Consider the following 270500-nt stretch of genomic DNA (forward strand, 5'->3'; position numbering starts at 1 on the left):
GAAACACATTGGTACTTTCGCATGATGAGTGAGTGCTTCAGGATCTCTTGCACTTACATGTGCAGCAGAGTACTGCACTGGAAGCATGCTGGGCCCATAACCCAGAGGTAGGCAGATTGAAACTATCCTTTGCTATATGCATTTTTTTTTTGTTCATTAAAGTAATCCAAAACTGGGATTGATATTTTAGCTTTTATTTTTACTTAAAGTACAATAACTTTTACCATTTTAATTTGTTTTAATAGTATATTGACAGTATTGTTTTCTTTCAAAAATCCAATTAATTTTCTTTACCCGATTATTAAAATGGTAATTGACAAAAACAAACTACATTGTCACCAGAAGAGCAATACAAAATGTACAAGTGATATATTAAAATCATCTTTCCAGCTTGAATTTCAATGATGCATTGGGGCAACGATTTTGTGAGAAACATCTTCACCCTTAAATAAAGATTTTCTTAATTCCTTACCTGTGTGCTAATTAGATATCACCTTGTTTTCACATTAAACAGACTTCCACATGAGAAAGCAGCAAGGATGCAGTGGCGTTAATGTTTCCTGGTGTCAACCTGTATTATTTCAGTAGATATTGAAATGAGGATGCATCTTGCTGCCTTTCCAATGAAGCAAGTTTAATTTAGTAATAGGTGAAAAACCATCACTACAAATATGTTAATCAGATACTTGGCTTTGTGGACACTTTTCAGAGAACAAATTAGTTAGCATAAAAATAAAGCCAGAAAATGAAGAGCTGTTTAATCACTCAATTGGATTTTTCTGCCAGCATATTTCTTTTTCTCTGCAACCCACTGCTAAATTGTGCTTCCTAGCTGTTTTTATAAAATCACTGAATCAAATCTAACTCTGATTACATCAGAGAAGGCCAGGTACCCTACACCATAACAGGGGGTTTGAAATTTTGACTTGTCTACTTAAAGATCACCAAAATCTGATAACAAGGTCAATTAAGTCCCTGGGTGGGATTGAACCACCAACCTTTTGGTTAATAGCCTTACACACTAACTGATTGCGCCACAGCGACACTTTGCAAAACTATATACTGACAAAGGCTAATAAGCATTCATCTAGAACGATTCCTAGAAACATTTTAAAAAGTCAATAATGTGGAGAGTTTTTGTAAGATGTTTCTTCCATCAACCAATGAAGAAACACATTGGTACTTTCCCATGATGAGTGAGTGCTTCAGGATCTCTTGCACTTACATGTGCAGCAGAGTACTGTAATGGAAGCATGCTGGGTCCATAACCCAGAGGTAGGCAGATTGAAACTATCCTCTGCTATATGCATTTTTTTTGTTAATTAAAGTAATCCAAAACTGGGATTGATATTTTTGCTCTTTTATTTTTACTTAAAGTACAATAACTTTTACCATTTTAATTTGTTTTAATAGTATATTGACAGTATTGTTTTCTTTCAAAAATCCAATTAATTTTCTTTACCCGATTATTAAAATGGTAATTGACAAAAACAAACTACATTGTCACCAGAAGAGCAATACAAAATGTACAAGTGATATATTAAAATCATCTTTCCAGCTTGAATTTCAATGATGCATTGGGGCAACGATTTTGTGAGAAACATCTTCACCCTTAAATAAAGATTTTCTTAATTCCTTACCTGTGTGCTAATTAGATATCACCTTGTTTTCACATTAAACAGACTTCCACATGAGAAAACAGCAAAGATGCAGTGGCGTTAATGTTTCCTGGTGTCAACCTGTATTATTTCCGTAGATATTGAAATGAGGATGCATCTTGCTGCCTTTCCAATGAAGCAAGTTTAATTTAGTAATAGGTGAAAAACCATCCCTACAAAGATGTTAATCAGATACTTGGCTTTGTGGACACTTTTCAGAGAACAAATTTGTTATCATAAAAATAAAGCCAGAAAATGAAGAGCTGTTTAATCACTCAATTGGATTTTTCTGCCAGCATTTTTCTTTTTCTCTGCAACCCACTGCTAAATTGTGCTTCCTAGCTGATTTTTTATAAAATCACTTAATCAAATCTAACTCTGATTACATCAGAGAAGGCCAGGTACCCTACACCATAAGAGGGGGTTTGCAATTTTGACTTGTCTACTTAAATATCACCAAAATCTGATCACAAGGTCAATTACGTCCCTGGGTGGGATTGAACCACCAACCTTTTGACTAATAGCTGAACACACTAACCGATTGCGCCACAGAGACACTTTGCAAAAAGTCCATACTGACAAAGACTAATAAGCATTCATCTAGAACGTTTCCTAGAAAAACTTTAAAAAGTCAATAATCTGGAGAGTTTTTGTAAGATGTTTCTTCCAGCAACCAATGAAGAAACACATTGGTACTTTCCCATGATGAGTGAGTGCTTCAGGATCTCTTGCACTTACATGTGCAGCAGAGTACTGTAATGGAAGCATGCTGGGTCCATAACCCAGAGGTAGGCAGATTGAAACTATCCTCTGCTATATGCATTTTTTTTTTGTTAATTAAAGTAATCCAAAACTGGGATTGATATTTTTGCTCTTTTATTTTTACTTAAAGTACAATAACTTTTACCATTTTAATTTGTTTTAATAGTATATTGACAGTATTGTTTTCTTTCAAAAATCCAATTAATTTTCTTTACCCGATTATTAAAATGGTAATTGACAAAAGCAAACTACATTGTCACCAGAAGAGCAATACAAAATGTACAAGTGATATATTAAAATCATCTTTCCAGCTTGAATTTCAATGATGCATTGGGGCAACGATTTTGTGAGAAACATCTTCACCCTTAAATAAAGATTTTCTTAATTCCTTACCTGTGTGCTAATTAGATATCACCTTGTTTTCACATTAAACAGACTTCCACATGAGAAAGCAGCAAGGATGCAGTGGCGTTAATGTTTCCTGGTGTCAACCTGTATTATTTCAGTAGATATTGAAATGAGGATGCATCTTGCTGCCTTTCCAATGAAGCAAGTTTAATTTAGTAATAGGTGAAAAACCATCCCTACAAAGATGTTAATCAGATACTTGGCTTTGTGGACACTTTTCAGAGAACAAATTTGTTAGCATAAAAATAAAGCCAGAAAATGAAGAGCTGTTTAATCAGTCAATTGGATTTTTTTGCCAGCATATTTCTTTTTCTCTGCAACCCACTGCTAAATTGTGCTTCCTAGCTGTTTTTATAAAATCACTGAATCAAATCTAACTCTGATTACATCAGAGAAGGCCAGGTACCCTACACCATAACAGGGGTTTTCGAAATTTTGACTTGTCTACTTAAATATCACCAAAATCTGATCACAAGGTCAATTACGTCCCTGGGTGGGATTGAACCACCAACCTTTTGATTAATAGCTGAACACACTAACCGATTGCGCCACAGAGACACTTTGCAAAAAGTACATACTGACAAAGACTAATAAGCATTCATCTAGAACGTTTCCTAGAAAAACTTTAAAAAGTCAATAATCTGGAGAGTTTTTGTAAGATGTTTCTTCCAGCAACCAATGAAGAAACACATTGGTACTTTCGCATGATGAGTGAGTGCTTCAGGATCTCTTGCACTTACATGTGCAGCAGAGTACTGCACTGGAAGCATGCTGGGCCCATAACCCAGAGGTAGGCAGATTGAAACTATCCTTTGCTATATGCATTTTTTTTTGTTCATTAAAGTAATCCAAAACTGGGATTGATATTTTAGCTTTTATTTTTACTTAAAGTACAATAACTTTTACCATTTTAATTTTTTTTAATAGTATATTGACAGTATTGTTTTCTTTCAAAAATCCAATTAATTTTCTTTACCCGATTATTAAAATGGTAATTGACAAAAACAAACTACATTGTCACCAGAAGAGCAATACAAAATGTACAAGTGATATATTAAAATCATCTTTCCAGCTTGAATTTCAATGATGCATTGGGGCAACGATTTTGTGAGAAACATCTTCACCCTTAAATAAAGATTTTCTTAATTCCTTACCTGTGTGCTAATTAGATATCACCTTGTTTTCACATTAAACAGACTTCCACATGAGAAAGCAGCAAGGATGCAGTGGCGTTAATGTTTCCTGGTGTCAACCTGTATTATTTCAGTAGATATTGAAATGAGGATGCATCTTGCTGCCTTTCCAATGAAGCAAGTTTAATTTAGTAATAGGTGAAAAACCATCACTACAAATATGTTAATCAGATACTTGGCTTTGTGGACACTTTTCAGAGAACAAATTAGTTAGCATAAAAATAAAGCCAGAAAATGAAGAGCTGTTTAATCACTCAATTGGATTTTTCTGCCAGCATATTTCTTTTTCTCTGCAACCCACTGCTAAATTGTGCTTCCTAGCTGTTTTTATAAAATCACTGAATCAAATCTAACTCTGATTACATCAGAGAAGGCCAGGTACCCTACACCATAAGAGGGGGTTTGCAATTTTGACTTGTCTACTTAAATATCACCAAAATCTGATCACAAGGTCAATTACGTCCCTGGGTGGGATTGAACCACCAACCTTTTGATTAATAGCTGAACACACTAACCGATTGCGCCACAGAGACACTTTGCAAAAAGTATATACTGACAAAGACTAATAAGCATTCATCTAGAACGTTTCCTAGAAAAACTTTAAAAAGTCAATAATCTGGAGAGTGTTTGTAAGATGTTTCTTCCAGCAACCAATGAAGAAACACATTGGTACTTTCGCATGATGAGTGAGTGCTTCAGGATCTCTTGCACTTACATGTGCAGCAGAGTACTGCAATGGAAGCATGCTGGGTCCATAACCCAGAGGTAGGCAGATTGAAACTATCCTTTGCTATATGCATTTTTTTTTGTTCATTAAAGTAATCCAAAACTGGGATTGATATTTTAGCTTTTATTTTTACTTAAAGTACAATAACTTTTACCATTTTAATTTGTTTTAATAGTATATTGACAGTATTGTTTTCTTTCAAAAATCCACTTAATTTTCTTTACCCTATTATTAAAATGGTAATTGACAAAAACAAACTACATTGTCACCAGAAGAGCAATACAAAATGTACAAGTGATATATTAAAATCATCTTTCCAGCTTGAATTTCAATGATGCATTGGGGCAACGATTTTGTGAGAAACATCTTCACCCTTAAATAAAGATTTTCTTAATTCCTTACCTGTGTGCTAATTAGATATCACCTTGTTTTCACATTAAACAGACTTCCACATGAGAAAGCAGCAAGGATGCAGTGGCGTTAATGTTTCCTGGTGTCAACCTGTATTATTTCAGTAGATATTGAAATGAGGATGCATCTTGCTGCCTTTCCAATGAAGCAAGTTTAATTTAGTAATAGGTGAAAAACCATCCCTACAAATATGTTAATCAGATACTTGGCTTTGTGGACACTTTTCAGAGAACAAATTAGTTAGCATAAAAATAAAGCCAGAAAATGAAGAGCTGTTTAATCACTCAATTGGATTTTTCTGCCAGCATTTTTCTTTTTCTCTGCAACCCACTGCTAAATTGTGCTTCCTAGCTGTTTTTATAAAATCACTGAATCAAATCTAACTCTGATTACATCAGAGAAGGCCAGGTACCCTACACCATAACAGGGGGTTTGAAATTTTGACTTGTCTACTTAAAGATCACCAAAATCTGATAACAAGGTCAATTAAGTCCCTGGGTGGGATTGAACCACCAACCTTTTGGTTAATAGCCTTACACACTAACTGATTGCGCCACCGCGACACTTTGCAAAAGTACATACTGACAAAGGCTAATAAGCATTCATCTAGAACGATTCCTAGAAACATTTTAAAAAGTCAATAATGTGGAGAGTTTTTGTATGATGTTTCTTCCATCAACCAATGAAGAAACACATTGGTACTTTCCCATGATGAGTGAGTGCTTCAGGATCTCTTGCACTTACATGTGCAGCAGAGTACTGTAATGGAAGCATGCTGGGTCCATAACCCAGAGGTAGGCAGATTGAAACTATCCTCTGCTATATGCATTTTTTTTTTGTTAATTAAAGTAATCCAAAACTGGGATTGATATTTTTGCTCTTTTATTTTTACTTAAAGTACAATAACTTTTACCATTTTAATTTGTTTTAATAGTATATTGACAGTATTGTTTTCTTTCAAAAATCCAATTAATTTTCTTTACCCGATTATTAAAATGGTAATTGACAAAAGCAAACTACATTGTCACCAGAAGAGCAATACAAAATGTACAAGTGATATATTAAAATCATCTTTCCAGCTTGAATTTCAATGATGCATTGGGGCAACGATTTTGTGAGAAACATCTTCACCCTTAAATAAAGATTTTCTTAATTCCTTACCTGTGTGCTAATTAGATATCACCTTGTTTTCACATTAAACCGACTTCCACATGAGAAAGCAGCAAGGATGCAGTGGCGTTAATGTTTCCTGGTGTCAACCTGTATTATTTCAGTAGATATTGAAATGAGGATGCATCTTGCTGCCTTTCCAATGAAGCAAGTTTAATTTAGTAATAGGTGAAAAACCATCCCTACAAAGATGTTAATCAGATACTTGGCTTTGTGGATACTTTTCAGAGAACAAATTTGTTAGCATAAAAATAAAGCCAGAAAATGAAGAGCTGTTTAATCAGTCAATTGGATTTTTTTGCCAGCATATTTCTTTTTCTCTGCAACCCACTGCTAAATTGTGCTTCCTAGCTGTTTTTATAAAATCACTGAATCAAATCTAACTCTGATTACATCAGAGAAGGCCAGGTACCCTACACCATAACAGGGGTTTTCGAAATTTTGACTTGTCTACTTAAATATCACCAAAATCTGATCACAAGGTCAATTACGTCCCTGGGTGGGATTGAACCACCAACCTTTTGATTAATAGCTGAACACACTAACCGATTGCGCCACAGAGACACTTTGCAAAAAGTACATACTGACAAAGACTAATAAGCATTCATCTAGAACGTTTCCTAGAAAAACTTTAAAAAGTCAATAATCTGGAGAGTTTTTGTAAGATGTTTCTTCCAGCAACCAATGAAGAAACACATTGGTACTTTCGCATGATGAGTGAGTGCTTCAGGATCTCTTGCACTTACATGTGCAGCAGAGTACTGCACTGGAAGCATGCTGGGCCCATAACCCAGAGGTAGGCAGATTGAAACTATCCTTTGCTATATGCATTTTTTTTTGTTCATTAAAGTAATCCAAAACTGGGATTGATATTTTAGCTTTTATTTTTACTTAAAGTACAATAACTTTTACCATTTTAATTTGTTTTAATAGTATATTGACAGTATTGTTTTCTTTCAAAAATCCAATTAATTTTCTTTACCCGATTATTAAAATGGTAATTGACAAAAACAAACTACATTGTCACCAGAAGAGCAATACAAAATGTACAAGTGATATATTAAAATCATCTTTCCAGCTTGAATTTCAATGATGCATTGGGGCAACGATTTTGTGAGAAACATCTTCACCCTTAAATAAAGATTTTCTTAATTCCTTACCTGTGTGCTAATTAGATATCACCTTGTTTTCACATTAAACAGACTTCCACATGAGAAAGCAGCAAGGATGCAGTGGCGTTAATGTTTCCTGGTGTCAACCTGTATTATTTCAGTAGATATTGAAATGAGGATGCATCTTGCTGCCTTTCCAATGAAGCAAGTTTAATTTAGTAATAGGTGAAAAACCATCACTACAAATATGTTAATCAGATACTTGGCTTTGTGGACACTTTTCAGAGAACAAATTAGTTAGCATAAAAATAAAGCCAGAAAATGAAGAGCTGTTTAATCACTCAATTGGATTTTTCTGCCAGCATATTTCTTTTTCTCTGCAACCCACTGCTAAATTGTGCTTCCTAGCTGTTTTTATAAAATCACTGAATCAAATCTAACTCTGATTACATCAGAGAAGGCCAGGTACCCTACACCATAACAGGGGGTTTGAAATTTTGACTTGTCTACTTAAAGATCACCAAAATCTGATCACAAGGTCAATTAAGTCCCTGGGTGGGATTGAACCACCAACCTTTTGGTTAATAGCCTTACACACTAACTGATTGCGCCACAGCGACACTTTGCAAAACTATATACTGACAAAGGCTAATAAGCATTCATCTAGAACGATTCCTAGAAACATTTTAAAAAGTCAATAATGTGGAGAGTTTTTGTAAGATGTTTCTTCCATCAACCAATGAAGAAACACATTGGTACTTTCCCATGATGAGTGAGTGCTTCAGGATCTCTTGCACTTACATGTGCAGCAGAGTACTGTAATGGAAGCATGCTGGGTCCATAACCCAGAGGTAGGCAGATTGAAACTATCCTCTGCTATATGCATTTTTTTTGTTAATTAAAGTAATCCAAAACTGGGATTGATATTTTTGCTCTTTTATTTTTACTTAAAGTACAATAACTTTTACCATTTTAATTTGTTTTAATAGTATATTGACAGTATTGTTTTCTTTCAAAAATCCAATTAATTTTCTTTACCCGATTATTAAAATGGTAATTGACAAAAACAAACTACATTGTCACCAGAAGAGCAATACAAAATGTACAAGTGATATATTAAAATCATCTTTCCAGCTTGAATTTCAATGATGCATTGGGGCAACGATTTTGTGAGAAACATCTTCACCCTTAAATAAAGATTTTCTTAATTCCTTACCTGTGTGCTAATTAGATATCACCTTGTTTTCACATTAAACAGACTTCCACATGAGAAAACAGCAAAGATGCAGTGGCGTTAATGTTTCCTGGTGTCAACCTGTATTATTTCCGTAGATATTGAAATGAGGATGCATCTTGCTGCCTTTCCAATGAAGCAAGTTTAATTTAGTAATAGGTGAAAAACCATCCCTACAAAGATGTTAATCAGATACTTGGCTTTGTGGACACTTTTCAGAGAACAAATTTGTTATCATAAAAATAAAGCCAGAAAATGAAGAGCTGTTTAATCACTCAATTGGATTTTTCTGCCAGCATTTTTCTTTTTCTCTGCAACCCACTGCTAAATTGTGCTTCCTAGCTGATTTTTTATAAAATCACTTAATCAAATCTAACTCTGATTACATCAGAGAAGGCCAGGTACCCTACACCATAAGAGGGGGTTTGCAATTTTGACTTGTCTACTTAAATATCACCAAAATCTGATCACAAGGTCAATTACATCCCTGGGTGGGATTGAACCACCAACCTTTTGACTAATAGCTGAACACACTAACCGATTGCGCCACAGAGACACTTTGCAAAAAGTCCATACTGACAAAGACTAATAAGCATTCATCTAGAACGTTTCCTAGAAAAACTTTAAAAAGTCAATAATCTGGAGAGTTTTTGTAAGATGTTTCTTCCAGCAACCAATGAAGAAACACATTGGTACTTTCGCATGATGAGTGAGTGTTTCAGGATCTCTTGCACTTACATGTGCAGCAGAGTACTGCAATGGAAGCATGCTGGGCCCATAACCCAGAGGTAGGCAGATTGAAACTATCCTTTGCTATATGCATTTTTTTTTTGTTCATTAAAGTAATCCAAAACTGGGATTGATATTTTAGCTTTTATTTTTACTTAAAGTACAATAACTTTTACCATTTTAATTTGTTTTAATAGTATATTGACAGTATTGTTTTCTTTCAAAAATCCACTTAATTTTCTTTACCCTATTATTAAAATGGTAATTGACAAAAACAAACTACATTGTCACCAGAAGAGCAATACAAAATGTACAAGTGATATATTAAAATCATCTTTCCAGCTTGAATTTCAATGATGCATTGGGGCAACGATTTTGTGAGAAACATCTTCACCCTTAAATAAAGATTTTCTTAATTCCTTACCTGTGTGCTAATTAGATATCACCTTGTTTTCACATTAAACAGACTTCCACATGAGAAAGCAGCAAGGATGCAGTGGCGTTAATGTTTCCTGGTGTCAACCTGTATTATTTCAGTAGATATTGAAATGAGGATGCATCTTGCTGCCTTTCCAATGAAGCAAGTTTAATTTAGTAATAGGTGAAAAACCATCCCTACAAATATGTTAATCAGATACTTGGCTTTGTGGACACTTTTCAGAGAACAAATTAGTTAGCATAAAAATAAAGCCAGAAAATGAAGAGCTGTTTAATCACTCAATTGGATTTTTCTGCCAGCATATTTCTTTTTCTCTGCAACCCACTGCTAAATTGTGCTTCCTAGCTGTTTTTATAAAATCACTGAATCAAATCTAACTCTGATTACATCAGAGAAGGCCAGGTACCCTACACCATAACAGGGGGTTTGAAATTTTGACTTGTCTACTTAAAGATCACCAAAATCTGATAACAAGGTCAATTAAGTCCCTGGGTGGGATTGAACCACCAACCTTTTGGTTAATAGCCTTACACACTAACTGATTGCGCCACAGCGACACTTTGCAAAAGTACATACTGACAAAGGCTAATAAGCATTCATCTAGAACGATTCCTAGAAACATTTTAAAAAGTCAATAATGTGGAGAGTTTTTGTAAGATGTTTCTTCCATCAACCAATGAAGAAACACATTGGTACTTTCCCATGACGAGTGAGTGCTTCAGGATCTCTTGCACTTACATGTGCAGCAGAGTACTGTAATGGAAGCATGCTGGGTCCATAACCCAGAGGTAGGCAGATTGAAACTATCCTCTGCTATATGCATTTTTTTTTTGTTAATTAAATTAATCCAAAACTGGGATTGATATTTTTGCTCTTTTATTTTTACTTAAAGTACAATAACTTTTACCATTTTAATTTGTTTTAATAGTATATTGACAGTATTGTTTTCTTTCAAAAATCCAATTAATTTTCTTTACCCGATTATTAAAATGGTAATTGACAAAAACAAACTACATTGTCACCAGAAGAGCAATACAAAATGTACAAGTGATATATTAAAATCATCTTTCCAGCTTGAATTTCAATGATGCATTGGGGCAACGATTTTGTGAGAAACATCTTCACCCTTAAATAAAGATTTTCTTAATTCCTTACCTGTGTGCTAATTAGATATCACCTTGTTTTCACATTAAACAGACTTCCACATGAGAAAACAGCAAAGATGCAGTGGCGTTAATGTTTCCTGGTGTCAACCTGTATTATTTCCGTAGATATTGAAATGAGGATGCATCTTGCTGCCTTTCCAATGAAGCAAGTTTAATTTAGTAATAGGTGAAAAAACATCCCTACAAAGATGTTAATCAGATACTTGGCTTTGTGGACACTTTTCAGAGAACAAATTTGTTATCATAAAAATAAACCCAGAAAATGAAGAGCTGTTTAATCACTCAATTGGATTTTTCTGCCAGCATTTTTCTTTTTCTCTGCAACCCACTGCTAAATTGTGCTTCCTAGCTGTTTTTTTTATAAAATCACTTAATCAAATCTAACTCTGATTACATCAGAGAAGGCCAGGTACCCTACACCATAAGAGGGGGTTTGCAATTTTGACTTGTCTACTTAAATATCACCAAAATCTGATTACAAGGTCAATTACGTCCCTGGGTGGGATTGAACCACCAACCTTTTGATTAATAGCTGAACACACTAACCGATTGCGCCACAGAGACACTTTGCAAAAAGTACATACTGACAAAGATTAATAAGCATTCATCTAGAACGTTTCCTAGAAAAACTTTAAAAAGTCAATAATCTGGAGAGTTTTTGTAAGATGTTTCTTCCAGCAACCAATGAAGAAACACATTGGTACTTTCGCATGATGAGTGAGTGCTTCAGGATCTCTTGCACTTACATGTGCAGCAGAGTACTGCAATGGAAGCATGCTGGGCCCATAACCCAGAGGTAGGCAGATTGAAACTATCCTTTGCTATATGCATTTTTTTTTTGTTCATTAAAGTAATCCAAAACTGGGATTGATATTTTAGCTTTTATTTTTACTTAAAGTACAATAACTTTTACCATTTTAATTTGTTTTAGTGCAAAAGGCATATCAGCAGTCAGCACTAACTGGTGACATGCCATTTGTACAAGTAAGCCATGTGTGACTAATATATAAACATACTTTATTAAATAACACCTCAAACTATCATACCCTGGATTCAAACCTATAACCTGTTGAATTCTAATCAAACACCCTACCCATGGAGCTACTTGATCCTGCATCTTTTCTAACCTCCAAAAACAGATTCAGTTGCATTTTCCAGCGTGTTTTGTTTGCGCCTTTGCAAATGTCTTACATCGACAAACTTATTTAGTACTATTTTGCAAATAGGGTTACATTGTCGCAACATTGTGTTCCCTAATTGCTTGATTTTTTAAATGCAACAATTGATAAAGACACCTGATAATTGCTCTGTGGAGTCTTATTTTGTGTTTTGTGTTTAGTCTTTAGATCTGAATTTGAATGTACTTGTGAACTAACTTAATTTCCTACTTCTAAATTCATTCCTAAATTCACTACTTACATGAATCCTGTAGTTGGGCATTTTGGGACTTCGATTGTGGGCATTGTTTTGTGTCCAGACCAGCAGCAGGTGGTGTGCATTTGCTGGAAAGGCATCGAAGACCTCCGATATGCTGCATCTCCTGATGTGTGTCTCCCTCAAGTGGCTGTCAGCAAATGCCTGCTAGACACCCCATTCCAAGCTGATTGTGACATCATGGAACATGCATCATAGAACAGGCATGCTAAAACATGGGTCTTCAACCTGCGACCCTCCAGCTGCTGTGGAACTACACATCCCAGCATGCCCTGCCTCAGTTTTAGCATACCTTAATAGCAAAACTGTGGCAGGGCATGCTGGGATGTGTAGTTTCACAGCAGCTGGAGGGCCACAGGATGAAGACCCATGTGCTAGAGCCAAGCCGCAGGTACATTGAATGCTAGCAAGCTGAATATTTAAATCCTTTTTGTTCCGCAGCATTCCAATGCGGAAGATTCCATGGAACCAGAGATCCTTCCATTGAGAAGGACATGCTGCCTGGATGACTACACTGTGCAAATTAAATCACGGAGCCAGTTGGCTTGTGGGTGGCTCTGGTGACTGGGTGGTTGGGTGGGTGGTGTGTCGGAAGTGGAGCGCATGCAAATGATTGTGTATCATCCAGCTAGTGAGAGAGAAAACTCATGCAGGAGTGTGCCTGCTTGTCAGTGGGTTATGCACCTTGCCAGACGTTAAATCTACATAGAGCAGCTGGAGGGGACAAGAGCAGGTTTGCAAAATATAGATAGAAGAGCATATATGCTGGCGCATTCTCCATGATTGTGTCAGCTTATGTTTTGGTGCACTGCACTTTCCTCCACTAAGTTTTAGCCATTTTTGTTAAGCTCAAGTGTAGTTGCTTCTCGGCCTTTTGGCTGTGATCTTGTATCGTGGTTGAAGGGTCTGCTGGAGGGAGGGATTGTTTTCTTCATTGGCGAAAGACCAAAGATATTCCAGGATGGAAGGCTTGGGAACACTATCTGTTTTTCAGTTGTGGAAGAGCACAGAGGTCGGATTGGACTACATTCTATAGTAAAGGATATCTTTCTATTTATTGACCCTCCCCTTATATGTGTCTGTGTTACAATAAAGCTTCGGTTTTGTGAATCCCTCACCCTCTTACACTCCACACCCATAGCCTTATTAACTGTTGTATTATTGTATAGTTTAAATGTATAGTGCAGTTCATGATTTATAGTGTAGGCTGGCCTGTGCTGTAGTTCTGGAACTGTACTATACCGTCAGCATTTGTATTGTGTTTTGGCTGTGCTGCAACACTGTACTTTTGTGTGTAATGTTTATGTATGTTTTTTTAATGTCAATAAAAACTGCTTTTTCAAGCCAATATCTGAAAACAATCAATGTTTATCTTTGATGGCAATAAAAGTGGTATGATATTTGATGCTTTTGAAAGGCAATATCTGATATGTCCCCTATCTGGGAACCATATATTAAATGGCTTTTAAGAAAAGGGAGATGGGAGAAGAGCTTTCAGTACTTGTAGGACCGATGCACATAAAGAAGCAAAAAAACATACATAAACATTACACACATAAGTACCGCGTTGCGGCAATGCCAAAACACAATAGAAATGCTGACGGTATAGTACAGTTCAAGAACTACAGCACAGGCCAGCCTACACTATAAATCATGAACTGCACTATACATTTAAACTGTACAATAATACAACAGTTAATAAGGCTATGGGTGTGGAGTGTAAGAGGGTGAGGGAATCACAAGCCCGAAGCTTTATTGAAAGACTGACACATATAAGGGGAGGATTAATAAATAGAAAGACATCCTTTACTATAGAATGAAGTCCAATCCGGTCTTTCAACTCTTCCACAATTGAAAAACGGATAGTGTTCCCAAGCCTTCCATCCTGGAATATCTTTGGTCTTTCGCCAATGAAGAAAGCAATCCCTCCCTCCAGCAGACCCTTCAACCACAATACAAGATCACAGCCAAAAGGCCGAGAAGCAACTACACTTGAGCTTAACAAAAATGGCTAAAACTTAGTGGAGGAAAGTGCAGTGCACCAAAACATAAGCTGACACAATCATGGAGAATGCGCCAGCATATATGCTCTTCTATCTATATTTTGCAAACATGCTCTTGTCCCCTCCAGCTGCTCTATGTAGATTTAACGTCTGGCAAGGTGCATAACCCACTGACAAGCAGGCACACTCCTGCATGAGTTTTCACTCTCACTAGCTGGATGATACACAATCATTTGCATGTGCTCCACCTCCGACACACCACCCACCCAACCACCCAGTCACCAGAGCCACCCACAAACCAACTGGCTCCGTGATTTAATTTGCACAGTGTAGTCATCCAGGCAGCATGTCCTTCTCAATGGAAGGATCTCTGGTTCCATGGAATCTTCCGCATTGGAATGCTGCGGAACAAAAAGGATTTAAATATTCAGCTTGCTAGCATTCAATGTACCTGCGGCTTGGCTCTAGCACATGGGTCTTCATCCTGTGGCCCTCCAGCTGCTGTGAAACTACACATCCCAGCACGCCCTGCCACAGTTTTGCTATAAGGTATGCTAAAACTGAGGCAGGGCATGCTGGGATGTGTAGTTCCACAGCAGCTGGAGGGTCGCAGGTTGAAGACCCATGTTTTAGCATGCCTGTTCTATGATGCATGTTCCGTGATGTCACAATCAGCTTGGAATGGGGTGTCTAGCAGGCATTTGCTGACAGCCACTTGAGGGAGACACACATCAGGAGATGCAGCATATCGGAGGTCTTTGATGCCTTTCCAGCAAATGCACACCACCTGCTGCTGGTCTGGACACAAAACAATGCCCACAATCGAAGTCCCAAAATGCCCAACTACAGGATTCATGTAAGTAGTGAATTTAGGAATGAATTTAGAAGTAGGAAATTAAGTTAGTTCACAAGTACATTCAAATTCAGATCTAAAGTCTAGGTAGGCCTCACGTCCTGGCAGCCGCCAGCATTTAAAAATGCCTTGATTAGAGGTACGGAATTAAATGTAGATAAGAAGTAGACACAAAATAAGACTCCGCAGAGCAGTTATCAGGTGTTTTTATCAATTGTTGCATTTAAAAAAATCAAGCAATTAGGGAACACAATGTTGCAACAATGTAACCCTATTTGCAAAATAGTACTAAATAAGTTTGTCGATGTAAGACATTTGCAAAGGCGCATCCAAAACACGCTGGAAAATGCAACTGAATCTGTTTTTGGAGGCTAGAATAGGAAATGTGCATCGGTCCTACAAGTACTGAAAGCTCTTCTCCCATCTCCCTTTTCTGAAAAGCCATTTAATATATGGTTCCCAGATAGGGGACATATCAGATATTGCCTTTCAAAAGCAGCAAATATCATACCACTTCTATTGCCATCAAAGATAAACATTGATTGTTTTCAGATATTGGATTGAAAAAGCAGTCTTTATTGACATAAAGAAGCAAAAAAACATACATAAACATTACACACATAAGTACTGTGTTGCAGCACAGCCAAAACACAATACAAATGCTGTCGGTATAGTACAGTTCAAGAACTACAGTACAGGTCAGCCTACACTATAAATCATGAACTGCACTATACATTTAAACAATACAATAGTTAATAAGGCTATGGGTGTGGAGTGTAAGAGGGTGACGGAATCACAAGCCCAAAGCTTTATTGAAAGACAGACACATATAAAGGGAGGATTAATAAATACAAAGATACCCTTTACTATAGAATGTAGTCCAATCCGGTCTTTCAACTCTTCCACAACTGAAAAACGGATAGTGTTCCCAAGCCTTCCATCCTGGAATATCTTCAGTCTCTCGCCAATGAAGAAAACAATCCCTCCAGCAGACTCTTCAACCACAATACAATATCACAGCCAAAAGAGCGAGAAGCAACTACACTTGCGTTTAAACAAAATGGCTAAAACTTAGTGGAGGAAAGTGCAGTGCACCAAAACATAAGCTGACACAATCATGGAGAATGCGCCAGCATATATGCTCTTCTGTGTATATTTTCCAAACCTGCTCTTGTCCCCTCCAGTTGCTCCATGTAGATTTGACGTCTGGCAAGGTGCATAACTCACTGACAAGCAGGCACACTCCTGCATGAGTTTTCTCTCTCACTAGCTGGATGATACACATTCATTTGCATGTGCTCCACCTCCGACACACCGCCCACCCAACCACCCAGTCACCAGAGCCACCCACAAGCCAACTGGCTCCGTGATTTAATTTGCACAGTACAGTCATCCAGGCAGCATGTCCTTCTCAATGGAATAATCTCTGGTTCCATGGAATCTTCCGCATTGGAATGCTGCGGAACAAAAAGGATTTAAACATTCAGCTTGCTAGCATTCAATGTACCTGCGGTTTGGTTCTAGCACATGGGTCTTCATCCTGTGGCCCTCCAGCTGCTGTGAAACTACACATCCCAGCATGCCCTGCCACAGTTTTGCTATTAAGGTATGCTAAAACTGAGGCAGGGCATGCTGGGATATGTAGTTCCACAGCAGCTGGAGGGTCGCAGGTTGAAGACCCATGTTCTAGCATGCCTGTTCTATGATGCATGTTCCGTGATGTCACAATCAGCTTGGAATGGGGTGTCTAGCATGCATTTGCTGACAGCCACTTGAGGCAGACACACATCAGGAGATGCAGCATATCGGAGGTCTTCGATGCCTTTCCAGCAAATGCACACCACCAGCTGCTGGTCTGGACACAAAACAATGCCCACAATTGAAGGCTCAAAATGCCCAACTACAGGATTAATGTAAGTAGTGAATTTAGGAATGAGTTTAGAAGTAGGAAATTAAGTTAGTTCACAAGTACATTCAAATTCAGATCTAAAGACTAGGTAGGCCTCACGTCCTGGCAGCACCCAGCATTTAAAAATGCCTTGATTATAGGTAGGGAATTAAATGTAGATAAGAAGTAGACACAAAAGAAGACTCCACAGAGCAATTATCAGGTGTCTTTATCAATTTTTGCATTTAAAAAATCAAGCAATTAGGGAACACAATGTTGCGACAATGTAACCCTATTTGCAAAATAGTACTAAATAAGTTTGTCGATGTAAGACATTTGCAAAGGCGCAAACAAAACACGCTGGAAAATGCAACTGAATCTGTTTTTGGAGGTTAGAATAGATGCAGGATCAAGTAGCTCAATGGGTAGGGTGTTTGATTAGAATTTAACAGGTTATAGGTTTGAATCCTGGGTATGATAGTTTGAGGTGTTATTTAATAAAGTATGTTTATATATTAGTCACACATGGCTTACTTGTACAAATGGCATGTCACCAGTTAGTGCTGACTGCTGATATGCCATTTACACAAACATGCCATGTGTGACTGTATATGCATTTAAGGAGGGCACCCCTGCAATACCACAAACCATTGAGTGTCAAGTATACTAGATATATCTTCATATCTCATGTGCTTTCTCTGAGACCAATCTTGTTATGCCCCTTCCCCACAAGGCATGCGCCTTTTGTCCATATTGCAAAAATGGGGGGGAGGGCATATAATTCTCTGTCACAGGGCACCAAAAAGTCTAGTTATGGCTCTGGTATGCATTATGTAATCTGGCAGACCATCTCTCCAACACTGGCTGGTTGGAATAGAAATCCGGTTATCTATGTGAGCAAATGACCATCAACGATTTACTCTCAAACACTAAAAAATGGACAAAAATGGTCCCCTAAACAAATTGGTTAAATTTTGGGTTTAACCAATTTGTGTAATGACCATTTTTGACCACTTTTCTAGTGTTTGGGAGCAAATGGTTAATTGACATTTGCTCCTATACATTACCAGATTTTCATTCCATCCATCCAGACTGGATAGATAGCCTGACAGATAATTGTGTAGTGTACGCCCAGGATAACTGTTAGTCATGCTTTATTTTATGGCGGCACATAAATGGGTGGACAGATCCAGGGCAAGCACTGCCCACTCATGCATAGTTGTCAACTGATGTGAAGTTCCAGGGGGCAATCTCAGTTATAAAGGGAAGTATCTGGAAATTGTCCCTAGTTAAAAAAAAATAAATTTGATCAACTCCATTTATTTAGTATGATATCCCAGGTGATAGGATGCCGGCAGTCAGAACAACATACTTTATTAAATAACACATCTCAAACTACCATACCCAGGATTCAAACCTATAACCTGTTGAATTCTAACCAAACACCCTACCTATTGAGCTATTTGATCCTGCATAAAAATTGTGAACATTATATGAAGCTATTGGTACTTTGCAAAAAAAAAGAATCAGCATTACAACGCAGCAGATCCATGCAGTTTGCAGCCACACACTACATGTATCTGCTCAGCCACAATGCTGATTATTTCTTCACAAAGTACAAGGTGAGCTCCAAACAGAATTCTCTAGCTTAGAATTATACCTTTCTTTGCCAAACCTAGAAGTCGGGCCCCCCACCCTGGGATCCCCCAGAGGGAGGCCTGCACCGTCATGCGGCAGGCTTGTCCGTTTTGGAAGCAGGCTGATGGGCAGCCCAGGATTGCTTCAGTCTGGGCTTGGCAGGTCTGGAAACATGAGCTTGCTTTGGGTATGCCTGACCTTGGGTACGCTTTACCTGGAGGATGAAAGGGCCAAGAAAAGTACTTTTAGCCTTCTGCGTGGTAGGAGTCATACTAGGTAGGCAAGCTGTTTTAGCAGTAGCCAGATCAGCTACAATCTTATTGAGGTCTTCTCCAAAAGGAGATTCAACTGAGGCAGCACAAGGGAACTCTCATCTGGGGACAACAACTGCAGGGAGAACACATATTTTCAGATGAACATGGTAGGGCAGAAGGCTGCCTAATACTGAAGCACCCCCAAACAACAAATCAAATGCAACTTACTTGACAGAGATGTGCCTGAGCAACGGCCCTCCCCAGCCCTATCCCAAATCATACTTATTTTGCATAGGAGATACCATGGTCATGAAGATTGTTCTCCCAGGGTTAGGTTCATTCATTGCATTCTGGGTATGCTGACCCCTGTGATTTCCCCAAATGTGGGAAACTCGACTGCATTATTTGTGGTAGTGTGGGACTGTGTTTGTGCTTTCCTCTGGTCAGCTCTGGTAAAAGTCAGATTTCTTTGTCTCAGATCTTCCTCTAGCCTTTGTCTTCTTTCGAGAGTTCCCTTGTGCTGCCTCAGTTGGATCTCCTTCACTTGACAGGGGGGTGCCCGAGCAGCGACCCTCCCCAGCTCTAGCCCAACTCCTACTTACCTGCCAGGTGAGATACTATGATCATGAAGTTGCTTCTCCCAGGGCAAGGCTCACCCATTGCACTCTGGGTGTGCTGCCCCTGCGATTTCCCCAAATGTGGGAAACTTGACTGCATAATTTGAGTTTTCCCTGGTCGGCTCTCATGTAATTCAGATCTCTTTGTCTCAGGTCTCTCTCCAGCCTAGTTTGCTGTCTGGTTCCACTTCTTTTTTCTTGAGCCCCTCCCTTCTATACCCTTGTGCACTATCCTGACTTCTCCTCCCGTCTGCTTACTTTGTGCCTCCCAATGCACAATGCAAACTACGGGTAGTGCTGCAGGGCCCACACCCTTTTACTTGCTTTACAGAGCAGCTCTGGAGCTGTTACAGTGCCCAGCTGCTGCAAGAAATCAGCTTGAATGCTTCAGGGGCTGGGGAATGGCCAACATGAGCCCCACACCGAAGGAGGGTGGGGGTGCTTAATGTGAACTAGGGGTCATCCAAGCACCACAAAAGGCCTCCATGCCCTGCACGCTCCTTTTCTCTTTTCATATGCAGACGAGGGTTGAAGCCAACTTTGACCCACTGCTTGGATGACATCACCATATTCAAATCCATCTGCTGCAGGCCATCCCCCAGGAATGCTTGCACTAGTTGTTGCATTTGGTTTGTTGTTTGGGGGTGCTTCAGTATTAGGCAGCCTTCTGCCACCCCATGTTCATCTGAAAATATGTGTTCTCCCTGCAGTTGTTGTCCCCAGATGAGAGTTCCCTTGTGCTGCCTCAGTTGAATCTCCTTTACTTGACAGAGATGTGCCTGAGCAACGGCCCTCCCCAGCCCTATCCCAAATCATACTTATTTTGCATAGGAGATACTATTGTCATGAAGATTGTTCTCCCAGGGTGAGGTTCATTCATTGCATTCTGGGTATGCTGACCCCTGTGATTTCCCCAAATGTGGGAAACTCGACTGCATTATTTGTGGTAGTGGTGGACTGTGTTTGTGCTTTCCTCTAGTCAGCTCTGGTAAAAGTCAGATTTCTTTGTCTCAGATCTTCCTCTAGCCTTGTTCTTCTTTTGAGAGTTCCCTTGTGCTGCCTCAGTTGGATCTCCTTCACTTGAAAGGTAGTGCCCGAGCAGCGACCCTCCCCAGCTCTAGCCCAACTCCTACTAACCTGCCAGGTGAGATACTATGATCATGAAGGTGCTTCTCCCAGGGCAAGGCTCACCCATTGCACTCTGGGTGTGCTGCCCCTTGCGATTTCCCCAAATGTGGGAAACTTGACTGCATAATTTGTGTTTCCCCTGGACGGCTCTCGTATAATTCAGATCTCTTTGTCTCAGGTCTCTCTCCAGCCTAGTATGCTGTCTGTTTCCACTTCTCTTTTCTTGAGCCCATCCCTTCTATAACCTTGTGCACTATCCTGACTTCTCCTCCCGTCTGCTTACTTTGTGCCTTCCAATGCACAATGCAAACTACAGGTAGTGCTGCAGGGCCCACACCCTTTTACTTGCCTTACAGAGCAGCTCTGGAGCTGTTACAGTACCCAGCTGCTGCAAGAAATCAGCTTGAATGCTTTAGGGGCTGGGGCATGGCCAACATGAGCCCCACACCGAAGGAGGGTGGGGGTGTTTAATGCGAACTAGGGGTCATCCAAGCGTCGCAAAAGGCCGCCATGCCCTGCATATCCCTTTTCTCTTTTCATAAGCAGACGAGGGATGAAGCCAACTTTGACCCACTGCTTGGATGACATCACTTGCTGCCTTTCCAATGAAGCAAGTTTAATTTAGTAATAGGTGAAAAACCATCCCTACAAAGGTGTTAATCAGACACTTGGCTTTGTGGACACTTTTCAGAGAACAAATTTGTTAGCATAAAAATAAAGCCAGAAAATGAAGAGCTGTTTAATCACTCAATTGGATTTTTCTGCAAGCGTATTTCTTTTTCTCTGCAACCCACTGCTAAGTTGTGCTTCCTAGCTGTTCTTTTATAAAATCACTTAATCAAATCTAACTCTGATTACATCAGAGAAGGCCAGGTACCCTACACCATAAGAGGGGGTTTGAAATTTTGACTTGTCTACTTAAAGATCACCAAAATCTGATAACAAGGTAAATTACGTCCCTGGGTAGGATTGAACCACCAACCTTTTGGTTAATAACCGAACACGCTAACTGATTGCGCCACAGAGACACATTGCAAAAGTATATACTGACAAAGGCTAATAAGCATTCATCTAGAACGTTTCCTAGAAAAACTTTAAAAAGTCAATAATCTGGAGAGTTTTTGTAAGATGTTTCTTCCATCAACCAATGAAGAAACACATTGGTACTTTCCCATGATGAGTGAGTGCTTCAGGATCTCTTGCACTTACATGTGCAGCAGAGCACTGCAATGGAAGCATGCTGGGCCCATAACCCAGAGGTAGGCAGATTGAAACTATCCTCTGCTATATGCATTTTTTTTTGTTAATTAAAGTAATCCAAAACTGGGATTGATATTTTTGCTCTTTTATTTTTACTTAAAGTACAATAACTTTTATTATTTTAATTTGTTTTAATAGTATATTGACAGTATTGTTTTCTTTCAAAAATCCACTTAATTTTCTTTACCCTATTATTCAAATGGTAATTGACAAAAACAAACTACATTGTCACCAGAAGAGCAATACAAAATGTACAAGTGATATATTAAAATCATCTTTCCAGCTTGAATTTCAATGATGCATTGGGGCAACGATTTTGTGAGAAACCTCTTCACCCTTAAATAAAGATTTTCTTAATTCCTTACCTGTGTGCTAATTAGATATCACCTTGTTTTCACATTAAACAGACTTCCACATGAGAAAGCAGCAAGGATGCAGTGGCGTTAATGTTTCCTGGTGTCAACCTGTATTATTTCAGTAGATATTGAAATGAGGATGCATATTGCTGCCTTTCCAATGAAGCATGTTTAATTTAGTAATAGGTGAAAAACCATCCCTACAAAGGTGTTAATCAGATACTTGGCTTTGTGGACTCTTTTCAGAGAACAAATTTGTTAGCATAAAAATAAAGCCAGAAAATGAAGAGCTGTTTAATCACTCAATTGGATTTTTCTGCCAGCATATTTCTTTTTCTCTGCAACCCACTGCTAAATTGTGCTTCCTAGCTGTTTTTTTTCATAAAATCACTTAATCAAATCTAACTGATTACATCAGAGTAGGCCAGGTACCCTACACCATAAGAGAGGGTTTGAAATTTTGACTTGTCTACTTAAATATCACCAAAATCTGATCACAAGGTCAATTACGTCCCTGGGTGGGATTGAACCACCAACTTTTTGGTTAATAGCCGTACACACTAACTGATTGCGCTACAGCGACACTTTGTGAAAGTACATACTGACAAAGGCTAATAAGCATTCATCTAGAACGTTTCCTAGAAAAACTTTAAATAGTCAATAATCTGGAGAGTTTTTGTAAGATGTTTCTTCCATCAACCAATGAAGAAACACATTGGTACTTTCCCATGATGAGTGAGTGCTTCAGGATCTCTTGCACTTACATGTGCAGCAGAGTACTGTAATGGAAGCATGCTGGGTCCATAACCCAGAGGTAGGCAGATTGAAATTATCCTCTGCTATATGCATTTTTTTTGTTAATTAAAGTAATCCAAAACTGGGATTGATATTTTTGCTCTTTTTATTTTACTTAAAGTACAATAACTTTTACCTTTTTAATTTGTTTTAATAGTATAGAGACAGTATTGTTTTCTTTCAAAAATCCACTTAATTTTCTTTACCCGATTATTAAAATGGTAATTGACAAAAACAAACTACATTGTCACCAGAAGAGCAATACAAAATGTACAAGTGATATATTAAAATCATCTTTCCAGCTTGAATTTCAATGATGCATTGGGGCAACGATTTTGTGAGAAACATCTTACCCTTAAATAAAGATTTTCTTAATTCCTTACCTGTGTGCTAATTAGATATCACCTTGTTTTCACATTAAACAGACTTCCACATGAGAAAGCAGCAAGGATGCAGTGGCGTTAATGTTTCCTGGTGTCAACCTGTATTATTTCAGTAGATATTGAAATGAGGATGCATCTTGCTGCCTTTCCAATGAAGCAAGTTTAATTTAGTAATAGGTGAAAAACCATCCCTACAAAGATGTTAATCCGATACTTGGCTTTGTGGACACTTTTCAGAGAACAAATTAGTTAGCATAAAAATAAAGCCAGAAAATGAAGAGCTGTTTAATCACTCAATTGGATTTTTCTGCCAGCATATTTCATTTTCTCTGCAAACCACTGCTAAATTGTGCTTCCTAGCTGTTTTTTGATAAAATCACTTAATCAAATCTAACTCTGATTACATCAGAGTAGGCCAGGTACCCTACACCATAAGAGGGGGTTTGAAATTTTGACTTGTCTACTTAAAGATCACCAAAATCTGATGACAAGGTCAATAACATCCCTGGGTGGGATTGAACCACCAACCCTTTGGTTAATAACCAAACACACTAACCGATTACACCACAGAGACACTTTGCAAAAGTACATACTGACAAAGGCTAATAAGCATTCATCTAGAACGTTTCCTAGAAAACTTTAAAAAGTCAATAATCTGGAGAGTTTTTGTAAGATGTTTCTTCCATCAACCAATGAAGAAACGCATTGGTACTTTCCCATGATGAGTGAGTGCTTCAGGATCTCTTGCACTTACATGTGCAGCAGAGTACTGCAATGGAAGCATGCTGGGCCCCTTAACCCAGAGGTAGGCAGATTGAAACTATCCTCTGCTATATGCATTTTTTTTTTGTTAATTAAAGTAATCCAAAACTGGGATTGATATTTTTGCTCTTTTATTTTTACTTAAAGTACAATAACTTTTACCATTTTAATTTATTTTAATAGTATATTGACAGTATTGTTTTCTTTCAAAAATCCACTTAATTTTCTTTACCCTATTATTAAAATGGTAATTGACAAAAACAAACTACATTGTCACCAGAAGAGCAATACAAAATGTACAAGTGATATATTAAAATCATCTTTCCAGCTTGAATTTCAATGATGCATTGGGGCAACGATTTTGTGAGAAACATCTTCACCCTTAAATAAAGATTTTCTTAATTCCTTACCTGTGTGCTAATTAGATATCACCTTGTTTTCACATTAAACAGACTTCCACATGAGAAAGCAGCAAGGATGCAGTGGCGTTAATGTTTCCTGGTGTCAACCTGTATTATTTCAGTAGATATTGAAATGAGGATGCATCTTGCTGCCTTTCCAATGAAGCAAGTTTAATTTAGTAATAGGTGAAAAACCATCCCTACAAAGATGTTAATCAGATACTTGGCTTTGTGGACACTTTTCAGAGAACAAATTTGTTAGCATATAAATAAAGCCAGAAAATGAAGAGCTGTTTAATCACTCAATTGGATTTTTTTGCCAGCATATTTCTTTTTCTCTGCAAACCACTGCTAAATTGTGCTTCCTAGCTGTTTTTATAAAATCACTGAATCAAATCTAACTCTGATTACATCAGAGAAGGCCAGGTACCCTACACCATAACAGGGGTTTTTGAAATTTTGACTTGTCTACTTAAAGATCACCAAAATCTGATAACAAGGTCAATTACATCCCTGGGTGGGATTGAACCACCAACCTTTTGGTTAATAGCCGTACACACTAACTGATTGCGCCACAGCGACACTTTGCAAAAGTACATACTGACAAAGGCTAATAAGCATTCATCTAGAACGTTTCCTAGAAAAACTTTAAATAGTCAATAATCTGGAGAGTTTTTGTAAGATGTTTCTTCCATCAACCAATGAAGAAACACATTGGTACTTTCCCATGATGAGTGAGTACTTCAGGATCTCTTGCAATTACATGTGCAGCAGAGTACTGTAATGGAAGCATGCTGGGTCCATAGCCCAGAGGTAGGCAGATTGAAACTATCCTCTGCTATATGCATTTTTTTTGTTAATTAAAGTAATCCAAAACTGGGATTGATATTTTTGCTCTTTTTATTTTACTTAAAGTACAATAACTTTTACCTTTTTAATTTGTTTTAATAGTATAGAGACAGTATTGTTTTCTTTCAAAAATCCACTTAATTTTCTTTACCCGATTATTAAAATGGTAATTGACAAAAACAAACTACATTGTCACCAGAAGAGCAATACAAAATGTACAAGTGATATATTAAAATCATCTTTCCAGCTTGAATTTCAATGATGCATTGGGGCAACGATTTTGTGAGAAACATCTTACCCTTAAATAAAGATTTTCTTAATTCCTTACCTGTGTGCTAATTAGATATCACCTTGTTTTCACATTAAACAGACTTCCACATGAGAAAGCAGCAAGGATGCAGTGGCGTTAATGTTTCCTGGTGTCAACCTGTATTATTTCAGTAGATATTGAAATGAGGATGCATCTTGCTGCCTTTCCAATGAAGCAAGTTTAATTTAGTAATAGGTGAAAAACCATCCCTACAAAGATGTTAATCCGATACTTGGCTTTGTGGACACTTTTCAGAGAACAAATTAGTTAGCATAAAAATAAAGCCAGAAAATGAAGAGCTGTTTAATCACTCAATTGGATTTTTCTGCCAGCATATTTCATTTTCTCTGCAAACCACTGCTAAATTGTGCTTCCTAGCTGTTTTTTGATAAAATCACTTAATCAAATCTAACTCTGATTACATCAGAGTAGGCCAGGTACCCTACACCATAAGAGGGGGTTTGAAATTTTGACTTGTCTACTTAAAGATCACCAAAATCTGATGACAAGGTCAATAACATCCCTGGGTGGGATTGAACCACCAACCCTTTGGTTAATAACCAAACACACTAACCGATTACACCACAGAGACACTTTGCAAAAGTACATACTGACAAAGGCTAATAAGCATTCATCTAGAACGTTTCCTAGAAAACTTTAAAAAGTCAATAATCTGGAGAGTTTTTGTAAGATGTTTCTTCCATCAACCAATGAAGAAACGCATTGGTACTTTCCCATGATGAGTGAGTGCTTCAGGATCTCTTGCACTTACATGTGCAGCAGAGTACTGCAATGGAAGCATGCTGGGCCCCTTAACCCAGAGGTAGGCAGATTGAAACTATCCTCTGCTATATGCATTTTTTTTTTGTTAATTAAAGTAATCCAAAACTGGGATTGATATTTTTGCTCTTTTATTTTTACTTAAAGTACAATAACTTTTACCATTTTAATTTGTTTTAATAGTATATTGACAGTATTGTTTTCTTTCAAAAATCCACTTAATTTTCTTTACCCTATTATTAAAATGGTAATTGACAAAAACAAACTACATTGTCACCAGAAGAGCAATACAAAATGTACAAGTGATATATTAAAATCATCTTTCCAGCTTGAATTTCAATGATGCATTGGGGCAACGATTTTGTGAGAAACATCTTCACCCTTAAATAAAGATTTTCTTAATTCCTTACCTGTGTGCTAATTAGATATCACCTTGTTTTCACATTAAACAGACTTCCACATGAGAAAGCAGCAAGGATGCAGTGGCGTTAATGTTTCCTGGTGTCAACCTGTATTATTTCAGTAGATATTGAAATGAGGATGCATCTTGCTGCCTTTCCAATGAAGCAAGTTTAATTTAGTAATAGGTGAAAAACCATCCCTACAAAGATGTTAATCAGATACTTGGCTTTGTGGACACTTTTCAGAGAACAAATTTGTTAGCATATAAATAAAGCCAGAAAATGAAGAGCTGTTTAATCACTCAATTGGATTTTTTTGCCAGCATATTTCTTTTTCTCTGCAAACCACTGCTAAATTGTGCTTCCTAGCTGTTTTTATAAAATCACTGAATCAAATCTAACTCTGATTACATCAGAGAAGGCCAGGTACCCTACACCATAACAGGGGTTTTTGAAATTTTGACTTGTCTACTTAAAGATCACCAAAATCTGATAACAAGGTCAATTACATCCCTGGGTGGGATTGAACCACCAACCTTTTGGTTAATAGCCGTACACACTAACTGATTGCGCCACAGCGACACTTTGCAAAAGTACATACTGACAAAGGCTAATAAGCATTCATCTAGAACGTTTCCTAGAAAAACTTTAAATAGTCAATAATCTGGAGAGTTTTTGTAAGATGTTTCTTCCATCAACCAATGAAGAAACACATTGGTACTTTCCCATGATGAGTGAGTACTTCAGGATCTCTTGCAATTACATGTGCAGCAGAGTACTGTAATGGAAGCATGCTGGGTCCATAGCCCAGAGGTAGGCAGATTGAAACTATCCTCTGCTATATGCGTTTTTTTTTGTTAATTAAAGTAATCCAAAACTGGGATTGATATTTTTGCTCTTTTATTTTTACTTAAAGTACAATAACTTTTACCATTTTCATTTGTTTTAATAGTATATTGACAGTATTGTTTTCTTTCAAAAATCCACTTAATTTTCTTTACCCGATTATTAAAATGGTAATTGACAAAAACAAACTACATTGTCACCAGAAGAGCAATACAAAATGTACAAGTGATATATTAAAATCATCTTTCCAGCTTGAATTTCAATGATGCATTGGGGCAACGATTTTGTGAGAAACCTCTTCACCCTTAAATAAAGATTTTCTTAATTCCTTACCTGTGTGCTAATTAGATATCACCTTGTTTTCACATTAAACAGACTTCCACATGAGAAAGCAGCAAGGATGCAGTGGCGTTAATGTTTCCTGGTGTCAACCTATATTATTTCAGTAGATATTGAAACGAGGATGCATATTGCTGCCTTTCCAATGAAGCATGTTTAATTTAGTAATAGGTGAAAAACCATCCCTACAAAGGTGTTAATCAGATACTTGGCTTTGTGGACTCTTTTCAGAGAACAAATTTGTTAGCATAAAAATAAAGCCAGAAAATGAAGAGCTGTTTAATCACTCAATTGGATTTTTCTGCCAGCATATTTCTTTTTCTCTGCAACCCACTGCTAAATTGTGCTTCCTAGCTGTTTTTTTTCATAAAATCACTTAATCAAATCTAACTGATTACATCAGAGTAGGCCAGGTACCCTACACCATAAGAGAGGGTTTGAAATTTTGACTTGTCTACTTAAATATCACCAAAATCTGATCACAAGGTCAATTACGTCCCTGGGTGGGATTGAACCACCAACTTTTTGGTTAATAGCCGTACACACTAACTGATGGCGCTACAGCGACACTTTGTGAAAGTACATACTGACAAAGGCTAATAAGCATTCATCTAGAACGTTTCCTAGAAAAACTTTAAATAGTCAATAATCTGGAGAGTTTTTGTAAGATGTTTCTTCCATCAACCAATGAAGAAACACATTGGTACTTTCCCATGATGAGTGAGTGCTTCAGGATCTCTTGCACTTACATGTGCAGCAGAGTACTGTAATGGAAGCATGCTGGGTCCATAACCCAGAGGTAGGCAGATTGAAATTATCCTCTGCTATATGCATTTTTTTTGTTAATTAAAGTAATCCAAAACTGGGATTGATATTTTTGCTCTTTTTATTTTACTTAAAGTACAATAACTTTTACCTTTTTAATTTGTTTTAATAGTATATAGACAGTATTGTTTTCTTTCAAAAATCCACTTAATTTTCTTTACCCGATTATTAAAATGGTAATTGACAAAAACAAACTACATTGTCACCAGAAGAGCAATACAAAATGTACAAGTGATATATTAAAATCATCTTTCCAGCTTGAATTTCAATGATGCATTGGGGCAACGATTTTGTGAGAAACATCTTACCCTTAAATAAAGATTTTCTTAATTCCTTACCTGTGTGCTAATTAGATATCACCTTGTTTTCACATTAAACAGACTTCCACATGAGAAAGCAGCAAGGATGCAGTGGCGTTAATGTTTCCTGGTGTCAACCTGTATTATTTCAGTAGATATTGAAATGAGGATGCATCTTGCTGCCTTTCCAATGAAGCAAGTTTAATTTAGTAATAGGTGAAAAACCATCCCTACAAAGATGTTAATCCGATACTTGGCTTTGTGGACACTTTTCAGAGAACAAATTAGTTAGCATAAAAATAAAGCCAGAAAATGAAGAGCTGTTTAATCACTCAATTGGATTTTTCTGCCAGCATATTTCATTTTCTCTGCAAACCACTGCTAAATTGTGCTTCCTAGCTGTTTTTTGATAAAATCACTTAATCAAATCTAACTCTGATTACATCAGAGTAGGCCAGGTACCCTACACCATAAGAGGGGGTTTGAAATTTTGACTTGTCTACTTAAAGATCACCAAAATCTGATGACAAGGTCAATAACATCCCTGGGTGGGATTGAACCACCAACCCTTTGGTTAATAACCAAACACACTAACCGATTACACCACAGAGACACTTTGCAAAAGTACGTACTGACAAAGGCTAATAAGCATTCATCTAGAACGTTTCCTAGAAAACTTTAAAAAGTCAATAATCTGGAGAGTTTTTGTAAGATGTTTCTTCCATCAACCAATGAAGAAACGCATTGGTACTTTCCCATGATGAGTGAGTGCTTCAGGATCTCTTGCACTTACATGTGCAGCAGAGTACTGCAATGGAAGCATGCTGGGCCCCTTAACCCAGAGGTAGGCAGATTGAAACTATCCTCTGCTATATGCATTTTTTTTTTGTTAATTAAAGTAATCCAAAACTGGGATTGATATTTTTGCTCTTTTATTTTTACTTAAAGTACAATAACTTTTACCATTTTAATTTGTTTTAATAGTATATTGACAGTATTGTTTTCTTTCAAAAATCCACTTAATTTTCTTTACCCTATTATTAAAATGGTAATTGACAAAAACAAACTACATTGTCACCAGAAGAGCAATACAAAATGTACAAGTGATATATTAAAATCATCTTTCCAGCTTGAATTTCAATGATGCATTGGGGCAACGATTTTGTGAGAAACATCTTCACCCTTAAATAAAGATTTTCTTAATTCCTTACCTGTGTGCTAATTAGATATCACCTTGTTTTCACATTAAACAGACTTCCACATGAGAAAGCAGCAAGGATGCAGTGGCGTTAATGTTTCCTGGTGTCAACCTGTATTATTTCAGTAGATATTGAAATGAGGATGCATCTTGCTGCCTTTCCAATGAAGCAAGTTTAATTTAGTAATAGGTGAAAAACCATCCCTACAAAGATGTTAATCAGATACTTGGCTTTGTGGACACTTTTCAGAGAACAAATTTGTTAGCATATAAATAAAGCCAGAAAATGAAGAGCTGTTTAATCACTCAATTGGATTTTTTTGCCAGCATATTTCTTTTTCTCTGCAAACCACTGCTAAATTGTGCTTCCTAGCTGTTTTTATAAAATCACTGAATCAAATCTAACTCTGATTACATCAGAGAAGGCCAGGTACCCTACACCATAACAGGGGTTTTTGAAATTTTGACTTGTCTACTTAAAGATCACCAAAATCTGATAACAAGGTCAATTACATCCCTGGGTGGGATTGAACCACCAACCTTTTGGTTAATAGCCGTACACACTAACTGATTGCGCCACAGCGACACTTTGCAAAAGTACATACTGACAAAGGCTAATAAGCATTCATCTAGAACGTTTCCTAGAAAAACTTTAAATAGTCAATAATCTGGAGAGTTTTTGTAAGATGTTTCTTCCATCAACCAATGAAGAAACACATTGGTACTTTCCCATGATGAGTGAGTACTTCAGGATCTCTTGCAATTACATGTGCAGCAGAGTACTGTAATGGAAGCATGCTGGGTCCATAGCCCAGAGGTAGGCAGATTGAAACTATCCTCTGCTATATGCATTTTTTTTGTTAATTAAAGTAATCCAAAACTGGGATTGATATTTTTGCTCTTTTTATTTTACTTAAAGTACAATAACTTTTACCTTTTTAATTTGTTTTAATAGTATAGAGACAGTATTGTTTTCTTTCAAAAATCCACTTAATTTTCTTTACCCGATTATTAAAATGGTAATTGACAAAAACAAACTACATTGTCACCAGAAGAGCAATACAAAATGTACAAGTGATATATTAAAATCATCTTTCCAGCTTGAATTTCAATGATGCATTGGGGCAACGATTTTGTGAGAAACATCTTACCCTTAAATAAAGATTTTCTTAATTCCTTACCTGTGTGCTAATTAGATATCACCTTGTTTTCACATTAAACAGACTTCCACATGAGAAAGCAGCAAGGATGCAGTGGCGTTAATGTTTCCTGGTGTCAACCTGTATTATTTCAGTAGATATTGAAATGAGGATGCATCTTGCTGCCTTTCCAATGAAGCAAGTTTAATTTAGTAATAGGTGAAAAACCATCCCTACAAAGATGTTAATCCGATACTTGGCTTTGTGGACACTTTTCAGAGAACAAATTAGTTAGCATAAAAATAAAGCCAGAAAATGAAGAGCTGTTTAATCACTCAATTGGATTTTTCTGCCAGCATATTTCATTTTCTCTGCAAACCACTGCTAAATTGTGCTTCCTAGCTGTTTTTTGATAAAATCACTTAATCAAATCTAACTCTGATTACATCAGAGTAGGCCAGGTACCCTACACCATAAGAGGGGGTTTGAAATTTTGACTTGTCTACTTAAAGATCACCAAAATCTGATGACAAGGTCAATAACATCCCTGGGTGGGATTGAACCACCAACCCTTTGGTTAATAACCAAACACACTAACCGATTACACCACAGAGACACTTTGCAAAAGTACATACTGACAAAGGCTAATAAGCATTCATCTAGAACGTTTCCTAGAAAACTTTAAAAAGTCAATAATCTGGAGAGTTTTTGTAAGATGTTTCTTCCATCAACCAATGAAGAAACGCATTGGTACTTTCCCATGATGAGTGAGTGCTTCAGGATCTCTTGCACTTACATGTGCAGCAGAGTACTGCAATGGAAGCATGCTGGGCCCCTTAACCCAGAGGTAGGCAGATTGAAACTATCCTCTGCTATATGCATTTTTTTTTTGTTAATTAAAGTAATCCAAAACTGGGATTGATATTTTTGCTCTTTTATTTTTACTTAAAGTACAATAACTTTTACCATTTTAATTTGTTTTAATAGTATATTGACAGTATTGTTTTCTTTCAAAAATCCACTTAATTTTCTTTACCCTATTATTAAAATGGTAATTGACAAAAACAAACTACATTGTCACCAGAAGAGCAATACAAAATGTACAAGTGATATATTAAAATCATCTTTCCAGCTTGAATTTCAATGATGCATTGGGGCAACGATTTTGTGAGAAACATCTTCACCCTTAAATAAAGATTTTCTTAATTCCTTACCTGTGTGCTAATTAGATATCACCTTGTTTTCACATTAAACAGACTTCCACATGAGAAAGCAGCAAGGATGCAGTGGCGTTAATGTTTCCTGGTGTCAACCTGTATTATTTCAGTAGATATTGAAATGAGGATGCATCTTGCTGCCTTTCCAATGAAGCAAGTTTAATTTAGTAATAGGTGAAAAACCATCCCTACAAAGATGTTAATCAGATACTTGGCTTTGTGGACACTTTTCAGAGAACAAATTTGTTAGCATATAAATAAAGCCAGAAAATGAAGAGCTGTTTAATCACTCAATTGGATTTTTTTGCCAGCATATTTCTTTTTCTCTGCAAACCACTGCTAAATTGTGCTTCCTAGCTGTTTTTATAAAATCACTGAATCAAATCTAACTCTGATTACATCAGAGAAGGCCAGGTACCCTACACCATAACAGGGGTTTTTGAAATTTTGACTTGTCTACTTAAAGATCACCAAAATCTGATAACAAGGTCAATTACATCCCTGGGTGGGATTGAACCACCAACCTTTTGGTTAATAGCCGTACACACTAACTGATTGCGCCACAGCGACACTTTGCAAAAGTACATACTGACAAAGGCTAATAAGCATTCATCTAGAACGTTTCCTAGAAAAACTTTAAATAGTCAATAATCTGGAGAGTTTTTGTAAGATGTTTCTTCCATCAACCAATGAAGAAACACATTGGTACTTTCCCATGATGAGTGAGTACTTCAGGATCTCTTGCAATTACATGTGCAGCAGAGTACTGTAATGGAAGCATGCTGGGTCCATAGCCCAGAGGTAGGCAGATTGAAACTATCCTCTGCTATATGCGTTTTTTTTTGTTAATTAAAGTAATCCAAAACTGGGATTGATATTTTTGCTCTTTTATTTTTACTTAAAGTACAATAACTTTTACCATTTTCATTTGTTTTAATAGTATATTGACAGTATTGTTTTCTTTCAAAAATCCACTTAATTTTCTTTACCCGATTATTAAAATGGTAATTGACAAAAACAAACTACATTGTCACCAGAAGAGCAATACAAAATGTACAAGTGATATATTAAAATCATCTTTCCAGCTTGAATTTCAATGATGCATTGGGGCAACGATTTTGTGAGAAACCTCTTCACCCTTAAATAAAGATTTTCTTAATTCCTTACCTGTGTGCTAATTAGATATCACCTTGTTTTCACATTAAACAGACTTCCACATGAGAAAGCAGCAAGGATGCAGTGGCGTTAATGTTTCCTGGTGTCAACCTATATTATTTCAGTAGATATTGAAATGAGGATGCATATTGCTGCCTTTCCAATGAAGCATGTTTAATTTAGTAATAGGTGAAAAACCATCCCTACAAAGGTGTTAATCAGATACTTGGCTTTGTGGACTCTTTTCAGAGAACAAATTTGTTAGCATAAAAATAAAGCCAGAAAATGAAGAGCTGTTTAATCACTCAATTGGATTTTTCTGCCAGCATATTTCTTTTTCTCTGCAACCCACTGCTAAATTGTGCTTCCTAGCTGTTTTTTTTCATAAAATCACTTAATCAAATCTAACTGATTACATCAGAGTAGGCCAGGTACCCTACACCATAAGAGAGGGTTTGAAATTTTGACTTGTCTACTTAAATATCACCAAAATCTGATCACAAGGTCAATTACGTCCCTGGGTGGGATTGAACCACCAACTTTTTGGTTAATAGCCGTACACACTAACTGATGGCGCTACAGCGACACTTTGTGAAAGTACATACTGACAAAGGCTAATAAGCATTCATCTAGAACGTTTCCTAGAAAAACTTTAAATAGTCAATAATCTGGAGAGTTTTTGTAAGATGTTTCTTCCATCAACCAATGAAGAAACACATTGGTACTTTCCCATGATGAGTGAGTGCTTCAGGATCTCTTGCACTTACATGTGCAGCAGAGTACTGTAATGGAAGCATGCTGGGTCCATAACCCAGAGGTAGGCAGATTGAAATTATCCTCTGCTATATGCATTTTTTTTTGTTAATTAAAGTAATCCAAAACTGGGATTGATATTTTTGCTCTTTTTATTTTACTTAAAGTACAATAACTTTTACCTTTTTAATTTGTTTTAATAGTATATAGACAGTATTGTTTTCTTTCAAAAATCCACTTAATTTTCTTTACCCGATTATTAAAATGGTAATTGACAAAAACAAACTACATTGTCACCAGAAGAGCAATACAAAATGTACAAGTGATATATTAAAATCATCTTTCCAGCTTGAATTTCAATGATGCATTGGGGCAACGATTTTGTGAGAAACATCTTACCCTTAAATAAAGATTTTCTTAATTCCTTACCTGTGTGCTAATTAGATATCACCTTGTTTTCACATTAAACAGACTTCCACATGAGAAAGCAGCAAGGATGCAGTGGCGTTAATGTTTCCTGGTGTCAACCTGTATTATTTCAGTAGATATTGAAATGAGGATGCATCTTGCTGCCTTTCCAATGAAGCAAGTTTAATTTAGTAATAGGTGAAAAACCATCCCTACAAAGATGTTAATCCGATACTTGGCTTTGTGGACACTTTTCAGAGAACAAATTAGTTAGCATAAAAATAAAGCCAGAAAATGAAGAGCTGTTTAATCACTCAATTGGATTTTTCTGCCAGCATATTTCATTTTCTCTGCAAACCACTGCTAAATTGTGCTTCCTAGCTGTTTTTTGATAAAATCACTTAATCAAATCTAACTCTGATTACATCAGAGTAGGCCAGGTACCCTACACCATAAGAGGGGGTTTGAAATTTTGACTTGTCTACTTAAAGATCACCAAAATCTGATGACAAGGTCAATAACATCCCTGGGTGGGATTGAACCACCAACCCTTTGGTTAATAACCAAACACACTAACCGATTACACCACAGAGACACTTTGCAAAAGTACGTACTGACAAAGGCTAATAAGCATTCATCTAGAACGTTTCCTAGAAAACTTTAAAAAGTCAATAATCTGGAGAGTTTTTGTAAGATGTTTCTTCCATCAACCAATGAAGAAACGCATTGGTACTTTCCCATGATGAGTGAGTGCTTCAGGATCTCTTGCACTTACATGTGCAGCAGAGTACTGCAATGGAAGCATGCTGGGCCCCTTAACCCAGAGGTAGGCAGATTGAAACTATCCTCTGCTATATGCATTTTTTTTTTGTTAATTAAAGTAATCCAAAACTGGGATTGATATTTTTGCTCTTTTATTTTTACTTAAAGTACAATAACTTTTACCATTTTAATTTGTTTTAATAGTATATTGACAGTATTGTTTTCTTTCAAAAATCCACTTAATTTTCTTTACCCTATTATTAAAATGGTAATTGACAAAAACAAACTACATTGTCACCAGAAGAGCAATACAAAATGTACAAGTGATATATTAAAATCATCTTTCCAGCTTGAATTTCAATGATGCATTGGGGCAACGATTTTGTGAGAAACATCTTCACCCTTAAATAAAGATTTTCTTAATTCCTTACCTGTGTGCTAATTAGATATCACCTTGTTTTCACATTAAACAGACTTCCACATGAGAAAGCAGCAAGGATGCAGTGGCGTTAATGTTTCCTGGTGTCAACCTGTATTATTTCAGTAGATATTGAAATGAGGATGCATCTTGCTGCCTTTCCAATGAAGCAAGTTTAATTTAGTAATAGGTGAAAAACCATCCCTACAAAGATGTTAATCAGATACTTGGCTTTGTGGACACTTTTCAGAGAACAAATTTGTTAGCATATAAATAAAGCCAGAAAATGAAGAGCTGTTTAATCACTCAATTGGATTTTTTTGCCAGCATATTTCTTTTTCTCTGCAAACCACTGCTAAATTGTGCTTCCTAGCTGTTTTTATAAAATCACTGAATCAAATCTAACTCTGATTACATCAGAGAAGGCCAGGTACCCTACACCATAACAGGGGTTTTTGAAATTTTGACTTGTCTACTTAAAGATCACCAAAATCTGATAACAAGGTCAATTACATCCCTGGGTGGGATTGAACCACCAACCTTTTGGTTAATAGCCGTACACACTAACTGATTGCGCCACAGCGACACTTTGCAAAAGTACATACTGACAAAGGCTAATAAGCATTCATCTAGAACGTTTCCTAGAAAAACTTTAAATAGTCAATAATCTGGAGAGTTTTTGTAAGATGTTTCTTCCATCAACCAATGAAGAAACACATTGGTACTTTCCCATGATGAGTGAGTACTTCAGGATCTCTTGCAATTACATGTGCAGCAGAGTACTGTAATGGAAGCATGCTGGGTCCATAGCCCAGAGGTAGGCAGATTGAAACTATCCTCTGCTATATGCGTTTTTTTTTGTTAATTAAAGTAATCCAAAACTGGGATTGATATTTTTGCTCTTTTATTTTTACTTAAAGTACAATAACTTTTACCATTTTCATTTGTTTTAATAGTATATTGACAGTATTGTTTTCTTTCAAAAATCCACTTAATTTTCTTTACCCGATTATTAAAATGGTAATTGACAAAAACAAACTACATTGTCACCAGAAGAGCAATACAAAATGTACAAGTGATATATTAAAATCATCTTTCCAGCTTGAATTTCAATGATGCATTGGGGCAACGATTTTGTGAGAAACATCTTCACCCTTAAATAAAGATTTTCTTAATTCCTTACCTGTGTGCTAATTAGATATCACCTTGTTTTCACATTAAACAGACTTCCACATGAGAAAGCAGCAAGGATGCAGTGGCGTTAATGTTTCCTGGTGTCAACCTGTATTATTTCAGTAGATATTCAAATGAGGATGCATCTTGCTGCCTTTCCAATGAAGCAAGTTTAATTTAGTAATAGGTGAAAAACCATCCCTACAAAGGTGTTAATCAGAAACTTGGCTTTGTGGACACTTTTCAGAGAACAAATTTGTTAGCATAAAAATAAAGCCAGAAAATGAAGAGCTGTTTAATCACTCAATTGGATTTTTTTGCCAGCATATTTCTTTTTCTCTGCAACCCACTGCTAAATTGTGCTTCCTAGCTGTTTTTATAAAATCACTGAATCAAATCTAACTCTGATTACATCAGAGAAGGCCAGGTACCCTACACCATAATAGGGGGTTTGAAATTTTGACTTGTCTACATAAAGATCACCAAAATCTGATAACAAGGTCAATTACGTCCCTGGGTGGGATTGAACCACCAACCTTTTGGTTAATAGCCTTACACAGTAACTGATTGCGCCACAGCAACACTTTGCAAAAGTCCTTACTGACAAAGGCTAATAAGCATTCATCTAGAACGATTCCTAGAAACATTTTAAAAAGTCAATAATGTGGAGAGTTTTTGTAAGATGTTTCTTCCATCAACCAATGAAGAAACATATTGGTACTTTCCCATGATGAGTGAGTGCTTCAGGATCTCTTGCACTTACATGTGCAGCAGAGTACTGTAATGGAAGCATGCTGGGTCCATAACCCAGAGGTAGGCAGATTGAAACTATCCTCTGCTATATGCATTTTTTTTTGTTAATTAAAGTAATCCAAAACTGGGATTGATATTTTTGCTCTTTTATTTTTACTTAAAGTACAATAACTTTTACCATTTTAATTTGTTTTAATAGTATATTGACAGTATTGTTTTCTTTCAAAAATCCAATTAATTTTCTTTACCCTATTATTAAAATGGTAATTGACAAAAACAAACTACATTGTCACCAGAAGAGCAATACAAAATGTACAAATGATATATTAAAATCATCTTTCCAGCTTGAATTTCAATGATGCATTGGGGCAACGATTTTGTGAGAAACATCTTCACCCTTAAATAAAGATTTTCTTAATTCCTTACCTGTGTGCTAATTAGATATCACCTTGTTTTCACATTAAACAGACTTCCACATGAGAAAGCAGCAAGGATGCAGTGGCGTTAATGTTTCCTGGTGTCAACCTGTATTATTTCAGTAGATATTGAAATGAGGATGCATCTTGCTGCCTTTCCAATGAAGCAAGTTTAATTTAGTAATAGGTGAAAAACCATCCCTACAAAGATGTTAATCAGATACTTGGCTTTGTGGACACTTTTCAGAGAACAAATTTGTTAGCATAAAAATAAAGCCAGAAAATGAAGAGCTATTTAATCACTCAATTGGATTTTTTTGCCAGCATATTTCTTTTTCTCTGCAACCCACTGCTAAATTGTGCTTCCTAGCTGTTTTTATAAAATCACTGAATCAAATCTAACTCTGATTACATCAGAGAAGGCCAGGTACCCTACACCATAACAGGGGTTTTCGAAATTTTGACTTGTCTACATAAAGATCACCAAAATCGGATAACAAGGTCAATTACATCCCTGGGTGGGATTGAACCACCAACCTTTTGGTTAATAGCCTTACACAGTAACTGATTGCGCCACAGCAACACTTTGCAAAAGTCCATACTGACAAAGGCTAATAAGCATTCATCTAGAACGATTCCTAGAAACATTTTAAAAAGTCAATAATGTGGAGAGTTTTTGTAAGATGTTTCTTCCATCAACCAATGAAGAAACACATTGGTACTTTCCCATGATGAGTGAGTGCTTCAGGATCTCTTGCACTTACATGTGCAGCAGAGGACTGTAATGGAAGCATGCTGGGTCCATAACCCAGAGGTAGGCAGATTGAAACTATCCTCTGCTATATGCATTTTTTTTTTTGTTAATTAAAGTAATCCAAAACTGGGATTGATATTTTTGCTCTTTTATTTTTACTTAAAGTACAATAACTTTTACCATTTTAATTTGTTTTAATAGTATATTGACAGTATTGTTTTCTTTCAAAAATCCACTTAATTTTCTTTACCCGATTATTAAAATGGTAATTGACAAAAACAAACTACATTGTCACCAGAAGAGCAATACAAAATGTACAAGTGATATATTAAAATCATCTTTCCAGCTTGAATTTCAATGATGCATTGGGGCAACGATTTTGTGAGAAACATCTTACCCTTAAATAAAGATTTTCTTAATTCCTTACCTGTGTGCTAATTAGATATCACCTTGTTTTCACATTAAACAGACTTCCACATGAGAAAGCAGCAAGGATGCAGTGGCGTTAATGTTTCCTGGTGTCAACCTGTATTATTTCAGTAGATATTGAAATGAGGATGCATCTTGCTGCCTTTCCAATGAAGCAAGTTTAATTTAGTAATAGGTGAAAAACCATCCCTACAAAGATGTTAATCAGATACTTGGCTTTGTGGACACTTTTCAGAGAACAAATTTGTTAGCATAAAAATAAAGCCAGAAAATGAAGAGCTGTTTAATCACTCAATTGGATTTTTTTGCCAGCATATTTCTTTTTCTCTGCAAACCACTGCTAAATTGTGCTTCCTAGCTGTTTTTATAAAATCACTGAATCAAATCTAACTCTGATTACATCAGAGAAGGCCAGGTACCCTACACCATAACAGGGGTTTTTGAAATTTTGACTTGTCTACTTAAAGATCACCAAAATCTGATAACAAAGTCAATTACATCCCTGGGTGGGATTGAACCACCAACCTTTTGGTTAATAGCCGTACACACTAACTGATTGCGCCACAGCGACACTTTGCAAAAGTACATACTGACAAAGGCTAATAAGCATTCATCTAGAACGTTTCCTAGAAAAACTTTAAATAGTCAATAATCTGGAGAGTTTTTGTAAGATGTTTCTTCCATCAACCAATGAAGAAACACATTGGTACTTTCCCATGATGAGTGAGTGCTTCAGGATCTCTTGCACTTACATGTGCAGCAGAGTACTGTAATGGAAGCATGCTGGGTCCATAACCCAGAGGTAGGCAGATTGAAACTATCCTCTGCTGTATGCATTTTTTTTGTTAATTAAAGTAATCCAAAACTGGGATTGATATTTTTGCTCTTTTATTTTTACTTAAAGTACAATAACTTTTACCATTTTAATTTGTTTTAATAGTATATTGACAGTATTGTTTTCTTTCAAAAATCCAATTAATTTTCTTTACCCGATTATTAAAATGGTAATTGACAAAAACAAACTACATTGTCACCAGAAGAGCAATACAAAATGTACAAATGATATATTAAAATCATCTTTCCAGCTTGAATTTCAATGATGCATTGGGGCAACGATTTTGTGAGAAACATCTTCACCCTTAAATAAAGATTTTCTTAATTCCTTACCTGTGTGCTAATTAGATATCACCTTGTTTTCACATTAAACAGACTTCCACATGAGAAAGCAGCAAGGATGCAGTGGCGTTAATGTTTCCTGGTGTCAACCTGTATTATTTCAGTAGATATTGAAATGAGGATGCATCTTGCTGCCTTTCCAATGAAGCAAGTTTAATTTAGTAATAGGTGAAAAACCATCCCTACAAAGATGTTAATCAGATACTTGGCTTTGTGGACACTTTTCAGAGAACAAATTTGTTAGCATAAAAATAAAGCCAGAAAATGAAGAGCTGTTTAATCACTCAATTGGATTTTTTTGCCAGCATATTTCTTTTTCTCTGCAACCCACTGCTAAATTGTGCTTCCTAGCTGTTTTTATAAAATCACTGAATCAAATCTAACTCTGATTACATCAGAGAAGGCCAGGTACCCTACACCATAAGAGGGGGTTTGAAATTTTGACTTGTCTACATAAATATCACCAAAATCTGATAACAAGGTCAATTACGTCCCTGGGTGGGATTGAACCACCAACCTTTTGGTTAATAGCCTTACACAGTAACTGATTGCGCCACAGCAACACTTTGCAAAAGTCCATACTGACAAAGGCTAATAAGCATTCATCTAGAACGATTCCTAGAAACATTTTAAAAAGTCAATAATGTGGAGAGTTTTTGTAAGATGTTTCTTCCATCAACCAATGAAGAAACACATTGGTACTTTCCCATGATGAGTGAGTGCTTCAGGATCTCTTGCACTTACATGTGCAGCAGAGTACTGTAATGGAAGCATGCTGGGTCCATAACCCAGAGGTAGGCAGATTGAAACTATCCTCTGCTATATGCATTTTTTTTTGTTAATTAAAGTAATCCAAAACTGGGATTGATATTTTTGCTCTTTTATTTTTACTTAAAGTACAATAACTTTTACCATTTTAATTTGTTTTAATAGTATATTGACAGTATTGTTTTCTTTCAAAAATCCAATTAATTTTCTTTACCCGATTATTAAAATGGTAATTGACAAAAACAAACTACATTGTCACCAGAAGAGCAATACAAAATGTACAAATGATATATTAAAATCATCTTTCCAGCTTGAATCTCAATGATGCATTGGGGCAACGATTTTGTGAGAAACATCTTACCCTTAAATAAAGATTTTCTTAATTCCTTACCTGTGTGCTAATTAGATATCACCTTGTTTTCACATTAAACAGACTTCCACATGAGAAAGCAGCAAGGATGCAGTGGCGTTAATGTTTCCTGGTGTCAACCTGTATTATTTCAGTAGATATTGAAATGAGGATGCATCTTGCTGCCTTTCCAATGAAGCAAGTTTAATTTAGTAATAGGTGAAAAACCATCCCTACAAAGATGTTAATCCGATACTTGGCTTTGTGGACACTTTTCAGAGAACAAATTAGTTAGCATAAAAATAAAGCCAGAAAATGAAGAGCTGTTTAATCACTCAATTGGATTTTTCTGCCAGCATATTTCATTTTCTCTGCAAACCACTGCTAAATTGTGCTTCCTAGCTGTTTTTTGATAAAATCACTTAATCAAATCTAACTCTGATTACATCAGAGTAGGCCAGGTACCCTACACCATAAGAGGGGGTTTGAAATTTTGACTTGTCTACTTAAAGATCACCAAAATCTGATGACAAGGTCAATAACATCCCTGGGTGGGATTGAACCACCAACCCTTTGGTTAGTAACCAAACACACTAACCGATTGCACCACAGAGACACTTTGCAAAAGTACATACTGACAAAGGCTAATAAGCATTCATCTAGAACGTTTCCTAGAAAACTTTAAAAAGTCAATAATCTGGAGAGTTTTTGTAAGATGTTTCTTCCATCAACCAATGAAGAAACGCATTGGTACTTTCCCATGATGAGTGAGTGCTTCAGGTTCTCTTGCACTTACATGTGCAGCAGAGTACTGCAATGGAAGCATGCTGGGCCCCTTAACCCAGAGGTAGGCAGATTGAAACTATCCTCTGCTATATGCATTTTTTTTTGTTAATTAAAGTAATCCAAAACTGGGATTGATATTTTTGCTCTTTTATTTTTACTTAAAGTACAATAACTTTTACCATTTTAATTTGTTTTAATAGTATATTGACAGTATTGTTTTCTTTCAAAAATCCACTTAATTTTCTTTACCCTATTATTAAAATGGTAATTGACAAAAACAAACTACATTGTCACCAGAAGAGCAATACAAAATGTACAAGTGATATATTAAAATCATCTTTCCAGCTTGAATTTCAATGATGCATTGGGGCAACGATTTTGTGAGAAACATCTTCACCCTTAAATAAAGATTTTCTTAATTCCTTACCTGTGTGCTAATTAGATATCACCTTGTTTTCACATTAAACAGACTTCCACATGAGAAAGCAGCAAGGATGCAGTGGCGTTAATGTTTCCTGGTGTCAACCTGTATTATTTCAGTAGATATTGAAATGAGGATGCATCTTGCTGCCTTTCCAATGAAGCAAGTTTAATTTAGTAATAGGTGAAAAACCATCCCTACAAAGATGTTAATCAGATACTTGGCTTTGTGGACACTTTTCAGAGAACAAATTTGTTAGCATAAAAATAAAGCCAGAAAATGAAGAGCTGTTTAATCACTCAATTGGATTTTTTTGCCAGCATATTTCTTTTTCTCTGCAAACCACTGCTAAATTGTGCTTCCTAGCTGTTTTTATAAAATCACTGAATCAAATCTAACTCTGATTACATCAGAGAAGGCCAGGTACCCAACACCATAACAGGGGTTTTTGAAATTTTGACTTGTCTACTTAAAGATCACCAAAATCTGATAACAAGGTCAATTACATCCCTGGGTGGGATTGAACCACCAACCTTTTGGTTAATAGCCGTACACACTAACTGATTGCGCCACAGCGACACTTTGCAAAAGTACATACTGACAAAGGCTAATAAGCATTCATCTAGAACGTTTCCTAGAAAAACTTTAAGTAGTCAATAATCTGGAGAGTTTTTGTAAGATGTTTCTTCCATCAACCAATGAAGAAACACATTGGTACTTTCCCATGATGAGTGAGTACTTCAGGATCTCTTGCAATTACATGTGCAGCAGAGTACTGTAATGGAAGCATGCTGGGTCCATAGCCCAGAGGTAGGCAGATTGAAACTATCCTCTGCTATATGCGTTTTTTTTTTGTTAATTAAAGTAATCCAAAACTGGGATTGATATTTTTGCTCTTTTATTTTTACTTAAAGTACAATAACTTTTACCATTTTCATTTGTTTTAATAGTATATTGACAGTATTGTTTTCTTTCAAAAATCCACTTAATTTTCTTTACCCGATTATTAAAATGGTAATTGACAAAAACAAACTACATTGTCACCAGAAGAGCAATACAAAATGTACAAGTGATATATTAAAATAATCTTTCCAGCTTGAATTTCAATGATGCATTGGGGCAACGATTTTGTGAGAAACATCTTCACCCTTAAATAAAGATTTTCTTAATTCCTTACCTGTGTGCTAATTAGATATCACCTTGTTTTCACATTAAACAGACTTCCACATGAGAAAGCAGCAAGGATGCAGTGGCGTTAATGTTTCCTGGTGTCAACCTGTATTATTTCAGTAGATATTCAAATGAGGATGCATCTTGCAGCCTTTCCAATGAAGCAAGTTTAATTTAGTAATAGGTGAAAAACCATCCCTACAAAGGTGTTAATCAGAAACTTGGCTTTGTGGACACTTTTCAGAGAACAAATTTGTTAGCATAAAAATAAAGCCAGAAAATGAAGAGCTGTTTAATCACTCAATTGGATTTTTTTGCCAGCATATTTCTTTTTCTCTGCAACCCACTGCTAAATTGTGCTTCCAAGCTGTTTTTATAAAATCACTGAATCAAATCTAACTCTGATTACATCAGAGAAGGCCAGGTACCCTACACCATAAGAGGGGGTTTGAAATTTTGACTTGTCTACATAAAGATCACCAAAATCTGATAACAAGGTCAATTACGTCCCTGGGTGGGATTGAACCACCAACCTTTTGGTTATTAGCCTTACACAGTAACTGATTGCGCCACAGCAACACTTTGCAAAAGTCCATACTGACAAAGGCTAATAAGCATTCATCTAGAACGATTCCTAGAAACATTTTAAAAAGTCAATAATGTGGAGAGTTTTTGTAAGATGTTTCTTCCATCAACCAATGAAGAAACACATTGGTACTTTCCCATGATGAGTGAGTGCTTCAGGATCTCTTGCACTTACATGTGCAGCAGAGTACTGTAATGGAAGCATGCTGGGTCCATAACCCAGAGGTAGGCAGATTGAAACTATCCTCTGCTATATGCATTTTTTTTGTTAATTAAAGTAATCCAAAACTGGGATTGATATTTTTGCTCTTTTATTTTTACTTAAAGTACAATAACTTTTACCATTTTAATTTGTTTTAATAGTATATTGACAGTATTGTTTTCTTTCAAAAATCCAATTAATTTTCTTTACCCGATTATTAAAATGGTAATTGACAAAAACAAACTACATTGTCACCAGAAGAGCAATACAAAATGTACAAATGATATATTAAAATCATCTTTCCAGCTTGAATTTCAATGATGCATTGGGGCAACGATTTTGTGAGAAACATCTTCACCCTTAAATAAAGATTTTCTTAATTCCTTACCTGTGTGCTAATTAGATATCACCTTGTTTTCACATTAAACAGACTTCCACATGAGAAAGCAGCAAGGATGCAGTGGCGTTAATGTTTCCTGGTGTCAACCTGTATTATTTCAGTAGATATTGAAATGAGGATGCACCTTGCTGCCTTTCCAATGAAGCAAGTTTAATTTAGTAATAGGTGAAAAACCATCCCTACAAAGATGTTAATCAGATACTTGGCTTTGTGGACACTTTTCAGAGAACAAATTTGTTAGCATAAAAATAAAGCCAGAAAATGAAGAGCTATTTAATCACTCAATTGGATTTTTTTGCCAGCATATTTCTTTTTCTCTGCAACCCACTGCTAAATTGTGCTTCCTAGCTGTTTTTATAAAATCACTGAATCAAATCTAACTCTGATTACATCAGAGAAGGCCAGGTACCCTACACCATAACAGGGGTTTTCGAAATTTTGACTTGTCTACATAAAGATCACCAAAATCTGATAACAAGGTCAATTACGTCCCTGGGTGGGATTGAACCACCAACCTTTTGGTTAATAGCCTTACGCAGTAACTGATTGCACCACAGCAACACTTTGCAAAAGTCCATACTGACAAAGGCTAATAAGCATTCATCTAGAACGATTCCTAGAAACATTTTAAAAAGTCAATAATGTGGAGAGTTTTTGTAAGATGTTTTGTACTGCCCGCAGCGCATTGTGATAGGTAATAGGGCCTGATTCAGGTTGGATTGCAATCACAATAAGCGATCCAACTGCAAAAATTGCTAAGAGCATACGCATGTGCCTGCATTTTCTGCGGCACCCCGCAGAGAATGCGATCGCCTCTGCCTGTCAATCGGGGCGGGGGGGGGATAGGTGGGTCAGCAACACTCCATTTCCAAGTCAGGGATGGAGCGGTGCGGGGGCAAGGCTTCAAAATGGGGTCTGCAACGGAGGAGACACAGGGGGCGTGGTCACAGCGGCTGTATGACATCACATTCAGCCGCTGTGATCACAAAAATGGTGGCGGCTTCCTGCGCGCACATACAGTCTGCACCAGCAGGAGGCTACACCATTTTTTATGATCACGCTGAACTGCAGTGCGACTGCAATTACAGCATGGTCAAGAAGGGAGGCGTCATGCTGGGTGGCCATGCCCTTTCACTGTGCAGGAGCCAGCACTGCTCACACACTAGTCCCCGGGTGCAGCCCCCAACCCCCGGGACACCCGGAGCAACAAAATGTAGATTCAGGCCACCAGGCCACGCCCCTACCTATGAAACCATGCCTCCTTTTTACCATTGCGCTGCTTATCTGCGCGCACTGCATTACAATCTCCCTCGCCACCTCTCTGGGTGTCACCAGTGATAGTGACACCTCTGCCATGCTTGTAGCAGCTGGTCCTAAGATCTACGCCTCAAGCCCTGAGTGTTTGCCCTTGTGACTTGTTGATCATCATAGCGAAGCAGATGCTTACAGAAAACTGCAGGGGCTTAGATTGAAAATAAAAAAATTGATGGGTATAAGGTAGAGAGGAGCGGGTTCGGTTCTCCGAGAACCGAATTCCCCACGAACTCCACGTTGTTTACACTGGTCCGAGGCAGGCTCGGTTGTTCCCGCCTGACTCGGAAAACCTGAACAAGGGAAAATGTCATCATCCCGCTGTCGGATTCTCGCGAGATTCGGATTCCATATAAAGAGCTGCTTGTTGCCGCCATTTTTACTCGTGCTTTGAAGAGAGAGCGGAATGGACGTGGCTATGTTCTCTTAGTGGAAATCTCAATATCAGTGCTCAGTATCAGTGGTTACTTATTGCTGCTCAGTAATACTAGTAGTGTGTCTCTCCTGCTCAGTGTCAGTTCTCAGTAGTATCCTCATCAGTGCTCAGTATCACTGCTCATTGTCTTGTGCTGCATTGTGGTGCTCAGCATACTACAGTACATTACTAATAGTCCAGTGCTGCATCTTGCTGCTCAGTGTCAGTTCTAGTATCCTCATCAGTGCTCACTATCACTGTTCATTGCATTTTGGTTTTCTGTATACTACAGTAACATAGTAATATAGTAACATATAGTAACATAGTTTTTGAGGTTGAATAGAGGCAAATTGCCCATCGTGTTCAACCTGTTTTAAGTTGTGATGATTCTACATACTTGCTGAATAATGTTTTATGACTAGTTAGCTACTATAACTCATGTTACCCCCGGATTAACCATGTTGATATTTTAAGTATTATAACCTTAGATAGCTTTTTCATTCAGAAATGTATCCATTCCTTTTTTAAATCCAATTACAGAGTCCGCCATTACCACCTTCCCTGGCAGGGAATTCCACATCCTGATTGCCCTAACAGTGAAGATCATAGTATCTCACCTGGCAGGTAAGTAGGAGTTGGGCTAGAGCTGTGGAGGATTGCTGCTCGGGCACCCCCTGTCAAGTGAAGGAGATCCAACTGAGGCAGCACAAGGGAACTCTCGAAAGAAGAACAAGGCTAGAGGAAGATCTGAGACAAAGAAATCTGACTTTTACCAGAGCTGACCAGAGGAAAGCACAAACACAGTCCCCCACTACCACAAATAATGCAGTCGAGTTTCCCACATTTGGGGAAATCACAGGGGTCAGCATACCCAGAATGCAATGAATGAACCTCACCCTGGGAGAACAATCTTCATGACCATGGTATCTCCTATGCAAAATAAGTATGATTTGGGATAGGGCTGGGGAGGGCCGCTGCTCAGGCACATCTCTGTCAAGTAAAGGAGATTCAACTGAGGCAGCACAAGGGAACTCTCATCTGGGGACAACAACTGCAGGGAGAACACATATTTTCAGATGAAAATCTTGGTCATGCTCTGGTTTCTCTTCAGAACGAACAAATCTTTCGCCTTTTACTAAAGATTTCCGTGGAGAGGAGCAAAACTGAGTTTTACCTCAATTTTTGCATGCCCCATCTTTTTGGATTTTCTTTTATCGGTTTAAAGATAGAATGAGTGTGCTTTAATGAAAGCTCATTTGCATAGAAATTACAGTAAATGTTTGTTTCTTTTCAAACAGAACTTTCTTGACCATGCTACTTGCTTGAAAGATCTGGGAGCACATGGAATACAGTACAAACCATGCTTATAGCAAGGAGAAGCCAGGTGAGAAATCTGCTTTCTTTCAAATTGGGCGCTCACTTTGATCTGAATGAGGACTGCTGGCATGGCACTCAGGCGACAGGTGGAATCTTGGTCATGCTCTGGTTTCTCTTCAGAATGAACAAATCTTTCGCCTTTTATTAAAGATTTCCGTGGAGAGGAGCAAAACTGAGTTTTATCTCAATTTTTGCATGCCCCATATTATTGGGGTTTCTTTTATCAGTTTAAAGACAGAACGAGTGTGCTTTCTTGTTGGCTTTAATGTAAGTTTATTTGTATAACAATGATAGTAAATGTCTGTTTCTTTTCAAACAGAACTTTCTTGACCATGCTACTTGCTTGAAAGATCTGGGAGCACATGGAAAAGAGTACAAACCATGCTTATAGCAAGGGGAAGCCTGGTGAGAAATCTGCTTTCTTTCTTTCAAATTGGGTGCTCACTTTGAGCTGAATGAGGACTGCTGGCATGGCACTCAGGCGACAGGTGGAATCTTGGTCATGCTCTGGTTTCTCTTCAGAACGAACAAATCTTTCGCCTTTTACTAAAGATTTCCGTGGAGAGGAGCAAAACTGAGTTTTATCTCAAATTTTGCATGCCCCATCTTATTGGGGTTTTATTTTATCTGTTTAAAGATAGAACGAGTGTGCTTTAATGTAAGCTCATTTGCATAGAAATGACAGTAAATGTTTGTTTCTTTTCAAACAGAACTTTCTTGACTATACTAATTGCTTGAAAGATCTGGGAACACATGGAAAAGAGTACAAACCATGTTTATAGCTAGGGGAAGCCTGGTGAGAAATCTGCTTTCTTTCTTTCAAATTGGGTGCTCACTTTGAGCTCAATGAGAACTGCTGGCATGGCACTCAGGCGACAGGTGGAATCTTGGTCATGCTCTGGTTTCTCTTCAGAACTAACAAATATTTCGCCTTTTATTAAAGATTTCCGTGGAGAGGAGCAAAACTGAGTTTTATCTCAATTTTTGCATGCCCCATATTATTGGGGTTTCTTTTATCAGTTTAAAGACAGAACGAGTGTGCTTTCTTGTTAGCTTTAATGTAAGTTGCCATAGATGCAGTGAAACACATGTGTAGGGCACGGCGTGTCCGCGTGTATTTGACTCATGTGAAATGTTATAAAACAAAAATATATGATTATGATGTTAGCTGTTAGTCTCCACTAATAGGGAATAGAAGCTGAGCTATAAGAAAGGAATACACTAGATATGATGTCACTTAGCAATTACAATGTCTAAAGTGCATACAGATAGCTACTAATAACTCTTGATAAGAAAGTATATCAGTGTGGGTATATTTATATGATGGGATATTGGGACTAGTGAATATATATCACTCCTGCTGTCCAGATTGGCAATAACCAGACAATTATGATAAGAGTAGAGATGTCACATGGGCTGCTATAGATATTAATTTAATGCTGTATGTGTCATTTGTTACAAATGGATACATTTTCTATGAGTCAGCCTAGCAGCTGCATGTTCTAACAGAACACTATCCTCACACAGAATCTGCTAACCTTGAGATAACTAAATGACAGTGTGTAACAGTCTCTTTACTATAAGACTGTTACAAAGTAATATATATATTTGAAGTCAGTCTAGCAGCTGTGTGTTCCAGCAGTTTATAAGACAAAGAAAATCTCCTATTGTGGAATCTAGACACATGGGACTGCTGGCCTGTGTCATACTATTTCTATGTAATACCAGTAACATGTATATAACTGTTACATAATTGTTACAAATGGATAAATCTTTGAGTCAGCCTAGCAGCTGCATGTCCTAACAGGACACCATAAATCCTTTACAGTGTAACAAATTGATTGGTAACACTTAAAGGCTGGAGAGCAGTTATATGCCTTACTAGCATACTCAATATACCACATTATTACACCAGTTACCACGATTATTGACAGCGCATTTGATATATTATATTACCCTCACACTGAGTCTGTTTACCTTTAGATAACTAAGTGACCGAATATGTAACAGTTTCTCTATCATAAGACTGTTACAAAGTGAGATAGATATATTTGGAAGTCAGTCAAACAGCTGTGTGTTTCAGCGGTTTATAAGAAAATTCCTCATTGTGGAATCTGGACCACTAAGGGTTATTATATATATAGCACATGGAATTGCCACATCTCCCTATATGATAATTTCATTACACTGTAACATAATAAGAATTAACTCTTTAACAGTGTAAATAGAGAGTAATGAATCTCTGACACATGGAATATATTATTTCTTAGATGAATTGGATAAACCATTATGACAGACACTTTGCTTCTTAATAAGAATTGAGGTGGCTATACCTCTAAGGAAAGCATTATTGCCTACGCCTAGATCAGATTAAATAAGATCTGGCTGAATATATGAAGGAAGGTTGCTATTTATATGAGAATTGGAATTGCTATATTCCTTAAGGCAACCCCACCGATTGATATATGTTGTCAATTAAGTATATCTGAACGGCTATATCTGGACCAGATTTAATAAGATCTGGCTGATTATATGAAGGAGGGCTGCTATTTATATTGGAATTGCCATATTCCTTAAGGCAACCGCACCTGTTGGTATATCTCGCCAATTAACTATATCTAAACAGCTAAATTAAAGCTATTCATCATTTTTTTAGTTTGGATATTAATAAATATGATCTTTCCATGATCCATAGAGATTTCCCTATCAAGTGATTCCTTATCCGATATAGAAAGCTATCCCCCTGTGGTATTGAATTTAGGAATATAGTCTTAGGGGACACAGAGAAATAAGTGATCCCCATCTACCTAAGCACCCCACAAATTGGAGGTTAGCTTACCGGTTATACTCAATCACCCCCACAAATTCGCCAATGGGGATGGCTTCCCGGGAGGTAACCCCTATTGAGTGAAGGGAGTATATAGGATACGACCCAGTGGTACCTGACGACATAGATACTAACAGCTATTTAATAACATTACGCTAGAAAGTGATTATTAGCAACATATATATCTATATAAACAACCCCGCCAGGGTTGTGCCTTCAAAAATAATCACACACGGACACACTTTTTAAACCTTTTTTTCACATCTCTTTATTCTTCTTATGCACATGTATGTTAGTTCTGTGATTTTAACATTTATGTTTCACTGCAGTTTGGGATAATAATATTAATATTTATCCAATTTTAATACATACTTAATAAAGGTTATATTTTATGATTCATTCATTCTGTCCAGTGCGTCAACAGTGCAGATTTCTTCTTGTTTTTTCTCCCAAATTCTATAACAATGACAGTAAATGTTGTTTCTTTTCAAACAGAACTTTCTTGACCATGCTACTTGCTTGAAAGATCTGGGAGCACATGGAAAACAGTACAAACCATGCAGTATCACAAGAGCCTTTATTTGATCTTTCATGAAGATAGAGCAGAATTGAGGACACGTCAACAATTTCTGCCGAAGGTGGTTCATCTTTCCACATGGTGCCTTTGGCCACTGACACCTTCGTTGAGTCAAAGTCTCTGGCTGTGGTCAGAACTTTGAAAATTTATGTCACCAGAACGGTTCAGATTAGGAAAACAGAGGCTCTGTTTGTCCTGTATGCTCCCAACAGGATTGGGTGTCCTGCTTCCATGTAGACCATTATGCGCTGGATCTGTGGTAAGATTCAGCATGCTCATTCCATGGCAGGATTGCCATTACTGAATTAGGTGAAGACCCATTCTACTAGAAAGGTGGGTTCATCCTGGGCAGCTGGTCGGGGAGTCTCGGCATTGCAACTTTGCCGAGCAGCTATTTAGTAAACACTTTTGCTAAGTTTTACAAGTTTGATACCTTGGCTGATGATAACCTCAAGTTGGGTCATTCGGTGCTGCAGAGTCGTACGCACTCTCCCACCCGTTCAAGAGCTTTGGTATAACCCCATGGTTCTTAATGTGACCCCAGCATCCTCTAGGTCGTATGAGAAAATAGGATTTTAATACCTACTGGTAAATCCTTTTCTCTTAGTCCGTAGAGGATGCTGGGCACCCGTCCCAGTCCATACTGTGTCTGCAGTTATTACTTGTGGTTATACACATGTTATGTTATGGTTCTGGTCAGCTTTTTGCTGCAATTGTTCATGCCGTTGGCTTGTGTTCTGTTGAATGCCACGTTCTGCGGCATGCTTAAGGTGTGAGCTGGTAAGATGCTCACCTTAGTTTAACAATAAATCCTTTCCTCGAAATGTCCGTCTCCCTGGGCACAGTTCCTATAACTGGAGTCTGGAGGAGGGGCATAGAGGGAGGAGCCAGTTCACACCCTTTGAAAGTCTTAAAGTGCCCATGTCTCTTGCGGATCCCGTCTATACCCCATGGTTCTTAATGTGACCCCAGCATCCTCTACGGACTAAGAGAAAAGGATGCCCTTGCGCACTATCCTGACTTCTCCTCCCGTCTGCTTACTTTGTGCCTTCCAACGCACAATGCGAACTACAGGTGGTGCTGCAGGGCCCACACCCTTTTACTTGCCTTACAGAACAGCTCTGGAGCTGTTACAGTGCCCAGCTGCTGCAAGAAATCAGCTTGAATGCTTCAGGGGATGGGGCATGGCCAACATGAGCCCCACACCAAAGGAGGGTGGGGGTGTTTAATGCGAACTAGGGGTCATCCAAGCACCGCAAAAGGCCGCCATGCCCTGCATGCCCCTTTTCTCTTTTCATATGCAGATGAGGGTTCCAGCCAACTTTGGCCCACATCTTGGATGACATCACCGTATGCAAATCCGTCTTCTGCAGACCTTCCCCCAGGAATGCTTGTACTAGTTGTTGCATATGGTTTGATATTTGATGGTGCTTCAATATTAGGCAGCCTTCCACCCTCCCATGTTCATCTGAACAGATGTGGTCTCCCTGCAGTTGGTGTCCCCAGACGAGAGTTCCCTTGTGCGTCCTCAGTTGAATCTCCTTAACTTGACGGGGGAGGGGCTGCCCGAGCAGCCACCCTCCCCAGCCCTATCCCAACTCATACTTATTTTGCATATGAGATCTCTTGATCATGAAGATTGTTCTCACAGGGTGAGGTTCATCCATTATATTTTAAAATAGGAAGGTACAAATTACATATTAGAATTGCATCTATGTGCTGGATTCAAATGTCCCCCCCCCCCCTTCCTTTCTCAATTGTGCCCGTCAGCAGCTATTCTAAGGTTGCTGCCAATGGGTGTGACACATTAATTTCTTCTGTGGGGTACACTGGACTCCACAAGGATTCACATTGGGGTGTAGAGTAGGATCTTGATCTGAGGCACCAACCGGCTCAAAGCTTTTGACTGTTCCCAAGATGCTCAGCGCATCCTCCTCTATAACCCCGCTTCCATGAACAGGGAGCTCAGTTTGTAGTTGGTGCCTTCAGTAGCAGGCCACTTAACAGGGGCCTGCCTCAGGCAGCCTATTCTTAGCTATTAATTTTGACAAGAAAAGAAGAACTTGTTTTATGAGAATCTACAAGGGCTGCAGCAGGCTAGGTCTAATAGACATCTTTACTGCAGCTTCATCACTCCCAGCGGCGCTGTATACTCCCGTGCCCTGGTTGCTGGGTCACTGCAGCGGAGGCTCCAGTTTCTTCCTAAGGTCAGTCACACACACACCGCCCTTCCGGATCACGAGGCCGCTGATGAAGGGGAGCGTGGCCGTAGGGGGTGGACCGTGTGCGCACTGGCGTGGACACTGATTACTGGGCAGCCGCTCCACTAGCCACCAGGTACAGTTAAGGAGCACAGGTCTGGGAGTTTTACTCCTATATTAACCCAATTTTGTACTGCCCGCAGCGCATTGTGATAGGTAATAGGGCCTGATTCAGGTTGGAATGCAATCACAATAAGCGATCCAACTGCAAAATTTGCTAACAGCATACGCATGTGCCTGCATTTTCTGCGGCACCCCGCAGAGAATGCGATCGCCTCTGCCTGTCAATCGGGGCGGGGGGGGGGGGGAGGGGGGTCAGCAACACTCCATTTCCAAGTCAGGGATGGAGCGGTGCGGGGGCAAGGCTTCAAAATGGGGTCTGCAACGGAGGAGACACAGGGGGCGTGGTCACAGCGGCTGTATGACATCACATTCAGCCGCTGTGATCACAAAAATGGTGGCGGCTTCCTGCGCGCACATACAGTCTGCACCAGCAGGAGGCTACACCATTTTTTATGATCACGCTGAACTGCAGTGCGACTGCAATTACAGCATGGTCAAGAATGGAGGCGTCATGCTGGGTGGCCATGCCCTGTCACTGTGCAGGAGCCAGCACCGCACACACACTAGTCCCCGGGTGCAGCCCCCAACCCCCGGGACACCCGGAGCAACAAAATGTAGATTCAGGCCACCAGGCCACGCCCCTACCTATGAAACCATGCCTCCTTTTTACCATTGCACTGCTTATCTGCGCGCCCTGCATTACAATCTCCCTCGCCACCTCTCTGGGTGTCACCAGTGATAGTGACACCTCTGCCATGCTTGTAGCAGCTGGTCCTAAGATCTACGCCTCAAGCCCTGAGTGTTTGCCCTTGTGACTTGTTGATCATCATAGCGAAGCAGATGCTTACAGAAAACTGCAGGGGCTTAGATTGAAAATAAAAAAATTGATGGGTATAAGGTAGAGAGGAGCGGGTTCGGTTCTCCGAGAACCGAATTCCCGACGAACTCCACGTGGTTTACACTGGTCCGAGGCAGGCTCGGTTGTTCCCGCCTGACTCGGAAAACCTGAACAAGGGAAAATGTCATCATCCCGCTGTCGGATTCTCGCGAGATTCGGATTCCATATAAAGAGCTGCTTGTTGCCGCCATTTTTACTCGTGCATTGAAGAGAGAGCGGAGAGGACGTGGCTATGTTCTCTCAGTGGAAATCTCAATATCAGTGCTCAGTATCAGTGGTTACTTATTGCTGCTCAGTAATACTAGTAGTGTGTCTCTCCTGCTCAGTGTCAGTTCTCAGTAGTATCCTCATCAGTGCTCAGTATCACTGCTCATTGTCTTGTGCTGCATTGTGGTGCTCAGCATACTACAGTACATTACTAATAGTCCAGTGCTGCATCTTGCTGCTCAGTGTCAGTTCTAGTATCCTCATCAGTGCTCACTATCACTGCTCATTACATTGTGGTGTTCTGTATACTACAGTAACATAGTAATATAGTAACATATAGTAACATAGTTTTTGAGGTTGAATAGAGGCAAATTGCCCATCGTGTTCAACCTGTTTTAAGTTGTGATGATTCTACATACTTGCTGAATAATGTTTTATGACTAGTTAGCTACTATAACTCATGTTACCCCCGGATTAACCATGTTGATATTTTAAGTATTATAACCTTGGATAGCTTTTTCATTCAGAAATGTATCCATTCCTTTTTTAAATCCAATTACAGAGTCCGCCATTACCACCTTCCCTGGCAGGGAATTCCACATCCTGATTGCCCTAACAGTGAAGATCATAGTATCTCACCTGGCAGGTAAGTAGGAGTTGGGCTAGAGCTGTGGAGGATTGCTGCTCGGGCACCCCCTGTCAAGTGAAGGAGATCCAACTGAGGCAGCACAAGGGAACTCTCGAAAGAAGAACAAGGCTAGAGGAAGATCTGAGACAAAGAAATCTGACTTTTACCAGAGCTGACCAGAGGAAAGCACAAACGCAGTCCCCCACTACCACAAATAATGCAGTCGAGTTTCCCACATTTGGGGAAATCACAGGGGTCAGCATACCCAGAGTGCAATGAATGAACCTCACCCTGGGAGAACAATCTTCATGACCATGGTATCTCCTATGCAAAATAAGTATGATTTGGGATAGGGCTGGGGAGGGCCGCTGCTCAGGCACATCTCTGTCAAGTAAAGGAGATTCAACTGAGGCAACACAAGGGAACTCTCATCTGGGGACAACAACTGCAGGGAGAACACATATTTTCAGATGAACATGGGAGGGCAGAAGGCTGCCTAATACTGAAGCACCCCCAAACAACAAATCAAATGCAACTACTAGTGCAAGCATTCCTGGGGGAAGGCCTGCAGCAGATGGATTTGCATATGGTGATGTCATCCAAGCAGTGGGTCAAAGTTGGCTTCAACCCTCGTCTGCATATGAAAATAAAAAAGGGGTGTGCAGGGCATGGCGGCCTTTTGCGGCGCTTGGATGACCCCTAGTTCGCATTAAACACCTCCACCTTCCTTCGGTGTGGGGCTCATGTTGGCTATGCCCCAGCCCCTGAAGCATTCAAGCTGATTTCTTGCAGCAGCTGGGCACTGTAACAGCTCCAGAGCTGCTCTGTAAAGCAAGTAAAAGGGTGTGGGCCCTGCAGCACTACCTGTAGTTTGCATTGTGCGTTGGAAGGCACAAAGTAAGCAGACGGGAGAAGTCAGGATAGTGCACAAGGGCATAGAAGGGAGCGGCTCAAGAAAAGAGAAGTGGAAACAGACAGCAAACTAGGCTGGAGAGAGACCTGAGACAAAGAGATCTGAATTATACGAGAGCCGACCAGAGGAAACACAAATTATGTAATCAAGTGTCCCACATTTGGGGAAATCGTAGGAGCAGCACACCCAGAGTGCATTGGGTGAGCCTTGCCCTGGGAGAAGCACCTTCCTGATCATAGTATCTCACCTGGCAGGTAAGTAGGAGTTGGGCTAGAGCTGGGGAGGGTCGCTGTTCGGGCACCCCCCTGTCAAGTGAACGAGATCCAACTGAGGCAGCACAAGGAAACTCTCGAAAAAAGAACAAGGCTAGAGGAAGATCTGAGACAAAGAAATCTGACTTTTACCAGAGCTGACCAGAGGAAAGCACAAACACAGTCCCCCACTACCACAAATAATGCAGTCGAGTTTCCCACATTTGGGGAAATCACAGGGGTCAGCATACCCAGAATGCAATGAATGAACTTCACCCTGGGAGAACAATCTTCATGACAATTGTATCTCCTATGCAAAATAAGTATGATTTGGGATAGGGCTGGGGAGGGCCGCTGCTCAGGCACATCTCTGTCAAGTAAAGGAGATTCAACTGAGGCAGCACAAGGGAACTCTCATCTGGGGACAACAACTGCAGGGAGAACACATATTTTCAGATGAACATGGGAGAGCAGAAGGCTGCCTAATACTGAAGCACCCCCAAACAACAAACCAAATGCAACAACTAGTACAAGCATTCCTGGGAAAAGGTCTGCAGAAGACGGATTTGCATACGGTGATGTCATCCAAGCAGTGGGCCAAAGTTGGCTGGAACCCTCATCTGCATATGAAAAGAGAAAAGGGGTATGCAGGGCATGGCGGCCTTTTGCGGCGCTTGGATGACCCTTAGTTAGCATTAAACACCTCCACCCTCCGTCGGTGTGGGGCTCATGTTGGCTATGCCCCAGCCCCTGAAGCATTCAAGCTGATTTCTTGCAGCAGCTGGGCACTGTAACAGCTCCAGAGCTGCTCTGTAAGGCAAGTAAAAGGGTGTTGGCCCTACAGCACTACCTGTAGTTTGCATTGTGCGTTGGAAGGCACAAAGTAAGCAGACAGGTGAAGTCAGGAGAGTGCACAAGGGCATAGAAGGCAGCGGCTCAAGAAAAGAGAAGTGGAAACAGACAGCAAACTAGGCTGGAGAGAGACCTGAGACAAAGAGATCTGAATTATACGAGAGCCGACCAGGGGAAACACAAATTATGCAGTCAAGTTTCCCACATTTGGGGAAATCACAGGAGCAGCACACCCAGAGTGCAATGGGTGAGCCTTGCCCTGGGAGAAGCACCTTCATGATCATAGTATCTCACCTGGCAGGTATGTAGGAGTTGGGCTAGAGCTGGGGAGGGTCGCTGCTCGGGTACCCCCCTGTCAAGTGAAGGAGATCAAACTGAGGCAGCACAATGGAACTCTCGAAAGAAGAACAAGGCTAGAGGAAGATCTGAGACAAAGAAATCTGACTTTTACCAGAGCTGACCAGAGGAAAACACAAACACAGTCCCCCACTACCACAAATAATGCAGTTGAGTTTCCCACATTTGGGGAAATCACAGGGGTCAGCATACCCAGAATGCAATGAATGAACCTCACCCTGGGAGAACAATCTTTATGACCATGGTATCTCCTATGCAAAATAAGTATGATTTGGGATAGGGCTGGGGAGGGCCGCTGCTCAGGCACATCTCTGTCAAGTAAAGGAGATTCAACTGAGGCAGCACAAGGGAACTCTCATCTGGGGACAACAACTGCAGGGAGAACACATATTTTCAGATGAACATGGGAGAGCAGAAGGCTGCCTAATACTGAAGCACCCCCAAACAACAAACCAAATGCATCAACTAGTGCAAGCATTCCTGGGGGAAGGCCTGCAGCAGATAGATTTGCATATGGTGATGTCATCCAAGCAGTGGGTCAAAGTTGGCTTCAACCCTCGTCTGCATATGAAAAGAGAAAAGGGGCGTGCAGGGCATGGTGGCCTTTTGCGGCACTTGGCTGACCCCTAGTTTGCATTAAACACCTCCACCCTCCTTCGGTGTGGGGCTCATGTTGGCTATGCCCCAGCCCCTGAAGCATTCAAGCTGATTTCTTGCAGCAGCTGGGCACTGTAACAGCTCCAGAGCTGCTCTGTAAGGCAAGTAAAAGGGCGTGGGCCCTGCAGCACTACCTGTAGTTCGCATTGTGCGTTGGAAGGCACAAAGTAAGCAGAAAGGAGTAGTCAGGATAGTGCGCAAGGGCATAGAAGGGAGCGGCTCAAGAAAAGAGAAGTGGAAACAGACAGCAAACTAGGCTGGAGAGAGACCTGAGACAAAGATATCTGAATTATACGAGACCTGACCAGGGGAAACACAAATTATGCAGTCAAGTTTCCCACATTTGGGGAAATCGCAGGAGCAGCACACCCAGAGTGCAATGGGTGAGCCTTGCCCTTGGAGAAGCACCTTCATGATCATAGTATCTCACCTGGCAGGTAAGTAGGAGTTGGGCTAGAGCTGGGGAGGGTCGCTGCTCGGGCACCCCCCTGTCAAGTGAAGGAGATCCAACTGAGGCAGCACAAAGGAACTCTCGAAAGAAGAACAAGGCTAGAGGAAGATCTGAGACAAAGAAATCTGACTTTTACCAGAGCTGACCAGAGGAAAGCACAAACACAGTCCACCACTACCACAAATAATGCAGTCGAGTTTCCCACATTTGGGGAAATCACAGGGTTCAGCATACCCAGAGTGCAATGAATGAACCGCACCCTGGGAGAACAATCTTCATAACAATGGTATCTCCTATGCAAAATAAGTATGATTTGGGATATGGCTGCGGAGGGCCGCTGCTCAGGCACATCTCTGTCAAGTAAAGGAGATTCAACTGAGGCAGCACAAGGGAACTCTCATCTGGGGACAACAACTGCAGGGAGAACACATATTTTCAGATGAACATGGGAGGGCAGAAGGCTGCCTAATACTGAAGCACCCCCAAACAACAAACCAAATGCAACAACTAGTGCAAGCATTCCTGGGGGAAGGCCTGCAGCAGATAGATTTGCATATGGTGATGTCATCCAAGCAGTGGGTCAAAGTTGGCTTCAACCCTCGTCTGCATATGAAAAGAGAAAAGGGGCGTGCAGGGCATGGTGGCCTTTTGCAGCACTTGGCTGACCCCTAGTTTGCATTAAACACCTCCACCCTCCTTCGGTGTGGGGCTCATGTTGGCTATGCCCCAGCCCCTGAAGCATTCAAGCTGATTTCTTGCAGCAGCTGGGCACTGTAACAGCTCCAGAGCTGCTCTGTAAGGCAAGTAAAAGGGTGTGGGCCCTGCAGCACTACCTGTAGTTCGCATTGTGCGTTGGAAGGCACAAAGTAAGCAGAAAGGAGGAGAAGTCAGGATAGTGCGCAAGGGCATAGAAGGGAGCGGCTCAAGAAAAGAGAAGTGGAAACAGACAGCAAACTATGCAGGAGAGAGACCTGAGACAAAGAGATCTGAATTATACGAGACCTGACCAGGGGAAACACAAATTATGCAGTCAAGTTTCCCACATTTGGGGAAATCGCAGGGGCAGCACACCCAGAGTGCAATGGGTGAGCCTTGCCCTGGGAGAAGCACCTTCATGATCATAGTATCTCACCTGGCAGGTAAGTAGGAGTTGGGCTAGAGCTGGGGAGGGTCGCTGCTCGGGCACCCCCCTGTCAAGTGAAGGAGATCCAACTGAGGCAGCACAAGGAAACTCTCGAAAGAAGAACAAGGCTAGAGGAAGATCTGAAACAAAGAAATCTGACTTTTACCAGAGATCAGAGGAAAACACAAACACAGTCCCCCACTGCCAACAAATAAAGCAGTCACGTTTCCCACATTTGGGGAAATCACAGGGGTCAGCATACCCAGAATGCAATGAATGAACCTCACCCTGGGAGAGTAATCTTCATGACCATGGTATCTCCTATGCAAAATAAGTATGATTTGGGATAGGGCTGGGGAGGGCCGCTGCTCATGCACATCTCTGTCAAGTAAAGGAGATTCAACTGAGGCAGCACAAGGGAACTCTCATCTGGGGACAACAACTGCAGGGAGAACACATATTTTCAGATGAACATGGGAGGGCAGAAGGCTGCCTAATACTGAAGCACCCCCAAACAACAAACCAAATGCAACAACTAGTGCAAGCATTCCTGGGGGAAGTTCTGCAGAAGACGGATTTGCATACGGTGATGTCATCCAAGCAGTGGGTCAAAGTTGGCTTCAACCCTCATCTGCATATGAAAAGAGAAAAGGGGCGTGCAGGGCATGGCGGCCTTTTGCGGTGCTTGGATGACCCCTAGTTCGCATTAAACACCCCACCCTCCTTTGGTGTGGGGCTCATGTTGGCCATGCCCCATCCCCTGAAGCATTCAAGCTGATTTATTGCAGCAGCTGGGCACTGTAACAGCTCCAGAGCAGCTCTGAACGGCAAGTAAAAGGGTGTGGGCCCTGCAGCACTACCTGTAGTTTGCATTGTGCATTGGAAGGCACAAAGTAAGCAGACGGGAGAAGTCAGGATAGTGCGCAAGGGCATAGAAGGGAGCGGCTCAAGAAAAGAGAAGTTGAAACAGACAGCAAACTAGGCTGGAGAGAGACCTGAGACAAAGAGATCTGAATTATACGAGAGCCGACCAGGGGAAACACAAATTATGCAGTCAAGTTTCCCACATTTGGGGAAATCGCAGGAGCAGCACACCCAGAGTGCAATGGGTGAGCCTTGCCCTGGGAGAAGCACCTACATGATCATAGTATCTCACCTGCCAGGTAAGTAGAAGTTGGGCTAGAGCTGGGGAGGGTCGCTGCTCGGGTACCCCCCTGTCAAGTGAAGGAGATCCAACTGAGGCAGCACAAGGGAACTCTCGAAAGAAGAACAAGGCTAAAGGAAGATCTGAGACAAAGAAATCTGACTTTTACCAGAGCTGACCAGAGGAAAGCACAAACACAGTCCCCCACTACCACAAATAAAGCAGTCGAGTTTCCCACATTTGGGGAAATCACAGGGGTCAGCATACCCAGAATGCAATGAATGAACCTCACCGTGGGAGAACAATCTTCATGACCATGGTATCTCCTATGCAAAATAAGTATGATTTGGGATAGGGCTGGGGAGGGCCGCTGCTCAGGCACATCTCTGTCAAGTAAAGGAGATTCAACTGAGGCAGCACAAGGGAACTCTCATCTGGGGACAACAACTGCAGGGAGAACACATATTTTCAGATGAACATGGGAGGGCAGAAGGCTGCCTAATACTGAAGCACCCCCAAACAACAAACCAAATGCATCAACTAGTGCAAGCATTCCTGGGGGAAGGCCTGCAGCAGATGGATTTGCATACGGTGATGTCATCCAAGCAGTGGGTCAAAGTTGGCTTCAACCCTCGTCTGCATATGAAAAGAGAAAAGGGGCGTGCAGGGCATGGCGGCCTTTTGCGGCGCTTGGATGACCCCTAGTTCGCATTAAACACCTCCACCCTCCTTCGGTGTGGGGCTCATGTTGGCTATGCCCCAGCCCCTGAAGCATTCAAGCTGATTTCTTGCAGCAGCTGGGCACTGTAACAGCTCCAGAGCTGCTCTGTACGGCAAGTAAAAGGGTGTGGGCCCTGCAGCACTACCTGTAGTTTGCATTGTGCATTGGAAGGCACAAAGTAAGCAGACAGGAGGAGAAGTCAGGATAGTGCACAAGGGTATAAAAGGGAGGGGCTCATGAAAAAAGAAGTGGAAACAGACAGCAAACTAGGCTGGAGAGAGACCTGAGACAAAGAGATCTGAATTATACGAGAGCCGACCAGGGGAAACACAAATTATGCAGTCAAGCTTCCCACATTTGGGGAAATCAGAGTGCAATGGGTGAGCCTTGCCCTGGGAGAAGCACCTTCATGATCATAGTATCTCACCTGGCAGGTAAGTAGGAGTTGGGCTAGAGCTGGGGAGGGTCGCTGCTCGGGCACCCCCCTGTCAAGTGAAAGAGATCCAACTGAGGCAGCACAAGGAAACTCTCGAAAGAAGAACAAGGCTAGAGGAAGATCTGAGACAAATAAATCTGACTTTTACCAGAGCTGACCAGAGGAAAGCACAAACACAGTCCCCCACTACCACAAATAATGCAGTCGAGTTTCCCACATTTGGGGAAATCACAGGGGTCAGCATACCCAGAATGCAATGAATGAACCTCACCCTGGGAGAACAATCTTCATGACCATGCAAAATAAGTCAATCTTCATGACCATGCAAAATAAGTATGATTTGGGATAGGGCTGGGGAGGGCCGCTGCTCAGGCACATCTCTGTCAAGTAAAGGAGATTCAACTGAGGCAGCACAAGGGAACTCTCATCTGGGGACAACAACTGCAGGGAGAACACATATTTTCAGATGAACATGGGAGGGCAGAAGGCTGCCTAATACTGAAGCACCCCCAAACAACAAACCAAATGCAACAACTAGTGCAAGCATTCCTGGGGGAAGGCCTGCAGCAGATGGATTTGCATACGGTGATGTCATCCAAGCAGTGGGTCAAAGTTGGCTTCAACCCTCGTCTGCATATGAAAAGAGAAAAGGGGCGTGCAGGGCATGGCGGCCTTTTGCGGTGCTTGGATGACCCCTAGTTCACATTAAACACCTCCACCCTCCTTCGGTGTGGGGCTCATGTTGGCTGTGCCCCAGCCCCTGAAGCATTCAAGCTGATTTCTTGCAGTAGCTGGGCACTGTAACAGCTCCAGAGCTGCTCTGTACGGCAAGTAAAAGGGTGTGGGCCCTACAGCACTACCTGTAGTTTGCATTGTGCATTGGAAGGCACAAAGTAAGCAGACAGGAGGAGAAGTCAGGATAGTGCACAAGGGTATAAAAGGGAGGGGCTCATGAAAAAAGAAGTGGAAACAGACAGCAAACTAGGCTGGAGAGAGACCTGAGACAAAGAGATCTGAATTATACGAGAGCCGACCAGGGGAAACACAAATTATGCAGTCAAGCTTCCCACATTTGGGGAAATCGCAGGGGCACCACACCCAGAGTGCAATGGGTGAGCCTTGCCCTGGGAGAAGATCCTTCATGATCATAGTATCTCACCTGGCAAGTAAGTAGGAGTTGGGCTAGAGCTGGGGAGGGTCGCTGCTCGGGCACCCCCCTGTCAAGTTAAAGAGATCCAACTGAGGCAGCACAAGGGAACTCTCGAAAGAAGAACAAGGCTAGAGGAAGATCTGAGACAAAGAAATCTGACTTTTACCAGAGCTGTCCAGAGGAAAGCACAAACACAGTCCCCCACTACCACAAATAATGCAGTCGAGTTTCCCACATTTGGGGAAATCACAGGGGTCAGCATACCCAGAATGCAATGAATGAACCTCACCCTGGGAGAACAATCTTCATGACCATGTCCCCAGATGAGAGTTCCCTTGTGCTGCCTCAGTTGAATCTCCTTTACTTGACAGAGATGTGCCTGAGCAGCGGCCCTCCCCAACCCTATCCCAAATCATACTTATTTTGCATAGGCGATACGCCTATGCAAAATAAGTATGATTTGGGATAGGGTTGGGGAGGGCCGCTGCTCAGGCACATCTCTGTCAAGTAAAGGAGATTCAACTGAGGCAGCACAAGGGAACTCTCATCTGGGGACAACAACTGCAGGGAGAACACATATTTTCAGATAAACATGGGAGGGCAGAAGGCTGCCTAATACTGAAGCACCCCCAAACAACAAACCAAATGCAACAACTAGTACAAGCATTCCTGGGGGAAGGCCTGCAGCAGATGGATTTGCATATAGTGATGTCATCCAAGCAGTGGGTCAAAGTTGGCTTCAACCCTCGTCTGCATATGAAAAGAGAAAAGGGGCGTGCAGGGCATGGCGGCCTTTTGCGGCGCTTGGATGACCCCTAGTTCGCATTAAACACCTCCACCCTCCTTCGGTGTGGGGCTCATGTTGGCTATGCCCCAGCCCCTGAAGCATTCAAGGTGATTTCTTGCAGCAGCTGGGCACTGTAACAGCTCCAGAGCTGCTCTGAACGGCAAGTAAAAGGGTGTGGGCCCTGCAGCACTACCTGTAGTTTGCATTGTGCATTGGAAGGCACAAAGTAAGCAGACGGGAGAAGTCAGGATAGTGCGCAAGGGCATAGAAGGGAGCGGCTCAAGAAAAGAGAAGTTGAAACAGACAGCAAACTAGGCTGGAAAGAGACCTGAGACAAAGAGATCTGAATTATACGAGAGCCGACCAGGGGAAACACAAATTATGCAGTCAAGTTTCCCACATTTGGGGAAATCGCAGGAGCAGCACACCCAGAGTGCAATGGGTGAGCCTTGCCCTGGGAGAAGCACCTACATGATCATAGTATCTCACCTGCCAGGTAAGTAGAAGTTGGGCTAGAGCTGGGGAGGGTCGCTGCTCGGGTACCCCCCTGTCAAGTGAAGGAGATTCAACTGAGGCAGCACAAGGGAACTCTCGAAAGAAGAACAAGGCTAGAGGAAGATCTGAGACAAATAAATCTGACTTTTACCAGAGCTGACCAGAGGAAAGCACAAACACAGTCCCCCACTACCACAAATAATGCAGTCGAGTTTCCCACATTTGGGGAAATCACAGGGGTCAGCATACCCAGAATGCAATGAATGAACCTCACCCTGGGAGAACAATCTTCATGACCATGGTATCTCCTATGCAAAATAAGTATGATTTGGGATAGGGCTGGGGAGGGCCGCTGCTCAGGCACATCTCTCTCAAGTAAAGGAGATTCAACTGAGGCAGCACAAGGGAACTCTCATCTGGGGACAACAACTGCAGGGAGAACACATATTTTCAGATGAACATGGGAGGGCAGAAGGCTGCCTAATAATGAAGCACCCCCAAACAACAAACCAAATGCAACAACTAGTGCAAGCATTCCTGGGGGAAGGCCTGCAGCAGATGGATTTGCATACGGTGATGTCATCCAAGCAGTGGGTCAAAGTTGGCTTCAACCCTCGTCTGCATATGAAAAGAGAAAAGGGGCGTGCAGGGCATAGCGGCCTTTTGCGGCGCTTGGATGACCCCTAGTTCGCATTAAACACCTCCACCCTCCTTCGGTGTGGGGCTCATGTTGGCTATGCCCCAGCCCCTGAAGCATTCAAGCTGATTTCTTGCAGCAGCTGGGCACTGTAACAGCTCCAGAGCTGCTCTGTACGGCAAGTAAAAGGGTGTGGGCCCTGCAGCACTACCTGTAGTTTGCATTGTGCATTGGAAGGCACAAAATAAGCAGACAAGAGGAGAAGTCAGGATAGTGCACAAGGGTATAAAAGGGAGGGGCTCATGAAAAAAGAAGTGGAAACAGACAGCAAACTAGGCTGGAGAGAGACCTGAGACAAAGAGATCTGAAATATACGAGAGCCGACCAGGGGAAACACAAATTATGCAGTCAAGCTTCCCACATTTGGGGAAATCGCAGGGGCACCACACCCAGAGTGCAATGGGTGAGCCTTGCCCTGGGAGAAGCACCTTCATGATCATAGTATCTCACCTGGCAGGTAAGTAGGAGTTGGGCTAGAGCTGGGGAGGGTCGCTACTCGGGCACCCCCCTGTCAAGTGAAAGAGATCCAACTTAGGCAGCACAAGGGAACTCTCGAAAGAAGAACAAGGCTAGAGGAAGATCTGAGACAAATAAATCTGACTTTTACCAGAGCTGTCCAGAGGAAAGCACAAACACAGTCCCCCACTACCACAAATAATGCAGTCGAGTTTCCCACATTTGGGGAAATCACAGGGGTCAGCATACCCAGAATGCAATGAATGAACCTCACCCTGGGAGAACAATCTTCATGACCATGGTATCGCCTATGCAAAATAAGTATGATTTGGGATAGGGTTGGGGAGGGCCGCTGCTCAGGCACATCTCTGTCAAGTAAAGGAGATTCAACTGAGGCAGCACAAGGGAACTCTCATCTGGGGACAACAACTGCAGGGAGAACACATATTTTCAGATAAACATGGGAGGGCAGAAGGCTGCCTAATACTGAAGCACCCCCAAACAACAAACCAAATGCAACAACTAGTACAAGCATTCCTGGGGGAAGGCCTGCAGCAGATGGATTTGCATATAGTGATGTCATCCAAGCAGTGGGTCAAAGTTGGCTTCAACCCTCGTCTGCATATGAAAAGAGAAAAGGGGCGTGCAGGGCATGGCGGCCTTTTGCGGCGCTTGGATGACCCCTAGTTCGCATTAAACACCTCCACCCTCCTTCGGTGTGGGGCTCATGTTGGCTATGCCCCAGCCCCTGAAGCATTCAAGGTGATTTCTTGCAGCAGCTGGGCACTGTAACAGCTCCAGAGCTGCTCTAAACGGCAAGTAAAAGGGTGTGGGCCCTGCAGCACTACCTGTAGTTTGCATTGTGCATTGGAAGGCACAAAGTAAGCAGACGGGAGAAGTCAGGATAGTGCGCAAGGGCATAGAAGGGAGCGGCTCAAGAAAAGAGAAGTTGAAACAGACAGCAAACTAGGCTGGAGAGAGACCTGAGACAAAGAGATCTGAATTATACGAGAGCCGACCAGGGGAAACACAAATTATGCAGTCAAGTTTCCCACATTTGGGGAAATCGCAGGAGCAGCACACCCAGAGTGCAATGGGTGAGCCTTGCCCTGGGAGAAGCACCTACATGATCATAGTATCTCACCTGCCAGGTAAGTAGAAGTTGGGCTAGAGCTGGGGAGGGTCGCTGCTCGGGTACCCCCCTGTCAAGTGAAGGAGATTCAACTGAGGCAGCACAAGGGAACTCTCGAAAGAAGAACAAGGCTAGAGGAAGATCTGAGACAAATAAATCTGACTTTTACCAGAGCTGACCAGAGGAAAGCACAAACACAGTCCCCCACTACCACAAATAATGCAGTCGAGTTTCCCACATTTGGGGAAATCACAGGGGTCAGCATACCCAGAATGCAATGAATGAACCTCACCCTGGGAGAACAATCTTCATGACCATGGTATCTCCTATGCAAAATAAGTATGATTTGGGATAGGGCTGGGGAGGGCCGCTGCTCAGGCACATCTCTCTCAAGTAAAGGAGATTCAACTGAGGCAGCACAAGGGAACTCTCATCTGGGGACAACAACTGCAGGGAGAACACATATTTTCAGATGAACATGGGAGGGCAGAAGGCTGCCTAATAATGAAGCACCCCCAAACAACAAACCAAATGCAACAACTAGTGCAAGCATTCCTGGGGGAAGGCCTGCAGCAGATGGATTTGCATACGGTGATGTCATCCAAGCAGTGGGTCAAAGTTGGCTTCAACCCTCGTCTGCATATGAAAAGAGAAAAGGGGCGTGCAGGGCATAGCGGCCTTTTGCGGCGCTTGGATGACCCCTAGTTCGCATTAAACACCTCCACCCTCCTTCGGTGTGGGGCTCATGTTGGCTATGCCCCAGCCCCTGAAGCATTCAAGCTGATTTCTTGCAGCAGCTGGGCACTGTAACAGCTCCAGAGCTGCTCTGTACGGCAAGTAAAAGGGTGTGGGCCCTGCAGCACTACCTGTAGTTTGCATTGTGCATTGGAAGGCACAAAATAAGCAGACAAGAGGAGAAGTCAGGATAGTGCACAAGGGTATAAAAGGGAGGGGCTCATGAAAAAAGAAGTGGAAACAGACAGCAAACTAGGCTGGAGAGAGACCTGAGACAAAGAGATCTGAATTATACGAGAGCCGACCAGGGGAAACACAAATTATGCAGTCAAGCTTCCCACATTTGGGGAAATCGCAGGGGCACCACACCCAGAGTGCAATGGGTGAGCCTTGCCCTGGGAGAAGCACCTTCATGATCATAGTATCTCACCTGGCAGGTAAGTAGGAGTTGGGCTAGAGCTGGGGAGGGTCGCTACTCGGGCACCCCCCTGTCAAGTGAAAGAGATCCAACTTAGGCAGCACAAGGGAACTCTCGAAAGAAGAACAAGGCTAGAGGAAGATCTGAGACAAATAAATCTGACTTTTACCAGAGCTGACTAGAGGAAAGCACAAACACAGTCCCCCACTACCACAAATAATGCAGTCGAGTTTCCCACATTTGGGGAAATCACAGGGGTCAGCATACCCAGAATGCAATGAATGAACCTCACCCTGGGAGAACAATCTTCATGACCATGGTATCGCCTATGCAAAATAAGTATGATTTGGGATAGGGCTGGGGAGGGCCGCTGCTCAGGCACATCTCTGTCAAGTAAAGGAGATTCAGCTGAGGCAGCACAAGGGAACTCTCATCTGGGGACAACAACTGCAGGGAGAACACATATTTTCAGATAAAAATCTTGGTCATGCTCTGGTTTCTCTTCAGAACGAACAAATCTTTCGCCTCTTACTAAAGATTTCCGTGGAGAGGAGCAAAACCGAGTTTTATCTCAATTTTTGCATGCCCCATCTTTTTGGGGTTTCTTTTACCGGTTTAAAGATAGAATGAGTGTGCTTTAATGTAAGCTCATTTGCATAGAAATGACAGTAAATGTTTATTTATGTTCAAACAGAACTTTCTTGACCATGCTACTTGCTTTAAAGATCTGGGAGCACATGGAATACAGTACAAACCATGCTTATAGCAAGGAGAAGCCAGGTGAGAAATCTGCTTTCTTTCAAATTGGGCGCTCACTTTGATCTGAATGAGGACTGCTGGCACAGCACTCAGGCGACAGGTGGAATCTTGGTCATGCTCTGGTTTCTCTTCAGAATGAACAAATCTTTCGCCTTTTATTAAAGATTATCCGTGGAGAGGAGCAAAACTGAGTTTTATCTCAATTTTTGCATGCCCCATATTATTGGGGTTTCTTTTATCAGTTTAAAGACAGAACGAGTGTGCTTTCTTGTTAGCTTTAATGTAAGTTTATTTGCATAACAATGACAATAAATGTCTGTTTCTTTTCAAGCAGAACTTTCTTGACCATACTAATTGCTTGAAAGATCTGGGAGCACATGGAAAAGAGTACAAACCATGTTTATAGCAAGGGGAAGCCTGGTGAGAAATCTGCTTTCTTTCTTTCAAATTGGGTGCTCACTTTGAGCTGAATGAGGACTGCTGGCATGGCACTCAGGCGACAGGTGGAATCTTGGTCATGCTCTGGTTTCTCTTCAGAACGAACAAATCTTTCGCCTTTTACTAAAGATTTCCGTGGAGAGGAGCAAAACTGAGTTTTATCTCAATTTTTGCATGCCCCATATCATAACTCCCAACTGTCCCGATTTTCGCGGGACAGTGCCGTTTTTTGGGGACTGTCCCGCTGTCCCACCTGCGGGCCGCAGTGTCCCGCGGTGGGGAGCACAGTTGGGAGGCTCTGTCTGTCGCTGCCCTGCTTAGCAGAGCAGCGGTGAATAGTCGCTGTGCGCACAGCGTCTATTCACTGAAGTCAGAGGGAGAGGTGGCATGCCAGCGGCTCACAGAGCGCTGGGCATGCCCCCTCAGTGCCGAAAACGGGGGCGTGACTCGCGATCGCGGGTCCTCCCGCGAAGCCATGCCCCTTTTTACTTAGGCCACGCCCTTTTTGGGAGCGCGTGCGACTTCGCCGCGCGTGTGTCCCTCTTTGCGAGCCGACAAAGTTGGGAGGTATGCCCATATTATTGGGGTTTCTTTTATCAGTTTAAAGACAGAACGAGTGTGCTTTCTGGTTAGCTTTAATGTAAGTTTATTTGCATAACAATGACAGTAAATGTTTGTTTCTTTTCAAACAGAACTTTCTTGACCATGCTACTTGCTTGAAAGATCTGGGAGCACATGGAAAACAGTACAAACCATGCAGTATCACAAGAGCCTTTATTTGATCTTTCATGAAGATAGAGCAGAATTGAGGACACGTCAACAATTTCTGCCGAAGGTGGTTCATCTTTCCACATGGTGCCTTTGGCCACTGACACCTTCGTTGAGTCAAAGTCTCTGGCTGTGGTCAGAACTTTGAAAATTTATGTCACCAGAACGGTTCAGATTAGGAAAACAGAGGCTCTGTTTGTCCTGTATGCTCCCAACAGGATTGGGTGTCCTGCTTCCATGTAGACCATTATGCGCTGGATCTGTGGTAAGATTCAGCATGCTCATTCCATGGCAGGATTGCCGTTACTGAATTAGGTGAAGACCCATTCTACTAGAAAGGTGGGTTCATCCTGGGCAGCTGGTCGGGGAGTCTCGGCATTGCAACTTTGCCGAGCAGCTATTTAGTAAACACTTTTGCTAAGTTTTACAAGTTTGATACCTTGGCCGATGATAACTTCAAGTTGGGTCATTCGGTGCTGCAGAGTCGTACGCACTCTTCCACCCGTTCAAGAGCTTTGGTATAACCCCATGGTTCTTAATGTGACCCCAGCATCCTCTAGGTCGTATGAGAAAATAGGATTTTAATACCTACCGGTAAATCCTTTTCTCTTAGTCTGTAGAGGATGCTGGGCACCCGTCCCAGTCCATACTGTGTCTGCAGTTATTACTTGTGGTTATACACATGTTGTGTTATGGTTCTGGTCAGCTTTTTGCTGCAATTATTCATGCCGTTGGCTTGTGTTCTGTTGAATGCCACGTTCTGCGGCATGCTTAAGGTGTGAGCTGGTAAGATGCTCACCTTAGTTTAACAATAAATCCTTTCCTCGAAATGTCCGTCTCCATGGGCACAGTTCCTATAACTGGAGTCTGGAGGAGGGGCATAGAGGGAGGAGCCAGTTCACACCCTTTGATAGTCTTAAAGTGCCCATGTCTCTTGCGGATCCCGTCTATACCCCATGGTTCTTAATGTGACCCCAGCATCCTCTACGGACTAAGAGAAAAGGATGCCCTTGCGCACTATCCTGACTTCTCCTCCCGTCTGCTTACTTTGTGCCTTCCAACGCACAATGCAAACTACAGGTGGTGCTGCAGGGCCCACACCCTTTTACTTGCCTTACAGAACAGCTCTGGAGCTGTTACAGTGCCCAGCTGCTGCAAGAAATCAGCTTGAATGCTTCAGGGGATGGGGCATGGCCAACATGAGCCCCACACCAAAGGAGGGTGGGGGTGTTTAATGAGAACTAGGGGTCATCCAAGCACTGCAAAAGGCCGCCATGCCCTGCACGCCCCTTTTCTCTTTTCATATGCAGATGAGGGTTCCAGCCAACTTTGGCCCACTGCTTGAATAACATCACTGTATGCAAATCCGTCTGCTGCAGACCTTCCCCCAGGAAGGCTTGTACTAGATGTTGCATATGGTTTGATATTTGATGGTGCTTCAGTATTAGGCAGCCTTCCGCCCTCCCATGTTCATCTGAAAAGATGTGGTCTCCCTGCAGTTGTTGTCCCCAGACGAGAGTTCCCTTGTGCTTCCTCAGTTGAATCTCCTTAACTTGACGGGGGAGGGGCTGCCCGAGCAGCCACCCTCCCCAGCCCTATCCCAACTCATACTTATTTTGCATATGAGATCTCTTGATCATGAAGATTGTTCTCACAGGGTGAGGTTCATCCATTATATTTTAAAATAGGAAGGTACAAATTACATATTTGAATTGCATTTATGTGCTGGATTCAAATGTACCCCCCCCCCTTCCTTTCTCAATTGTGCCCGTCAGCAGCTATTCTAAGGTTGCTGCCAATGGGTGTGACACATTAATTTCTTCTGTGGGGTACACTGGACTCCACAAGGATTCACATTGGGGTGTAGAGTAGGATCTTGATCTGAGGCACCAACCGGCTCAAAGCTTTTGACTGTTCCCAAGATGCTCAGTGCATTCTCCTCTATAACCCCGCTTCCATGAACAGGGAGCTCAGTTTGTAGTTGGTGCCTTCAGTAGCAGGCCACTTAACAGGGGCCTGCCTCAGGCAGCCTATTCTTAGCTATAAATTTTGACAAGAAAAGAAGAACTTGTTTTATGAGAATCTACAAGGGCTGCAGCAGGCTAGGTCTAATAGACATCTTTACTGCAGCTTCATCACTCCCAGCGGCGCTGTATACTCCCGTGCCCTGGTTGCTGGGTCACTGCAGCGGAGGGTCCGGTTTCATCCTAAGGTCAGTCACACACACACCACCCTTCCGGATCACGAGGCCGCTGATGAAGGGGAGCGTGGCCGTAGGGGGTGGACCGTGTGCGCACTGGCGTGGACACTGATTACTGGGCAGCCGCTCCACTAGCCACCAGGTACAGTTAAGGAGCACAGGTCTGGGGGTTTTTCTCCTATATTAACCCAATTTTGTACTGCCCGCAGCGCATTGTGATAGGTAATAGGGCCTGATTCAGGTTGGATTGCAATCACAATAAGCGATCCAACTGCAAAAATTGCTAAGAGCATACGCATGTGCCTGCATTTTCTGCGGCACCCCGCAGAGAATGCGATCGCCTCTGCCTGTCAATCGGGGCGGGGGGGGGATAGGTGGGTCAGCAACACTCCATTTCCAAGTCAGGGATGGAGCGGTGCGGGGGCAAGGCTTCAAAATGGGGTCTGCAACGGAGTAGACACAGGGGGCGTGGTCACAGCGGCTGTATGACATCACATTCAGCCGCTGTGATCACAAAAATGGTGGCGGCTTCCTGCGCGCACATACAGTCTGCACCAGCAGGAGGCTACACCATTTTTTATGATCACGCTGAACTGCAGTGCGACTGCAATTACAGCATGGTCAAGAAGGGAGGCGTCATGCTGGGTGGCCATGCCCTTTCACTGTGCAGGAGCCAGCACCGCTCACACACTAGTCCCCGGGTGCAGCCCCCAACCCCCGGGACACCCGGAGCAACAAAATGTAGATTCAGGCCACCAGGCCACGCCCCTACCTATGAAACCATGCCTCCTTTTTACCATTGCGCTGCTTATCTGCGCGCACTGCATTACAATCTCCCTCGCCACCTCTCTGGGTGTCACCAGTGATAGTGACACCTCTGCCATGCTTGTAGCAGCTGGTCCTAAGATCTACGCCTCAAGCCCTGAGTGTTTGCCCTTGTGACTTGTTGATCATCATAGCGAAGCAGATGCTTACAGAAAACTGCAGGGGCTTAGATTGAAAATAAAAAAATTGATTGGTATAAGGTAGAGAGGAGCGGGTTCGGTTCTCCGAGAACCGAATTCCCCACGAACTCCACGTTGTTTACACTGGTCCGAGGCAGGCTCGGTTGTTCCCGCCTGACTCGCAAAACCTGAACAAGGGAAAATGTCATCATCCCGCTGTCGGATTCTCGCGAGATTCGGATTCCATATAAAGAGCTGCGCGTTGCCGCCATTTTTACTCGTGCATTGAAGAGAGAGCGGAATGGACGTGGCTATGTTCTCTCAGTGGAAATCTCAATATCAGTGCTCAGTATCAGTGGTTACTTATTGCTGCTCAGTAATACTAGTAGTGTGTCTCTCCTGCTCAGTGTCAGTTCTCAGTAGTATCCTCATCAGTGCTCAGTATCACTGCTCATTGTCTTGTGCTGCATTGTGGTGCTCAGCATACTACAGTACATTACTAATAGTCCAGTGCTGCATCTTGCTGCTCAGTGTCAGTTCTAGTATCCTCATCAGTGCTCACTATCACTGTTCATTGCATTTTGGTTTTCTGTATACTACAGTAACATAGTAATATAGTAACATATAGTAACATAGTTTTTGAGGTTGAATAGAGGCAAATTGCCCATCGTGTTCAACCTGTTTTAAGTTGTGATGATTCTACATACTTGCTGAATAATGTTTTATGACTAGTTAGCTACTATAACTCATGTTACCCCCGGATTAACCATGTTGATATTTTAAGTATTATAACCTTAGATAGCTTTTTCATTCAGAAATGTATCCATTCCTTTTTTAAATCCAATTACAGAGTCCGCCATTACCACCTTCCCTGGCAGGGAATTCCACATCCTGATTGCCCTAACAGTAAAGATCATAGTATCTCACCTGGCAGGTAAGTAGGAGTTGGGCTAGAGCTGTGGAGGATTGCTGCTCGGGCACCCCCTGTCAAGTGAAGGAGATCCAACTGAGGCAGCACAAGGGAACTCTCGAAAGAAGAACAAGGCTAGAGGAAGATCTGAGACAAAGAAATCTGACTTTTACCAGAGCTGACCAGAGGAAAGCACAAACACAGTCCCCCACTACCACAAATAATGCAGTCGAGTTTCCCACATTGGGGAAATCACAGGGGTCAGCATACCCAGAATGCAATGAATGAACCTCACCCTGGGAGAACAATCTTCATGACCATGGTATCTCCTATGCAAAATAAGTATGATTTGGGATAGGGCTGGGGAGGGCCGCTGCTCAGGCACATCTCTGTCAAGTAAAGGAGATTCAACTGAGGCAGCACAAGGGAACTCTCATCTGGGGACAACAACTGCAGGGAGAACACATATTTTCAGATGAAAATCTTGGTCATGCTCTGGCTTCTCTTCAGAACGAACAAATCTTTCGCCTTTTACTAAAGATTTCTGTGGAGAGGAGCAAAACTGAGTTTTACCTCAATTTTTGCATGCCCCATCTTTTTGGATTTTCTTTTATCGGTTTAAAGATAGAATGAGTGTGCTTTAATGAAAGCTCATTTGCATAGAAATTACAGTAAATGTTTGTTTCTTTTCAAACAGAACTTTCTTGACCATGCTACTTGCTTGAAAGATCTGGGAGCACATGGAATACAGTACAAACCATGCTTATAGCAAGGAGAAGCCAGGTGAGAAATCTGCTTTCTTTCAAATTGGGCGCTCACTTTGATCTGAATGAGGACTGCTGGCATGGCACTCAGGCGACAGGTGGAATCTTGGTCATGCTCTGGTTTCTCTTCAGAATGAACAAATCTTTCGCCATTTATTAAAGATTTCCGTGGAGAGGAGCAAAACTGAGTTTTATCTCAATTTTTGCATGCCCCATATTATTGGGGTTTCTTTTATCAGTTTAAGGACAGAATGAGTGTGCTTTCTTGTTGGCTTTAATGTAAGTTTATTTGTATAACAATGACAGTAAATGTCTGTTTCTTTTCAAACAGAACCTTCTTGACCATGCTACTTGCTTGAAAGATCTGGGAGCACATGGAAAAGAGTACAAACCATGCTTATAGCAAGGGGAAGCCTGGTGAGAAATCTGCTTTCTTTCTTTCAAATTGGGTGCTCACTTTGAGCTGAATGAGGACTGCTGGCATGGCACTCAGGCGACAGGTGGAATCTTGGTCATGCTCTGGTTTCTCTTCAGAACGAACAAATCTTTCGCCTTTTACTAAAGATTTCCGTGGAGAGGAGCAAAACTGAGTTTTATCTCAAATTTTGCATTCCCCATCTTATTGGGGTTTTATTTTATCTGTTTAAAGATAGAACGAGTGTGCTTTAATGTAAGCTCATTTGCATAGAAATGACAGTAAATGTTTGTTTCTTTTCAAACAGAACTTTCTTGACTATACTAATTGCTTGAAAGATCTGGGAACACATGGAAAAGAGTACAAACCATGTTTATAGCTAGGGGAAGCCTGGTGAGAAATCTGCTATCTTTCTTTCAAATTGGGTGCTCACTTTGAGCTCAATGAGAACTGCTGGCATGGCACTCAGGCGACAGGTGGAATCTTGGTCATGCTCTGGTTTCTCTTCAGAACTAACAAATATTTCGCCTTTTATTAAAGATTTCCGTGGAGAGGAGCAAAACTGAGTTTTATCTCAATTTTTGCATGCCCCATATTATTGGGGTTTCTTTTATCAGTTTAAAGACAGAACGAGTGTGCTTTCTTGTTAGCTTTAATGTAAGTTGCCATAGATGCAGTGAAACACACGTGTAGGGCACGGCGTGTCCGCGTGTATTTGACTCATGTGAAATGTTATAAAACAAAAATATATGATTATGATGTTAGCTGTTAGTCTCCACTAATAGGGAATAGAAGCTGAGCTATAAGAAAGGAATACACTAGATATGATGTCACTTAGCAGATACAATGTCTAAAGTGCATACAGATAGCTACTAATAACTCTTGATAAGAAAGTATATCAGTGTGGGTATATTTATATGATGGGATATTGGGACTAGTGAATATATATCACTCCTGCTGTCCAGATTGGCAATAACCAGACAATTATGATAAGAGTAGAGATGTCACATGGGCTGCTATAGATATTAATTTAATGCTGTATGTGTCATTTGTTACAAATGGATACATTTTCTATGAGTCAGCCTAGCAGCTGCATGTTCTAACAGAACACTATCCTCACACAGAATCTGCTAACCTTGAGATAACTAAATGACAGTGTGTAACAGTCTCTTTACTATAAGACTGTTACAAAGTAATATATATATTTGAAGTCAGTCTAGCAGCTGTGTGTTCCAGCAGTTTATAAGACAAAGAAAATCTCCTATTGTGGAATCTAGACACATGGGACTGCTGGCCTGTGTCATACTATTTCTATGTAATACCAGTAACATGTATATAACTGTTACATAATTGTTACAAATGGATAAATCTTTGAGTCAGCCTAGCAGCTGCATGTCCTAACAGGACACCATAAATCCTTTACAGTGTAACAAATTGATTGGTAACACTTAAAGGCTGGAGAGCAGTTATATGCCTTACTAGCATACTCAATATACCACATTATTACACCAGTTACCACGATTATTGACAGCGCATTTGATATATTATATTACCCTCACACTGAGTCTGTTTACCTTTAGATAACTAAGTGACCGAATATGTAACAGTTTCTCTATCATAAGACTGTTACAAAGTGAGATAGATATATTTGGAAGTCAGTCAAACAGCTGTGTGTTTCAGCGGTTTATAAGAAAATTCCTCATTGTGGAATCTGGACCACTAAGGGTTATTATATATATAGCACATGGAATTGCCACATCTCCCTATATGATAATTTCATTACACTGTAACATAATAAGAATTAACTCTTTAACAGTGTAAATAGAGAGTAATGAATCTCTGACACATGGAATATATTATTTCTTAGATGAATTGGATAAACCATTATGACAGACACTTTGCTTCCTAATAAGAATTGAGGTGGCTATACCTCTAAGGAAAGCATTATTGCCTACGCCTAGATCAGATTAAATAAGATCTGGCTGAATATATGAAGGAAGGTTGCTATTTATATGAGAATTGGAATTGCTATATTCCTTAAGGCAACCCCACCGATTGATATATGTTGTCAATTAAGTATATCTGAACGGCTATATCTGGACCAGATTTAATAAGATCTGGCTGATTATATGAAGGAGGGCTGCTATTTATATTGGAATTGCCATATTCCTTAAGGCAACCGCACCTGTTGGTATATCTCGCCAATTAACTATATCTAAACAGCTAAATTAAAGCTATTCATCATTTTTTTAGTTTGGATATTAATAAATATGATCTTTCCATGATGCATAGAGATTTCCCTATCAAGTGATTCCTTATCCGATATAGAAAGCTATCCCCCTGTGGTATTGAATTTAGGAATATAGTCTTAGGGGACACAGAGAAATAAGTGATCCCCATCTACCTAAGCACCCCACAAATTGGAGGTTAGCTTACCGGTTATACTCAATCACCCCCACAAATTCGCCAATGGGGATGGCTTCCCGGGAGGTAACCCCTATTGAGTGAAGGGAGTATATAGGATACGACCCAGTGGTACCTGACGACATAGATACTAACAGCTATTTAATAACATTACGCTAGAAAGTGATTATTAGCAACATATATATCTATATAAACAACCCCGCCAGGGTTGTGCCTTCAAAAATAATCACACACGGACACGCTTTTTAAACCTTTTTTTCACATCTCTTTATTCTTCTTATGCACATGTATGTTAGTTCTGTGATTTTAACCTTTATGTTTCACTGCAGTTTGGGATAATAATATTAATATTTATCCAATTTTAATACATACTTAATAAAGGTTATATTTTATGATTCATTCATTCTGTCCAGTGCGTCAACAGTGCAGATTTCTTCTTGTTTTTTCTCCCAAATTCTATAACAATGACAGTAAATGTTGTTTCTTTTCAAACAGAACTTTCTTGACCATGCTACTTGCTTGAAAGATCTGGGAGCACATGGAAAACAGTACAAACCATGCAGTATCACAAGAGCCTTTATTTGATCTTTCATGAAGATAGAGCAGAATTGAGGACACGTCAACAATTTCTGCCGAAGGTGGTTCATCTTTCCACATGGTGCCTTTGGCCACTGACACCTTCGTTGAGTCAAAGTCTCTGGCTGTGGTCAGAACTTTGAAAATTTATGTCACCAGAACGGTTCAGATTAGGAAAACAGAGGCTCTGTTTGTCCTGTATGCTCCCAACAGGATTGGGTGTCCTGCTTCCATGTAGACCATTATGCGCTGGATCTGTGGTAAGATTCAGCATGCTCATTCCATGGCAGGATTGCCGTTACTGAATTAGGTGAAGACCCATTCTACTAGAAAGGTGGGTTCATCCTGGGCAGCTGGTCGGGGAGTCTCGGCATTGCAACTTTGCCGAGCAGCTATTTAGTAAACACTTTTGCTAAGTTTTACAAGTTTGATACCTTGGCTGATGATAACCTCAAGTTGGGTCATTCGGTGCTGCAGAGTCGTACGCACTCTCCCACCCGTTCAAGAGCTTTGGTATAACCCCATGGTTCTTAATGTGACCCCAGCATCCTCTAGGTCGTATGAGAAAATAGGATTTTAATACCTACCGGTAAATCCTTTTCTCTTAGTCCGTAGAGGATGCTGGGCACCCGTCCCAGTCCATACTGTGTCTGCAGTTATTACTTGTGGTTATACACATGTTATGTTATGGTTCTGGTCAGCTTTTTGCTGCAATTGTTCATGCCGTTGGCTTGTGTTCTGTTGAATGCCACGTTCTGCGGCATGCTTAAGGTGTGAGCTGGTAAGATGCTCACCTTAGTTTAACAATAAATCCTTTCCTCGAAATGTCCGTCTCCCTGGGCACAGTTCCTATAACTGGAGTCTGGAGGAGGGGCATAGAGGGAGGAGCCAGTTCACACCCTTTGAAAGTCTTAAAGTGCCCATGTCTCTTGCGGATCCCGTCTATACCCCATGGTTCTTAATGTGACCCCAGCATCCTCTACGGACTAAGAGAAAAGGATGCCCTTGCGCACTATCCTGACTTCTCCTCCCTCTGCTTACTTTGTGCCTTCCAACGCACAATGCGAACTACAGGTGGTGCTGCAGGGCCCACACCCTTTTACTTGCCTTACAGAACAGCTCTGGAGCTGTTACAGTGCCCAGCTGCTGCAAGAAATCAGCTTGAATGCTTCAGGGGATGGGGCATGGCCAACATGAGCCCCACACCAAAGGAGGGTGGGGGTGTTTAATGCGAACTAGGGGTCATCCAAGCACCGCAAAAGGCCGCCATGCCCTGCATGCCCCTTTTCTCTTTTCATATGCAGATGAGGGTTCCAGCCAACTTTGGCCCACATCTTGGATGACATCACCGTATGCAAATCCGTCTTCTGCAGACCTTCCCCCAGGAATGCTTGTACTAGTTGTTGCATATGGTTTGATATTTGATGGTGCTTCAATATTAGGCAGCCTTCCACCCTCCCATGTTCATCTGAACAGATGTGGTCTCCCTGCAGTTGTTGTCCCCAGACGAGAGTTCCCTTGTGCGTCCTCAGTTGAATCTCCTTAACTTGACGGGGGAGGGGCTGCCCGAGCAGCCACCCTCCCCAGCCCTATCCCAACTCATACTTATTTTGCATATGAGATCTCTTGATCATGAAGATTGTTCTCACAGGGTGAGGTTCATCCATTATATTTTAAAATAGGAAGGTACAAATTACATATTTGAATTGCATCTATGTGCTGGATTCAAATGTCCCCCCCCCCCCCTTCCTTTCTCAATTGTGCCCGTCAGCAGCTATTCTAAGGTTGCTGCCAATGGGTGTGACACATTAATTTCTTCTGTGGGGTACACTGGACTCCACAAGGATTCACATTGGGGTGTAGAGTAGGATCTTGATCTGAGGCACCAACCGGCTCAAAGCTTTTGACTGTTCCCAAGATGCTCAGCGCATCCTCCTCTATAACCCCGCTTCCATGAACAGGGAGCTCAGTTTGTAGTTGGTGCCTTCAGTAGCAGGCCACTTAACAGGGGCCTGCCTCAGGCAGCCTATTCTTAGCTATTAATTTTGACAAGAAAAGAAGAACTTGTTTTATGAGAATCTACAAGGGCTGCAGCAGGCTAGGTCTAATAGACATCTTTACTGCAGCTTCATCACTCCCAGCGGCGCTGTATACTCCCGTGCCCTGGTTGCTGGGTCACTGCAGCGGAGGCTCCAGTTTCTTCCTAAGGTCAGTCACACACACACCGCCCTTCCGGATCACGAGGCCGCTGATGAAGGGGAGCGTGGCCGTAGGGGGTGGACCGTGTGCGCACTGGCGTGGACACTGATTACTGGGCAGCCGCTCCACTAGCCACCAGGTACAGTTAAGGAGCACAGGTCTGGGAGTTTTACTCCTATATTAACCCAATTTTGTACTGCCCGCAGCGCATTGTGATAGGTAATAGGGCCTGATTCAGGTTGGAATGCAATCACAATAAGCGATCCAACTGCAAAAATTGCTAACAGCATACGCATGTGCCTGCATTTTCTGCGGCACCCCGCAGAGAATGCGATCGCCTCTGCCTGTCAATCGGGGCGGGGGGGGGGGAGAGGGGGGTCAGCAACACTCCATTTCCAAGTCAGGGATGGAGCGGTGCGGGGGCAAGGCTTCAAAATGGGGTCTGCAACGGAGGAGACACAGGGGGCGTGGTCACAGCGGCTGTATGACATCACATTCAGCCGCTGTGATCACAAAAATGGTGGCGGCTTCCTGCGCGCACATACAGTCTGCACCAGCAGGAGGCTACACCATTTTTTATGATCACGCTGAACTGCAGTGCGACTGCAATTACAGCATGGTCAAGAATGGAGGTGTCATGATGGGTGGCCATGCCCTGTCACTGTGCAGGAGCCAGCACCGCACACACACTAGTCCCCGGGTGCAGCCCCCAACCCCCGGGACACCCGGAGCAACAAAATGTAGATTCAGGCCACCAGGCCACGCCCCTACCTATGAAACCATGCCTCCTTTTTACCATTGCGCTGCTTATCTGCGCGCACTGCATTACAATCTCCTTCGCCACCTCTCTGGGTGTCACCAGTGATAGTGACACCTCTGCCATGCTTGTAGCAGCTGGTCCTAAGATCTACGCCTCAAGCCCTGAGTGTTTGCCCTTGTGACTTGTTGATCATCATAGCGAAGCAGATGCTTACAGAAAACTGCAGGGGCTTAGATTGAAAATAAAAAAATTGATGGGTATAAGGTAGAGAGGAGCGGGTTCGGTTCTCCGAGAACCGAATTCCCGACGAACTCCACGTGGTTTACACTGGTCCGAGGCAGGCTCGGTTGTTCCCGCCTGACTCGGAAAACCTGAACAAGGGAAAATGTCATCATCCCGCTGTCGGATTCTCTCGAGATTCGGATTCCATATAAAGAGCTGCGCGTTGCCGCCATTTTTACTCGTGCATTGAAGAGAGAGCGGAGAGGACGTGGCTATGTTCTCTCAGTGGAAATCTCAATATCAGTGCTCAGTATCAGTGGTTACTTATTGCTGCTCAGTAATACTAGTAGTGTGTCTCTCCTGCTCAGTGTCAGTTCTCAGTAGTATCCTCATCAGTGCTCAGTATCACTGCTCATTGTCTTGTGCTGCATTGTGGTGCTCAGCATACTACAGTACATTACTAATAGTCCAGTGCTGCATCTTGCTGCTCAGTGTCAGTTCTAGTATCCTCATCAGTGCTCACTATCACTGCTCATTACATTGTGGTGTTCTGTATACTACAGTAACATAGTAATATAGTAACATATAGTAACATATTTTTTGAGGTTGAATAGAGGCAAATTGCCCATCGTGTTCAACCTGTTTTAAGTTGTGATGATTCTACATACTTGCTGAATAATGTTTTATGACTAGTTAGCTACTATAACTCATGTTACCCCCGGATTAACCATGTTGATATTTTAAGTATTATAACCTTGGATAGCTTTTTCATTCAGAAATGTATCCATTCCTTTTTTAAATCCAATTACAGAGTCCGCCATTACCACCTTCCCTGGCAGGGAATTCCACATCATGATTGCCCTAACAGTGAACATCATAGTATCTCACCTGGCAGGTAAGTAGGAGTTGGGCTAGAGCTGTGGAGGATTGCTGCTCGGGCACCCCCTGTCAAGTGAAGGAGATCCAACTGAGGCAGCACAAGGGAACTCTCGAAAAAAGAACAAGGCTAGAGGAAGATCTGAGACAAAGAAATCTGACTTTTACCACAGCTGACCAGAGGAAAGCACAAACGCAGTCCCCCACTACCACAAATAATGCAGTCGAGTTTCCCACATTTGGGGAAATCACAGGGGTCAGCATACCCAGAGTGCAATGAATGAACCTCACCCTGGGAGAACAATCTTCATGACCATGGTATCTCCTATGCAAAATAAGTATGATTTGGGATAGGGCTGGGGAGGGCCGCTGCTCAGGCACATCTCTGTCAAGTAAAGGAGATTCAACTGAGGCAACACAAGGGAACTCTCATCTGGGGACAACAACTGCAGGGAGAACACATATTTTCAGATGAACATGGGAGGGCAGAAGGCTGCCTAACACTGAAGCACCCCCAAACAACAAACCAAATGCAACTACTAGTGCAAGCATTCCTGGGGGAAGGCCTGCAGCAGATGGATTTGCATATGGTGATGTCATCCAAGCAGTGGGTCAAAGTTGGCTTCAACCCTCGTCTGCATATGAAAATAAAAAAGGGGTGTGCAGGGCATGGCGGCCTTTTGCGGCGCTTGGATGACCCCTAGTTTGCATTAAACACCTCCACCTTCCTTCGGTGTGGGGCTCATGTTGGCTATGCCCCAGCCCCTGAAGCATTCAAGCTGATTTCTTGCAGCAGCTGGGCACTGTAACAGCTCCAGAGCTGCTCTGTAAAGCAAGTAAAAGGGTGTGGGCCCTGCAGCACTACCTGTAGTTTGCATTGTGCGTTGGAAGGCACAAAGTAAGCAGACGGGAGAAGTCAGGATAGTGCACAAGGGCATAGAAGGGAGCGGCTCAAGAAAAGAGAAGTGGAAACAGACAGCAAACTAGGCTGGAGAGAGACCTGAGACAAAGAGATCTGAATTATACGAGAGCCGACCAGAGGAAACACAAATTATGTAATCAAGTGTCCCACATTTGGGGAAATCGTAGGAGCAGCACACCCAGAGTGCATTGGGTGAGCCTTGCCCTGGGAGAAGCACCTTCCTGATCATAGTATCTCACCTGGCAGGTAAGTAGGAGTTGGGCTAGAGCTGGGGAGGGTCGCTGTTCGGGCACCCCCCTGTCAAGTGAAGGAGATCCAACTGAGGCAGCACAAGGAAACTCTCGAAAAAAGAACAAGGCTAGAGGAAGATCTGAGACAAAGAAATCTGACTTTTACCAGAGCTGACCAGAGGAAAGCACAAACACAGTCCCCCACTACCACAAATAATGCAGTCGAGTTTCCCACATTTGGGGAAATGACAGGGGTCAGCATACCCAGAATGCAATGAATGAACCTCACCCTGGGAGAACAATCTTCATGACAATGGTATCTCCTATGCAAAATAAGTATGATTTGGGATAGGGCTGGGGAGGGCCGCTGCTCAGGCACATCTCTGTCAAGTAAAGGAGATTCAACTGAGGCAGCACAAGGGAACTCTCATCTGGGGACAACAACTGCAGGGAGAACACATATTTTCAGATGAACATGGGAGAGCAGAAGGCTGCCTAATACTGAAGCACCCCCAAACAACAAACCAAATGCAACAACTAGTACAAGCATTCCTGGGAAAAGGTCTGCAGAAGACGGATTTGCATACGGTGATGTCATCCAAGCAGTGGGCCAAAGTTGGCTGGAACCCTCATCTGCATATGAAAAGAGAAAAGGGGTATGCAGGGCATGGCGGCCTTTTGCGGCGCTTGGATGACCCTTAGTTCGCATTAAACACCTCCACCCTCCGTCGGTGTGGGGCTCATGTTGGCTATGCCCCAGCCCCTGAAGCATTCAAGCTGATTTCTTGCAGCAGCTGGGCACTGTAACAGCTCCAGAGCTGCTCTGTAAGGCAAGTAAAAGGGTGTTGGCCCTGCAGCACTACCTGTAGTTTGCATTGTGCGTTGGAAGGCACAAAGTAAGCAGACAGGAGAAGTCAGGAGAGTGCACAAGGGCAAGGGCAGGGGCTCAAGAAAAGAGAAGTGGAAACAGACAGCAAACTAGGCTGGAGAGAGACCTGAGACAAAGAGATCTGAATTATACGAGTAGCCGACCAGAGGAAACACAAATTATGTAGTCAAGTGTCCCACATTTGGGGAAATCGTAGGAGCAGCACACCCAGAGTGCAATGGGTGAGCCTTGCCCTGGGAGAAGCACCTTCCTGATCATAGTATCTCACCTGGCAGGTAAGTAGGAGTTGGGCTAGAGCTGGGGAGGGTCGCTGCTCGGGCACCCCCCTGTCAAGTGAAGGAAATCCAACTGAGGCAGCACAAGGAAACTCTCAAAAAAAGAACAAGGCTAGAGGAAGATCTGAGACAAAGAAATCTGACTTTTACCAGAGCTGACCAGAGGAAAGCACAAACACAGTCCCCCACTACCACAAATAATGCAGTCGAGTTTCCCACATTTGGGGAAATCACAGGGGTCAGCATACCCAGAATGCAATGAATGAACCTCACCCTGGAAGAACAATCTTCATGACCATGGTATCTCCTATGCAAAATAAGTATGATTTGGGATAGGGCTGGGGAGGGCCGCTGCTCAGGCACATCTCTGTCAAGTAAAGGAGATTCAACTGAGGCAGCACAAGAGAACTCTCATCTGGGGACAACAACTGCAGGGAGAACACATATTTTCAGATGAACATGGGAGAGCAGAAGGCTGCCTAATACTGAAGCACCCCAAACAACAAACCAAATGCAACAACTAGTACAAGCATTCCTGGGGGAAGGTCTGCAGAAGACGTATTTGCATACGGTGATGTCATCCAAGCAGTGGGCCAAAGTTGGCTGGAACCCTCATCTGCATATGAAAAGAGAAAAGGGGTATGCAGGGCATGGCGGCCTTTTGCGGCGCTTGGATGACCCTTAGTTCGCATTAAACACCTCCACCCTCCGTCGGTGTGGGGCTCATGTTGGCTATGCCCCAGCCCCTGAAGCATTCAAGCTGATTTCTTGCAGCAGCTGGGCACTGTAACAGCTCCAGAGCTGCTCTGAAAGGCAAGTAAAAGGGTGTGGGCCCTGCAGCACTACCTGTAGTTTGCATTGTGCGTTGGAAGGCACAAAGTAAGCAGACAGGAGAAGTCAGGAGAGTGCACAAGGGCATAGAAGGCAGCGGCTCAAGAAAAGAGAAGTGGAAACAGACAGCAAACTAGGCTGGAGAGAGACCTGAGACAAAGAGATCTGAATTATACAAGAGCCGACCAGGGGAAACACAAATTATGCAGTCAAGTTTCCCACATTTGGGGAAATCGCAGGAGCAGCACACCCAGAGTGCAATGGGTGAGCCTTGCCCTGGGAGAAGCACCTTCATGATCATAGTATCTCACCTGGCAGTTATGTAGGAGTTGGGCTAGAGCTGGGGAGGGTCGCTGCTCGGGTACCCCCCTGTCAAGTGAAGGAGATCAAACTGAGGCAGCACAATGGAACTCTCGAAAGAAGAACAAGGCTAGAGGAAGATCTGAGACAAAGAAATCTGACTTTTACCAGAGCTGACCAGAGGAAAACACAAACACAGTCCCCCACTACCACAAATAATGCAGTTGAGTTTCCCACATTTGGGGAAATCACAGGGGTCAGCATACCCAGAATGCAATGAATGAACCTAACCCTGGGAGAACAATCTTTATGACCATGGTATCTCCTATGCAAAATAAGTATGATTTGGGATAGGGCTGGGGAGGGCCGCTGCTCAGGCACATCTCTGTCAAGTAAAGGAGATTCAACTGAGGCAGCACAAGGGAACTCTCATCTGGGGACAACAACTGCCGGGAGAACACATATTTTCAGATGAACATGGGAGGGCAGAAGGCTGCCTAATACTGAAGCACCCCCAAACAACAAACCAAATGCAACAACTAGTACAAGCATTCCTGGGGGAAGGTCTGCAGAAGACGGATTTGCATACAGTGATGTCATCCAAGCAGTGGGCCAAAGTTGGCTGGAACCCTCATCTGCATATGAAAAGAGAAAAGGGGTATGCAGGGCATGGCGGCCTTTTGCGGCGCTTGGATGACCCTTAGTTCGCATTAAACACCCCCACCCTACTTCGGTGTGGGGCTCATGTTGGCCATGCCCCAGCCCCTGAAGCATTCAAGCTGATTTCTTGCAGCAGCTTGGCACTGTAACAGCTCCAGAGCTGCTCTGTAAGGCAAGTAAAAGGGTGTGGGCCCTGCAGCACTACCTGTAGTTTGCATTGTGCATCGGAAGGCACAAAGTAAGCAGACAGGAGGAGAAGTCAGGATAGTGCACAAGGGTATAGAAGGGAGGGGCTCAAGAAAAAAGAAGTGGAAACAGACAGCAAACTAGGCTGGAGAGAGACCTGAGACAAAGAGATCTGAATTATATGAGAGCCGACTAGGGGAAACACAAATTATGCAATCAAGTTTCCCATATTTGGGGAAATCGCAGGGGCAGCACACCCAGAGTGCAATGGGTGAGCCTTGCCCTGGGAGAAGCAACTTCATGATCATAGTATCTCACCTGGCAGGTAAGTAGGAGTTGGGCTAGAGCTGGGGAGGGTCGCTGCTCGGGCACCCCCCTGTCAAGTGAAGGAGATCCAACTGAGGCAGCACAAGGGAACTCTTGAAAGAAGAACAAGGCTAGAGGAAGATCTGAGACAAAGAAATCTGACTTTTACCAGAGCTGACCAGAGGAAAGCACAAACACAGTCCCCCACTACCACAAATAATGCAGTTGAGTTTCCCACATTTGGGGAAATCACAGAGGTCAGCATACCCAGAACGCAATGAATGAACCTAACCCTGGGAGAACAATCTTCATGACCATGGTATCTCCTATGCAAAATAAGTATGATTTGGGATAGGGCTGGGGAGGGCCGCTGCTCAGGCACATCTCTGTCAAGTAAAGGAGATTCAACTGAGGCAGCACAAGGGAACTCTCATCTGGGGACAACAACTGCAGGGAGAACACATATTTTCAGATGAACATGGGAGGGCAGAAGGCTGCCTAATACTGAAGCACCCCCAAACAACAAACCAAATGCAACAACTAGTGCAAGCATTCCTGGGGGAAGGCCTGCCGCAGATGGATTTGCATATGGTGATGTCATCCAAGCAGTGGGTCAAAGTTGGCTTCAACCCTCGTCTGCATATGAAAAGAGAAAAGGGGCATGCAGGGCATGGCGGCCTTTTGCGGCGCTTGGCTGACCCCTAGTTTGCATTAAACACCTCCACCCTCCGTCGGTGTGGGGCTCATGTTGGCTATGCCCCAGCCCCTGAAGCATTCAAGCTGATTTCTTGCTGCAGCTGGGCACTGTAACAGCTCCAGAGCTGCTCTGTAAGGCAAGTAAAAGGGTGTGGGCCCTGCAGCACTACCTGTAGTTTGCATTGTGCGTTGGAAGGCACAAAGTAAGCAGACAGGAGAAGTCTGGAGAGTGCACAAGGGCATAGAAGGCAGCGGCTCAAGAAAAGAGAAGTGGAAACAGACAGCAAACTAGGCTGGAGAGAGACCTGAGACAAAGAGATCTGAATTATACGAGAGCCGACCAGGGGAAACACAAATTATGCAGTCAAGTTTCCCACAGGAGTATATAGGATACGACCCAGTGGTACCTGACGACATAGATACTAACAGCTATTTAATAACATTACGCTAGAAAGTGATTATTAGCAACATATATATCTATATAAACAACCCCGCCAGGGTTGTGCCTTCAAAAATAATCACACACGGACACGCTTTTTAAACCTTTTTTTCACATCTCTTTATTCTTCTTATGCACATGTATGTTAGTTCTGTGATTTTAACCTTTATGTTTCACTGCAGTTTGGGATAATAATATTAATATTTATCCAATTTTAATACATACTTAATAAAGGTTATATTTTATGATTCATTCATTCTGTCCAGTGCGTCAACAGTGCAGATTTCTTCTTGTTTTTTCTCCCAAATTCTATAACAATGACAGTAAATGTTGTTTCTTTTCAAACAGAACTTTCTTGACCATGCTTCTTGCTTGAAAGATCTGGGAGCACATGGAAAACAGTACAAACCATGCAGTATCACAAGAGCCTTTATTTGATATTTCATGAAGATAGAGCAGAATTGAGGACACGTCAACTATTTCTGCCGAAGGTGGTTCATCTTTCCACATGGTGCCTTTGGCCACTGACACCTTCGTTGAGTCAAAGTCTCTGGCTGTGGTCAGAACTTTGAAAATTTATGTCACCAGAACGGTTCAGATTAGGAAAACAGAGGCTCTGTTTGTCCTGTATGCTCCCAACAGGATTGGGTGTCCTGCTTCCATGTAGACAATTATGCGCTGGATCTGTGGTAAGATTCAGCATGCTCATTCCACGGCAGGATTGCCGTTACTGAATTAGGTGAAGACCCATTCTACTAGAAAGGTGGGTTCATCCTGGGCAGCTGGTCGGGGAGTCTCGGCATTGCAACTTTGCCGAGCAGCTATTTAGTAAACACTTTTGCTAAGTTTTACAAGTTTTAGAGTAAAGGAGATTCAACTGAGGCAGCACAAGGGAACTCTCATCTGGGGACAACAACTGCAGTGAGAACACATATTTTCAGATGAACATGGGAGGGCAGAAGGCTGCCTAATACTGAAGCACCCCCAAACAACAAACCAAATGCAACAACTAGTACAAGCATTCCTGGGGGAAGGTCTGCAGAAGACGGATATGCATATAGTGATGTCATCCAAGCATTGGGCCAAAGTTGGCTGGAACCCTCATCTGCATATGAAAAGAGAAAAGGGGTATGCAGGGCATGGCGGCCTTTTGCGGCGCTTGGATGACCCTTAGTTCGCATTAAACACCCCCACCCTCCTTCGGTGTGGGGCTCATGTTGGCCATGCCCCAGCCCCTGAAGCATTCAAGCTGATTTCTTGCAGCAGCTTGGCACTGTAACAGCTCCAGAGCTGCTCTGTAAGGCAAGTAAAAGGGTGTGGGCCCTGCAGCACTACCTGTAGTTTGCATTGTGCATTGGAAGGCACAAAGTAAGCAGACAGGAGGAGAAGTCAGGATAGTCCACAAGGGTATAGAAGGGAGGGGCTCAAGAAAAAAGAAGTGGAAACAGACAGCAAACTAGGCTGGAGAGAGACCTGAGACAAAGAGATCTGAATTATATGAGAGCCGACCAGGGGAAACACAAATTATGCAGTCAAGTTTCCCACATTTGGGGAAATCGCAGGGGCAGCACACCCAGGTGAGATACTATAATCAGGAAGGTGCTTCTCCCAGGGCAAGGCTCACCCATTGCACACTGGGTGTGCTGCTCCTACGATTTCCCCAAATGTGGGACACTTGACTGCATAATTTGTGTTTCCTCTGGTCGGCTCTCGTATAATTCAGATCTCTTTGTCTCAGGTCTCTCTCCAGCCTAGTTTGCTCTCTGTTTCCACTTCTTTTTTCTTGAGCCCCTCCCTTCTATACCCTTGTGGACTATCCTGACTTCTCCTCCCGTCTGCTTACTTTGTGCCTTCCAATGCACAATGCAAACTACAGGTAGTGCTGCAGGGCCCACACCCTTTTACTTGCCTTACAGAGCAGCTCTGGAGCTGTTACAGTGCCCAGCTGCTGCAAGAAATCAGCTTGAATGCTTCATGGGATGGGGCATGGCCAACATGAGCCCCACACCAAAGGAGGGTGGGGGTGTTTAATGCGATCTAGGGGTCATCCAAGCACCGCAAAAGGCCGCCATGCCCTGCACGCCCCTTTTCTCTTTTCATATGCAGATGAGGGTTGAAGCCAACTTTGACCCACTGCTTGGATAACATCACCATATGCAAATCCATCTGCTGCAGGCCTTCCCCCAGGAATGCTTGCACTAGTTGTTGCATTTGGTTTGTTGTTTGGGGGTGCTTCAGTATTAGGCAGCCTTCTGCCCTCCCATGTTCATCTGAAAATATGTGTTCTCCCTGCAGTTGTTGTCCCCATATGAGAGTTCCCTTGTGCTGCCTCAGTTGAATCTCCTTTACTTGACAGAGATGTGCCTGAGCAGCGGCCCTCCCCAGCCCTATCCCAAATCATACTTATTTTGCATAGGAGACACCATGGTCATGAAAATTGTTCACCCAGGGTGAGGTTCATTCATTGCATTCTGGGTATGCTGACCCCTGTGATTTACCCAAATGTGGGAAACTCGCCTGCATTATTTGTGGTAGTTGGGGACTGTGTTTGTGTTTTCCGCTGGTCAGCTCTGGTAAAAGTCAGATTTCTTTGTCTCAGATCTTCCTCTAGCCTTGTTCTTCTTTCGAGAGTTCCATTGTGCTGCCTCAGTTGGATCTCCTTCACTTGACAGGGGGGTGCCCGAGCAGCGACCCTCCCCAGCTCTAGCCCAACTCCTACTTACCTGCCAGGTGAGATACTATGATCTTGAAGGTGCTTCTCCCAGGGCAAGGCTCAACCATTGCACTCTGGGTGTGCTGCCCCTGCGATTTCCCCAAATATGGGAAACTTGACTGCATAATTTGTGTTTCCCCTGGTCGGCTCTCGTATAATTCAGATCTCTTTGTCTCAGGTCTCTCTCCAGCCTAGTTTGCTGTCTGTTTCCACTTCTCTTTTCTTGAGCCGCTCCCTTCTATGCCCTTGCGCACTATCCTGACTTCTCCCGTCTGCTTACTTTGTGCCTTCCAACGCACAATGCGAACTACAGGTAGTGCTGCAGGGCCCACACCCTTTTATTTGCCTTACAGAGCAGCTCTGGAGCTGTTACAGTGCCCAGCTGCTGCAAGAAATCAGCTTGAATGCTTCAGGGGCTGGGGCATAGCCAACATGAGCCCCACACCGAAGGAGGGTGGAGGTGTTTAATGCGAACTAGGGGTCATCCAAGCGCCGCAAAAGGCCGCCATGCCCTGCATAACCCTTTTCTCTTTTCATATGCAGATGAGGGTTCCAGCCAACTTTGGCCCACTGCTTGGATGACATCACCGTATGCAAATTCGTCTCCTGCAGACCTTCCCCCAGGAATACTTGTACTAGTTATTGCATATGGTTTGATATTTGATGGTGCTTCAGTATTAGGCAGCCTTCCGCCCTCCCATGTTCATCTGAAAAAATGTGGTCTCCCTGCAGTTGTTGTCCCCAGACGAGAGTTCCCTTGTGCTTCCTCAGTTGAATCTCCTTAACTTGACGGGGGAGGGGCTTGCCCGAGCAGCCACCCTCCCCAGCCCTATCCCAACTCATACTTATTTTGCATATGAGATCTCTATATCATGAAGATTGTTATCACAGGGTGAAGTTCATCCATTATATTTTAAAATAGGAAGGTTCAAATTACATATTTGAATTGCATCTATGTGCTGGATTCAAATGTCCCCCCCCCCTTCCTTTCTCAATTGTGCCCGTCAGCAGCTATTCTAAGGTTGCTGCCAATGGGTGTGACACATTAATTTCTTCTGTGGGGTACACTGGACTCCACAAGGATTCACATTGGGGTGTAGAGTAGGATCTTGATCTGAGGCACCAACCGGCTCAAAGCTTTTGACTGTTCCCAAGATGCTCAGCGCATTCTCCTCTATAACCCCGCTTCCATGAACAGGGAGCTCAGTTTGTAGTTGGTGCCTTCAGTAGCAGGCCACTTAACAGGGGCCTGCCTCAGGCAGCCTATTCTTAGCTATTAATTTTGACAAGAAAATAAGAACTTTTTTTATGAGAATCTACAAGGGCTGCAGCAGGCTAGGTCTAATAGACATCTTTACTGCAGCTTCATCACTCCCAGCGGCGCTGTATACTCCCGTGCCCTGGTTGCTGGGTCACTGCAGCGGAGGCTCCGGTTTCTTCCTAAGGTCAGTCACACACGCACCGCCCTTCCGGATCACGAGGCCGCTGATGAAGGGGAGCGTGGCCGTAGGGGGTGGACCGTGTGCGCACTGGCGTGGACACTGATTACTGGGCAGCCGCTCCACGAGCCACCAGGTACAGTTAAGGAGCACAGGTCTGGGGTTTTTTCTCCCATATTAAACCAATTTTGTACTGCCCGCAGCGCATTGTGATAGGTAATAGGGCCTGATTCAGGTTGGATTGCAATCACAGTAAGCGATCCAACTGCAAAAATTGCTAAGAGCATACGCATGTGCCTGCATTTTCTGCGGCACCCCGCAGAGAATGCGATCGCCTCTGCCTGTCAATCGGGGCAGGGGGGGAGAGGGGGGTCAGCAACACTCCATTTCCAAGTCAGGGATGGAGCGGTGCGGGGGCAAGGCTTCAAAATGGGGTCTGCAACGGAGGAGACACAGGGGGCGTGGTCACAGCGGCTGTATGACATCACATTCAGCCGCTGTGATCACAAAAATGGTGGCGGCTTCCTGCGCGCACATACAGTCTGCACCAGCAGGAGGCTACACCATTTTTTATGATCACGCTGAACTGCAGTGCGACTGCAATTACAGATTGGTCAAGAAGGGAGGCGTCATGCTGGGTGGCCATGTCCTGTCACTGTGCAGGAGCCAGCACCGCTCACACACTAGTCCCCGGGTGCAGCCCCCAACCCCCGGGACACCCGGAGCAACAAAATGTAGATTCACACCACCAGGCCACGCCCCTACCTATGAAACCATGCCTCCTTTTTACCATTGCGCTGCTTATCTGCGCGCACTGCATTACAATCTCCTTCGCCACCTCTCTGGGTGTCACCAGTGATAGTGACACCTCTGCCATGCTTGTAGCAGCTGGTCCTAAGATCTACGCCTCAAGCCCTGAGTGTTTGCCCTTGTGACTTGTTGATCATCATAGCGAAGCAGATGCTTACAGAAAACTGCAGGGGCTTAGATTGAAAATAAAAAAATATATGGGTATAAGGTAGAGAGGAGCGGGTTCGGTTCTCCGAGAACCGAATTCCCCACGAACTCCACGTGGTTTACACTGGTCCGAGGCAGGCTCGGTTGTTCCCGCCTGACTCGGAAAACCTGAACAAGGGAAAATGTCATCATCCCGCTGTCGGATTCTCGCGAGATTCGGATTTCATATAAAGAGCTGCGCGTTGCCGCCATTTTTACTCGTGCATTGAAGAGGGAGCGGAGAGGACGTGGCTATGTTCTCTCAGTGGAAATCTCAATATCAGTGCTCAGTATCAGTGGTTACTTATTGCTGCTCAGTAATACTAGTAGTGTGTCTCTCCTGCTCAGTGTCAGTTCTCAGTAGTATCCTCATCAGTGCTCAGTATCACTGCTCATTGTCTTGTGCTGCATTGTGGTGCTCAGCATACTACAGTACATTACTAATAGTCCAGTGCTGCATCTTGCTGCTCAGTGTCAGTTCTAGTATCCTCATCAGTGCTCACTATCACTGCTCATTACATTGTGGTGTTCTGTATACTACAGTAACATAGTAATATAGTAACATATAGTAATATAGTTTTTGAGGTTGAAAAGAGGCAAATTGCCCATCGTGTTCAACCTGTTTTAAGTTGTGATGATTCTACATACTTGCTGAATAATGTTTTATGACTAGTTAACTACTACAACTCATGTTACCCCCGGATTAACCATGTTGATATTTTAAGTATTATAACCTTGGATAGCTTTTTCATTCAGAAATGTATCCATTCCTTTTTTAAATCCAATTACAGAGTCCGCCATTACCACCTTCCCTGGCAGGGAATTCCACATCCTGATTGCCCTAACAGTGAAGATCATAGTATCTCACCTGGCAGGTAAGTAGGAGTTGGGCTAGAGCTGTGGAGGATTGCTGCTTGGGCACCCCCTGTCAAGTGAAGGAGATCCAACTGAGGCAGCACAAGGGAACTCTCGAAAGAAGAACAAGGCTAGAGGAAGATCTGAGACAAAGAAATCTGACTTTTACCAGAGCTGACCAGAGGAAAGCACAAACACAGTCCCCCACTACCACAAATAATGCAGTCGAGTTTCCCACATTTGGGGAAATCACAGGGGTCAGCATACCCAGAATGCAATGAATGAACCTCACCCTGGGAGAACAATCTTCATGACCAAGGTATCTCCTATGCAAAATAAGTATGATTTGGGATAGGGCTGGGGAGGGCCGCTGCTCAGGCACATCTCTGTCAAGTAAAGGAGATTCAACTGAGGCAGCACAAGGGAACTCTCATCTGGGGACAACAACTGCAGGGAGAACACATATTTTCAGATGAACATGGGAGGGCAGAAGGCTGCCTAAAACTGAAGCACCCCCAAACAACGAACCAAATGCAACTACTAGTGCAAGCATTCCTGGGGGAAGGCCTGCAGCAGATGGATTTGCATATGGTGATGTCATCCAAGCAGTGGGTCAAAGTTGGCTTCAACCCTCGTCTGCATATGAAAAGAAAAAAGGGGTGTGCAGGGCATGGCGGCCTTTTGCGGCGCTTGGATGACCCCTAGTTCGCATTAAACACCTCCACCCTCCTTCGGTGTGGGGCTCATGTTGGCTATGCCCCAGCCCCTGAAGCATTCAAGCTGATTTCTTGCAGCAGCTGGGCACTGTAACAGCTCCAGAGCTGCTCTGTAAAGCAAGTAAAAGGGTGTGGGCCCTGCAGCACTACCTGTAGTTTGCATTGTGCGTTGGAAGGCACAAAGTAAGCAGATGGGAGAAGTCAGGATAGTGCACAAGGGTATAGAAGGGAGGGGCTCAAGAAAAAAGAAGTGGAAACAGACAGCAAACTAGGCTGGAGAGAGACCTGAGACAAAGAGATCTGAATTATATGAGAGCCGACCAGGGGAAACACAAATTATGCAGTCAAGTTTCCCACATTTGGGGAAATCGCAGGGGCAGCACACCCAGAGTGCAATGGGTGAGCCTTGCCCTGGGAGAAGCATCTTCATGATCATAGTATCTCACCTGGCAGGTAAGTAGGAGTTGGGCTAGAGCTGGGGAGGGTCGCTGCTCGGGCACCCCCCTGTCAAGTGAAGGAGATCCAACTGAGGCAGCACAAGGGAACTCTCGAAAGAAGAACAAGGCTAGAGGAAGATCTGAGACAAAGAAATCTGACTTTTACCAGAGCTGACCAGAGGAAAGCACAAACACAGTCCCCCACTACCACAAATAATGCAGTTGAGTTTCCCACATTTGGGGAAATCACAGGGGTCAGCATACCCAGAATGCAATGAATGAACCTAACCCTGGGAGAACAATCTTCATGACCATGGTATCTCCTATGCAAAATAAGTATGATTTGGGATAGGGCTGGGGAGGGCCGCTGCTCAGGCACATCTCTGTCAAGTAAAGGAGATTCAACTGAGGCAGCACAAGGGAACTCTCATCTGGGGACAACAACTGCAGGGAGAACACATATTTTCAGATGAACATGGGAGGGCAGAAGGCTGCCTAATACTGAAGCACCCCCAAACAACAAACCAAATGCAACAACTAGTGCAAGCATTCCTGGGGGAAGGCCTGCAGCAGATGGATTTGAATATGGTGATGTCATCCAAGCAGTGGGTCAAAGTTGGCTTCAACCCTCGTCTGCATATGAAAAGAATAAAGGGGTGTGCAGGGCATGGCGGCCTTTTGCGGCGCTTGGATGACCCCTAGTTCGCATTAAACACCTCCACCCTCCTTCGGTGTGGGGCTCATGTTGGCTATGCCCCAGCCCCTGAAGCATTCAAGCTGATTTCTTGCAGCAGCTGGGCACTGTAACAGCTCCAGAGCTGCTCTGTAAAGCAAGTAAAAGGGTGTGGGCCCTGCAGCACTACCTGTAGTTTGTATTGTGCGTTGGAAGGCACAAAGTAAGCAGACGGGAGAAGTCAGGATAGTGCACAAGGGTATAGAAGGGAGGGGCTCAAGAAAAAAGAAGTGGAAACAGACAGCAAACTAGGCTGGAGAGAGACCTGAGACAAAGAGATCTGAATTATATGAGAGCCGACCAGGGGAAACACAAATTATGCATTCAAGTTTCCCACATTTGGGGAAATCGCAGGGGCAGCACACCCAGAGTGCAATGGGTGAGCCTTGCCCTGGGAGAAGCATCTTCATGATCATAGTATCTCACCTGGCAGGTAAGTAGGAGTTGGGCTAGAGCTGGGGAGGGTCGCTGCTCGGGCACCCCCCTGTCAAGTGAAGGAGATCCAACTGAGGCAGCACAAGGGAACTCTCGAAAGAAGAACAAGGCTAGAGGAAGATCTGAGACAAAGAAATCTGACTTTTACCAGAGCTGACCAGAGGAAAGCACAAACACAGTCCCCCACTACCACAAATAATGCAGTTGAGTTTCCCACATTTGGGGAAATCACAGGGGTCAGCATACCCAGAATGCAATGAATTAACCTAACCCTGGGAGAACAATCTTCATGACCATGGTATCTCCTATGCAAAATAAGTATGATTTGGGATAGGGCTGGGGAGGGCCGCTGCTCAGGCACATCTCTGTCAAGTAAAGGAGATTCAACTGAGGCAGCACAAGGGAACTCTCATCTGGGGACAACAACTGCAGGGAGAACACATATTTTCAGATGAACATGGGAGGGCAGAAGGCTGCCTAATACTGAAGCACCCCCAAACAACAAACCAAATGCAACAACTAGTGCAAGCATTCCTGGGGGAAGGCCTGCCGCAGATGGATTTGCATATGGTGATGTCATCCAAGCAGTGGGTCAAAGTTGGTTCAAACACCTTTGCAAAGTTCTATAAGTTTGATACCCTGGCTGAGGAGGACCTCCTGTTTGCTCAATCGGTGCTGCAAAGTCATCCGCACTCTCCTGCCCGTTTGGGAGCTTTGGTATAATCCCCATGGTCCTTACGGAGTCCCCAGCATCCTCTAGGACGTAAGAGAAAATAAGATTTTAAACCTACCGGTAAATCTTTTTCTCGTAGTCCGTAGAGGATGCTGGGTGCCCGTCCCAAGTGCGGTCTACTTCTGCAAGACTTGTATATAGTTATTGCTTACATAAGGGTTATATGTTAGTTTTCATCGGTCTTGGACTGATGCTATGTTGTTTTCATACTGTTAACTGGGTAGTATATCACAAGTTATACGGTGTGATTGGTGTGGCTGGTATGAATCTTGACCTTGGATTAACAAAAATCCTTTCCTCGTACTGTCCGTCTCCTCTGGGCACAGTTTCTCTAACTGAGGTATGGAGGAGGGGCATAGAGGGAGGAGCCAGTGCACACCCAGATCTAAAGTCTTTCTTAAAGTGCCCATGTCTGCTGCGGAGCCCGTCTATCCCCCATGGTCCTTACGGAGTCCCCATCATCCTCTACGGACTACGAGAAAAAAAAATTACCGGTAGGTTTAAAATGTTATTTTTTTCTCTGCAACCCACTGCTAAATTGTGCTTCCTAGCTGTTTTTTATAAAATCACTTAATTAAATCTAACTCTGATTACGTCAGAGAAGGCCAGGTACCCTACACCATAAGAGGGGGTTTGAAATTTTGACTTGTCTACTTAAAGATCACCAAAATCTGATGACAAGGTCAATTACATCCCTGGGTGGGATTGAACCACCAACCTTTTGGTTAATAGCCCATGTAAGTGCAAGAAATCCTGAAGCACTTACTCATCATGGGAAAGTACCAATGTGTTTCTTACAAAAATTCTCCAGATTATTGACTTTTTAAAGTTTTTCTAGGAAACGTTCTAGATGAATGCTTATTAGCCTTTGTCAGTATTGACTTTCGCAAGGTGTCTCTGTGGCGCAATCGGTTAGCATGTTTGGCTATTAACCAAAAGGTTGGTGGTTCAATCCCACCCAGGGATGTAATTGACCTTGTAATCAGATTTTGGTGATCTTTAAGTAGACAAGTCAAAATTTCAAAAACCCCCCTTATGGTGTAGGGTACCTGGCCTTCTCTGATGTAATCAGAGTTAGATTTGATTAAGTGATTTTATAAAAAAACAGCTAGGAAGCACAATTTAGCAGTGAGTTGCAGAGAAAAAAAATTATGCTGGCAGAAAAGTCCAATTGAGTGATTAAACAGCTCTTCATTTTCTGATTTTATGTTTATGCTAACAAATTTGCTCTCTGAAAAGTGTCCACAAAGCCAAGTCTCTGATTAACACCTTTGTAGGAATGGTTTTTCACCTATTACTGAATTAAACTTGCTTCATTGGAAAGGCATCAAAGATGCATCCTCATTTCAATGTCTACTGAAATAATACAGGTTGACACCAGGAAACGTCACTGCATCCTTGCTGCTTCCTCATGGGGAAGTCTGTTTAATGTGAAAACAAGGTGATATCTAATCAGCACACAGGTAAGGAATTAAGAAAATCTTTCTTTATGGGTGAAGATGTTTCTCACAAATTGTTGTCCCAATGCATCATTGAAATTCAAGATGGAAGATGATTTTCATATATCACTTGTACATTTTGCATTGCTCTTCTGGTGACAATGTAGTTTGTTTTTGTCAATTACCATTTCAGTAATAGGGTAAAGAAAATTAAGTGGATTTTTTAAAGAAAACAATGCTGTCAATATACTATTAAAACAAATTAAAATGATAAAAGTTATTGTACTTTAAGTAAAAATAAAAGTGCCAAAATATCAATCCCAGTTTTTGATTACTTTAATTATAAAAAAAAAAATGCACATAGCAGAGGATAGTTTCGATCAATCGACCTCTGGGTTATGGGCCCAGCATGCTTCCATTGCACTACTCTGCTGCTCATGGAAGTGTCAGAGATCCTGAAGACTAAATTGATTAAAGGCCTTAAAGTACTGGACTATAAGGAAAGACTTACTAGGCTGAATATTTATACACTAGAAAAGAGGTGCCTAAGAGGAGATATTATTAATATCTTCAAATATGTAAAGATACATAACAAAGAGTTATCAGAGGAATTATTTATTAAAAGAACACGTGGTCACTCGCTGCGACTGGAGGAAAGTTCAGAACGCAATGGAGGAAAGGTTTCTTCACTGTTAGGGCAATCAGGATGTGGAATTCCCTGCCAGGGAAGGTGGTAATGGCGGACTCTGTAATTGGATTTAAAAAAGGAATGGATACATTTCTGAATGAAAAAGCTATCCAAGGTTATAATACTTAAAATATCAACATGGTTAATCCGGGGGTAACATGAGTTATAGTAGCTAACTAGTCATAAAACATTATTCAGCAAGTATGTAGAATCATCACAACTTAAAACAGGTTGAACACGATGGGCAATTTGCCTCTATTCAACCTCAAAAACTATGTTACTATATTACTATGTTATTGTAGTATACAGAACACCACAATGCAATGAGCAGTGATAGTGAGCACTGATGAGGATACTAGAACTGACACTGAGCAGCAAGATGCAGCACTGGACTATTAGTAATGTACTGTATTATGCTGAGCAACACAATGCAGCACAAGACAATGAACAGTGATACTGAGCACTGATGAGGATACTACTGAGAACTGACACTGAGCAGGAGAGACACACTACTAGTATTACTGAGCAGCAATAAGTAACCACTGATACTGAGCACTGATATTGAGATTTCCACTGAGAGAACATAGCCACGTCCTCTCCGCTCTCTCTTCAATGCACGAGTAAAAATGGCAGCAACGCGCAGCTCTTTATATGGAATCCGAATCTCGCGAGAATCCGACAGCGGGATGATGACATTTTCCCTTGTTCAGGTTTTCCGAGTCAGGCGGGAACAACCGAGCCTGCCTCGGACCAGTGTAAACCACGTGGAGTTCGTGGGGAATTCGGTTCTCGGAGAACCGAACCCGCTCCTCTCTACCTTATACCCTATCAATTTTTTTATTTTCAATCTAAGCCCCTGCAGTTTTCTGTAAGCATCTGCTTCGCTATGATGATCAACAAGTCACAAGGGCAAACACTCAGGGTTTGAGGCGTAGATCTTAGGACCAGCTGCTACAAGCATGGCAGAGGTGTCACTATCACTGGTGACACCCAGAGAGGTGGCGAGGGAGATTGTAATGCAGTGCGCGCAGATAAGCAGTGCAATGGTAAAAAGGAGGCATGGTTTCATAGGTAGGGGCGTGGCCTGGTGGCCTGAATCTACATTTTGTTGCTCCGGGTGTCCCGGGGGTTGGGGGCTGCACCCGGGGACTAGTGTGTGAGCGGTGCTGGCTCCTGCAAAGTGACAGGGCATGGCCACCCAGCATGACGCCTCCCTTCTTGACCATGCTGTAATTGCAGTCGCACTGCAGTTCAGCGTGATCATAAAAAATGGTGTAGGCTCCTGCTGGTGCAGACTGTATGTGCGCGCAGGAAGCCGCCACCATTTTTGTGATCACAGCGGCTGAATGTGATGTCATACAGTCGCTGTGACCACGCCCCCTGTGTCTCCTCCGTTGCAGACCCCATTTTGAAGCCTTGCCCCCGCACCGCTCCATCCCTGACTTGGAAATGGAGTGTTGCTGACCCACCTCTCCCCCCCTTCCCCGCCCCGATTGACAGGCAGAGGCGATCACATTCTCTGCGGGGTGCCGCAGAAAATGCAGGCACATGCGTATGCTCTTAGCAATTTTTGCAGTTGGATCGCTTATTGTGATTGCAATCCAACCTGAATCAGGCCCTATTACCTATCACAATGCGCTGCGGGCAGTACAAAATTGGGTTAATATAGGAGAAAAACCCCCAGACCTGTGCTCCTTAACTGTACCTGGTGGCTAGTGGAGCGGCTGCCCAGTAATCAGTGTCCACCGCAGTGCGCACACGGCCCACCCCCTACGGCCTCACTCCCCTTCAGCAGCGGCCTCGTGATCCGGAAGGGTGGTGTGTGTGTGACTGACCTTAGGATGAAACCGGAGCCTCCGCTGCAGTGACCCAGCAACCAGGGCACGGGAGTATACAGCGCCGCTGGGAGTGATGAAGCTGCAGTAAAGATGTCTATTAGACCTAGCCTGCTGCAGCCCTTGTAGATTCTCATAAAACAAGTTCTTCTTTTCTTGTCAAAATTAATAGCTAAGAATAGGCTGCCTGAGGCAGGCCCCTGTTAATTGGCCTGCTACTGAAGGCACCAACTACAAACTGAGCTCCCTGTTCATGGAAGCGGGGTTATAGAGGAGAATGCACTGAGCTTCTTGGGAACAGTCAAAAGCTTTGAGCCGGTTGGTGCCTCAGATCAAGATCCTACTCTACACCCCAATGTGAATCCTTGTGGAGTCCAGTGTACCCCACAGAAGAAATTAATGTGTCACACCCATTGGCAGCAACCTTAGAATAGCTGCTGACGGGCACAATTGAGAAAGGAAGGGGGGGGGGACATTTGAATCCAGCACATAGATGCAATTCAAATATGTAATTCGTACCTTCCTATTTTAAAATATAATGGATGAACCTCACCCTGTGAGAACAATCTTCATGATCAAGAGATCTCATATGCAAAATAAATATGAGTTGGGATAGGGCTGGGGAGGGCTGCTCGGGCAGCACCTCCCCCGTCAAGTTAAGGAGATTCAACTGAGGAAGCACAAGGGAACTCTCATCTGGGGACAACAACTGCAGGGAGACCACATCTTTTCAGATGAACATGGGAGGGCGGAAGGCTGCCTAATACTGAAGCACCATATGCAACAACTAGTACAAGCATTCCTGGGGGAAGGTCTGCAGCAGACGGATTTGCATACGGTGATGTTATCCAAGCAGTGGGCCAAAGTTGACTGGAACCCTCATCTGCATATGAAAAGAGAAAAGGGGCATGCAGGGCATGGCGGCCTTTTGCAGTGCTTGGATGACCCCTAGTTCACATTAAACACCCCCACCCTCCTTTGGTGTGGGGCTCATGTTGGCCATGCCCCATCCCCTGAAGCATTCAAGCTGATTTCTTGCAGCAGCTGGGCACTGTAACAGCTCCAGAGCTGTTCTGTAAGGCAACTAAAAGGGTGTGGGCCCTGCAGCACCACCTGTAGTTCGCATTGTGCGTTGGAAGGCACAAAGTAAGCAGACGGGAGGAGAAGTCAGGATAGTGCGCAAGGGCATTCTTTTCTCTTAGTCCGTAGAGGATGCTGGGGTCACATTAAGAACCATGGGGTATAGACGGGATCCGCAAGATACATGGGCACTTTAAGACTTTCAAAGGGTGTGAACTGGCTCCTCCCTCTATGCCCCTCCTCCAGACTCCAGTTATAGGAACTGTGCCCAGGGAGACGGACATTTCGAGGAAAGGATTTATTGTTAAACTAAGGTGAGCATCTTACCAGCTCACACCTTAAACATGCCGCAGAACGTGGCATTCAACAGAACACAAGCCAACGGCATGAACAATTGCAGCAAAAAGCTGACCAGAACCATAACACAACATGTGTATAACCACAAGTAATAACTGCAGACACAGTATGGACTGGGACGGGTGCCCAGCATCCTCTACAGACTAAGAGAAAAGGATTTACCGGTAGGTATTAAAATCCTATTTTCTCATACGACCTAGAGGATGCTGGGGTCACATTAAGAACCATGGGGTTATACCAAAGCTCTTGAACGGGTGGGAGAGTGCGTACGACTCTGCAGCACCGAATGACCCAACTTAAGGTTATCATCAGCCAAGGTATCAAACTTGTAAAACTTAGCAAAAGTGTTTACTAAATAGCTGCTCGGCAAAGTTGCAATGCCGAGACTCCCCGACCAGCTGCCAAGGATGAACCCACCTTTCTAGTAGAATGGGTCTTCACCTACTTCAGTAACGGCAATCCTGCCGTGGAACGAGCATGCTGAATCTTACCACAGATCCAGCGCATAATGGTCTGCATGGAAGCAGGACACCAAATCCTGTTGGGAGCATACAGGACAAACAGAGCCTCTGTTTTCCTAATCTGAACCGTTCTGGTGACATACATTTTCAAAGTTCTGACCACAGCCAGAGACTTTGACTCAACGAAGGTGTCAGTGGCCAAAGGCACCATGTGGAAAGATGAACCACCTTCGGCAGAAATTGTTGACGTGTCCTCAATTCTGCTCTATCTTCATGAAAGATCAAATAAAGGCTCTTGTGATACTGCATGGTTTGTACTGTTTTCCATGTGCTCCCAGACCTTTAAGCAAGTAGCATGGTCAAGAAAGTTCTGTTTGAAAAGAAACAACATTTACTGTCATTGTTATGCAAATAAACTTACATTAAAGCTAACAAGAAAGCACACTCGTTCTGTCTTTAAACTGATAAAAGAAACCCCAATAATATGGGGCATGCAAAAATTGAGATAAAACTCAGTTTTGCTCCTCTCCACGGAAATCTTTAATAAAAGGCGAAATATTTGTTAGTTCTGAAGAGAAACCAGAGCATGACCAAGATTCCACCTGTCGCCTGAGTGCCATGCCAGCAGTTCTCATTCAGCTGAAAGTGAGCACCCAATTTGAATGAAAGAAAGCAGATTTCTCACCAGGCTTCCCCTTGCTATAAACATGGTTTGTACTCTTTTCCATGTGCTCCCAGATCTTTCAAGCAATTAGTGTGGTCAAGAAAGTTCTGTTTGAAAAGAAACAAACATTTACTGTCATTTCTATGCAAATGAGCTTACATTAAAGCACACTCGTTCTATCTTTAAACCGATAAAATAAAACCCCAATAAGATGGGGCATGCAAAAATTGAGATAAAACTCAGTTTTGCTCTTCTCCACGGAAATCTTTAGTAAAAGGCGAAAGATTTGTTCGTTCTGAAGAGAAACCAGAACATGACCAAGATTCCACCTGTCGCCTGAGTGCCATGCCAGCAGTCCTCATTCAGCTCAAAGTGAGCACCCAATTTGAAAGAAAGAAAGCAGATTTCTCACCAGGCTTCCCCTTGCTATAAACATGGTTTGTACTCTTTTCCATGTGCTCCCAGATCTTTCAAGCAATTAGTATAGTCAAGAAAGTTCTGTTTGAAAAGAAACAAACATTTACTGTCATTTCTATGCAAATGAGCTTACATTAAAGCACACTCGTTCTATCTTTAAACCGATAAAAGAAACCCCAATAAGACGGAGCATGCAAAAATTGAGATAAAACTCAGTTTTGCTCCTCTCCACGGAAATCTTTAGTAAAAGGCGAAAGATCTGTTCGTTTTGAAGAGAAACCAGAGCATGACCAAGATTCCACCTGTCGCCTGAGTGCCATGCCAGCAATCCTCATTCAGCTCAAAGTGAGCACCCAATTTGAAAGAAAGAAAGCAGATTTCTCACCAGGCTTCCCCTTGCTATAAACATGGTTTGTACTCTTTTCCATGTGCTCCCAGATCTTTCAAGCAATTAGTGTGGTCAAGAAAGTTCTGTTTGAAAAGAAACAAACATTTACTGTCATTTCTATGCAAATGAGCTTACATTAAAGCACACTCGTTCTATCTTTAAACCGATAAAATAAAATCCCAATAAGATGGGGCATGCAAAAATTGAGATAAAACTCAGTTTTGCTCCTCTCCACGGAAATCTTTAGTAAAAGGCGAAAGATTTGTTCGTTCTGAAGAGAAACCAGAACATGACCAAGATTCCACCTGTCGCCTGAGTGCCATGCCAGCAGTCCTCATTCAGCTCAAAGTGAGCACCCAATTTGAAAGAAAGAAAGCAGATTTCTCACCAGGCTTCCCCTTGCTGTAAACATGGTTTGTACTCTTTTCCATGTGCTCCCAGATCTTTCAAGCATTTAGTATAGTCAAGAAAGTTCTGTTTGAAAAGAAACAAACATTTACTGTCATTTCTATGCAAATGAGCTTACATTAAAGCACACTCGTTCTATCTTTAAACCGATAAAAGAAACCCCAATAAGACGGAGCATGCAAAAATTGAGATAAAACTCAGTTTTGCTCCTCTCCACGGAAATCTTTAGTAAAAGGCGAAAGATCTGTTCGTTTTGAAGAGAAACCAGAGTATGACTAAGATTCCACCTGTCGCCTGAGTGCCATGCCAGCAGTCCTCATTCAGCGCAAAGTGAGCACCCAATTTGAAAGAAAGAAAGCAGATTTCTCACCAGGCTTCCCCTTGCTATAAGCATGGTTTGTACTCTTTTCCATGTGCTCCCAGATCTTTCAAGCAATTAGAATGGTCAAGAAAGTTCTGCTTGAAAAGAAACAGACATTTATAGTCATTGTTATGCAAATAAACTTACATTAAAGCTAACAAGAAACTGATAAAAGAAACCCCAATAATATGGGGCATGCAAAAATTGAGATAAAACTCAGTTTTGCTCCTCTCCACAGAAATCTTTAATAAAAGGCGAAAGATTTGTTCGTTCTGAAGAGAAACCAGAGCATGACCAAGATTCCACCTGTCGCCTAAATGCTGTGCCAGCAGTCCTCATTCAGATCAAAGTGAGCGCCCAACTTGAAAGTAAGCAGATTTCTCACCTGGCTTCTCCTTGCTATAAGCATGGTTTGTACTGTATTCCATGTGCTCCCAGATCTTTCAAGCAAGTAGCATGGTCAAGAAAGTTCTGTTTGAAAAGAAACAAACATTTACTGTCATTTCTATGCAAATGAGCTTACATTAAAGCACACTCATTCTATCTTTAAACCGATAAAAGAAACCCCAAAAAGATGGGGCATGCAAAAATTGAGATAAAACTCGGTTTTGCTCCTCTCCACGGAAATCTTTAATAAAAGGCGAAAGATTTGTTCGTTCTGAAGAGAAACCAGAGCATGACCAAGATTTTTATCTGAAAATATGTGTTCTCCCTGCAGTTGTTGTCCCCAGATGAGAGTTCCCTTGTGCTGCCTCAGTTGAATCTCCTTTACTTGACAGAGATGTGCCTGAGCAGCGGCCCTCCCCAGCCCTATCCCAAATCATACTTATTTTGCATAGGAGATACCATGGTCATGAAAATTGTTCTCCCAGGGTGAGGTTCATTCATTGCATTCTGGGTATGCTGACCCCTGTGATTTTCCCAAATGTGGGAAACTCGCTTTTATACCCTTGTGCACTATCCTGACTTCTCCTCCTGTCTGCTTACTTTGTGCCTTCCAATGCACAATGCAAACTACAGGTAGTGCTGCAGGGCCCACACCCTTTTACTTGCCTTACAGAGCAGCTCTGGAGCTGATACAGTGCCAAGCTGCTGCAAGAAATCAGCTTGAATGCTTCAGGGGATGGGGCATGGCCAACATGAGCCCCACACCGAAGGAGGGTGGGGGTGTTTAATGCGAACTAAGGGTCATCCAAGCGCCGCAAAAGGCCGCCATGCCCTGCATACCCCTTTTCTCTTTTCATATGCAGATGAGGGTTCCAGCCAACTTTGGCCCACTGCTTGGATGACATCACCGTATGCAAATCCGTCTTCTGCAGAACTTCCCCCAGGAATGCTTGCACTAGTTGTTGCATTTGGTTTGTTGTTTGGGGGTGCTTCAGTATTAGGCAGCCTTCTGCCCTCCCATGTTCATCTGAAAATATGTGTTCTCCCTGCAGTTGTTGTCCCCAGATGAGAGTTCCCTTGTGCTGCCTCAGTTGAATCTCCTTTACTTGACAGAGATGTGCATGAGCAGCGGCCCTCCCCAGCCCTATCCCAAATCATACTTATTTTGCATAGGAGATACCATGGTCATGAAGATTGTTCTCCCAGGGTGAGGTTCATTCATTGCATTTTGGGTATGCTGACCCCTGTGATTTACCCAAATGTGGGAAACTCGACTGCATTATTTGTGGTAGTGGGGGACTGTGTTTGTGCTTTCCTCTGGTCAGCTCTGTTAAAACTCAGATTTCTTTGTCTCAGATTTTCCTCTAGCCTTGTTCTTCTTTCGAGAGTTCCCTTGTGCTGCCTCAGGTGGATCTCCTTCACTTGACAGGGGGGTGCCCGAGCAGCGACCCTCCCCAGCTCTAGCCCAACTCCTACTTACCTGCCAGGTGAGATACTATGATCAGGAAGGTGCTTCTCCCAGGGCAAGGCTCACCCATTGCACTCTGGGTGTGCTGCTCCTACGATTTCCCCAAATGTGGGACACTTGACTGCATAATTTGTGTTTCCTCTGGTCGGCTCTCGTATAATTCAGATCTCTTTGTCTCAGGTCTTTCTCCAGCCTAGTTTGCTGTCTGTTTCCACTTCTTTTATCTTGAGCCCCTCCCTTCTATACCCTTGTGCACTATCCTGACTTCTCCTCCCGTCTGCTTACTTTGTGCCTTCCAATGCACAATGCAAACTACAGGTAGTGCTGCAGGGCCCACACAATCTTTTACTTGCCTTAAAGAGCAGCTCTGGAGCTGTTACAGTGCCCAGCTGCTGCAAGAAATCAGCTTGAATGCTTCAGGGGATGGGGCATGGCCAACATGAGCCCCACACCAAAGGTGGGTGGGGGTGTTTAATGCGAACTAGGGGTAATCCAAGCACCGCAAAAGGCCGCCATGCCCTGCACGCCCCTTTTCTCTTTTCATATGCAGATGAGGGTTGAAGCCAACTTTGACCCACTGCTTGGATGACATCACCATATGCAAATCCATCTGCTGCAGGCCATCCCCCAGGAATGCTTGCACTAGTTGTTGCATTTGGTTTGTTGTTTGGGGGTGCTTCAGTATTAGGCAGCCTTCTGCCCTCCCATGTTCATCTGAAAATATGTGTTCTCCCTGCAGTTGTTGTCCCCAGATGAGAGTTCCCTTGTGCTGCCTCAGTTGAATCTCCTTTACTTGATAGAGATGTGCCTGAGCAGCGGCCCTCCCAGCCCTATCCCAAATCATACTTATTTTGCATAGGAGACACCATGGTCATGAAGATTGTTCACCCAGGGTGAGGTTCATTCATTGCATTCTGGGTATGCTGACCCCTGTGATTTCCCCAAATGTGGGAAACTCGCCTGCATTTTTTGTGGTAGTGGGGGACTGTGTTTGTGTTTTCCTCTGGTCAGCTCTGGTAAAAGTCAGATTTCTTTGTCTCATATATTCCTCTAGCCTTGTTCTTCTTTCGAGAGTTCCCTTGTGCTGCCTCAGTTGGATCTCCTTCACTTGACAGGGGGGTGCCCGAGCAGTGACCCTCCCCAGCTCTAGCCCAACTCCTACTTACCTGCCAGGTGAGATACTATGATCATGAAGGTGCTTCTCCCAGGGCAAGGCTCACCCATTGCACTCTGGGTGTGCTGCTCCTGTGATTTCCCCAAATGTGGGAAACTTGATTGCATAATTTGTGTTTCCCCTGGTCGGCTCTCGTATAATTCAGATCTCTTTGTCTCAGGTCTCTCTCCAGCCTAGTTTGCTGTCTGTTTCCACTTCTCTTTTCTGGAGCCACTCCCTTCTATGCCCTTGCGCACTATCCTGACTTCTCCCGTCTGCTTACTTTGTGCCTTCCAACGCACAATGCGAACTACAGGTAGTGCTGCAGGGCCCACACCCTTTTAGTTGCCTTACAGAGCAGCTCTGGAGCTGTTACAGTGCCCAGCTGCTGCAAGAAATCAGCTTGAATGCTTCAGGGGCTGGGGCATAGCCAACATGAGCCCCACACCAAAGGAGGGTGGGGGTGTTTAATGCGAACTAGGGGTCATCCAAGCACCGCAAAAGGCCGCCATGCCCTGCATGCCCCTTTTCTCTTTTCATATGCAGATGAGGGTTCCAGCCAACTTTGGCCCACTGCTTGGATGACATCACCGTATGCAAATCCGTCTGCTGCAGGCCTTCCCCCAGGAATGCTTGTACTAGTTGTTGCATATGGTTTGATATTTGATGGTGCTTCAGTATTAGGCAGCCTTCCGCCCTCCCATGTTCATCTGAAAAGATGTGGTCTCCCTGCAGTTGTTGTCCCCAGACGAGAGTTCCCTTGTGCTTCCTCAGTTGAATCTCCTTAACTTGATGGGGGAGGGGCTGCCCGAGCAGCCACCCTCCCCAGCCCTATCCCAACTCATACTTATTTTGCATATGAGATCTCTTGATCATGAAGATTGTTCTCACAGGGTGAAGTTCATCCATTATATTTTAAAATAGGAAGGTACAAATTACATATTTGAATTGCATCTATGTGCTGGATTCAAATGTCCCCCCCCCCTTCCTTTCTCAATTGTGCCCATCAGCAGCTATTCTAAGGTTGCTGCCAATGGGTGTGACACATTAATTTCTTCTGTGGGGTACACAGGACTCCACAAGGATTCACATTGGGGTGTAGAGTAGGATCTTGATCTGAGGCACCAACCGACTCAAAGCTTTTGACTGTTCCCAAGATGCTCAGCGCATCCTCCTCTATAACCCCGCTTCCATGAACAGGGAGCTCAGTTTGTAGTTGGTGCCTTCAGTAGCAGGCCACTTAACAGGGGCCTGCCTCAGGAAGCCAATTCTTAGCTATTCATTTTGACAAGAAAAGAAGAACTTGTTTTATGAGAATCTACAAGGGCTGCAGCAGGCTAGGTCTAATAGACATCTTTACTGCAGCTTCATCACTCCCAGCGGCGCTGTATACTCCCGTGCCCTGGTTGCTGGGTCACTGCAGCGGAGGCTCCGGTTTCTTCCTAAGGTCAGTCACACACACACCGCCCTTCCGGATCACGAGGCCGCTGATGAAGAGGAGCGTGGCCGTAGGGGGTGGACCGTGTGCGCACTGGCGTGGACACTGATTACTGGGCAGCCGCTCCACTAGCCACCAGGTACAGTTAAGGAGCACAGGTCTGGGGGTTTTTCTCCTATATTAAACCAATTTTGTACTGCCCGCAGCGCATTGTGATAGGTAATAGGGCCTGATTCAGGTTGGATTGCAATCACAATAAGTGATCCAACTGCAAAAATTGCTAAGAGCATACGCATGTGCCTGCATTTTCTGCGGCACCCCGCAGAGAATGCGATCGCCTCTGCCTGTCAATCGGGGCAGGGGGGGAGAGGGGGGTCAGCAACACTCCATTTCCAAGTCAGGGATGGAGCGGTGCGGGGGCAAGGCTTCAAAATGGGGTCTGCAATGGAGGAGACACAGGGGGCGTGGTCACAGCAGCTGTATGACATCACATTCAGCCGCTGTGATCACAAAAATGGTGGCGGCTTCCTGCGCGCACATACAGTCTGCACCAGCAGGAGGCTACACCATTTTTTATGATCACGCTGAACTGCAGTGCGACTGCAATTACAGCATGGTCAAGAAGGGAGGCGTCATGCTGGGTGGCCATAAGAGATGAGCGGGTTCGGTTCATCGGAATCCGAACCCGCCCGAACTTCACCCTTTTTTGCTCGGGTCCGAGCAGACTCGGATCCTCTCGCCTTGCTCGGTTAACCCGAGCGCGCCCGAACGTCATCATCCCGCTGTAGGATTCTCACGAGACTTGGATTCTATATAAGGAGCCGCGCGTCGCCGCCATTTTCACACGTGCATTGAGATTGATAGGGAGAGGACGTGGCTGGCGTCCTCTCCGTTTAGATTAGAAGATAGAGACGAGTGACATTTGATTTACTACTAATTTGGGGAGCAGTTGAACTTGTCAGGAGTACTCAGTAGTGCAGAGTTTTGCTGATAGTGACCACCAGTTTTATTATTTATAATCCGTTCTCTGCCTGAAAAAAAACGATACACATACCATATCTGTGCTCAGCCTCAGTGTGCTGCATTATATATTATCTATGTATATCTGACTGTGCTGAGTGCTCACTGCTCACACAGCTTAATTGTGGGGGAGACTGGGGAGCAGTTATAGCAGGAGTACAGTGCACACTTTTGCTGCCAGTGTGACCACCAGTATATTGTCTGCCTGAAAAAGTTAAACACTCCTGTGGTGTTTTTTTTTTATTCTATAAATGCATTCTGCTGACAGTGTCCAGCAGGTCCGTCATACATATATTATATAAATATTTACCTGCAGTAGTGTTATATTTTTTTTTTCATCTTTATCATCTCTATATTAGCAGACGCAGTACGGTAGTCCACGGCTGTGGCTATCTCTGTGTCGTCAGTGCTCGTCCATAATTGTATACCTACCTACCTGTGGTGGTTTTTTTTTTTCTATCTTCTTCATACTAGTAGTTTAGGAGTCTACTGACAGTGTCCACCAGGTCCATCATTATATTATATACCTACAGTAGTAATATATTTATTATATTATCTATACTAGCAGACGCAGTACGGTAGTCCACGGCTGTGGCTATCTCTGTGTCGTCAGTGCTCGTCCATAATTGTATACCTACCTACCTGTGGTGGGTTTTTTTTTTTATCTTCTTCATACTAGTAGTTTAGCAGTCTGCTGACAGTGTCCACCAGGTCCGTCATTATATTATATACCTACAGTAGTAATATATTTATTATATTATCTATACTAGCAGATGCAGTACGGTAGTCCACGGCTGTACCTACCTCTGTGTCGTCAGTGCTCGTCCATAATTGTATACCTACCTGTGGTGGGGTTTTTTTTTCTATCTTCTTCATACTAGTAGTTTAGGAGTCTGCTGACAGTGTCCACCAGGTCCGTCATTATATTATATACCTACAGTAGTAATATATTTAGTATATTATCTATACTAGCAGACGCAGTACGGTCGTCCACGGCTGTACCTACCTCTGTGTCGTCACTCGTCCATAATTGTATACCTAACTGTGGTGGTTTTTTTTTTCTATCTTCTTCATACTAGTAGTTTAGCAGTCTGCTGACAGTGTCCACCAGGTCCGTCATTATATTATATATACCTACAGTAGTTATATATATTTTTTTTTATATCATTAATTATCATCTCTATACTAGCAGACGCAGTACGGTAGGCCACGGCTGTGGCTATCTCTGTGTCGTCAGTGCTCGTCCATAATTGTATACCTACCTACCTGTGGTGGAAGTTTTTTTCTATCTTCTTCATACTAGTAGTTTAGCAGTCTGCTGACAGTGTCCACCAGGTCCGTCATTATATTATATATACCTACAGTAGTTATATATATATTTTTTTTTATGTCATTAATTATCATCTCTATACTAGCAGACGCAGTACGGTAGTCCACGGCTGTAGCTACCTCTGTGTCGTCAGTCACTCGTCATCCATAAGTATACTAGTATCCATCCATCTCCATTGTTTACCTGAGGTGCCTTTTAGTTGTGCCTATTAAAATATGGAGAACAAAAATGTTGAGGTTCCAAAAATAGGGAAAGATCAAGATCCACTTCCACCTCGTGCTGAAGCTGCTGCCACTAGTCATGGCCGAGACGATGAAATTCCATCAACGTCGTCTGCCAAGGCCGATGCCCAATGTCATAGTACAGAGCATGTAAAATCCAAAACACAAAAGATCAGTAAAAAAATGACTCAAAAATCTAAATAAAAATCGTCGGAGGAGAAGCGTAAACTTGCCAATATGCCATTTACCACACGGAGTGGCAAGGAACGGCTGAGGCCCTGGCCTATCTTCATGGCTAGTGGTTCAGCTTCACATGAGGATGGAAGCACTCAGCCTCTCGCTAGAAAAATGAAAAGACTTAAGCTGGCAAAAGCACAGCAAAGAACTGTGCGTTCTTCAAAATCACAAATCCACAAGGAGAGTCCAATTGTGTCGGTTGCGATGCCTGACCTTCCCAACACTGGACGTGAAGAGCATGCACCTTCCACCATTTGCACACCCCCTGCAAGTGCTGGAAGGAGCACCCGCAGTCCAGTTCCTGATAGTCAGATTGAAGATGTCAGTGTTGAAGTACACCAGGATGAGGAGAATATGGGTGTTGCTGGCGCTGGGGAGGAAATTGACAAGGAGGATTCTGATGGTGAGGTGGTTTGTTTAAGTCAGGCACCCGGCGAGACACCTGTTGTCCGTGGGAGGAATATGGCCATTGACATGCCTGGTGAAAATACCAAAAAAAATCAGCTCTTCGGTGTGGAAGTATTTCAACAGAAATGCGGACAACAGGTGTCAAGCCGTGTGTTGCCTTTGTCAAGCTGTAATAAGTAGGGGTAAGGACGTTAACCACCTCGGAACATCCTCCCTTATACGTCACCTGCAGCGCATTCATCATAAGTCAGTGACAAGTTCAAAAACTTTGGGCGACAGCGGAAGCAGTCCACTGACCAGTAAATCCCTTCCTCTTGTAACCAAGCTCACGCAAACCACCCCACCAACTCCCTCAGTGTCAATTTCCTCCTTCCCCAGGAATGCCAATAGTCCTGCAGGCCATGTCACTGGCAATTCTGACGAGTTCTCTCCTGCCTGGGATTCCTCCGATGCATCCTTGAGTGTAACGCCTACTGCTGCTGGCGCTGCTGTTGTTGCTGCTGGGAGTCGATGGTCATCCCAGAGGGGAAGTCGTAAGACCACTTTTACTACTTCCACCAAGCAATTGACTGTCCAACAGTCCTTTGCGAGGAAGATGAAATACCACAGCAGTCATCCTGCTGCAAAGCGGATAACTGAGGCCTTGGCATCCTGGGCAGTGAGAAACGTGGTTCCGGTATCCATCATTACTTCAGAGCCAACTATAGACTTGATTGAGGTACTGTGTCCCCGGTACCAAATACTATCTAGGTTCCATTTCTCTAGGCAGGCGATACCGAAAATGTACACAGACCTCAGAAAAAGACTCACCAGTGTCCTAAAAAATGCAGTTGTACCCAATGTCCACTTAACCACGGACATGTGGACAAGTGGAGCAGGGCAGACTCAGGACTATATGACTGTGACAGCCCACTGGGTAGATGTATTGACTCCCGCCGCAAGAACAGCAGCGGCGGCACCAGTAGCAGCATCTCGCAAACGCCAACTCTTTCCTAGGCAGGCTACGCTTTGTATCACCGCTTTCCAGAATACGCACACAGATGAAAACCTCTTACGGCAACTGAGGAAGATCATCACAGAATGGCTTACCCCAATTGGACTCTCCTGTGGATTTGTGGCATCGGACAACGCCAGCAATATTGTGCGTGCATTATATCTGGGCAAATTCCAGCACGTCCCATGTTTTGCACATACCTTGAATTTGGTGGTGCAGAATTATTTAAAAAACGACAGGGGCGTGCAAGAGATGCTGTCGGTGGCCACAAGAATTGCGGGACACTTTCGGCGTACAGGCACCACGTACAGAAGACTGGAGCAACACCAAAAACGCCTGAACCTGCCCTGCCATCATCTGAAGCAAGAAGTGGAAACGAGGTGGAATTCAACCCTCTATATGCTTCAGAGGATGGAGGAGCAGCAAAAGGCCATTCAAGCCTATACATCTGACCACGATATAGGAGGTGGAATGCACCTGTCTCAAGCGCAGTGGAGAATGATTTCAACGTTGTGCAAGGTTCTGCAACCTTTGAACTTGCCACACGTGAAGTCAGTTCAGACACTGCCAGCCTGAGTCAGGTCATTCCCGTCATCAGGCTTTTGCAGAAGAAGCTGGAGACATTGAAGGAGGAGCTAAGACAGAGCGATTCCGCTAGGCATGTGGGACTTGTGGATGGAGCCCTTCATTCGCTTAACCAGGATTCACGGGTGGTCAATCTGTTGAAATCAGAGCACTACATTTTGGCCACCGTGCTCGATCCTAGATTTAAAACCTACGTTGTATCTCTCTTTCCGGCAGACACAAGTCTGCAGGGGTTCAAAGACCTGCTGGTGAGAAAATTATCAAGTCAAGCGGAACTTGATCGGTCAACAGCTCCTCCTTCACAGTCTCCCGCAATTGGGGGTGCGAGGAAAAGGCTCAGAATTCCGAGCCCACCCGCTGGCGGTGATGCAGGGCAGTCTGGAGCGACTGCTGATGCTGACATCTGGTCCGGACTGAAGGACCTGCCAACGATTACGGACATGTCGTCTACTGTCACTGCATATGATTCTCTCACCATTGAAAGAATGGTGGAGGATTATATGAGTGACCGCATCCAAGTAGGCACGTCAGACAGTCCGTACGTATACTGGCAGGAAAAAGAGGCAATTTGGAGGCCCTTGCACAAACTGGCTTTATTCTACCTAAGTTGCCCTCCCACAAGTGTGTACTCCGAAAGAGTGTTTAGTGCCGCCGCTCACCTTGTCAGCAATCGGCGTACGAGGTTACTTCCAGAAAATGTGGAGAAGATGATGTTCATTAAAATGAATTATAATCAATTGCTCCGTGGAGACATTGACCAGCAGCAATTGCCTCCACAAAGTATACAGGGAGCTGAGATGGTGGATTCCAGTGGGGACGAATTGATAATCTGTGAGGAGGGGGATGTACACGGTGATGAATCGGAGGATGATGATGAGGTGGACATCTTGCCTCTATAGAGCCAGTTTGTGCAAGGAGAGATTTATTGCTTCTTTTTTGGTGGGGGTCCAAACCAACCCGTCATTTCAGTCACAGTCGTGTGGCAGACCCTGTCACTGAAATGATGGGTTGGTTAAAGTGTGCATGTCCTGTTTATACAACATAAGGGTGGGTGGGAGGGCCCAAGGCAATTCCACCTTGCACCTCTTTTTTCTTTTATTTTTCTTTGCGTCATGTGCTGTTTGGGGAGTGTTTTTTGGAAGGGCCATCCTGCGTGACACTGCAGTGCCACTCCTAGATGGGCCAGGTGTTTGTGTCGGCCACTTGGGTCGCTGAGCTTAGTCACACAGCTACCTCATTGCGCCTCTTTTTTTCTTTGCGTCATGTGCTGTTTGGGGAGTGTTTTTTGGAAGGGCCATCCTGCGTGACACTGCAGTGACACTCCTAGATGGGCCAGGTGTTTGTGTCGTCCACTTGGGTCGCTGAGCTTAGTCACACAGCTACCTCATTGCGCCACTTTTTTTCTTTGCGTCATGTGCTGTTTGGGGAGTGTTTTTTGGAAGGGCCATCCTGCGTGACACTGCAGTGCCACTCCTAGATGGGCCAGGTGTTTGTGTCGGCCACTTGGGTCGCTGAGCTTAGTCACACAGCTACCTCATTGCGCCTCTTTTTTTCTTTGCGTCATGTGCTGTTTGGGGAGTGTTTCTGGAAGGGCCATCCTGCGTGACACTGCAGTGCCACTCCTAGATGGGCCAGGTGTTTGTGTCGGCCACTTGGGTCGCTGAGCTTAGTCACACAGCTACCTCATTGCGCCTCTTTTTTTCTTTGCGTCATGTGCTGTTTGGGGAGTGTTTTTTGGAAGGGCCATCATGCGTGACACTGCAGTGCCACTCCTAGATGGGCCAGGTGTTTGTGTCGGCCACTTGGGTCACTGAGCTTAGTCATCCAGCGACCTCGGTGCAAATTTTAGGACTAAAAATAATATTGTGAGGTGTGAGGTGTTAAGAATAGACTGAAAATTAGTGGAAATTATGGTTATTGAGGTTAATAATACTTTGGGATCAAAATGACTCCCAAATTCTATGATTTAAGCTGTTTTTTTAGGGTTTTTTGAAAAAAACACCCGAATCCAAAACACACCCGAATCCGACAAAAAAAATTCGGTGAGGTTTAGCCAAAACGCGTTCGAACCCAAAACACGGCCGCGGAACCGAACCCAAAACCAAAACACAAAACCCGAAAAATTTCCGGTGCACATCTCTAGTGGCCATGCCATGTCACTGTGCAGGAGCCAGCACCGCTCACACACTAGTCCCCGGTGCAGCCCCCAACCCCCGGGACACCCGGAGCAACAAAATGTAGATTCAGGCCACCAGGCCACGCCCCTACCTATGAAACCATGCCTCCTTTTTACCATTGCGCTGCTTATCTGCGCGCACTGCATTACAATCTCCCTCGCCACCTCTCTGGGTGTCACCAGTGATAGTGACACCTCTGCCATGCTTGTAGCAGCTGGTCCTAAGATCTACACCTCAAGCCCTGAGTGTTTGCCCTTGTGACTTGTTGATCATCATAGCAAAGCAGATGCTTACAGAAAACTGCAGGGGCTTAGATTGAAAATAAAAAAAATTGATGGGTATAAGGTAGAGAGGAGCGGGTTCGGTTCTCCGAGAACCGAATTCCCCACGAACCCCACGAACTCCTCCTCCGAGGCAGGCTCGGTTGTTCCCGCCTGACTCGGAAAACCTGAACAAGGGAAAATGTCATCATCCCGCTGTCGGATTCTCGCGAGATTCGGATTCCATATAAAGAGCTGCGCGTTGCCGCCATTTTTACTCGTGCATTGAAGAGAGAGCGGAGAGGACGTGGCTATGTTCTCTCAGTGGAAATCTCAATATCAGTGCTCAGTATTAGTGGATACTTATTGCTGCTCAGTAATACTAGTAGTGTGTCTCTCCTGCTCAGTGTCAGTTCTCAGTAGTATCCTCATCAGTGCTCAGTATCACTGCTCATTGTCTTGTGCTGCATTGTTGTGCTCAGCATACTACAGTACATTACTAATAGTCCAGTGCTGCATCTTGCTGCTCAGTGTCAGTTCTAGTATCCTCATCAGTGCTCACTATCACTGCTCATTGCATTGTGGTGTTCTGTATACTACAGTAACATAGTAATATAGTAACATATAGTAACATAGTTTTTGAGGTTGAATAGAGGCAAATTGCCCATCGTGTTCAACCTGTTTTAAGTTGTGATGATTCTACATACTTGCTGAATAATGTTTTATGACTAGTTAGCTACTACAACTCATGTTACCCCCGGATTAACCATGTTGATATTTTAAGTATTATAACCTTGGATAGCTTTTTCATTCAGAAATGTATCCATTCCTTTTTTAAATCCAATTACAGAGTCCGCCATTACCACCTTCCCTGGCAGGGAATTCCACATCCTGATTGCCCTAACAGTGAAGATCATAGTATCTCACCTGGCAGGTAAGTAGGAGTTGGGCCAGAGCTGTGGAGGATTGCTGCTCGGGCACCCCCTGTCAAATGAAGGAGATCCAACTGAGGCAGCACAAGGGAACTCTCGAAAGAAGAACAAGGCTAGAGGAAGATCTGAGACAAAGAAATCTGACTTTTACCAGAGCTGACCAGAGGAAAGCACAAACACAGTCCCCCACTACCACAAATAATGCAGTCGAGTTTCCCACATTTGGGGAAATCACAGGGGTCAGCATACCCAGAATGCAATGAATGAACCTCACCCTGGGAGAACAATCTTCATGACCATGGTATCGCCTATGCAAAATAAGTATGATTTGGGATAGGGCTGGGGAGGGCCGCTGCTCAGGCACATCTCTGTCAAGTAAAGGAGATTCAACTGAGGCAGCACAAGGGAACTCTCATCTGGGGACAACAACTGCAGGGAGAACACATATTTTCAGATGAACATGGGAGGGCAGAAGGCTGCCTAATACTGAAGCACCCCCAAACAACAAACCAAATGCAACAACTAGTACAAGCATTCCTGGGGGAAGTTCTGCAGAAGACCGATTTGCATACGGTGATGTCATCCAAGCAGTGGGCCAAAGTTGGCTGGATCCCTCATCTGCATATGAAAAGAGAAAAGGGGTATGCAGGGCATGGCGGCCTTTTGCGGCGCTTGGATGACCCTTAGTTCGCATTAAACACCCCCACCCTCCTTCGGTGTGGGGCTCATGTTGACAATGCCCCAGCCCCTGAAGCATTCAAGCTGATTTCTTACAGCAGCTTGGCACTGTAACAGCTCCAGAGCTGCTCTGTAAGGCAAGTAAAAGGGTGTGTAGTTTGCATTGTGCATTGGAAGGCACAAAGTAAGCAGACAGGAGGAGAAGTCAGGATAGTGCACAAGGGTATAAAAGGGAGGGGCTCAAGAAAAAAGAAGTGGAAACAGACAGCAAACTAGGCTGGAGAGAGACCTGAGACAAAGAGATCTGAATTATACGAGAGCCGACCAGGGGAAACACAAATTATGCAGTCAAGTTTCCCACATTTGGGGAAATCGCAGGGGCAGCACACCCAGAGTGCAATGGGTGAGCCTTGCCCTGGAAGAAGCACCTTCATGATCATAGTATCTCACCTGGCAGGTAAGTAGGAGTTGGGCTTGAGCTGGGGAGGGTCGCTGCTCGGGCACCCCCCTGTCAAGTGAAGGAGATCCAACTGAGGCAGCACAAGGGAACTCTCGAAAGAAGAACAAGGCTAGAGGAAGATCTGAAACAAAGAAATCTGACTTTTACCAGAGCTGACCAGAGGAAAACACAAACACAGTCCCCCACTACCACAAATAATGCAGTCGAGTTACCCACATTTGGGGAAATCACAGGGGTCAGCATACCCAGAATGCAATGAATGAACCTCACCCTGGGAGAATAATCTTCATGACCATGGTATCTCATATGCAAAATAAGTATGATTTGGGATAGGGCTGGGGAGGGCCGCTGCTCAGGCACATCTCTGTCAAGTAAAGGAGATTCAACTGAGGCAGCACAAGGGAACTCTCATCTGGGGACAACAACTGCAGGGAGAACACATATTTTCAGATGAACATGGGAGGGCAGAAGGCTGCCTAATACTGAAGCACCCCCAAACAACAAACCAAATGCAACAACTAGTGCAAGCATTCCTGTTTGTTTCTGAAGCCAACTTTGACCCACTGCTTGGATGACATCACCATATGCAAATCCATCTGCTGCAGGCCTTCCCCCAGGAATGCTTGCACTCTTTATATGAAATCCGAATCTCGCGAGAATCCGACAGCGGGATGATGACATTTTCCCTTGTTCAGGTTTTCCGAGGCAGGCGGGAACAACCGAGCCTGCCTCGGAGGAGGAGTTCGTGGGGTTCGTGGGGAATTCGGTTCTCGGAGAACCGAACCCGCTCCTCTCTACCTTATACCCATCAATTTTTTTTATTTTCAATCTAAGCCCCTGCAGTTTTCTGTAAGCATCTGCTTTGCTATGATGATCAACAAGTCACAAGGGCAAACACTCAGGGCTTGAGGTGTAGATCTTAGGACCAGCTGCTACAAGCATGGCAGAGGTGTCACTATCACTGGTGACACCCAGAGAGGTGGCGAGGGAGATTGTAATGCAGTGCGCGCAGATAAGCAGCGCAATGGTAAAAAGGAGGCATGGTTTCATAGGTAGGGGCGTGGCCTGGTGGCCTGAATCTACATTTTGTTGCTCCGGGTGTCCCGGGGGTTGGGGGCTGCACCGGGGACTAGTGTGTGAGCGGTGCTGGCTCCTGCACAGTGACATGGCATGGCCACTAGAGATGTGCACCGGAAATTTTTCGGGTTTTGTGTTTTGGTTTTGGGTTCGGTTCCGCGGCCGTGTTTTGTGTTCGAACGCATTTTGGCTAAACCTCACCGAATTTTTTTTGTGAGAGAGACCTGAGACAAAGAGATCTGAATTATACGAGAGCCGACCAGGGGAAACACAAATTATGCAGTCAAGTTTCCCACATTTGGGGTAATCGCAGGGGCAGCACACCCAGAGTGCAATGGGTGAGCCTTGCCCTGGGAGAAGCACCTTCATGATCATAGTATCTCACCTGGCAGGTAAGTAGGAGTTGGGCAAGAACTGGGGAGGGTCGCTGCTCGGGCACCCCCTGTCAAGTGAAGGAGATCCAACTGAGGCAGCACAAAGGAACTCTCGAAAGAAGAACAAGGCTAGAGGAAGATCTGAGACAAAGAAATCTGACTTTTACCAGAGCTGACCAGAAGAAAGCACAAACACAGTCCCCCCACTACCAACAAATAAAGCAGTCGTGTTTCCCACATTTGGGGAAATCACAGGGGTCAGCATACCCAGAATGCAATGAATGAACCTCACCCTGGGAGAGTAATCTTCATGACCATGGTATCTCCTATGCAAAATAAGTATGATTTGGGATAGGGCTGGGGAGGGCCGCTGCTCATGCACATCTCTGTCAAGTAAAGGAGATTCAACTGAGGCAGCACAAGGGAACTCTCATCTGGGGACAACAACTGCAGGGAGAACACATATTTTCAGATGAACATGGGAGGGCAGAAGGCTGCCTAATACTGAAGCACCCCCAAACAACAAACCAAATGCAACAACTAGTGCAAGCATTCCTGGGGGAAGGCCTGCAGCAGATGGATTTGCATACGGTGATGTCATCCAAGCAGTGGGTCAAAGTTGGCTTCAACCCTCGTCTGCATATGAAAAGAGAAAAGGGGCGTGCAGGGCATGACTAGTGGCAGCAGCTTCAGCACGAGGTGGAAGTGGATCTTGATCTTTCCCTATTTTTGGAACCTCAACATTTTTGTTCTCCATGGCCTTCTCTGATGTAATCAGAGTTAGATTTGATTAAGTGATTTTATAAAAAAACAGCTAGGAAGCACAATTTAGCAGTGGGTTGCAGAGAAAAAGAATAATGCTGGCAGAAAAATCCAATTGAGTGATTAAACAGCTCTTCATTTTCTGGCTTTATTTTTATGATAACAAATTTGTTCTCTGAAAAGTGTCCACAAAGCCAAATATCTGATTAACATCTTTGTAGGGATGGTTTTTCACCTATTACTAAATTAAACTTGCTTCATTGGAAAGGCAGCAAGATGCATCCTCATTTCAATATCTACGGAAATAATACAGGTTGACACCAGGAAACATTAACGCCACTGCATCTTTACTGTTTTCTCATGTGGAAGTCTGTTTAATGTGAAAACAAGGTGATATCTAATTAGCACACAGGTAAGGAATTAAGAAAATCTTTATTTAAGGGTGAAGATGTTTCTCACAAAATCGTTGCCCCAATGCATCATTGAAATTCAAGCTGGAAAGATGATTTTAATATATCACTTGTACATTTTGTATTGCTCTTCTGGTGACAATGTAGTTTGTTTTTGTCAATTACCATTTTAATTATCGGGTAAAGAAAATTAAGTGGATTTTTGAAAGAAAACAATACTGTCAATATACTATTAAAACAAATTAAAATGGTAAAAGTTATTGTACTTTAAGTAAAAATAAAAGAGCAAAAATATCAATCCCAGTTTTGGATTACGTTAATTAACAAAAAAAAAATGCATATAGCAGAGGATAGTTTCAATCTGCCTACCTCTGGGTTATGGACCCAGCATGCTTCCATTACAGTACTCTGCTGCACATGTAAGTGCAAAAGATCCTGAAGCACTCACTCATCATGGGAAAGTACCAATGTGTTTCTTCATTGGTTGATGGAAGAAACATCTTACAAAAACTCTCCACATTATTGACTTTTTAAAATGTTTCTAGGAATCGTTCTAGATGAATGCTTATTAGCCTTTGTCAGTATGTACTTTTGCAAAGTGTCGCTGTGGCGCAATCAGTTAGTGTGTAAGGCTATTAACCAAAAGGTTGGTGGTTCAATCCCACCCAGGGACTTAATTGACCTTGTTATCAGATTTTGGTGATCTTTAAGTAGACAAGTCAAAATTTCAAACCCCCTGTTATGGTGTAGGGTACCTGGCCTTCTCTGATGTAGTTAGATTTGATTCAGTGATTTTATAAAAACAGCTAGGAAGCACAATTTAGCAGTGGGTTGCAGAGAAAAAGAAATATGCTGGCAGAAAAATCCAATTGAGTGATTAAACAGCTCTTCATTTTCTGGCTTTATTTTTATGCTAACTAATTTGTTCTCTGAAAAGTGTCCACAAAGCCAAGTATCTGATTAACATATTTGTAGGGATGGTTTTTCATCTATTACTAAATTAAACTTGCTTCATTGGAAAGGCAGCAAGATGCATCCTCATTTCAATATCTACTGAAATAATACAGGTTGACACCAGGAAACATTAACGCCACTGCATCCTTGCTGCTTTCTCATGTGGAAGTCTGTTTAATGTGAAAACAAGGTGATATCTAATTAGCACACAGGTAAGGAATTAAGAAAATCTTTATTTAAGGGTGAAGATGTTTCTCACATAATCGTTGCCCCAATGCATCATTGAAATTCAAGCTGGAAAGATGATTTTAATGTATCACTTGTACATTTTGTATTGCTCTTCTGGTGACAATGTAGTTTGTTTTTGTTAATTACCATTTTAATAATAGGGTAAAGAAAATTAAGTGGATTTTTGAAAGAAAACAATACTGTCAATATACTATTAAAACAAATTAAAATGGTAAAAGTTATTGTACTTTAAGTAAAAATAAAAGCTAAAATATCAATCCCAGTTTTGGATTACTTTAATGAACAAAAAAAAATGCATATAGCAAAGGATAGTTTCAATCTGCCTACCTCTGGGTTATGGGCCCAGCATGCTTCCATTGCAGTACTCTGCTGCACATTTAAGTGCAAGAGATCCTGAAGCACTCACTCATCATGCGAAAGTACCAATGTGTTTCTTCATTGGTTGCTGGAAGAAACATCTTACAAAAACTCTCCAGATTATTGACTTTTTAAAGTTTTTCTAGGAAACGTTCAAGATGAATGCTTATTAGTCTTTGTCAGTATGTACTTTTTGCAAAGTGTCTCTGTGGCGCAATCTGTTAGTGTGTTCAGCTATTAATCAAAAGGTTGGTGGTTCAATCCCACCCAGGGACGTAATTGACCTTGTGATCAGATTTTGGTGATATTTAAGTAGACAAGTCAAAATTGCAAACCCTCTCTTATGGTGTAGGGTACCTGGCCTTCTCTGATGTAATCAGAGTTAGATTTGATTAAGTGATTTTATAAAAAAAACAGCTAGGAAGCACAATTTAGCAGTGGGTTGCAGAGAAAAAGAAAAATGCTGGCAGAAAAATCCAATTGAGTGATTAAACAGCTCTTCATTTTCTGGCTTTATTTTTATGATAACAAATTTGTTCTCTGAAAAGTGTCCACAAAGCCAAGTATCTGATTAACATCTTTGTAGGGATGGTTTTTCACCTATTACTAAATTAAACTTGCTTCATTAAAAAGGCAGCAAGATGCATCCTCATTTCAATATCTACAGAAATAATACAGGTTGACACCAGGAAACATTAACACCACTGCATCTTTGCTTTTTTGTCATGTGGAAGTCTGTTTAATGTGAAAACAAGGTGATATCTAATTAGCACACAGGTAAAGAATTAAGAAAATCTTTATTTAAGGGTGAAGATGTTTCTCACAAAATCGTTGCCCCAATGCATCATTGAAATTCAAGCTGGAAAGATGATTTTAATATATCACTTGTACATTTTGTATTGCTCTTCTGGTGACAATGTAGTTTGTTTTTGTCAATTACCATTTTAATAATCGGGTAAAGAAAATTAATTGGATTTTTGAAAGAAAACAATACTGTCAATATACTATTAAAACAAATTAAAATGGTAAAAGTTGTTGTACTTTAAGTAAAAATAAAAGCTAAAATATCAATCCCAGTTTTGGATTACTTTAATGAACAAAAAAAAATGCATATAGCAAAGGATAGTTTCAATCTGCCTACCTCTGGGTTATGGGCCCAGCATGCTTCCATTGCAGTACTCTGCTGCACATGTAAGTGCAAGAGATCCTGAAGCACTCACTCATCATGCGAAAGTACCAATGTGTTTCTTCGTTGGTTGCTGGAAGAAACATCTTACAAAAACTCTCCAGATTATTGACTTTTTAAAGTTTTTTTAGGAAACGTTCTAGATGAATGCTTATTAGTCTTTGTCAGAATGTACTTTTTGCAAAGTGTCTCTGTGGCGCAATTGGTTAGTGTGTTCAGCTATTAATCAAAAAGTTGGTGGTTCAATCCCACCCAGGGACATAATTGACCTTGTGATCAGATTTTGGTGATATTTAAGTAGACAAGTCAAAATTGCAAACCCCCTCTTATGGTGTAGGGTACCTGGCCTTCTCTGATGTAATCAGAGTTAGATTTGATTAAGTGATTTTATAAAAAAACAGCTAGGAAGCACAATTTAGCAGTGGGTTGCAGAGAAAAAGAAAAATGCTGGCAGAAAAATCCAATTGAGTGATTAAACAGCTCTTCATTTTCTGGCTTTATTTTTATGATAACAAATTTGTTCTCTGAAAAGTGTCCACAAAGCCAAGTATCTGATTAACATTTTTGTAGGGATGGTTTTTCACCTATTACTAAATTAAACTTGCTTCATTGGAAAGGCAGCAAGATGCATCCTCATTTCAATATCTACGGAAATAATACAGGTTGACACCAGGAAACATTAACGCCACTGCATCTTTGCTGTTTTCTCATGTGGAAGTCTGTTTAATGTGAAAACAAGGTGATATCTAATTAGCACACAGGTAAGGAATTAAGAAAATCTTTATTTAAGGGTGAAGATGTTTCTCACAAAATCGTTGCCCCAATGCATCATTGAAATTCAAGCTGGAAAGATGATTTTAATATATCACTTGTACATTTTGTATTGCTCTTCTGGTGACAATGTAGTTTGTTTTTGTCAATTACCATTTTAAAAATCAGGTAAAGAAAATTAATTGGATTTTTGAAAGAAAACAATACTGTCAATATACTATTAAAACAAATTAAAATGGTAAAAGTTATTGTACTTTAAGTAAAAATAAAAGCTAAAATATCAATCCCAGTTTTGGATTACTTTAATGAACAAAAAAAAAATGCATATAGCAAAGGATAGTTTCAATCTGCCTACCTCTGGGTTATGGGCCCAGCATGCTTCCAGTGCAGTACTCTGCTGCACATGTAAGTGCAAGAGATCCTGAAGCACTCACTCATCATGCGAAAGTACCAATGTGTTTCTTCATTGGTTGCTGGAAGAAACATCTTACAAAAACTCTCCAGATTATTGACTTTTTAAAGTTTTTCTAGGAAACGTTCTAGATGAATGCTTATTAGTCTTTGTCAGTATGTACTTTTTGCAAAGTGTCTCTGTGGCGCAATCGGTTAGTGTGTTCAGCTATTAATCAGAAGGTTGGTGGTTCAATCCCACCCAGGGACGTAATTGACATTGTGATCAGATTTTGGTAATATTTAAGTAGACAAGTCAAAATTGCAAAACCCCTCTTATGGTGTAGGGTACCTGGCCTTCTCTGATGTAATCAGAGTTAGATTTGATTAAGTGATTTTATAAAAAAAACAGCTAGGAAGCACAATTTAGCAGTGGGTTGCAGAGAAAAAGAAAAATGCTGGCAGAAAAATCCAATTGAGTGATTAAACAGCTCTTCATTTTCTGGCTTTATTTTTATGATAACAAATTTGTTCTCTGAAAAGTGTCCACAAAGCCAAGTATCTGATTAACATCTTTGTAGGGATGGTTTTTCACCTATTACTAAATTAAACTTGCTTCATTGGAAAGGCAGCAAGATGCATCCTCATTTCAATATCTACGGAAATAATACAGGTTGACACCAGGAAACATTAACGCCACTGCATCTTTGCTGTTTTCTCATGTGGAAGTCTGTTTAATGTGAAAACAAAGTGATATCTAATTAGCACACAGGTAAGGAATTAAGAAAATCTTTATTTAAGGGTGAAGATGTTTCTCACAAAATCGTTGCCCCAATGCATCATTGAAATCCAAGCTGGAAAGATGATTTTAATATATCACTTGTACATTTTGTATTGCTCTTCTGGTGACAATGTAGTTTGTTTTTGTCAATTACCATTTTAATAATCGGGTAAAGAAAATTAATTGGATTTTTGAAAGAAAACAATACTGTCAATATACTATTAAAACAAATTAAAATGGTAAAAGTTATTGTACTTTAAGTAAAAATAAAAGAGCAAAAATATCAATCCCAGTTTTGGATTACTTTAATTAACAAAAAAAAAATGCATATAGCAGAGGATAGTTTCAATCTGCCTACCTCTGGGTTATGGACCCAGCATGCTTTCATAACAGTACTCTGCTGCACATGTAAGTGCAAGAGATCCTGAAGCACTCACTCATCATGGGAAAGTACCAATGTGTTTCTTCATTGGTTGATGGAAGAAACATCTTACAAAAACTCTCCAGATTATTGACTATTTAAAGTTTTTATAGGAAACGTTCTAGATGAATGCTTATTAGCCTTTGTCAGTATGTACTTTTGCAAAGTGTCGCTGTGGCGCAATCAGTTAGTGTGTACAGCTATTAACCAAAAGGTTGGTGGTTCAATCCCACCCAGGGACATAATTGACCTTGTTATCAGATTTTGTTGATCTTTAAGTAGACAAGTCAAAATTTCGAAAACCCCTGTTATGGTGTAGGGTACCTGGCCTTCTCTGATGTAATCAGAGTTAGATTTGATTCAGTGATTTTATAAAAACAGCTAGGAAGCACAATTTAGCAGTGGGTTGCAGAGAAAAAGAAATATGCTGGCAGAAAAATCCAATTGAGTGATTAAACAGCTCTTCATTTTCTGGCTTTATTTTTATGCTAACTAATTTGTTCTCTGAAAAGTGTCCACAAAGCCAAGTATCTGATTAACATATTTGTAGGGATGGTTTTTCACCTATTACTAAATTAAACTTGCTTCATTGGAAAGGCAGCAAGATGCATCCTCATTTCAATATCTACTGAAATAATACAGGTTGACACCAGGAAACATTAACGCCACTGCATCCTTGCTGCTTTCTCATGTGGAAGTCTGTTTAATGTGAAAACAAGGTGATATCTAATTAGCACACAGGTAAGGAATTAAGAAAATCTTTATTTAAGGGTAAAGATGTTTCTCACAAAATCATTGCCCCAATGCATCATTGAAATTCAAGCTGGAAAGATGATTTTAATATATCACTTGTACATTTTGTATTGCTCTTCTGGTGACAATGTAGTTTGTTTTTGTCAATTACCATTTTAATAATAGGGTAAAGAAAATTAAGTGGATTTTTGAAAGAAAACAATACTGTCAATATACTATTAAAACAAATTAAAATGGTAAAAGTTATTGTACTTTAAGTAAAAATAAAAGCTAAAATATCAATCCCAGTTTTGGATTACTTTAATGAACAAAAAAAAAATGCATATAGCAAAGGATAGTTTCAATCTGCCTACCTCTGGGTTATGGGCCCAGCATGCTTCCATTGCAGTACTCTGCTGCACATGTAAGTGCAAGAGATCCTGAAGCACTCACTCATCATGCGAAAGTACCAATGTGTTTCTTCATTGGTTGCTGGAAGAAACATCTTACAAAAACTCTCCAGATTATTGACTTTTTAAAGTTTTTCTAGGAAACGTTCTAGATGAATGCTTATTAGTCTTTGTCAGTATATTCTTTTTGCAAAGTGTCTCTGTGGCGCAATCGGTTAGTGTGTTCAGCTATTAATCAAAAGGTTGGTGGTTCAATCCCACCCAGGGACGTAATTGACCTTGTGATCAGATTTTGGTGATATTTAAGTAGACAAGTCAAAATTGCAAACCCCCTCTTATGGTGTAGGGTACCTGGCCTTCTCTGATGTAATCAGAGTTAGATTTGATTAAGTGATTTTATAAAAAAACAGCTAGGAAGCACAATTTAGCAGTGGGTTGCAGAGAAAAAGAAAAAAGCTGGCAGAAAAATACAATTGAGTGATTAAACAGCTCTTCATTTTCTGGCTTTATTTTTATGATAACAAATTTGTTCTCTGAAAAGTGTCCACAAAGCCAAGTATCTGATTAACATCTTTGTAGGGATGGTTTTTCACCTATTACTAAATTAAACTTGCTTCATTGGAAAGGCAGCAAGATGCATCCTCATTTCAATATCTACGGAAATAATACAGGTTGACACCATGAAACATTAACGCCACTGCATCTTTGCTGTTTTCTCATGTGGAAGTCTGTTTAATGTGAAAACAAGGTGATATCTAATTAGCACACAGGTAAGGAATTAAGAAAATCTTTATTTAAGGGTGAAGATGTTTCTCACAAAATCGTTGCCCCAATGCATCATTGAAATCCAAGCTGGAAAGATGATTTTAATATATCACTTGTACATTTTGTATTGCTCTTCTGGTGACAATGTAGTTTGTTTTTGTCAATTACCATTTTAATAATCGGGTAAAGAAAATTAAGTGGATTTTTGAAAGAAAACAATACTGTCAATATACTATTAAAACAAATTAAAATGGTAAAACTTATTGTTACTTTAAGTAAAAATAAAAGAGCAAAAATATCAATCCCAGTTTTGGTTTACTTTAATTAACAAAAAAAAATGCATATAGCAGAGGATAGTTTCAATCTGCCTACCTCTGGGTTATGGACCCAGCGAGCTTCCATTACAGTACTCTGCTGCACATGTAATTGCAAGAGATCCTGAAGCACTCACTCATCATGGGAAAGTACCAATGTGTTTCTTCATTGGTTGATGGAAGAAACATCTTACAAAAACTCTCCAGATTATTGACTATTTAAAGTTTTTCTAGGAAACGTTCTAGATGAATGCTTATTAGCCTTTGTCAGTATGTACTTTTGCAAAGTGTCGCTGTGGCGCAATCAGTTAGTGTGTACGGCTATTAACCAAAAGGTTGGTGGTTCAATCCCACCCAGGGACGTAATTGACCTTGTTATCAGATTTTGGTGATCTTTAAGTAGACAAGTCAAAATTTCAAAAACCCCTGTTATGGTGTAGGGTACCTGGCCTTCTCTGATGTAATCAGAGTTAGATTTGATTCAGTGATTTTATAAAAACAGCTAGGAAGCACAATTTAGCAGTGGTTTGCAGAGAAAAAGAAATATGCTGGCAAAAAAATCCAATTGAGTGATTAAACAGCTCTTCATTTTCTGGCTTTATTTTTATGCTATCAAATTTGTTCTCTGAAAAGTGTCCACAAAGCCAAGTATCTGATTAACATCTTTGTAGGGATGGTTTTTCACCTATTACTAAATTAAACTTGCTTCATTGGAAAGGCAGCAAGATGCATCCTCATTTCAATATCTACTGAAATAATACAGGTTGACACCAGGAAACATTAACGCCACTGCATCCTTGCTGCTTTCTCATGTGTAAGTCTGTTTAATGTGAAAACAAGGTGATATCTAATTAGCACACAGGTAAGGAATTAAGAAAATCTTTATTTAAGGGTGAAGATGTTTCTCACAAAATCGTTGCCCCAATGCATCATTGAAATTCAAGCTGGAAAGATGATTTTAATATATCACTTGTACATTTTGTATTGCTCTTCTGGTGACAATGTAGTTTGTTTTTGTCAATTACCATTTTAATAATAGGGTAAAGAAAATTAAGTGGATTTTTGAAAGAAAACAATACTGTCAATATACTATTAAAACAAATTAAAATGGTAAAAGTTATTGTACTTTAAGTAAAAATAAAAGAGCAAAAATATCAATCCCAGTTTTGGATTACTTTAATTAACAAAAAAAAATGCATATAGCAGAGGATAGTTTCAATCTGCCTACCTCTGGGTTATGGGCCCAGCATGCTTCCATTGCAGTACTCTGCTGCACATGTAAGTGCAAGAGATCCTGAAGCACTCACTCATCATGGGAAAGTACCAATGCGTTTCTTCATTGGTTGATGGAAGAAACATCTTACAAAATCTCTCCAGATTATTGACTTTTTAAAGTTTTCTAGGAAACGTTCTAGATGAATGCTTATTAGCCTTTGTCAGTATGTACTTTTGCAAAGTGTCTGTGTGGTGCAATCGGTTAGTGTGTTTGGTTATTAACCAAAGGGTTGGTGGTTCAATCCCACCCAGGGATGTTATTGACCTTGTCATCAGATTTTGGTGATCTTTAAGTAGACAAGTCAAAATTTCAAACCCCCTGTTATGGTGTAGGGTACCTGGCCTACTCTGATGTAATCAGAGTTAGATTTGATTAAGTGATTTTATAAAAAAACAGCTAGGAAGCACAATTTAGCAGTGGGTTGCAGAGAAAATGAAATATGCTGGCAGAAAAATCCAATTGAGTGATTAAACAGCTCTTCATTTTCTGGCTTTATTTTTATGCTAACAAATTTGTTCTCTGAAAAGTGTCCACAAAGCCAAGTATCGGATTAACATCTTTGTAGGGATGGTTTTTCACCTATTACTAAATTAAACTTGCTTCATTGGAAAGGCAGCAAGATGCATCCTCATTTCAATATCTACTGAAATAATACAGGTTGACACCAGGAAACATTAACGCCACTGCATCCTTGCTGCTTTCTCATGTGGAAGTCTGTTTAATGTGAAAACAAGGTGATATCTAATTAGCACACAGGTAAGGAATTAAGAAAATCTTTATTTAAGGGTGAAGATGTTTCTCACAAAATCGTTGCCCCAATGCATCATTGAAATTCAAGCTGGAAAGATGATTTTAATATATCACTTGTACATTTTGTATTGCTCTTCTGGTGACAATGTAGTTTGTTTTTGTCAATTACCATTTTAATAATCGGGTAAAGAAAATTAAGTGGATTTTTGAAAGAAAACAATACTGTCAATATACTATTAAAACATATTAAAATGGTAAAAGTTATTGTACTTTAAGTAAAAATAAAAGAGAAAAAATATCAATCCCAGTTTTGGATTACTTTAATTAACAAAAAAAAAATGCATATAGCAGAGGATAGTTTCAATCTGCCTACCTCTGGGTTATGAACCCAGCATGCTTTCATTACAGTACTCTGCTGCACATGTAAGTGCAAGAGATCTTGAAGCACTCACTCATCATGGGAAAGTAACAATGTGTTTCTTCGTTGGTTGATGGAAGAAACATCTTACAAAAACTCTCCAGATTATTGACTTTTTAAAGTTTTTCTAGGAAACGTTCTAGATGAATGCTTATTAGCCTTTGTCAGTATGGACTTTTGCAAAGTGTCTCTGTGGCGCAATTGGTTAGTGTGATTGGTTATTAACCAAAGGGTTGGTGGTTCAATCCCACCCAGGGATGTAATTGACCTTGTTATCAGATTTTGGTGATCTTTAAGTAGACAAGTCAAAATTTCAAAAACCCCTGTTATGGTATAGGGTGCCTGGCCTTCTCTGATGTAATCAGAGTTAGATTTGATTCAGTGATTTTATAAAAACAGCTAGGAAGCACAATTTAGCAGTGGTTTGCAGAGAAAAAGAAATATGCTGGCAAAAAAATCCAATTGAGTGATTAAACAGCTCTTCATTTTCTGGCTTTATTTTTATGATAACAAATTTGTTCTCTGAAAAGTGTCCACAAAGCCAAGTATCTGATTAACATCTTTGTAGGGATGGTTTTTCACCTATTACTAAATTAAACTTGCTTCATTGGAAAGGCAGCAAGATGCATCCTCATTTCAATATCTACTGAAATAATACAGGTTGACACCAGGAAACATTAACGCCACTGCATCCTTGCCGATGATAACCTCAAGTTGGGTCATTCGGTGCTGCAGAGTCGTACGCACTCTTCCACCCGTTCAAGAGCTTTGGTATAACCCCATGGTTCTTAATGTGACCCCAGCATCCTCTAGGTCGTATGAGAAAATAGGATTTTAATACCTACCGGTAAATCCTTTTCTCTTAGTCTGTAGAGGATGCTGGAGTTCCCTTGTGCTGCCTCAGTTGAATCTCCTTTACTTGACAGAGATGTGCCTGAGCAGCGGCCCTCCCCAGCCCTATCCCAAATCATACTTATTTTGCATAGGAGATACCATGGTCATGAAGATTATTCTCCCAGGGTGAGGTTCATTCATTGCATTCTGGGTATGCTGACCCCTGTGATTTCCCCAAATGTGGGTAACTCGACTGCATTATTTGTGGTAGTGGGGGACTGTGTTTGTGTTTTCCTCTGGTCAGCTCTGGTAAAAGTCAGATTTCTTTGTTTCAGATCTTCCTCTAGCCTTGTTCTTCTTTCGAGAGTTCCCTTGTGCTGCCTCAGTTGGATCTCCTTCACTTGACAGGGGGGTGCCCGAGCAGCGACCCTCCCCAGCTCAAGCCCAACTCCTACTTACCTGCCAGGTGAGATACTATGATCATGAAGGTGCTTCTCCCAGGGCAAGGCTCACCCATTGCACTCTGGGTGTGCTGCCCCTGCGATTTCCCCAAATGTGGGAAACTTGACTGCATAATTTGTGTTTCCCCTGGTCGGCTCTCGTATAATTCAGATCTCTTTGTCTCAGGTCTCTCTCCAGCCTAGTTTGCTGTCTGTTTCCACTTCTTTTTTCTTGAGCCCCTCCCTTTTATACCCTTGTGCACTATCCTGACTTCTCCTCCTGTCTGCTTACTTTGTGCCTTCCAATGCACAATGCAAACTACACACCCTTTTACTTGCCTTACAGAGCAGCTCTGGAGCTGTTACAGTGCCAAGCTGCTGTAAGAAATCAGCTTGAATGCTTCAGGGGCTGGGGCATTGTCAACATGAGCCCCACACCGAAGGAGGGTGGGGGTGTTTAATGCGAACTAAGGGTCATCCAAGCGCCGCAAAAGGCCGCCATGCCCTGCATACCCCTTTTCTCTTTTCATATGCAGATGAGGGTTCCAGCCAACTTTGGCCCACTGCTTGGATGACATCACCGTATGCAAATCCATCTTCTGCAGAACTTCCCCCAGGAATGCTTGTACTAGTTGTTGCATTTGGTTTGTTGTTTGGGGGTGCTTCAGTATTAGGCAGCCTTCTGCCCTCCCATGTTCATCTGAAAATATGTGTTCTCCCTGCAGTTGTTGTCTCCAGATGAGAGTTCCCTTGTGCTGCCTCAGTTGAATCTCCTTTACTTGACAGAGATGTGCCTGAGCAGCGGCCCTCCCCAGCCCTATCCCAAATCATACTTATTTTGCATAGGCGATACCATGGTCATGAAGATTGTTCTCCCAGGGTGAGGTTCATTCATTGCATTCTGGGTATGCTGACCCCTGTGATTTCCCCAAATGTGGGAAACTCGACTGCATTATTTGTGGTAGTGGGGGACTGTGTTTGTGCTTTCCTCTGGTCAGCTCTGGTAAAAGTCAGATTTCTTTGTCTCAGATCTTCCTCTAGCCTTGTTCTTCTTTCGAGAGTTCCCTTGTGCTGCCTCAGTTGGATCTCCTTCACTTGACAGGGGGTGCCCGAGCAGCAATCCTCCACAGCTCTGGCCCAACTCCTACTTACCTGCTAGGAGAGATACTATGATCTTCACTGTTAGGGCAATCAGGATGTGGAATTCCCTGCCAGGGAAGGTGGTAATGGCGGACTCTGTAATTGGATTTAAAAAAGGAATGGATACATTTCTGAATGAAAAAGCTATCCAAGGTTATAATACTTAAAATATCAACATGGTTAATCCGGGGGTAACATGAGTTGTAGTAGCTAACTAGTCATAAAACATTATTCAGCAAGTATGTAGAATCATCACAACTTAAAACAGGTTGAACACGATGGGCAATTTGCCTCTATTCAACCTCAAAAACTATGTTACTATATGTTACTATATTACTATGTTACTGTAGTATACAGAACACCACAATGCAATGAGCAGTGATAGTGAGCACTGATGAGGATACTAGAACTGACACTGAGCAGCAAGATGCAGCACTGGACTATTAGTAATGTACTGTAGTATGCTGAGCACAACAATGCAGCACAAGACAATGAGCAGTGATACTGAGCACTGATGAGGATACTACTGAGAACTGACACTGAGCAGGAGAGACACACTACTAGTATTACTGAGCAGCAATAAGTATCCACTGATACTGAGCACTGATATTGAGATTTCCACTGAGAGAACATAGCCACGTCCTCTCCGCTCTCTCTTCAATGCACGAGTAAAAATGGCGGCAACGCGCAGCTCTTTATATGGAATCCGAATCTCGCGAGAATCCGACAGCGGGATGATGACATTTTCCCTTGTTCAGGTTTTCCGAGTCAGGCGGGAACAACCGAGCCTGCCTCGTACCAGTGTAAACCACGTGGAGTTCGTGGGGAATTCGGTTCTCGGAGAACCGAACCCGCTCCTCTCTACCTTATACCCATCAATTTTTTTTATTTTCAATCTAAGCCCCTGCAGTTTTCTGTAAGCATCTGCTTTGCTATGATGATCAACAAGTCACAAGGGCAAACACTCAGGGCTTGAGGCGTAGATCTTAGGACCAGCTGCTACAAGCATGGCAGAGGTGTCACTATCACTGGTGACACCCAGAGAGGTGGCGAGGGAGATTGTAATGCAGTGCGCGCAGATAAGCAGCGCAATGGTAAAAAGGAGGCATGGTTTCATAGGTAGGGGCGTGGCCTGGTGGCCTGAATCTACATTTTGTTGCTCCGGGTGTCCCGGGGGTTGGGGGCTGCACCGGGGACTAGTGTGTGAGCGGTGCTGGCTCCTGCACAGTGACATGGCATGGCCACTAGAGATGTGCACCGGAAATTTTTCGGGTTTTGTGTTTTGGTTTTGGGTTCGGTTCCGCGGCCGTGTTTTGGGTTCGAACGCGTTTTGGCTAAACCTCACCGAATTTTTTGTTGTCGGATTCGGGTGTGTTTTGGATTCGGGTGTTTTTTTCAAAAAACCCTAAAAAACAGCTTAAATCATAGAATTTGGGAGTCATTTTGATCCCAAAGTATTATTAACCTCAATAACCATAATTTCCACTCATTTTCAGTCTATTCTTAACACCTCACACCTCACAATATTATTTTTAGTCCTAAAATTTGCACCGAGGTCGCTGGATGACTAAGCTCAGTGACCCAAGTGGCCGACACAAACACCTGGCCCATCTAGGAGTGGCACTGCAGTGTCACGCATGATGGCCCTTCCAAAAAACACTCCCCAAACAGCACATGACGCAAAGAAAAAAAGAGGCGCAATGAGGTAGCTGTGTGACTAAGCTCAGCGACCCAAGTGGCCGACACAAACACCTGGCCCATCTAGGAGTGGCACTGCAGTGTCACGCAGGATGGCCCTTCCAAAAAACACTCCCCAAACAGCACATGACGCAAAGAAAAAAAGAGGCGCAATGAGGTAGCTGTGTGACTAAGCTCAGCGACCCAAGTGGACGACACAAACACCTGGCCCATCTAGGAGTGTCACTGCAGTGTCACGCAGGATGGCCCTTCCAAAAAACACTCCCCAAACAGCACATGACGCAAAGAAAAAAAGAGGCGCAATGAGGTAGCTGTGTGACTAAGCTCAGCGACCCAAGTGGCCGACACAAACACCTGGCCCATCTAGGAGTGGCACTGCAGTGTCACGCAGGATGGCCCTTCCAAAAAACACTCCCCAAACAGCACATGACGCAAAGAAAAATAAAAGAAAAAAGAGGTGCAAGGTGGAATTGCCTTGGGCCCTCCCACCCACCCTTATGTTGTATAAACAGGACATGCACACTTTAACCAACCCATCATTTCAGTGACAGGGTCTGCCACACGACTGTGACTGAAATGACGGGTTGGTTTGGACCCCCACCAAAAAAGAAGCAATTAATCTCTCCTTGCACAAACTGGCTCTATAGAGGCAAGATGTCCACCTCATCATCCTCCGATTCATCACCGTGTACATCCCCCTCCTCACAGATTATCAATTCGTCCCCACTGGAATCCACCATCTCAGCTCCCTGTATACTTTGTGGAGGCAATTGCTGCTGGTCAATGTCTCCACGGAGAAATTGATTATAATTCATTTTAATGAACATCATCTTCTCCACATTTTCTGGAAGTAACCTCGTACGCCGATTGCTGACAAGGTGAGCGGCGGCACTAAACACTCTTTCGGAGTACACACTTGTGGGAGGGCAACTTAGGTAGAATAAAGCCAGTTTGTGCAAGGGCCTCCAAATTGCCTCTTTTTCCTGCCAGTATACGTACGGACTGTCTGACGTGCCTACTTGGATGCGGTCACTCATATAATCCTCCACCATTCTTTCAATGGTGAGAGAATCATATGCAGTGACAGTAGACGACATGTCCGTAATCGTTGGCAGGTCCTTCAGTCCGGACCAGATGTCAGCATCAGCAGTCGCTCCAGACTGCCCTGCATCACCGCCAGCGGGTGGGCTCGGAATTCTGAGCCTTTTCCTCGCACCCCCAATTGCGGGAGAATGTGAAGGAGGAGCTGTTGACCGATCAAGTTCCGCTTGACTTGATAATTTTCTCACCAGCAGGTCTTTGAACCCCTGCAGACTTGTGTCTGCCGGAAAGAGAGATACAACGTAGGTTTTAAATCTAGGATCGAGCACGGTGGCCAAAATGTAGTGCTCTGATTTCAACAGATTGACCACCCGTGAATCCTGGTTAAGCGAATGAAGGGCTCCATCCACAAGTCCCACATGCCTAGCGGAATCGCTCTGTCTTAGCTCCTCCTTCAATGTCTCCAGCTTCTTCTGCAAAAGCCTGATGACGGGAATGACCTGACTCAGGCTGGCAGTGTCTGAACTGACTTCACGTGTGGCAAGTTCAAAAGGTTGCAGAACCTTGCACAACGTTGAAATCATTCTCCACTGCGCTTGAGACAGGTGCATTCCACCTCCTATATCGTGGTCAGATGTATAGGCTTGAATGGCCTTTTGCTGCTCCTCCATCCTCTGAAGCATATAGAGGGTTGAATTCCACCTCGTTACCACTTCTTGCTTCAGATGATGGCAGGGCAGGTTCAGGCGTTTTTGGTGTTGCTCCAGTCTTCTGTACGTGGTGCCTGTACGCCGAAAGTGTCCCGCAATTCTTGTGGCCACCGACAGCATCTCTTGCACGCCCCTGTCGTTTTTTAAATAATTCTGCACCACCAAATTCAAGGTATGTGCAAAACATGGGACGTGCTGGAATTTGCCCAGATATAATGCACGCACAATATTGCTGGCGTTGTCCGATGCCACAAATCCACAGGAGAGTCCAATTGGGGTAAGCCATTCTGTGATGATCTTCCTTAGTTGCCGTAAGAGGTTTTCAGCTGTGTGCGTATTCTGGAAAGCGGTGATACAAAGCGTAGCCTGCCTAGGAAAGAGTTGGCGTTTGCGAGATGCTGCTACTGGTGCCGCCGCTGCTGTTCTTGCGGCGGGAGTCAATACATCTACCCAGTGGGCTGTCACAGTCATATAGTCCTGAGTCTGCCCTGCTCCACTTGTCCACATGTCCGTGGTTAAGTGGACATTGGGTACAACTGCATTTTTTAGGACACTGGTGAGTCTTTTTCTGAGGTCTGTGTACATTTTCGGTATCGCCTGCCTAGAGAAATGGAACCTAGATGGTATTTGGTACCGGGGACACAGTACCTCAATCAAGTCTATAGTTGGCTCTGAAGTAATGATGGATACCGGAACCACGTTTCTCACTGCCCAGGATGCCAAGGCCTCAGTTATCCGCTTTGCAGCAGGATGACTGCTGTGATATTTCATCTTCCTTGCAAAAGACTGTTGGACAGTCAATTGCTTGGTGGAAGTAGTAAAAGTGGTCTTACGACTTCCCCTCTGGGATGACCATCGACTCCCAGCAGCAACAACAGCAGCGCCAGCAGCAGTAGGCGTTACACTCAAGGATGCATCGGAGGAATCCCAGGCAGGAGAGAACTCGTCAGAATTGTCAGTGACATGGCCTGCAGGACTATTGGCATTCCTGGGGAAGGAGGAAATTGACACTGAGGGAGTTGGTGGGGTGGTTTGCGTGAGCTTGGTTACAAGAGGAAGGGATTTACTGGTCAGTGGACTGCTTCCGCTGTCGCCCAAAGTTTTTGAACTTGTCACTGACTTATGATGAATGCGCTGCAGGTGACGTATAAGGGAGGATGTTCCGAGGTGGTTAACGTCCTTACCCCTACTTATTACAGCTTGACAAAGGCAACACACGGCTTGACACCTGTTGTCCGCATTTCTGTTGAAATACTTCCACACCGAAGAGCTGATTTTTTTGGTATTTTCACCAGGCATGTCAATGGCCATATTCCTCCCACGGACAACAGGTGTCTCGCCGGGTGCCTGACTTAAACAAACCACCTCACCATCAGAATCCTCCTTGTCAATTTCCTCCCCAGCGCCAGCAACACCCATATCCTCCTCATCCTGGTGTGTTTTGGATTCGGGTGTTTTTTTCAAAAAACCCTAAAAAAACAGCTTAAATCATAGAATTTGGGAGTCATTTTGATCCCAAAGTATTGCCAAATTGCCCATCGTGTTCAACCTGTTTTAAGTTGTGATGATTCTACATACTTGCTGAATAATGTTTTATGACTAGTTAACTACTATAACTCATGTTACCCCCGGATTAACCATGTTGATATTTTAAGTATTATAACCTTGGATAGCTTTTTCATTCAGAAATGTATACATTCCTTTTTTAAATCCAATTACAGAGTCCGCCATTACCACCTTCCCTGGCAGGGAATTCCACATCCTGATTGCCCTAACAGTGAAGATCACAGTATCTCACCTGGCAGGTAAGTAGGAGTTGGGCTAGAGCTGTGGAGGATTGCTGCTCGGGCACCCCCTGTCAAGTGAAGGAGATCCAACTGAGGCAGCACAAGGGAACTCTCGAAAGAAGAACAAGGCTAGAGGAAGATCTGAGACAAAGAAATCTGACTTTTACCAGAGCTGACCAGAGGAAAGCACAAACACAGTCCCCCACTACCACAAATAATGCAGTCGAGTTTCCCACATTTGGGGAAATCACAGGGGTCAGCATACCCAGAGTGCAATGAATGAACCTCACCCTGGGAGAACAATCTTCATGACCATGGTATCTCCTATGCAAAATAAGTATGATTTGGGATAGGGCTGGGGAGGGCCGCTGCTCAGGCACATCTCTGTCAAGTAAAGGAGATTCAACTGAGGCAACACAAGGGAACTCTCATCTGGGGACAACAACTGCAGGGAGAACACATATTTTCAGATGAACATGGGAGGGCAGAAGGCTGCCTAATACTGAAGCACCCCCAAACAACAAACCAAATGCAACTACTAGTGCAAGCATTCCTGGGGGAAGGCCTGCAGCAGATGGATTTGCATATGGTGATGTCATCCAAGCAGTGGGTCAAAGTTGGCTTCAACCCTCGTCTGCATATGAAAATAAAAATGGGGTGTGCAGGGCATGGCGGCCTTTTGCGGCGCTTGGATGACCCCTAGTTCGCATTAAACACCTCCACCTTCCTTCGGTGTGGGGCTCATGTTGGCTATGCCCCAGCCCCTGAAGCATTCAAGCTGATTTCTTGCAGCAGCTGGGCACTGTAACAGCTCCAGAGCTGCTCTGTAAAGCAAGTAAAAGGGTGTGGGCCCTGCAGCACTACCTGTAGTTTGCATTGTGCTTTGGAAGGCACAAAGTAAGCAGACGGGAGAAGTCAGGATAGTGCACAAGGGCATAGAAGGGAGCGGCTCAAGAAAAGAGAAGTGGAAACAGACAGCAAACTAGGCTGGAGAGAGACCTGAGACAAAGAGATCTGAATTATACGAGAGCCGACCAGAGGAAACACAAATTATGTAATCAAGTGTCCCACATTTGGGGAAATCGTAGGAGCAGCACACCCAGAGTGCATTGGGTGAGCCTTGCCCTGGGAGAAGCACCTTCCTGATCATAGTATCTCACCTGGCAGGTAAGTAGGAGTTGGGCTAGAGCTGGGGAGGGTCGCTGTTCGGGCACCCCCCTGTCAAGTGAAGGAGCTCCAACTGAGGCAGCACAAGGAAACTCTCGAAAAAAGAACAAGGCTAGAGGAAGATCTGAGACAAAGAAATCTGACTTTTACCAGAGCTGACCAGAGGAAAGCACAAACACAGTCCCCCACTACCACAAATAATGCAGTCGAGTTTCCCACATTTGGGGAAATCACAGGGGTCAGCATACCCAGAATGCAATGAATGAACCTCACCCTGGGAGAACAATCTTCATGACAATGGTATCTCCTATGCAAAATAAGTATGATTTGGGATAGGGCTGGGGAGGGCCGCTGCTCAGGCACATCTCTGTCAAGTAAAGGAGATTCAACTGAGGCAGCACAAGGGAACTCTCATCTGGGGACAACAACTGCAGGGAGAACACATATTTTCAGATGAACATGGGAGAGCAGAAGGCTGCCTAATACTGAAGCACCCCCAAACAACAAACCAAATGCAACAACTAGTACAAGCATTCCTGGGAAAAGGTCTGCAGAAGACGGATTTGCATACGGTGATGTCATCCAAGCAGTGGGCCAAAGTTGGCTGGAACCCTCATCTGCATATGAAAAGAGAAAAGGGGTATGCAGGGCATGGCGGCCTTTTGCGGCGCTTGGATGACCCTTAGTTCGCATTAAACACCTCCACCCTCCGTCGGTGTGGGGCTCATGTTGGCTATGCCCCAGCCCCTGAAGCATTCAAGCTGATTTCTTGCAGCAGCTGGGCACTGTAACAGCTCCAGAGCTGCTCTGAAAGGCAAGTAAAAGGGTGTGGGCCCTGCAGCACTACCTGTAGTTTGCATTGTGCGTTGGAAGGCACAAAGTAAGCAGACAGGAGAAGTCAGGAGAGTGCACAAGGGCATAGAAGGCAGCGGCTCAAGAAAAGAGAAGTGGAAACAGACAGCAAACTAGGCTGGAGAGAGACCTGAGACAAAGAGATCTGAATTATACGAGAGCCGACCAGGGGAAACACAAATTATGCAGTCAAGTTTCCCACATTTGGGGAAATCGCAGGAGCAGCACACCCAGAGTGCAATGGGTGAGCCTTGCCCTGGGAGAAGCACCTTCATGATCATAGTATCTCACCTGGCAGGTATGTAGGAGTTGGGCTAGAGCTGGGGAGGGTCGCTGCTTGGGTACCCCCCTGTCAAGTGAAGGAGATCAAACTGAGGCAGCACAATGGAACTCTCGAAAGAAGAACAAGGCTAGAGGAAGATCTGAGACAAAGAAATCTGACTTTTACCAGAGCTGACCAGAGGAAAACACAAACACAGTCCCCCACTACCACAAATAATGCAGTTGAGTTTCCCACATTTGGGGAAATCACAGGGGTCAGCATACCCAGAATGCAATGAATGAACCTCACCCTGGGAGAACAATCTTTATGACCATGGTATCTCCTATGCAAAATAAGTATGATTTGGGAAAGGGCTGGGGAGGGCCGCTGCTCAGGCACATCTCTGTCAAGTAAAGGAGATTCAACTGAGGCAGCACAAAGGAACTCTCATCTGGGGACAACAACTGCCGGGAGAACACATATTTTCAGATGAACATGGGAGGGCAGAAGGCTGCCTAATACTGAAGCACCCCCAAACAACAAACCAAATGCAACAACTAGTTCAAGCATTCCTGGGGGAAGGTCTGCAGAAGACGGATTTGCATACAGTGATGTCATCCAAGCAGTGGGCCAAAGTTGGCTGGAACCCTCATCTGCATATGAAAAGAGAAAAGGGGTATGCAGGGCATGGCGGCCTTTTGCGGCGCTTGGATGACCCTTAGTTCGCATTAAACACCCCCACCCTCCTTCGGTGTGGGGCTCATGTTGGCCATGCCCCAGCCCCTGAAGCATTCAAGCTGATTTCTTTCAGCAGCTTGGCACTGTAACAGCTCCAGAGCTGCTCTGTAAGGCAAGTAAAAGGGTGTGGGCCCTGCAGCACTACCTGTAGTTTGCATTGTGCATCGGAAGGCACAAAGTAAGCAGACAGGAGGAGAAGTCAGGATAGTGCACAAGGGTGTAGAAGAGAGGGGCTCAAGAAAAAAGAAGTGGAAACAGACAGCAAACTAGGCTGGAGAGAGACCTGAGACAAAGAGATCTGAATTATATGAGAGCCGACTAGGGGAAACACAAATTATGCAGTCAAGTTTCCCACATTTGGGGAAATCGCAGGGGCAGCACACCCAGAGTGCAATGGGTGAGCCTTGCCCTGGGAGAAGCAACTTCATGATCATAGTATCTAACCTGGCAGGTAAGTAGGAGTTGGGCTAGAGCTGGGGAGGGTCGCTGCTCGGGCACCCCCCTGTCAAGTGAAGGAGATCCAACTGAGGCAGCACAAGGGAACTCTTGAAAGAAGAACAAGGCTAGAGGAAGATCTGAGACAAAGAAATCTGACTTTTACCAGAGCTGACCAGAGGAAAGCACAAACACAGTCCCCCACTACCACAAATAATGCAGTTGAGTTTCCCACATTTGGGGAAATCACAGAGGTCAGCATACCCAGAATGCAATGAATGAACCTAACCCTGGGAGAACAATCTTCATGACCATGTTATCTCCTATGCAAAATAAGTATGATTTGGGATAGGGCTGGGGAGGGCCGCTGCTCAGGCACATCTCTGTCAAGTAAAGGAGATTCAACTGAGGCAGCACAAGGGAACTCTCATCTGGGGACAACAACTGCAGGGAGAACACATATTTTCAGATGAACATGGGAGGGCAGAAGGCTGCCTAATACTGAAGCACCCCCAAACAACAAACCAAATGCAACAAGATGAAGACCCATGTGCTAGAGCCAAGCCGCAGGTACATTGAATGCTAGCAAGCTGAATATTTAAATCCTTTTTGTTCCGCAGCATTCCAATGCGGAAGATTCCATGGAACCAGAGATCCTTCCATTGAGAAGGACATGCTGCCTGGATGACTACACTGTGCAAATTAAATCACGGAGCCAGTTGGCTTGTGGGTGGCTCTGGTGACTGGGTGGTTGGGTGGGTGGTGTGTCGGAAGTGGAGCGCATGCAAATGATTGTGTATCATCCAGCTAGTGAGAGAGAAAACTCATGCAGGAGTGTTCCTGCTTGTCAGTGGGTTATGCACCTTGCCAGACGTTAAATCTACATAGAGCAGCTGGAGGGGACAAGAGCATGTTTGCAAAATATAGATAGAAGAGCATATATGCTGGCGCATTCTCCATGATTGTGTCAGCTTATGTTTTGGTGCACTGCACTTTCCTCCACTAAGTTTTAGCCATTTTTGTTAAGCTCAAGTGTAGTTGCTTCTCGGCCTTTTGGCTGTGATCTTGTATCGTGGTTGAAGGGTCTGCTGGAGGGAGGGATTGTTTTCTTCATTGGCGAAAGATCAAAGATATTCCAGGATGGAAGGCTTGGGAACACTATCTGTTTTTCAGTTGTGGAAGAGCACAGAGGTCGGATTGGACTACATTCTATAGTAAAGGATATCTTTCTATTTATTGACCCTCCCCTTATATGTGTCTGTGTTACAATAAAGCTTCGGTTTTGTGAATCCCTCACCCTCTTACACTCCACACCCATAGCCTTATTAACTGTTGTATTATTGTATACTTTAAATGTATAGTGCAGTTCATGATTTATAGTGTAGACTGGCCTGTGCTGTAGTTCTTGAACTGTACTATACCGTCAGCATTTGTATTGTGTTTTGGCTGTGCTGCAACACTGTATTTATGTGTGCAATGTTTATGTATGTTTTTTTTTATGTCAATAAAGACTGCTTTTTCAAGCCAATATCTGAAAACAATCAATGTTTATCTTTGATGGCAATAAAAGTGGTATGATATTTGATGCTTTTGAAATCCAATATCTGATATGTCCCCTATCTGGGAACCATATATTAAATGGCTTTTCAGAAAAGGGAGATGGGAGAAGAGCTTTCATTACTTGTAGGACCGATGCACATAAAGAAGCAAAAAAACATACATAAACATTACACACATAAGTACCGCGTTGCGGCACAGCCAAAACACAATAGAAATGCTGATGGTATAGTACAGTTCAAGAACTACAGCACAGGCCAGCCTACACTATAAATCATGAACTGCACTATACATTTAAACTGTACAATAATACAACAGTTAATAAGGCTATGGGTGTGGAGTGTAAGAGGGTGAGGGAATCACAAGCCCGAAGCTTTATTGAAAGACTGACACATATAAGGGGAGGTTTAATAAATAGAAAGACATCCTTTACTATAGAATGTAGTCCAATCCGACCTCTGTGCTCTTCCACAACTGAAAAACAGATAGTGTTCCCAAGCCTTCCATCCTGGAATATCTTTGGTCTTTCGCCAATGAAGAAAGCAACCCCTCCCTCCAGCAGACCCTTCAACCACAATACAAGATCACAGCCAAAAGGCCGAGAAGCAACTACACTTGAGCTTAACAAAAATGGCTAAAACTTAGTGGAGGAAAGTGCAGTGCACCAAAACATAAGCTGACACAATCATGGAGAATGCGCCAGCATATATGCTCTTCTATCTATATTTTGCAAACATGCTCTTGTCCCCTCCAGCTGCTCTATGTAGATTTAACGTCTGGCAAGGTGCATAACCCACTGACAAGCAGGCACACTCCTGCATGAGTTTTCACTCTCACTAGCTGGATGATACACAATCATTTGCATGTGCTCCACCTCCGACACACCACCCACCCAACCACCCAGTCACCAGAGCCACCCACAAACCAACTGGCTCCGTGATTTAATTTGCACAGTGTAGTCATCCAGGCAGCATGTCCTTCTCAATGGAAGGATCTCTGGTTCCATGGAATCTTCCGCATTGGAATGCTGCGGAACAAAAAGGATTTAAATATTCAGCTTGCTAGCATTCAATGTACCTGCGGCTTGGCTCTAGCACATGGGTCTTCATCCTGTGGCCCTCCAGCTGCTGTGAAACTACACATCCCAGCACGCCCTGCCACAGTTTTGCTATAAGGTATGCTAAAACTGAGGCAGGGCATGCTGGGATGTGTAGTTCCATAGCAGCTGGAGGGTCGCAGGTTGAAGACCCATGTTTTAGCATGCCTGTTCTATGATGCATGTTCCGTGATGTCACAATCAGCTTGGAATGGGGTGTCTAGCAGGCATTTGCTGACAGCCGCTTGAGGGAGACACACATCAGGAGATGCAGCATATCGGAGGTCTTCGATGCCTTTCCAGCAAATGCACACCACCTGCTGCTGGTCTGGACACAAAACAATGCCCACAATCGAAGTCCCAAAATGCCCAACTACAGGATTCATGTAAGTAGTGAATTTAGGAATGAATTTAGAAGTAGGAAATTAAGTTAGTTCACAAGTACATTCAAATTCAGATCTAAAGTCTAGGTAGGCCTCACGTCCTGGCAGCCGCCAGCATTTAAAAATGCCTTGATTAGAGGTACGGAATTAAATGTAGATAAGAAGTAGACACAAAATAAGACTCCGCAGAGCAGTTATCAGGTGTTTTTATCAATTGTTGCATTTAAAAAATCAAGCAATTAGGGAACACAATGTTGCAACAATGTAACCCTATTTGCAAAATAGTACTAAATAAGTTTGTCGATGTAAGACATTTGCAAAGGCGCATCCAAAACACGCTGGAAAATGCAACTGAATCTGTTTTTGGAGGCTAGAATAGGAAATGTGCATCGGTCCTACAAGTACTGAAAGCTCTTCTCCCATCTCCCTTTTCTGAAAAGCCATTTAATATATGGTTCCCAGATAGGGGACATATCAGATATTGCCTTTCAAAAGCAGCAAATATCATACCACTTCTATTGCCATCAAAGATAAACATTGATTGTTTTCAGATATTGGATTGAAAAAGCAGTCTTTATTGACATAAAGAAGCAAAAAAACATACATAAACATTACACACATAAGTACTGTGTTGCAGCACAGCCAAAACACAATACAAATGCTGTCGGTATAGTACAGTTCAAGAACTACAGTACAGGTCAGCCTACACTATAAATCATGAACTGCACTATACATTTAAACAATACAATAGTTAATAAGGCTATGGGTGTGGAGTGTAAGAGGGTGACGGAATCACAAGCCCAAAGCTTTATTAAAAGACAGACACATATAAAGGGAGGATTAATAAATACAAAGATACCCTTTACTATAGAATGTAGTCCAATCCGGTCTTTCAACTCTTCCACAACTGAAAAACGGATAGTGTTCCCAAGCCTTCCATCCTGGAATATCTTCAGTCTCTCGCCAATGAAGAAAACAATCCCTCCAGCAGACTCTTCAACCACAATACAATATCACAGCCAAAAGAGCGAGAAGCAACTACACTTGCGTTTAAACAAAATGGCTAAAACTTAGTGGAGGAAAGTGCAGTGCACCAAAACATAAGCTGACACAATCATGGAGAATGCGCCAGCATATATGCTCTTCTGTGTATATTTTCCAAACCTGCTCTTGTCCCCTCCAGTTGCTCCATGTAGATTTGACGTCTGGCAAGGTGCATAACTCACTGACAAGCAGGCACACTCCTGCATGAGTTTTCTCTCTCACTAGCTGGATGATACACATTCATTTGCATGTGCTCCACCTCCGACACACCGCCCACCCAACCACCCAGTCACCAGAGCCACCCACAAGCCAACTGGCTCCGTGATTTAATTTGCACAGTGCAGTCATCCAGGCAGCATGTCCTTCTCAATGGAATAATCTCTGGTTCCATGGAATCTTCCGCATTGGAATGCTGCGGAACAAAAAGGATTTAAACATTCAGCTTGCTAGCATTCAATGTACCTGCGGTTTGGTTCTAGCACATGGGTCTTCATCCTGTGGCCCTCCAGCTGCTGTGAAACTACACATCCCAGCATGCCCTGCCACAGTTTTGCTATTAAGGTATGCTAAAACTGAGGCAGGGCATGCTGGGATATGTAGTTCCACAGCAGCTGGAGGGTCGCAGGTTTCCTAGAAAAACTTTAAAAAGTCAATAATCTGGAGAGTTTTTGTAAGATGTTTCTTCCAGCAACCAATGAAGAAACACATTGGTACTTTCGCATGATGAGTGAGTGCTTCAGGATCTCTTGCACTTACATGTGCAGCAGAGTACTGCACTGGAAGCATGCTGGGCCCATAACCCAGAGGTAGGCAGATTGAAACTATCCTTTGCTATATGCATTTTTTTTTTGTTCATTAAAGTAATCCAAAACTGGGATTGATATTTTAGCTTTTATTTTTACTTAAAGTACAATAACTTTTACCATTTTAATTTGTTTTAATAGTATATTGACAGTATTGTTTTCTTTCAAAAATCCAATTAATTTTCTTTACCCGATTATTAAAATGGTAATTGACAAAAACAAACTACATTGTCACCAGAAGAGCAATACAAAATGTACAAGTGATATATTAAAATCATCTTTCCAGCTTGAATTTCAATGATGCATTGGGGCAACGATTTTGTGAGAAACATCTTCACCCTTAAATAAAGATTTTCTTAATTCCTTACCTGTGTGCTAATTAGATATCACCTTGTTTTCACATTAAACAGACTTCCACATGAGAAAGCAGCAAGGATGCAGTGGCGTTAATGTTTCCTGGTGTCAACCTGTATTATTTCAGTAGATATTGAAATGAGGATGCATCTTGCTGCCTTTCCAATGAAGCAAGTTTAATTTAGTAATAGGTGAAAAACCATCACTACAAATATGTTAATCAGATACTTGGCTTTGTGGACACTTTTCAGAGAACAAATTAGTTAGCATAAAAATAAAGCCAGAAAATGAAGAGCTGTTTAATCACTCAATTGGATTTTTCTGCCAGCATATTTCTTTTTCTCTGCAACCCACTGCTAAATTGTGCTTCCTAGCTGTTTTTATAAAATCACTGAATCAAATCTAACTCTGATTACATCAGAGAAGGCCAGGTACCCTACACCATAACAGGGGGTTTGAAATTTTGACTTGTCTACTTAAAGATCACCAAAATCTGATAACAAGGTCAATTAAGTCCCTGGGTGGGATTGAACCACCAACCTTTTGGTTAATAGCCTTACACACTAACTGATTGCGCCACAGCGACACTTTGCAAAACTATATACTGACAAAGGCTAATAAGCATTCATCTAGAACGATTCCTAGAAACATTTTAAAAAGTCAATAATGTGGAGAGTTTTTGTAAGATGTTTCTTCCATCAACCAATGAAGAAACACATTGGTACTTTCCCATGATGAGTGAGTGCTTCAGGATCTCTTGCACTTACATGTGCAGCAGAGTACTGTAATGGAAGCATGCTGGGTCCATAACCCAGAGGTAGGCAGATTGAAACTATCCTCTGCTATATGCATTTTTTTTGTTAATTAAAGTAATCCAAAACTGGGATTGATATTTTTGCTCTTTTATTTTTACTTAAAGTACAATAACTTTTACCATTTTAATTTGTTTTAATAGTATATTGACAGTATTGTTTTCTTTCAAAAATCCAATTAATTTTCTTTACCCGATTATTAAAATGGTAATTGACAAAAACAAACTACATTGTCACCAGAAGAGCAATACAAAATGTACAAGTGATATATTAAAATCATCTTTCCAGCTTGAATTTCAATGATGCATTGGGGCAACGATTTTGTGAGAAACATCTTCACCCTTAAATAAAGATTTTCTTAATTCCTTACCTGTGTGCTAATTAGATATCACCTTGTTTTCACATTAAACAGACTTCCACATGAGAAAACAGCAAAGATGCAGTGGCGTTAATGTTTCCTGGTGTCAACCTGTATTATTTCCATAGATATTGAAATGAGGATGCATCTTGCTGCCTTTCCAATGAAGCAAGTTTAATTTAGTAATAGGTGAAAAACCATCCCTACAAAGATGTTAATCAGATACTTGGCTTTGTGGACACTTTTCAGAGAACAAATTTGTTATCATAAAAATAAAGCCAGAAAATGAAGAGCTGTTTAATCACTCAATTGGATTTTTCTGCCAGCATTTTTCTTTTTCTCTGCAACCCACTGCTAAATTGTGCTTCCTAGCTGATTTTTTATAAAATCACTTAATCAAATCTAACTCTGATTACATCAGAGAAGGCCAGGTACCCTACACCATAAGAGGGGGTTTGCAATTTTGACTTGTCTACTTAAATATCACCAAAATCTGATCACAAGGTCAATTACGTCCCTGGGTGGGATTGAACCACCAACCTTTTGACTAATAGGCACTTAGCAACTGTATAAATGTTAAGGATAATGTTAATAAGTTAACCAATGCAAGCATTAACCCGTGCAAGTTGTACCCTGTTTTGAACTTTGAACATGAGCCCCACACCAAAGGAGGTTGGAGGTGTTTAATGCAAACTAGGGGTCAGCCAAGCGCCGCAAAAGGCCACCATGCCCTGCACGCCCCTTTTCTCTTTTCATATGCAGACGAGGGTTGAAGCCAACTTTGACCCACTGCTTGGATGACATCACCATATGCAAATCCATCTGCGGCAGGCCTTCCCCCAGGAATGCTTGCACTAGTTGTTGCATTTGGTTTGTTGTTTGGGGGTGCTTCAGTATTAGGCAGCCTTCTGCCCTCCCATGTTCATCTGAAAATATATGTTCTCCCTGCAGTTGTTGTCCCCAGATGAGAGTTCCCTTGTGCTGCCTCAGTTGAATCTCCTTTACTTGATAGAGATGTGCATGAGCAGCGGCCCTCCCCAGCCCTATTCCAAATCATACTTATTTTGCATAGGAGATACCATGGTCATGAAGATTTTTCTCCCAGGGTGAGGTTCATTCATTGCATTTTGGGTATGCTGACCCCTGTGATTTCCCCAAATGTGGGAAACTTGACTGCATTATTTGTGGTAGTGGGAGGCTGTGTTTGTGATTTCTTCTGGTCAGCTCTGGTAAAAGTCAGATTTCTTTGTCTCAGATTTTCCTTTAGCCTTGTTCTTCTTTCGAGAGTTCCCTTGTGCTGCCTCAGTTGGATCTCCTTCACTTTACAGGGGGGTACCCGAGCAGCAACCCTCCCCAGCTCTAGACCAACTCCTACTTACCTGCCAGGTGAGATACTATGATCATGAAGGTGCTTCTCCCAGGGCAAGGCTCACCCATTGTACTCTGGGTGTGCTGCTCCTGCGATTTCCCCAAATGTGGGAAACTTGACTGCATAATTTGTGTTTCCCCTGGTCGGCTCTCGTATAATTCAGATCTCTTTGTCTCAGGTCTCTCTCCAGCCTAGTTTGCTGTCTGTTTCCACTTCTCTTTTCTTCAGCCGCTTCCTTCTATACCCTTGTGCACTATCCTGACTTCTCCTCCCGTCTGCTTACTTTGTGCCTTCCAATGCACAATGCAAACTACAGGTAGTGCTGCAGGGCCCACACCCTTTTACTTGCCTTACAGAGCAGCTCTGGAGCTGTTACAGTGCCCAGCTGCTGCAAGAAATCAGCTTGAATGCTTCAGGGGCTGGGGCATAGCCAACATGAGCCCCACACCGAAGGAGGGTGGAGGTGTTTAATGCAAACTAGGGGTCAGTCATGTTGGCTATGCCCCAGCCCCTGAAGCATTCAAGCTGATTTCTTGCAGCAGCTGGGCACTGTAACAGCTCCAGAGCTGCTCTGAAAGGCAAGTAAAAGGGTGTGGGCCCTGCAGCACTACCTGTAGTTTGCATTGTGCGTTGGAAGGCACAAAGTAAGCAGACAGGAGGAGAAGTCAAGAGAGTCCACAAGGGTATAGAAGGGAGGGGCTCAAGAAAAAAGAAGTGGAAACAGACAGCAAACTAGGCTGGAGAGAGACCTGAGACAAAGAGATCTGAATTATATGAGAGCCGACCAGGGGAAACACAAATTATGCAGTCAAGTTTCCCACATTTGGGGAAATCGCAGGGGCAGCACACCCAGAGTGCAATGGGTGAGCCTTGCCCTGGGAGAAGCACCTACATGATCATAGTATCTCACCTGGCAGGTAAGTAGGAGTTGGGCTAGAGCTGGGGAGGGTCGCTGCTCGGGCACCCCCATGTCAAGTGAAGGAGATCCAACTGAGGCAACACAAGGGAACTCTCGAAAGAAGAACAAGGCTAGAGGAAGATCTGAGACAAAGAAATCTGACTTTTACCAGAGCTGACCAGAGGAAAGCACAAACACAGTCCCCCACTACCACAAATAATGCAGTTGAGTTTCCCACATTTGGGGAAATCACAGGGGTCAGCATACCCAGAATGCAATGAATTAACCTAACCCTGGGAGAACAATCTTCATGACCATGGTATCTCCTATGCAAAATAAGTATGATTTGGGATAGGGCTGGGGAGGGCCGCTGCTCAGGCACATCTCTGTCAAGTAAAGGAGATTCAACTGAGGCAGCACAAGGGAACTCTCATCTGGGGACAACAACTGCAGGGAGAACACATATTTTCAGATGAACATGGGAGGGCAGAAGGCTGCCTAATACTGAAGCACCCCCAAACAACAAACCAAATGCAACAACTAGTAAAAGCATTCCTGGGAGAAGGTCTGCAGAAGACGGATTTGCATACGGTGATGTCATCCAAGCAGTGGGCCAAAGTTGGCTGGAACCCTCATCTGCATATGCAAAGAAAAAAGGGTTATGCAGGGCATGGCGGCCTTTTGCGGCGCTTGGATGACCCCTAGTTCGCATTAAACACCTCCATTCTCCTTCGGTGTGGGGCTCATGTTGGCTATGCCCCAGCCCCTGAAGTATTCAAGCTGATTTCTTGCAGCAGCTGGGCACTGTAACAGCTCCAGAGCTGCTCTGTAAGGCAAGTAAAAGGGTGTGGGCCCTGCAGCACTACCTGTAGTTCGCATTGTGCGTTGGAAGGCACAAAGTAAGCAGACAGGAGAAGTCAGGAGAGTGCACAAGGGCATAGAAGGCAGGGGCTCAAGAAAAGAGAAGTGGAAACAGACAGCAAACTAGGCTAAAGAGAGACCTGAGACAAAGAGATCTGAATTATACGAGTAGCCGACCAGAGGAAACACAAATTATGCAATCAAGTGTCCCACATTTGGGGAAATCGTAGGAGCAGCACACCCAGAGTGCAATGGGTGAGCCTTGCCCTGGGAGAAGCACCTTCCTGATCATAGTATCTCACCTGGCAGGTAAGTAAGAGTTGGGCTTGAGCTGGGGAGGGTCGCTGCTCGGGCACCCCCCTGTCAAGTGAAGGAGATCCAACTGAGGCAGCACAAGGAAACTCTCAAAAAGAGAACAAGGCTAGAGGAAGATCTGAGACAAAGAAATCTGACTTTTACCAGAGCTGACCAGAGGAAAGCACAAACACAGTCCCCCACTACCACAAATAATGCAGTCGAGTTTCCCACATTTGGGGAAATCACAGGGGTCAGCATACCCAGAATGCAATGAATGAACCTCACCCTGGGAGAACAATCTTCATGACCATGGTATCTCCTATGCAAAATAAGTATGATTTGGGATAGGGCTGGGGAGGGCCGCTGCTCAGGCACATCTCTGTCAAGTAAAGGAGATTCAACTGAGGCAGCACAAGGGAACTCTCATCTGGGGACAACAACTGCAGGGAGAACACATATTTTCAGATGAACATGGGAGAGCAGAAGGCTGCCTAATACTGAAGCACCCCAAACAACAAACCAAATGCAACAAATAGTACAAGCATTCCTGGGGGAAGGTCTGCAGAAGACGGATTTGCATACGGTGATGTCATCCAAGCAGTGGGCCAAAGTTGGCTGGAACCCTCATCTGCATATGAAAAGAGAAAAGGGGTATGCAGGGCATGGCGGCCTTTTGCGGCGCTTGGATGACCCTTAGTTCGCATTAAACACCTCCACCCTCCGTCGGTGTGGGGCTCATGTTGGCTATGCCCCAGCCCCTGAAGCATTCAAGCTGATTTCTTGCAGCAGCTGGGCACTGTAACAGCTCCAGAGCTGCTCTGAAAGGCAAGTAAAAGGGTGTGGGCCCTGCAGCACTACCTGTAGTTTGCATTGTGCGTTGGAAGGCACAAAGTAAGCAGACAGGAGGAGAAGTCAAGAGAGTCCACAAGGGTATAGAAGGGAGGGGCTCAAGAAAAAAGAAGTGGAAACAGACAGCAAACTAGGCTGGAGAGAGACCTGAGACAAAGAGATCTGAATTATATGAGAGCCGACCAGGGGAAACACAAATTATGCAGTCAAGTTTCCCACATTTGGGGAAATCGCAGGGGCAGCACACCCAGAGTGCAATGGGTGAGCCTTGCCCTGGGAGAAGCACCTACATGATCATAGTATCTCACCTGGCAGGTAAGTAGGAGTTGGGCTAGAGCTGGGGAGGGTCGCTGCTCGGGCACCCCCCTGTCAAGTGAAGGAGATCCAACTGAGGCAACACAAGGGAACTCTCGAAAGAAGAACAAGGCTAGAGGAAGATCTGAGACAAAGAAATCTGACTTTTACCAGAGCTGACCAGAGGAAAGCACAAACACAGTCCCCCACTACCACAAATAATGCAGTTGAGTTTCCCACATTTGGGGAAATCACAGGGGTCAGCATACCCAGAATGCAATGAATGAACCTAACTCTGGGAGAACAATCTTCATGACCATGGTATCTCCTATGCAAAATAAGTATGATTTGGGATAGGGCTGGGGAGGGCCGCTGCTCAGGCACATCTCTGTCAAGTAAAGGAGATTCAACTGAGGCAGCACAAGGGAACTCTCATCTGGGGACAACAACTGCAGGGAGAACACATATTTTCAGATGAACATGGGAGGGCAGAAGGCTGCCTAATACTGAAGCACCCCCAAACAACAAACCAAATGCAACAACTAGTAAAAGCATTCCTGGGAGAAGGTCTGCAGAAGACGGATTTGCATACGGTGATGTCATCCAAGCAGTGGGCCAAAGTTGGCTGGAACCCTCATCTGCATATGCAAAGAAAAAAGGGTTATGCAGGGCATGGCGGCCTTTTGCGGTGCTTGGATGACCCCTAGTTCGCATTAAACACCTCCATTCTCCTTCGGTGTGGGGCTCATGTTGGCTATGCCCCAGCCCCTGAAGTATTCAAGCTGATTTCTTGCAGCAGCTGGGCACTGTAACAGCTCCAGAGCTGCTCTGTAAGGCAAGTAAAAGGGTGTGGGCCCTGCAGCACTACCTGTAGTCGCATTGTGCGTTGGAAGGCACAAAGTAAGCAGACAGGAGAAGTCAGGAGAGTGCACAAGGGCATAGACGGCAGGGGCTCAAGAAAAGAGAAGTGGAAACAGACAGCAAACTAGGCTGGAGAGAGACCTGAGACAAAGAGATCTGAATTATACAAGCGCCGACCAGGGGAAACACAAATTATGCAGTCAAGTTTCCCACATTTGGGGAAATCGCAGGAGCAGCACACCCAGAGTGCAATGGGTGAGCCTTGCCCTGGGAGAAGCACCTTCATGATCATAGTATCTCACCTGGCAGGTATGTAGGAGTTGGGCTAGAGCTGGGGAGGGTCGCTACTCGGGTACCCCCCTGTCAAGTGAAGGAGATCAAACTGAGGCAGCACAATGGAACTCTCGAAAGAAGAACAAGGCTAGAGGAAGATCTGAGACAAAGAAATCTGACTTTTACCAGAGCTGACCAGAGGAAAACACAAAAACAGTCCCCCACTACCACAAATAATGCAGTTGAGTTTCCCACATTTGGGGAAATCACAGGGGTCAGCATACCCAGAATGCAATGAATGAACCTCATCCTGGGAGAACAGTCTTTATGACCATGGTATCTACTATGCAAAATAAGTATGATTTGGGATAGGGCTGGGGAGGGCCGCTGCTCAGGCACATCTCTGTCAAGTAAAGGAGATTCAACTGAGGCAGCACAAGGGAACTCTCATCTGGGGACAACAACTGCAGGGAGAACACATATTTTCAGATGAACATGGGAGGGCAGAAGGCTGCCTAATACTGAAGCACGCCCAAACAACAAACCAAATGCAACAACTAGTACAAGCATTCCTGGGGGAAGGTCTGCAGAAGACGGATTTGCATACGGTGATGTCATCCAAGCAGTGGGCCAAAGTTGGCTGGAACCCTCATCTGCATATGAAAAGAGAAAAGGGGTATGCAGGGCATGGCGGCCTTTTGCGGCGCTTGGATGACCCTTAGTTCGCATTAAACACCCCCACCCTCCTTCGGTGTGGGGCTCATGTTGGCCATGCCCCAGCCCCTGAAGCATTCAAGCTGATTTCTTGCAGCAGCTTGGCACTGTAACAGCTCCAGAGCTGCTCTGTAAGGCAAGTAAAAGGGTGTGGGCCCTGCAGCACTACCTGTAGTTTGCATTGTGCATTGGAAGGCACTTAAGAAAAGAGAAGTGGAAACAGACAGCAAACTAGGCTGGAGAGAGACCTGAGACAAAGAGATCTGAATTATACGAGAGCCGACCAGGGGAAACACAAATTATGCAGTCAAGTTTCCCACATTTGGGGAAATCGCAGGAGCAGCACACCCAGAGTGCAATGGGTGAGCCTTGCCCTGGGAGAAGCACCTACGTGATCATAGTATCTCACCTGGCAGGTAAGTAGGAGTTGGGCTAGAGCTGGGGAGGGTCGCTGCTCGGGTACCCCCCCTGTCAAGTGAAGGAGATCCAACTGAGGCAGCACAAGGGAATTCTCGAAAGAAGAACAAGGCTAGAGGAAGATCTGAGACAAAGAAATCTGACTTTTACCAGAGCTGACCAGAGGAAAACACAAACACAGTCTCCCACTACCACAAATAATGCTGTCGAGTTTCCCACATTTGGGGAAATCACAGGGGTCAGCATACCCAGAATGCAATGAATGAACCTCATACTGGGAGAATAATCTTCATGACCATGGTCTCTCCTATGCAAAATAAGTATGATTTGGGATAGGGCTGGGGAGGGCCGCTGCTCAGGCACATCTCTGTCAAGTAAAGGAGATTCAACTGAGGCAGCATAAAGGAACTCTCATCTGGGGACAACAACTGCAGGGAGAACACATATTTTCAGATGAACATGGGAGGGCAGAAGGCTGCCTAATACAGAAGCACCCCCAAACAACAAACCAAATGCAACAACTAGTGCAAGCATTCCTGGGGGAAGGCCTGCAGCAGATGGATTTGCATATGGTGATGTCATCCAAAGCAGTGGGTCAAAGTTGGCTTCAACCCTCGTCTTTATATGAAAAGAGAAAAGGGGCGTGCAGGGCATGGCGGCCTTTTGCGGCGCTTGGATGACCCCTAGTTCGCATTAAACACCTCCACCCTCCTTCGGTGTGGGGCTCATGTTGGCTATGCCCCAGCCCCTGAAGCATTCAAGCTGATTTCTTGCATTAGCTGGGCACTGTAACTGCTCCAGAGCTGCTCTGTACAGCAAGTAAAAGGGTGTGGGCCCTGCAGCACTACCTGTAGTTTGCATTGTGCATTGGAAGGCACAAAGTAAGCAGACGGGAGAAGTAAGGATAGTGCGCAAGGCCATAGAATGGAGCGGCTTAAGAAAAGAGAAGTGGAAACAGACAGCAAACTAGGCTGGAGAGAGACCTGAGACAAAGAGATCTGAATTATACCAGAGCCGACCAGGGGAAACACAAATTATGCAGTCAAGTTTCCCACATTTGGGGAAATCGCAGGGGCAGCACATCCAGAGTGCAATGGGTGAGCCTTGCCCTGGGAGAAGCACCTTCATGATTATAGCATCTCACCTGGCAGGTAAGTAGAAGTTGGGCTAGAGCTGGGGAGAGTCGCTGCACGGGCACCCCCCTGTCAAGTGAAGGAGATCCAACTGAGGCAGCACAAGGGAACTCTCGAAAGAAGAACAAGGCTAGAGGAAGATCTGAAACAAAGAAATCTGACTTTTACCAGAGCTGACCAGAGGAAAGCACAAACACAGTCCCCCACTACCACAAATAATGCAGTTGAGTTTCCCACATTTGGGGAAATCACAGGGGTCAGCATACCCAGAATGCAATGAATGAACCTCACCCTGGGAGAACAATCTTCAAGACCATGGTCTCTCCTATGCAAAATAAGTATGATTTGGGATAGGGCTGGGGAGGGCCGCTGCTCAGGCACATCTCTGTCAAGTAAAGGAGATTCAACTGAGGCAGCACAAGGGAACTCTCATCTGGGGACAACAACTGCAGGGAGAACACATATTTTCAGATGAACATGGGAGGGCAGAAGGCTGCCTAATACTGAAGCACCCCCAAACAACAAACCAAATGCAACAACTAGTGCAAGCATTCCTGGGGGAAGGCCTGCAGCAGATGGATTTGCATATGGTGATGCCATCCAAGCAGTGGGTCAAAGTTGGCTTCAACCCTCGTCTGCATATGAAAAGAGAAAAGGGGCGTGCAGGGCATGGCGGCCTTTTGCGGCGCTTGGATGACCCCTAGTTCGCATTACACACCTCCACCCTCCTTCGGTGTGGGGCTCATGTTGGCTATGCCCCAGCCCCTGAAGCATTCAAGCTGATTTCTTGCAGCAGCTGGGCACTGTAACTGCTCCAGAGCTGCTCTGTAAGGCAAGTAAAAGGGTGTGGGCCCTGCAGCACTACCTGTAGTTTGCATTGTGCGTTGGAAGGCACGAAGTAAGCAGACGGGAGAAGTCAGGATAGTGCGCAAGGGCATAGAAGGGAGCGGCTCAAGAAAAGAGAAGTGGAAACAGACAGCAAACTAGGCTGGAGAGAGACCTGAGACAAAGAGATCTGAATTATACGAGAGATGACCAAGGGAAACACAAATTATGCAGTCAAGTTTCCCACATTTGGGGAAATCGCAGGGGCAGCACAACCAGAGTGCAATGGGTGAGCCTTGCCCTGGGAGAAGCACCTTCATGATCATAGTATCTCACCTGGCAGGTAAGTAGGAGTTGGGCTAGAGCTGGGGAGGGTCACTGCTCGGGCACCCCCCTCTCAAGTGAAAGAGATCCAACTGAGGCAGCACAAGGGAACTCTCGAAAGAAGAACAAGGCTAGAGGAAGATCTGATATAAAGAAATCTGATTTTTACCAGAGCTGACCAGAGGAAAGCACAAACACAGTCCCCCACTACCACAAATAATGCAGTCGAGTTTCCCACATTTGGGGAAATCACAGGGGTCAGCATACCCAAAATGCAATGAATGAACCTCACCCTCGGAGAACAATCTTCATGAAAATGGTATCTCCTATGCAAAATAAGTATGATTTGGGATAGGGCTGGGGAGGGCCGCTGCTCAGGCACATCTCTGTCAAGTAAAGGAGATTCAACTGAGGCAGCACAAGGGAACTCCCATCTGGGGACAACAACTGCAGGGAGAACACATATTTTCAGATGAACATGGGAGGGCAGAAGGCTGCCTAATACTGAAGCACCCCCAAACAACAAACCAAATGCAACAACTAGTACAAGCATTCCTGGGGGAAGTTCTGCAGAAGACGGATTTGCATACGGTGATGTCATCCAAGCAGTGGGCCAAAGTTGGCTGGAACCCTCATCTGCATATGAAAAGAGAAAAGGGGTATGCAGGGCATGGCGGCCTTTTGCGGCGCTTGGATGACCCTTAGTTCACATTAAACACCCCCACCCTCCTTCGGTGTGGGGCTCATGTTTGCTATGCCCCAGCCCCTGAAGCATTCAAGCTGATTTCTTGCAGCAGCTGGGCACTGTAACAGCTCCAGAGCTGCTCTGTACGGCAAGTAAAAGGGTGTGGGCCCTGCAGCACTACCTGTAGTTTGCATTGTGCATTGGAAGGCACTTAAGAAAAGAGAAGTGGAAACAGACAGCAAACTAGGCTGGAGAGAGACCTGAGACAAAGAGATCTGAATTATACGAGAGCCGACCAGGGGAAACACAAATTATGCAGTCAAGTTTCCCACATTTGGGGAAATCGCAGGAGCAGCACACCCAGAGTGCAATGGGTGAGCCTTGCCCTGGGAGAAGCACCTACGTGATCATAGTATCTCACCTGGCAGGTAAGTAGGAGTTGGGCTAGAGCTGGGGAGGGTCGCTGCTCGGGTAACCCCCTGTCAAGTGAAGGAGATCCAACTGAGGCAGCACAAGGGAATTCTCGAAAGAAGAACAAGGCTAGAGGAAGATCTGAGACAAAGAAATCTGACTTTTACCAGAGCTGACCAGAGGAAAACACAAACACAGTCCCCCACTACCACAAATAATGCTGTCGAGTTTCCCACATTTGGGGAAATCACAGGGGTCAGCATACCCAGAATGCAATGAATGAACCTCACACTGGGAGAATAATCTTCATGACCATGGTATCTCCTATGCAAAATAAGTATGATTTGGGATAGGGCTGGGGAGGGCCGCTGCTCAGGCACATCTCTTTCAAGTAAAGGAGATTCAACTGAGGCAGCATAAGGGAACTCTCATCTGGGGACAACAACTGCAGGGAGAACACATATTTTCAGATGAACATGGGAGGGCAGAAGGCTGCCTAATACTGAAGCACCCCCAAACAACAAACCAAATGCAACAACTAGTGCAAGCATTCCTGGGGGAAGGCCTGCAGCAGATGGATTTGCATATGGTGATGTCATCCAAAGCAGTGGGTCAAAGTTGGCTTCAACCCTCGTCTGCATATGAAAAGAGAAAAGGGGCGTGCAGGGCATGGCGGCCTTTTGCGGCGCTTGGATGACCCCTAGTTCGCATTAAACACCTCCACCCTCCTTCGGTGTGGGGCTCATGTTGGCTATGCCCCAGCCCCTGAAGCATTCAAGCTGATTTCTTGCAGTAGCTGGGCACTGTAACTGCTCCAGAGCTGCTCTGTACGGCAAGTAAAAGGGTGTGGGCCCTGCAGCACTACCTGTAGTTTGCATTGTGCATTGGAAGGCACAAAGTAAGCAGACGGGAGAAGTAAGGATAGTGCGCAAGGCCATAGAATGGAGCGGCTTAAGAAAAGAGAAGTGGAAACAGACAGCAAACTAGGCTGGAGAGAGACCTGAGACAAAGAGATCTGAATTATACGAGAGCCGACCAGGGGAAACACAAATTATGCAGTCAAGTTTCCCACATTTGGGGAAATCGCAGGGGCAGCACATCCAGAGTGCAATGGGTGAGCCTTGCCCTGGGAGAAGCACCTTCATGATTATAGTATCTCACCTGGCAGGTAAGTAGAAGTTGGGCTAGAGCTGGGGAGAGTCGCTGCACGGGCACCCCCCTGTCAAGTGAAGGAGATCCAACTGAGGCAGCACAAGGGAACTCTCGAAAGAAGAACAAGGCTAGAGGAAGATCTGAAACAAAGAAATCTGACTTTTACCAGAGCTGACCAGAGGAAAGCACGAACACAGTCCCCCACTACCACAAATAATGCAGTTGAGTTTCCCACATTTGGGGAAATCACAGGGGTCAGCATACCCAGAATGCAATGAATGAACCTCACCCTGGGAGAACAATCTTCAAGACCATGGTCTCTCCTATGCAAAATAAGTATGATTTGGGATAGGGCTGGGGAGGGCCGCTGCTCAGGCACATCTCTTTCAAGTAAAGGAGATTCAACTGAGGCAGCACAAGGGAACTCTCATCTGGGGACAACAACTGCAGGGAGAACACATATTTTCAGATGAACATGGGAGGGCAGAAGGCTGCCTAATACTGAAGCACCCCCAAACAACAAACCAAATGCAACAACCAGTGCAAGCATTCCTGGGGGAAGGCCTGCAGCAGATGGATTTGCATATGGTGATGCCATCCAAGCAGTGGGTCAAAGTTGGCTTCAACCCTCGTCTGCATATGAAAAGAGAAAAGGGGCGTGCAGGGCATGGCGGCCTTTTGCGGCGCTTGGATGACCCCTAGTTCGCATTACACACCTCCACCCTCCTTCGGTGTGGGGCTCATGTTGGCTATGCCCCAGCCCCTGAAGCATTCAAGCTGATTTCTTGCAGCAGCTGGGCACTGTAACTGCTCCAGAGCTGCTCTGTAAGGCAAGTAAAAGGGTGTGGGCCCTGCAGCACTACCTGTAGTTTGCATTGTGCGTTGGAAGGCACGAAGTAAGCAGACGGGAGAAGTCAGGATAGTGCACAAGGGCATAGAAGGGAGCGGCTCAAGAAAAGAGAAGTGGAAACAGACAGCAAACTAGGCTGGAGAGAGACCTGAGACAAAGAGATCTGAATTATACGAGAGATGACCAAGGGAAACACAAATTATGCAGTCAAGTTTCCCACATTTGGGGAAATCGCAGGGGCAGCACAACCAGAGTGCAATGGGTGAGCCTTGCCCTGGGAGAAGCACCTTCATGATCATAGTATCTCACCTGGCAGGTAAGTAGGAGTTGGGCTAGAGCTGGGGAGGGTCGCTGCTCGGGCACCCCCCTCTCAAGTGAAAGAGATCCAACTGAGGCAGCACAAGGGAACTCTCGAAAGAAGAACAAGGCTAGAGGAAGATCTGATATAAAGAAATCTGATTTTTACCAGAGCTGACCAGAGGAAAGCACAAACACAGTCCCCCACTACCACAAATAATGCAGTCGAGTTTCCCACATTTGGGGAAATCACAGGGGTCAGCATACCCAGAATGCAATGAATGAACCTCACCCTGGGAGAACAATCTTCATGACCATGGTATCGCCTATGCAAAATAAGTATGATTTGGGATAGGGCTGGGGAGGGCCGCTGCTCAGGCACATCTCTGTCAAGTAAAGGAGATTCAACTGAGGCAGCACAAGGGAACTCTCATCTGGGGACAACAACTGCAGGGAGAACACATATTTTCAGATGAACATGGGAGGGCAGAAGGCTGCCTAATACTGAAGCACCCCCAAACAACAAACCAAATGCAACAACTAGTGCAAGCATTCCTGGGGGAAGGCCTGCAGCAGATGGATTTGCATATGGTGATGTCATCCAAACAGTGGGTCAAAGTTGGCTTCAACCCTCGTCTGCATATGAAAAGAGACAAGGGGCGTGCAGGGCATGGCGGCCTTTTGCGGCGCTTGGATGACCCCTAGTTCGCATTACACACCTCCACCCTCCTTCGGTGTGGGGCTCATGTTGGCTATGCCCCAGCCCCTGAAGCATTCAAGCTGATTTCTTGCAGCAGCTGGGCACTGTAACTGCTCCAGAGACGCTCTGTAAGGCAAGTAAAAGGGTGTGGGCCCTGCAGCACTACCTGTAGTTTGCATTGTGCGTTGGAAGGCACGAAGTAAGCAGACGGTAGAAGTCAGGATAGTGCGCAAGGGCATAGAAGGGAGCGGCTCAAGAAAAGAGAAGTGGAAACAGACAGCAAACTAGGCTGGAGAGAGACCTGAGACAAAGAGATCTGAATTATACGAGAGCCGACCAGGGGAAACACAAATTATGCAGTCAAGTTTCCCACATTTGGGGAAAACGCAGAAGCAGCACACCCAGAGTGCAATGGGTGAGCCTTGCCCTGGGAGAAGCACCTTCATGATCATAGTATCTCACCTGGCAGGTAAGTAGGAGTTGGGCTAGAGCTGGGGAGGGTCGCTGCTCGAGCATCCCCCTGTCAAGTAAAGGAGATTCAACTGAGGCAGCACAAGGGAACTCTCATCTGGGGACAACAACTGCAGGGAGAACACATATTTTCAGATAAAAATCTTGGTCATGCTCTGGTTTCTCTTCAGAACGAACAAATCTTTCGCCTTTTACTAAAGATTTCCGTGGAGAGGAGCAAAACCGAGTTTTATCTCAATTTTTGCATGCCCCATCTTTTTGGGGTTTCTTTTATCGGTTTAAAGATAGAATGAGTGTGCTTTAATGTAAGCTCATTTGCATAGAAATGACAGTAAATGTTTGTTTCTTTTCAAACAGAACTTTCTTGACCATGCTACTTGCTTGAAAGATCTGGGAGCACATGGAATACAGTACAAACCATGCTTATAGCAAGGAGAAGACAGGTGAGAAATCTGCTTTCTTTCAAATTGGGCGCTCACTTTGATCTGAATGAGGACTGCTGGCACGGCACTCAGGCGACAGGTGGAATCTTGGTCATGCTCTGGTTTCTCTTCAGAACGAACAAATCTTTCGCCTTTTACTAAAGATTTCCGTGGAGAGGAGCAAAACTGAGTTTTATCTCAATTTTTGCATGCCCCATATTATTGGGGTTTCTTTTATCGGATTAAAGACAGAACGAGTGTGCTTTCTTGTTAGCTTTAATGTAAGTTTATTTGCAGAACAATGACAATAAATGTCTGTTTCTTTTCAAGCAGAACTTTCTTGACCATACTAATTGCTTGAAAGATCTGGGAGCACATGGAAAAGAGTACAAACCATGCTTATAGCAAGGGGAAGCCTGGTGAGAAATCTGCTTTCTTTCTTTCAAATTGGGTGCTCACTTTGAGCTGAATGAGGACTGCTGGCATGGCACTCAGGCGACAGGTGGAATCTTGGTCATGCTCTGGTTTCTCTTCAGAACGAACAAATCTTTCGCCTTTTACTAAAGATTTCCGTGGAGAGGAGCAAAACTGAGTTTTATCTCAATTTTTGCATGCCCCGTCTTATTGGGGTTTCTTTTATCAGTTTAAAGATAGAACGAGTGTGCTTTAATGTAAGCACATTTGCATAGAAATGACAGTAAATGTTTGTTTCTTTTCAAACAGAACTTTCTTGACTATACTAATTGCTTGAAAGATGTGGGAGCACATGGAAAAGAGTACAAACCATGTTTATAGCAAGGGGAAGCTTGGTGAGAAATCTGCTTTCTTTCTTTCTTTCAAATTGGGTGCTCACTTTGAGCTGAATGAGGACTGCTGGCATGGCACTCAGGCGACAGGTAGAATCTTGGTCATGCTGTGGTTTCTCTTCAGAACGAACAAATCTTTCGCCTTTTACTAAAGATTTCCGTGAAGAGGAGCAAAACTGAGTTTTATCTCAATTTTTGCATGCCCCATCTTATTGGGGTTTTATTTTATCGGTTTAAAGATAGAACGAGTGTGCTTTAATGTAAGCTCATTTGCATAGAAATGACAGTCAATGTTTGTTTCTTTTCAAACAGAACTTTCTTGACCACACTAATTGTTTGAAAGATCTGGGAGCACATGGAAAAGAGTACAAACCATGTTTATAGCAAGGGGAAGCCTGGTGAGAAATCTGCTTTCTTTCATTCAAATTGGGTGCTCACTTTGAGCTGAATGAGAACTGCTGGCATGGCACTCAGGCGACAGGTGGAATCTTGGTCATGCTCTGGTTTCTCTTCAGAACTAACAAATATTTCGCCTTTTATTAAAGATTTCCGTGGAGAGGAGCAAAACTGAGTTTTATCTAAATTTTTGCATGCCCCATATTATTGGGGTTTCTTTTATCAGTTTAAAGACAGAACGAGTGTGCTTTCTTGTTAGCTTTAATGTAAGTTTATTTGCATAACAATGACAGTAAATGTTTGTTTCTTTTCAAACAGAACTTTCTTGACCATGCTACTTGCTTGAAAGATCTGGGAGCACATGGAAAACAGTACAAACCATGCAGTATCACAAGAGCCTTTATTTGATCTTTCATGAAGATAGAGCAGAATTGAGGACACATCAACAATTTCTGCCAAAGGTGGTTCATCTTTCCACATGGTGCCTTTGGCCACTGACACCTTCGTTGAGTCAAAGTCTCTGGCTGTGGTCAGAACTTTGAAAATTTATGTCACCAGAACGGTTCAGATTAGGAAAACAGAGGCTCTGTTTGTCCTGTATGCTCCCAACAGGATTGGGTGTCCTGCTTCCATGCAGACCATTATGCGCTGAATCTGTGGTAAGATTCAGCATGCTCATTCCACGGCAGGATTGCCGTTACTGAATTAGGTGAAGACCCATTCTACTAGAAAGGTGGGTTCATCCTGGGCAGCTGGTCGGGGAGTCTCAGCATTGCAACTTTGCCGAGCAGCTATTTAGTAAACACTTTTGCTAAGTTTTACAAGTTTGATACCTTGGCTGATGATAACCTCAAGTTGGGTCATTCGGTGCTGCAGAGTCGTACGCACTCTCCCACCCGTTCAAGAGCTTTGGTATAACCCCATGGTTCTTAATGTGACCCCAGCATCCTCTAGGTCGTATGAGAAAATAGGATTTTAATACCTACTGGTAAATCCTTTTCTCTTAGTACGTAGAGGATGCTGGGCACCCGTCCCAGTCCATACTGTGTCTGCAGTTATTACTTGTGGTTATACACATGTTGTGTTATGGTTCTGGTCAGCTTTTTGCTGCAATTGTTCATGCCGTTGGCTTGTGTTCTGTTGAATGCCACGTTCTGCGGCATGCTTAAGGTGTGAGCTGGTAAGATGCTCACCTTAGTTTAACAATAAATCCTTTCCTCGAAATGTCCGTCTCCCTGGGCACAGTTCCTATAACTGGAGTCTGGAGGAGGGGCATAGAGGGAGGAGCCAGTTCACACCCTTTGAAAGTCTTAAAGTGCCCATGTCTCTTGCGGATCCCGTCTATACCCCATGGTTCTTAATGTGACCCCAGCATCCTTTACGGACTAAGAGAAAAGGATGCCCTTGTGTACTATCCTGACTTCTCCTCCCGTCTGCTTACTTTGTGCCTTCCAACGCACAATGCGAACTACAGGTGGTGCTGCAGGGCCCACACCCTTTTACTTGCCTTACAGAGCAGCTCTGGAGCTGTTACAGTGCCCAGCTGCTGCAAGAAATCAGCATGAATGCTTCAGGGGATGGGGCATGGCCAACATGAGCCCCACACCAAAGGAGGGTGGGGGTGTTTAATGCAAACTAGGGGTCATCCAAGCACTGCAAAAGGCCGCCATGCCCTGCATGCCCCTTTTCTCTTTTTATATGCAGATGAGGGTTCCAGCCAACTTTGGCCCACTGCTTGGATGACATCACCGTATGCAAATCCGTCTGCTGCAGACCTTCCCCCAGGAATGCTTGTACTAGTTGTTGGATATGGTTTGATATTTGATGGTGCTTCAGTATTAGGCAGCCTTCCGCCCTCCCATGTTCATCTGAAAAGATGTGGTCTCCCTGCAGTTGTTGTCCCCAGACGAGAGTTCCCTTGTGCTTCCTCAGTTGAATCTCCTTAACTTGACGGGGGAGGGGCTGCCCGAGCTGCCACCCTCCCCAGCCCTATCCCAACTCATACTTATTTTACATATTAGATCTCTTGATCATGAAGATTGTTCTCACAGGGTGAGGTTCATCCATTATATTTTAAAATAGGAAGGTACAAATTACATATTTGAATTGCATCTATGTGCTGGATTCAAATGCCCCCCCCCTTCCTTTCTCAATTGTGCCCGTCAGCAGCTATTCTAAGGTTGCTGCCAATGGGTGTGACACATTAATTTCTTCTGTGGGGTACACTGGACTCCACAAGGATTCACATTGGGGTGTAGAGTAGGATCTTGATCTGAGGCACCAACCGGCTCAAAGCTTTTGACTGTTCCCAAGATGCTCAGCGCATCCTCCTCTATAACCCCGCTTCCATGAACAGGGAGCTCAGTTTGTAGTTGGTGCCTTCAGTAGCAGGCCACTTAACAGGGGCCTGCCTCAGGCAGCCTATTCTTAGCTATTAATTTTGACAAGAAAAGAAGAACTTGTTTTATGAGAATCTACAAGGGCTGCAGCAGGCTAGGTCTAATAGACATCTTTACTGCAGCTTCATCACTCCCAGCGGCGCTGTATACTCCCGTGCCCTGGTTGCTGGGTCACTGCAGCGGATGCTCCGGTTTCTTCCTAAGGTCAGTCACACACACACACCGCCCTTCCGGATCACGAGGCCGCTGATTAAGGGGAGCGTGGCCGTAGGGGGTGGGCCGTGTGCGCACTGGGGTGGACACTGATTACTGGGCAGCCGCTCCACTAGCCACCAGGTACAGTTAAGGAGCACAGGTCTGGGGGTTTTTCTCCTATATTAACCCAATTTTGTACTGCCCGCAGCGCATTGTGATAGGTAATAGGGCCTGATTCAGGTTGGATTGCAATCACAATAAGCGATCCAACTGCAAAAATTGCTAAGAGCATACGCATGTGCCTGCATGCGATCGCCTCTGCCTGTCAATCGGGGCAGGGGGGGAGAGTGGGGTCAGCAACACTCCATTTCCAAGTCAGGGATGGAGCAGTGCGGGGGCAAGGCTTCAAAATGGGGTCTGCAATGGAGGAGACACAGGGGGCGTGGTCACAGCGGCTGTATGACATCACATTCAGCCGCTGTGATCACAAAAATGGTGGCGGCTTCCTGCGCGCACATACAGTCTGCACCAGCAGGAGGCTACACCATTGTTTATGATCACGCTGAACTGCAGTGCGACTGCAATTACAGCATGGTCAAGAAGGGAGGTGTCATACTGGGTGGCCATGCCCTGTCACTGTGCAGGAGCCAGCACCGCTTACACACTAGTCCCCGGGTGCAGCACCCAACCCCCGGGACACCCGGAGCAACAAAATGTAGATTCAGGCCACCAGGCCACGCCCCTACCTATGAAATCATGCCTCCTTTTTACCATTGCGCTGCTTATTTGCACGCACTGCATTACAATCTCCCTCGACACCTCTCTGGGTGTCACCAGTGATAGTGACACCTCTGCCATGCTTGTAGCAGCTAGTCCAAAGATCTATGCCTCAAGCCCTGAGTGTTTGCCCTTGTGACTTGTTGATCATCATAGCGAAGCAGATGCTTACAGAAAACTGCAGGGGCTTAGATTGAAAATAAAAAAAATTGATGGGTATAAGGTAGAGAGGAGCGGGTTCGGTTCTCCGAGAACCGAATTCCCCACGAACTCCACGTGGTTTACACTGGTCTGAGGCAGGCTCGGTTGTTCCCGCCTGACTCGGAAAACCTGAACAAGGGAAAATGTCATCATCCCGCTGTCGGATTTCGCGAGATTCGGATATTATATATAGAGCAGCGCGTTGCCGCCATTTTTACTCGTGCATTGAAGAGAGAGCGGAGAGGACGTGGCTATGTTCTCTCAGTGGAAATCTCAATATCAGTGCTCAGTATCAGTGGTTACTTATTGCTGCTCAGTAATACTAGTAGTGTGTCTCTCCTGCTCAGTGTCAGTTCTCAGTAGTATCCTCATCAGTGCTCAGTATCACTGCTCATTGTCTTGTGCTGCATTGTGGTGCTCAGCATACTACAGTACATTACTAATAGTCCAGTGCTGCATCTTGCTGCTCAGTGTCAGTTCTAGTATCCTCATCAGTGCTCACTATCACTGCTCATTGCATTGTGGTGTTCTGTATACTACAGTAATATAGTAACATATAGTAACATAGTTTTTGAGGTTGAATAGAGGCAAATTGCCCATCGTGTTCAACCTGTTTTAAGTTGTGATGATTCTACATACTTGCTGAATAATGTTTTATGACTAGTTAGCTACTATAACTCATGTTACCCCCGGATTAACCATGTTGATATTTTAAGTATTATAACCTTGGATAGCTTTTTCATTCAGAAATGTATCCATTCCTTTTTTAAATCCAATTACAGAGTCCGCCATTACCACCTTCCCTGGCAGGGAATTCCACATCCTGATTGCCCTAACAGTGAAGAAACCTTTCCTCCATTGCGTTCTGAACTTTCCTCCAGTCGCAGCGAGTGACCACGTGTTCTTTTAATAAATAATTCCTCTGATAACTCTTTGTTATGTATCTTTACATATTTGAAGATATTAATAATATCTCCTCTTAGGCACCTCTTTTCTAGTGTATACATATTCAGCCTAGTAAGTCTTTCCTTATAGTCCAGTACTTTTAGGCCTTTAATCAATTTAGTCTTCAGGATCTCTCGGACTTCCATGAGCAGCAGAGTAGTGCAATGGAAGGATGCTGGGCGCATAACCCAGAGGTCGATTAATCGAAACTATCCTCTGCTATGTGCATTTTTTTTTATAATTAAAGTAATCAAAAACTGGGATTGATATTTTGGCTCTTTTATTTTTACTTAAAGTACAATAACTTTTATCATTTTAATTTGTTTTAATAGTATATTGACAGCATTGTTTTCTTTAAAAAATCCACTTAATTTTCTTTACCCTATTACTGAAATGGTAATTGACAAAAACAAACTACATTGTCACCAGAAGAGCAATGCAAAATGTACAAGTGATATATTAAAATCATCTTCCATCTTGAATTTCAATGATGCATTGGGACAACAATTTTGTGAGAAACATCTTCACCCATAAAGAAAGATTTTCTTAATTCCTTATCTGTGTGCTGATTAGATATTACCTTGTTTTCACATTAAACAGACTTCCACATGAGAAAGCAGCAAGGATGCAGTAACGTTTATGTTTCCTGGTGTCAACCTGTATTATTTCAGTAGACATTGAAATGAGGATGCATCTTGCTGCCTTTCCAATGTAGCAAGTTTAATTCAGTAATAGGTGAAAAAACATTCCTACAAAGGTGTTAATCAGAGACTTGGCTTTGTGGACACTTTTCAGAGAGCAAATTTGTTAGCATAAAAATAAAGTCAGAAAATGAAGAGCTGTTTAATCACTCAATTGGACTTTTCTGCCAGCATAATTTTTTTTTCTCTGCAACCCACTGCTAAATTGTGCTTCCTAGCTGTTTTTTATAAAATCACTTAATCAAATCTAACTCTGATTACATCAGAGAAGGCCAGGTACCCTACACCATAAGAGGGGGTTTGAAATTTTGACTTGTCTACTTAAAGATCACCAAAATCTGATCACAAGGTCAATTACATCCCTGGGTGGGATTGAACCACCAACCTTTTGGTTAATAGCCAAACATGCTAACCGATTGCACCACAGAGACACCTCGTAAAAGTCCATTCTGACAAAGGCTAATAAGCATTCATCTAGAACGTTTCCTAGAAAAACTTTAAAAAGTCAATAATCTGGAGAGTTTTTGTAAGAAACACATTGCTACTTTCCCATGATGAGTGAGTGCTTCAGGATCTCTTGCACTTACATGAGCAGCAGAGTACTGCAACGGAAGCATGCTGGGCCCATAACCCAGAGGTAGGCAGATTGAAACTATCCTCTGCTATATGCATTGTTTTTTGTTAATTAAAGTAATCCAAAACTGGGATTGATATTTTGGCTCTTTTATTTTTACTTAAAGTACAATAACTTTTACCATTTTAATTTGTTTTAATAGTATATTGACAGTATTGTTTTCTTTCAAAAATCCACTTAATTTTCTTTACCCTATTATTAAAATGGTAATTGACAAAAACAAACTACATTGTCACCAGAAGAGCAGTACAAAATGTACAAGTGATATATTAAAATCATCTTTCCAGCTTGAATTTCAATGATGCTTTGGTGCAACAATTTTGTGAGAAACATCTTCACCCATAAAGAAAGATTTTCTTAATTCCTTACCTGTGTGCTGATTAGATATCACCTTGTTTTCACATTAAACAGACTTCCCCATGAGGAAGCAGCAAGGATGCAGTGACGTTTATGTTTCCTGGTGTCAACCTGTATTATTTCAGTAGACATTGAAATGAGGATGCATCTTGCTGCCTTTCCAATGAAGCAAGTTTAATTCAGTAATAGGTGAAAAACCATCCCTACAAAGGTGTTAATCAGAGACTTGGCTTTGTGGACACTTTTCAGAGAGCAAATTTGTTAGCATAAACATAAAATCAGAAAATGAAGAGCTGTTTCGTCACTAAATTGGACTTTTCTGCCAGCATAATTTTTTTTCTCTGCAACCCACTGCTAAATTGTGCTTCCTAGCTGTTTTTTTATAAAATCACTTAATCAAATCTAACTCTGATTACATCAGAGAAGGCCAGGTACCCTACACCATAAGAGGGGGTTTGAAATTTTGACTTGTCTATTTAAAGATCACCAAAATCTGATTACAAGGTTATTTACATCCCTGGGTGGGATTGAACCACCAACCTTTTGGTTAATAGCCAAACATGCTAACCGATTGCGCCACATAGACACCTTGCAAAAGTAGATACTGACAAAGGCTAATAAGCATTTATCTAGAACGTTTCCTAGAAAAACTTTAAAAAGTCAATAATCTGGAGAATTTTTGTAAGAAACACATTGGTACTTTCCCATGATGAGTGAGTGCTTCAGGATCTCTTTCACTTACATGGGCTATTAACCAAAAGGTTGGTGGTTCAATCCCACCCAGGGATGTAATTGACCTTGTGATCAGATTTTGGTGATCTTTAAGTAGACAAGTCAAAATGTCAAACCCCCTCTTATGGTGTAGGGTACCTGGCCTTCTCTGACGTAATCAGAGTTAGATTTAATTAAGTTATTTTATAAAAAACAGCTAGGAAGCACAATTTTGCAGTGGGTTGCAGAGAAAAAAATAACATTTTAAACCTACCGGTAAATTTTTTTTCTCGTAGTCCGTAGAGGATGATGGGGACTCCGTAAGGACCATGGGGGATAGACGGGCTCCGCAGCAGACATGGGCACTTTAAGAAAGACTTTAGATCTGGGTGTGCACTGGCTCCTCCCTCTATGCCCCTCCTCCATACCTCAGTTAGAGAAACTGTGCCCAGAGGAGACGGACAGTACGAGGAAAAGATTTTTGTTAATCCAAGGTCAAGATTCATACCAGCCACACCAATCACACCGTATAACTTGTGATATACTACCCAGTTAACAGTATGAAAACAACATAGCATCAGTCCAAGACCGATGAAAACTAACATATAACCCTTATGTAAGCAATAACTATATACAAGTCTTGCAGAAGTAGTCCGCACTTGGGACGGGCACCCAGCATCCTCTACGGACTACGAGAAAAAGATTTACCGGTAGGTTTAAAATCTTATTTTCTCTTACGTCCTAAAAGATGCTGGGGACTCCGTAAGGACCATGGGGATTATACCAAAGCTCCCAAACGGGCTCCTGCGGATGACTCTGCAGCACCGATTGAGCAAACAGGAGGTCCTCCTCAGCCAGGGTATCAAACTTATAGAACTTTGCAAAGGTGTTTGAACCCGACCAAGTAGCAGCTCGGCACAGCTGTAGTGCCGAGACCCCCGGGCAGCTGCCCAAGAAGAGCCCACCTTCCTAGTGGAATGGGCCTTGACTGAATTAGGCAACGGCAATCCCGCCATAGAATGCGCCTGCTGAATCGTGTTAGAGATCCAGAGAGCAATAGTCTGATTTGAAGCAGGGGTGCCAATCTTGTTGGCTGCATACAGGACAAACAGTGCTTCTGTTTTTCTGACTCTAGCCGTTCTGGCCACGTAAATTTTCAAAGCCCTGACCACATCAAGGGACTCGGAATCCTCCAAGTCACGCGTAGCCACAGGCACCACAATAGGTTGGTTCATATGAAAGGATGAGTCCACTTTTAGCAGGAATTGAGGACGGGTCTGCAATTCCGCTCTATCCATATGGAAAACCAGATAGGGGATTTTATGTGATAAAGCTGCTAATTCCGACACTCGCCTAGCGGAAGCCAAGGCTAATAACATGACCACCTTCCAAGTGAGATATTTAAACTCCACCATTTTAAGTGGTTCAAACCATAACCTTAACACCACGTTAAGGTCCCAAGGGACCACCGGAGGTACAAAAGGAGGCTGAATATGCAGTACTCCCTTCACAAAAGTTTGTACTTACTTCAGGAAGAGAGGCCAATTCCTTTTGAAAGAAAATGGATAAGGCCAAAATCTGAACCTTAATAGAGCCTAATTTTAGGCCCAAATTCACTCCAGTTTGTAGGAAGTGAAGGAAGTGGCCCAGGTGGAATTCTTACGTATGAGCATTCCTGGCCTCACACAAAGAAACATATTTTCGCCATATACAGTGATAATGTTTAGATGTCACGTCCTTCCTAGCCTTTATTAGCGTAGGAATGACCTCATCTGGAATACCCTTTTCCGCTAGGATCCGGCGTTCAACCGCCATGCCGTCAAACGCAGCCGCGGTAAGTCTTGGAACAGACAGGGCCCCTGTTGCAACAGGTCCTGTCTTAGAGGAAGTGGCCACGGATCTTCTGTGAGCATTTCCTGCAGATCTGGATACCAGGTCCTTCGCAGCCAATCTGGAACAATGAGAATTGTTCTTACTCCTCTTTTTCTTACTATTATCAACACCTTGGGTATGAGAGGTAGAGGAGGAAATACATAGACCGACCGGAACACCCACGGTGTCACTAGGGCGTCTACAGCTACTGCCCGAGGGTCTCTTGACCTGTTGCAATACCTCTGTAGCTTTTTGTTGAGGCGGGACGCCATCATGTCTATCTGGAACAGTCCCCACCGACTTGCAATCTGTGCGAAGACTTCCTGATGGAGTCCCCACTCTCCTGGATGTAGGTCGTGTCTGCTGAGGAAGTCTGCATCCCAGTTGTCCACTCCCGGAATGAACACTGCTGACAGTGCGCTTTGATAAAGCTAAATATTTATCTTATTTAAAACCCTTTGTGAGGTCTAAGAACACTGTACGCTATTTGCGTATGGAGTACTGTAAGGGTACGCTCGTTGCGTAACAATCGCTTAGCCGTGGTCGAGACGCTCAAGCGTCACGTTCGCTCACGGCCAAGAGATCACAGGCAGGCACGCTATTGGCTGCTGACTAACGTAATGGTTCGCTATAGCATAACGGACGCTGTATCGGGAGCGGGCTGCTCGAGCGATACAGACGCTCACGAGAATACGCTGTTGGTATCGGGCACACTTATAGGTGAGCGACTACCGTAATGCTACGCTATCAGCGTAGCGAACGCTCGAGACCACGAGGAGATCACGAGCGGCGCCGACGCTCACAATGTTAAACCTTTATGTCTAAACCACAAACAATGTAATTTGCTGTAAAACCTTAGTGTAGAGATAGGGTGTAAATGCAACACTGTATAACCTTATTAACTCAAAAGCTGTTCGAGCGTCACCGACGCTCTGAGAATACTTAACACTATAAGAAATACACAAATACCGTGCTTAGGGTCCAACGCCTAATATATATATTATGAATGTTATACTTGCAAAAGAATTAATACAATACAAGTCATACACTACAATATAACATAGACTAACTAACCAGGTAACTACACAGTAAATACAATACAAGTACGTTTAAGAGAAAATGAGAGAAAGAGAAGAGAGAGAGAGAAAGATATGGCCCATAATAACAAGAAAAGACAATATGATTACGGAGAAAACTTACGCACAAAGGAAACGATCGCATGCGCCTCTGGACATCCAGCTCCCGATTTTCAGCAATGATAACCGATGAAGAGTGAGTGCTGGATGTGATCGGCCTGTCTATTTATGCCCCACACACAATACAATTCAATGGTCCCTACAATCTCATTGTTCATTGGACACAGGAATTCGTCTTCGCATTATAACAAAAGGTCATAGGTTGATTCATACAGGTGGGCTGTGACTATTTCCAACAGCTCAGGTGGGAGGGAAACTGGGTTTCCCGCCGCATGGATAAGTAAGTGCAAATACAGTAAATGTTCATAAACTTCTTATGTCCATAACTATTCGCACGAGCGATTGATCCGCTTCAAACCAACACCGGAATATTGCTAATTAAATACTCTTCCGATGGATACTAAACACCACTGTATTACTCCTGTCTGACCCTTCGTATCAAACAATGAGGGATCTCTCTGTCCAGGAACATACTACATTAACTAAACTTTCAGAATCTATCAAAGGGACCATAATCTACAAAATGCATTATATGGTGAAAATATGTAACGAAAGAGTCGCCCGCTAGACGCACACAATCTCTACCGTAAATGTGCATACCGTGCGCCTGCGGGTGCCCGCAACAGCGAGTATGCGCACGCACGGTAGAGCGCACGCATGCGCAGCAGGGACACATATGAGGTGCAAATATGGCAGTGTGCATCGTGATATTTTTCTGACTTTGACAGTCCACCCTTTGGCAGTCAACAATAACTGCCACTTCCTAAAACATTTCAAAAAGAGAAAAATATATGTCAGGGGTTAATACATTTACATGGTTGGGTAGGGGAGGAGAGGAGAAGGTAGGAAAAGGGTATGACCTAGTGAGATAGCAGAAGCATGTGTGTATGAATCCATGTTTGGGGGGTCATGTATCATCGTGCCGTACGTGTTTTAAATCAAGCTTTGAGGTATTGCGAAGTATACATTTGAATTCCTTCTTATCCCGTGGTACGGGTCTGTGGATGGGCTGTCAAACTTTACCGAGCTTTTTTCGGATTTTGGTTGTAACAAAAATGGGGAGCACATTTTAGTTGATGATACATGAATGGGGGAATATGTGATTGCTGATATCTGTGCCTGTATTCCCTATACTATGTGTGTAATTACCTGAAGGTTGTAGAGATGAAGAAAATACATAGTTACGGTAAATGCAGTGGTATTCTATGTCAGGTTAATGAACATTCGTCGATTGAGGTCTTGTTTGGTGTCTGTTGAATGCAGTCTTCTTTGTGCTTTTGCCCATAAGGTGCGAGCAAAAAGCTTTGTCAATGTCCATAGATTTACAAAAGTGTTGGGCTAGAGTAATTTTAAAATTTCTAGGGAAACTGGGGATCTATGGCATAGTTCATCAAAAATCTGTGTATAAGGTTGTCAAAACTTCTTCTTTAATCCATCTGTTGTCTGTATATCGGCTCATCAAATTCCTCGTCCAAGTGGGTCTTTTTACCTCAGAGGAAAACGGAAAAACAGGTGAAAGAAACGGACCGTAGAAATCGCATTACAATTTCCTCACTCCTTAAACTCATCACCCTGGTACTTCGTTTGCACTTCGTTAAAGCCTGACCGCATCTAAATATCAAGCCAATCGTTATGATAACACCTAAGATACATAGGAGAAACTTCCCTACATCCATTATAACTCCTTGAGCCCATTCTCCTAAACCGGAGAACCAATTTCGCGGGTTCAACCATGACACCCAACTAGTCAGCTCATTACTCACAGCAGCAAGGGTGAGATTGTGTCTCCTGCGAAATTCCCACTTCAATTGGAGAATATCGTCCATCTTTTGGTCTATGACCTCGACCGGGTCCTCGGTACTATTCGTTATATATGTGCAGCATTTCACGCCGTACTGCGTTGCCAGTGTGACACAATATCCACCTGTTACTGCTGTGAGATAATTGAGAATCATTCTATGCTGAACTAGTTCTGTTTTATAAGCTTGAAGTTCTCTTCCAGTATACCTAAACGTGTCATCATACATTTCTGTGATATTGTCTAACAAATTTGCGAGCGCAGATATGTATTTATAATTCAACACTCCTCTGGCGGTGCGAGTGAGGTCTAACGCAAGTAGAAACTGAATCCCGGTGGATTCATGGATCATGTCAGAGGCCGGGTGCTCTGTTCTTTCTATCAGGTGCCGTTTAACTACGTGCTCGTAATGGGTGTGAGTATAAGGAGTTTGGGCAACACGGTGTATGTCTTTCATTTTGGCATGTGATACAGTCATTACCTCAGGCAATACTTTTCCAATATAACACAATCCTTCAGAGTTTGGGGCAAGCCACTTATACGCCTTCCTCCCGCATATGAAATATGCATCATCGGGGAGAACATATGGGACGGAGTAGGACATAACCATATTACACATTTTCCATGTGAAATCTCCTAACCCTAATTCTCCCATCTGTCTAGTACACGTATCAGCTTGTACGATATGTGCACAGTATCCTGGTGATACCTCTCCAACTCTCGTAATCCTACTTCCTAGGGTATACCTATACCGGAAAGATTTTCCTCTACTGGCTATGTGGCGTATAAGCTCTGTATCTGTCGGCATTCTATCTGCTCTATATGAAAAGGTCATGGTTTGGTTACTCCATGACACTTCCCAATTTCCCGGCTTTCGGGGATTGGAAATGTTAAAACATATGAGGGATCTATCCACATGATATTGGTGGAGCTTCAAACTAGGAGGACTGGAGATATTAAACCTCCTGTCCACCGGTCTCCCACCACTTAGCTCAAGTACCTCCCCTATCGTTAAAGGAAATGGTACTAGTCCTGATTTGCTATGACCTTGAGGTACTTGAGAGCATACCCAACAATCTGTTTGATTTAACACGCTACCCACTAAGGAGTGATAGTCACTCAAGGGATGCCGGTCCATGTGGATATTAAAACTGGATTGGCATTTCTTAATGCACCCATCCTCGACTACGTTGTCACAGAGCCTACAGATACAGTTTTCTTCAGCTAACAATCCTTCACAATTCCTTCTATTGTCAATGCTATCGGATCGTTTTCTGATACTCGCCTTTGCTTGTTGATTATGTTGTTCTCGGAAAACTACGCCTCCATCTCTGTCATCAGAACCCATTCCAGAACCTCTCTCGACCTCCATGGTACTCTCGCCGGAACAGACTGCTCTGGTCAACATCATGGTCAACAGGAAAATCCGGATCACAGTCTCTTGGGGCAAGTCCATCTTATAGGAGGAAACGAAGAAGAATGAGAAGGGGGGGAAAATAATTTGAGGGAGAGGGGATGGGAAGTTGGAGAAAAACAATAAAAGGGAACAGGGAATCGACAACTGCTTTTGATCTTGTGATTTTCAATGCTCAGGTGCCGCCTCAGTCCTCCTGGAACAGACACTCCAGTGATACAACGTCCTCTACCGTCTGTTCCTTATCACGGGACCTCTCTGGATCAGCAACCTTCTTACAGTGGGACGAATGAACCCAAGTCTCTCTCTCGGCAACTTTCAATGCTGTAGTGCTAGTCAATAAGACTTGGTATGGTCCTTCCCATCTGTCAATAAGGCAACCTGAGCGTAGAAAATTTTGTATCATTACATACTCCCCAGGTTCAATGTCATGACAATTACTTTCTGGTAAATCAGGAATCACCAACTTCAAATTATTATTTTGATTCCTTAGCTGTTTACTCATATTAACCAGGTACTTTACAGTCACTTCATTGTTACACTTCAAATCATCCTGAGGGTTAATCATAACATGCGGTTGTCGACCAAACAAGATTTCAAAAGGGGACAGATTAAGAGGGGACCTGGGAGTGGTTCTGATGCTGTACAGTACAATGGGTAAAGCTTCTGGCCATGTCAATCCTGTTTCTGCCATAACTTTGCTCAAATTATTTTTAATAGTGCTATTCACTCTTTCCACCTTCGCACTCGCCTGTGGACGGTATGGAGTGTGCAGCTTGCTATCAATTCCCATCAACTTACACATTCTTTGAAAGACATCACCTGTAAAATGGGTACCCCTATCACTTTTGATAATTCTAGGGATACCATATCTACATACAAATTCCTGCACAATTTTCTTAGCAGTAAACATAGCGGTATTTGTGGCCGCCGGGAATGCTTCAACCCAATTTGAGAACACATCTATACAAACAAGTACATATTTCAAATTTCGACAAGGGGGTAATTGAATGAAGTCAATCTGTATTGCCTGGAAAGGACCGCCTGCAGGTGGGATATGAGATGGTTCTGTTGGTATTGCCTTTCCGATATTCTTTCTCAAACAGGTAAGGCATGACATTGCTCTCTTACTTGCATGAGATGAAAATCCTGGGGCGCACCAATATGCTCTTACCAACTTGCACATTCCTTCCTTGCCCAGATGAGTCAGCCCGTGAGCTGCCTCAGCTAAACATGGAAGATATGCTCTGGGGGCCACCGGTTTACCTTGTCCATCCGTCCAGAGTCCTGAGGACTCCTGGCCATATCCCTTCGCCTTCCAGACTGCCTTTTCCTGTGTGGAACACAAATTTTGCATTTCACACAACTTCTGTGTGTTGATGGTATTAAATACCATCAGTTGTGTGGTGTCTGTCTGTCTGGGGGTACCAGCTGCTAACTTAGCTGCTTCGTCTGCTCGGCTGTTACCAAGTGATACTGGGTCCTAGCTATATGTGTGTGCTTTACACTTGATAACAGCCACTCTGTCGGGTTCCTGTATCGCTGTTAGAAGCCTTTTGATGTGAGCTGCATGCGCTACCGGTGTACCAGCTGCCGTCATGAAATTTCTGAGGCGCCATAGGGCTCCGAAATCATGGACTACCCCGAATGCGTATCTAGAGTCGGTGTAGATATTGGCTGATTTGCCCTTAGCCAATTCACATGCTCTGGTTAGGGCGACCAGTTCAGCAACCTGGGCTGAGTGAGGTGGGCCTAGCGGTTCCGCTTCTATGGTGCCTTGGTCATCTACGACTGCGTATCCAGTACACAAGTCTCCCGAGTCTGACTGTCTGTGACAACTACCGTCCGTGTAGAAAGTTAGATCTACATTTTCCAGCGGGTTGTCACTGATGTCAGGCCTTGCGGTAAAATTTTGGGTCAAATATTCCATACAATCATGTGTGTCCTCCTGTGTGTTAAATTCTCCTTCCCCACCACTCTCATCCTCCACCCTTTGTGCCTGTCCAGGCACACCTGGGAGATATGTTGCAGGATTTAATGCACTGCATCTCCTTATGGTGATGTTTACGGGGGCCATTAGTGCCAATTCCCATCTTGTAAACCGCGCTGATGAGACGTGCCTGGTTTGGGCAGAATTTAGCAAGGCTGACACTGCATGTGGTGTATGAATTGTGAGGTTGTGACCTAGCACTACATCTTCGCTTTTCGTTACTAGCAATGCTATCGCAGCGACGCTTCGCAAGCATGTGGGGAGGGATCGCGCTACCGTGTCTAGCTGAGCGCTGTAGTATGCTACTGGCCTGCTGGCATCACCGTGCTTTTGGGTTAAGACGCCTGCCGCGCAACCAGCACTTTCTGTTCCGTACAGCTCAAAGGGTTTCCCATAGTCTGGCATACCTAATGCTGGTGCCTGCGTTAGGCACTGTTTAAGTCTCTCAAATGCCATCTCGGACTCGTCTGTATGCGAAATCCGATCAGGTTTGTTTGAGGAGACCATCTCCTGCAGAGGTAACGCTAGAATGGAAAACCCTGGGATCCAGTTACGGCAATACCCACACATTCCTAAAAATGTTCTGATCTGTTGCTGGGTTTTTGGCAGAGTCATGTCTCTAATTGCTTGAATTCTATCAGTGGTCAGGTGTCTCAGTCCTTGTGTTAGACAGTGTCCCAAATATTTTACCTTAGTTTGGCATAATTGCAACTTGTCTTTGGAAACCTTGTGTCCTGTGTCTGAAAGATGAAACAGGAGCTGTTTCGTATCCTTCAGGGATGCTTCCAATGAATCAGAACACAGTAGTAGATCATCCACGTACTGTATTAATACTGATCCACTCTCTGGTTGGAAAGACTGTAAAAACAATCATGCAAAGCCTGGGAAAATATACTTGGACTGTCTATGAAACCTTGTGGTAATCGAGTCCATGTGTATTGGACTCCTCTGTATGTGAATGCAAACAAATATTGGCTGTCAGGGTGCAGAGGTACCGAAAAGAAAGCGGAGCAGAGGTCAATAACAGTGAAAAATTTCGCAGTGGGAGGGATTTGCATAAGGATGACAGCTGGATTTGGCACTACGGGGAACTGACTCTCAACTATTTTGTTGATCCCCCTTAGATCCTGCACTAGCCGGTAACCCCTCCCCCCACTCTTTTTCACAGGGAAGATGGGACTATTGGCAGTGCTGGACGTTCTTACCAGAATACCCTGTTGTAGCAAGCGCTCTATTACGCGACAGGTGGAATCTTGGTCATGCTCTGGTTTCTCTTCAGAATGAACAAATCTTTCGCCTTTTATTAAAGATTATCCGTGGAGAGGAGCAAAACTGAGTTTTATCTCAATTTTTGCATGCCCCATATTATTGGGGTTTCTTTTATCAGTTTAAAGACAGAACGAGTGAGCTTTCTTGTTGGCTTTAATGTAAGTTTATTTGTATAACAATGACAGTAAATGTCTGTTTCTTTTCAAGCAGAACTTTCTTGACCATACTAATTGCTTGAAAGATCTGGGAGCACATGGAAAAGAGTACAAACCATGCTTATAGCAAGGGGAAGCCTGGTGAGAAATCTGCTTTCTTTCTTTCATATTGGGTGCTCACTTTGAGCTGAATGAGGACTGCTGGCATGGCACTCAGGCGACAGGTGGAATCTTGGTCATGCTCTGGTTTCTCTTCAGAACGAACAAATCTTTCGCCTTTTACTAAAGATTTCCGTGGAGAGGAGCAAAACTGAGTTTTATCTAAATTTTTGCATGCCCCATATTATTGGGGTTTCTTTTATCTGTTTAAAGACAGAACGAGTGTGCTTTCTTGTTAGCTTTAATGTAAGTTGCCATAGATGCAGTGAAACACGCGTGTAGGGCACGGCGTGTCCTCGTGTATTTGACTCATGTGAAATGTTATAAAACAAAAATATATGATTATGATGTTAGCTGTTAGTCTCCACTAATAGGGAATAGAAGCTGAGCTATAAGAAAGGAATACACTAGATATGATGTCACTTAGCAATTACAATGTCTAAAGTGCATACAGATAGCTACTAATAACTCTTGATAAGAAAGTATATCAGTGTGGGTATATTTATATGATGGGATATTGGGACTAGTGAATATATATCACTCCTGCTGTCCAGATTGGCAATAACCAGACAATTATGATAAGAGTAGAGATGTCACATGGGCTGCTATAGATATTAATTTAATGCTGTATGTGTCATTTGTTACAAATGGATACATTTTCTATGAGTCAGCCTAGCAGCTGCATGTTCTAACAGAACACTATCCTCACACAGAATCTGCTAACCTTGAGATAACTAAATGACAGTGTGTAACAGTCTCTTTACTATAAGACTGTTACAAAGTAATATATATATTTGAAGTCAGTCTAGCAGCTGTGTGTTCCAGCAGTTTATAAGACAAAGAAAATCTCCTATTGTGGAATCTAGACACATGGGACTGCTGGCCTGTGTCATACTATTTCTATGTAATACCAGTAACATGTATATAACTGTTACATAATTGTTACAAATGGATAAATCTTTGAGTCAGCCTAGCAGCTGCATGTCCTAACAGGACACCATAAATCCTTTACAGTGTAACAAATTGATTGGTAACACTTAAAGGCTGGAGAGCAGTTATATGCCTTACTAGCATACTCAATATACCACATTATTACACCAGTTACCACGATTATTGACAGCGCATTTGATATATTATATTACCCTCACACTGAGTCTGTTTACCTTTAGATAACTAAGTGACCGAATATGTAACAGTTTCTCTATCATAAGACTGTTACAAAGTGAGATAGATATATTTGGAAGTCAGTCAAACAGCTGTGTGTTTCAGCGGTTTATAAGAAAATTCCTCATTGTGGAATCTGGACCACTAAGGGTTATTATATATATAGCACATGGAATTGCCACATCTCCCTATATGATAATTTCATTACACTGTAACATAATAAGAATTAACTCTTTAACAGTGTAAATAGAGAGTAATGAATCTCTGACACATGGAATATATTATTTCTTAGATGAATTGGATAAACCATTATGACAGACACTTTGCTTCCTAATAAGAATTGAGGTGGCTATACCTCTAAGGAAAGCATTATTGCCTACGCCTAGATCAGATTAAATAAGATCTGGCTGAATATATGAAGGAAGGTTGCTATTTATATGAGAATTGGAATTGCTATATTCCTTAAGGCAACCCCACCGATTGATATATGTTGTCAATTAAGTATATCTGAACGGCTATATCTGGACCAGATTTAATAAGATCTGGCTGATTATATGAAGGAGGGCTGCTATTTATATTGGAATTGCCATATTCCTTAAGGCAACCGCACCTGTTGGTATATCTCGCCAATTAACTATATCTAAACAGCTAAATTAAAGGTATTCATCATTTTTTTAGTTTGGATATTAATAAATATGATCTTTCCATGATGCATAGAGATTTCCCTATCAAGTGATTCCTTATCCGATATAGAAAGCTATCCCCCTATGGTATTGAATTTAGGAATATAGTCTTAGGGGACACAGAGAAATAAGTGATCCCCATCTACCTAAGCACCCCACAAATTGGAGGTTAGCTTACCGGTTATACTCAATCACCCCCACAAATTCGCCAATGGGGATGGCTTCCCGGGAGGTAACCCCTATTGAGTGAAGGGAGTATATAGGATACGACCCAGTGGTACCTGACGACATAGATACTAACAGCTATTTAATAACATTACGCTAGAAAGTGATTATTAGCAACATATATATCTATATAAACAACCCCGCCAGGGTTGTGCCTTCAAAAATAATCACACATGGACACGCTTTTTAAACCTTTTTTTCACATCTCTTTATTCTTCTTATGCACATGTATGTTAGTTCTGTGATTTTAACCTTTATGTTTCACTGCAGTTTGGGATAATAATATTAATATTTATCCAATTTTAATACATACTTAATAAAGGTTATATTTTATGATTCATTCATTCTGTCCAGTGCGTCAACAGTGCAGATTTCTTCTTGTTTTTTCTCCCAAATTCTATAACAATGACAGTAAATGTTGTTACTTTTCAAACAGAACTTTCTTGACCATGCTACTTGCTTGAAAGATCTGGGAGCACATGGAAAACAGTACAAACCATGCAGTATCACAAGAGCCTTTATTTGATCTTTCATGAAGATAGAGCAGAATTGAGGACACGTCAACAATTTCTGCCGAAGGTGGTTCATCTTTCCACATGGTGCCTTTGGCCACTGACACCTTCGTTGAGTCAAAGTCTCTGGCTGTGGTCAGAACTTTGAAAATTTATGTCACCAGAACGGTTCAGATTAGGAAAACAGAGGCTCTGTTTGTCCTGTATGCTCCCAACAGGATTGGGTGTCCTGCTTCCATGTAGACCATTATGCGCTGGATCTGTGGTAAGATTCAGCATGCTCATTCCACGGCAGGATTGCCGTTACTGAAATAGGTGAAGACCCATTCTACTAGAAAGGTGGGTTCATCCTGGGCAGCTGGTCGGGGAGTCTCGGCATTGCAATTTTGCCGAGCAGCTATTTAGTAAACACTTTTGCTAAGTTTTACAAGTTTGATACCTTGGCTGATGATAACCTCAAGTTGGGTCATTCGGTGCTGCAGAGTCGTACGCACTCTCCCACCCGTTCAAGAGCTTTGGTATAACCCCATGGTTCTTAATGTGACCCCAGCATCCTCTAGGTCGTATGAGAAAATAGGATTTTAATACCTACCGGTAAATCCTTTTCTCTTAGTCCGTAGAGGATGCTGGGCACCCGTCCCAGTCCATACTGTGTCTGCAGTTATTACTTGTGGTTATACACATGTTGTGTTATGGTTCTGGTCAGCTTTTTGCTGCAATTGTTCATGCCGTTGGCTTGTGTTCTGTTGAATGCCACGTTCTGCGGCATGCTTAAGGTGTGAGCTGGTAAGATGCTCACCTTAGTTTAACAATAAATCCTTTCCTCGAAATGTCCGTCTCCCTGGGCTCAGTTCCTATAACTGGAGTCTGGAGGAGGGGCATAGAGGGAGGAGCCAGTTCACACCCTTTGAAAGTCTTAAAGTGCCCATGTCTCTTGCGGATCCCGTCTATACCCCATGGTTCTTAATGTGACCCCAGCATCCTCTACGGACTAAGAGAAAAGGATGCCCTTGCGCACTATCCTGACTTCTCCTCCCGTCTGCTTACTTTGTGCCTTCCAACGCACAATGCGAACTACAGGTGGTGCTGCAGGGCCCACACCCTTTTACTTGCCTTACAGAACAGCTCTGGAGCTGTTACAGTGCCCAGCTGCTGCAAGAAATCAGCTTGAATGCTTCAGGGGATGGGGCATGGCCAACATGAGCCCCACACCAAAGGAGGGTGGGGGTGTTTAATGCGAACTAGGGGTCATCCAAGCACCGCAAAAGGCCGCCATGCCCTGCATGCCCCTTTTCTCTTTTCATATGCAGATGAGGGTTCCAGCCAACTTTGGTCCACTGCTTGGATGACATCACCGTATGCAAATCCGTCTTCTGCAGACCTTCCCCCTGGAATGCTTGTACTAGTTGTTGCATATGGTTTGATATTTGATGGTGCTTCAATATTAGGCAGCCTTCCACCCTCCCATGTTCATCTGAACAGATGTGGTCTCCCTGCAGTTGTTGTCCCCAGACGAGAGTTCCCTTGTGCGTCCTCAGTTGAATCTCCTTAACTTGACGGGGGAGGGGCTGCCCGAGCAGCCACCCTCCCCAGCCCTATCCCAACTCTTACTTATTTTGCATATGAGATCTCTTGATCATGAAGATTGTTCTCACAGGGTGAGGTTCATCCATTATATTTTAAAATAGGAAGGTACAAATTACATATTTGAATTGCATCTATGTGCTGGATTCAAATGTCCCCCCCCCCCCTTCCTTTCTCAATTGTGCCCGTCAGCAGCTATTCTAAGGTTGCTGCCAATGGGTGTGACACATTAATTTCTTCTGTGGGGTACACTGGACTCCACAAGGATTCACATTGGGGTGTAGAGTAGGATCTTGATCTGAGGCACCAACCGGCTCAAAGCTTTTGACTGTTCCCAAGATGCTCAGTGCATTCTCCTCTATAACCCCGCTTCCATGAACAGGGAGCTCAGTTTGTAGTTGGTGCCTTCAGTAGCAGGCCTCTTAACAGGGGCCTGCCTCAAGCAGCCTATTCTTAGCTATTAATTTTGACAAGAAAAGAAGAACTTGTTTTATGAGAATCTACAAGGGCTGCAGCAGGCTAGGTCTAATAGACATCTTTACTGCAGCTTCATCACTCCCAGCGGCGCTGTATACTCCCGTGCCCTGGTTGCTGGGTCACTGCAGCGGAGGCTCCAGTTTCTTCCTAAGGTCAGTCACACACACACCGCCCTTCCGGATCACGAGGCCGCTGATGAAGGGGAGCGTGGCCGTAGGGGGTGGACCGTGTGCGCACTGGCGTGGACACTGATTACTGGGCAGCCGCTCCACTAGCCACCAGGTACAGTTAAGGAGCACAGGTCTGGGAGTTTTACTCCTATATTAACCCAATTTTGTACTGCCCGCAGCGCATTGTGATAGGTAATAGGGCCTGATTCAGGTTGGATTGCAATCACAATAAGCGATCCAACTGCAAAAATTGCTAAGAGCATACGCATGTGCCTGCATTTTCTGCGGCACCCCGCAGAGAATGCGATCGCCTCTGCCTGTCAATCGGGGCGGGGGGGGGGGAGAGGGGGGTCAGCAACACTCCATTTCCAAGTCAGGGATGGAGCGGTGCGGGGGCAAGGCTTCAAAATGGGGTCTGCAACGGAGGAGACACAGGGGGCGTGGTCACAGCGGCTGTATGACATCACATTCAGCCGCTGTGATCACAAAAATGGTGGCGGCTTCCTGCGCGCACATACAGTCTGCACCAGCAGGAGGCTACACCATTTTATATGATCACGCTGAACTGCAGTGCGACTGCAATTACAGCATGGTCAAGAATGGAGGCGTCATGCTCGGTGGCCATGCACTGTCACTGTGCAGGAGCCAGCACCGCACACACACTAGTCCCCGGGTGCAGCCCCCAACCCCCGGGACACCCGGAGCAACAAAATGTAGATTCAGGCCACCAGGCCACGCCCCTACCTATGAAACCATGCCTCCTTTTTACCATTGCACTGCTTATCTGCACGCACTGCATTACAATCTCCCTCGCCACCTCTCTGGGTGTCACCAGTGATAGTGACACCTCTGCCATGCTTGTAGCAGCTGGTCCTAAGATCTACGCCTCAAGCCCTGAGTGTTTGCCCTTGTGACTTGTTGATCATCATAGCGAAGCAGATGCTTACAGAAAACTGCAGGGGCTTAGATTGAAAATAAAAAAATTGATGGGTATAAGGTAGAGAGGAGCGGGTTCGGTTCTCCGAGAACCGAATTCCCGACGAACTCCACGTGGTTTACACTGGTCCGAGGCAGGCTCGGTTGTTCCCGCCTGACTCGGAAAACCTGAACAAGGGAAAATGTCATCATCCCGCTGTTGGATTCTCGCGAGATTCGGATTCCATATAAAGAGCTGCGCGTTGCCGCCATTTTTACTCGTGCATTGAAGAGAGAGCGGAGAGGACGTGGCTATGTTCTCTCAGTGGAAATCTCAATATCAGTGCTCAGTATCAGTGGTTACTTATTGCTGCTCAGTAATACTAGTAGTGTGTCTCTCCTGCTCAGTGTCAGTTCTCAGTAGTATCCTCATCAGTGCTCAGTATCACTGCTCATTGTCTTGTGCTGCATTGTGGTGCTCAGCATACTACAGTACATTACTAATAGTCCAGTGCTGCATCTTGCTGCTCAGTGTCAGTTCTAGTATCCTCATCAGTGCTCACTATCACTGCTCATTACATTGTGGTGTTCTGTATACTACAGTAACATAGTAATATAGTAACATATAGTAACATAGTTTTTGAGGTTGAATAGAGGCAAATTGCCCATCGTGTTCAACCTGTTTTAAGTTGTGATGATTCTACATACTTGCTGAATAATGTTTTATGACTAGTTAACTACTATAACTCATATTACCCCCCTATTAACCATGTTGATATTTTAAGTATTATAACCTTGGATAGCTTTTTCATTCAGAAATGTATCCATTCCTTTTTTAAATCCAATTACAGAGTCCGCCATTACCACCTTCCCTGGCAGGGAATTCCACATCCTGATTGCCCTAACAGTGAAGATCATAGTATCTCACCTGGCAGGTAAGTAGGAGTTGGGCTAGAGCTGTGGAGGATTGCTGCTCGGGCACCCCCTGTCAAGTGAAGGAGATCCAACTGAGGCAGCACAAGGGAACTCTCGAAAGAAGAACAAGGCTAGAGGAAGATCTGAGACAAAGAAATCTGACTTTTACCAGAGCTGACCAGAGGAAAGCACAAACACAGTCCCCCACTACCACAAATAATGCAGTCGAGTTTCCCACATTTGGGGAAATCACAGGGGTCAGCATACCCAGAGTGCAATGAATGAACCTCACCCTGGGAGAACAATCTTCATGACCATGGTATCTCCTATGCAAAATAAGTATGATTTGGGATAGGGCTGGGGAGGGCCGCTGCTCAGGCACATCTCTGTCAAGTAAAGGAGATTCAACTGAGGCAACACAAGGGAACTCTCATCTGGGGACAACAACTGCAGGGAGAACACATATTTTCAGATGAACATGGGAGGGCAGAAGGCTGCCTAATACTGAAGCACCCCCAAACAACAAACCAAATGCAACTACTAGTGCAAGCATTCCTGGGGGAAGGCCTGCAGCAGATGGATTTGCATATGGTGATGTCATCCAAGCAGTGGGTCAAAGTTGGCTTCAACCCTCGTCTGCATATGAAAATAAAAATGGGGTGTGCAGGGCATGGCGGCCTTTTGCGGCGCTTGGATGACCCCTAGTTTGCATTAAACACCTCCACCTTCCTTCGGTGTGGGGCTCATGTTGGCTATGCCCCAGCCCCTGAAGCATTCAAGCTGATTTCTTGCAGCAGCTGGGCACTGTAACAGCTCCAGAGCTGCTCTGTAAAGCAAGTAAAAGGGTGTGGGCCCTGCAGCACTACCTGTAGTTTGCATTGTGCTTTGGAAGGCACAAAGTAAGCAGACGGGAGAAGTCAGGATAGTGCACAAGGGCATAGAAGGGAGCGGCTCAAGAAAAGAGAAGTGGAAACAGACAGCAAACTAGGCTGGAGAGAGACCTGAGACAAAGAGATCTGAATTATACGAGAGCCGACCAGAGGAAACACAAATTATGTAATCAAGTGTCCCACATTTGGGGAAATCGTAGGAGCAGCACACCCAGAGTGCATTGGGTGAGCCTTGCCCTGGGAGAAGCACCTTCCTGATCATAGTATCTCACCTGGCAGGTAAGTAGGAGTTGGGCTAGAGCTGGGGAGGGTCGCTGTTCGGGCACCCCCCTGTCAAGTGAAGGAGCTCCAACTGAGGCAGCACAAGGAAACTCTCGAAAAAAGAACAAGGCTAGAGGAAGATCTGAGACAAAGAAATCTGACTTTTACCAGAGCTGACCAGAGGAAAGCACAAACACAGTCCCCCACTACCACAAATAATGCAGTCGAGTTTCCCACATTTGGGGAAATCACAGGGGTCAGCATACCCAGAATGCAATGAATGAACCTCACCCTGGGAGAACAATCTTCATGACAATGGTATCTCCTATGCAAAATAAGTATGATTTGGGATAGGGCTGGGGAGGGCCGCTGCTCAGGCACATCTCTGTCAAGTAAAGGAGATTCAACTGAGGCAGCACAAGGGAACTCTCATCTGGGGACAACAAATGCAGGGAGAACACATATTTTCAGATGAACATGGGAGAGCAGAAGGCTGCCTAATACTGAAGCACCCCCAAACAACAAACCAAATGCAACAACTAGTACAAGCATTCCTGGGAAAAGGTCTGCAGAAGACGGATTTGCATACGGTGATGTCATCCAAGCAGTGGGCCAAAGTTGGCTGGAACCCTCATCTGCATATGAAAAGAGAAAAGGGGTATGCAGGGCATGGCGGCCTTTTGCGGCGCTTGGATGACCCTTAGTTCGCATTAAACACCTCCACCCTCCGTCGGTGTGGGGCTCATGTTGGCTATGCCCCAGCCCCTGAAGCATTCAAGCTGATTTCTTGCAGCAGCTGGGCACTGTAACAGCTCCAGAGCTGCTCTGAAAGGCAAGTAAAAGGGTGTGGGCCCTGCAGCACTACCTGTAGTTTGCATTGTGCGTTGGAAGGCACAAAGTAAGCAGACAGGAGAAGTCAGGAGAGTGCACAAGGGCATAGAAGGCAGCGGCTCAAGAAAAGAGAAGTGGAAACAGACAGCAAACTAGGCTGGAGAGAGACCTGAGACAAAGAGATCTGAATTATACGAGAGCCGACCAGGGGAAACACAAATTATGCAGTCAAGTTTCCCACATTTGGGGAAATCAGAGTGCAATGGGTGAGCCTTGCCCTGGGAGAAGCACCTTCATGATCATAGTATCTCACCTGGCAGGTAAGTAGGAGTTGGGCTAGAGCTGGGGAGGGTCGCTGCTCGGGCACCCCCCTGTCAAGTGAAAGAGATCCAACTGAGGCAGCACAAGGGAACTCTCGAAAGAAGAACAAGGCTAGAGGAAGATCTGAGACAAATAAATCTGACTTTTACCAGAGCTGACCAGAGGAAAGCACAAACACAGTCCCCCACTACCACAAATAATGCAGTCGAGTTTCCCACATTTGGGGAAATCACAGGGGTCAGCATACCCAGAATACAATGAATGAACCTCACCCTGGGAGAACAATCTTCATGACCATGGTATCTCCTATGCAAAATAAGTATGATTTGGGATAGGGCTGGGGAGGGCCGCTGCTCAGGCACATCTCTGTCAAGTAAAGGAGATTCAACTGAGGCAGCACAAGGGAACTCTCATCTGGGGACAACAACTGCAGGGAGAACACATATTTTCAGATGAACATGGGAGGGCAGAAGGCTGCTTAATACTGAAGCACCCCCAAACAACAAACCAAATGCAACAACTAGTGCAAGCATTCCTGGGGGAAGGCCTGCAGCAGATGGATTTGCATACGGTGATGTCATCCAAGCAGTGGGTCAAAGTTGGCTTCAACCCTCGTCTGCATATGAAAAGAGAAAAGGGGCGTGCAGGGCATGGCGGCCTTTTGCGGCGCTTGGATGACCCCTAGTTCACATTAAACACCTCCACCCTCCTTCGGTGTGGGGCTCATGTTGGCTATGCCCCAGCCCCTGAAGCATTCAAGCTGATTTCTTGCAGCAGCTGGGCACTGTAACAGCTCCAGAGCTGCTCTGTACGGCAAGTAAAAGGGTGTGGGCCCTGCAGCACTACCTGTAGTTTGCATTGTGCATTGGAAGGCACAAAGTAAGCAGACAGGAGGAGAAGTCAGGATAGTGCACAAGGGTATAAAAGGGAGGGGCTCATGAAAAAAAGAAGTGGAAACAGACAGCAAACTAGGCTGGAGAGAGACCTGAGACAAAGAGATCTGAATTATACGAGAGCTGACCAGGGGAAACACAAATTATGCAGTCAAGCTTCCCACATTTGGGGAAATCGCAGGGGCACCACACCCAGAGTGCAATGGGTGAGCCTTGCCCTGGGAGAAGCACCTTCATGATCAAAGTATCTCACCAGGCAGGTAAGTAGGAGTTGGGCTAGAGCTGAGGAGGGTCGCTGCTCTGGCACCCCCCTGTCAAGTGAAAGAGATCCAACTGAGGCAGCACAAGGGAACTCTCGAAAGAAGAACAAGGCTAGAGGAAGATCTGAGACAAATAAATCTGACTTTTACCAGAGCTGTCCAGAGGAAAGCACAAACACAGTCCCCCACTACCACAAATAATGCAGTCGAGTTTCCCACATTTGGGGAAATCACAGGGGTCAGCATACCCAGAATGCAATGAATGAACCTCACCCTGGGAGAACAATCTTCATGACCATGGTATCGCCTATGCAAAATAAGTATGATTTTGTATAGGGCTGGGGAGGGCCGCTGCTCAGGCACATCTCTGTCAAGTAAAGGAGATTCAACTGAGGCAGCACAAGGGAACTCTCATCTGGGGACAACAACTGCAGGGAGAACACATATTTCCAGATAAACATGGGAGGGCAGAAGGCTGCCTAATACTGAAGCACCCCCAAACAACAAACCAAATGCAACAACTAGTACAAGCATTCCTGGGGGAAGGCCTGCAGCAGATGGATTTGCATATGGTGATGTCATCCAAGCAGTGGGTCAAAGTTGGCTTCAACCCTCGTCTGCATATGAAAAGAGAAAAGGGGCGTGCAGGGCATGGCGGCCTTTTGCGGCGCTTGGATGACCCCTAGTTCGCATTAAACACCTCCACCCTCCTTTGGTGTGGGGCTCATGTTGGCTATGCCCCAGCCCCTGAAGCATTCAAGCTGATTTCTTGCAGCAGCTGGGCACTGTAACAGCTCCAGAGCTGCTCTGAACGGCAAGTAAAAGGGTGTGGGCCCTGCAGCACTACCTGTAGTTTGCATTGTGCATTGGAAGGCACAAAGTAAGCAGACGGGAGAAGTCAGGATAGTGCGCAAGGGCATAGAAGGGAGCGGCTCAAGAAAAGAGAAGTTGAAACAGACAGCAAACTAGGCTGGAGAGAGACCTGAGACAAAGAGATCTGAATTATATGAGAGCCGACCAGGGGAAACACAAATTATGCAGTCAAGTTTCCCACATTTGGGGAAATCGCAGGAGCAGCACACCCAGAGTGCAATGGGTGAGCCTTGCCCTGGGAGAAGCACCTACATGATCATAGTATCTCACCTGCCAGGTAAGTAGAAGTTGGGCTAGAGCTGGGGAGGGTCGCTGCTCGGGTACCCCCCTGTCAAGTGAAGGAGATCCAACTGAGGCAGCACAAGGGAACTCTCGAAAGAAGAACAAGGCTAGAGGAAGATCTGAGACAAATAAATCTGACTTTTACCAGAGCTGACCAGAGGAAAGCACAAACACAGTCCCCCACTACCACAAATAATGCAGTCGAGTTTCCCACATTTGGGGAAATCACAGGGGTCAGCATACCCAGAATGCAATGAATGAACCTCACCCTGGGAGAACAATCTTCATGACCATGGTATCTCCTATGCAAAATAAGTATGATTTGGGATAGGGCTGGGGAGGGCCGCTGCTCAGGCACATCTCTGTCAAGTAAAGGAGATTCAACTGAGGCAGCACAAGGGAACTCTCATCTGGGGACAACAACTGCAGGGAGAACACAAATTTTCAGATGAACATGGGAGGGCAGAAGGCTGCCTAATAATGAAGCACCCCCAAACAACAAACCAAATGCAACAACTAGTGCAAGCATTCCTGGGGGAAGGCCTGCAGCAGATGGATTTGCATACGGTGATGTCATCCAAGCAGTGGGTCAAACAACAAACCAAATGCAACAACTAGTGCAAGCATTCCTGGGGGAAGGCCTGCAGCAGATGGATTTGCATACGGTGATGTCATCCAAGCAGTGGGTCAAAGTTGGCTTCAACCCTCGTCTGCATATGAAAAGAGAAAAGAGGCGTGTAGGGCATGGCGGCCTTTTGCGGCGCTTGGATGACCCCTAGTTCGCATTAAACACCTCCACCCTCCTTCGGTGTGGGGCTCATGTTGGCTATGCCCCAGCCCCTGAAGCATTCAAGCTGATTTCTTGCAGCAGCTGGGCACTGTAACAGCTCCAGAGCTGCTCTGTACGGCAAGTAAAAGGGTGTGGGCCCTGCAGCACTACCTGTAGTTTGCATTGTGCATTGGAAGGCACAAAGTAAGCAGGCAAGGTCCAGAGAACAGTTAGAGGTCGGAGTAGCACTATCTCAAGTAGTACTACGACAGCACGGATGGATTCTAAATATTCCAAAATCGCAGCTGATTCCGACGACACGTCTGCTGTTCCTAGGGATGATTCTGGACACAGTACAGAAAAAGGTGTTTCTCCCGGAGGAGAAAGCCAAGGAGTTATCCGACATAGTCAGGAACCTCCTAAGACCAGGCCAAGTGTCAGTACAATGCACAATGGTCCTGGGAAAGATGGTGGCTTCTTACGAAGCGATTCCATTCGGCAGATTCCATGCAAGAACTTTTCAGTGGGATCTGCTGGACAAATGGTCCGGATCGCATCTTCAAATGCATCAGCGGATAACCCTGTCTCCAAGGACAAGGATGTCTCTCCTGTGGTGGTTACAGAGTGCTCATCTCCTAGAGGGCCGCAGATTCGGCATTCAGGATTGGGTCCTGGTGACCACGGATGCCAGCCTGAGAGGCTGGGGAGCAGTCACACAGGGAAGAAATTTCCTGGGCTTGTGGTCAAGCATGGAAACGTCACTTCACATAAATATCCTGGAACTAAGGGCCATTTACAATGCCCTAAGTCAGGCAAGACCTCTGCTTCAGGGTCAGCCGGTGTTGATCCAGTCGGACAACATCACGGCAGTCGCCCACGTAAACAGACAGGGCGGCACAAGAAGCAGGAGGGCAATGATGGAAGTGGCAAGGATTCTTCGCTGGGCGGAGAATCATGTGATAGCACTGTCAGCAGTGTTCATTCCGGGAGTGGACAACTGGGAAGCAGACTTCCTCAGCAGACACGATCTTCACCCGGGGGAGTGGGGACTTCACCCAGAAGTCTTCCACATGATTGTGAACCATTGGGAAAAACCAAAGGGTGGACATGATGGCGTCCCGCCTCAACAAAAAGCTGGACAGATATTGCGCCAGGTCAAGGGACCCTCAGGCAATAGCTGTGGACTCTCTGGTAACACCGTGGGTGTACCAGTCAGTGTATGTGTTCCCTCCTCTTCCTCTCATACCAAAAGTACTGAGAATCATAAGAAGGAGAGGAGTAAAGACTATACTCGTGGCTCCGGATTGGCCAAGAAGGACTTGGTACCCGGAAATTCAAGAGATGCTCACGGAAGACCCGTGGCCTCTACCTCTAAGAAAGGACCTGCTCCAGCAGGGACCATGTCTGTTCCAAGACTTACCGCGGCTGCGTTTGACGGCATGGCGGTTGAACGCCGGATCCTGAAGGAAAAAGGCATTCCGGATGAAGTCATCCCTACCCTGATCAAAGCCAGGAAGGATGTAACCATACAACATTATCACCGTATTTGGCGTAAATATGTTGCGTGGTGCGAGGCCAGGATGGCCCCTACAGAGGAATTTCAACTGGGTCGTTTCCTGCATTTCCTGCAAACAGGACTGTCTATGGGCCTCAAATTAGGGTCCATTAAGGTTCAAATTTCGGCCCTGTCAATATTCTTCCAAAAAGAACTGGCTTCTGTTCCTGAAGTTCAGACGTTTGTCAAGGGAGTACTGCATATACAGCCTCCTTTTGTGCCTCCAGTGGCACCTTGGGATCTCAATGTAGTTTTGGGATTCCTAAAATCACATTGGTTTGAACCACTCACCACTGTGGACTTAAAATATCTCACATGGAAAGTGGTAATGCTGTTAGCCCTGGCTTCAGCCAGGCGTGTCTCAGAATTGACCAAAACAAAAAACTGCAACAAACGAGCGCCTAATCATCAAAATAAAAAGTGAAAACCAATACGTGTTTCATAGAATTAAATAATCACAATTTTATGTTCCTGATAGTCTGCGCTTGCCGGAATACTATGTGTAGTATTGTGGTGATAGCATAGAAAAAGAACAAACGGCTGCGCTGAATATCAGGAACGAAACATGATGTACAGAGAGCCAACGTAAAAAATAACAATGTTTATTAATAAAACATATAAAAAGATTAATTGTCAAATAACCGGTGAAAAATATATACAAATATATATAAGAACAGTCACTAGACGTGAACTAGTGGTATATTGTAATGACTCAGCTTATTGGGGTGAAAAGTTCCGTGATTCACTTGTTAGATAGTTGATAAATACCAGGTGTGTTGGTAGGATCCTAATGAATAAAAAAGTCCCTCAGTTGAAATTGATATTCAATACCTTTCCAAAATGGGCTGGTAAGAGCCGAGCGTCCTCGGCTTCAATGTCCTGCAATGCCCATATACGCTGTGCAGCGGAAAGGAATGGACCGTCTCTCTCACAACCCGGTCGTGGCGGCGTGTGCGCTGAAGCCGCTGATGTCGGATGCTGTAGAAGGAGGGTGCAGCGGGGACCAAGGAACACCTGGAAGATTTCACCTGAGCTGAGTGTGGATAGGGGCGGGTCCTGACGCGTTTCGTCACGTTCACGTGACTTTCTCAAAGGTAGAATGTTCTTATATATATTTATATATATTTTTCACCGGTTATTTGACAATTAATCTTTTTATATGTTTTATTAATAAACATTGTTATTTTTTACGTTGGCTCTCTGTACATCGCGTCTCAGAATTGGCGGCTTTATCCTATAAAAGCCCTTACCTAATTTTTCATATGTGGTGCCTGCGGCTACTAGGGACTTGGAGGATTCCAAGTTGCTGGACGTAGTCAGGGCCCTGAAAATATATGTTTCCAGGACGGCTGGAGTCAGAAAATCTGATTCGCTGTTTATCCTGTATGCACCCAGCAAGCTGGGTGCTCCTGCTTCTAAGCAGACGATTGCTCGTTGGATTTGTAGTACAATTCAGCTTGCACATTCTGTGGCAGGCCTGCCACAGCCAAAATCTGTAAAAGCCCATTCCACACGGAAAGTGGGCTCATCTTGGGCGGCTGCCCGAGGGGTCTCGGCTTTACAACTTTGCCGAGCAGCTACTTGGTCAGGGGAAAACATGTTTGCTAAATTCTACAAATTTGATACCCTGGCTGAGGAGGACCTGGAGTTCTCTCATTCGGTGCTGCAGAGTCATCCGCACTCTCCCACCCGGTTGGGAGCTTTGGTATAATCCCCATGGTCCTTTCGGAGTCCCCAGCATCCACTAGGACGTTAGAGAAAATAAGAATTTACTTACCGATAATTCTATTTCTCATAGTCTGTAGTGGATGCTGGGCGCCCATCCCAAGTGCGGATTGTCTGCATTACTTGTACATAGTTATTGTTACAAAAATCGGGTTATTGTTGTTGTGAGCCATCTTTTCAGAGGCTCCTTCTGTTATCATGCTGTTAACTGGGTTCAGATCACAAGTTGTACGGTGTGATTGGTGTGGCTGGTATGAGTCTTACCCGGGATTCAAAATCCTTCCTTATTGTGTACGCTCGTCCGGGCACAGTATCCTAACTGAGGCTTGGAGGAGGGTCATAGGGGGAGGAGCCAGTGCACACCAGCTAGTCCTAAAGCTTTTACTTTGTGCCCAGTCTCCTGCGGAGCCGCTATTCCCCATGGTCCTTTCGGAGTCCCCAGCATCCACTACGGACTATGAGAAATAGAATTATCGGTAAGTAAATTCTTATTTTCTGGACTGTGTCCAGGATCATCCTTAGGAATAGAAGACGTGTCGTCGGAATCAGCTGCGATTTTGGAATATTAAGAATCCAACCGTGCTGCCGCAACACTACTTGAGATAGTGCTACCCCGACTACCAACTGTTCCCTGGATCTTGCCCTTATCCGGAGATCGTCCAAGTAAGGGATAATTAAAACTCCCTTCCTTCGAAGGAGTATCATCATTTCGGCCATTACTTTGGTAAAGACCCGGGGTGCCGTGGACAAACCAAACGGCAGCGTCTGAAACTGATAGTGACAGTTCTGTACCACAAACCTGAGGTACCCTTGGTGAGAAGGGTAATTTGGGACATGGAGATAAGCATCCTTGATGTCCAGAGACACCATATAATCCCCTTCTTCCCGGTTTGCCATCACCGCTCTGAGTGACTCCATCTTGAATTTGAACCTTTGTATGTAAGTGTTCAAGGATTTCAGATTTAAATTAGGTCTCACCGAGCCGTCCGGCTTCGGTACCACAAACAGCGTGGAATAATACCCCTTTCCCTGTTGTAGGAGGGGTACCTTGATTATCACCTGCTGGGAATACAGCTTGTGAATGGCTTCCCATACCGCCTCCCTGTCGGAGGGAGACGTCGGTAAAGCAGACTTTAGGAAAACGGCGAAGGGGAGACGTCTCGAATTCCAATTTGTACCCCTGAGATACCACCTGAAGGATCCAGGGGTCCACCTGTGAGTGAGCCCACTGCACGCTGAAATTTATGAGACGGGCCCCCACCGTTTCTGTTCCTGGGAACTGGCTGTTTGCTGCAGCCTTTTTCCTCTCCCTCTGCCACGGGGCAGAAATGAGGAGCCTTTTGCCCGCTTGCCCTTATGGGGCCCAAAGGACTGCGCCTGATAATACGGCGTCTTCTTATGTTGAGAGGCTACCTGGGGTAAAAATGTGGATTTCCCAGCCGTTGCCGTGGCCACCAGGTCTGTTAGACCTACCCCAAATAACTCCTCCCTTTTATAAGGCGATACTTCCATATGCCTTTTGGAATCAGCATCACCTGACCACTGTCTTGTCCATAACCCTCTTCTGGCAGAAATGGACAGCGCACTTACTCTTGATGCCAGTCGGCAAATATCCCTCTGTGCATCACGCATATATAGAAAGCATCTTTTAAATGCTCTATAGTCAGTAATATACTGTCCCTATCTAGGGTATCAATATTGTCAGTCAGGGAATCCGACCAAGCCATCCCAGCACTGCACATCCAGGCTGAGGCGATTGCTGGTCGCAGTATCACACCCGTGTGAGTGTATATACATTTTAGGATATTTTACTGCTTTCTGTCAGCAGGTTCCTTAAGGGCGGCCGTATCCGGGGACGGTAGTGCCACCTGTTTAGACAAGCGTGTGAGCGCTTTATTCACCCTAGGGGGTGTTTCCCAATGTGCCCTATCCTCTGGCGGGAAGGGGTATGATGCTAATAACTTTTTTAGGAATTAACAGTTTTTATCGGGGGAAACCCACGCATCATCACACACTTCATTTAATTCCTCAGATGCAGGAAAAACTACAGGCAGTTTTTTCTCACCCAACATAATACCCTTTTTAGTGGTACTGGTATTATCAGAAATGTGTAAAAACATTTTCCATAGCCTCAATCATGTAACGTGTGGCCCTACTGGAAGTCACATTCGTCTCTTAATCGTCGACACTGGAATCAGTATCCGTGTCGGCGTCTGTATCTGCCATCTGCGGTAACGGGCGTTTTAGAGCCCCTGATGGCTTTTGAGACACCTGGACAGGCACAGGCTGAGTAGCCGGCTGTCTCATGTCATCAATCTTTTGTAAAGAGCTGACACTGTCACGTAATTCCTTCCATAAGCTCAGCCACTCAGGTGTCGACTCCCTAGGGGGTGACAACTCCATTACAGGCAATTGCTCCGCCTCCACACCATTTTCCTCCTCATACATGTCGACACAATCGTACCGACACACACACACACAGGGAATGCTCTGATAGAGGACAGGACCCCACTAGCCCTTTGGGGAGACAGAGGGAGAGTATGCCAGCACACACCAGAGCGCTATATATATATATATATATATATATATACAGGGATAACCTTATATAAGTGTTTTTCCCCTTATAGCTGCTGTATTGTTATACTACGCCTAATTAGTGCCCCCCTCTCTTTTTTAACCCCTTTCTGTAGTGTAGTAACTGCAGGGGAGAGCCAGGGAGTTTCCCTCCAACGGAGCTGTGAGAGAAAATGGCGCCAGTGTGCTGAGGAGATAGGCTCCGCCCCCTTCTCGGCGGCCTTTTCTCCCGTTTTTCTGTGGAATCTGCCAGGGGTTAAAATTCATCCATATAGCCCTGGGGGCTATATGTGATGTATTTTCGCCAGCCAAGGTGTTTCTATTGCTGCTCAGGGTGCCCCCCCCTAGCGCCCTGCACCCTCAGTGACCGAAGTGTGAAGTGTGCTGAGGAGCAATGGCGCACAGCTGCAGTGCTGTGCGCTACCTTGGTGAAGACAGGATGTCTTCTGCCGCCGATTTTCCGGACCTCTTCTTGCTTCTGGCTCTGTAAGGGGGCCGGCGGCGCGGCTCTGGGACCGAGCTCCGAGGCTGGGCCTGTGTTCGGTCCCTCTGGAGCTAATGGTGTCCAGTAGCCTAAGAAGCCCAATCCACTCTGCACGCAGGTGAGTTCGCTTCTTCTCCCCTTAGTCCCTCGATGCAGTGAGCCTGTTGCCAGCAGGTCTCACTGAAAATAAAAAACCTAAAACTAAACTTTCACTAAGAAGCTCAGGAGAGCCCCTAGTGTGCACCCTTCTCGGCCGGGCACAAAAATCTAACTGAGGCTTGGAGGATTGTCATAGGGGGAGGAGCCAGTGCACACCAGGTAGTCCTAAAGCTTTACTTTTGTGCCCAGTATCCTGCGGAGCCGCTAATCCCCATGGTCCTTACGGAGTTCCCAGCATCCACTAGGACGTCAGAGAAACACTGATAGAGTACATTATATTTATGAATTAATTGCTTCCAGATTCTGCAGCAGCATCATCAGCACCACCAGTGTTACTCACAGTCACTTCACACTGACTGCTGCACAACACATCACTTAATTTCCGGGCCGCCCGCCACCTGGTGAAGAGACATGGGAGATGAAGGACCAGCAGTGCCACGTTGAGCGGAAGTATTGTGAATTAGTTACCCACACACTCCTTGTGACACCTGCTCCCCGTCTGCCCTCCCACCCGCCGCCTGCCGTCCGGAACCCGCACTGACAAGTAAGTCTCAGCAGAATGTGTCTGCCAGCAGCTCCCAGTCCCTCCTAGAGGAACACTGCCAGTGGTGTGGCGGCCGCGGCACACTAGGACTGAGAGACCGCAGCAGGAGGAAAGCACAGGTGGGCGGGAGGAGAGCATGGGCGGACATCACCACGTCACATTGCAAGGTGACGCCAGTCCCCCCAGTGAGGCCGCCGACGAATGCACTCAGCATAGTATTAGCAGCAGGCAGAGGGGGGTCGGGTGCAGCGGTGGTGGGAGGTACGGAAATGAGCTGCAGGCTAGGCTCCACCGATCACACAGTCAGCGATCACTGTGCTACAGCAAGCGTGGCGTGCAGCGGTGCTGGACATTAGGGAGTGCCTGTGCGCACCAGGCACCCCTTGTACGCACGCCTATGCGCTACCACCCCCCATATGCCACACTACATCACTATGCTACAGCCCTCCCATATGCTGCACTTCATAATTACACTATACCCCCCATACAACATACTACATCACCACACTACACTACTCACAATAAAATTAAAACATCCCAGTTCCTCATTCTTAATGAGCTCACGTGAGTTCTCTCCCCAACGGAGCTCCAGACCAAGTAACAATGAAGACACCAGCAGCGTGTAGGGGGCAGGCCTGGTCCACTTGTCAGGAGAGAGCAGTCACAGGAGGGTAAGAAGGGGGCGGGGCCTAGTCCTACAGACGGGAGAGAGCACAGACAGGAGAGAGCAAGGTACAGGGGTAGAAGGGGACGGAGCCTATTCTTACAGGCTTTCAAAATTCGACTTTAAAATTCGACATTTGACAAATTCGACTTTTCTGCAATGGTACAAATGCGGCAATTCGACAAAAGTATATTCAATTGAAGTTTGTAAATTCGACAACAGTGCTTTTAAACAGTAAATTCGTCATTTTCAATCCGCCACACTTTGCTGGCGGAATCTAATAAAAAAAATTTAAAAACATGTTTTTTTTTTGCAGTTTTTTTTTTTTGGTAATAGCATATCTATTTATATTAGAAGGGATTAGGTACTTGGTTTGTCTTTTTTGGAGGCACAAGTATTATTTATATATTTTTTAAAATATTATTTATTTTTTAAATGGAATGTGAAAAACCCGGAAAAAAAATTGCGTGGGTCCCCCCTCCAAAGCATAACCAGCCTCGGGCTCTTCGAGCCGGTCCTGGTTCTAAAAATCCGGGGGAAAAACGGACAGGGGATCCCCCGTATTTTTAAAACCAGCACCGGGCTCTGCGCCTGGTGCTGGTGCAAAAAATACGGGGGACAAAAAGAGTAGGGGTCCCCCGTATTTTTTACACCAGCATCGGGCTCCACTAGCTGGACAGATAATGCCACAGCCGGGGGTCACTTTTATACAGTGCCCTGCGGCCGTGGCATTAAATATCCAACTAGTCACCCCTGGCCGGGGTACCCTGGGGGAGTGGGGACCCCTTCAATCAAGGGGTCCCCCCCCCCAGCCACCTAAGGGCCAGGGGTGAAGCCCGAGGCTGTCCCCCCCATCCAAGGGCTGCGGATGGGAGGCTGATAGCCTTGAGAAAAGTTAAAGAATATTGTTTTTTCTAGTAGTACTACAAGTCCCAGCAAGCCTCCCCCGCAAGCTGGTACTTGGAGAACCACAAGTACCAGCATGCAGGAGAAAAACGGGCCCGCTGGTACCTGTAGTTCTACTGGGGAAAAAATACCCAAATAAAAACAGGACACAGACACCGTGAAAGTATAACTTTATTTCCCACCTGCCGACACACACATACTTACCTATGTTGACATGAAGCAGTCGGTCCTCTTCTCCAAGTAGAATCCACGGGTACCTGAAAATAAAAGATAATTATACTCACCTGATCCAGGTTCCAGATTAAATCCACGTACTTGGCAAAACAACAAACCGAACACCCGGACCAGACGGACTGAAAGGGGTCCCATGTTTACACATGGGATCCCTTTCCACGAATGCAGACATCCGAATCTCGCGAGAATCCGACAGCGGGATGATGACGTTCGTGCGCGCTCAGGCTAGCCGAGCAAGGCGGGAAGGTTCGAACCTGCCTCGGACCCGTGTAAAATGGGTGAAGTTCGGGGGGTTCGGATTCCGACGAACCGAACCCACTCATCACTAGTATGTACGTGAGTGTCAGGTGCCGTGCGCGTACATACGTGTCAGTGCCGTGCGTGTACGTACGTGTGTGTGTCAAGTGTCGTACGTGTACGTGTGTGTGTGTGTCAGGTGGCGCGTACCTACATGTGTGTATGTCAGGTGCTGTGCATGTGTGTACGTACAGGCGTGTGTCAGGTGCCGCGCGTGTACGTACGTGTGTGTGTGTGTGCCAGGAGCCGCGCGTGTACATGCGTGTGGGTGTCAGGAGCCGTGCGTATACGTACATACGTGTAGGTGTCAGGTGCCGTGCGTATACGTATATACGTGTGTGTGTCAGGAGCCGCGCGTGTTCGTACATGTGTGTGTGTGTGTGTCAGGAGCCACGCGTGTGTGTGTGTCAGGAGCCACGCGTGTTCGTACATGTGTGTCAGGTGCCGCACGTGTATGTGTGTGTGTGTGTTAAATTCCGTGTGTGTACGTACGTATGTGTGTGCCTGGAGCCGCGCGTGTACATACATGTGTGTGTGTGTCAGGTGCTGTACGTGTATGTGTGTGTCTCAGGTGCTGCACGTGTATATGTGTGTATTTCTGGTGCTGCATTTGTATGCGTCAGCTGCCACCTGGGTGTCAGGTGTTGAGCGTGTATGTGTTTGTGTCGCATCTGTATGTGTGTGACTGTCAGGTGCTGCACGTGTATGTGTGTGTCAGGTGCTGCATGTATATATGTGTGTGTTAGGTGCTGTTCATGTATGTGGGAGTGGCAGGTGCTACATGTGTATATATGTGTGAGTGGCAGGTGCTGCGTGTGTATACGAGTGTGTGTGAGGTGCTGCGAGTGTATGTGTGTGTTAGGTGCTCTGAGTGTATATGATTGTGTGTCAGGTGCTGTGCGTGTGTGCGTTAAATGCCACATGTATGTATGTGTGTCAGGTGCTGCGTGTGTGTGTGGGTGTGTCAGGTGCTGCATGTCTGTGTGTGTGGGTGTGTCAGGTGCTGCATGTGTGTGTGTGTGTGTGTGTCTGTCAGGTGCTGCATGTGTGTGTCAGGTGCTGCATGTCTGCGTGTGTGTGTCAGGCGCTGCATGTCTGTGTCAGGTGCTGCGTGTGTGTGTGTCAGGTGCTGTGTGTGTGTGTGTGTCAGGTGCTGCGTATGTGTGTGTGTGTCAGGTGCTGCGTGTCTGTGTCAGGTGCTGCGTGTCTGCGTGTGTGTGTCAGGTGCTGCGTGTCTGCGTGTGTGTGTCAGGTGCTGCATGTCTGCGTGTGTGTGTCAGGTGCTGCGTGTGTGTGTGTGTGTGTGTGTCAGGTGCTGCGTGTCTGCGTGTGTGTGTCAGGTGCTGCGTGTCTGTGTGTGTGTGTCAGGCGCTGCATGTCTGTGTGTCAGGTGCTGCGTGTGTGTGTGTGTGTGTGTGTCAGGTGCTGTGTGTGTGTGTCAGGTGCTGCGTGCCGTGTGCGTGTGTCAGGTGCGTGAGTGTGCGTGTGTCAGGTGCGTGAGTGTGTGTGTGTCAGGTGCGTGAGTGTGTGTGTGTGTGTCAGGTGCGTGAGTGTGTGTGTCAGGTGCGTGAGTGTGTGTGTGTCAGGCGCTGCGTGTCTGTGTGTGTCAGGCGCTGCGTGTCTGTGTGTGTCAGGCGCTGCGTGTGAGTGTGTGCGTGTGTGTCAGGTCCGTGTGAGTGTCAGGTGCTGCGTCTGTGTGTGTGTGTCAGGTGCTGCGTGTGTGCGTGTGTGTCAGGCGCTGCGTGTGCGTGTGTCAGGCGCTGCAGGGAGGGCGGGGGGGGGGGACACACAGCAGGGAGGGCGGGGGGAGAACGGACACACAGCAGAGAGGAGGAGGGGGGGTCGACAGACACAGCGGGAGGAGGGGGGGTGGCCTGACACAGCGGGAGGAGGGGGGGTGGCCGGACACAGCGGGAGGAGGGGGGGGTGGCCGGACACAGCGGGAGGGGGAGGGTGGCCGGACACAGCGGGAGGGGGGGTGGACGGACACAGCGGGAGGGGGGGTGGCCGGACACAGCGGGAGGGGGGGGTGGCCGGACACAGCAGGAGGAGGGGAGGGTGGCCGGACACAGCGGGAGGAGGGGAGGGTGGCCGGACACAGCGGGAGGGGGGGGTGGCCAGACACAGCGGGAGTGGGGGGGGGGGTGGCCGGTCACAGCGGGAGGGGGGGGTGGCCGGACACAGCGGGAGGGGGGGGGTGGACGGACACAGCGAGAGGGGGGGGGTGGCCGGACACAGCGGGAGGGGGGGGTGGCCGGACACAGCGGGAGGAGGGGAGGGTGGCCGGACACACAGCAGGGAGGGCACGGGGGGGAACACACTGCAGGGAGGAGGGGGGGACACACAGCAGGGAGGGCAAGGGGGGGGGCGACGGACACACAGCAGGGGGGGGAGACGGACACACAGCAGGGAGGGCGAGAGGGGGAAGGGGGGGTGACTGGTGACCATAGAGACCTTGATAAATACCGCATACTGCAGGTAGGGAGGGCCGGACACAGCGGGAGGAGGAGGAGGGAGGAGTGGCCGGACACAGCTGCCCGAGACGCCTCCTACTGCCAGCCGCACCACAGACGCGGGGAGGAGACGCAGGCAGCCACCAGGGAAGGTCCGGCGGGCGGCCGGGCACACAGCGGGCAAGCGGGCGGGCGAGCGGGCGAGCGGGCGGGCGGGCGGGAGGGGAGGGTGGCCGGGCGGGCGGGAAGGGAGGGTGGCCGGACACGCGGGGGAGAAGTGGAAGCTGGGTACACAGCGGTGGGCTGCCTGACAGAACTCACCCAGTGCTACGCAGCTCCGGCGATCTCCTCCCGCTTCATGGACCTCAATGAACTCACACGCCGGGAACCGCTGGCTGTCCTCCTGCAGCTCCACGTGACTCCTTCCCGCTCTGTCTCCTCGTGCCCAACTGCCAGAGCTACTCTCTGTACACCCCCTGCTGGCGGTCACTGCGCAGGCGCAACAAATTGAAATGCCCTATCTCTATAATGGGGCATATTTCTCTTAATTAAAAAAACCCTATAACTTTCTGAAAAACCACAACCCCAAAAGGCACTACACTGGGGCATACTCTATCTAGTAAAACAAACCCCAAGTCTTAATTCGTCCTCTATCCTGAGTTATGCCTTCCCAAAAAAATCTTCATTCACTCTATAGGAAAACGTTGTCAAAAAGCCACAGAGGGAGTGGCAGAAAAAAACTGACAGTTGGAACTTTAGCTTACTCCCAATTCCTCATTTTTTATTATTTTGCCCTGAAATTTGGCCTGCAGCAGCGGGTGACGATTCTACGCGTCCATGCCAAATTTCAGCTCAGTACGTCCTATCAGTTTTGAGGTGTAGCCCCTCAAACACCATGCCCCCATCTCAGAAGTTCCCTATGGGAGAATTCCGTTTGTTCGATTCAGCCTTAATATAAGGGCACGACCGTGCCCTTATAATTGACAGTATTGTTTTCTTTCAAAAATCCACTTAATTTTCTTTACCCGATTATTAAAATGGTAATTGACAAAAACAAACTACATTGTCACCAGAAGAGCAATACAAAATGTACTAGTGATATATTAAAATCATCTTTCCAGCTTGAATTTCAATGATGCATTGGCGCAACGATTTTGTGAGAAACATCTTCACCCTTAAATAAAGATTTTCTTAATTCCTTACCTGTGTGCTAATTAGATATCACCTTGTTTTCACATTAAACAGACTTCCACATGAGAAAACAGCAAAGATGCAGTGGCGTTAATGTTTCCTGGTGTCAACCTGTATTATTTCCGTAGACATTGAAATGAGGATGCATCTTGCTGCCTTTCCAATGAAGCAAGTTTAATTTAGTAATAGGTGAAAAACCATCCCTACAAAGATGTTAATCAGATACTTGGCTTTGTGGACACTTTTCAGAGAACAAATTAGTTAGCATAAAAATAAAGCCAGAAAATGAAGAGCTGTTTAATCACTCAATTGGATTTTTCTGCCAGCATTTTTCTTTTTCTCTGCAACCCACTGCTAAATTGTGCTTCCTAGCTGTTTTTTTATAAAATCACTGAATCAAATCTAACTCTGATTACATCAGAGAAGGCCAGGTACCCTACACCATAAGAGGGGGTTTGCAATTTTGACTTGTCTACTTAAATATCACCAAAATCTGATCACAAGGTCAATTACGTCCCTGGGTGGGATTGAACCACCAACCTTTTGATTAATAGCTGAACACACTAACCGATTGCGCCACAGAGACACTTTGCAAAAAGTATATACTGACAAAGACTAATAAGCATTCATCTAGAACGTTTCCTAGAAAAACTTTAAAAAGTCAATAATCTGGAGAGTGTTTGTAAGATGTTTCTTCCAGCAACCAATGAAGAAACACATTGGTACTTTCGCATGATGAGTGAGTGCTTCAGGATCTCTTGCACTTACATGTGCAGCAGAGTACTGCAATGGAAGCATGCTGGGTCCATAACCCAGAGGTAGGCAGATTGAAACTATCCTTTGCTATATGCATTTTTTTGTTGTTCATTAAAGTAATCCAAAACTGGGATTGATATTTTAGCTTTTATTTTTACTTAAAGTACAATAACTTTTACCATTTTAATTTGTTTTAATAGTATATTGACAGTATTGTTTTCTTTCAAAAATCCACTTAATTTTCTTTACCCTATTATTAAAATGGTAATTGACAAAAACAAACTACATTGTCACCAGAAGGGCAATACAAAATGTACAAGTGATATATTAAAATCATCTTTCCAGCTTGAATTTCAATGATGCATTGGGGCAACGATTTTGTGAGAAACATCTTCACCCTTAAATAAAGATTTTCTTAATTCCTTACCTGTGTGCTAATTAGATATCACCTTGTTTTCACATTAAACAGACTTCCACATGAGAAAGCAGCAAGGATGCAGTGGCGTTAATGTTTCCTGGTGTCAACCTGTATTATTTCAGTAGATATTGAAATGAGGATGCATCTTGCTGCCTTTCCAATGAAGCAAGTTTAATTTAGTAATAGGTGAAAAACCATCCCTACAAATATGTTAATCAGATACTTGGCTTTGTGGACACTTTTCAGAGAACAAATTAGTTAGCATAAAAATAAAGCCAGAAAATGAAGAGCTGTTTAATCACTCAATTGGATTTTTCTGCCAGCATTTTTCTTTTTCTCTGCAACCCACTGCTAAATTGTGCTTCCTAGCTGTTTTTATAAAATCACTGAATCAAATCTAACTCTGATTACATCAGAGAAGGCCGGGTACCCTACACCATAACAGGGGGTTTGAAATTTTGACTTGTCTACTTAAAGATCACCAAAATCTGATAACAAGGTCAATTAAGTCCCTGGGTGGGATTGAACCACCAACCTTTTGGTTAATAGCCTTACACACTAACTGATTGCGCCACCACGACACTTTGCAAAAGTACATACTGACAAAGGCTAATAAGCATTCATCTAGAACGATTCCTAGAAACATTTTAAAAAGTCAATAATGTGGAGAGTTTTTGTATGATGTTTCTTCCATCAACCAATGAAGAAACACATTGGTACTTTCCCATGATGAGTGAGTGCTTCAGGATCTCTTGCACTTACATGTGCAGCAGAGTACTGTAATGGAAGCATGCTGGGTCCATAACCCAGAGGTAGGCAGATTGAAACTATCCTCTGCTATATGCATTTTTTTTTTGTTAATTAAAGTAATCCAAAACTGGGATTGATATTTTTGCTCTTTTATTTTTACTTAAAGTACAATAACTTTTACCATTTTAATTTGTTTTAATAGTATATTGACAGTATTGTTTTCTTTCAAAAATCCAATTAATTTTCTTTACCCGATTATTAAAATGGTAATTGACAAAAGCAAACTACATTGTCACCAGAAGAGCAATACAAAATGTACAAGTGATATATTAAAATCATCTTTCCAGCTTGAATTTCAATGATGCATTGGGGCAACGATTTTGTGAGAAACATCTTCACCCTTAAATAAAGATTTTCTTAATTCCTTACCTGTGTGCTAATTAGATATCACCTTGTTTTCACATTAAACAGACTTCCACATGAGAAAGCAGCAAGGATGCAGTGGCGTTAATGTTTCCTGGTGTCAACCTGTATTATTTCAGTAGATATTGAAATGAGGATGCATCTTGCTGCCTTTCCAATGAAGCAAGTTTAATTTAGTAATAGGTGAAAAACCATCCCTACAAAGATGTTAATCAGATACTTGGCTTTGTGGACACTTTTCAGAGAACAAATTTGTTAGCATAAAAATAAAGCCAGAAAATGAAGAGCTGTTTAATCAGTCAATTGGATTTTTTTGCCAGCATATTTCTTTTTCTCTGCAACCCACTGCTAAATTGTGCTTCCTAGCTGTTTTTATAAAATCACTGAATCAAATCTAACTCTGATTACATCAGAGAAGGCCAGGTACCCTACACCATAACAGGGGTTTTCGAAATTTTGACTTGTCTACTTAAAGATCACCAAAATCTGATAACAAGGTCAATTAAGTCCCTGGGTGGGATTGAACCACCAACCTTTTGGTTAATAGCCTTACACACTAACTGATTGCGCCACCGCGACACTTTGCAAAAGTACATACTGACAAAGGCTAATAAGCATTCATCTAGAACGATTCCTAGAAACATTTTAAAAAGTCAATAATGTGGAGAGTTTTTGTATGATGTTTCTTCCATCAACCAATGAAGAAACACATTGGTACTTTCCCATGATAAGTGAGTGCTTCAGGATCTCTTGCACTTACATGTGCAGCAGAGTACTGTAATGGAAGCATGCTGGGTCCATAACCCAGAGGTAGGCAGATTGAAACTATCCTCTGCTATATGCATTTTTTTTTGTTAATTAAAGTAATCCAAAACTGGGATTGATATTTTTGCTCTTTTATTTTTACTTAAAGTACAATAACTTTTACCATTTTAATTTGTTTTAATAGTATATTGACAGTATTGTTTTCTTTCAAAAATCCAATTAATTTTCTTTACCCGATTATTAAAATGGTAATTGACAAAAGCAAACTACATTGTCACCAGAAGAGCAATACAAAATGTACAAGTGATATATTAAAATCATCTTTCCAGCTTGAATTTCAATGATGCATTGGGGCAACGATTTTGTGAGAAACATCTTCACCCTTAAATAAAGATTTTCTTAATTCCTTACCTGTGTGCTAATTAGATATCACCTTGTTTTCACATTAAACAGACTTCCACATGAGAAAGCAGCAAGGATGCAGTGGCGTTAATGTTTCCTGGTGTCAACCTGTATTATTTCAGTAGATATTGAAATGAGGATGCATCTTGCTGCCTTTCCAATGAAGCAAGTTTAATTTAGTAATAGGTGAAAAACCATCCCTACAAAGATGTTAATCAGATACTTGGCTTTGTGGACACTTTTCAGAGAACAAATTTGTTAGCATAAAAATAAAGCCAGAAAATGAAGAGCTGTTTAATCAGTCAATTGGATTTTTTTGCCAGCATATTTCTTTTTCTCTGCAACCCACTGCTAAATTGTGCTTCCTAGCTGTTTTTATAAAATCACTGAATCAAATCTAACTCTGATTACATCAGAGAAGGCCAGGTACCCTACACCATAACAGGGGTTTTCGAAATTTTGACTTGTCTACTTAAATATCACCAAAATCTGATCACAAGGTCAATTACATCCCTGGGTGGGATTGAACCACCAACCTTTTGATTAATAGCTGAACACACTAACCGATTGCGCCACAGAGACACTTTGCAAAAAGTACATACTGACAAAGACTAATAAGCATTCATCTAGAACGTTTCCTAGAAAAACTTTAAAAAGTCAATAATCTGGAGAGTTTTTGTAAGATGTTTCTTCCAGCAACCAATGAAGAAACACATTGGTACTTTCGCATGATGAGTGAGTGCTTCAGGATCTCTTGCACTTACATGTGCAGCAGAGTACTGCACTGGAAGCATGCTGGGCCCATAACCCAGAGGTAGGCAGATTGAAACTATCCTTTGCTATATGCATTTTTTTTTTTGTTCATTAAAGTAATCCAAAACTGGGATTGATATTTTAGCTTTTATTTTTACTTAAAGTACAATAACTTTTACCATTTTAATTTTTTTTAATAGTATATTGACAGTATTGTTTTCTTTCAAAAATCCAATTAATTTTCTTTACCCGATTATTAAAATGGTAATTGACAAAAACAAACTACATTGTCACCAGAAGAGCAATACAAAATGTACAAGTGATATATTAAAATCATCTTTCCAGCTTGAATTTCAATGATGCATTGGGGCAACGATTTTGTGAGAAACATCTTCACCCTTAAATAAATATTTTCTTAATTCCTTACCTGTGTGCTAATTAGATATCACCTTGTTTTCACAGTAAACAGACTTCCACATGAGAAAGCAGCAAGGATGCAGTGGCGTTAATGTTTCCTGGTGTCAACCTGTATTATTTCAGTAGATATTGAAATGAGGATGCATCTTGCTGCCTTTCCAATGAAGCAAGTTTAATTTAGTAATAGGTGAAAAACCATCCCTACAAATATGTTAATCAGATACTTGGCTTTGTGGACACTTTTCAGAGAACAAATTAGTTAGCATAAAAATAAAGCCAGAAAATGAAGAGCTGTTTAATCACTCAATTGGATTTTTCTGCCAGCATTTTTCTTTTTCTCTGCAACCCACTGCTAAATTGTGCTTCCTAGCTGTTTTTATAAAATCACTGAATCAAATCTAACTCTGATTACATCAGAGAAGGCCAGGTACCCTACACCATAACAGGGGGTTTGAAATTTTGACTTGTCTACTTAAAGATCACCAAAATCTGATAACAAGGTCAATTAAGTCCCTGGGTGGGATTGAACCACCAACCTTTTGGTTAATAGCCTTACACACTAACTGATTGCGCCACCGCGACACTTTGCCAAAGTACATACTGACAAAGGCTAATAAGCATTCATCTAGAACGATTCCTAGAAACATTTTAAAAAGTCAATAATGTGGAGAGTTTTTGTATGATGTTTCTTCCATCAACCAATGAAGAAACACATTGGTACTTTCCCATGATGAGTGAGTGCTTCAGGATCTCTTGCACTTACATGTGCAGCAGAGTACTGTAATGGAAGCATGCTGGGTCCATAACCCAGAGGTAGGCAGATTGAAACTATCCTCTGCTATATGCATTTTTTTTTTGTTAATTAAAGTAATCCAAAACTGGGATTGATATTTTTGCTCTTTTATTTTTACTTAAAGTACAATAACTTTTACCATTTTAATTTGTTTTAATAGTATATTGACAGTATTGTTTTCTTTCAAAAATCCAATTAATTTTCTTTACCCGATTATTAAAATGGTAATTGACAAAAGCAAACTACATTGTCACCAGAAGAGCAATACAAAATGTACAAGTGATATATTAAAATCATCTTTCCAGCTTGAATTTCAATGATGCATTGGGGCAACGATTTTGTGAGAAACATCTTCACCCTTAAATAAAGATTTTCTTAATTCCTTACCTGTGTGCTAATTAGATATCACCTTGTTTTCACATTAAACAGACTTCCACATGAGAAAGCAGCAAGGATGCAGTGGCGTTAATGTTTCCTGGTGTCAACCTGTATTATTTCAGTAGATATTGAAATGAGGATGCATCTTGCTGCCTTTCCAATGAAGCAAGTTTAATTTAGTAATAGGTGAAAAACCATCCCTACAAAGATGTTAATCAGATACTTGGCTTTGTGGACACTTTTCAGAGAACAAATTTGTTAGCATAAAAATAAAGCCAGAAAATGAAGAGCTGTTTAATCAGTCAATTGGATTTTTTTGCCAGCATATTTCTTTTTCTCTGCAACCCACTGCTAAATTGTGCTTCCTAGCTGTTTTTATAAAATCACTGAATCAAATCTAACTCTGATTACATCAGAGAAGGCCAGGTACCCTACACCATAAGAGGGGGTTTGCAATTTTGACTTGTCTACTTAAATATCACCAAAATCTGATCACAAGGTCAATTACGTCCCTGGGTGGGATTGAACCACCAACCTTTTGACTGATAGCTGAACACACTAACCGATTGCGCCACAGAGACACTTTGCAAAAAGTCCATACTGACAAAAACTAATAAGCATTCATCTAGAACGTTTCCTAGAAAAACTTTAAAAAGTCAATAATCTGGAGAGTTTTTGTAAGATGTTTCTTCCAGCAACCAATGAAGAAACACATTGGTACTTTCCCATGATGAGTGAGTGCTTCAGGATCTCTTGCACTTACATGTGCAGCAGAGTACTGTAATGGAAGCATGCTGGGTCCATAACCCAGAGGTAGGCAGATTGAAACTATCCTCTGCTATATGCATTTTTTTTTTGTTAATTAAAGTAATCCAAAACTGGGATTGATATTTTTGCTCTTTTATTTTTACTTAAAGTACAATAACTTTTACCATTTTAATTTGTTTTAATAGTATATTGACAGTATTGTTTTCTTTCAAAAATCCAATTAATTTTCTTTACCCGATTATTAAAATGGTAATTGACAAAAGCAAACTACATTGTCACCAGAAGAGCAATACAAAATGTACAAGTGATATATTAAAATCATCTTTCCAGCTTGAATTTCAATGATGCATTGGGGCAACGATTTTGTGAGAAACATCTTCACCCTTAAATAAAGATTTTCTTAATTCCTTACCTGTGTGCTAATTAGATATCACCTTGTTTTCACATTAAACAGACTTCCACATGAGAAAGCAGCAAGGATGCAGTGGCGTTAATGTTTCCTGGTGTCAACCTGTATTATTTCAGTAGATATTGAAATGAGGATGCATCTTGCTGCCTTTCCAATGAAGCAAGTTTAATTTAGTAATAGGTGAAAAACCATCCCTACAAAGATGTTAATCAGATACTTGGCTTTGTGGACACTTTTCAGAGAACAAATTTGTTAGCATAAAAATAAAGCCAGAAAATGAAGAGCTGTTTAATCAGTCAATTGGATTTTTTTGCCAGCATATTTCTTTTTCTCTGCAACCCACTGCTAAATTGTGCTTCCTAGCTGTTTTTATAAAATCACTGAATCAAATCTAACTCTGATTACATCAGAGAAGGCCAGGTACCCTACACCATAACAGGGGTTTTCGAAATTTTGACTTGTCTACTTAAATATCACCAAAATCTGATCACAAGGTCAATTACGTCCCTGGGTGGGATTGAACCACCAACCTTTTGATTAATAGCTGAACACACTAACCGATTGCGCCACAGAGACACTTTGCAAAAAGTACATACTGACAAAGACTAATAAGCATTCATCTAGAACGTTTCCTAGAAAAACTTTAAAAAGTCAATAATCTGGAGAGTTTTTGTAAGATGTTTCTTCCAGCAACCAATGAAGAAACACATTGGTACTTTCGCATGATGAGTGAGTGCTTCAGGATCTCTTGCACTTACATGTGCAGCAGAGTACTGCACTGGAAGCATGCTGGGCCCATAACCCAGAGGTAGGCAGATTGAAACTATCCTTTGCTATATGCATTTTTTTTTTGTTCATTAATGTAATCCAAAACTGGGATTGATATTTTAGCTTTTATTTTTACTTAAAGTACAATAACTTTTACCATTTTAATTTTTTCTAATAGTATATTGACAGTATTGTTTTCTTTCAAAAATCCAATTAATTTTCTTTACCCGATTATTAAAATGGTAATTGACAAAAACAAACTACATTGTCACCAGAAGAGCAATACAAAATGTACAAGTGATATATTAAAATCATCTTTCCAGCTTGAATTTCAATGATGCATTGGGGCAACGATTTTGTGAGAAACATCTTCACCCTTAAATAAAGATTTTCTTAATTCCTTACCTGTGTGCTAATTAGATATCACCTTGTTTTCACATTAAACAGACTTCCACATGAGAAAGCAGCAAGGATGCAGTGGCGTTAATGTTTCCTGGTGTCAACCTGTATTATTTCAGTAGATATTGAAATGAGGATGCATCTTGCTGCCTTTCCAATGAAGCAAGTTTAATTTAGTAATAGGTGAAAAACCATCACTACAAATATGTTAATCAGATACTTGGCTTTGTGGACACTTTTCAGAGAACAAATTAGTTAGCATAAAAATAAAGCCAGAAAATGAAGAGCTGTTTAATCATTCAATTGGATTTTTCTGCCAGCATATTTCTTTTTCTCTGCAACCCACTGCTAAATTGTGCTTCCTAGCTGTTTTTATAAAATCACTGAATCAAATCTAACTCTGATTACATCAGAGAAGGCCAGGTACCCTACACCATAAGAGGGGGTTTGCAATTTTGACTTGTCTACTTAAATATCACCAAAATCTGATCACAAGGTCAATTACGTCCCTGGGTGGGATTGAACCACCAACCTTTTGATTAATAGCTGAACACACTAACCGATTGCGCCACAGAGACACTTTGCAAAAAGTACATACTGACAAAGACTAATAAGCATTCATCTAGAACGTTTCCTAGAAAAACTTTAAAAAGTCAATAATCTGGAGAGTTTTTGTAAGATGTTTCTTCCAGCAACCAATGAAGAAACACATTGGTACTTTCGCATGATGAGTGAGTGCTTCAGGATCTCTTGCACTTACATGTGCAGCAGAGTACTGCACTGGAAGCATGCTGGGCCCATAACCCAGAGGTAGGCAGATTGAAACTATCCTTTGCTATATGCATTTTTTTTTTGTTCATTAAAGTAATCCAAAACTGGGATTGATATTTTAGCTTTTATTTTTACTTAAAGTACAATAACTTTTACCATTTTAATTTGTTTTAATAGTATATTGACAGTATTGTTTTCTTTCAAAAATCCAATTAATTTTCTTTACCCGATTATTAAAATGGTAATTGACAAAAACAAACTACATTGTCACCAGAAGAGCAATACAAAATGTACAAGTGATATATTAAAATCATCTTTCCAGCTTGAATTTCAATGATGCATTGGGGCAACGATTTTGTGAGAAACATCTTCACCCTTAAATAAAGATTTTCTTAATTCCTTACCTGTGTGCTAATTAGATATCACCTTGTTTTCACATTAAACAGACTTCCACATGAGAAAGCAGCAAGGATGCAGTGGCGTTAATGTTTCCTGGTGTCAACCTGTATTATTTCAGTAGATATTGAAATGAGGATGCATCTTGATGCCTTTCCAATGAAGCAAGTTTAATTTAGTAATAGGTGAAAAACCATCACTACAAATATGTTAATCAGATACTTGGCTTTGTGGACACTTTTCAGAGAACAAATTAGTTAGCATAAAAATAAAGCCAGAAAATGAAGAGCTGTTTAATCACTCAATTGGATTTTTCTGCCAGCATATTTCTTTTTCTCTGCAACCCACTGCTAAATTGTGCTTCCTAGCTGTTTTTATAAAATCACTGAATCAAATCTAACTCTGATTACATCAGAGAAGGCCAGGTACCCTACACCATAACAGGGGGTTTGAAATTTTGACTTGTCTACTTAAAGATCACCAAAATCTGATAACAAGGTCAATTAAGTCCCTGGGTGGGATTGAACCACCAACCTTTTGGTTAATAGCCTTACACACTAACTGATTGCGCCACAGCGACACTTTGCAAAACTATATACTGACAAAGGCTAATAAGCATTCATCTAGAACGATTCCTAGAAACATTTTAAAAAGTCAATAATGTGGAGAGTTTTTGTAAGATGTTTCTTCCATCAACCAATGAAGAAACACATTGGTACTTTCCCATGATGAGTGAGTGCTTCAGGATCTCTTGCACTTACATGTGCAGCAGAGTACTGTAATGGAAGCATGCTGGGTCCATAACCCAGAGGTAGGCAGATTGAAACTATCCTCTGCTATATGCATTTTTTTTGTTAATCAAAGTAATCCAAAACTGGGATTGATATTTTTGCTCTTTTATTTTTACTTAAAGTACAATAACTTTTACCATTTTAATTTGTTTTAATAGTATATTGACAGTATTGTTTTCTTTCAAAAATCCAATTAATTTTCTTTACCCGATTATTAAAATGGTAATTGACAAAAACAAACTACATTGTCACCAGAAGAGCAATACAAAATGTACAAGTGATATATTAAAATCATCTTTCCAGCTTGAATTTCAATGATGCATTGGGGCAACGATTTTGTGAGAAACATCTTCACCCTTAAATAAAGATTTTCTTAATTCCTTACCTGTGTGCTAATTAGATATCACCTTGTTTTCACATTAAACAGACTTCCACATGAGAAAGCAGCAAGGATGCAGTGGCGTTAATGTTTCCTGGTGTCAACCTGTATTATTTCAGTAGATATTGAAATAAGGATGCATCTTGCTGCCTTTCCAATGAAGCAAGTTTAATTTAGTAATAGGTGAAAAACCATCCCTACAAAGATGTTAATCAGATACTTGGCTTTGTGGACACTTTTCAGAGAACAAATTTGTTAGCATAAAAATAAAGCCAGAAAATGAAGAGCTGTTTAATCAGTCAATTGGATTTTTTTGCCAGCATATTTCTTTTTCTCTGCAACCCACTGCTAAATTGTGCTTCCTAGCTGTTTTTATAAAATCACTGAATCAAATCTAACTCTGATTACATCAGAGAAGGCCAGGTACCCTACACCATAACAGGGGTTTTCGAAATTTTGACTTGTCTACTTAAATATCACCAAAATCTGATCACAAGGTCAATTACGTCCCTGGGTGGGATTGAACCACCAACCTTTTGATTAATAGCTGAACACACTAACCGATTGCGCCACAGAGACACTTTGCAAAAAGTACATACTGACAAAGACTAATAAGCATTCATCTAGAACGTTTCCTAGAAAAACTTTAAAAAGTCAATAATCTGGAGAGTTTTTGTAAGATGTTTCTTCCAGCAACCAATGAAGAAACACATTGGTACTTTCGCATGATGAGTGAGTGCTTCAGGATCTCTTGCACTTACATGTGCAGCAGAGTACTGCACTGGAAGCATGCTGGGCCCATAACCCAGAGGTAGGCAGATTGAAACTATCCTTTGCTATATGCATTTTTTTTTGTTCATTAAAGTAATCCAAAACTGGGATTGATATTTTAGCTTTTATTTTTACTTAAAGTACAATAACTTTTACCATTTTAATTTTTTCTAATAGTATATTGACAGTATTGTTTTCTTTCAAAAATCCAATTAATTTTCTTTACCCGATTATTAAAATGGTAATTGACAAAAACAAACTACATTGTCACCAGAAGAGCAATACAAAATGTACAAGTGATATATTAAAATCATCTTTCCAGCTTGAATTTCAATGATGCATTGGGGCAACGATTTTGTGAGAAACATCTTCACCCTTAAATAAAGATTTTCTTAATTCCTTACCTGTGTGCTAATTAGATATCACCTTGTTTTCACATTAAACAGACTTCCACATGAGAAAGCAGCAAGGATGCAGTGGCGTTAATGTTTCCTGGTGTCAACCTGTATTATTTCAGTAGATATTGAAATGAGGATGCATCTTGCTGCCTTTCCAATGAAGCAAGTTTAATTTAGTAATAGGTGAAAAACCATCACTACAAATATGTTAATCAGATACTTGGCTTTGTGGACACTTTTCAGAGAACAAATTAGTTAGCATAAAAATAAAGCCAGAAAATGAAGAGCTGTTTAATCATTCAATTGGATTTTTCTGCCAGCATATTTCTTTTTCTCTGCAACCCACTGCTAAATTGTGCTTCCTAGCTGTTTTTATAAAATCACTGAATCAAATCTAACTCTGATTACATCAGAGAAGGCCAGGTACCCTACACCATAAGAGGGGGTTTGCAATTTTGACTTGTCTACTTAAATATCACCAAAATCTGATTACAAGGTCAATTACGTCCCTGGGTGGGATTGAACCACCAACCTTTTGATTAATAGCTGAACTCACTAACCGATTGCGCCACAGAGACACTTTGCAAAAAGTATATACTGACAAAGACTAATAAGCATTCATCTAGAACGTTTCCTAGAAAAACTTTAAAAAGTCAATAATCTGGAGAGTGTTTGTAAGATGTTTCTTCCAGCAACCAATGAAGAAACACATTGGTACTTTCGCATGATGAGTGAGTGCTTCAGGATCTCTTGCACTTACATGTGCAGCAGAGTACTGCAATGGAAGCATGCTGGGTCCATAACCCAGAGGTAGGCAGATTGAAACTATCCTTTGCTATATGCATTTTTTTTTGTTCATTAAAGTAATCCAAAACTGGGATTGATATTTTAGCTTTTATTTTTACTTAAAGTACAATAACTTTTACCATTTTAATTTGTTTTAATAGTATATTGACAGTATTGTTTTCTTTCAAAAATCCACTTAATTTTCTTTACCCTATTATTAAAATGGTAATTGACAAAAACAAACTACATTGTCACCAGAAGAGCAATACAAAATGTACAAGTGATATATTAAAATCATCTTTCCAGCTTGAATTTCAATGATGCATTGGGGCAACGATTTTGTGAGAAACATCTTCACCCTTAAATAAAGATTTTCTTAATTCCTTACCTGTGTGCTAATTAGATATCACCTTGTTTTCACATTAAACAGACTTCCACATGAGAAAGCAGCAAGGATGCAGTGGCGTTAATGTTTCCTGGTGTCAACCTGTATTATTTCAGTAGATATTGAAATGAGGATGCATCTTGATGCCTTTCCAATGAAGCAAGTTTAATTTAGTAATAGGTGAAAAACCATCACTACAAATATGTTAATCAGATACTTGGCTTTGTGGACACTTTTCAGAGAACAAATTAGTTAGCATAAAAATAAAGCCAGAAAATGAAGAGCTGTTTAATCACTCAATTGGATTTTTCTGCCAGCATTTTTCTTTTTCTCTGCAACCCACTGCTAAATTGTGCTTCCTAGCTGTTTTTATAAAATCACTGAATCAAATCTAACTCTGATTACATCAGAGAAGGCCAGGTACCCTACACCATAACAGGGGGTTTGAAATTTTGACTTGTCTACTTAAAGATCACCAAAATCTGATAACAAGGTCAATTAAGTCCCTGGGTGGGATTGAACCACCAACCTTTTGGTTAATAGCCTTACACACTAACTGATTGCGCCACCGCGACACTTTGCAAAAGTACATACTGACAAAGGCTAATAAGCATTCATCTAGAACGATTCCTAGAAACATTTTAAAAAGTCAATAATGTGGAGAGTTTTTGTATGATGTTTCTTCCATCAACCAATGAAGAAACACATTGGTACTTTCGCATGATGAGTGAGTGCTTCAGGATCTCTTGCACTTACATGTGCAGCAGAGTACTGCACTGGAAGCATGCTGGGCCCATAACCCAGAGGTAGGCAGATTGAAACTATCCTTTGCTATATGCATTTTTTTTTGTTCATTAAAGTAATCCAAAACTGGGATTGATATTTTAGCTTTTATTTTTACTTAAAGTACAATAACTTTTACCATTTTAATTTGTTTTAATAGTATATTGACAGTATTGTTTTCTTTCAAAAATCCAATTAATTTTCTTTACCCGAGTATTAAAATGGTAATTGACAAAAACAAACTACATTGTCACCAGAAGAGCAATACAAAATGTACAAGTGATATATTAAAATCATCTTTCCAGCTTGAATTTCAATGATGCATTGGGGCAACGATTTTGTGAGAAACATCTTCACCCTTAAATAAAGATTTTCTTAATTCCTTACCTGTGTGCTAATTAGATATCACCTTGTTTTCACATTAAACAGACTTCCACATGAGAAAGCAGCAAGGATGCAGTGGCGTTAATGTTTCCTGGTGTCAACCTGTATTATTTCAGTAGATATTGAAATGAGGATGCATCTTGCTGCCTTTCCAATGAAGCAAGTTTAATTTAGTAATAGGTGAAAAACCATCCCTACAAAGATGTTAATCAGATACTTGGCTTTGTGGACACTTTTCAGAGAACAAATTTGTTAGCATAAAAATAAAGCCAGAAAATGAAGAGCTGTTTAATCAGTCAATTGGATTTTTTTGCCAGCATATTTCTTTTTCTCTGCAACCCACTGCTAAATTGTGCTTCCTAGCTGTTTTTATAAAATCACTGAATCAAATCTAACTCTGATTACATCAGAGAAGGCCAGGTACCCTACACCATAACAGGGGTTTTCGAAATTTTGACTTGTCTACTTAAATATCACCAAAATCTGATCACAAGGTCAATTACGTCCCTGGGTGGGATTGAACCACCAACCTTTTGATTAATAGCTGAACACACTAACCGATTGCGCCACAGAGACACTTTGCAAAAAGTACATACTGACAAAGACTAATAAGCATTCATCTAGAACGTTTCCTAGAAAAACTTTAAAAAGTCAATAATCTGGAGAGTTTTTGTAAGATGTTTCTTCCAGCAACCAATGAAGAAACACATTGGTACTTTCGCATGATGAGTGAGTGCTTCAGGATCTCTTGCACTTACATGTGCAGCAGAGTACTGCACTGGAAGCATGCTGGGCCCATAACCCAGAGGTAGGCAGATTGAAACTATCCTTTGCTATATGCATTTTTTTTTTGTTCATTAAAGTAATCCAAAACTGGGATTGATATTTTAGCTTTTATTTTTACTTAAAGTACAATAACTTTTACCATTTTAATTTGTTTTAATAGTATATTGACAGTATTGTTTTCTTTCAAAAATCCAATTAATTTTCTTTACCCGATTATTAAAATGGTAATTGACAAAAACAAACTACATTGTCACCAGAAGAGCAATACAAAATGTACAAGTGATATATTAAAATCATCTTTCCAGCTTGAATTTCAATGATGCATTGGGGCAACGATTTTGTGAGAAACATCTTCACCCTTAAATAAAGATTTTCTTAATTCCTTACCTGTGTGCTAATTAGATATCACCTTGTTTTCACATTAAACAGACTTCCACATGAGAAAGCAGCAAGGATGCAGTGGCGTTAATGTTTCCTGGTGTCAACCTGTATTATTTCAGTAGATATTGAAATGAGGATGCATCTTGATGCCTTTCCAATGAAGCAAGTTTAATTTAGTAATAGGTGAAAAACCATCACTACAAATATGTTAATCAGATACTTGGCTTTGTGGACACTTTTCAGAGAACAAATTAGTTAGCATAAAAATAAAGCCAGAAAATGAAGAGCTGTTTAATCACTCAATTGGATTTTTCTGCCAGCATATTTCTTTTTCTCTGCAACCCACTGCTAAATTGTGCTTCCTAGCTGTTTTTATAAAATCACTGAATCAAATCTAACTCTGATTACATCAGAGAAGGCCAGGTACCCTACACCATAACAGGGGGTTTGAAATTTTGACTTGTCTACTTAAAGATCACCAAAATCTGATAACAAGGTCAATTAAGTCCCTGGGTGGGATTGAACCACCAACCTTTTGGTTAATAGCCTTACACACTAACTGATTGCGCCACAGCGACACTTTGCAAAACTATATACTGACAAAGGCTAATAAGCATTCATCTAGAACGATTCCTAGAAACATTTTAAAAAGTCAATAATGTGGAGAGTTTTTGTAAGATGTTTCTTCCATCAACCAATGAAGAAACACATTGGTACTTTCCCATGATGAGTGAGTGCTTCAGGATCTCTTGCACTTACATGTGCAGCAGAGTACTGTAATGGAAGCATGCTGGGTCCATAACCCAGAGGTAGGCAGATTGAAACTATCCTCTGCTATATGCATTTTTTTTGTTAATCAAAGTAATCCAAAACTGGGATTGATATTTTTGCTCTTTTATTTTTACTTAAAGTACAATAACTTTTACCATTTTAATTTGTTTTAATAGTATATTGACAGTATTGTTTTCTTTCAAAAATCCAATTAATTTTCTTTACCCGATTATTAAAATGGTAATTGACAAAAACAAACTACATTGTCACCAGAAGAGCAATACAAAATGTACAAGTGATATATTAAAATCATCTTTCCAGCTTGAATTTCAATGATGCATTGGGGCAACGATTTTGTGAGAAACATCTTCACCCTTAAATAAAGATTTTCTTAATTCCTTACCTGTGTGCTAATTAGATATCACCTTGTTTTCACATTAAACAGACTTCCACATGAGAAAGCAGCAAGGATGCAGTGGCGTTAATGTTTCCTGGTGTCAACCTGTATTATTTCAGTAGATATTGAAATGAGGATGCATCTTGATGCCTTTCCAATGAAGCAAGTTTAATTTAGTAATAGGTGAAAAACCATCACTACAAATATGTTAATCAGATACTTGGCTTTGTGGACACTTTTCAGAGAACAAATTAGTTAGCATAAAAATAAAGCCAGAAAATGAAGAGCTGTTTAATCACTCAATTGGATTTTTCTGCCAGCATATTTCTTTTTCTCTGCAACCCACTGCTAAATTGTGCTTCCTAGCTGTTTTTATAAAATCACTGAATCAAATCTAACTCTGATTACATCAGAGAAGGCCAGGTACCCTACACCATAACAGGGGGTTTGAAATTTTGACTTGTCTACTTAAAGATCACCAAAATCTGATAACAAGGTCAATTAAGTCCCTGGGTGGGATTGAACCACCAACCTTTTGGTTAATAGCCTTACACACTAACTGATTGCGCCACAGCGACACTTTGCAAAACTATATACTGACAAAGGCTAATAAGCATTCATCTAGAACGATTCCTAGAAACATTTTAAAAAGTCAATAATGTGGAGAGTTTTTGTAAGATGTTTCTTCCATCAACCAATGAAGAAACACATTGGTACTTTCCCATGATGAGTGAGTGCTTCAGGATCTCTTGCACTTACATGTGCAGCAGAGTACTGTAATGGAAGCATGCTGGGTCCATAACCCAGAGGTAGGCAGATTGAAACTATCCTCTGCTATATGCATTTTTTTTGTTAATCAAAGTAATCCAAAACTGGGATTGATATTTTTGCTCTTTTATTTTTACTTAAAGTACAATAACTTTTACCATTTTAATTTGTTTTAATAGTATATTGACAGTATTGTTTTCTTTCAAAAATCCAATTAATTTTCTTTACCCGATTATTAAAATGGTAATTGACAAAAACAAACTACATTGTCACCAGAAGAGCAATACAAAATGTACAAGTGATATATTAAAATCATCTTTCCAGCTTGAATTTCAATGATGCATTGGGGCAACGATTTTGTGAGAAACATCTTCACCCTTAAATAAAGATTTTCTTAATTCCTTACCTGTGTGCTAATTAGATATCACCTTGTTTTCACATTAAACAGACTTCCACATGAGAAAACAGCAAAGATGCAGTGGCGTTAATGTTTCCTGGTGTCAACCTGTATTATTTCCGTAGATATTGAAATGAGGATGCATCTTGCTGCCTTTCCAATGAAGCAAGTTTAATTTAGTAATAGGTGAAAAACCATCCCTACAAAGATGTTAATCAGATACTTGGCTTTGTGGACACTTTTCAGAGAACAAATTTGTTATCATAAAAATAAAGCCAGAAAATGAAGAGCTGTTTAATCACTCAATTGGATTTTTCTGCCAGCATTTTTCTTTTTCTCTGCAACCCACTGCTAAATTGTGCTTCCTAGCTGATTTTTTATAAAATCACTTAATCAAATCTAACTCTGATTACATCAGAGAAGGCCAGGTACCCTACACCATAAGAGGGGGTTTGCAATTTTGACTTGTCTACTTAAATATCACCAAAATCTGATCACAAGGTCAATTACGTCCCTGGGTGGGATTGAACCACCAACCTTTTGACTAATAGCTGAACACACTAACCGATTGCGCCACAGAGACACTTTGCAAAAAGTCCATACTGACAAAGACTAATAAGCATTCATCTAGAACGTTTCCTAGAAAAACTTTAAAAAGTCAATAATCTGGAGAGTTTTTGTAAGATGTTTCTTCCAGCAACCAATGAAGAAACACATTGGTACTTTCCCATGATGAGTGAGTGCTTCAGGATCTCTTGCACTTACATGTGCAGCAGAGTACTGTAATGGAAGCATGCTGGGTCCATAACCCAGAGGTAGGCAGATTGAAACTATCCTCTGCTATATGCATTTTTTTTTGTTAATTAAAGTAATCCAAAACTGGGATTGATATTTTTGCTCTTTTATTTTTACTTAAAGTACAATAACTTTTACCATTTTAATTTGTTTTAATAGTATATTGACAGTATTGTTTTCTTTCAAAAATCCAATTAATTTTCTTTACCCGATTATTAAAATGGTAATTGACAAAAGCAAACTACATTGTCACCAGAAGAGCAATACAAAATGTACAAGTGATATATTAAAATCATCTTTCCAGCTTGAATTTCAATGATGCATTGGGGCAACGATTTTGTGAGAAACATCTTCACCCTTAAATAAAGATTTTCTTAATTCCTTACCTGTGTGCTAATTAGATATCACCTTGTTTTCACATTAAACAGACTTCCACATGAGAAAGCAGCAAGGATGCAGTGGCGTTAATGTTTCCTGGTGTCAACCTGTATTATTTCAGTAGATATTGAAATGAGGATGCATCTTGCTGCCTTTCCAATGAAGCAAGTTTAATTTAGTAATAGGTGAAAAACCATCCCTACAAAGATGTTAATCAGATACTTGGCTTTGTGGACACTTTTCAGAGAACAAATTTGTTAGCATAAAAATAAAGCCAGAAAATGAAGAGCTGTTTAATCAGTCAATTGGATTTTTTTGCCAGCATATTTCTTTTTCTCTGCAACCCACTGCTAAATTGTGCTTCCTAGCTGTTTTTATAAAATCACTGAATCAAATCTAACTCTGATTACATCAGAGAAGGCCAGGTACCCTACACCATAACAGGGGTTTTCGAAATTTTGACTTGTCTACTTAAATATCACCAAAATCTGATCACAAGGTCAATTACGTCCCTGGGTGGGATTGAACCACCAACCTTTTGATTAATAGCTGAACACACTAACCGATTGCGCCACAGAGACACTTTGCAAAAAGTACATACTGACAAAGACTAATAAGCATTCATCTAGAACGTTTCCTAGAAAAACTTTAAAAAGTCAATAATCTGGAGAGTTTTTGTAAGATGTTTCTTCCAGCAACCAATGAAGAAACACATTGGTACTTTCGCATGATGAGTGAGTGCTTCAGGATCTCTTGCACTTACATGTGCAGCAGAGTACTGCACTGGAAGCATGCTGGGCCCATAACCCAGAGGTAGGCAGATTGAAACTATCCTTTGCTATATGCATTTTTTTTTTGTTCATTAAAGTAATCCAAAACTGGGATTGATATTTTAGCTTTTATTTTTACTTAAAGTACAATAACTTTTACCATTTTAATTTTTTCTAATAGTATATTGACAGTATTGTTTTCTTTCAAAAATCCAATTAATTTTCTTTACCCGATTATTAAAATGGTAATTGACAAAAACAAACTACATTGTCACCAGAAGAGCAATACAAAATGTACAAGTGATATATTAAAATCATCTTTCCAGCTTGAATTTCAATGATGCATTGGGGCAACGATTTTGTGAGAAACATCTTCACCCTTAAATAAAGATTTTCTTAATTCCTTACCTGTGTGCTAATTAGATATCACCTTGTTTTCACATTAAACAGACTTCCACATGAGAAAGCAGCAAGGATGCAGTGGCGTTAATGTTTCCTGGTGTCAACCTGTATTATTTCAGTAGATATTGAAATGAGGATGCATCTTGCTGCCTTTCCAATGAAGCAAGTTTAATTTAGTAATAGGTGAAAAACCATCACTACAAATATGTTAATCAGATACTTGGCTTTGTGGACACTTTTCAGAGAACAAATTAGTTAGCATAAAAATAAAGCCAGAAAATGAAGAGCTGTTTAATCATTCAATTGGATTTTTCTGCCAGCATATTTCTTTTTCTCTGCAACCCACTGCTAAATTGTGCTTCCTAGCTGTTTTTATAAAATCACTGAATCAAATCTAACTCTGATTACATCAGAGAAGGCCAGGTACCCTACACCATAAGAGGGGGTTTGCAATTTTGACTTGTCTACTTAAATATCACCAAAATCTGATCACAAGGTCAATTACGTCCCTGGGTGGGATTGAACCACCAACCTTTTGATTAATAGCTGAACACACTAACCGATTGCGCCACAGAGACACTTTGCAAAAAGTGTATACTGACAAAGACTAATAAGCATTCATCTAGAACGTTTCCTAGAAAAACTTTAAAAAGTCAATAATCTGGAGAGTGTTTGTAAGATGTTTCTTCCAGCAACCAATGAAGAAACACATTGGTACTTTCGCATGATGAGTGAGTGCTTCAGGATCTCTTGCACTTACATGTGCAGCAGAGTACTGCAATGGAAGCATGCTGGGTCCATAACCCAGAGGTAGGCAGATTGAAACTATCCTTTGCTATATGCATTTTTTTTTGTTCATTAAAGTAATCCAAAACTGGGATTGATATTTTAGCTTTTATTTTTACTTAAAGTACAATAACTTTTACCATTTTAATTTGTTTTAATAGTATATTGACAGTATTGTTTTCTTTCAAAAATCCAATTAATTTTCTTTACCCGATTATTAAAATGGTAATTGACAAAAACAAACTACATTGTCACCAGAAGAGCAATACAAAATGTACAAGTGATATATTAAAATCATCTTTCCAGCTTGAATTTCAATGATGCATTGGGGCAACGATTTTGTGAGAAACATCTTCACCCTTAAATAAAGATTTTCTTAATTCCTTACCTGTGTGCTAATTAGATATCACCTTGTTTTCACATTAAACAGACTTCCACATGAGAAAGCAGCAAGGATGCAGTGGCGTTAATGTTTCCTGGTGTCAACCTGTATTATTTCAGTAGATATTGAAATGAGGATGCATCTTGCTGCCTTTCCAATGAAGCAAGTTTAATTTAGTAATAGGTGAAAAACCATCCCTACAAATATGTTAATCAGATACTTGGCTTTGTGGACACTTTTCAGAGAACAAATTAGTTAGCATAAAAATAAAGCCAGAAAATGAAGAGCTGTTTAATCACTCAATTGGATTTTTCTGCCAGCATTTTTCTTTTTCTCTGCAACCCACTGCTAAATTGTGCTTCCTAGCTGTTTTTATAAAATCACTGAATCAAATCTAACTCTGATTACATCAGAGAAGGCCAGGTACCCTACACCATAACAGGGGGTTTGAAATTTTGACTTGTCTACTTAAAGATCACCAAAATCTGATAACAAGGTCAATTAAGTCCCTGGGTGGGATTGAACCACCAACCTTTTGGTTAATAGCCTTACACACTAACTGATTGCGCCACCGCGACACTTTGCAAAAGTACATACTGACAAAGGCTAATAAGCATTCATCTAGAACGATTCCTAGAAACATTTTAAAAAGTCAATAATGTGGAGAGTTTTTGTATGATGTTTCTTCCATCAACCAATGAAGAAACACATTGGTACTTTCCCATGATGAGTGAGTGCTTCAGGATCTCTTGCACTTACATGTGCAGCAGAGTACTGTAATGGAAGCATGCTGGGTCCATAACCCAGAGGTAGGCAGATTGAAACTATCCTCTGCTATATGCATTTTTTTTTTGTTAATTAAAGTAATCCAAAACTGGGATTGATATTTTTGCTCTTTTATTTTTACTTAAAGTACAATAACTTTTACCATTTTAATTTGTTTTAATAGTATATTGACAGTATTGTTTTCTTTCAAAAATCCAATTAATTTTCTTTACCCGATTATTAAAATGGTAATTGACAAAAGCAAACTACATTGTCACCAGAAGAGCAATACAAAATGTACAAGTGATATATTAAAATCATCTTTCCAGCTTGAATTTCAATGATGCATTGGGGCAACGATTTTGTGAGAAACATCTTCACCCTTAAATAAAGATTTTCTTAATTCCTTACCTGTGTGCTAATTAGATATCACCTTGTTTTCACATTAAACAGACTTCCACATGAGAAAGCAGCAAGGATGCAGTGGCGTTAATGTTTCCTGGTGTCAACCTGTATTATTTCAGTAGATATTGAAATGAGGATGCATCTTGCTGCCTTTCCAATGAAGCAAGTTTAATTTAGTAATAGGTGAAAAACCATCCCTACAAAGATGTTAATCAGATACTTGGCTTTGTGGACACTTTTCATAGAACAAATTTGTTAGCATAAAAATAAAGCCAGAAAATGAAGAGCTGTTTAATCAGTCAATTGGATTTTTTTGCCAGCATATTTCTTTTTCTCTGCAACCCACTGCTAAATTGTGCTTCCTAGCTGTTTTTATAAAATCACTGAATCAAATCTAACTCTGATTACATCAGAGAAGGCCAGGTACCCTACACCATAACAGGGGTTTTCGAAATTTTGACTTGTCTACTTAAATATCACCAAAATCTGATCACAAGGTCAATTACATCCCTGGGTGGGATTGAACCACCAACCTTTTGATTAATAGCTGAACACACTAACCGATTGCGCCACAGAGACACTTTGCAAAAAGTACATACTGACAAAGACTAATAAGCATTCATCTAGAACGTTTCCTAGAAAAACTTTAAAAAGTCAATAATCTGGAGAGTTTTTGTAAGATGTTTCTTCCAGCAACCAATGAAGAAACACATTGGTACTTTCGCATGATGAGTGAGTGCTTCAGGATCTCTTGCACTTACATGTGCAGCAGAGTACTGCACTGGAAGCATGCTGGGCCCATAACCCAGAGGTAGGCAGATTGAAACTATCCTTTGCTATATGCATTTTTTTTTTGTTCATTAAAGTAATCCAAAACTGGGATTGATATTTTAGCTTTTATTTTTACTTAAAGTACAATAACTTTTACCATTTTAATTTGTTTTAATAGTATATTGACAGTATTGTTTTCTTTCAAAAATCCAATTAATTTTCTTTACCCGAGTATTAAAATGGTAATTGACAAAAACAAACTACATTGTCACCAGAAGAGCAATACAAAATGTACAAGTGATATATTAAAATCATCTTTCCAGCTTGAATTTCAATGATGCATTGGGGCAACGATTTTGTGAGAAACATCTTCACCCTTAAATAAAGATTTTCTTAATTCCTTACCTGTGTGCTAATTAGATATCACCTTGTTTTCACATTAAACAGACTTCCACATGAGAAAGCAGCAAGGATGCAGTGGCGTTAATGTTTCCTGGTGTCAACCTGTATTATTTCAGTAGATATTGAAATGAGGATGCATCTTGCTGCCTTTCCAATGAAGCAAGTTTAATTTAGTAATAGGTGAAAAACCATCACTACAAATATGTTAATCAGATACTTGGCTTTGTGGACACTTTTCAGAGAACAAATTAGTTAGCATAAAAATAAAGCCAGAAAATGAAGAGCTGTTTAATCACTCAATTGGATTTTTCTGCCAGCATATTTCTTTTTCTCTGCAACCCACTGCTAAATTGTGCTTCCTAGCTGTTTTTATAAAATCACTGAATCAAATCTAACTCTGATTACATCAGAGAAGGCCAGGTACCCTACACCATAACAGGGGGTTTGAAATTTTGACTTGTCTACTTAAAGATCACCAAAATCTGATAACAAGGTCAATTAAGTCCCTGGGTGGGATTGAACCACCAACCTTTTGGTTAATAGCCTTACACACTAACTGATTGCGCCACAGCGACACTTTGCAAAGCTATATACTGACAAAGGCTAATAAGCATTCATCTAGAACGATTCCTAGAAACATTTTAAAAAGTCAATAATGTGGAGAGTTTTTGTAAGATGTTTCTTCCATCAACCAATGAAGAAACACATTGGTACTTTCCCATGATGAGTGAGTGCTTCAGGATCTCTTGCACTTACATGTGCAGCAGAGTACTGTAATGGAAGCATGCTGGGTCCATAACCCAGAGGTAGGCAGATTGAAACTATCCTCTGCTATATGCATTTTTTTTGTTAATTAAAGTAATCCAAAACTGGGATTGATATTTTTGCTCTTTTATTTTTACTTAAAGTACAATAACTTTTACCATTTTAATTTGTTTTAATAGTATATTGACAGTATTGTTTTCTTTCAAAAATCCAATTAATTTTCTTTACCCGATTATTAAAATGGTAATTGACAAAAACAAACTACATTGTCACCAGAAGAGCAATACAAAATGTACAAGTGATATATTAAAATCATCTTTCCAGCTTGAATTTCAATGATGCATTGGGGCAACGATTTTGTGAGAAACATCTTCACCCTTAAATAAAGATTTTCTTAATTCCTTACCTGTGTGCTAATTAGATATCACCTTGTTTTCACATTAAACAGACTTCCACATGAGAAAACAGCAAAGATGCAGTGGCGTTTATGTTTCCTGGTGTCAACCTGTATTATTTCCGTAGATATTGAAATGAGGATGCATCTTGCTGCCTTTCCAATGAAGCAAGTTTAATTTAGTAATAGGTGAAAAACCATCCCTACAAAGATGTTAATCAGATACTTGGCTTTGTGGACACTTTTCAGAGAACAAATTTGTTATCATAAAAATAAAGCCAGAAAATGAAGAGCTGTTTAATCACTCAATTGGATTTTTCTGCCAGCATTTTTCTTTTTCTCTGCAACCCACTGCTAAATTGTGCTTCCTAGCTGATTTTTTATAAAATCACTTAATCAAATTTAACTCTGATTACATCAGAGAAGGCCAGGTACCCTACACCATAAGAGGGGGTTTGCAATTTTGACTTGTCTACTTAAATATCACCAAAATCTGATCACAAGGTCAATTAGGTCCCTGGGTGGGATTGAACCACCAACCTTTTGACTAATAGCTGAACACACTAACCGATTGCGCCACAGAGACACTTTGCAAAAAGTCCATACTGACAAAGACTAATAAGCATTCATCTAGAACGTTTCCTAGAAAAACTTTAAAAAGTCAATAATCTGGAGAGTTTTTGTAAGATGTTTCTTCCAGCAACCAATGAAGAAACACATTGGTACTTTCCCATGATGAGTGAGTGCTTCAGGATCTCTTGCACTTACATGTGCAGCAGAGTACTGTAATGGAAGCATGCTGGGTCCATAACCCAGAGGTAGGCAGATTGAAACTATCCTCTGCTATATGCATTTTTTTTTTGTTAATTAAAGTAATCCAAAACTGGGATTGATATTTTTGCTCTTTTATTTTTACTTAAAGTACAATAACTTTTACCATTTTAATTTGTTTTAATAGTATATTGACAGTATTGTTTTCTTTCAAAAATCCAATTAATTTTCTTTACCCGATTATTAAAATGGTAATTGACAAAAGCAAACTACATTGTCACCAGAAGAGCAATACAAAATGTACAAGTGATATATTAAAATCATCTTTCCAGCTTGAATTTCAATGATGCATTGGGGCAACGATTTTGTGAGAAACATCTTCACCCTTAAATAAAGATTTTCTTAATTCCTTACCTGTGTGCTAATTAGATATCACCTTGTTTTCACATTAAACAGACTTCCACATGAGAAAGCAGCAAGGATGCAGTGGCGTTAATGTTTCCTGGTGTCAACCTGTATTATTTCAGTAGATATTGAAATGAGGATGCATCTTGCTGCCTTTCCAATGAAGCAAGTTTAATTTAGTAATAGGTGAAAAACCATCCCTACAAAGATGTTAATCAGATACTTGGCTTTGTGGACACTTTTCAGAGAACAAATTTGTTAGCATAAAAATAAAGCCAGAAAATGAAGAGCTGTTTAATCAGTCAATTGGATTTTTTTGCCAGCATATTTCTTTTTCTCTGCAACCCACTGCTAAATTGTGCTTCCTAGCTGTTTTTATAAAATCACTGAATCAAATCTAACTCTGATTACATCAGAGAAGGCCAGGTACCCTACACCATAACAGGGGTTTTCGAAATTTTGACTTGTCTACTTAAATATCACCAAAATCTGATCACAAGGTCAATTACATCCCTGGGTGGGATTGAACCACCAACCTTTTGATTAATAGCTGAACACACTAACCGATTGCGCCACAGAGACACTTTGCAAAAAGTACATACTGACAAAGACTAATAAGCATTCATCTAGAACGTTTCCTAGAAAAACTTTAAAAAGTCAATAATCTGGAGAGTTTTTGTAAGATGTTTCTTCCAGCAACCAATGAAGAAACACATTGGTACTTTCGCATGATGAGTGAGTGCTTCAGGATCTCTTGCACTTACATGTGCAGCAGAGTACTGCACTGGAAGCATGCTGGGCCCATAACCCAGAGGTAGGCAGATTGAAACTATCCTTTGCTATATGCATTTTTTTTTTGTTCATTAAAGTAATCCAAAACTGGGATTGATATTTTAGCTTTTATTTTTACTTAAAGTACAATAACTTTTACCATTTTAATTTGTTTTAATAGTATATTGACAGTATTGTTTTCTTTCAAAAATCCAATTAATTTTCTTTACCCGAGTATTAAAATGGTAATTGACAAAAACAAACTACATTGTCACCAGAAGAGCAATACAAAATGTACAAGTGATATATTAAAATCATCTTTCCAGCTTGAATTTCAATGATGCATTGGGGCAACGATTTTGTGAGAAACATCTTCACCCTTAAATAAAGATTTTCTTAATTCCTTACCTGTGTGCTAATTAGATATCACCTTGTTTTCACATTAAACAGACTTCCACATGAGAAAGCAGCAAGGATGCAGTGGCGTTAATGTTTCCTGGTGTCAACCTGTATTATTTCAGTAGATATTGAAATGAGGATGCATCTTGCTGCCTTTCCAATGAAGCAAGTTTAATTTAGTAATAGGTGAAAAACCATCCCTACAAAGATGTTAATCAGATACTTGGCTTTGTGGACACTTTTCAGAGAACAAATTTGTTAGCATAAAAATAAAGCCAGAAAATGAAGAGCTGTTTAATCAGTCAATTGGATTTTTTTGCCAGCATATTTCTTTTTCTCTGCAACCCACTGCTAAATTGTGCTTCCTAGCTGTTTTTATAAAATCACTGAATCAAATCTAACTCTGATTACATCAGAGAAGGCCAGGTACCCTACACCATAACAGGGGTTTTCGAAATTTTGACTTGTCTACTTAAATATCACCAAAATCTGATCACAAGGTCAATTACATCCCTGGGTGGGATTGAACCACCAACCTTTTGATTAATAGCTGAACACACTAACCGATTGCGCCACAGAGACACTTTGCAAAAAGTACATACTGACAAAGACTAATAAGCATTCATCTAGAACGTTTCCTAGAAAAACTTTAAAAAGTCAATAATCTGGAGAGTTTTTGTAAGATGTTTCTTCCAGCAACCAATGAAGAAACACATTGGTACTTTCGCATGATGAGTGAGTGCTTCAGGATCTCTTGCACTTACATGTGCAGCAGAGTACTGCACTGGAAGCATGCTGGGCCCATAACCCAGAGGTAGGCAGATTGAAACTATCCTTTGCTATATGCATTTTTTTTTTGTTCATTAAAGTAATCCAAAACTGGGATTGATATTTTAGCTTTTATTTTTACTTAAAGTACAATAACTTTTACCATTTTAATTTGTTTTAATAGTATATTGACAGTATTGTTTTCTTTCAAAAATCCAATTAATTTTCTTTACCCGAGTATTAAAATGGTAATTGACAAAAACAAACTACATTGTCACCAGAAGAGCAATACAAAATGTACAAGTGATATATTAAAATCATCTTTCCAGCTTGAATTTCAATGATGCATTGGGGCAACGATTTTGTGAGAAACATCTTCACCCTTAAATAAAGATTTTCTTAATTCCTTACCTGTGTGCTAATTAGATATCACCTTGTTTTCACATTAAACAGACTTCCACATGAGAAAGCAGCAAGGATGCAGTGGCGTTAATGTTTCCTGGTGTCAACCTGTATTATTTCAGTAGATATTGAAATGAGGATGCATCTTGCTGCCTTTCCAATGAAGCAAGTTTAATTTAGTAATAGGTGAAAAACCATCACTACAAATATGTTAATCAGATACTTGGCTTTGTGGACACTTTTCAGAGAACAAATTAGTTAGCATAAAAATAAAGCCAGAAAATGAAGAGCTGTTTAATCACTCAATTGGATTTTTCTGCCAGCATATTTCTTTTTCTCTGCAACCCACTGCTAAATTGTGCTTCCTAGCTGTTTTTATAAAATCACTGAATCAAATCTAACTCTGATTACATCAGAGAAGGCCAGGTACCCTACACCATAACAGGGGGTTTGAAATTTTGACTTGTCTACTTAAAGATCACCAAAATCTGATAACAAGGTCAATTAAGTCCCTGGGTGGGATTGAACCACCAACCTTTTGGTTAATAGCCTTACACACTAACTGATTGCGCCACAGCGACACTTTGCAAAACTATATACTGACAAAGGCTAATAAGCATTCATCTAGAACGATTCCTAGAAACATTTTAAAAAGTCAATAATGTGGAGAGTTTTTGTAAGATGTTTCTTCCATCAACCAATGAAGAAACACATTGGTACTTTCCCATGATGAGTGAGTGCTTCAGGATCTCTTGCACTTACATGTGCAGCAGAGTACTGTAATGGAAGCATGCTGGGTCCATAACCCAGAGGTAGGCAGATTGAAACTATCCTCTGCTATATGCATTTTTTTTGTTAATTAAAGTAATCCAAAACTGGGATTGATATTTTTGCTCTTTTATTTTTACTTAAAGTACAATAACTTTTACCATTTTAATTTGTTTTAATAGTATATTGACAGTATTGTTTTCTTTCAAAAATCCAATTAATTTTCTTTACCCGATTATTAAAATGGTAATTGACAAAAACAAACTACATTGTCACCAGAAGAGCAATACAAAATGTACAAGTGATATATTAAAATCATCTTTCCAGCTTGAATTTCAATGATGCATTGGGGCAACGATTTTGTGAGAAACATCTTCACCCTTAAATAAAGATTTTCTTAATTCCTTACCTGTGTGCTAATTAGATATCACCTTGTTTTCACATTAAACAGACTTCCACATGAGAAAACAGCAAAGATGCAGTGGCGTTAATGTTTCCTGGTGTCAACCTGTATTATTTCCGTAGATATTGAAATGAGGATGCATCTTATTGAAACTATCCTTTGCTATATGCATTATTTTTTTGTACATTAAAGTAATTCATAACTGGGATTGATATTTTAGCTTTTATTTTTACTTAAAGTACAATAACTTTTACCATTTTAATTTGTTTTAATAGTATATTGACAGTATTGTTTTCTTTCAAAAATCCAAGCCACTGCATCTTTGCTGTTTTCTCATATGGAAGTCTGTTTAATGTGAAAACAAGGTGATATCTAATTAGCACACAGGTAAGGAATTAAGAAAATCTTTATTTAAGGGTGAAGATGTTTCTCACAAAATCGTTGCCCCAATGCATCATTGAAATTCAAGCTGGAAAGATGATTTTAATATATCACTTGTACATTTTGTATTGCTCTTCTGGTGACAATGTAGTTTGTTTTTGTCAATTACCATTTTAATAATCGGGTAAAGAAAATTAATTGGATTTTTGAAAGAAAACAATACTGTCAATATACTATTAAAACAAATTAAAATGGTAAAAGTTATTGTACTTTAAGTAAAAATAAAAGCTAAAATATCAATCCCAGTTTTGGATTACTTTAATGAACAAAAAAAAATGCATATAGCAAAGGATAGTTTCAATCTGCCTACCTCTGGGTTATGGGCCCAGCATGCTTCCAGTGCAGTACTCTGCTACACATGTAAGTGCAAGAGATCCTGAAGCACTCACTCATCATGCGAAAGTACCAATGTGTTTCTTCATTGGTTGCTGGAAGAAACATCTTACAAAAACTCTCCAGATTATTGACTTTTTAAAGTTTTTCTAGGAAACGTTCTAGATGAATGCTTATTAGTCTTTGTCAGTATGTACTTTTTGCAAAGTGTCTCTGTGGCGCAATCGGTTAGTGTGTTCAGCTATTAATCAAAAGGTTGGTGGTTCAATCCCACCCAGGGACGTAATTGACCTTGTGATCAGATTTTGGTGATATTTAAGTAGACAAGTCAAAATTGCAAACCCCCTCTTATGGTGTAGGGTACCTGGCCTTCTCTGATGTAATCAGAGTTAGATTTGATTAAGTGATTTTATAAAAAAACAGCTAGGAAGCACAATTTAGCAGTGGGTTGCAGAGAAAAAGAAAAATGCTGGCAGAAAAATCCAATTGAGTGATTAAACAGCTCTTCATTTTCTGGCTTTATTTTTATGATAACAAATTTGTTCTCTGAAAAGTGTCCACAAAGCCAAGTATCTGATTAACATATTTGTAGGGATGGTTTTTCACCTATTACTAAATTAAACTTGCTTCATTGGAAAGGCAGCAAGATGCATCCTCATTTCAATGCCTACCTCTGGGTTATGGGCCCAGCATGCTTCCATTGCAGTACTCTGCTGCACATGTAAGTGCAAGAGATCCTGAAGCACTCACTCATCATGCGAAAGTACCAATGTGTTTCTTCATTGGTTGCTGGAAGAAACATCTTACAAAAACTCTCCAGATTATTGACTTTTTAAAGTTTTTCTAGGAAACGTTCTAGATGAATGCTTATTAGTCTTTGTCAGTATGTATTTTCTGCAAAGTGTCTCTGTGGCGCAATCGGTTAGTGTGTTCAGCTATTTATCAAAAGGTTGGTGGTTCAATCCCACCCAGGGACGTAATTGACCTTGTGATCAGATTTTGGTGATATTTAAGTAGACAAGTCAAAATTGCAAACCCCCTCTTATGGTGTAGGGTACCTGGCCTTCTCTGATGTAATCAGAGTTAGATTTGATTAAGTGATTTTATAAAAAAAACAGGTAGGAAGCACAATTTAGCAGTGGGTTGCAGAGAAAAAGAAAAATGCTGGCAGAAAAATCCAATTGAGTGATTAAACATCTCTTCATTTTCTGGCTTTATTTTTATGATAACAAATTTGTTCTCAGAAAAGTGTCCACAAAGCCAAGTATCTGATTAACATCTTTGTAGGGATGGTTTTTCACCTATTACTAAATTAAACTTGCTTCATTGGAAAGGCAGCAAGATGCATCCTCATTTCAATATCTACGGAAATAATACAGGTTGACACCAGGAAACATTAACGCCACTGCATCTTTGCTGTTTTCTCATGTGGAAGTCTGTTTAATATGAAAACAAGGTGATATCTAATTAGCACACAGGTAAGGAATTAAGAAAATCTTTATTTAAGGGTGAAGATGTTTCTCACAAAATCGTTGCCCCAATGCATCATTGAAATTCAAGCTGGAAAGATGATTTTAATATATCACTTGTACATTTTGTATTGCTCTTCTGGTGACAATGTAGTTTGTTTTTGTCAATTACCATTTTAATAATCGGGTAAAGAAAATTAATTGGATTTTTGAAAGAAAACAATACTGTCAATATACTATTAAAACAAATTAAAATGGTAAAAGTTATTGTACTTTAAGTAAAAATAAAAGAGCAAAAATATCAATCCCAGTTTTGGATTACTTTAATTAACAAAAAAAAATGCATATAGCAGAGGATAGTTTCAATCTGCCTACCTCTGGGTTATGGACCCAGCACTTCCATTACAGTACTCTGCTGCACATGTAAGTGCAAAAGATCCTGAAGCACTCACTCATCATGGGAAAGTACCAATGTGTTTCTTCATTGGTTGATGGAAGAAACATCTTACAAAAACTCTCCACATTATTGACTTTTTAAAATGTTTCTAGGAATCGTTCTAGATGAATGCTTATTAGCCTTTGTCAGTATGGACTTTTGCAAAGTGTTGCTGTGGCGCAATCAGTTAGTGTGTAAGGCTATTAACCAAAAGGTTGGTGGTTCAATCCCACCCAGAGACTTAATTGACCTTGTTATCAGATTTTGGTGATCTTTAAGTAGACAAGTCAAAATTTCAAACCCCCTGTTATGGTGTAGGGTACCTGGCCTTCTCTGATGTAATCAGAGTTAGATTTGATTCAGTGATTTTATAAAAACAGCTAGGAAGCACAATTTAGCAGTGGGTTGCAGAGAAAAAGAAATATGCTGGCAGAAAAATCCAATTGAGTGATTAAACAGCTCTTCATTTTCTGGCTTTATTTTATGCTAACAAATTTGTGCTCTGAAAAGTGTCCACAAAGCCAAGTATCTGATTAACACCTTTGTAGGGATGGTTTTTCACCTATTATTAAATTAAACTTGCTTCATTGGAAAGGCAGCAAGTGATGTCATCCAAGCAGTGGGTCAAAGTTGGCTTCAAACCTCGTCTGCTTATGAAAAGAGAAAAGGGGTATGCAGGGCATGGCGGCCTTTTGCGGTGCTTGGATGACCCCTAGTTCGCATTAAATAATGCAGTCGAGTTTCCCACATTTGGGGAAATCACAGGGGTCAGCATACCCAGAATGCAATGAATGAACCGCTCCCTGGGAGAACAGTCTTCATGACCATGGTATCTCCTATGCAAAATAAGTATGATTTGGGATAGGGCTGGGGAGGGCCGCTGCTCAGGCACATCTCTGTCAAGTAAAGGAGATTCAACTGAGGCAGCACAAGGGAACTCTCATCTGGGGACAACAACTGCAGGGAGAACACATATTTTCAGATGAACATGGGAGGGCAGAAGGCTGCCTAATACTGAAGCACCCCCAAACAACAAACCAAATGCAACAACTAGTGCAAGCATTCCTGGGGGAAGGCCTGCAGCAGATGGATTTGCATATGGCGATGTCATCCAAGCAGTGGGTCAAAGTTGGCTTCAACCCTCGTCTGCATATGAAAAGAGAAAAGGGGCGTGCAGGGCATGGCGGCCTTTTGCGGCACTTGGATGACCCCTAGTTCACATTTCTTGCAGCAGCTGGGCACTGTAACAGCTCCAGAGCTGCTCTGTAAGGCAAGTAAAAGGGTGTGGGCCCTGCAGCACTACCTGTAGTTCGCATTGTGCGAGACCCCTAGTTCGCATTAAACACCCCCACCCTCCTTCGGTGTGGGGCTCATGTTGGCCATGCCCCAGCCCCTGAAGCATTCACGCTGATTTCTTGCAGCAGCTGGGCACTGTAACAGCTCAAGAGCTGCTCTGTAAGGCAAGTAAAAGGGTGTGGGCCCTGCAGCACTAACTGTAGTTTGCATTGTGCTTTGGAAGGCACAAAGTAAGCAGACGGGAAGAGAAGTCAGGATAGTGCACAAGGGTATAGACGGGAGGGGCTCAAGAAAAAAGAAGTGGAAACAGACAGCAAACTAGGCTTCCAATGCACAATGCAAACTACAGGTAGTGCTGCAGGGCCCACACCCTTTTACTTGCCTTACAGAGCAGCTCTGGAGCTGTTTAATCACTCAATTGGATTTTTCTGCCAGCATAATTTTTCTCTTACGTCCTAGAGGATGCTGGGGACTCCGTAAGGACCATGGGGGATAGACGGGCTCCGCAGGAGACATGGGCACTTTAAGAAAGACTTTAGATCTGGGTGTGCACTGGCTCCTCCCTCTATGCCCCTCCTCCAGACCTCAGTTTACTACTGTGCCCAGAGGAGACTGGGTGCTTTTCAGGGAGCTCTCCTGAGTTTCCTGACAGAAAGTATATTTGTTAGATTTTTTTATTTTCAGGGAGCCTGCTGGCAACAGACTCCCTGCATCGAGGGGCGGAGGGGAGAGATGCACACCTACTTCTGTGAGTTGATAGGCTCTGCTTCTTAGGCTACTGTACAGCATTAGCTCCAGAGGGATCGGTACGCAGGTCTCACCCTCGCCGTCCGTCCCAGCGCCGCGCCGCCGTCCCCCTCGCAGAGCCGGAAGATAGAAGCCGGGTGAGTATGAGAAGAAAAGAAGACTTCAGAGGCGGCGGAAGACTTCATGATCTTCACTGAGGTAACGCACAGCAGTAAAGCTGTGCTCCATTGCTCCCATACACCTCTCACACGGCAGTCAGTGTAAGGGTGAAGGGCGCAGGGGGGACGCCCTGGGCAGCAATATAGACCTCTCTTTGGCAAAATAAATATATATGCAGCTAGGCACTGTATATATATATAAGAGCCCCCGCCTTTTTTTTACTATATTTGAGCGGGACAGAAGCCCGTCGCTGAGGGGGTGGGGCTTCTCCCTCAGCACTCACCAGCGCCATTTTCTCCACAGCACCGCTGAGGGGAAGCTCCACGGACTCTCCCCTGCTTATACCACGGTAGAAAGAGGGTCTTAAAGAAGAGGGGGGCACATAATTAGGCGCATATATATATGGAAATACAGCGCTACTGGGTAAACATAAAATTATTGTGTTTTTTTCCTGGTTCATATAGCGCTGGGGTGTGTGCTGGCATACTCTCTCTCTCTGTCTCTCCAAAGGGCCTTGTTGGGGAACTGTCCTCAGATAAGAGGATTCCCTGAGTGTATGGTGTGTCGGTACACGTGTGTCGACATGTCTGAGGTAGAAGGCTCTCCTAGAGAGGAGCAGGAGCAAATTAATGTGGTGTCTCCATCGACAACGCCGACACCTGACTGGATGGATATGTGGAATGTTTTAAGTGCTAATGTAAACTTATTACACAAGAGATTAGACAAAGCTGAAGCTAGGGAACAGTCAGGGAGTCAACCCATGCCTGTCCCTATGTCGCAGGGACCTTCGGGGTCTCAAAAGCGCCCACTATCCCAAATAGTTGACACAGATACCGACACGGATTCTGACTCCAGTGTCGACTACGATGATGCAAAGTTACAGCCAAAATTGGCTAAATGTATTCGATATATGATTATTGCACTAAAAGATGTTTTGCACATCACAGAGTCCCCTGTCCCTGACACGAGGGTACACATGTATAAGGGAAAGAAACCTGAGATAACCTTTCCCCCCTCACATGAGTTGAACGAATTATGTGAAAAAGCTTGGGAATCTCCAGACAAAAAGCTGCAGATTCCCAAAAGGATTCTTATGGCGTATCCTTTCCCGCCAATGGACAGGATACGGTGGGAATCCTCCCCTAGGGTGGATAAAGCATTGACACGCTTATCCAAAAAGGTAGCGCTGCCATCCCAGGATACGGCTACCATCAGGGACCCTGCTGACCGCAAGCAGGAGGTTACCCTAAAGTCCATTTACACACATTCTGGTACCTTACTCAGACCGGCAATTGCGTCGGCCGGGGTTGTAGCGCGGTGGCAGCGGAATTGCAGACCCGTCCTCAATTCCTGCTAAAAGTGGAATCATCCTTTCATATGAACCAACCTATTGTGATGCCTGTGGCTACGCGTGACTTGGAGGATTCCGAGTCCCTTGATGTGGTCAGGGCTTTGAAAATTTACGTGGCCAGAACGGCTAGAGTCAGAAAAACAGAAGCACTGTTTGTCCTGTATGCAGCCAACAAGATTGGCACCCCTGCTTCAAAGCAGACTATTGCTCTCTGGATCTGTAACACGATTCAGCAGGCGCATTCTATGGCGGCAAATCCATCTGCGAACTACAGGTAGTGCTGCAGGGCCCACACCCTTTTACTTGCCTTACAGAGCAGCTCTGGAGCTGTTACAGTGCCCAGCTGCTGCAAGAATTCAGCTTGAATGCTTCAGGGGCTGGGGCATAGCCAACATGAGCCCCACACCAAAGGAGGGTGGAGGTGTTTAATGCAAACTAGGGGTCAGCCAAGCGCCGCAAAAGGCCACCATGCCCTGCACGCCCCTTTTCTCTTTTCATATGCAGACGAGGGTTGAAGCCAACTTTGACCAACTGCTTGGATGACATCACCATATGCAAATCCATCTGCGGCAGGCCTTCCCCCAGGAATGCTTGCACTAGTTGTTGCATTTGGTTTGTTGTTTGGGGGTGCTTCAGTATTAGGCAGCCTTCTGCCCTCCCATGTTCATCTGAAAATATATGTTCTCCCTGCAGTTGTTGTCCCAAGATGAGAGTTCCCTTGTGCTGCCTCAGTTGAATCTCCTTTACTTGACAGAGATGTGCATGAGCAGCGGCCCTCCCCAGCCCTATTCCAAATCATACTTATTTTGCATAGGAGATACCATGGTCATGAAGATTTTTCTCCCAGGGTGAGGTTCATTCATTGCATTTTGGGTATGCTGACCCCTGTGATTTCCCCAAATGTGGGAAACTCGACTGCATTATTTGTGGTAGTGGGAGGCTGTGTTTGTGATTTCTTCTGGTCAGCTCTGGTAAAAGTCAGATTTCTTTGTTTCAGATTTTCCTTTAGCCTTGTTCTTCTTTCGAGAGTTCCCTTGTGCTGCCTCAGTTGGATCTCCTTCACTTAACAGGGGGGTGCCCGAGCAGCGACCCTCCCCAGCTCTAGCCCAACTCCTACTTACCTGCCAGGTGAGATACTATGATCATGAAGGTGCTTCTCCCAGGGCAAGGCTCACCCATTGCACTCTGGGTGTGCTGCCCCTGCGATTTCCCCAAATGTGGGAAACTTGACTGCATAATTTGTGTTTCCCCTGGTCGGCTCTCGTATAATTCAGATATCTTTGTCTCAGATCTCTCTCCAGCCTAGTTTGCTGTCTGTTTCCACTTCTCTTTTCTTCAGCCGCTCCCTCCCGTGCACTATCCTGACTTCTCCTCCCGTCTGCTTACTTTGTGCCTTCCAATGCACAATGCAAACTACAGGTAGTGCTGCAGGGCCCACACCCTTTTACTTGCCTTACAGAGCGTCTCTGGAGCTGTTACAGTGCCCAGCTGCTGCAAGAAATCTGCTTGAATGCTTCAGGGGATGGGACATGGCCAACATGAGCCCCACACCAAAGGAGGGTGGAGCAGAAGGCTGCCTAATACTGAAGCACCCCCAAACAACAAACCAAATGCAACAACTAGTGCAAGCATTCCTGGGGGAAGGCCTGCCGCAGATGGATTTGTGGTGATGTCATCCAAGCAGTTGGTCAAAGGTGGCTTCAACCCTCGTCTGCATATGAAAACAGAAAAGGGGCGTGCAGGGCATGGTGGCCTTTTGCGGCGCTTGACTGACCCCTAGTTTGCATTAAACACCTCCACCCTCCTTCGGTGTGGGGCTCATGTTGGCTATGCCCCAGCCCCTGAAGCATTCAAGCTGATTTCTTGCAGCAGCTGGCCACTGTAACAGCTCCAGAGCTGCTCTGTAAGGCAAGTAAAAGGGTGTGGGCCCTGCAGCACTACCTGTAGTTTGCATTGTGCATTGGAAGGCACAAAGTAAGCAGACGGGAGGAGAAGTCAGGATAGTGCACAAGGGTATAGAAGGGAGCGGCTGAAGAAAAGAGAAGTGGAAACAGACAGCAAACTAGGCTGGAGAGAGACCTGAGACAAAGAGATCTGAATTATACGAGAGCCGACCAGGGGAAACACAAATTATGCAGTCAAGTTTCCCACATTTGGGGAAATCGCAGGAGCAGCACACCCAGAGTACAATGGGTGAGCCTTGCCCTGGGAGAAGCACCTTCATGATCATAGTATCTCACCTGGCAGGTAAGTAGGAGTTGGGCTAGAGCTGGGGAGGGTCGCTGCTCGGGTACCCCCCTGTAAAGTGAAGGAGATCCAACTGAGGCAGCACAAGGGAACTCTCGAAAGAAGAACAAGGCTAAAGGAAAATCTGAGACAAAGAAATCTGACTTTTACCAGAGCTGACCAGAAGAAATCACAAACACAGCCTCCCACTACCACAAATAATGCAGTCAAGTTTCCCACATTTGGGGAAATCACAGGGGTCAGCATACCCAAAATGCAATGAATAAACCTCACCCTGGGAGAAAAATCTTCATGACCATGGTATCTCCTATGCAAAATAAGTATGATTTGGAATAGGGCTGGGGAGGGCCGCTGCTCATGCACATCTCTGTCAAGTAAAGGAGATTTAACTGAGGCAACACAAGGGAACTCTCATCTGGGGACAACAACTGCAGGGAGAACATATATTTTCAGATGAACATGGGAGGGCAGAAGGCTGCCTAATACTGAAGCACCCCCAAACAACAAACCAAATGCAACAACTAGTGCAAGCATTCCTGGGGGAAGGCCTGCCGCAGATGGATTTGCATATGGTGATGTCATCCAAGCAGTGGGTCAAAGTTGGCTTCAACCCTCGTCTGCATATGAAAAGAGAAAAGGGGCGTGCAGGGCATGGTGGCCTTTTGCGGCGCTTGGCTGACCCCTAGTTTGCATTAAACACCTCCACCCTCCTTTGGTGTGGGGCTCATGTTGGCTATGCCCCAGCCCCTGAAGCATTCAAGCTGATTTCTTGCAGCAGCTGGGCACTGTAACAGCTCCAGAGCTGCTCTGTAAGGCAAGTAAAAGGGTGTGGGCCCTGCAGCACTACCTGTAGTTCGCATTGTGCGTTGGAAGGCACAAAGTAAGCAGACAGGAGGAGAAGTCAGGATAGTGCGCAAGGGCATAGAAGGGAGCGGCTCAAGAAAAGAGAAGTGGAAACAGACAGCAAACTAGGCTGGAGAGAGACCTGAGACAAAGAGATCTGAATTATACGAGAGCCGACCAGGGGAAACACAAATTATGCAGTCAAGTTTCCCACATTTGGGGAAATCGCAGGAGCAGCACACCCAGAGCAATGGGTGAGCCTTGCCCTGGGAGAAGCACCTTCATGATCATAGTATCTCACCTGGCAGGTAAGTAGGAGTTGGGCTAGAGCTGGGGAGGGTCGCTGCTCGGGTACCCCCCTGTAAAGTGAAGGAGATCCAACTGAGGCAGCACAAGGGAACTCTCGAAAGAAGAACAAGGCTAGAGGAAAATCTGAGACAAAGAAATCTGACTTTTACCAGAGCTGACCAGAGGAAAGCACAAACACAGTCCCCCACTACCACAAATAATGCAGTCAAGTTTCCCACATTTGGGGAAATCACAAGGGTCAGCATACCCAAAATGCAATGAATGAACCTCACCCTGGGAGAACAATCTTCATGACCATGGTATCTCCTATGCAAAATAAGTATGATTTGGAATAGGGCTGGGGAGGGCCGCTGCTCATGCACATCTCTGTCAAGTAAAGGAGATTCAACTGAGGCAGCACAAGGGAACTCTCATCTGGGGATAACAACTGCAGGGAGAACACATATTTTCAGATGAACATGGGAGGGCAGAAGGCTGCCTAATACTGAAGCACCCCCAAACAACAAACCAAATGCAACAACTAGTGCAAGCATTCCTGGGGGAAGTTCTGCAGAAGACGGATTTGCATACGGTGATGTCATCCAAGCAGTGCAAAAGAGAGATATCGGCAAGGAAATGCTGTATTGTACCTTTGCATTTTTCTCCCAAACGAAAGACACTAGAATGAAAATTTTAAAGCCTCCTGTTAGTGCTTCATCTACACGTTATAGCCCTGCATTTTCCAATGCCTATCTCTTTGCAAAAGAGAGATATCGGCAAGGAAAAGCTGCATTGTACTTTTGCATTTTTCTCCCAAACGAAAGACACTAGAATGAAAATTTTAAAGCCTCCTGTTAGTGCTTCATCTACACGTTATAGCCCTGCATTTTCCAATGCCTAGCTCTTTGCAAAAGAGAGATATTGGCAAGGAAAAGCTGTATTGTACCTTTGCATTTTTCTCCCAAACGAAAGACACTAGAATGAAAATTTTAAAGCCTCCTGTTAGTGCTTCATCTACGCGTTATAGCCCTGAATTTTCCAATGCCTATCTCTTTGCCAAATAGAGATATCGGCAAGGAAAAACTGTATTGTACCTTTGCATTTTTCTCCCAAACGAAAGACACTAGAATGAAAATTTTAAAGCCTCCTGTTAGTGCTTCATCTACACGTTATAGCCCTGAATTTTCCAATGCCTATCTCTTTGCCAAAGAGAGATATCGGCAAGGAAAAACTGTATTGTACCTTTGCATTTTTCTCCCAAACGAAAGACACTAGAATTAAAATTTTAAAGCCTCCTGTTAGTGCTTCATCTACACGTTATAGCCCTGAATTTTCCAATGCCTATCTCTTTGCAAAAGAAAGATATCGGCAAGGAAAAGCTGTATTGTACCTTTGCATTTTTCTCCCAAACGAAGGACACTAGAATGAAAATTTAAAAGCCTCCTGTTAGTGCTTCATCTACACGGTATAGCCCTGAATTTTCCAATGCCTAGCTCTTTGCAAAAGAGAGATATTGGCAAGGAAAAGCTGTATTGTACCTTTGCATTTTTCTCCCAAACGAAAGACACTAGAATTAAAATTTTAAAGCCTCCTGTTAGTGCTTCATCTACACGTTATAGCCCTGAATTTTCCAATGCCTAGCTCTTTGCAAAAGAGAGATATCGGCAAGGAAAAGCTGTATTGTACCTTTGCATTTTTCTCCCAAACGAAAGACACTAGAATGAAAATTTTAAAGCCTCCTGTTAGTGCTTCATCTACACGTTATAGCCCTGAATTTTCCAATGCCTATCTCTTTGCAAAAGAGAGATATCGGCAAGGAAAAGCTGTATTGTACCTTTGCATTTTTCTCCCAAACGAAGGACACTAGAATGAAAATTTAAAAGCCTCCTATTAGTGCTTCATCTACACGGTATAGCCCTGAATTTTCCAATGCCTAGCTCTTTGCAAAAGAGAGATATTGGCAAGGAAAAGCTGTATTGTACCTTTGCATTTTTCTCCCAAACGAAGGACACTAGAATGAAAATTTTAAAGCCTCCTGTTAGTGCTTCATCTACACGTTATAGCCCTGAATTTTCCAATGCCTAGCTCTTTGCAAAAGAGAGATATCGGCAAGGAAAATCTGTATTGTACCTTTGCATTTTTCTCCCAAACGAAAGACACTAGAATGAAAATTTTAAAGCCTCCTGTTAGTGCTTCATCTACACGTTATAGCCCTGCATTTTCCAATTGCTATCTCTTTGCAAAAGAGAGATATCGGCAAGGAAAAGCTGCATTGTACTTTTGCATTTTTCTCCCAAACGAAAGACACTAGAATGAAAATTTTAAAGCCTCCTGTTAGTGCTTCATCTACGCGTTATAGCCCTGAATTTTCCAATGCCTATCTCTTTGCCAAAGAGAGATATCGGCAAGGAAAAACTGTATTGTACCTTTGCATTTTTCTCCCAAACGAAAGACACTAGAATGAAAATTTTAAAGCCTCCTGTTAGTGCTTCATCTACACGTTATAGCCCTGCATTTTCCAATGCCTAGCTCTTTGCAAAAGAGAGATATTGGCAAGGAAAAGCTGTATTGTACCTTTGCATTTTTCTCCCAAACGAAAGACACTAGAATGAAAATTTTAAAGCCTCCTGTTAGTGCTTCATCTACGCGTTATAGCCCTGAATTTTCCAATGCCTATCTCTTTGCCAAAGAGAGATATCGGCAAGGAAAAACTGTATTGTACCTTTGCATTTTTCTCCCAAACGAAAGACACTAGAATGAAAATTTTAAAGCCTCCTGTTAGTGCTTCATCTACACGTTATAGCCCTTAATTTTCCAATGCCTATCTCTTTGCCAAAGAGAGATATCGGCAAGGAAAAACTGTATTGTACCTTTGCATTTTTCTCCCAAACGAAGGACACTAGAATGAAAATTTAAAAGCCTCCTGTTAGTGCTTCATCTACACGGTATAGCCCTGAATTTTCCAATGCCTAGCTCTTTGCAAAAGAGAGATATTGGCAAGGAAAAGCTGTATTGTACCTTTGCATTTTTTCTCTCAAACGAAAGACACTAGAATGAAAATTTTAAAGCCTCCTGTTAGTGCTTCATCTACACGTTATAGCCCTGCATTTTCAAATGCCTATCTCTTTGCAAAAGAGAGATATCGGCAAGGAAAAGCAGCATTGTACTTTTGCATTTTTCTCCCAAACGAAAGACACTAGAATGAAAATTTTAAAGCCTCCTGTTAGTGCTTCATCTACACGTTATAGCCCTGAATTTTCCAATGCCTATCTCTTTGCAAAAGAGAGATATCGGCAAGGAAAAGCTGTATTGTACCTTTGCATTTTTCTCCCAAACGAAAGACACTAGAATGAAAATTTTAAAGCCTCCTGTTAGTGCTTCATCTACACGTTATAGCCCTGAATTTTCCAATGCCTATCTCTTTGCAAAAGAGAGATATCGGCAAGGAAAAGCTGTATTGTACCTTTGCATTTTTCTCCCAAACGAAAGACACTAGAATGAAAATTTTAAAGCCTCCTGTTAGGGCTTCATCTACACGTTATAGCCCTGAATTTTCCAATGCCTATCTCTTTGCAAAAGAGAGATATCGGCAAGGAAAAGCTGTATTGTACCTTTGCATTTTTCTCCCAAACGAAGGACACTAGAATGAAAATTTAAAAGCCTCCTGTTAGTGCTTCATCTACACGGTATAGCCCTGAATTTTCCAATGCCTAGCTCTTTGCAAAAGAGAGATATTGGCAAGGAAAAGCTGTATTGTACCTTTGCATTTTTCTCCCAAACGAAGGACACTAGAATGAAAATTTTAAAGCCTCCTGTTAGTGCTTCATCTGCACGTTATAGCCCTGAATTTTCCAATGCCTATCTCTTTGCAAAAGAGATATATTGGCAAGGAAAAACTGTATTGTACCTTTGCATTTTTCTCCTAAACGAAAGACACTAGAATGAAAATTTTAAAGCCTCCTGTTAGTGCTTCATCTACACGTTATAGCCCTGAATTTTCCAATGCCTAGCTCTTTGCAAAAGAGAGATATTGGCAAGGAAAAGCTGTATTGTACCTTTGCATTTTTCTCCCAAACGAAAGACACTAGAATGAAAATTTTAAAGCCTACTGTTAATGCTTCATCTACACGTTATAGCCCTGAATTTTCCAATGCCTATCTCTTTGCAAAAGAGAGATATCGGCAAGGAAAAGCTGTATTGTACCTTTGCATTTTTCTCCCAAACGAAGGACACTAGAATGAAAATTTTAAAGCCTCCTGTTAGTGCTTCATCTACACGTTATAGCCCTGAATTTTCCAATTCCTATCTCTTTGCAAAAGAGAGATATCGGCAAGGAAAAGCTGTATTGTACCTTTGCATTTTTCTCCCAAACGAAAGACACTAGAATGAAAATTTTAAAGCCTCCTGTTAGTGCTTCATCTACACGTTATAGCCCTGAATTTTCCAATGCCTATCTCTTTGCAAAAGAGAGATATCGGCAAGGAAATGCTGTATTATACCTTTGCATTTTTCTCCCAAACGAAAGACACTAGAATGAAAATTTTAAAGCCTCCTGTTAGTGCTTCATCTACACGTTATAGCCCTGAATTTTCCAATGCCTATCTCTTTGCAAAAGAGAGATATCGGCAAGGAAAAGCTGTACTGTACCTTTGCATTTTTCTCCCAAACGAAAGACACTAGAATGAAAATTTTAAAGCCTCCTGTTAGTGCTTCATCTACACGTTATAGCCCTGAATTTTCCAATGCCTATCTCTTTGCCAAAGAGAGATATCGGCAAGGAAAAACTGTATTGTACCTTTGCATTTTTCTCCCAAACGAAAGACACTAGAATTAAAATTTTAAAGCCTCCTGTTAGTGCTTCATCTACACGTAATAGCCCTGAATTTTCCAATGCCTATCTCTTTACAAAAGAGAGATATCGGCAAGGAAATGCTGTATTGTACCTTTGCATTTTTCTCCCAAACGAAAGACACTAGAATGAAAATTTTAAAGCCTCCTGTTAGTGCTTCATCTACACGTTATAGCCCTGCATTTTCCAATGCCTATCTCTTTGCAAAAGAGAGATATCGGCAAGGAAAAGCTGCATTGTACTTTTGCATTTTTCTCCCAAACGAAAGACACTAGAATGAAAATTTTAAAGCCTCCTGTTAGTGCTTCATCTACACGTTATAGCCCTGAATTTTCCAATGCCTATCTCTTTGCCAAAGAGAGATATCGGCAAGGAAAAACTGTATTGTACCTTTGCATTTTTCTCCCAAACGAAAGACACTAGAATTAAAATTTTAAAGCCTCCTGTTAGTGCTTCATCTACACGTTATAGCCCTGAATTTTCCAATGCCTATCTCTTTGCAAAAGAGAGATATCGGCAAGGAAAAGCTGTATTGTACCTTTGCATTTTTCTCCCAAACGAAGGACACTAGAATGAAAATTTAAAAGCCTCCTGTTAGTGCTTCATCTACACGGTATAGCCCTGAATTTTCCAATGCCTAGCTCTTTGCAAAAGAGAGATATTGGCAAGGAAAAGCTGTATTGTACCTTTGCATTTTTCTCCCAAACGAAAGACACTAGAATGAAAATTTTAAAGCCTACTGTTAGTGCTTCATCTACACGTTATAGCCCTGAATTTTCCAATGCCTAGCTCTTTGCAAAAGAGAGATATCGGCAAGGAAAAGCTGTATTGTACCTTTGCATTTTTCTCCCAAACGAAAGACACTAGAATGAAAATTTTAAAGCCTCCTGTCAGTGCTTCATCTACACGTTATAGCCCTGAATTTTCCAATGCCTATCTCTTTGCAAAAGAGAGATATCGGCAAGGAAAAGCTGTATTGTACCTTTGCATTTTTCTCCCAAACGAAGGACACTAGAATGAAAATTTAAAAGCCTCCTGTTAGTGCTTCAACTACACGGTATAGCCCTGAATTTTCCAATGCCTAGCTCTTTGCAAAAGAGAGATATTGGCAAGGAAAAGCTGTATTGTACCTTTGCATTTTTCTCCCAAACGAAGGACACTAGAATGAAAATTTTAAAGCCTCCTGTTAGTGCTTCATCTACACGTTATAGCCCTGAATTTTCCAATGCCTAGCTCTTTGCAAAAGAGAGATATCGGCAAGGAAAATCTGTATTGTACCTTTGCATTTTTCTCCCAAACGAAAGACACTAGAATGAAAATTTTAAAGCCTCCTGTTAGTGCTTCATCTACACGTTATAGCCCTGCATTTTCCAATGCCTATCTCTTTGCAAAAGAGAGATATTGGCAAGGAAAAGCTGTATTGTACCTTTGCATTTTTCTCCCAAACGAAAGACACTAGAATGAAAATTTTAAAGCCTACTGTTAGTGCTTCATCTACACGTTATAGCTCTGAATTTTCCAATGCCTAGCTCTTTGCAAAAGAGAGATATCGGCAAGGAAAAGCTGTATTGTACCTTTGCATTTTTCTCCCAAACGAAAGACACTAGAATGAAAATTTTAAAGCCTCCTGTTAGTGCTTCGTCTACACGTTATAGCCCTGAATTTTCCAATGCCTATCTCTTTGCAAAAGAGAGATATCGGCAAGGAAAAGCTGTATTGTACCTTTGCATTTTTCTCCCAAACGAAAGACACTAGAATGAAAATTTTAAAGCCTCCTGTTAGTGCTTCATCTACACGTTATAGCGCTGCATTTTCCAATGCCTATCTCTTTGCAAAAGAGAGATATCGGCAAGGAAAAGCTGCATTGTACTTTTGCATTTTTCTCCCAAACGAAAGACACTAGAATGAAAAATTTAAAGCCTCCTGTTAGTGCTTCATGTACACGTAATAGCCCTGAATTTTCCAATGCCTATCTCTTTGCAAAAGAGAGATATCGGCAAGGAAATGCTGTATTGTACCTTTGCATTTTTCTCCCAAACGAAAGACACTAGAATGAAAATTTTAAAGCCTCCTGTTAGTGCTTCATCTACACGTTATAGCCCTGCATTTTCCAATGCCTATCTCTTTGCAAAAGAGAGATATCGGCAAGGAAAAGCTGCATTGTACTTTTGCATTTTTCTCCCAAACGAAAGACACTAGAATGAAAATTTTAAAGCCTCCTGTTAGTGCTTCATCTACACGTTATAGCCCTGAATTTTCCAATTCCTATCTCTTTGCAAAAGAGAGATATCGGCAAGGAAAAGCTGTATTGTACCTTTGCATTTTTCTCCCAAACGAAGGACACTAGAATGAAAGTTTTAAAGCCTCCTATTAGTGCTTCATCTACACGTTATAGCCCTGAATTTTCCAATGCCTATCTCTTTGCAAAAGAGAGATATCGGCAAGGAAAAGCTGTATTGTACCTTTGCATTTTTCTCCCAAACGAAGGACACTAGAATGAAAATTTTAAAGCCTCCTATTAGTGCTTCATCTACACGTTATAGCCCTGAATTTTCCAATGCCTATCTCTTTGCAAAAGAGAGATATCGGCAAGGAAAAGCTGTATTGCACCTTTGCATTTTTCTCCCAAACGAAGGACACTAGAATGAAAATTTTAAAGCCTCCTGTTAGTGCTTAATCTACACGTTATAGCCCTGAATTTTCCAATGCCTATCTCTTTGCAAAAGAGAGATATCGGCAAGGAAATGCTGTATTGTACCTTTGCATTTTTCTCCCAAACGAAAGACACTAGAATGAAAATTTTAAAGCCTCCTGTTAGTGCTTCATCTACACGTTATAGCCCTGCATTTTCCAATGCCTATCTCTTTGCAAAAGAGAGATATCGGCAAGGAAAAGCTGCATTGTACTTTTGCATTTTTCTCCCAAACGAAAGACACTAGAATGAAAATTTTAAAGCCTCCTGTTAGTGCTTCATCTACACGTAATAGCCCTGAATTTTCCAATGCCTATCTCTTTGCAAAAGAGAGATATCGGCAAGGAAATGCTGTATTGTACCTTTGCATTTTTCTCCCAAACGAAAGACACTAGAATGAAAATTTTAAAGCCTCCTGTTAGTGCTTCATCTACACGTTATAGCCCTGCATTTTCCAATGCCTATCTCTTTGCAAAAGAGAGATATCGGCAAGGAAAAGCTGCATTGTACTTTTGCATTTTTCTCCCAAACGAAAGACACTAGAATGAAAATTTTAAAGCCTCCTGTTAGTGCTTCATCTACACGTTATAGCCCTGAATTTTCCAATGCCTATCTCTTTGCAAAAGAGAGATATCGGCAAGGAAAAGCTGTATTGTACCTTTGCATTTTTCTCCCAAACGAAGGACACTAGAATAAAAATTTTAAAGCCTCCTGTTAGTGCTTCATCTACACGTTATAGCCCTGAATTTTCCAATGCCTATCTCTTTGCAAAAGAGAGATATCGTCAAGGAAAAGCTGTATTGTACCTTTGCATTTTTCTCCCAAACGAAGGACACTAGAATGAAAATTTTAAAGCCTCCTGTTAATGCTTCATCTACACGTTATAGCCCTGAATTTTCCAATGCCTATCTCTTTGCAAAAGAGAGATATCGGCAAGGAAAAGCTGTATTGTACCTTTGCATTTTTCTCCCAAACGAAAGACACTAGAATGAAAATTTTAAAGCCTCCTGTTAGTGCTTCATCTACTTGTTATAGCCCTGAATTTTCCAATGCCTATCTCTTTGTTATCATGCTGTTAACTGGGTTCAGATCACAAGTTGTACGGTGTGATTGGTGTGGCTGGTATGAGTCTTACCCGGGATTCAAAATCCTTCCTTATTGTGTACGCTCGTCCGGGCACAGTATCCTAACTGAGGCTTGGAGGAGGGTCATAGGGGGAGGAGCCAGTGCACACCAGCTAGTCCTAAAGCTTTTACTTTGTGCCCAGTCTCCTGCGGAGCCGCTATTCCCCATGGTCCTTTCGGAGTCCCCAGCATCCACTACGGACTATGAGAAATAGAATTATCGGTAAGTAAATTCTTATTTTCTGGACTGTGTCCAGGATCATCCTTAGGAATAGAAGACGTGTCGTCGGGATCAGCTGCGATTTTGGAATATTAAGAATCCAACCGTGCTGCCGCAACACTACCTGAGATAGTGCTACCCCGACTACCAACTGTTCCCTGGATCTTGCCCTTATCCGGAGATCGTCCAAGTAAGGGATAATTAAAACTCCCTTCCTTCGAAGGAGTATCATCATTTCGGCCATTACTTTGGTAAAGACCCGGGGTGCCGTGGACAAACCAAACGGCAGCGTCTGAAACTGATAGTGACAGTTCTGTACCACAAACCTGAGGTACCCTTGGTGAGAAGGGTAATTTGGGACATGGAGATAAGCATCCTTGATGTCCAGAGACACCATATAATCCCCTTCTTCCCGGTTTGCCATCACCGCTCTGAGTGACTCCATCTTGAATTTGAACCTTTGTATGTAAGTGTTCAAGGATTTCAGATTTAAATTAGGTCTCACCGAGCCGTCCGGCTTCGGTACCACAAACAGCGTGGAATAATACCCCTTTCCCTGTTGTAGGAGGGGTACCTTGATTATCACCTGCTGGGAATACAGCTTGTGAATGGCTTCCCATACCGCCTCCCTGTCGGAGGGAGACGTCGGTAAAGCAGACTTTAGGAAAACGGCGAAGGGGAGACGTCTCGAATTCCAATTTGTACCCCTGAGATACCACCTGAAGGATCCAGGGGTCCACCTGTGAGTGAGCCCACTGCACGCTGAAATTTATGAGACGGGCCCACACCGTTTCTGTTCCTGGGAACTGGCTGTTTGCTGCAGCCTTTTTCCTCTCCCTCTGCCACGGGGCAGAAATGAGGAGCCTTTTGCCCGCTTGCCCTTATGGGGCCCAAAGGACTGCGCCTGATAATACGGCGTCTTCTTATGTTGAGAGGCTACCTGGGGTAAAAATGTGGATTTCCCAGCCGTTGCCGTGGCCACCAGGTCTGTTAGACCTACCCCAAATAACTCCTCCCTTTTATAAGGCGATACTTCCATATGCCTTTTGGAATCAGCATCACCTGACCACTGTCTTGTCCATAACCCTCTTCTGGCAGAAATGGACAGCGCACTTACTCTTGATGCCAGTCGGCAAATATCCCTCTGTGCATCACGCATATATAGAAAGCATATTTTAAATGCTCTATAGTCAGTAATATACTGTCCCTATCTAGGGTATCAATATTGTCAGTCAGGGAATCCGACCAAGCCACCCCAGCACTGCACATCCAGGCTGAGGCGATTGCTGGTCGCAGTATCACACCCGTGTGAGTGTATATACATTTTAGGATATTTTACTGCTTTCTGTCAGCAGGTTCCTTAAGGGCGGCCGTATCCGGGGACGGTAGTGCCACCTGTTTAGACAAGCGTGTGAGCGCTTTATTCACCCTAGGGGGTGTTTCCCAATGTGCCCTATCCTCTGGCGGGAAGGGGTATGATGCTAATAACTTTTTAGGAATTAACAGTTTTTATCGGGGGAAACCCACGCATCATCACACACTTCATTTAATTCCTCAGATGCAGGAAAAACTACAGGCAGTTTTTTCTCACCCAACATAATACCCTTTTTAGTGGTACTGGTATTATCAGAAATGTGTAAAAACATTTTCCATAGCCTCAATCATGTAACGTGTGGCCCTACTGGAAGTCACATTCGTCTCTTAATCGTCGACACTGGAATCAGTATCCGTGTCGGCGTCTGTATCTGCCATCTGCGGTAACGGGCGTTTTAGAGCCCCTGATGGCTTTTGAGACACCTGGACAGGCACAGGCTGAGTAGCCGGCTGTCTCATGTCATCAATCTTTTGTAAAGAGCTGACACTGTCACGTAATTCCTTCCATAAGCTCAGCCACTCAGGTGTTGACTCCCTAGGGGGTGACAACTCCATTACAGGCAATTGCTCCGCCTCCACACCATTTTCCTCCTCATACATGTCGACACAATCGTACCGACACACAGCACACACACAGGGAATGCTCTGATAGAGGACAGGACCCCACTAGCCCTTTGGGGAGACAGAGGGAGAGTATGCCAGCACACACCAGAGCGCTAATAATATATATACAGGGATAACCTTATATAAGTGTTTTTCCCCTTATAGCTGCTGTATTGTTATACTACGCCTAATTAGTGCCCCCCTCTCTTTTTTAACCCCTTTCTGTAGTGTAGTAACTGCAGGGGAGAGCCAGGGAGCTTCCCTCCAACGGAGCTGTGAGAGAAAATGGCGCCAGTGTGCTGAGGAGATAGGCTCCGCCCCCTTCTCGGCGGCCTTTTCTCCCGTTTTTCTGTGGAATCTGGCAGGGGTTAAAATTCATCCATATAGCCCTGGGGGCTATATGTGATGTATTTTCGCCAGCCAAGGTGTTTCTATTGCTGCTCAGGGCGCCCCCCCCTAGCGCCCTGCACCCTCAGTGACCGAAGTGTGAAGTGTGCTGAGGAGCAATGGCGCACAGCTGCAGTGCTGTGCGCTACCTTGGTGAAGACAGGATGTCTTCTGCCGCCGATTTTCCGGACCTCTTCTTGCTTCTGGCTCTGTAAGGGGGCCGGCGGCGCGGCTCTGGGACCGAGCTCCGAGGCTGGGCCTGTGTTCGGTCCCTCTGGAGCTAATGGTGTCCAGTAGCCTAAGAAGCCCAATCCACTCTGCACGCAGGTGAGTTCGCTTCTTCTCCCCTTAGTCCCTCGATGCAGTGAGCCTGTTGCCAGCAGGTTTCACTGAAAATAAAAAACCTAAAACTAAACTTTCACTAAGAAGCTCAGGAGAGCCCCTAGTGTGCACCCTTCTCGGCCGGGCACAAAAATCTAACTGAGGCTTGGAGGATTGTCATAGGGGGAGGAGCCAGTGCACACCAGGTAGTCCTAAAGCTTTACTTTTGTGCCCAGTCTCCAGCGGAGCCGCTAATCCCCATGGTCCTTATGGAGTTCCCAGCATCCACTAGGACGTCAGAGAAACACTGATAGAGTACATTATATTTATGAATTAATTGCTTCCAGATTCTGCAGCAGCATCATCAGCACCACCAGTGTTACTCACAGTCACTTCACACTGACTGCTGCACAACACATCACTTAATTTCCGGGCCGCCCGCCACCTGGTGAAGAGACATGGGAGATGAAGGACCAGCAGTGCCACGTTGAGCGGAAGTATTGTGAATTAGTTACCCACACACTCCTTGTGACACCTGCTCCCCGTCTGCCCTCCCACCCGCCGCCTGCCGTCCGGAACCCGCACTGACAAGTAAGTTTCAGCAGAATGTGTCTGCCAGCAGCTCCCAGTCCCTCCTAGAGGAACACTGCCAGTGGTGTGGCGGCCGCGGCACACTAGGACTGAGAGACCGCAGCAGGAGGAAAGCACAGGTGGGCGGGAGGAGAGCATGGGCGAACATCACCATGTCACATTGCAAGGTGACGCCAGTCCCCCCAGTGAGGCCGCCGACGAATGCACTCAGCATAGTATTAGCAGCAGGCAGAGGGGGGTCGGGTGCAGCGGTGGTGGGAGGTACGGAAATGAGCTGCAGGCTAGGCTCCACCGATCACACACTCAGCGATCACTGTGCTACAGCAAGCGTGGCGTGCAGCGGTGCTGGACATTAGGGAGTGCCTGTGCGCACCAGGCACCCCCTGTACGCACGCCTATGCGCTACCACCACCCATATGCCACACTACATCACTATGCTACAGCCCTCCCATATGCTGCACTTCATAATTACACTATACCCCCCATACAACATACTACATCACCACACTACACTACTCACAATAAAATTAAAACATCCCAGTTCCTCATTCTTAATGAGCTCACGTGAGTTCTCTCCCCAACGGAGCTCCAGACCAAGTAACAATGAAGACACCAGCAGCGTGTAGGGGGCAGGCCTGGTCCACTTGTCAGGAGAGAGCAGTCACAGGAGGGTAAGAAGGGGGCGGGGCCTAGTCCTACAGACGGGAGAGAGCACAGACAGGAGAGAGCAAGGTACAGGGGTAGAAGGGGACGGAGCCTATTCTTACACGCTTTCAAAATTCGACTTTAAAATTCGACATTTGACAAATTCGACTTTTCTGCAATGGTACAAATGCGGCAATTCGACAAAAGTATATTCAATTGAAGTTTGTAAATTCGACAACAGTGCTTTTAAACAGTAAATTCGTCATTTTCAATCCGCCACACTTTGCTGGCGGAATCTAATAAAAAAAATTTAAAAACATGTTTTTTTTTTGCAGTTTTTTTTTTTTGGTAATAGCATATCTATTTATATTAGAAGGGATTAGGTACTTGGTTTGTCTTTTTTGGAGGCACAAGTATTATTTATATATTTTTTAAAATATTATTTATTTTTTAAATGGAATGTGAAAAACCCGAAAAAAAATTGCGTGGGTCCCCCCTCCAAAGCATAACCAGCCTCGGGCTCTTCGAGCCGGTCCTGGTTCTAAAAATCTGGGGGAAAAACGGACAGGGGATCCCCCGTATTTTTAAAACCAGCACCGGGCTCTGCGCCTGGTGCTGGTGCAAAAAATACGGGGAACAAAAAGAGTAGGGGTCCCCCGTATTTTTTACACCAGCATCGGGCTCCACTAGCTGGACAGATAACGCCACAGCCGGGGGTCACTTTTATACAGTGCCCTGCGGCCGTGGCATTAAATATCCAACTAGTCACCCCTGGCCGGGGTACCCTTGGGGAGTGGGGACCCCTTCAATCAAGGGGTCCCCCCCAGCCACCCAAGGGCCAGGGGTGAAGCCCGAGGCTGTCCCCCCCATCCAAGGGCTGCGGATGGGAGGCTGATAGCCTTGAGAAAATTTAAATAATATTGTTTTTTCTAGTAGTACTACAAGTCCCAGCAAGCCTCCCCCGCAAGCTGGTACTTGGAGAAACACAAGTACCAGCATGCAGGAGAAAAACGGGCCCGCTGGTACCTGTAGTTCTACTGGGGAAAAAATACCCAAATAAAAACAGGACACAGACACCGTAAAAATTTAACTTTATTTCCCACCTGCCGACACACCCATACTTACCTATGTTGACATGAAGCAGTCGGTCCTCTTCTCCAAGTAGAATCCACGGGTACCTGAAAATAAAAGATAATTATACTCACCTGATCCAGGTTCCAGATTAAATCCACGTACTTGGCAAAACAACAAACCGAACACCCGGACCAGACGGACTGAAAGGGGTCCCATGTTTACACATGGGATCCCTTTCCACGAATGCAGACATCCGAATCTCGCGAGAATCCGACAGCGGGATGATGACGTTCGTGCGCGCTCGGGCTAGCCGAGCAAGGCGGGAAGGTTCGAACCTGCCTCGGACCCGTGTAAAATGGGTGAAGTTCGGGGGGTTCGGATTCCGACGAACCGAACCCACTCATCACTAGTATGTACGTGAGTGTCAGGTGCCGTGCGCGTACATACGTGTCAGTGCCGTGCGTGTACGTACGTGTGTGTCAAGTGTCGTGCGTGTACGTGTGTGTGTGTGTGTGTGTGTCAGGTGGCGCGTACCTACATGTGTGTATGTCAGGTGCTGTGCATGTGTGTACGTACAGGCGTGTGTCAGGTGCCGCGCGTGTACGTACGTGTGTGTGTGTGCCAGGAGCCGCGCGTGTACATGCGTGTGGGTGTCAGGAGCCGTGCGTATACGTACATACGTGTAGGTGTCAGGTGCCGTGCGTATACGTATATACGTGTGTGTGTCAGGAGCCGCGCGTGTTCGTACATGTGTGTGTGTGTCAGGAGCCACGCGTGTGTGTGTGTGTGTGTGTCAGGAGCCGCGCGTGTTCGTACATGTGTGTCAGGTGCCGCACGTGTATGTGTGTGTGTGTGTTAAATTCCGCGTGTGTACGTACGTATGTGTGTGCCTGGAGCCGCGCGTGTACATACATGTGTGTGTGTCAGGTGCTGTACGTGTATGTGTGTGTCTCAGGTGCTGCACGTGTATATGTGTGTATCTCAGGTGCTGCATTTGTATGCGTCAGCTGCCACGTGGGTGTCAGGTGTTGAGCGTGTATGTGTTTGTGTCGCATCTGTATGTGTGTGACTGTCAGGTGCTGCACGTGTATGTGTGTGTCAGGTGCTGCATGTATATATGTGTGTGTTAGGTGCTGTTCATGTATGTGGGAGTGGCAGGTGCTACATGTGTATATATGTGTGAGTGGCAGGTGCTGCGTGTGTATACGAGTGTGTGTGAGGTGCTGCGAGTGTATGTGTGTGTTAGGTGCTCTGAGTGTATATGATTGTGTGTCAGGTGCTGTGCGTGTGTGCGTTAAATGCCACATGTATGTATGTATGTATGTGTGTCAGGTGCTGCGTGTGTGTGTGGGTGTGTCAGGTGCTGCATGTCTGTGTGTGTGGGTGTGTCAGGTGCTGCATGTGTGTGTGTGTGTGTGTGTCTGTCAGGTGCTGCATGTGTGTGTCAGGTGCTGCATGTCTGCGTGTGTGTCAGGCGCTGCATGTCTGTGTCAGGTGCTGCGTGTGTGTGTGTGTGTGTGTGTGTCAGGTGCTGTGTGTGTGTGTGTGTGTGTGTCAGGTGCTGCGTGTCTGCGTGTGTGTGTCAGGTGCTGCGTGTCTGCGTGTGTGTGTCAGGTGCTGCGTGTGTGTGTGTGTGTGTGTGTCAGGTGCTGCGTGTCTGCGTGTGTGTGTCAGGTGCTGCATGTCTGCGTGTGTGTGTCAGGCGCTGCATGTCTGTGTGTCAGGTGCTGCGTGTGTGTGTGTCAGGTGCTGTGTGTGTGTGTCAGGTGCTGCGTGCCGTGTGCGTGTGTCAGGTGCGTGAGTGTGCGTGTGTCAGGTGCGTGAGTGTGTGTGTGTCAGGTGCGTGAGTGTGTGTGTCAGGTGCGTGAGTGTGTGTGTGTCAGGCGCTGCGTGTCTGTGTGTGTCAGGCGCTGCGTGTCTGTGTGTGTAAGGCGCTGCGTGTGAGTGTGTGCGTGTGTGTCAGGTCCGTGTGAGTGTCAGGTGCTGCGTCTGTGTGTGTGTGTCAGGTGCTGCGTGTGTGCGTGTGTGTCAGGCGCTGCGTGTGCGTGTGTCAGGCGCTGCAGGGAGGGCGGGGGGGACGGACAGCAGGGAGGGCGGGGGGGGGACGGACACACAGCAGGGAGGGCGGGGGGAGAACGGACACACAGCAGAGAGGAGGAGGGGGGGTGGCCGGACACAGCGGGAGGAGGGGGGGTGGCCGGACACAGCGGGAGGAGGGGGGTGGCCGGACACAGCGGGAGGAGGGGGGGTGGCCGGACACAGCGGGAGGAGAGGGGGTGGCCGGACACGGCGGGAGGGGGGGGTGGCCGGACACAGCGGGAGGGGGGGTGGCCGGACACAGCGGGAGGGGGGGTGGACGGAAACAGCGGGAGGGGGGGGTGGCCGGACACAGCGGGAGGGGGGGGTGGCCGGACACAGCGGGAGGAGGGGAGGGTGGCCGGACACAGCGGGAGGGGGGGGTGGCCAGACACAGCGGGAGGGGGGGGTGGCCGGACACAGCGGGAGGGGGGGGTGGCCGGACACAGCGGGAGGGGGGGTGGACGGACACAGCGAGAGGGGGGGGTGGCCGGACACAGCGGGAGGGGGGGGTGGCCGGACACAGCGGGAGGAGGGGAGGGTGGCCGGACACAGCGGGAGGAGGGGAGGGTGGCCGGACACACAGCAGGGAGGGCGCGGGGGGGAACACACTGCAGGGAGGAGGGGGGGGGACACACAGCAGGGAGGGCAAGGGGGGGGCGACGGACACACAGCAGGGGGGGGGGAGGGAGACGGACACACAGCAGGGAGGGCGAGAGGGGGAGGGGGGGGTGACTGGTGACCATAGAGACCTTGATAAATACCGCATACTGCACGGAGGGAGGGCCGGACACAGCGGGAGGAGGAGGAGGGAGGAGTGGCCGGACACAGCTGCCCGAGGCGCCTCCTACTGCCAGCCGCACTACAGACGCGGGGAGGAGACGCAGGCAGCCACCAGGGAAGGTCCGGCGGGCGGCCGGGCACACAGCGGGCGAGCGGGCGGGCGAGCGGGCGGGCGGGCGGGCGGGAGGGGAGGGTGGCCGGGCGGGCGGGAGGGGAGGGTGGCCGGACACGCGGGGGAGAAGTGGAAGCTGGGTACACAGCGGTGGGCTGCCTGACAGAACTCACCCAGTGCTACGCAGCTCCGGCGATCTCCTCCCGCTTCATGGACCTCAATGAACTCACACGCCGGGAACCGCTGGCTGTCCTCCTGCAGCTCCACGTGACTCCTTCCCGCTCTGTCTCCTCGTGCCCAACTGCCAGAGCTACTCTCTGTACACCCCCTGCTGGCGGTCACTGCGCAGGCGCAACAAATTGAAATGCCCTATCTCTATAATGGGGCATATTTCTCTTAATTAAAAAAACCCTATAACTTTCTGAAAAACCACAACCCCAAAAGGCACTACACTGGGGCATACTCTATCTAGTAAAACAAACCCCAAGTCTTAATTCGTCCTCTATCCTGACTTATGCCTTCCCAAAAAAATCTTCATTCACTCTATGGGAAAACGTTGTCAAAAAGCCACAGAGGGAGTGGCAGAAAAAAACTGACAGTTGGAAATTTAGCTTACTCCCAATTCCTCATTTTTTATTATTTTGCCCTGAAATTTGTCCTGCAGCAGCGGGTGACGATTCTACGCGTCCATACCAAATTTCAGCTCAGTACGTCCAATCAGTTTTGAGGTGTAGCCCCTCAAACACCATGCCCCCATCTCAGAAGTTCCCTATGGGAGAATTCCGTTTGTTCGATTCAGCCTTAATATAAGGGCACGACCGTGCCCTTATAATTGACTGTATTGTTTTCTTTCAAAAATCCACTTAATTTTCTTTACCCGATTATTAAAATGGTAATTGACAAAAACAAACTACATTGTCACCAGAAGAGCAATACAAAATGTACAAGTGATATATTAAAATCATCTTTCCAGCTTGAATTTCAATGATGCATTGGGGCAACGATTTTGTGAGAAACATCTTCACCCTTAAATAAAGATTTTCTTAATTCCTTACCTGTGTGCTAATTAGATATCACCTTGTTTTCACATTAAACAGACTTCCACATGAGAAAACAGCAAAGATGCAGTGGCGTTAATGTTTCCTGGTGTCAACCTGTATTATTTCCGTAGATATTGAAATGAGGATGCATCTTGCTGCCTTTCCAATGAAGCAAGTTTAATTTAGTAATAGGTGAAAAACCATCCCTACAAAGATGTTAATCAGATACTTGGCTTTGTGGACACTTTTCAGAGAACAAATTTGTTATCATAAAAATAAAGCCAGAAAATGAAGAGCTGTTTAATCACTCAATTGGATTTTTCTGCCAGCATTTTTCTTTTTCTCTGCAACCCACTGCTAAATTGTGCTTCCTAGCTGTTTTTTTATAAAATCACTTAATCAAATCTAACTCTGATTACATCAGAGAAGGCCAGGTACCCTACACCATAAGAGGGGGTTTGCAATTTTGACTTGTCTACTTAAATATCACCAAAATCTGATCACAAGGTCAATTACGTCCCTGGGTTGGATTGAACCACCAACCTTTTGATTAATAGCTGAACACACTAACCGATTGCGCCACAGAGACACTTTGCAAAAACTATATACTGACAAAGACTAATAAGCATTCATCTAGAACGTTTCCTAGAAAAACTTTAAAAAGTCAATAATCTGGAGAGTTTTTGTAAGATGTTTCTTCCAGCAACCAATGAAGAAACACATTGGTACTTTCCCATGATGAGTGAGTGCTTCAGGATCTCTTGCACTTACATGTGCAGCAGAGTACTGTAATGGAAGCATGCTGGGTCCATAACCCAGAGGTAGGCAGATTGAAACTATCCTCTGCTATATGCATTTTTTTTTTGTTAATTAAAGTAATCCAAAACTGGGATTGATATTTTTGCTCTTTTATTTTTACTTAAAGTACAATAACTTTTACCATTTTAATTTGTTTTAATAGTATATTGACAGTATTGTTTTCTTTCAAAAATCCAATTAATTTTCTTTACCCGATTATTAAAATGGTAATTGACAAAAGCAAACTACATTGTCACCAGAAGAGCAATACAAAATGTACAAGTGATATATTAAAATCATCTTTCCAGCTTGAATTTCAATGATGCATTGGGGCAACGATTTTGTGAGAAACATCTTCACCCTTAAATAAAGATTTTCTTAATTCCTTACCTGTGTGCTAATTAGATATCACCTTGTTTTCACATTAAACAGACTTCCACACGAGAAAGCAGCAAGGATGCAGTGGCGTTAATGTTTCCTGGTGTCAACCTGTATTATTTCAGTAGATATTGAAATGAGGATGCATCTTGCTGCCTTTCCAATGAAGCAAGTTTAATTTAGTAATAGGTGAAAAACCATCCCTACAAAGATGTTAATCAGATACTTGGCTTTGTGGACACTTTTCAGAGAACAAATTTGTTAGCATAAAAATAAAGCCAGAAAATGAAGAGCTGTTTAATCAGTCAATTGGATTTTTTTGCCAGCATATTTCTTTTTCTCTGCAACCCACTGCTAAATTGTGCTTCCTAGCTGTTTTTATAAAATCACTGAATCAAATCTAACTCTGATTACATCAGAGAAGGCCAGGTACCCTACACCATAACAGGGGTTTTCGAAATTTTGACTTGTCTACTTAAATATCACCAAAATCTGATCACAAGGTCAATTACGTCCCTGGGTGGGATTGAACCACCAACCTTTTGATTAATAGCTGAACACACTAACCGATTGCGCCACAGAGACACTTTGCAAAAAGTACATACTGACAAAGACTAATAAGCATTCATCTAGAACGTTTCCTAGAAAAACTTTAAAAAGTCAATAATCTGGAGAGTTTTTGTAAGATGTTTCTTCCAGCAACCAATGAAGAAACACATTGGTACTTTCGCATGATGAGTGAGTGCTTCAGGATCTCTTGCACTTACATGTGCAGCAGAGTACTGCACTGGAAGCATGCTGGGCCCATAACCCAGAGGTAGGCAGATTGAAACTATCCTTTGCTATATGCATTTTTTTTTTGTTCATTAAAGTAATCCAAAACTGGGATTGATATTTTAGCTTTTATTTTTACTTAAAGTACAATAACTTTTACCATTTTAATTTGTTTTAATAGTATATTGACAGTATTGTTTTCTTTCAAAAATCCAATTAATTTTCTTTACCCGAGTATTAAAATGGTAATTGACAAAAACAAACTACATTGTCACCAGAAGAGCAATACAAAATGTACAAGTGATATATTAAAATCATCTTTCCAGCTTGAATTTCAATGATGCATTGGGGCAACGATTTTGTGAGAAACATCTTCACCCTTAAATAAAGATTTTCTTAATTCCTTACCTGTGTGCTAATTAGATATCACCTTGTTTTCACATTAAACAGACTTCCACATGAGAAAGCAGCAAGGATGCAGTGGCGTTAATGTTTCCTGGTGTCAACCTGTATTATTTCAGTAGATATTGAAATGAGGATGCATCTTGCTGCCTTTCCAATGAAGCAAGTTTAATTTAGTAATAGGTGAAAAACCATCACTACAAATATGTTAATCAGATACTTGGCTTTGTGGACACTTTTCAGAGAACAAATTAGTTAGCATAAAAATAAAGCCAGAAAATGAAGAGCTGTTTAATCACTCAATTGGATTTTTCTGCCAGCATATTTCTTTTTCTCTGCAACCCACTGCTAAATTGTGCTTCCTAGCTGTTTTTATAAAATCACTGAATCAAATCTAACTCTGATTACATCAGAGAAGGCCAGGTACCCTACACCATAAGAGGGGGTTTGCAATTTTGACTTGTCTACTTAAATATCACCAAAATCTGATCACAAGGTCAATTACGTCCCTGGGTGGGATTGAACCACCAACCTTTTGATTAATAGCTGAACACACTAACTGATTGCGCCACAGAGACACTTTGCAAAAAGTACATACTGACAAAGACTAATAAGCATTCATCTAGAACGTTTCCTAGAAAAACTTTAAAAAGTCAATAATCTGGAGAGTTTTTGTAAGATGTTTCTTCCAGCAACCAATGAAGAAACACATTGGTACTTTCGCATGATGAGTGAGTGCTTCAGGATCTCTTGCACTTACATGTGCAGCAGAGTACTGCACTGGAAGCATGCTGGGCCCATAACCCAGAGGTAGGCAGATTGAAACTATCCTTTGCTATATGCATTTTTTTTTGTTCATTAAAGTAATCCAAAACTGGGATTGATATTTTAGCTTTTATTTTTACTTAAAGTACAATAACTTTTACCATTTTAATTTGTTTTAATAGTATATTGACAGTATTGTTTTCTTTCAAAAATCCACTTAATTTTCTTTACCCTATTATTAAAATGGTAATTGACAAAAACAAACTACATTGTCACCAGAAGAGCAATACAAAATGTACAAGTGATATATTAAAATCATCTTTCCAGCTTGAATTTCAATGATGCATTGGGGCAACGATTTTGTGAGAAACATCTTCACCCTTAAATAAAGATTTTCTTAATTCCTTACCTGTGTGCTAATTAGATATCACCTTGTTTTCACATTAAACAGACTTCCACATGAGAAAGCAGCAAGGATGCAGTGGCGTTAATGTTTCCTGGTGTCAACCTGTATTATTTCAGTAGATATTGAAATGAGGATGCATCTTGCTGCCTTTCCAATGAAGCAAGTTTAATTTAGTAATAGGTGAAAAACCATCCCTACAAATATGTTAATCAGATACTTGGCTTTGTGGACACTTTTCAGAGAACAAATTAGTTAGCATAAAAATAAAGCCAGAAAATGAAGAGCTGTTTAATCACTCAATTGGATTTTTCTGCCAGCATTTTTCTTTTTCTCTGCAACCCACTGCTAAATTGTGCTTCCTAGCTGTTTTTATAAAATCACTGAATCAAATCTAACTCTGATTACATCAGAGAAGGCCAGGTATCCTACACCATAACAGGGGGTTTGAAATTTTGACTTGTCTACTTAAAGATCACCAAAATCTGATAACAAGGTCAATTAAGTCCCTGGGTGGGATTGAACCACCAACCTTTTGGTTAATAGCCTTACACACTAACTGATTGCGCCACCGCGACACTTTGCAAAAGTACATACTGACAAAGGCTAATAAGCATTCATCTAGAACGATTCCTAGAAACATTTTAAAAAGTCAATAATGTGGAGAGTTTTTGTATGATGTTTCTTCCATCAACCAATGAAGAAACACATTGGTACTTTCCCATGATGAGTGAGTGCTTCAGGATCTCTTGCACTCACTTTCCCCAGGAGTGTGATCAAGAGGACGAATCGGCAACAATATCGGCGCTCTCTCTAGCAGCCACTATATCAGAAACGACAGTAGGCACGGCCCAACCCATAAGATTAGTAACAAAGCCCCCTAGCGGAGGGACAGGTGAGGTCGTATCAACGGGTAAGTACGGCACCTTACACTATGCTGAAACCATTTCACCACAGGCTGTAGAATCTACACAGAATGATGTTAGTAGACTTAATCCTGTTAGGGTAATAGCTGTTCCAAATGGGAAAACTGACACATCAGGAGTCACTCCTATCAGGAACATTGCCATGTATATCCCATTTTCCAGAATGGAATTAAGGACCATAGTGTCTGAATTCCCTGACCCCAGAAAAGACTTAGTTGCTAGCCAAAAATACATCAGAGACCTAGGAAACACTTTAGAGCCCAATAACAAAGACTGGCAGATATTGCTGAGGGCATGTTTACCCTCCAATGTCGACTCAGCTCAATTTTTAGCTGACTGTGGATTGGATCTGGATGTACCTCTTACAGATGTGTACAACAAAGATAACGTAAAAAGAATAAATTTACAGTTAAAGGAGTATTTCCCAGCTGTAGCCAAATGGAATAGAATTTTTTCCATTAAACAAAAAGAGACAGAAACAGCTGCTGATTATTTTCACCGGGCATTATTAGAAATGGCAAAGTACACTGGCATAGAGGACATTAGGACCAATGCAAACCATCAAGAAGTAGCAGTATCTGTGCTAATGGATGGTTTAAAAGAAGCATTAAAGACAAGGGTACAGACCACGCAACCATGTTGGCGAGGTCTGTCAGTGGCTACTTTGAGAGAGGCTGCTATTGATCACGACCGGAATATCACCAGACACAGGGAGTCGCAAGGTGATAAGTTAATGTCAGTAAGTATACAGGCCCTGACCACAAAACAGCCTGTGTTTATATCACCAAACCCTGTGGGTAAGTCAAATGTGGTAACATGTTATTTTTGTCATAAACAGGGACACATAGCACGAGACTGTAGAGCGAAAAATTCGCAAAGATCTTACCAACCCCCTAGACAACGACACGACACACGACATTGGGAGCAAGGTCCGCAGAGACGGAGTTATGAGCCACATGCAGGAGAAACAAAAAGATACCCCCCGAACAGAGACTGGCAAACTCCTGGCAGTTCCCATTTAACCCCTTCACAAGTAGTTGCTGCCAGCGGGATTCAGGGAGGTCACCATACCCAATAGGGGTGTAGCCATACCTGTAATCTGCAGCCAGTAAAATTGATTGCAAGCCTTGGGAATGAACCTGAAATTGCAATCAATGTAGCTGGTAAATCATTAAACTTTCTTGTAGACACAGGGGCGGCCAAATCAGTGATAAATTCGACAGTGGGCATGAGAACCACTGGTAAGACAATTCCAGCCATAGGGGTAACGGGAGTAGTCCAGCACTACCCTGTTAGCAAACCAGCCGAGATTACAGTAGGGCCTTTACATACCAAGCATTCCTTTTTGCTGGCTGCATCGGCACCGACTAATCTCCTGGGAAGAGACTTATTGTGTAAAATGGGGTGCGTCATTTATTGTACTCCTGAAGGTGTATTCTTGGACATACCTGAGAATCACGCTCAGGAAGTGCGAGACATGTTAGACTCCCCATCAAAATTAATGTCACATACCATTATGACAAATAGGACTCCATCCAAAGTAGAAGAAATGACATCCCAGATACCAGAGTCACTTTGGACTAAAGATGGACAGGACACTGGATTAATGGCAAACGTAGCTCCAGTAGTTGTACAAGTAAAAGATGGTAGGATAGCTCCAAAAATCCCACAGTACCCTCTGAAGCCAGAGGTGGAGTTAGGAGTGTATCCCGTAATAGAGCGCTTGCTACAACAGGGTATTCTGGTAAGAACGTCCAGCACTGCCAATAGTCCCATCTTCCCTGTGAAAAAGAGTGGGGGGAGGGGTTAACGGCTAGTGCAGGATCTAAGGGGGATCAACAAAATAGTTGAGAGTCAGTTCCCCGTAGTGCCAAATCCAGCTGTCATCCTTATGCAAATCCCTCCCACTGCGAAATTTTTCACTGTTATTGACCTCTGCTCCGCTTTCTTTTCGGTACCTCTGCACCCTGACAGCCAATATTTGTTTGCATTCACATACAGAGGAGTCCAATACACATGGACTCGATTACCACAAGGTTTCATAGACAGTCCAAGTATATTTTCCCAGGCTTTGCATGATTGTTTACAGTCTTTCCAACCAGAGAGTGGATCAGTATTAATACAGTACGTGGATGATCTACTACTGTGTTCTGATTCATTGGAAGCATCCCTGAAGGATACGAAACAGCTCCTGTTTCATCTTTCAGACACAGGACACAAGGTTTCCAAAGACAAGTTGCAATTATGCCAAACTAAGGTAAAATATTTGGGACACTGTCTAACACAAGGACTGAGACACCTGACCACTGATAGAATTCAAGCAATTAGAGACATGACTCTGCCAAAAACCCAGCAACAGATCAGAACATTTTTAGGAATGTGTGGGTATTGCCGTAACTGGATCCCAGGGTTTTCCAT

The 270500-nt window shown here is 43.0% G+C and overlaps 117 non-coding genes and 12 pseudogenes across 117 annotated transcripts; 37 read left to right on the plus strand and 92 right to left on the minus strand.

The window, feature by feature from the left end:
- Positions 1 to 19357: 19357 nt before the first annotated feature.
- On the plus strand, positions 19358 to 19521 carry LOC135011742 (U1 spliceosomal RNA). The gene has a single exon (XR_010210788.1). It is a non-coding gene; the product is annotated as a U1 spliceosomal RNA (small nuclear RNA).
- A 152-nt stretch (positions 19522 to 19673) lies between these two features.
- Positions 19674 to 19836, plus strand: LOC135011928 (U1 spliceosomal RNA). The gene has a single exon (XR_010210963.1). It is a non-coding gene; the product is annotated as a U1 spliceosomal RNA (small nuclear RNA).
- A 674-nt stretch (positions 19837 to 20510) lies between these two features.
- On the plus strand, positions 20511 to 20674 carry LOC135011737 (U1 spliceosomal RNA). Its single transcript, XR_010210783.1, has one exon. It is a non-coding gene; the product is annotated as a U1 spliceosomal RNA (small nuclear RNA).
- Positions 20675 to 20825: 151 nt separating this feature from the next.
- Positions 20826 to 20989, plus strand: LOC135011834 (U1 spliceosomal RNA). The gene has a single exon (XR_010210875.1). It is a non-coding gene; the product is annotated as a U1 spliceosomal RNA (small nuclear RNA).
- Positions 20990 to 48371: 27382 nt separating this feature from the next.
- Positions 48372 to 48535, minus strand: LOC135011831 (U1 spliceosomal RNA). The gene has a single exon (XR_010210873.1). It is a non-coding gene; the product is annotated as a U1 spliceosomal RNA (small nuclear RNA).
- A 144-nt stretch (positions 48536 to 48679) lies between these two features.
- LOC135012059 (U5 spliceosomal RNA) lies at positions 48680 to 48795 on the plus strand. The gene has a single exon (XR_010211072.1). It is a non-coding gene; the product is annotated as a U5 spliceosomal RNA (small nuclear RNA).
- Positions 48796 to 49065: 270 nt separating this feature from the next.
- On the plus strand, positions 49066 to 49181 carry LOC135012062 (U5 spliceosomal RNA). Its single transcript, XR_010211075.1, has one exon. It is a non-coding gene; the product is annotated as a U5 spliceosomal RNA (small nuclear RNA).
- Positions 49182 to 49467: 286 nt separating this feature from the next.
- On the plus strand, positions 49468 to 49583 carry LOC135012040 (U5 spliceosomal RNA). Its single transcript, XR_010211053.1, has one exon. It is a non-coding gene; the product is annotated as a U5 spliceosomal RNA (small nuclear RNA).
- Positions 49584 to 49858: 275 nt separating this feature from the next.
- Positions 49859 to 49974, plus strand: LOC135012070 (U5 spliceosomal RNA). The gene has a single exon (XR_010211083.1). It is a non-coding gene; the product is annotated as a U5 spliceosomal RNA (small nuclear RNA).
- A 6629-nt stretch (positions 49975 to 56603) lies between these two features.
- On the minus strand, positions 56604 to 56767 carry LOC135011915 (U1 spliceosomal RNA). Its single transcript, XR_010210950.1, has one exon. It is a non-coding gene; the product is annotated as a U1 spliceosomal RNA (small nuclear RNA).
- Positions 56768 to 57438: 671 nt separating this feature from the next.
- On the minus strand, positions 57439 to 57601 carry LOC135012002 (U1 spliceosomal RNA). The gene has a single exon (XR_010211019.1). It is a non-coding gene; the product is annotated as a U1 spliceosomal RNA (small nuclear RNA).
- Positions 57602 to 57753: 152 nt separating this feature from the next.
- On the minus strand, positions 57754 to 57917 carry LOC135011784 (U1 spliceosomal RNA). Its single transcript, XR_010210829.1, has one exon. It is a non-coding gene; the product is annotated as a U1 spliceosomal RNA (small nuclear RNA).
- A 671-nt stretch (positions 57918 to 58588) lies between these two features.
- On the minus strand, positions 58589 to 58751 carry LOC135011957 (U1 spliceosomal RNA). The gene has a single exon (XR_010210989.1). It is a non-coding gene; the product is annotated as a U1 spliceosomal RNA (small nuclear RNA).
- Positions 58752 to 58903: 152 nt separating this feature from the next.
- On the minus strand, positions 58904 to 59067 carry LOC135011695 (U1 spliceosomal RNA). Its single transcript, XR_010210743.1, has one exon. It is a non-coding gene; the product is annotated as a U1 spliceosomal RNA (small nuclear RNA).
- Positions 59068 to 59738: 671 nt separating this feature from the next.
- Positions 59739 to 59901, minus strand: LOC135011936 (U1 spliceosomal RNA). The gene has a single exon (XR_010210971.1). It is a non-coding gene; the product is annotated as a U1 spliceosomal RNA (small nuclear RNA).
- Positions 59902 to 60053: 152 nt separating this feature from the next.
- LOC135011780 (U1 spliceosomal RNA) lies at positions 60054 to 60217 on the minus strand. Its single transcript, XR_010210825.1, has one exon. It is a non-coding gene; the product is annotated as a U1 spliceosomal RNA (small nuclear RNA).
- A 674-nt stretch (positions 60218 to 60891) lies between these two features.
- LOC135011863 (U1 spliceosomal RNA) lies at positions 60892 to 61054 on the minus strand. The gene has a single exon (XR_010210903.1). It is a non-coding gene; the product is annotated as a U1 spliceosomal RNA (small nuclear RNA).
- A 149-nt stretch (positions 61055 to 61203) lies between these two features.
- On the minus strand, positions 61204 to 61368 carry LOC135011946 (U1 spliceosomal RNA). Its single transcript, XR_010210978.1, has one exon. It is a non-coding gene; the product is annotated as a U1 spliceosomal RNA (small nuclear RNA).
- Positions 61369 to 62038: 670 nt separating this feature from the next.
- Positions 62039 to 62201, minus strand: LOC135011821 (U1 spliceosomal RNA). Its single transcript, XR_010210863.1, has one exon. It is a non-coding gene; the product is annotated as a U1 spliceosomal RNA (small nuclear RNA).
- Positions 62202 to 62353: 152 nt separating this feature from the next.
- On the minus strand, positions 62354 to 62517 carry LOC135011752 (U1 spliceosomal RNA). Its single transcript, XR_010210797.1, has one exon. It is a non-coding gene; the product is annotated as a U1 spliceosomal RNA (small nuclear RNA).
- A 972-nt stretch (positions 62518 to 63489) lies between these two features.
- LOC135011974 (U1 spliceosomal RNA) lies at positions 63490 to 63668 on the minus strand (annotated as a pseudogene).
- A 674-nt stretch (positions 63669 to 64342) lies between these two features.
- LOC135012016 (U1 spliceosomal RNA) lies at positions 64343 to 64505 on the minus strand. The gene has a single exon (XR_010211031.1). It is a non-coding gene; the product is annotated as a U1 spliceosomal RNA (small nuclear RNA).
- A 152-nt stretch (positions 64506 to 64657) lies between these two features.
- LOC135011968 (U1 spliceosomal RNA) lies at positions 64658 to 64812 on the minus strand (annotated as a pseudogene).
- Positions 64813 to 65609: 797 nt separating this feature from the next.
- Positions 65610 to 65772, minus strand: LOC135011822 (U1 spliceosomal RNA). The gene has a single exon (XR_010210864.1). It is a non-coding gene; the product is annotated as a U1 spliceosomal RNA (small nuclear RNA).
- Positions 65773 to 65924: 152 nt separating this feature from the next.
- Positions 65925 to 66088, minus strand: LOC135011842 (U1 spliceosomal RNA). The gene has a single exon (XR_010210883.1). It is a non-coding gene; the product is annotated as a U1 spliceosomal RNA (small nuclear RNA).
- A 674-nt stretch (positions 66089 to 66762) lies between these two features.
- On the minus strand, positions 66763 to 66925 carry LOC135011959 (U1 spliceosomal RNA). The gene has a single exon (XR_010210991.1). It is a non-coding gene; the product is annotated as a U1 spliceosomal RNA (small nuclear RNA).
- A 152-nt stretch (positions 66926 to 67077) lies between these two features.
- Positions 67078 to 67241, minus strand: LOC135011718 (U1 spliceosomal RNA). The gene has a single exon (XR_010210765.1). It is a non-coding gene; the product is annotated as a U1 spliceosomal RNA (small nuclear RNA).
- A 671-nt stretch (positions 67242 to 67912) lies between these two features.
- LOC135011823 (U1 spliceosomal RNA) lies at positions 67913 to 68075 on the minus strand. The gene has a single exon (XR_010210865.1). It is a non-coding gene; the product is annotated as a U1 spliceosomal RNA (small nuclear RNA).
- Positions 68076 to 68227: 152 nt separating this feature from the next.
- Positions 68228 to 68391, minus strand: LOC135011853 (U1 spliceosomal RNA). The gene has a single exon (XR_010210893.1). It is a non-coding gene; the product is annotated as a U1 spliceosomal RNA (small nuclear RNA).
- Positions 68392 to 69065: 674 nt separating this feature from the next.
- On the minus strand, positions 69066 to 69228 carry LOC135011960 (U1 spliceosomal RNA). Its single transcript, XR_010210992.1, has one exon. It is a non-coding gene; the product is annotated as a U1 spliceosomal RNA (small nuclear RNA).
- A 152-nt stretch (positions 69229 to 69380) lies between these two features.
- LOC135011712 (U1 spliceosomal RNA) lies at positions 69381 to 69544 on the minus strand. Its single transcript, XR_010210759.1, has one exon. It is a non-coding gene; the product is annotated as a U1 spliceosomal RNA (small nuclear RNA).
- A 144-nt stretch (positions 69545 to 69688) lies between these two features.
- Positions 69689 to 69804, plus strand: LOC135012051 (U5 spliceosomal RNA). Its single transcript, XR_010211064.1, has one exon. It is a non-coding gene; the product is annotated as a U5 spliceosomal RNA (small nuclear RNA).
- Positions 69805 to 70074: 270 nt separating this feature from the next.
- Positions 70075 to 70191, plus strand: LOC135012082 (U5 spliceosomal RNA). Its single transcript, XR_010211095.1, has one exon. It is a non-coding gene; the product is annotated as a U5 spliceosomal RNA (small nuclear RNA).
- A 286-nt stretch (positions 70192 to 70477) lies between these two features.
- LOC135012080 (U5 spliceosomal RNA) lies at positions 70478 to 70590 on the plus strand. Its single transcript, XR_010211093.1, has one exon. It is a non-coding gene; the product is annotated as a U5 spliceosomal RNA (small nuclear RNA).
- Positions 70591 to 75403: 4813 nt separating this feature from the next.
- Positions 75404 to 75566, minus strand: LOC135012090 (U1 spliceosomal RNA). Its single transcript, XR_010211103.1, has one exon. It is a non-coding gene; the product is annotated as a U1 spliceosomal RNA (small nuclear RNA).
- A 144-nt stretch (positions 75567 to 75710) lies between these two features.
- On the plus strand, positions 75711 to 75826 carry LOC135012068 (U5 spliceosomal RNA). Its single transcript, XR_010211081.1, has one exon. It is a non-coding gene; the product is annotated as a U5 spliceosomal RNA (small nuclear RNA).
- A 270-nt stretch (positions 75827 to 76096) lies between these two features.
- Positions 76097 to 76212, plus strand: LOC135012069 (U5 spliceosomal RNA). Its single transcript, XR_010211082.1, has one exon. It is a non-coding gene; the product is annotated as a U5 spliceosomal RNA (small nuclear RNA).
- Positions 76213 to 76498: 286 nt separating this feature from the next.
- Positions 76499 to 76614, plus strand: LOC135012042 (U5 spliceosomal RNA). The gene has a single exon (XR_010211055.1). It is a non-coding gene; the product is annotated as a U5 spliceosomal RNA (small nuclear RNA).
- A 275-nt stretch (positions 76615 to 76889) lies between these two features.
- LOC135012071 (U5 spliceosomal RNA) lies at positions 76890 to 77005 on the plus strand. Its single transcript, XR_010211084.1, has one exon. It is a non-coding gene; the product is annotated as a U5 spliceosomal RNA (small nuclear RNA).
- A 6629-nt stretch (positions 77006 to 83634) lies between these two features.
- On the minus strand, positions 83635 to 83798 carry LOC135012026 (U1 spliceosomal RNA). Its single transcript, XR_010211039.1, has one exon. It is a non-coding gene; the product is annotated as a U1 spliceosomal RNA (small nuclear RNA).
- A 671-nt stretch (positions 83799 to 84469) lies between these two features.
- Positions 84470 to 84632, minus strand: LOC135012003 (U1 spliceosomal RNA). Its single transcript, XR_010211020.1, has one exon. It is a non-coding gene; the product is annotated as a U1 spliceosomal RNA (small nuclear RNA).
- Positions 84633 to 84784: 152 nt separating this feature from the next.
- LOC135011771 (U1 spliceosomal RNA) lies at positions 84785 to 84948 on the minus strand. The gene has a single exon (XR_010210817.1). It is a non-coding gene; the product is annotated as a U1 spliceosomal RNA (small nuclear RNA).
- Positions 84949 to 85616: 668 nt separating this feature from the next.
- On the minus strand, positions 85617 to 85780 carry LOC135011948 (U1 spliceosomal RNA). Its single transcript, XR_010210980.1, has one exon. It is a non-coding gene; the product is annotated as a U1 spliceosomal RNA (small nuclear RNA).
- Positions 85781 to 85932: 152 nt separating this feature from the next.
- On the minus strand, positions 85933 to 86096 carry LOC135011701 (U1 spliceosomal RNA). Its single transcript, XR_010210748.1, has one exon. It is a non-coding gene; the product is annotated as a U1 spliceosomal RNA (small nuclear RNA).
- Positions 86097 to 86766: 670 nt separating this feature from the next.
- LOC135011969 (U1 spliceosomal RNA) lies at positions 86767 to 86929 on the minus strand. The gene has a single exon (XR_010211000.1). It is a non-coding gene; the product is annotated as a U1 spliceosomal RNA (small nuclear RNA).
- A 152-nt stretch (positions 86930 to 87081) lies between these two features.
- On the minus strand, positions 87082 to 87245 carry LOC135011734 (U1 spliceosomal RNA). Its single transcript, XR_010210780.1, has one exon. It is a non-coding gene; the product is annotated as a U1 spliceosomal RNA (small nuclear RNA).
- A 702-nt stretch (positions 87246 to 87947) lies between these two features.
- LOC135011985 (U1 spliceosomal RNA) lies at positions 87948 to 88082 on the minus strand (annotated as a pseudogene).
- Positions 88083 to 88234: 152 nt separating this feature from the next.
- LOC135011745 (U1 spliceosomal RNA) lies at positions 88235 to 88398 on the minus strand. Its single transcript, XR_010210791.1, has one exon. It is a non-coding gene; the product is annotated as a U1 spliceosomal RNA (small nuclear RNA).
- Positions 88399 to 90759: 2361 nt separating this feature from the next.
- Positions 90760 to 90915, plus strand: LOC135012024 (U1 spliceosomal RNA). Its single transcript, XR_010211037.1, has one exon. It is a non-coding gene; the product is annotated as a U1 spliceosomal RNA (small nuclear RNA).
- A 674-nt stretch (positions 90916 to 91589) lies between these two features.
- Positions 91590 to 91753, plus strand: LOC135011815 (U1 spliceosomal RNA). The gene has a single exon (XR_010210858.1). It is a non-coding gene; the product is annotated as a U1 spliceosomal RNA (small nuclear RNA).
- A 152-nt stretch (positions 91754 to 91905) lies between these two features.
- LOC135011971 (U1 spliceosomal RNA) lies at positions 91906 to 92068 on the plus strand. Its single transcript, XR_010211001.1, has one exon. It is a non-coding gene; the product is annotated as a U1 spliceosomal RNA (small nuclear RNA).
- Positions 92069 to 95372: 3304 nt separating this feature from the next.
- On the minus strand, positions 95373 to 95536 carry LOC135011709 (U1 spliceosomal RNA). Its single transcript, XR_010210756.1, has one exon. It is a non-coding gene; the product is annotated as a U1 spliceosomal RNA (small nuclear RNA).
- Positions 95537 to 96228: 692 nt separating this feature from the next.
- LOC135011890 (U1 spliceosomal RNA) lies at positions 96229 to 96370 on the minus strand (annotated as a pseudogene).
- A 152-nt stretch (positions 96371 to 96522) lies between these two features.
- On the minus strand, positions 96523 to 96686 carry LOC135012009 (U1 spliceosomal RNA). Its single transcript, XR_010211026.1, has one exon. It is a non-coding gene; the product is annotated as a U1 spliceosomal RNA (small nuclear RNA).
- Positions 96687 to 97378: 692 nt separating this feature from the next.
- LOC135011970 (U1 spliceosomal RNA) lies at positions 97379 to 97520 on the minus strand (annotated as a pseudogene).
- A 152-nt stretch (positions 97521 to 97672) lies between these two features.
- On the minus strand, positions 97673 to 97836 carry LOC135012032 (U1 spliceosomal RNA). Its single transcript, XR_010211045.1, has one exon. It is a non-coding gene; the product is annotated as a U1 spliceosomal RNA (small nuclear RNA).
- A 6743-nt stretch (positions 97837 to 104579) lies between these two features.
- On the minus strand, positions 104580 to 104695 carry LOC135012072 (U5 spliceosomal RNA). The gene has a single exon (XR_010211085.1). It is a non-coding gene; the product is annotated as a U5 spliceosomal RNA (small nuclear RNA).
- Positions 104696 to 104970: 275 nt separating this feature from the next.
- Positions 104971 to 105086, minus strand: LOC135012063 (U5 spliceosomal RNA). The gene has a single exon (XR_010211076.1). It is a non-coding gene; the product is annotated as a U5 spliceosomal RNA (small nuclear RNA).
- Positions 105087 to 105360: 274 nt separating this feature from the next.
- Positions 105361 to 105476, minus strand: LOC135012057 (U5 spliceosomal RNA). The gene has a single exon (XR_010211070.1). It is a non-coding gene; the product is annotated as a U5 spliceosomal RNA (small nuclear RNA).
- Positions 105477 to 105751: 275 nt separating this feature from the next.
- Positions 105752 to 105867, minus strand: LOC135012047 (U5 spliceosomal RNA). Its single transcript, XR_010211060.1, has one exon. It is a non-coding gene; the product is annotated as a U5 spliceosomal RNA (small nuclear RNA).
- Positions 105868 to 106141: 274 nt separating this feature from the next.
- LOC135012044 (U5 spliceosomal RNA) lies at positions 106142 to 106257 on the minus strand. The gene has a single exon (XR_010211057.1). It is a non-coding gene; the product is annotated as a U5 spliceosomal RNA (small nuclear RNA).
- Positions 106258 to 106521: 264 nt separating this feature from the next.
- LOC135012066 (U5 spliceosomal RNA) lies at positions 106522 to 106637 on the minus strand. Its single transcript, XR_010211079.1, has one exon. It is a non-coding gene; the product is annotated as a U5 spliceosomal RNA (small nuclear RNA).
- Positions 106638 to 106907: 270 nt separating this feature from the next.
- LOC135012055 (U5 spliceosomal RNA) lies at positions 106908 to 107023 on the minus strand. The gene has a single exon (XR_010211068.1). It is a non-coding gene; the product is annotated as a U5 spliceosomal RNA (small nuclear RNA).
- Positions 107024 to 107167: 144 nt separating this feature from the next.
- Positions 107168 to 107295, plus strand: LOC135012023 (U1 spliceosomal RNA; annotated as a pseudogene).
- A 593-nt stretch (positions 107296 to 107888) lies between these two features.
- LOC135011808 (U1 spliceosomal RNA) lies at positions 107889 to 108052 on the plus strand. Its single transcript, XR_010210851.1, has one exon. It is a non-coding gene; the product is annotated as a U1 spliceosomal RNA (small nuclear RNA).
- A 152-nt stretch (positions 108053 to 108204) lies between these two features.
- On the plus strand, positions 108205 to 108367 carry LOC135011882 (U1 spliceosomal RNA). The gene has a single exon (XR_010210921.1). It is a non-coding gene; the product is annotated as a U1 spliceosomal RNA (small nuclear RNA).
- Positions 108368 to 109042: 675 nt separating this feature from the next.
- Positions 109043 to 109206, plus strand: LOC135011791 (U1 spliceosomal RNA). The gene has a single exon (XR_010210835.1). It is a non-coding gene; the product is annotated as a U1 spliceosomal RNA (small nuclear RNA).
- A 152-nt stretch (positions 109207 to 109358) lies between these two features.
- On the plus strand, positions 109359 to 109521 carry LOC135011952 (U1 spliceosomal RNA). The gene has a single exon (XR_010210984.1). It is a non-coding gene; the product is annotated as a U1 spliceosomal RNA (small nuclear RNA).
- A 9595-nt stretch (positions 109522 to 119116) lies between these two features.
- LOC135011719 (U1 spliceosomal RNA) lies at positions 119117 to 119280 on the minus strand. The gene has a single exon (XR_010210766.1). It is a non-coding gene; the product is annotated as a U1 spliceosomal RNA (small nuclear RNA).
- Positions 119281 to 119935: 655 nt separating this feature from the next.
- LOC135011906 (U1 spliceosomal RNA) lies at positions 119936 to 120098 on the minus strand. The gene has a single exon (XR_010210941.1). It is a non-coding gene; the product is annotated as a U1 spliceosomal RNA (small nuclear RNA).
- Positions 120099 to 120250: 152 nt separating this feature from the next.
- Positions 120251 to 120414, minus strand: LOC135011806 (U1 spliceosomal RNA). The gene has a single exon (XR_010210849.1). It is a non-coding gene; the product is annotated as a U1 spliceosomal RNA (small nuclear RNA).
- A 993-nt stretch (positions 120415 to 121407) lies between these two features.
- On the minus strand, positions 121408 to 121570 carry LOC135011911 (U1 spliceosomal RNA). Its single transcript, XR_010210946.1, has one exon. It is a non-coding gene; the product is annotated as a U1 spliceosomal RNA (small nuclear RNA).
- Positions 121571 to 121721: 151 nt separating this feature from the next.
- LOC135011845 (U1 spliceosomal RNA) lies at positions 121722 to 121887 on the minus strand. Its single transcript, XR_010210886.1, has one exon. It is a non-coding gene; the product is annotated as a U1 spliceosomal RNA (small nuclear RNA).
- An 11572-nt stretch (positions 121888 to 133459) lies between these two features.
- On the plus strand, positions 133460 to 133623 carry LOC135011768 (U1 spliceosomal RNA). The gene has a single exon (XR_010210814.1). It is a non-coding gene; the product is annotated as a U1 spliceosomal RNA (small nuclear RNA).
- Positions 133624 to 133775: 152 nt separating this feature from the next.
- LOC135011856 (U1 spliceosomal RNA) lies at positions 133776 to 133938 on the plus strand. Its single transcript, XR_010210896.1, has one exon. It is a non-coding gene; the product is annotated as a U1 spliceosomal RNA (small nuclear RNA).
- A 655-nt stretch (positions 133939 to 134593) lies between these two features.
- Positions 134594 to 134757, plus strand: LOC135011720 (U1 spliceosomal RNA). The gene has a single exon (XR_010210767.1). It is a non-coding gene; the product is annotated as a U1 spliceosomal RNA (small nuclear RNA).
- A 5560-nt stretch (positions 134758 to 140317) lies between these two features.
- LOC135011727 (U1 spliceosomal RNA) lies at positions 140318 to 140481 on the minus strand. The gene has a single exon (XR_010210773.1). It is a non-coding gene; the product is annotated as a U1 spliceosomal RNA (small nuclear RNA).
- Positions 140482 to 141152: 671 nt separating this feature from the next.
- LOC135012004 (U1 spliceosomal RNA) lies at positions 141153 to 141315 on the minus strand. The gene has a single exon (XR_010211021.1). It is a non-coding gene; the product is annotated as a U1 spliceosomal RNA (small nuclear RNA).
- Positions 141316 to 141467: 152 nt separating this feature from the next.
- LOC135011707 (U1 spliceosomal RNA) lies at positions 141468 to 141631 on the minus strand. Its single transcript, XR_010210754.1, has one exon. It is a non-coding gene; the product is annotated as a U1 spliceosomal RNA (small nuclear RNA).
- A 671-nt stretch (positions 141632 to 142302) lies between these two features.
- Positions 142303 to 142465, minus strand: LOC135011912 (U1 spliceosomal RNA). The gene has a single exon (XR_010210947.1). It is a non-coding gene; the product is annotated as a U1 spliceosomal RNA (small nuclear RNA).
- A 152-nt stretch (positions 142466 to 142617) lies between these two features.
- LOC135011697 (U1 spliceosomal RNA) lies at positions 142618 to 142781 on the minus strand. Its single transcript, XR_010210744.1, has one exon. It is a non-coding gene; the product is annotated as a U1 spliceosomal RNA (small nuclear RNA).
- A 702-nt stretch (positions 142782 to 143483) lies between these two features.
- On the minus strand, positions 143484 to 143618 carry LOC135011994 (U1 spliceosomal RNA; annotated as a pseudogene).
- A 152-nt stretch (positions 143619 to 143770) lies between these two features.
- On the minus strand, positions 143771 to 143934 carry LOC135011744 (U1 spliceosomal RNA). Its single transcript, XR_010210790.1, has one exon. It is a non-coding gene; the product is annotated as a U1 spliceosomal RNA (small nuclear RNA).
- Positions 143935 to 151056: 7122 nt separating this feature from the next.
- Positions 151057 to 151220, plus strand: LOC135011804 (U1 spliceosomal RNA). The gene has a single exon (XR_010210847.1). It is a non-coding gene; the product is annotated as a U1 spliceosomal RNA (small nuclear RNA).
- Positions 151221 to 151372: 152 nt separating this feature from the next.
- Positions 151373 to 151535, plus strand: LOC135011900 (U1 spliceosomal RNA). The gene has a single exon (XR_010210935.1). It is a non-coding gene; the product is annotated as a U1 spliceosomal RNA (small nuclear RNA).
- Positions 151536 to 152153: 618 nt separating this feature from the next.
- LOC135011942 (U1 spliceosomal RNA) lies at positions 152154 to 152295 on the minus strand (annotated as a pseudogene).
- A 152-nt stretch (positions 152296 to 152447) lies between these two features.
- On the minus strand, positions 152448 to 152611 carry LOC135012043 (U1 spliceosomal RNA). Its single transcript, XR_010211056.1, has one exon. It is a non-coding gene; the product is annotated as a U1 spliceosomal RNA (small nuclear RNA).
- Positions 152612 to 153282: 671 nt separating this feature from the next.
- LOC135011885 (U1 spliceosomal RNA) lies at positions 153283 to 153446 on the minus strand. The gene has a single exon (XR_010210924.1). It is a non-coding gene; the product is annotated as a U1 spliceosomal RNA (small nuclear RNA).
- Positions 153447 to 153598: 152 nt separating this feature from the next.
- On the minus strand, positions 153599 to 153762 carry LOC135011864 (U1 spliceosomal RNA). Its single transcript, XR_010210904.1, has one exon. It is a non-coding gene; the product is annotated as a U1 spliceosomal RNA (small nuclear RNA).
- Positions 153763 to 154456: 694 nt separating this feature from the next.
- LOC135011944 (U1 spliceosomal RNA) lies at positions 154457 to 154598 on the minus strand (annotated as a pseudogene).
- A 152-nt stretch (positions 154599 to 154750) lies between these two features.
- On the minus strand, positions 154751 to 154914 carry LOC135011741 (U1 spliceosomal RNA). The gene has a single exon (XR_010210787.1). It is a non-coding gene; the product is annotated as a U1 spliceosomal RNA (small nuclear RNA).
- A 670-nt stretch (positions 154915 to 155584) lies between these two features.
- On the minus strand, positions 155585 to 155747 carry LOC135011894 (U1 spliceosomal RNA). The gene has a single exon (XR_010210929.1). It is a non-coding gene; the product is annotated as a U1 spliceosomal RNA (small nuclear RNA).
- Positions 155748 to 155899: 152 nt separating this feature from the next.
- LOC135011813 (U1 spliceosomal RNA) lies at positions 155900 to 156063 on the minus strand. The gene has a single exon (XR_010210856.1). It is a non-coding gene; the product is annotated as a U1 spliceosomal RNA (small nuclear RNA).
- Positions 156064 to 156678: 615 nt separating this feature from the next.
- On the minus strand, positions 156679 to 156841 carry LOC135011913 (U1 spliceosomal RNA). The gene has a single exon (XR_010210948.1). It is a non-coding gene; the product is annotated as a U1 spliceosomal RNA (small nuclear RNA).
- Positions 156842 to 156994: 153 nt separating this feature from the next.
- LOC135011908 (U1 spliceosomal RNA) lies at positions 156995 to 157158 on the minus strand. The gene has a single exon (XR_010210943.1). It is a non-coding gene; the product is annotated as a U1 spliceosomal RNA (small nuclear RNA).
- A 683-nt stretch (positions 157159 to 157841) lies between these two features.
- On the minus strand, positions 157842 to 157993 carry LOC135011977 (U1 spliceosomal RNA; annotated as a pseudogene).
- A 152-nt stretch (positions 157994 to 158145) lies between these two features.
- On the minus strand, positions 158146 to 158309 carry LOC135012096 (U1 spliceosomal RNA). The gene has a single exon (XR_010211109.1). It is a non-coding gene; the product is annotated as a U1 spliceosomal RNA (small nuclear RNA).
- Positions 158310 to 158980: 671 nt separating this feature from the next.
- On the minus strand, positions 158981 to 159143 carry LOC135011939 (U1 spliceosomal RNA). Its single transcript, XR_010210974.1, has one exon. It is a non-coding gene; the product is annotated as a U1 spliceosomal RNA (small nuclear RNA).
- Positions 159144 to 159295: 152 nt separating this feature from the next.
- On the minus strand, positions 159296 to 159459 carry LOC135011735 (U1 spliceosomal RNA). Its single transcript, XR_010210781.1, has one exon. It is a non-coding gene; the product is annotated as a U1 spliceosomal RNA (small nuclear RNA).
- Positions 159460 to 160074: 615 nt separating this feature from the next.
- On the minus strand, positions 160075 to 160237 carry LOC135011914 (U1 spliceosomal RNA). The gene has a single exon (XR_010210949.1). It is a non-coding gene; the product is annotated as a U1 spliceosomal RNA (small nuclear RNA).
- A 152-nt stretch (positions 160238 to 160389) lies between these two features.
- LOC135011809 (U1 spliceosomal RNA) lies at positions 160390 to 160553 on the minus strand. Its single transcript, XR_010210852.1, has one exon. It is a non-coding gene; the product is annotated as a U1 spliceosomal RNA (small nuclear RNA).
- A 672-nt stretch (positions 160554 to 161225) lies between these two features.
- On the minus strand, positions 161226 to 161388 carry LOC135011955 (U1 spliceosomal RNA). The gene has a single exon (XR_010210987.1). It is a non-coding gene; the product is annotated as a U1 spliceosomal RNA (small nuclear RNA).
- A 152-nt stretch (positions 161389 to 161540) lies between these two features.
- Positions 161541 to 161704, minus strand: LOC135011998 (U1 spliceosomal RNA). The gene has a single exon (XR_010211018.1). It is a non-coding gene; the product is annotated as a U1 spliceosomal RNA (small nuclear RNA).
- A 671-nt stretch (positions 161705 to 162375) lies between these two features.
- On the minus strand, positions 162376 to 162538 carry LOC135011940 (U1 spliceosomal RNA). Its single transcript, XR_010210975.1, has one exon. It is a non-coding gene; the product is annotated as a U1 spliceosomal RNA (small nuclear RNA).
- Positions 162539 to 162690: 152 nt separating this feature from the next.
- On the minus strand, positions 162691 to 162854 carry LOC135011721 (U1 spliceosomal RNA). The gene has a single exon (XR_010210768.1). It is a non-coding gene; the product is annotated as a U1 spliceosomal RNA (small nuclear RNA).
- A 671-nt stretch (positions 162855 to 163525) lies between these two features.
- On the minus strand, positions 163526 to 163688 carry LOC135011966 (U1 spliceosomal RNA). Its single transcript, XR_010210998.1, has one exon. It is a non-coding gene; the product is annotated as a U1 spliceosomal RNA (small nuclear RNA).
- A 144-nt stretch (positions 163689 to 163832) lies between these two features.
- Positions 163833 to 163948, plus strand: LOC135012033 (U5 spliceosomal RNA). Its single transcript, XR_010211046.1, has one exon. It is a non-coding gene; the product is annotated as a U5 spliceosomal RNA (small nuclear RNA).
- Positions 163949 to 164218: 270 nt separating this feature from the next.
- On the plus strand, positions 164219 to 164334 carry LOC135012029 (U5 spliceosomal RNA). Its single transcript, XR_010211042.1, has one exon. It is a non-coding gene; the product is annotated as a U5 spliceosomal RNA (small nuclear RNA).
- Positions 164335 to 164620: 286 nt separating this feature from the next.
- LOC135012035 (U5 spliceosomal RNA) lies at positions 164621 to 164736 on the plus strand. The gene has a single exon (XR_010211048.1). It is a non-coding gene; the product is annotated as a U5 spliceosomal RNA (small nuclear RNA).
- Positions 164737 to 165014: 278 nt separating this feature from the next.
- LOC135012049 (U5 spliceosomal RNA) lies at positions 165015 to 165130 on the plus strand. Its single transcript, XR_010211062.1, has one exon. It is a non-coding gene; the product is annotated as a U5 spliceosomal RNA (small nuclear RNA).
- A 275-nt stretch (positions 165131 to 165405) lies between these two features.
- On the plus strand, positions 165406 to 165521 carry LOC135012079 (U5 spliceosomal RNA). Its single transcript, XR_010211092.1, has one exon. It is a non-coding gene; the product is annotated as a U5 spliceosomal RNA (small nuclear RNA).
- Positions 165522 to 170881: 5360 nt separating this feature from the next.
- Positions 170882 to 170955, minus strand: TRNAN-AUU (transfer RNA asparagine (anticodon AUU)). Its single transcript has one exon. It is a non-coding gene; the product is annotated as a tRNA-Asn (tRNA).
- Positions 170956 to 181755: 10800 nt separating this feature from the next.
- LOC135012083 (U5 spliceosomal RNA) lies at positions 181756 to 181872 on the plus strand. Its single transcript, XR_010211096.1, has one exon. It is a non-coding gene; the product is annotated as a U5 spliceosomal RNA (small nuclear RNA).
- A 286-nt stretch (positions 181873 to 182158) lies between these two features.
- Positions 182159 to 182274, plus strand: LOC135012031 (U5 spliceosomal RNA). Its single transcript, XR_010211044.1, has one exon. It is a non-coding gene; the product is annotated as a U5 spliceosomal RNA (small nuclear RNA).
- Positions 182275 to 188903: 6629 nt separating this feature from the next.
- LOC135011738 (U1 spliceosomal RNA) lies at positions 188904 to 189067 on the minus strand. Its single transcript, XR_010210784.1, has one exon. It is a non-coding gene; the product is annotated as a U1 spliceosomal RNA (small nuclear RNA).
- Positions 189068 to 189738: 671 nt separating this feature from the next.
- LOC135012005 (U1 spliceosomal RNA) lies at positions 189739 to 189901 on the minus strand. Its single transcript, XR_010211022.1, has one exon. It is a non-coding gene; the product is annotated as a U1 spliceosomal RNA (small nuclear RNA).
- A 152-nt stretch (positions 189902 to 190053) lies between these two features.
- LOC135011708 (U1 spliceosomal RNA) lies at positions 190054 to 190217 on the minus strand. The gene has a single exon (XR_010210755.1). It is a non-coding gene; the product is annotated as a U1 spliceosomal RNA (small nuclear RNA).
- Positions 190218 to 191186: 969 nt separating this feature from the next.
- Positions 191187 to 191350, minus strand: LOC135011690 (U1 spliceosomal RNA). Its single transcript, XR_010210738.1, has one exon. It is a non-coding gene; the product is annotated as a U1 spliceosomal RNA (small nuclear RNA).
- Positions 191351 to 192025: 675 nt separating this feature from the next.
- On the minus strand, positions 192026 to 192188 carry LOC135012014 (U1 spliceosomal RNA). Its single transcript, XR_010211030.1, has one exon. It is a non-coding gene; the product is annotated as a U1 spliceosomal RNA (small nuclear RNA).
- Positions 192189 to 192340: 152 nt separating this feature from the next.
- Positions 192341 to 192504, minus strand: LOC135011723 (U1 spliceosomal RNA). The gene has a single exon (XR_010210769.1). It is a non-coding gene; the product is annotated as a U1 spliceosomal RNA (small nuclear RNA).
- Positions 192505 to 193196: 692 nt separating this feature from the next.
- On the minus strand, positions 193197 to 193338 carry LOC135011833 (U1 spliceosomal RNA; annotated as a pseudogene).
- Positions 193339 to 193490: 152 nt separating this feature from the next.
- LOC135011876 (U1 spliceosomal RNA) lies at positions 193491 to 193654 on the minus strand. Its single transcript, XR_010210915.1, has one exon. It is a non-coding gene; the product is annotated as a U1 spliceosomal RNA (small nuclear RNA).
- A 45834-nt stretch (positions 193655 to 239488) lies between these two features.
- Positions 239489 to 239667, minus strand: LOC135012015 (U1 spliceosomal RNA; annotated as a pseudogene).
- Positions 239668 to 243164: 3497 nt separating this feature from the next.
- Positions 243165 to 243328, plus strand: LOC135011787 (U1 spliceosomal RNA). The gene has a single exon (XR_010210832.1). It is a non-coding gene; the product is annotated as a U1 spliceosomal RNA (small nuclear RNA).
- A 152-nt stretch (positions 243329 to 243480) lies between these two features.
- Positions 243481 to 243643, plus strand: LOC135011861 (U1 spliceosomal RNA). The gene has a single exon (XR_010210901.1). It is a non-coding gene; the product is annotated as a U1 spliceosomal RNA (small nuclear RNA).
- An 816-nt stretch (positions 243644 to 244459) lies between these two features.
- Positions 244460 to 244622, minus strand: LOC135011901 (U1 spliceosomal RNA). The gene has a single exon (XR_010210936.1). It is a non-coding gene; the product is annotated as a U1 spliceosomal RNA (small nuclear RNA).
- Positions 244623 to 244774: 152 nt separating this feature from the next.
- Positions 244775 to 244938, minus strand: LOC135011783 (U1 spliceosomal RNA). The gene has a single exon (XR_010210828.1). It is a non-coding gene; the product is annotated as a U1 spliceosomal RNA (small nuclear RNA).
- A 674-nt stretch (positions 244939 to 245612) lies between these two features.
- Positions 245613 to 245773, minus strand: LOC135011990 (U1 spliceosomal RNA). The gene has a single exon (XR_010211012.1). It is a non-coding gene; the product is annotated as a U1 spliceosomal RNA (small nuclear RNA).
- A 152-nt stretch (positions 245774 to 245925) lies between these two features.
- On the minus strand, positions 245926 to 246089 carry LOC135011731 (U1 spliceosomal RNA). Its single transcript, XR_010210777.1, has one exon. It is a non-coding gene; the product is annotated as a U1 spliceosomal RNA (small nuclear RNA).
- Positions 246090 to 270500: the final 24411 nt, after the last annotated feature.

Source organism: Pseudophryne corroboree, unplaced genomic scaffold (assembly GCF_028390025.1).
Source record: "Pseudophryne corroboree isolate aPseCor3 unplaced genomic scaffold, aPseCor3.hap2 scaffold_251, whole genome shotgun sequence".
In the NCBI taxonomy this organism is placed as follows: Eukaryota; Metazoa; Chordata; class Amphibia; order Anura; family Myobatrachidae; genus Pseudophryne; species Pseudophryne corroboree.